This window comes from Acomys russatus, chromosome 3, assembly GCF_903995435.1.
Source record: "Acomys russatus chromosome 3, mAcoRus1.1, whole genome shotgun sequence".
NCBI classification, from domain to species: domain Eukaryota; kingdom Metazoa; phylum Chordata; class Mammalia; order Rodentia; family Muridae; genus Acomys; species Acomys russatus.
This window is the reverse complement of record NC_067139.1, coordinates 38464400-38751522: the sequence shown is the minus strand read 5'-3', so window position 1 is coordinate 38751522 and position 287123 is coordinate 38464400. Positions and strand designations below refer to the sequence as shown.

Here is a 287123-nt window from a genome sequence, read left to right as displayed (position 1 = left end):
CCCAGCTAACCTCTGCTGGATGTTTGTGAGCCCCTGATTTGATGACGTCACCTTTGGTTTGTTCTCTGATCGGGGTACCCCAGTCATCCCTGCTGGGTGCTGTGAGCCTTGCGTGTGATGAGGCCTTGCCGTGTCTCTCTGCACAGCTGTCGGAAGTCATTCTCCAGGCTCCTCATGCTCTGGGACGGGGGGGGGGGGGGGGGGGGGGGGGAGGGCATGGGGAGCTCCTATCTGGTGAAATGGCCCAAACCTTAATTTCTGAAGGGTCTAAATCCTTAGGTATCCTGCCTGCGTTTTGATGACCTTTTCCCTTTAACCTTTAGTACTGAATGAGGGTTGTCCAAGAGGTACCCAGAGCATCCCCCGGGCTCCTGAAATCATCTTTCTTGTCCCACTACACGGCTACAACCTCATTGTCCTAGGTGGTTAAGATCAACCATTCCAGCCAGTAGAGCGGCTCCTTCTTCCCCAAGATGGCCAAGTCTTAGGTTTCAGCTTAAGGGAACCATGGTGCTGGGTCCTACACTGGCACTATGGAGAGGTGAGCAAAGTCACTCCAGACAGAGCACCAAGGAGAGAACACAGAAATGATTCCATTCAGGTCTGGCTTGTTGAATCAGTGGTTTTACTGGGGTTTCTTACAGGACCACAAGTGAGACGTTATTACAGGAGCATATGCGGGTCCACCAAATAGCACATCCCTGAAGACCCACCCTGACATGGGTGACACTCCTGAACTCCACATACATGGAGTCTCTTCTTCAGTTACACATCACCTCCCATGATTCTAGCACCTTCTAAGACCACAGGCAACTGAGGCAGGACTATATGCAGCTGCAGTGGGTAGGGGGTAACTGGACTCTCATAGGAATGTCTCATGACCCTCCCACTGCCTCTTTCTAGGTGGAAGTAGCAACAGTCCCAGGCTTGTGAGGGGCCCTTTTGGGTAATTACAGCGCCTCTGTTTTCAAGATGATGAAGACTGTGTCATACCTAGGGGATAAAATGCCACAAGAGCTGTGTTTGAAGCCACAATTCTGTCTGTAGATCATGAAGTAAAATAGTAAGTGATGCAGCTTCCATGCTGGAGAGATGGCTCAATGGTTAAGGGGCACTGTCTGCTCCTCCAGAGGATCCAGGTTCAATTCCCAGCACCCTCTTGGCAGCTCATAACTGTCTGTAGCTCCAGTTCTAGAGGATCTGACACTCTCACATTGATATGCAGGCAGAACACCAGTGCACATAAAAATAAATAAATCTTTTAATAAAATGAGCCATCCGGCTCAGCAGTTAAGAGCGCTAGCTGCTCTTTCAGGGGACCTGAGTTCAATTTTCAGCAACCACATGGTGGCTCACAACCTTCTATAATGAGATATGATGCCTTCTTCTGCCATGCAGACATACATACAAATAGAGTGCTCATATACATAAATAAACAAATCCTTTTTTTTTTTTTTTCCAGAGAGAGAGAGGGGGAGATGTGGCTTCCAGCTGCATTCCTTCATTTCTAGGCTGGTGTATCCTGGCTCTGGGGAGGTAGCACGATCTGTCATCTCTGACTCTAAGAAGCTTTCATGTCCTTTAAATCAGAACCCTGACCTTCCAGGCCCTGCAGCTGAGTCCTCTGTAAGTCACTGAGACCTTCGCTTAGCGCAGCCACTTTCAGCTAACTGGAGAGGCAGTGAAGTACTCACCTTTGCCAGTGGCCCATTGCTTGCTTCCTAACCTTGGATCAGAAGGGTTCTAGAGAAGGTCCTAATCCTCATCCATCATTGCTGAGAATGATGTGTGCAAATCAACTGTCAGAAATGTATCTAGTCCAGGGACACAAATGTATGTCATGTCCATGGTAGCTGAGGCCAATGGAACCATTCTGCCACCGGGTGGCTGGCAGGAGTTTAGTGTTTGCCTGTCCTATAGGCAGATTAGGTGCCCAGGTAGAAAGCTAGACGTCCACCTGCCAAGCCCCTGCATGGCCCTACCAACTCACATCCATTTCCATGGGCTCCTGTATGAGCTGCTGACTGACAGCTACTGAGAGAGTCACTTTGTCCACCTAATCATTGGTGTCCCCTCTAGTGACTTAAGACGTTCACGCAGCACGCTCATTCCGAGTTTCTTGTCACTAATATAACTCTGACCACCCAAGTCTGAGCACCTAGACAGACCATCAGCCCTGACCGCAAAGCTATACCGCTCTACACTTTCAGCTAGCTAGCTTTTACTTCACATTAGTGGACAATCGATGTGCTGCTCAAAGCTTTGTTTATAAACTGTGATCTAGACACAGACACCGTGGAAGTAATGCAAACCGAATTGCTACTGTAGCATTGGTGTGATAACCAGTAATATTTAATGAGAATTCTAAAATTCCAGGTATAGCACACATAAGTGGTGGCTACTACACCATAGGTAAAAGCCCTTTCCTCCCTGCTGGCCAGAGAGGGCATAGCCCTGCTCCATGGACCATAGGAAGCTTATAGATGCTGATGAGGCATGCTGGGATTGCACCACCTGTGATAGCAGAAGAAAGGGCCCAGGAAGGCTCCATAACACAGAACATGCTTGCTATAGAGCCACTAGTGGGAAGGCTAGGGGAAGGTGGTTCCCAAGGCAGAGCATTATACTAGGAAACTTCCAGAAAAGGTGCCTGGGGGCAGGAAGAGATGACAGCCACTGGGTACTACAGGAACTCAAACTCTTCCTCTCTACTGATTCAGGCATTGGAGAGAAGTGTCCCCTACCCAGCATGACTGGAACCATGGGCCTGAACCTCCGAAGTGTGTCCTGACCAGGCTCACAGGAAACAGAAAGAGACGATTCCTCCTTCCTTTCCAGTCCCTCGATTGGCAAGATTTACATGTGTCAACAGGTGGGGGAAACATTTGCAAAACCCACCTCCTCCCCCATCACGAAGGTGGACTTAAATGTCATATTGCCATGAATTCATGACTGGCCCAGGGAAGGGGGTGTGCTGGGAGATGGCGTCAGAGGGTAAGCAGGGAGCACACCAACACATGACAGCACATCGATACCTAAGTAAAGCCAAGCAAATAAAACTGCTGAGCAAAAGACAGAGCCAGCACAGTCAGGAAAAGGTGGCTGTGGGAGAGAGAAAATAAAATCTTCTCACCACCAATAAGACAACAGGCTTAACCCAAGAACAGGGCCTAGATGTTCTCAGTTCTGCTGGATTCTAAGCAACGCACCCTTTGAGAACCTTCCTATGAGCTGAGTAGTTTCCATCATTTGCCCAGACCCTGGCCAAGGCCAGGCTGACCACAACCACTTGCTAACAACCAGGGCTATGTGGGAGCTTATACTTCACTGGGCCATCCCTTATCCTAAGGATGATCGACTCCAAGGCCATCCTCATCTGGTGAGCCTGGCTAGTAGCTGAGAATTCTATGCCAGGAGGTTCCCGTCTGCTCATACGCAGCAAGCACTGCCCCTGAGTGGTTCTCACCACAGCTCTGCCCTCTTGGATGCTGACAAGGTCTCCTAGCCTAGTGATTAAGCAAGTCCGTGTGCATGCACGGGTGACGGAAAAGAGAGAACTGGCTCGTCACCAAATGTGGTTCTGTCATAACCAGGGTTGCTCTGACCTTTGTTTTTGGTAGGCTAGGCTTTTTGAAAGAGAAACGGGGGAAGCAAACAGTCACTCTGGGATCTGCGGAATTTGAGGTTGGGGAAAAGATTGGTCACTTCCGGTCCCTTTGCTCTCAGACTTATGCTGTCTCCAAGTTGCAGCCTTGATTTCATAACATCGCAGTTCAGGGTCACAAAGCGAACACTGTCTTGGTTGAGGAATGTCCTGAGAGCTGCAGAGCCTTCTCCAGAAATCTTGAGACCCTACATAACCTGTTCATAAATGCTCTCTTCTTGCCCTCTTTCCCCCTCCCCCCTCCTAACAAGTCAAATCTTTGATGGCCATGACCCTTTCCAGACCATGGACCACACACTGGGTAGCAAGGGCCTGCAGTATGTGGAGAGTTGACACAGGAACTCACAAGTTGAGGATGCAAGTCTCGCCAACTCAACGAGGCTGGAAAGAGTTGCTGGCTCCAGAGCTGGGTCTCAAACAGGAAGGTTGGGAGGATGGGCAGGATTTATGCAGGTACCCCTGTAGGCCCTGTGAGAAAAGCAGCACACTGGCTTCCTTCCCCATCATCACAGCCCCTGCCTTGAGCCCGCTGCGCCCTCCTCCCACCCCACTTCTTCTCTTGGTTCCTCTCCTGCCCTCTGAGGACAGAGGTCATTTTGTCACTGGATTAGGACACATGTTGAGAAATCGCTGCCCACTCTCTTCTCAACTATGTGCTAGCTGAAACAATCAGCCTGCAGGACGCCTGAGCAGGCACATTTGAAAGATGCAAATAATTGCAAAGGCAAAAGTGGAGAGCGGCCCCTGCCAGGACGAGCCCGGAAGTGGGTGGAAGTGGGAAGGGCTCAATTAATTCCCTCCGACCCTGAATGAGTCATGAGTCTCAACTTCTTACTCAAGTGTCTGGATGCGATGCTTGGGCCATGACTAAGGCTATGTGATGGTCATGCATGCACTGCCTCCTGTATCCACACAGCCGCCCTAACTCCAAGGGATCCCAATGCCCAGGCCACAGGCAGAGCCGCCCAGCACACAGCCTCCAGTATCTCTGCTCTGTTACCAGCACTTTCTGGTCCAGCCCTTGAGCTGTAGAGGTCTGCTATGCATTTGTGTGGCCTGGGGTTGCTCTCCTATACTCAGCACACTAGATGCTAAAAGTTCCGGTCTCTCAGAACAAAGCCACCTCCTCAGGCTACCTATCCCAGCCCACGGGCCCATTCTCATCAGGCCAACGTCACCTCTTCATCCGTGATCCTCCCGCCCATGCCTCTTCCCACTCTTCGGCCACCATCAAGTCAGATGCCAGCGCTGTGTATGGAGGCACAGACATGGGAAGAAGACAGCTCTCTAGACTCATGTCCTGTTCCTGGGGTGGGGGTGGGGGTCCCAGCCCTCTGACTCCAGACTGATGGAGACACCAATCTTTCTGATTGTATTATTACCAGCCTAGCAGCAGGCCCCACACGGAGCATCTCCTGTGGGGCCCAGGCTGTCGGACACTCAGACAGAGGAGGAATTCAGGCTGAAGTTGGCCTCTGGGGCCTGTGCTCCATCTTCCCAGGGGCCATCTAGCTGAGGACATTAACACTCAAGGTTTGGGGGCTTCAAGAAGGACTCCAAGTTGTCAGGAAGGACTCTGCAGGGCCCTCTGCAGAGAATTTGGAAGTCAGGAACACAAACCTTTACGTCCGTGTTATGGGAGAGAGTTGAGGAACTACGGCCATGCCCAGCATCCAGCAGCTGTATCCTTCCCTGGGCAGTCACGGATGGAGCCTCCAGCTCCACCTCCTACCTCCTCCTTGCTACTCTTTCCCTCATCCAGACTCCAGCAAGCTCTAGCAGAAAGGTCTTTTCTGAACACTGTTTACATTCTTGCCGGGTTTGCCTGTGTTTAGACTTGTGGGGGAAAAAAAACACATTTCAAACATTTACAGGCAATCATAGGCCCTTGTGGATTTCATATAAACTTTCCTATAAACCAGCGAACTTCAGAGTCTCCAACCCCACAAAAATCATAAACCCTCAAAGCTGTAAGCCCGTGAAGATTCCCTGCTCCAACATTCTTGTTCCACGGCCAGAGAAACCCAGGCCCAGGAGGGCAGGGCCGTGCCTAGGCATGCTGGAGTTGGTGCACGGCTGATCTCTACCAAGCCACCCTTTTATGATTAAGATAAGATGACTCGGTAATAAGACAACAAATGTCAGATGTTAGATTATACAAGGTTTCTTAAATGAGCATGGGGGAGAAGGAAAGGGAGAGGGGTACCCCAGAGAGACAGACAGACAGACAGACAGACAGAGGAAGAGAGAAAGGGGATAAGAAGAGAGGGAGTGAGAAAGAGGGGGTAAGAGAAAAAGCCATGAAGAGGGTTTGTCCTTTTGTACAGCCCTGGGCAGGGCCATGCCCTCATGGCAGGTAGGCAATGACATCACAGGTAGGCAGACTGAAGCAGAATTCTAACAAACCCATGAACGCCAACCCAAGTGCAAAACATTGTAGCCCACGAACACACGGCCTCTGCCAGCATGTGGTTCTGGGGTTTTTGTTTTTGTTTTTGTTGTTTTTGTTTTTTTAAAGACCCGATCTGAAGTTTCAAAATATTAATGTGCCTAGGGTTTTGGCGAAGGGAGTATGTGAAGTGTATATGCTTGGCTGACAGCCATGCCCCAGCGCCAGGCAGGCTGCCTGCCCGATGAGACTGCCCTGAGACTTGATGTGTGGCGTGTATCTGCTGTGCAATGCTACTGGATTGTAGCACAGCTCCATGGGAAGTCACATTGTCACCCGGAGCTGCTCTACTGGGAGCTGTGTGACCACCTTGCCTCTGGGAGAGTCTCAGTGAACCCGTGAACGAAGATCCTGGCAGAGGCCTCCTGCCTCAGCCCCAGAAGGTGCTACAGGGAAAGTTCTAGTATGAGCCAGGAAGGCACCAAACAGACCCTAAGCCCCCTGGGCCAGCGCCTTTCCCTCTACCATAACAGGCCCAGGCAGGAAATTAAGCAAAGCTTTCTGAATTTCTACAGAGGAATTTCCTGGAGCATCCTGGAGGCCTATGCTCCAAGGAATCATGTTACAACAAAAGCTAAGGGCCCTGCGGGTTCTGCCACAGCACCTGTTCTGCAGAGCACCTTGTAATCCTACTCTGGCTGGGGTGGCAGGGAGGACCAAAGGCTGGCTCTATAGCCTGAGGAAGCCAGGGCATGCCTTTCTAGCTGTGGACACGGGGTTGAGGGTGTGGGGGGGTGGAGGGCTGGGGGGAGGGAATAAGGGACCCCATCTCTGTGTCTCAAAGCCCAAGAGGCCCCTCTGAACACAAACTGAACTGTGCTGTCTGTAAAGCTGGGAGACTGCTGATTGCTAAGCAAGATTACCGGCCACCCTGGCCCTACCCGTCTCCCTAAACCAAAGGCCCGAGGTATAATATCCTCAAACCCTGGCTACCCATTTGTGTCAGGACTTCAGGATCTTGCTGAGGAACAGGGGTATCAGAGAAATCAGTCCACAGTCGACCGGCGGCACAGCCTAATACTAGCAGAAGAGAGCAATGCAATCCACACAGAGCGTGGTTAATTCTACCTTACCAGCCTCGATTCCTGAATCTTTTTGTGTCTCCCTAGCCTCCCTCTGTCCCTACTACCCCTGCCTCTCTCTACATAGCCCAGGTTCCCCTGATAAATAATATGCCTTCCGAGTAGATCATCTTGCACGCTCAGAAATAAAGGAGAGGTTCTTTGCTGGGAAAAGAAAAAGAGAAGCACATGCTGATTACAGATAATGGCCAAGGAGAAGTCAGCCTTGAATAGATTTTACTAGCAGATGCACACCTCAGTCTTATGCATTTTACAGATGCCGCCATCCTTTCAGGTCCTGGCCCCACGTTACACTTCGAACAATTTAAGCAGAGACAGGAGACTGCAAGTCTGGCCACTTGGGCAGATGGGAGATTTACACAGCAAAGATACTGCCAGGATTATTTTAAGCACACCACTGTTCGTCTTTTTGAATAGTTTTTAACCCAGCTTCATCTTGCTCACCCAGCAGGATTGTGCTTTTCCTGATAAAAGCACTGGCGACTTAACAGTAGACCAGAACTTAGGGGTAGCTGTGACCCTGCACTGCCCGCCTTGAGCTGTCCAGGAAGGCATGTTTTGGGGAATGGGCCTAATGTCTCGTCTGTCCTGATGAACAAAAACATACACCCTAGCATTGCAAATTTTGCTTCTAACAGGCTGGCTAGCACACTGCTTACCTCTGGGTATTTGGAGGCTGTGTTCCCTTTGCTCTGTGTCCTGAGCAGCTCTCTTAGTGAGTCCTTTGTACTATATGCTCTATTACTCTTTCTTTCACGTCAGCCCTCCAGCCTCAGTCTCCCTGGCATTTGGGGTTACAGGTCTGTGCCATCTGTGCATGAGAGTGTGGGCACACGGGAAGCAAAGACGCATGTAGAGGTCTTGATCTGTGAAGCTTCACAAGTCATGGCTGCCTCTGCCCAAGATGCACTGACAAGGGGCAGACACAGCCGTGGCACCAAAAGAAGCAGTCCTCCGCGTGGCTCAGCGGTCTCTGCTACCACCTGTCATTACCAAGGAGGCCCAGTGGCCTTCCTTTCTGTGGACTCTTTTGCTGTGAGAATTATGGAAGAGTAGGCAAATGTCAGGCCACATGTCATGACAATGCAGGGTGAAGCCAAACTCACATGTCACACAAACTACACATGTCAGGCTTTGTTCTCAGTAGCTGATGCATCTAATGAGGGGGAAAACCAAACCTCTTTTTCCTGATTTCACACACACATACACCAGGTTTGAGCTACTTCCTAGCGTCCAGTGAACGTGGCCACAGCTGAGGTGCTCCAGGGTGTTCGCACTCTCAGTGAATAACTATGCAAACAAAATAACACAGCACAGTTGCCAACAGCTTTTAAATCTGTGAAAAATGACAATAGAAAACTCAGTTGACTGGCTGTCAGGGGCCCTCACACAAAGGAGGAAGCCAGCTGTGGCTTCACATCTGTAAACTCCAAACGTAAGCAAAAGAAGAAAAAACAAAAAAAACAAAAAAACAAAAAAAAAAAAGAAATTGTCCATGAGTCCTGACTCTTGGTATTGTCTCAATACTCTGTTGCCCATGAATTAGATAAGAGCTGGGTTTGTTCCTGGTGTGTACCTGAGCTGAGCAAAGGCACACTGACAGCTTTTGTCTGCTTTACCATGAAGACAGGTGGAAGATGATCAAGAACGCATGTCCTCACAGCCTCCATGCATGCCACGGTTGAAGTTTACTCCTGATTGGTGAAATCAGAGGCAGGTAATGGGCTCACTATCAACTCATACCAAAGTAAGTGGCCTTCAAGCAGAAGAGGAGCAGGAAGGCAGCCTTCATCTCACGCAGTCTCCCGTGACACACCCTTCACATCACACAAAGAGCGTGGCTTTGCAATCCACAGACCTGTCGCTGGCTCCCAGCTTCATCACACACTAGGTCTTCAAGAAGGTCATCACACATTAGGTCTTCAAGAGGAGCACACATTAGGCTTTCAAGAAGAGGTCATCACACATTGGTCTTCAAGAGGAGGTCATCGCACATTAGGTCTTCAAGAGGAGGTCATCGCACATTAGGTCTTCAAGAGGAAGTCTTGCCCAATGGAGTTTTGGGTTTTTAGGCTGCTTTGCAGGGATGTGGTAAACACCAGAGGCAATGTGGCTAAGCCTCTGTGATGGTGGCAGTTACAGAAACACAGAACACTGGCTACATCGTGAATGTTAGAAGGTGACAGAGGCACCAGAAAGGCTAGGAACCTGTACACCCAGGGCTGGTCAGATGGCTCCAGCAATCACATCTGCATTGGGATAACAGCCACCACTGCCGTAGATCCTGGGAGCTCTCACAGGCCCACACAGCAGACCTTGGTCAGAGGCTACCTCGGCTAAATTCCGACACAGCAACATGTGCTGAGACTGGTCCTGCTGCAGGAGACATCTTTTCCCATGTGCCACCTGGTGAGGTTCTATTCATTTCCAGAAGCCTGTCCAAACATCGTGTCCTTCCACACCACAGTAATGAGATATCAGTCCCCACACCTCTCCCAGCCTGTGTTATGCAGCTCCCAGACAGACCTTTGTTTCCACATCTGGAAAATGGGATAATAATCCCAGTGTCAAACAGATGAGATGGAGGAGTTGGAAGAATTAAATGAGACTATGCAGATGAAATTATCTTACCCATAATAGTCTAGTAAAGGCTGGTACCTGCTGAGAACTTGTGTAACTTAGTGGGCTTGCCAGTCCACTAACTAGAAAGTCCCAAAGGCCCAACCTTGCATGGTACCCCAGAAAGAACATGCATCTTGGCAGGACCAATTGCTCCACAAATGTCTACTGAATAGGGCTGGACCGTCTCTTGGGAAGTCAGCCTTCAAAGGTGAGCTGCTGTTTGTCCTGACCCCTCTCACAGTGCTGAGGGGTAGATAGCAGAGGGCAAGTCACCCCTCTGCAAGCATGCACACAGGCGAGACTCAGACAGACAAGTTCTAATGGGAAATGACCTTCTCTGCAGAAACAATGTCACGTGCCCCACCACCACTTGGAAAGGCATACCTGCCCAGGCTTCCACCTTCCACCGTCATCTGAGGCCCGAAGACTCATACTGACGTGGTCACCAGGAAAGAGCTTAGAGACTCAGCCCCCATCTCTCTCCAAGCCATGCAAACTTAGCTCCATGTGGTAGGCAAGGCCACAAATGCAGAAGGGCTCGGACCTCCTCCCCACTCAGGCCGCAGCTGTCCTCAGCTTTTCCCCACTGCCCATCAGGAAACAACTCAGAAACATAATTGAGCAGCTGTGGCTGTAAAAAGAGCCCAGTTCAGAATGAGGCATCGTGTCCAGCAAGTATGTGCTGCAATCTTGTGACAGGGGAGCTGACACACATGGCAAGCCTGAGCCCACCCGGCAAGCCCAGAGCTCTCAGACCACTCTCTGTGCACTTCCTCCAGTTTGTGTGCCACAGGGTCAACACTTGCAGGGCCATCCTCTCCCTTGATTTCCTTTCAGAAGCCACAGTTATGTGTTCCCCAGGGTCCCTGGGTCCCCTGATCCCTTGCTCTGTTCTGTGTGCTCATCAGAAGCCACAATTGAACGAGAACCTGCCACCCAAAGTTCACCGTTTGTCTAGACCTACTCGTTATAGGATTTTAGGGAACTGTAACCTTGGTTGACCAAATCACTCCTGCACATGTGTTGCTTTGAATTCTAGCACAGAATTCAGCGTGACATTTTCTCTTGGATTCCTCTTCCAAGCCAACAAAGCAAGGACCATTTCCCAAAAAACAACACATTATTAACAAATGAATAAGAGCCAAGAAAACAATGCAGCCAGCATATTTAGTCCACACAGCTTGCTTAGAATGTAAATTGCAAATATACTTAATTCACAAGGCTCTTTGGGGAAAACTTTCAGACCTCTTATATTCAACAGAGCCAAAAAAGCCACCAAAGTGAGGGCTGCTCCCTGGCCAAGGGCTGCCTCATCCAGGACAGTACAAGGTTTCCTGGAGCAGAAGGATTCAGTCCCGGAACCCCATGAAGACCCTTCACCCCACCCACTGGCCAGCCACACTCCCTTATCCCATGGTCTGCCTTTGCCTTAAGAGCAGCCATCTGGCACGGTCAACAGCACCCAAGAACTTCCCTGTGATCAAGGGCAGGTTAGCTGTGAAAAGAGAAAACAAAATGCCACTGGGACAGCCTCCATTAACACGGGGCAGAGCCGGCCCCTAAGCACGTGAAGGTCCAAACCAACTTGATTTATGAAAACCAAGCAAAGTTTCCAGCAGGTCTGGCACATCTACAGCATTGGAGAAAAGCCTTAATTATACTGCCTCTGCTCATTAAGTAGATACGATCTTAGCAGAGGCAAGCTATGGTTTGTCTTCAGGAAAAAAAATGTAAATCCATTTGGCTCCATATTTTACAGTAGTCATCAATATCCTGAGGCCAGCATCTGAGTTTTCATCTTCCTGAGGTTTGGGGGGTGGGACAGAAGTGGAACATCAACAAGAGAGCCCCCAGGCTGACAGCATGTTGCTGATGGTGATGGATTTGAGAATTCCTGTCTCTACAGAACTCCAGAGCACAGCAGGCCCCACTTGGGGACTGGACCAGGTAATAAAGCATACAAAGCCAGACGAAAAGACAGCCCTGCAGTTCACCATAGAAGTACTCCTGCTAAACACCCGATGGGAGTAGTCACCATGACGAGACCTTACTGACAGCGACAGAGTTCCTGCAGCCCCTGTACCCGATCAGTGTGTTCAAATGAGAGGCCTCTGAGGGACAAACGGCTCTCTACTGAGCACACACCACAGTGTAGGCCCCGGAAGTCGCTCCTCTATACTCAGGACTCATCAGCCATGTGAAACGTCACAGTTAATATAAGGAATCATCCTCAATCCTGCAACTTTTCTTCCTTCAGTCTTCCTTAGGAGATTTTATCCGCCATACCTTTTCTCTCCTAAAATCTGTTTCTCCATGCCATTTTATTCCCCAAATCTTCAATTTCAAGTTCAACTTGACACCTGAAAGTTAACACGCTCCAAACTAAGCCTCAGACCTGTCAGTTTTGTGTGTGGCCCCATAATGATGCTAAATTCATGTAATTCTAGTATTTTCTTTCATGAGTTCCATAGGGTTTTCTACGTACGTCATCATATTGCTTGCAAATAAAGGTTTCATATTATTCCAGTTTGTATGTCTTTCTTTCTCTTGTCTTACCTTACTAAATTCACCACTACAGTGTTGAACAGAAACTAAGAGTGGACATCCTTGGCTTGTTTCTGATCTTTAAATGAAGGAATCTAAATAGTTCTTTAATTCAGATGTTTATGCTTTACACATTATAAGAACAACCTAAGTGTAAATGTTAATCTTCATGTTAAATCTGCTTTTAAGTTCTTAAATACACTGGCTCTTCTATGAGCTTCATTTTTTCCCCCTTGAATAGCTGTCCTGTTTTACTCTTTCTTGCTATGTCCAACAATTTTAATTGTATTCCTGACAGGATCCTGATTTTCTAGGAGTCTGAGTAATATTGTCATCCTTTAAAGGGCATTGCCACTTGCTCTAGAAAGATAGCTAAAATCACTGATATGGCCCGGCAGTCCTGTTGTAACCCTGCTCAACTTTATCCTTGTTGGGGCTGATCTACTCTTGCTGTTTCCTCAGTCCCAGGTTATCATGGCCCTGACTCTAAAGACACAGTCTTTCCATTGTAGTTACCGTGTGTTTCAGACATGCTTGTTGAATTATTTTGATCCGGCCTTAACCATCTCCCATTTCCATCAGATCTTCATTCTCTCAGGCTTCCAAACCCAGGGCATCCTGAGGAGTCCTTCCCCCCACTCAAAAACACCCCAACCCTCAGCCAGGGGCCACAAGCACTCCCACGTAAATTCCTAGTTTCCTTCTCTCCAGTTTTCCACCTCACACCATCTTCATGCTCTGATTTCTGACTCACCTGTTTTGCTGGGATGTGTTTCCCCAGGAAAGCAAGCTTTCTGAGCTGCACATATAAGCAGCAAGACTCACAGTTTTCATGGACTGGCATTGCCCTGGCTGCGCTGAGCTCTTGATGTATACAGATAACATTATTTTCATGGTCTTGGGGTCATCATGCTAAGTTAGCAGTGGCCTTGCTGACTCTCTTGTGCCTGAAGGAGCACTCTGAAGGGGTTTGTTTTTTTATATCTGTTGGTGTATGCACATCATCTTGGGAGGAGTCCCCCCACTTTCTCAGTCCCAGCTGGTTGTTTAATCTGATAGCTTGGCCATGAGGCTGGTGCTATTTAAGATGTCTGAGTCTTTGCCAATCCAGTTAAAAACTGTCAATCCAGCAGAACTATCTAATCTTTGCTATTAAAGGAAGATGAAAGATCGGGATGAGGCTAACAAATTGGAAGGAGTGTGCCTCATGTTTCTGAGAACGTATGCCTTGGCTTCCTGAACAAGGTGCAGAGGAATAGCATCAGGTATGCATGGAGAGCTGAGACAAGGTTCTGGATCCTGTATAAAGTAAATCATGTGTGCAGGTTGTATTACTATAAATCCAAGCCAGTTGAGTGTAAGGCTTGTCCTTGTGGGCATCTCAATTAAATTTGTCCTGACCCAATTACCAATGGCTCTGTGTGATATATGTGTGTGCTCATGCATGCATGTGTGCCTGTGTGTGTGTGTGTGTGTGTGTGTAGGGGGCTATGGTAGCAATAGCCATCGAGACATTGGAAATCAACCACATTACTACTGTTCTAAAATTCAACAGCCTATTTACTGCTCTTAAAATTTGGTATTAGTAGAATGATCTATCAAGAGCAAAGCCCTGTAGCAAAATGACAGAGCTTCAGCCACACGTGGCTAACCTCCATGTTCAGGTATTGCAAAGTCACGACCTGCAGGCCTGGCCTCGCCTGAAAGCTACTCAAAAATGAAGGGCTTTGGCCGCCCCCCAGCCACCACCAGCTGCTTTCAAACAGTATTCTCATGACCCGATTTTTTTATTCACTAAAGCGTGAATAACATTTTCACTAAAATCCCTGGCCATTCTGTAAGAAAAGAATAGGATTCTGTTCATGTATCCAGTGACAAATACTTGCCTCACTGATACCTGCCTTGCATACCTCTGGGTCAGTGTTTCAATGTCCAAGTATAATGTATACTTTAAAACGCATTACAAGTATCAATTACACTTAGAAGGCATGCTCAAAAGTATAAACCTTGTAACTGAAATGGCAAAACAAACAGCTAGAAACGAGTTTTCACATGTCTGCACAGTGACAACATTGGCTCCGTGGTTGCCAGCGATTGTGCAATGCCAGTAGTTTCATGTGTCTTGCTCCATTACTCTCCTTCTTGCTTTGATACTAGGCCTCTCACTGAACCTGGAGGCCGGAGGGCCAGTGAGTTTCATAGACTTTCTTGTGTCTGCTCTTTACAGTGGATAGAGTTACAGGCATATGAGTGGGCACACTCAGCTTATGTGGGTGCTGGTCCTCAGGCTGATACACCGAGCCCACTGAGTCATCTCTTCAGCCCTGTTTTACCAGAAAGGGCAAGGTGGGACTGTGCCCACTCCAAACCTAAATGACTACTTAGCAAATGCCAATTGGCACATGAGTAATCACATTTGACAGAAATTGGATGGTTGGTTTTTTTGTTTTTTGGTTTTGTTTTGGGGTTTTTTGTTTGTTTGTTTGGTTGGTTGGTTTTTTGTTGTTTATTTTATCTTTATTCTCTTTGTATGCCTACACATTTCTGCCCACCCTGTGCACGCAATGCCCTCAATACCCAGGTACTGGAGTTACAAGCAGTTGCAAGCTGCTGTGTGGGTGCTGGGAATCAACTGGGAATCCTGGTCCTCAGCAAGAGGTGCAAGTGTTCCTAATTCCTGTGCCATCTCTCGAACCCTGAGGAACTAGATTTTAAAGGTCACCTTTCGCACTCCAACACTATCTTCCCTCAGTACCAAGGCAGAACAGAGCTTGGCCTCCTTTTGTAGGCCCATGGGAAATAGACCACACTCCAGCAGGAGCGTTCCCGCATGGCCTGGATTGGCAAGCCACAGCACACATGCTTCTCTGTGTGGACATGGTATTGCTCAGCCTTAGGGGTAACACATTGAAAACTGGAGCAGAGCCTGACATCCAAAGCCTTGGCTCTCGTGTGTGCAGCTCCTTTGGAGGACGGTTCTAGGGTGAGAGCTTTGGGCTCTGTCCACTCTATATGCTGGGCTATTGGTTATCACTGGCTTTTGTGACTCTTCTTCCACATACTAAGCTATTGGTCATATTAATGGTGGCTCCAGTGACTCTCCAGGCTATCACGGCAACGTGGGCTGATTCCTGCAAACTCATGTGACAGAACTCCATTCGGAACATAGTCTATATACTGAGAAGTCAGCCATGCTAACTTGTCCATTTCTATTCTATAGACCATGGGGACAGAAGACTATGATCATGGCAGCAAATTACAGATGATTTTACCACCACAGCTTACAATTCCATGTCATCTCTGACCACCTAGTCAGAAGTGACCTTTCCACAGAAATGTGAAAGCACAGTTTCTTCCTCAAAACAATGCATTTAGGTCACTGGACAGCTGTGTCTCTCCCATTGTAACTAAGCCCCTTATGTGCTGAGACTGCTTCATTCAGTTCATCCCAGTGTCTGGCCCAGGGGTCACTGGAAACACAATGGGCTGATGGAGTGATCTAGAATGGCTGGTCTGGAGGTAGGGAGAAGATCGCTATGCAAAACTGTCAAAAGTACTTGTTCTTGTGGGGCTGGAGAGATGGCTCGCAGTTAAGAGCACTGGCTGCCATTTAGCTCCCAGCACCCACATGGTGTCTCACAACCATCTGTAACTCTAGTTCCAGGGGACCCAATGCCTTCTTCTGGCTTCTGTGGACGCCAGGCATGTAAGTGACACACAGGCATGCATGCAGGCAAAACACTCTCACATGCAGAAATAAAAAAGCAAAAACAAAACAAGGAAACTATTGTTTTGTACTAGAACTGTTCACCCATGGCCTCTTGAGTCCCGTTAAACATCTGCAGATACAGAAACTAGAAATGGCAGTTGGAAATAACAGATCCAGGTTTAATATAATTTTCTAAAATATTTGCTTAGGGATGGATGCATTTCTGTGCTTGAGTGATAAAATCTGACAGGCCCACAATGAAAGGAAAGATGAAGCAAGTGAGTCACAAAACAGGGTAGGGAGTCTCCCAGCTCTGAGGTGTCCCATAAGAGGCAGCAAGGCACATTGGGCCCACAATTTTTCATGAGAGCTACCTGTGATTGTCTGTCTCTTCCCAAACCTGGGGGTAGGGATAGCTGCACATAAGATCCCACACTGAAACACTGCTTGGCAAGATGACCCTTGGGGCCCCTCCAATAGCAAGGGCTCTTAAAGAGAAAAGCCCTAAGGCTAGGCTTATTGCTTTTCAGAATCACCACCAACCTCACAGTGCTGACCACCTCACCCACAGAAACCCTCTGATGGACTTAGTTGGAGGTCAGACCCTCCGACACCAACACTGCCATTACCACCAGACCTCCGCTTGATAAATATACAAGCTGGCTGGCTATTCAGCTCAGAGCCCAAGTTAGCAGGCTTCTTGGAATTAGGTTCTGACCCATAATGTGAGAACTTCTCATAAGCTCCCCTGTGGGAAAGCAGCAGCCTGGATGCTCTGCTCTTGCAGCAGCTAGAAGGCAAAGCCCCAGAGACTGAAGGTGCCTTCCTATGCCAGCCCCTGGCATCCAGTCCCACAGAAAACAGATGTACCTGGGGCCACTGGGACAGAAGGGTGGGTACTAGGGTCAAGAGAGACACATGTGGAGGCAATTAGCAGCCATCATCAAAGAAGGCTGCCACAGCAGTGGCCTTCCCTGCTGAGGAGACACCTAGCTTCCTTCCATGAACAAGGAATTTGTATGACTAGTTTTCTTGACTCCATACCATACACTTCGGCTACTTACTTTTCAAGATGCAGGACCCAGGCCTGGCACACAAAGACACTCAAAAACCATTTGAGTGAGCGAACAATGAGAAAAGTCACGACGAGCTCAGATTTCAATTCCCTTAGAGACTATTAAAAAAAAAGTCTGTCTTTCCCCCAAAGGACCTCCCAAACAAATCTTCCACCCAGGCACCACCAACTCTCGGATCACCTTTTCCTTTTTCCGAAGCCTCCTGTGCCAGTCAGCCCAGCCTGGCCTTCTACTTGGGTTTGTCCTGTTGCTTCAGGGAACACAAGCTCTGTGACAGCAAGGGCTACGATCTCCCATTGGTCTTGGGTCCTTCCCATGGGGTCTAGTTCAGTATTCCTGAGCTACGCACATCACATGGGGCCCCGTGAAATCATGACGGTTGGCCACTGGCCAAGACCTCATTCACTAGATCCAGTTCAGCTCCAGAAGAGGCATAAAATGCCCTATAAGTGGTTTGAATGGAAATGGCCACCTCAGAATCCTAAGAGTGGCGTTATTGGACCTGTGGTCTTGTTGGAGGAAGTGCGTCACTAGGAGGTGGCCTTTGAGGTTTCAGAAACCCAAGCCAGTCTTCATGTCACTCTTTTCCTGTAGCCTGCCCATCTGGATGTAGAGCCCTAAGCAGCATGTCTGCCTGTGTGCCGCCATCCTGCCCACTGTGACGACAATGGACTAATCCTCTGACCTGTCAGCCAGACTCATTTAAATGCTATCCTTTACAGGAGTTGTATGGTCATGGTGTCTCTTCACAGCACTAGAAACTGCCCCCCCCACACACACACACACACACTTTTTTTCTCTTCTCTCTCCTTTTTATTCGAGACAGGGTTTCTCTGTGTAGCCTTGGGGGTCTTAGACTCCCTTTGTAGACCAGGCTGGCCTTGAATTCACAGAGATCCACCTGCCTCTGCCTCCCAGAACACTGGGATTACAGGTGTGCACCACCATGCCTGGATCACATCCCCTTTTAAAATATAACATTTTATTAATTCTTTGGGAATCACATATAATGTATTTTGATCATATTCACCCCTTCCACTAGCCCCCAACTCCTCCTAGATCCACACCTACCCCCTTAACACCACCCCACTTCATATCACCTTTTTAAAAACAGAGTAGTTATTAAATCCAGTTTATGGTACCTGTATACTTCTAGGTGTAGGGCCACCCACTGGGGCATGATCCCATCACCATACCAGGGGCCACATCCCTAAATAAAACTGACTCTCTCTCTCCAGAAGCAATCAACTATCAATAGCTCCTCAGTTTGGGGTGGAGGCTAATGAGACCCTTCCCCTCCATCCATCAATGTTGCCTGGCTTGGTCTTGCACAGGTCTTAGGCAGCTGCCACAGTGACTTTGTGAATATAATGATCAGTTATGTTCAGAAGACACTATTTCTCTATGGTTCTCCCAACCTCTAGTTCTCATAGCCTTTCTACCCCCTCTTCCATGATGGCCCTTTGGCCCTGGGGTTGTGTGATAGTCCCATTGGTGGCTGAGAACTTCACTGACACTTTTTGATGTAAGCTCCTGCATTAACCACTGTTCATCGCACAAAGAAACTTCTCTGATGAGCTCTGAGAGGTGCACTTATCTGCTAAAGCACATCAGCTAAGCGATTTCAGAAGACATTTCTATTTTTCACCGTTGGCAGTTTGCTGGATTGCACAAGGGGCTCCATGCCAGGATGCCCCCACCTCCCACAGGTTAAGAAAGTGACAGTCACAGCCCCAGTGAGGCAGAAGCATGGCTGATGGGCCAAGCACAAACAACACTGCCGTGAATCAGAGGATGCTTGAGTTGGTCCCTCCTTTATCCTGTTAGTGAAGGACAAACTGGGCTAAGAAAGGATAGAGCCATGAGCAAGGTACCCCACAGATTTATGGAAGCAGCAGAAGGTGCCTGGCTTTCTCCCGCTCTAACTTGGGCTCAAAAAAAAAAAAACAAAAAACAAAAATAAATAAAAATAAAAAACAAAAAAAGAAACCAAAACCAAAACAAACAAACAAACAACAAAAAAAAAAAAAACCCACAAAACAAAACAAAAAACCAGCTTAAACTCTGGGAGGAAAATATTTTTCCCTTGTTACTGAACCAGAAGGCATGCAGGGAATATGCCAAGCATTTTGCAACTTAATATATAAATTACATTTTTAGTTCCTTGTAGAACTTATAGTGTTTGCACAGAAACTAAAACTGAACAAGCAAAAGTATCCATTACTTTGCTGTTGCAGAACAGATAATATCTCTCCTCTCCTGTAATCCTATTAGATTAAAACCCTAAATCCAACAGCCTTGGTGTCCGCGATTGATTCTGGTCTTGGCTCCGCGGGAGGAGACATGTTTGTTCACATCAAACGCTCTCACTCAGTCACCCTCACGTGCACATATCTGTTTTTGCCAGAACCAGCTGCCTTAACCAGACACCACACACATGTATGTTCCCAAAGAGGCTGGAGGTCCACAGTTGAGAGTTAGCGTGAGCCTAGAAAAGGTTCTTGTCTTTATAAACAGCCATCTTCCTTGGGTGTGCTCCCATGGTCTTTCTTAGCGTGTGCACACGGAGTAGGAGTGGAGAGATGGCTCAGTGGTTAAGAGCACTGGCTGCTCTTCCAGAGGTCCTGAGTTCAGTTCCCAGCAACCACATGGTGAGTATCTCATAGGCATCTATACTGGGAACTGATGTACATGCAGATAGAGCACTCATATACACAAAATAAATAAATCTTAAAAAGAGAGAGAGAGAGAAATGGGGACAGAAAATTAAAGGCCACTGATCCTACCAATCAGGACGCCACTCATCTTGTATATTTAACTGTACTTATAGCCCAAAAGCCTATCTCTAGATACGGCCACACCGGGGGCTAAGTTTTCAACATAGGCACTTGGAGGCGGGGCATAATTTGGTCCAGGGGAGCACCTGTGAGAAGTTTCACTGGGCCTCATGTTTAAAGTCCTTCCAGGCTGGGCATCTTTCCTTCTCCTGGGGGATGTCTGTGATTAGACTGCATAATCCACTTACAAGAAACCTGTAAAAAATAATCTCCATCCATATCCTACCATCTTCCCACTGCGCCATCAACCCCCTCCACGAGCACCATTAAACCGCAGAGATAATTACCCATCTGAGGCCTGCAGTCCTCCCACATAACCTGGAGCCATTGCCATTTGTCACAACAGATCATCTCTTGAACTCCGACAGCCAGCCCTAGGAGCAGGAAGAATGCTCATTTTCCTTACCCTGCCAGAGTTTTCAGAAAGAACTCAGCTCAAAATAGATGCTATTGAAGCCGAGACCCACAGAGGCACACAGCCTATCAGTGCCTCCTTGCTGGTCCGTCCTCACCCTCCAACCCTATTGAGTGCATGAGAGCCACGGCTGGAAGCTTTGTAATCCAAGACCATTAAGAATTCATGGGGCTGGCAATCACAAATAGAAACTGAGCTGGCTCATTCCTTTTCAAATTAGTATAATGACATTATCTGGGAATTGATGATTTTTAAAAAGAGTTGAGAGTGTTGGTTTGAATTGTCTTCCCACTCTTCTGTTCGGGCTGTTCCCCTGTCTTTCACAGTGTTTCTCTCGTGGTCTGGAGACCCTTGTGTTTGGCGGCATGTTCCCAAGGAGAGACGCTAAAGTCCACTCTGACTTTGAGCTCACATTCTGCTTCCAAATCGGAAACTGCACTTTTCCTTCTTTGGCGCTTCAGTCAGTCAGTCTCTCTCTCTCTCTCTCTCTCTCTCTCTCTCTCTCTCTCTCTCTCTCTCTCACACACACACACACACACACACACTCACACACACACACACACGAAGCCCTCTGAAGTTTTATATCTTAGAATTTTTCTTTCTTTCTTTTCTTTTTTTTTTCTTTTCTTTCTTTCTTTTTTTTTTTTTTTTAAATAGGATTTCTCTGTTTCTCTGTGTAACCCTGGCTGTCCTACACTCACTTTGTAGGCCAAGCTAGCCTTGAATGAACAGAGATCCACCTGCTTCTGCCTCCCATGTGCTCGGACTAAAGATGTGCACCACCACACCCGGCCATCTTAGATATTCTTAAGCATGTGTCTCTTTGGCATTCTGTCTTGCCCTCCTGTAGGGCAACATGGGAAACATGCCTGCTTCCGTAATAGGTCTTCTGCCTGCAGTTCTCCATAGTAACAGTCCATCCTCCAAATAGATGCTCGAGTACCCTTCTTTAGACATCACGCATCCTTCCTCGGTCCTGCAGGAAACCTTGAATGCCCCCATAGCCCTCCTGATAGGAAAGAGCATGGCTGTGACTCCACATACTGCAGAATGGCAGACAAGGCTCTCTGGTCTTGCCAAGCACTGACTATGGTGTGGCCATGATCCCAGCCTCCAGTGGTCACTGAAAAAGAATCCAGCTGCATGAGATGTCACTGAGTCTGACACACGTCTTCAAGCCTAGCCTTGACATGGCTGGCAATCATACAGGTAGAGGCGGACCGGATGAAGCACATGCAGGCTCCAGTCTCTAGCAGAAACACAACTGCCGTGTCTCAAAGAGCACTCCTACCCTTGGCTTTGACTCTGAACCTGTCCCTTTGCATATCCATGCTCGGATAAAGAGCGTACAAACCACACACAACATTCTGCCCAGTGAACATCAAATGGAGGAACAGACTGAGAAACTCCTCACATGGCTGTCTTCCTACAGAGCTAAGCTGAAAGCTTCGTCATAGCACAGTGCTTTAAATGACTCATCCTAGGGACAGTCTCCTCTGCACTCCCCATTCCATTCATTTGTGATGACAGTTGTCATCTTACACAACACAAACCACTCTGACAGTTATGCTGATCTGAGGAGAAGGGACAGGGTGAGCAGGACAGATTAGTTCTGGAAAATTAGGCGTGTTGCTGGGTCACCGTGGATTGGCCTCCCAGAACACTAAGTCAGCCTGAAATCCTTCTAAAATAAGAACCATCACAGCACCCGTTGCAAAGAACCATTCTTGAGTTGCCAGACAGCTAGCTGTGGAGACAGAGGCTACAACACAAAGTCAAGGCGAGAGCGTGGCAGGACCACAGCTACGATTCCACATCTCAAGTGTGAAACTCACAGTGTGCCCTGGGGACTCCCAGCTCCCCTCCTAGGAAACCCATACCCCACTGAAGGAGAGCCCACCAGAGGCTGCCAGAGCTTTCAGCAGGGAAGCTCCGTTTGCATTCTACTTGCCCATTCATTTGTCATTCCTTCCTGAGTAAACCATGACCCCCAAGCCACGGAGAACCCTATGCCCAGTATAGCAGGCCATGTGGTCACCTCACAAACTGCAAAAGAAAAATGGCCAAGGCCCTGACTGGAGGCTTCATGCAGGAAGTTCAGGGTCAATACTAGTGAGCTAAAGGCACACAGCCCTCACCCCCATAAGCCTTCTATCCTGGTCTTTCATGGGTAGATTAGAACCAGTACAGAGGTGCTGCCACCTTCAGGCCAGGCCCAGCAAGGCCCGAGCTTGCTAGATGAAATTGTGGCTCAGTCCTCCCTTCCTGGCCACCTCTTACTCTTGCCCCTGCAGGCCTAGGGAGCAGAGAAATGCTTGTCCTCTGAGCCTCTATCAGCTGGCTCTGTAGTAGCTACTTTTCTGTTGCTGTGATAAAACACCACAGGCAAAAAGCAATTATGGTAGAGTTTATTTGGGCTTATGGTTCCAGAGAGAGAGGAGTCCCTGGTGGCGGGGAAGCATGGCAGCAAGCAGCAGGCATGAGGGCAGGAACACAGGAAGCAGTGAGGTCACATCCTCCACCACAAGCTTGAAGCACAGAGAGTGAACTGACCGCACGTGGGGCGAGGCTATCCACATCAAAGCCCACCCCAGGGATGCACTTCCTTTAGTACTGCCATACCTCCTAAATCTCCACCCAACTCCACCACCATCTGGGGACCATGAAACCGTGAACAAGCCTATGAGGGAGGGACATCTCTCATTTAAGCCACATAGGGTCCATCTTCTTGATGTCCTGAGCTCTGAATGTTCAATTCAAGACTCTGCCCTGGCTTCCTACACATGATTTTGCCACACTTGAGAATGAGCCTCGCTGTGGATTTTTCTCCAGGGTTTCCTCCTGAGCCAGGCAAGCCTGTGTACGTGCAGGGACTGGCTGGCCCCAGAGTACCTGCAGGATTCAATAGATAAACCGGGGCAGAGAGATCAACAGTTGCCTCCACTCACCCTGCAGCACTCTCCTCGAGTCGTCTGTTCCTTGGAGTAGGCCACTGGGCTCCCAGAAAATTCGCTCAAGAGGGCAAACCAATCAAATCACACATCCCTTGGAACCCATCACTGGTGGCACCTTGCCTGTTTCCCTGGACCATTCTTACATCACCTTCCCACTGCAAGTTCCTAAAAATCATCATGTTTTTTCTGGCCTAATGGAGCCTGCCCAGCCTGTGACAGAGAAGGCCAGGAGGCCAGGTAAAGCTCCAACTATTATGGTTGGAATTTGGGGCCTGATATTCCATCTCCCTTACACTGGTGTGACAACTGAGGACTCATTTCTCCCGTGGTCAGGAGTTCTCCAGCCTAATGCATCTATTACCCACAAACTGCTGGATGACATGGCCTGCAGTGCCTTCCTTCCCTTCCCTCTATTTCTTTCTTGCTCTACTCCACCCTCAGTGACTCTTGGGGAAGAAGGCAGGTCTATGTAACTTCAAAGGCCCAGACCTTCACCACAACACTGAGAATACCTTACCCACCCAGTCTGTCCCTGGTTATCCCTCAAGAGGCAGACAGGGAAGAAATAGGCCACGGCAGACCTCTAAGATGAGCAATAGCTTGAGCACAGGTGCTCAGCTCTCGGCATTCCGAGCCTGGCCTCTGCAATCAGATTCCAACCCAGGTGTTTGGCTGACTCTCCATGCGGTTTTTTTTTTTTTTTTTTTTTTTTTTTTTTTTTTTTTTTTTTCCCTCTTTTCTATCCAATCCAGTTTTGTTTTGTTTTTCTTTCTTGAAACTGGGCTGCCTCAAATCTACTCTAATGTCAGGGATTCTGGCACTGGGTAACCCTTAGGTCCACTGCAGCCTTCAAGTTCAACAAAAATTATCTCATAGCCAAACAAAATTGTTAATGTGGCATCTCCTCCTTAGAAGTCAGGGTTGAATGTTTGGTCTAATTTGGGGGGCTTTATGAAGAGACCACAGCCTGACTAACCTAGCCGCAGCTGCAGCTTCCTGGCCCCAGAGAGGTGGACATACATCGTTGTCTTCACACACGTGCTCATCTGGATTTGCGTGGCCTCGGGGGACTGAGGCATGCAAAATGAAATACCACAAATCTCGGTTATTAAGTCCACAATACATTTGAATCTCATCCCCCATCTTGGTCATGATGCCTCTGAAATCTCTCCAAGGTGAGGAGAGGAAGGGAGGGATGGAGGGAGAGAAGGAGAAAGGGAAGACATGGGGAGGGAAGAGGGATGGGGCTTCCCTGTTATTTGTCCTATACCCATCCTTTCTGTCATCTTCCTGGAACTGTCCTGTGCCCCAGTAAGGACTGTCACAGGGCCTGCCACCCGGTGACAGGCATAAATTCACACTCAACTCCACTTACCCCAGTCCTGTGCCCCCCAAGGTGCCCCCCGAGGTGTCCTTGAGCTTAGCCTCACCCCTCTTCCGTGGTCCAGGACTCTGCTTGGCTCACAGCTCTCTCCTCTCTCCCTGTGTTCCTCACACCTTGATGCCAAGCTAGATCAGGACCAGGATGGTCTGTGTGTCCATTGTAAAAGGATAACCAGCCAGGCCTGGATGATCAGTCTGTAGTCAGAGAGCCCTGGCAGGCCAGTGTGGAAGTGAAAGCAGAGCAGTAAGAGGGGTGTACCCACACCTAGCAGCATAGTAACCAGAGTGCCCAGTTCCTTCCTGCCACCACACACATAAAGCCAACTCCCAGGCTCATATGGTCATTCTGGTCTCTCGGGCCATCACACGATGCAGAGACTAAATGCATAGAACTGGGCACTGTTCTGTAACTCCTTCGAACAAAAGTGCCAAAATAGTGTGGTCCATAGTAAGGCAGAAAAATCAGGAAGCTTGTTCTACAAAAACACAAACACACTCCCTCTCTCCCTCTCTCTCCCTCTCTCCCTCCCTCTCCCCTTTTCCCCATAGTTCATAACACTGGTTCATTTACCCTTGGTTGATAGACGAAGGCTCACACTAACTTGGGAGCCCAATGTTCTAACTGTTCACCAGAGCCTGGAAGCCAGGGGACAATCATGCTAGAACACAATATGGACACTTAGGCAGAGCTCATGTGCCTGTGGACACCTGCAGGATGACATGGAGGAAGAGACAGCTAAGTGCTTAAGAACCTTGCTTGTATCTTGCTTGGGATCCAGACCTGTTACACTCACTGCCATCCACTTTGCTCAAGTTTCCACCAAAAAAATAGGGAGGAGGGAGGAAAGCAGGCCCAGCCGCTTGGCTTGACGCCTCAGGCACACCAGCCCAATGTAGCTTCCCACTTTCTTCTCAGAGCGTAGCGACCTTCTCCATCAAGGGTCATTGGTTTAATGACAACCCAAGGGGCAAAGCTGTAAGAGACATGGCAACTGGGAACTCCAAGGACATGGTGGCAGTGTAGCTCATGGAAGCAACCATCCTTGGCGTCTGGGCAGCCAGCCTCTTAATCACAAGGTGTTGTTACACATCTATGGTCAGACTGTTCCTGCCCCTCATCCTATGACCTCAGGGATCCTCTATCAAGTGTTACAACCAGCACAGGCAGGAGGATGGGAGTGGGTGATCCTCCCACATGCCTCCCTCCCTGTCAGTCACATTCTTCCCTCTCTTCTACCTGGGAACATAGAAATGAGACTTCTTCAAAATTTTTTTTATACACATTACATTCCAATTGCACTCCCTCCCTCCTCTCCTCCCAGTCCTACCCTCTTTTCCCCCTTTCCCCACTCCCCCCTCCCCAACCTACCCTGGCACATCCAGTCACATTAGGAATAAGCACACGAGTCAGCCCAGCTAGGGCCAAGTGATCTAAAAGTAGGCAACTGAGTCCATGGCAGAGACAGCCCCTGCTCCACTTGCTAGGGGACCCACATGAAGACCAAGCTGCCCATCAGTTACATGTGTATCAGGAGAATAGGTCCAGTCTATGCATGCTCTTTTGTTGGTTGTTCAAACTCGGTGAGCCCCCATAGGCCTAGGTTAGTTGGCTCTGTTGGTCTTCTTGTAGGTTCTTGTCCCCTCCGGTCCTTCTATCTGCCCCACTCTTCCACAAGACTCTCTTCGCTTCGCCTAATTTTCAGCTATGGGTCTCAGCTTGTGTTTCTATCTGCTTCTGAGTGGAGCCTATCAGAGGATAGTTATGCTAGGCTCCTGTCTGCAAATATAGCAGAATATCATTAATAGTGTTAGGGGTTTTCTCTCTCCAATGGGGTGGGTCTCAGGTTGGAGCAGTCATTGGTTGGCCATTCCCTCAATCTCTGTTACATCTTTATCCCTGCATTTCTTGTAGGTAGGGTAAATTTTGGGTTGAATGTTTTTGTGAGTCAGCTGGTGTCCCCTTCCCTCCACTGGAAATCCTGCCTGGCTATGAGGTGGCCACCTCCATCTCCATGTCCCCCACTACTACAAGTCTGAGCTAGAGTCACCCCCATACTTCCCAGGGGCCTATCCTGTCACAGGTCTCCAGCTTGTGCCCGAGATGTCCCCCTCAGTTTCTCTTTTCTCTCCCAGCCCTCTCACCTCTCACCCCTACTCTCCCTAGATCTGATCTCCAACCTTGTTCCCCTCTCACATCCTCACCTACCTAGTTCCCACACTTCATCCACTTCTGATGTCTATCCTATTTCCCCTTCTGAGTGGGATGCAAGCATCCTCTCTTGGCTCCTCCTTTTTACTTAGCTTCTTTGGGTCTGTGGTTTGTAGTATGATTATTCTGTACTAATAACCACTTGTGAGTGAGTACACTGGGTCTGGGTTACCTCACTCAGGATGATTTTTTCTAATTCCATCCATTTGCCTAAAAAAAAAAAAGTCATGATTTCATTGTTTTAATACCTGAGTAGTATTCCATTGTGTAAATGTACCACGGTTTCTTTATCCATTCTTTAGTTGAGGGACATCTAGGTTGTTTCCAGATTCTGGCTATTATGAATAAAATGGCTATGAACATAGTGAGCAAATGTCCTTGTATGGTGGAGCATCTTTTGGGTATATGCCCAAGAGTGGCATAGCTGAGTCATGAGGTAGAACTATTCCCAATTTTCTGAGAAAGCTCCAGATTGATTTTTAAAGTGGTTGTTCAAGTTTGCACTCTCACCAACAATGGAGGAGTGTTCCCCCTTGCTCCACATTCTCGCCAGCATGTTCTGTCACTTGCGTTTTTTATCTTAGTCATTCTGATGGGTGTAAGATGGACTCTCAGAGTCATTGTAAGTTGTACTTCTGAAGGAGAGATAAACCTGGTTTTTTTATGATCCCAAGTGTGGGATCGGAACAGTCTTGTGAGAAAACAGGTGAGGTTAATCCACTAGAAGACCAACCACCTCGTGCAGGAGCTTGATTGTTGCCAGCTGAAAAGATCCCGTGAACAGACTCTGGGAGGAGATCTATAAATGAGCCCAGAACTGGAGGAGGGGCCTTTGGAGACTTTGGATCATTTTGGCTGTTCATCACTACACTTTGAGATGCTCCTAGAAAGAACCGCTCGAGGGAAGGCTTTGGGGCTCCGGCTCCTGCTGAGGTTCTGGGTTCCGGTTACTCCAGGTTCCAGAAGAAATCCTGCTGATTACGCCATGAGAATCGTTCATTGGAACTGATATCCTTACGATTTTGTTATTCTTTAATCCTCTTTTCCTATTGTTTCGGTAAGTCAGGTTATAAGTGATGTATGCTTGGTTAATAAGTTGTAATAAAATGTATTAGTTAAAAAAATTGAGCCTACATAGTTCCCTGATGACTAAAGACACTGAGCATTTCTTTAAGTGTGTCTCAGCCATTAGAAATTTCTCTGTTGAGAATTCTTAGTTTAGCTCTGTAACCCATTTTTAAATTTTGGTTATTCGGTTTGTTGGTTTTTAATTTCTTAAGCTCTTTATATATTTTGGATATTGGCCCTCTGTCAGATGAAGGGTTGGTAAAGATATTTTCCCAGTCTGTAGGCTGCCATTTTGTTCGACTGACCGTGTTCTTTGCTTTACAGAAGCTTTTCAGTTTCACGGGGTCCCATTTATTAATTGTTCTTCTTAGTGCCTGAGCTGTTGGTGTTCTGTTCAGGAAGTTGTCTCCTGTGCCAATTAGTTCAAGGCTCTTCCCTGTTCTCTATCAGGTCCAGTGTATCTGGTTTTATGTTGAGGTCTTTGATCCACTTGCTCTTGAGTTTTGTGCAGGGCGATAAATACGGATCTATTAGCATTCTTCTACATGCAGACGTCCAGTTAGACCAACACCATCGGTTGAAGATGGTAGAAATGAGACTTTAAAATGAGTCTGTGTCCCACGGCTCCGTGACCGTGTCCTTGTACCCAGGAGCTCTGAGAACACTGTGACTGCAGCCATGAGGAGAAGGTGAATGAGGACTTTGACCATCAGAGCCTATGAACAAGTTCACCTCTCAATAGAGAACCTTGGCCTCTTGGGTCTGAACTCAAGAACATTGCTGGCTTTATATCCTGCTCTCTCCTCCCCTGACTCTTGGGGACACACACTAATCACACACTACGCCACCTCAGTGTGTTTGCCCTTCCTTTTTTGTTTTCCTGTGTGGCCCTTCCCACTGGAGAAATCCTGACTTCAAGAACTTTGTCTGCTCTCACTTCTGTGAATCCCCTGACTCAGACCCTAAAATTGCATTAACTGAGCTAAGCCACCTCCCTCCTTTCCATGTCTGCTGGACCCTGGGGGATTGACTATGGGATACTGAAGAACTCTGAGCAGGTGGCTTACTGCCCTGGCCCCAGGGACACCCAGATGTGTTGCGGGCCAGGCTGGGGGACACTTACAAGACCCACACAGAGCTTATCACCTCATCACAGTAGCAGATTTAGCTGCCTCATCTGTGTGGACCTGAACAGTTAGCCACAGGTACTAAAAGGAAGAAATCTCCTCTACCATCTGACACAGGCAAGAAAGTGCCAAAAATATATACTGTTGTGGAAGTTTTGGTTTGTGATATGTAAATACAGTTTTGTTTTAATCCCAGGTGTGGGATATGGGGGCTGCTCCAGTTTTACCACAGCTGATAACTTTTGAGGGCAACTGAGCTTTGTCAGTTGGGAACCACTCATGTAGGGGCATGGGTCTTTGCCAGTTGGAATAAATACGAAAGCCCAGAGAGAGGGGAAGGAGGGTTGTGAGAAGAACGCTTGGAAGAGATAGTCAGACGAGGAAGAGAAGGCTGTTGCTGCTGAATATCCTGACAATGGAGATTCCAAAGAACCCTAGGACCCTAAACAACAGGAAGTAGACCAAGGGAACCACGCCCCTTCTCCCTACTAACCTTTCTCTTCTACCTGGTGTTGAGGTGTTGGAAGGGATTGGAGTGGGGAAGGGAGAAAGAGATAAGGAGCCCCAAATAAAGTAAGTTTTTTTTCTTTTAATCAAAGCCTACTAATTTACCCACACACACTCAAACAAGCTTTAAAAAAAAAAAAAGCACAAAATTGGAAAATCATGATCCAGTCTTCTCCAAATTTGGACCAATATGTGTTTCCTCTACCTTTCAGGCAGGTGCTTTAGAAAACCTCATGGAGAAACTGAAGAAGCATTCACTTTAGAGAAAAAAGGTGGCTGCAGAATAGCATTTCCTGAGTGGCCATGCCACACCACGGCCCCACTAGCTCCTACCACATAGTCACCACCAAGCTATAACTTACTGTACGTTTTTCTTCATATTAATATTAAAGTGTCTTTTATTCTAGCTTGGTGTCATTCATTCAGTGTGTTTCTCAATCTCCACTAATCTAAGTCTGAAACCGTGGACACTTCAGACGACCTGGCTTCAGAAGCCACTGCAAGGTGGCCCCAGTTTGCTCCGCCAACCTCTTAATGCTGGGAATTGACATGTGAGCTTTCTACTACTTCTCTGGCTCAGGGTCCATGCATGGTGGCCACCACTCTCAGGTGACTCATGCATGGGGCCCTGCCCAGGGACTCCCCAAGGCCCAGCCAAGGAAATTTCTGTGAGCAAAATTTGCAACTGCTGGAAGGCAAGGCAGAAAGTCAAAGCCAGGCTTTGTGATCACTTCAGGGACTAACCACACCCATCCCGGCCTCATACCTACCGCCCTCCATCCTTAGAACATCCTGCAGTTGGGAGAAACAGCACAGGAGGCCCTTCCACACACGCCCAAGAGCTGCAGGCTGTGGTGAGGGTGCCCTGGGAAACCTACCACCTCTTCATGGGATGCTTCAGATAGAAGCCACAGCGACATCAGAAGCATCTCTAACGGCCATGATGGTGACAATGACTTCCCAGAAGCACTGCTGTACAGGTGCTGGGCACACTTTGTACAACACCTGACACTGAGCATGGCTAACCTTTGGCAAGGCTGAAGAGATAAAAAGGTCACAGTAACTCTAACTATGGGCACTCCCTCTGACTTAAGACTCATATAGTCCTCGGGGTACTTATTTACGAAGGGAACTAGTTTCTAGAAAGGGGGCCTGAAGCCCAGCCTGCTGAAGGGACGGGGCAAGCACACAATCGCTTCCAGATCCTTGAGCTGCCTAGTGCTTTTCCAGCCCTGAGATGAGCCTTCCACAGCCATGCTGGTGTCCTTTCAGAGTGGCTGACACCCCACCCCCAGGCAATAAGCGCCATGCCAACAGAGAAGCTTTAGGCTCCAGCTGACCTACCAGCTGTTCTCGGCCAAGGAACATCCAGGATCCGACATGAGGTTGAATGCTGGGAGGAAAAGTAAAAGGTAACAAATCTTAGCCAGGAAACTGGATTCAACAACTCCAGGACTTCCCAAGAACAGGCTCTTGATGCTAAAAAAAACTTTTGCCTTTCAAAGCAGTGGAGCCAAGAAGGGCTATCTATGCACGGGCACACCATCGTCATGGCAACATGTGGATAGGCTGCTAATACCATACTGCAGGCCCCTTGGAAACCGGTTTTTGTGCCAGGCCCAAGGAATCTTCAGTGAAGGGTGACTCAAAAGGGTTTTGGTGTCCCTGAGAGGCTCTGGTGCCCTCTGTACCCCCTGTGCTCCCTCATTCCTCTCCCCTCAGCCTTCCCATCTGTCCTCAAGGCTCGCTCCCATACAGCCGCACAATCTGTGTTTCTGCTTCGCTGAGCTACCTATTAAATAAATCCCAGGCTCCCGGCTTTCCTACTATCGCCTTTTAGTAAACTCATGTCAAAAACCTCCTGCCCGGTCTTATCTTTTCATTATCGTCTAACATTTTTCTCATCATAAAAATATGTGCACTGTACTATCAGAAAACCTAAAAAGTATGGTGTGAAAATCACCCAAACCAGCCACCCAGACAGGGATCCCCAGTCACGTGCTGGCATCCTTTCTTTGTTTCTTTCCACAACTTTTCTGTCTCTGATTATTTTTTATTTAAAAAAGAATCGTTCTATCTATAGCTTGTGTGGTGGTGTTTTCAGTTAGTATATAGCGAGCGTCCTCTCGTGTCATCTGGTGACAGGATTCCTCAGAAACATGACTGCTAATGACAAGGCTATCCATCATAAGAATGGGCCATGATGTAGCTAACTCTTACCACATTGCTGCAAAGTTCATCTGTTTCCAATTTTTTCCCTATGAAAACGATGTAACCATGCATCCCTGGGTATCAAAGCCTATGTGTGGACCCACAACTCTTCCTTATGGCATATTCATAGAAGTGCAAGTGTTTGGCCCTCACTATGGCTGCTTTTCAGATTCTTAATAAAAAACATTTTAGAAAACTGGCCCAGTATGCCCACTCAACGCCTGAATATCAACGTGCCCATTTCACTACAGCCTCCGTGTGCCTGGACTCTATGATGCGTAAAGCTATTCCCTTATGAGTTATGAAAAATGATGCATTGTTTTATTGTGAATTTTTAATGTTAGTGAGGTTTGGCATTTTCCTTTTTTACATTTTTTTCCTGTGGTTCTATTATTCATGTCCTTTGTGACCCTTTTTGTTATTTATTTATTTTTACTCTAAAAGTAGTAAAGAAGAGCATTTAAACACACCCTCCTATTGTCCCCAGGGTCCAGGATAGTGATTCTGACATTCACCCTCCCATCCATCTGGAATACATTTGGATGAGTCTTATTTAGTTGCCACACTTTAATGGCCACTGGGCACCTTCCCCTCCCACATGCTAAGTGGAGCTTGGGGATCTTATGCCCGCCCCGCCCCCCAGAGGCTGTAAAGCCTTTGGACACAGCTTGGTAAGCACTGGTATAGAAAGGAGCTATTCTTTTAGTAGTAAATGAAGTGTCTGGTGTGTTTCCCCGTCGCCAGTCGCTGTGAAATGGGAGTAGTGCCCTGCTCTCCTGTGCCCAGTTAGATCTAGTCTTCAGCTTCTGTTGACTCTTCAGTTCTCACACTGAGGCCACCATGCTATGGCCAACAAGACCCTGGGTTATACAGAAGCATCTGTACACAAATGCCCCCCCCCCCCGCCTCTCTCATTCTGGACTGTGTGCGTGCACATGTGGGTGTGTGTGTGAGTGGTAGTGCAAACAGAAGCCAGAGATGGTGCATCTCCCCAAAGCTGGAGTTATTGACAGTTGCGAGCTACCCAGCATGGGTTCTCAGAATCAAACTCGGGACCTCTACAAGAGTGACCTTAGCCACGAGCCGTCTCTCTAGCCCTGCATCATTTATTTTTCTAAACTTTGACTATTCTTATCAACTTGTTAAAGAATAGATAACCTCTGCAAAGCTTATCCCAAATCCTGTGAAGTTTTTCTGCATATTTCCAGAAGTTGAAAACATAATTTAAGGAAAATAAACAGCCATTTTCCAACAGAAGGTGCCGTTCTCAGTGCTCACAAGTGCAAACTTGCACTGCTTGCGTGGCGTGGATTCTTTATCATCTCCGTTTTATGGATGAGAAACTTAAGGCCACAGTTTAGTAACTTGGCCAAGACCACACAACCAGTAAGTAGTTAGCTAGAACTTAGGCCTGGTGACTTACCTACCATCCCTTCTCTAGGCTGCATGGACCACTGTCTCACACACTCTAACCATACTCTTCAGATTCACAAGCATAACATGCATTTCTGTCAACCCAAATAATCTTTAATGGCTTTCAGGAATGTTTTTTTAGTTTTTCTCAGTGTCCATCCTATGTCTTAGTTCCATCTCTTCCTGGGTATTTTGTACATTGAGACAATTAAAGTAAGATCTTTTGTATTAAGTGTTTTTTTCCCCAACTGGCTCATTGTTGGTACACAAGTAATGTAGAGCATACACAGCATTTACGTTGTTTTTCCAGCTTACTGACATCTTTTATCAGTACTGAGACTTCATTTGAGGCTTTCGAGTTTTTGGAAGGTAATTATACTACTTCAAAATACCAGGAGTTCTTTCTCTTTTGTTGTTTTTTGTTTGTTTTCTGCAGCATGTGCATTGCTTCTGGTTCTCTGCCTTTCTGCAGGAAAGGACATGAAGTAGGAAACCTATGGGGAACACTCTTACCACACTAGTGATTTAAAAATAAAATAAACAAATAAGAATGTTTCTATTTACTTTTCCTATCTTTTACAGTTTTCAGCTATTAGTTTAGACACTGTCCTTTATTTGTTAAGGAAACATTGTTGGGACCATGGAGTTTTTTTTTTTTAATTATTTATTTATTACTATGTATATGTGTACACCTGCATGCCAGAAGAGGCCATCATATCACATTATAGGTGGTTGAGAGCCACCATGTGGTTGCTGGGAATTGAACTCAGGACCTCTGGAAGAGCACACAGTGCTCTTAACCTCTGAGCCATCTCTCCAGCCCCAAGGACCATGGAGTTTTAAATGTTTAACTCTTTCTGGGCTGGGGAGATGGCTCAGTCACATACCTGCCTTCTCCACAAGCATGAGGCTCTGAGTTCAAAGCCCCAACACTTGGCATGGCAGCATATGTCTGTAACCTGAGCCTTGGAAAGGGGCACAGAGACAGGAAGATCCATCCCTAAAGCTCACTGGGCATACAGCCCAGTCAGATAAACAAGCCTCAAGTTCTGTGAAAGACCCTGCCTAAAAAAATAAAGGCGAAGGGCATTTTAGGAAAGATACACAATGTCAACCTTAGGTCTCCACATGCAAATGCATGCACACACACACACACACACACACACACACACACACACACACATTTCTAAACTATTTCTATTTTAGAATCGTTGTAAACATCCCGGCTCTTGAGAGGCAGAGGCAGGCAGATCTCTGTGAGTTTGAGGTCAGCTTGGTCTATGAAGCAAGTCCAGGGATATAAGAGAAACCCAGTCTTAAAAAGAGCAAAAAAAGAAGGAAGGAAGGAAGGAAGAAAAAAAATGAAACAAAGCAACAAAAAAAGAATCTTTCTAAAGCTGCTGCTTGCCTTCCTCCATCTTTAAACAGAAAACATGGAACATAGCTTACACTGGATATTCAGAAAAACCTATCAAATGATTTCAAAACAGATGAAACTTTTCTGCCCTCGTATCAACTCATTTCTTGTCTCTATGCTGATTGTCATGATACCACAGTGTCATTTCTTGCTGTCAGAGGACCCGCCCACTTACCCCACTTTGCCTTCTGAATTTTGTCAACACAGGAATTAGAGAACTCCACCAAAGAAAATTATGCATGAAGTGCGAATAAGCTCTCTGGAAGCAATCTCACACGAATAAGAGCCAAAGGTCTATTGCATAATGCACCTTCAACCACTCCGGGCCATTCCACAAACTCTCTTAGCATTGATTGCTTCTGCTCTGGAAAGGAAAGGATGCCTGGCAGCTAACGTACTGTACAGAAAAGCAAACACAACATGCCCTAAGAGTTTCAACAGGAGTGAGATGCACAACACATCAGAAAATTAGATTTATCCCAACACAGTCAGCAGCATCAATAGGTATTCCTACAAGCTTACTGGAGGTTTTTATCATAAGATATGATGAGAGATATTTTCATTAAAATCTTTACTGTCCTGGAGTGGGTATGGAGGGACAGGGATAAATAATCCAGAACAAATGAGCCTGTTTTTGTTACATGCATTCTACTCTTGCTGAAGAACTGACTTTGCATAAGGCATGAGACTCTGCAGCAGGCTCTAGGGGGTATATAACTCTGAGAATCAGGCTTTCACAATTAATTAGAATAAAATGAAACACATGTAAGGGTTGGGGCTGTAATTTTTTAGGCCCAATAAACCCAGTTGGAACATCAGCCGTGGGAGATAGGTACCTTTTTGTGTGCAATGAGAAGAAAGGTCACTAAACTGTGTCTCTGCATAAGTGAATGGATGGATGCTGGGGTCCCTCGCTCCCCTGCCTGGGTTCTTCCATCCACAGCTGGCCTCAGGCCCATCTTTGATTCAGACTGGGCTGTTTTACTGGCAGCTGGCAGATTCTCCACACCCCTCTCTCATTTCTGTTACCAAATGGCCTGCAGACATTTTAAAATAAGTGTGCAGTTATAACTAACTTATAAAACTGAGCTTTGTCGTAAGGTGATATAAGCACATGTTTTGTTTTTTTAAAAAATCAAACAGTAAAACTAGACACACATTTAAAAGTGAGCCTGTTTTATCACTGCCCTCCCCCCACACACACACACACACACACACACACACACACACACACACACACACACACACTTCACAATACACCAATGGATTTCTAATGTGCCCTTCCAGAGAGATCTACATATATGAATAGACAAACAGGTCTCTTTTTACAGATTATCATACATGTTTTGTTCTTTACCTGCCTTTAGTTGGTGCCGTGTGGCACTGTTCCCAGGGAAATGTGAACAAACATCTATTTGCCCCTGAAAGGAAAGCAACAACAGACCCAAGTACAGACACCACCAGAATCAAAATCGCCAAACCAATGAGTTCTATAGACGTTACTTGAAGGAGTGTGGGTGAGTGGTAGTTGCAGGAGCAGGAATGACTCAAAGACAGCAGCGTCACCAAAGCCCCCCCACCCCCTTACCTGGGTGACAGAAGCTGAGGACCTAGAGCTCACTGCACAGCCTGCAGGCAGCTCCACAGGTTGGGAAGTGTCCTTTCCAGGAAGTTCAGTTTGGCTAAGCCTCTTCTTCCAGGTACCTTGGCTGATCTGAGCATCCACTAGGTCACTCAGCTTATCTGAGCATATCTTTCAGCTTATATATGCTTAGGGAGGGAGAGGTCTAGTGAATCTAGTCAGCTTCAGGGATTTCCTGAATTTAATGAGTTGTTTTCTTTTCAGTGTAATGATCTTCCCTGCATGCTAAAATATTCCATCTCCCCTCAGAACAGCCTGTGTCCTCCAAGGTGGAAGGTTCATCTCAGAGGAAACTCCCACAACAGTTGGTCCTCTCAGAGATGAAGCTGATTCTACACTGAATGGGCTCAAACTATGTCCCGTGATCCTGGCAGGGAGGATTTCTAACCCACATGGCAGGGATGGTAACAGGTCTTTGTGTCCCTCCACCTGAACAGGCTCTGCGCCCTGCCTTTTTAGCTCACGATTCATCATCAAGTCCCCTCAGAGATGAGCTTTCCCTGATCAAAGAAGCACCCTCTTCCCAACCCCACAACTTCATCACCACATGCAATGTAGCATCCAACTATTTTGCATGTTGTTTACTTATAGCTTACCATGAGGCTCTTCTCCTGAGACAGTAGCTCCACAAGGGCCGAGGCTCTGATGATCTGACCCCTGCTATATCCCTGGCACCCAACACATGCTACCCCATGGCAGATGCTCCCTGTATCCTTGGGCATGACACTACGCCTACAGAGCTCACTGACTTCTCCAGTAAGGATAAGTGATGTGCTAGGAACACCAATTTATAGATGGATTAAGTAGGTTCTGGTCCCATACTGAATCACTGGCGAAGCCAAAGGTACAACTCAACATGACCCCATTTCCCTTCCTCCTGCAGGAAATGCCAAGTCACGGTGACTGACTCTCAGCATCCAAAATGCCTGCCCCTGCTCTCAAATAGAATTCCATTCAACAAAACTTCCCCAAAGGTCCATGGCCCCTTCATACTCCTTCCAGTTAAGACTAAGAATGTGTCCCAGGTCACTTCAGGAAGCAGCAGGTCTCTCAACAGACACAAAACATGCTCTATATATTTATATCTTCGTTGCCACCCAGCCCTGCCTACTACTCCCAGCCTGAAGAGTGCAGCGAAGCAAGCCAACCTGTGACAGAGTCCATGGGTGTTGTCACTCTGCACGCTGCAACATGCACACGACAACTGCATAGCCAAAAGTGGAGAGAAACAGCCGAGGGTGAATCCTGCCCCGCCACCCATGCACTCTGCCTACTGGGAGCTGCCTCATTAGCTGGCCCACTGGGAGCCATGCCAGGCCAGCTACACGAGAGTAAAGGTCTACTCCCTAGACAGCAGCGGCTCATCTCTGATATGCACCACGCAGGCTGCATTCATCCTCGTGGCTGAATCCAGTCCCACTGTGGCCATCACCTAATGAGCCGAAACCATAATAGCCATTTGACAGATCTTCCCGACTAAAACCGTTCCGAGACTAGAAAGGAAGGTGTCTTAATATTTACACGGGGATTTTTAGGGCTGTTCCAGGGATAGGTCCAAACATATGCTATTGACCTAAGGTAGCAAATCTGCCATCTGGACGCGTTTCCAAGCTTGATCTTTTTGCCAAAGGCTAAGCTGCACATCTCTTACTGCCTTCATTTGTTTAAAAAAAAATCCTTGTATAGTCATATAATATTCTTGAGAGCCATAAAAGCAAGTATAACCCCCACTTTAGAAATGAAGGCACTGAGGTGAAGTAAAGCAACCCTCACAAGCATCAGTGACAGAGATGGAAAGGTAACTCAAATCCGGTAAATAAACTAATTCTAGCTGGGCGTGGTGGTGCATGCCTTTAGTCCTAGCTCTTGGGAGGCAGGGCAAGTGGATCTTTGTGAGTTCGAGGCCAGCCTGGTCTACAAAAGCTACACAGAGAAACTCTGTCTTGGAAAAAAAAAAAAAAAAAAAAAAGCAAAAACCCCACCAACCTAATTTTTCCTCCTTTTTCACTACCACATTGATTTATAGACATGTCAAGATAAAAAGCAGCCTGTTTTGAAAATTTTCCTAGGAACTAGTTTACCATTATTCAGTAGGAAATCCCCAGCTAAAGACATTGTTTTCCCCACCTGCTACAGTTTGAACATGAACATGAATGCTTGCTTCTCAGCTGGTGGTGATACTTTAGGAGGCTGTGGGACCTTCAGGAGGTGAGACCTAATAGACAGAAGTAGGTCACCAGAGGCCAGCCTTTGATGACAGCCTCACCCTGCCAGTCTCTCTGCTTGTCTGCTGTGATATGATGGAGAGCCCCTGCCACAGACTACCACCAGCACAAGCTTCCCTGCCACCCTTTTCCACGGTGGACTGAAACCCTCTAAACTGTGAGCCAAAATTAACCTTCCCTTCCCTGAGGTGTTTCTGTGTGGTATCATGGCCACAGTGACATAAAAGCAGCAAACAGACCACTTCCCACAATTCCTAGAGCCTTAACTTATTTCACTTAAAAGAAAAATATATGCACTACCTTAGGATGCATGTGTAATCCTTATTAAAGACAATCAGCAGCTGCAGGTATAACCTACACATCTCTGACTGCATGTCTCATTCCCAAAGTGTGGTTTGGGTTTCATCTTCCTGGAGGCAAGAAGCCCTGTGCCACATAGGAAGTCCAGGCTTAACACAGTCCTGGTGTAAATGGGTCCTCAAGTGTGTGAATTCTGGGAGAAGAAATGCACACATGTCTAAGTATATACACACATGGAAAGGTATTTGTCTCTTCTGGTTGCTATGCTCTGCAGCTTCCCATGATTGACAAAATACTTGAGAAAAACAATCAACCTAACAGGAATAATGGCTTGTTTTGGCTCACGGTCCTAGAAATATTAGTCCATGGTGGCTGGGCTCCATAGCTTTGGGCCTGTGGTAAGATGGCAGGTGTGGGAACGGATGTGACAGAACAAAGCTGCTTACCTCATGGCAGCTAGGAAGCAGAGAGAGGGGAAAGGGGGGGGGGGGCGGTCCAAAATACTCTTCTAGGCCATACCCACACTGGCCTAACCTCTTCCACCAGGTCCCACCTCTTAAAATGTTCACCATCTCCCAACAGTTCCATGACCTGATGCCCAAGCCTTTACTAAACAGCTCTTCGGGGACGTTTAAGATCAAGCCATGGCAACTATGGATAAGCTATAATTCTCTACCAATGTAAAACATAAAAGCAGATCCCAGTCCAGCCTATTCTTTGATGACAACTGCTTTTCCCACTGATCAGTCCAGAGTAACAATGCAGGAAATGAAGGAAAAGGGGGCTGCAGGACCTTCGAGCTCCCTCAGTAAATACAATGGACACAGGAACCCAAGCTCCCGAGAAGCAGTCCTTGGAAGGTAGCCTAGGAGGTGACAGGCTAACTGGGTGACACTTTGAGGCTGTGGGGTCCAGACCATGTGCCTGGGGGAAGAGTTCCTGAGGCTGAGATGAGCCCAGAACGGGTCACAGCAGGACACACTGTGAAGAAGGAGGGAGTACAGAGAACAGAAGAAGAATTATGGGCTTCCCAGGCAAGGAATTCTAATTTACTCTTTCACAAGCCATCAGGGTCATTTCATCTGTTTCATTGTTCCTCTAAACTATAAATGCAAACCAAACACACTCAGGACTGCTTCTCCAGGCCTGGAAATCCTCACCTTTATGGTTAGCAAAGTTTGTTCAGAGGCCACAGAAACAAAGGCACCTAAGGTAGAGGTGCTCCTTTGCCAAAAACTCCTTTGCTAGTCTTTTGTAAAGCACAGGCCCCAGAAAAATCTTCCTGGAAGAGAACATGTCCTGTGCCCCAGGGAAACCCAGAGATCCTAGACACTGGGGCAGTGAAAGAGCCGGCTCTGATTCCGGACTTGCCACTCATTAGACAGGGACCCTGGCAAGCTGCTTAGCTTCTTTGAGCCTGGGTTTCTTACATGCTAAAAAAAATTGACAATGGTGCTGGCTTCTGAGGCAGTGGTGAAACTATCATGAAACACAGCGAGCCATGTCTTGACCTCAAAGCATTCTACACATGTACCTGGAAGTCATCTACTTAGAAGATTAAAAATCTGGTATTTTGTCTGAAGATAAGTGCTTCTCAAATATTTAAAATAAATTTTTTAAAAAGTCTGACTCTAGCAAATAATGAGCACTTCTAGGGTCCCAAATTAATGTTGAGGGGGATAATTAGCACATTGCCCTGCCTTGCCCAGATGACGTGTAACTCTTCCTTCCGCTCCATAAAAACAGGCATTTTATGGGGAAGAAAATAAGACTGGTAGAGTGCAAGTCCACACAACTATCTGGGTCTCTGTCCAGAGGCAGCATGTCAATGCAAATCCAGTCCACAGAGTTTTTGAGCCTGTCTGTCCTGACTAAATGGTCTGATGTGAATCTTTCCTCTAGGTCTGAGACTGTCCTCAGAGTCCTCTGCAGAGAAAACACGGGGTCACTCTCTACTGCCAGTCTACGCCGTGTGTCTTATCAAATGGAAAAAGAAATTGACATGTTCATCATTGACAATGGCTCTGGCATGCACAAAGCTGGATTTGCGGGCAACAAAGCCCCCAGTGCAAGTTCTCTTCCACTGCTGAATGCTCCCAACACCAGGGCATCATGGCAGGCATGGGCCAGAAGGACTCCTATGTATGCAGAAGACGAGACCCAGAGCAAGATAGACATCTTAATCCTGAAATAACCCAGCAAGCATGGCACTGTCGCCGACAGAGACAACATGGAGAAGATCTGGCACTATACCTTCTACAAGGAACTTTGTGTGGCCCCTGAAGACCACCTCATGCTTCTGACTGAGACCCCAACTCCTGAGCCCCAAGGCTAACAGAGAAGATGAAGCAGATAATGTTTGAAGCCTTCAACATCCCAGCAATGCATGTGGCCACTCAGGTGGTTCCTCTGGGTGCACCACTGGCATTGTCATGGACTCTGGTCATCAGGACACATATACCGTAGTACCTGTCTCTGAGGGCTACACCCTTTCCCATACCAAATTGCATTTGGACCTGGACAGGTCTTGACAGAGCATCTCATGATGCTCCTGATGAGTGTGGCTACAGCTTCATCATCATGGCTGAAGTGGGATATTGTGAGTGACAGAGAGGAGAAGCTGTGCTATGATACCCTGGACTTTGATTAAGAAATGGTCACTGCTGCATCCTCCTCCACCCCCTCTTCCTCCTCCTCCTCCTCTACCTTGGAGAAGAGCTATGAACTGCATGATGGGCAGGTGATCACCATTGGCAATAAGAGATTCCAATGTCCAGAGGTGCCCTTCCAGCCTTCCTTCCCAGGCAGGGAGTCCTGTAGCATCCATGAAGCTGCCTTCAACTCTATCATGAAGTGTTACATAGACATCTGCAAGGACCTGAATATGCCAACACAGCACAGTCTGTGGCAGCACAGACAGGAAGGCAGCAGCATTGCTAACAGGAAGAAGAGATCACATCCCAGCACACTGATGATCAAGACCATTGCCCCTCTGAGAACAAGCACCTACCTGGACTGGCAGCTCCATCCTGGCCTCCTTGTCCATCTTCCCATAGATATGGATCAGCAAGCAGGAGTTTAACTGGTCAGGCCACTGCATCATCCACAGCAAATGCTTCTAGATGGACTGAGCAGGTTCCAGGCATCTGTTACACAGGCTTGATCACTTGAGGCCTGGGGAGAGCATGCTGCGCCAGAGAAATCCCCAACCTGGCAAGCATTGTGGCATGATCCGTGTAGGGTATTAACTGGCAGCTGACTGTCCCAGGAATTCTGAGGCTGGCAAGGGTTCCCGATCTGGTTACCACTTCTGTCTTGCTGGCCTAACAAGGTGAGAAAGCCCAAGCCTTAGGACCCAGATTCCTTTGTGGTATCTTCATTCCTGACCACCATGAGTTAGTTGTTTGCCTTGAGTGAGGTACGTTTGCATTTACGCCTGTAAATGTACTCATCCTTTGAATTTATATAAAGTGTTTTGTACTAGATTCTTTCAGCGATGACAAACTTTGGTTTTCTACTCTTCAGTGAGAACATCAGGACCCAGAAACATAGTGTCATGTAATAAAAAATTAAAGACTGCAAGAAAAAACAAAGAGAAAATTCATGGCTCCACTCAGACCTTAAGTCTGAAAAACCAGCTACACGTGAAATGCTGGCTTTGACCAGCAAACATGTTCCTAAGCAAGGAGTTCATCTCTCCAAACTTGCATTTTCTGTGTCCACGAGGATCTCTGATCATAACCAAGACTGGTTAAAATGATGATGATGATGGTGATGATGATGATGATGACGATGACGATGACGATGATGATGATGATAAGCATTTTCCTAGGTACCCATTCTGGTACAGAAGTGACTCACCTAGCTACAGGCTTCATGATGTTTCTCAACATGGGACAATCTTCAAATTCACTGGCACTTTCAAAGACATCACACTCCCAGCAAGAAAGGCATGCACACAGACATTAAGACATTAGACACTCATAATTTTGGAAATCTGTATTCAAAGGAACTCAGTCTACAGTGGCCATTGTGGATAGGAGTCACTACAGCATTTCTACAGGAGATGGGGACCACCAAGGATAGGGGAGAGCCTAGAAGAGGCAGGCTGTGGCAGCTGCCATCTCTGGACATTCAAATAGGCCTTTGAGTGTCTCCAAACAGGAACTCTCACTTCTCAGGGGAGTACAGTACTTGCCACTTAGAACTGATCTTAAAACAGGGATGGGACTGGAGTCTGGCATAGAGAAACACTCTTTGTTTTTAAGTGTAATTCTTTTAATTAAAGTAATCCATACTTAATGTAGATAATAAAGAATATATATAATGCTATAAAGAAATCAAAGCCATCCAATTTTTACAACAGAGACAATCATTTGCATGCATATGAATGCATGTATACACAAAATTAGAAGCATAATGTATATAATTTTTGCGGCCCACAGTTCTCACCTAAAATTACTTTAAAAGCATCTTTCCGTGATGTTCAGTGTTTGCATTTCACAAACACCCACACAGTACTTACTCTGTGCCAGAGGCTGTTCTAAGTACCACACAAGCATCCATTCTGCCGGCCGAGCCCATGGGGTATTATTATGAGTCCATCTTCAGCTAGGGACAGTAAGAGACCATGGAGCCCGCAGAAATGTACTCCCAAGGCGTGCCCTTGGCCACCACACTGGGCGTCTATCTCTGTGGACTAGGGGAACCTTTCTGCTTATGACTCTGTGGTACTCCAGTGTGACCTTCCATGACTGGGAAAGCGCCACATTAAAAGCCTTGAGGTTCCATCTTACTGAGACCCCTCCAGCTCTGTGACTACAAGATATCAGTGGGGTACATCCAGACAAGAAATGTGTCATTAACTGTAGGGAGCCGCTGTCCAGGCACTGTGGCTGCAGGCTGTTCTGATCCTGGCCATCCTGGCCTCCCTGGCCTTGGGTCTAGGGCCTAGCTAACCCCACTTACTAGTTAAGCCCAAGTAACTATGTACTAACTTTCAAGCTTACACCTGCCTATCTGGCACCTGGCCCAAGCCAGGGAAAGGAAAGTCCCGTCTGCCTTTTTGTTTGCTCGGTTTTATGGCTTACTCGTTCATGCAGTTGGATACATACCTGTGCAGCACCTACTGGGGCTATAAGAACAGATTCCTGAGACTGACACCTGGGACAGACGACTAAGTGTGTCTGTGGGACTCAGGTGAGTTCCTTCTTGCCTCTAGTCTCCTTTCTTGTGTCAGGTGAAGCCACACACAAGGTTCCTGGGAGGGCTCTGTGAGCTAGTTCAAGTCAAAGAAGCTAGTCTGCTTCTAGCAAGAACTCAGTGGGCCACGGCTGCTGGCTTTGTCTCTTGCCCCTTGCCCACTTTGTTCTCCATGTGTGCACCTGCTTGCCTCACCGCTGCTATGACCCAGGTAGGGAGTAGAGCACCAACTCTGGCCCTGTGATTTGGGAGCCCTCGGCTTCCCCTCAAGTTCAGAGCTGAGGTGGTCAGCAAGCCATGAGGGACTGTGAGGAAGTCCCCAAAGCCTCGTATTCCCAAGTGTCCTAGCTTGCTCTGTGTTGCTGTAATAAAACATGATGGCCAAAAATAACTCAGAAAGGGTGTGTTTGGCTTACACTTCCTAATTGTAGTCCGTTATCCAGGGAAGCCAAGGCAGGAACCTGAAGTCAGGCATGGGGACAGACCATGGAGGACCGCTGCTTAGGGCTTCCTCCAGGCTCTGTTCAGCTACCTTTCTTACAGATCCCAAGCCCTCCTGTCTAGGGAAAGTACAATAGTCCAAGTCCTCTGCATTATTAGCAATCAAGAAAATGCCCCTCCACCACATGACCACAAGCTAATCTGATGGAAGCCATCCCTCAATTGTGCATCAAGTCGACAACCAAAATTACCACACTAAGGGAATTGCCTCCTTCCAGTGAGTAAGTTCAGAGAGCTATGTGTGTGCAGTCGCTAAGATAGGGGACTCTGCTTTCCACACTCTGTTGGTTCCATGGGTCCCGAGGCATGCAGGAAGCTGCCTGTCATCACCACTCAAATCAGCCAGCCCCAGGAGACTGACTCCCCAGGCTCTGGCAGGGAGGGGCCATCTGAGCCCATGACTAAAGGCAGTGCCAGCCAGCAGAGACTTACCCTTCATCAGGATTTCCACTCTGCCCTGGAGCTGGAGGGAAGACTAGGCTCCTCAAAGCCTATGTGGTAATTGCAGGAGGCACTAAGCCTAATGAGGCTGGCCTCTGCCTAAAGTCATCCACCTGCACCCTCTAACACCAGTGTCACAAAGCATCCCAGAGTGGCCAGTCGCTGGAGATGCTGTGGAGGGTGGGGAGCTAGTGTCTAGAGTTCCTAAAAGGAACATGGCCTCAGGAGACTTGAGGGGCAGGGGCCAAGACAGTAAAACAGTCCCATGCCACAGTGTGGGCCCCTGAGGGCGATGGTTTTTTCTTTTCCTCAAAGCCTATTTGACCTAATAGAGACCCCAGGAGACTGAGTCCATGCAGGATCCCACCGTCCCTTTGCTGTTTTATCTGGTTACCCATAGCCTCCTGCTGTCAGACCAGAACAGACACATCAGTTAAGGTTGTGTGACTGGCCAACCAAAGGACCAGTATTCATATGGGGCCTCTCCACCCAGAAAATTGCATGTAAGGATGTGACAGTCACAAAGCTCAGCTGAGAATGAACACTACTTTCCAACAACATGGAAGCCTACATTCTATGTAGTAACCAAATATACATCCCCAGGACTCAACATTAGAAAACGCTCTAGGGAAAAGAGATGACCAAACTCTATATGGGGACAAGGATGGAGACAACGCTCCTGGGTAGCTGGTCTCTTCTCCAGGACTTCAGAAGCACAGGCCCTCATGGTAATAGCCACTAAAGGATGAAGGATGTGGAACATCTGGTTTTCCTTCACCTGCTGGTGAGCATGTGGGTGGGAAATGGTCAATGTCGCTAAGTCTTCTCTGCTTCTGCATGTAGTAGCACATGAGGATACGAGCATAACTCACCCTACCCTGTGTGGCAACATGGACTCTCTCCACAGTAGAGGCTCATGTTACTGACTGTAGGCTCTGGCTTAGTACCAACTACTATAAGGAGACAGGAGGCTTAAAGACCAGCACCTGCCCTGAGCTGGAAGGAGGACCCGTGCCTACCACGTGCTAAGTGGCAGGCACTACACAAGGGAGTTGACATCAACAATATCCCTCACCAGACAAACCCTACGGGGTGGTCATTGTTAATTGTGCTTTGTAAAAAAACAGAGAAGCCAAAGCCAAGAAACATTACAAGCCAGGGCAGTGAGCAAGCGAGTATATTGGATTCAAACTCAGGTCTTCTGGCCTTACTTGGGGGTCCCAGGAAATTGAAGCCACAATGCCTTTTGGCCTGGCCAGGACCTGACACAAGTAGGACGATGTGGGTGAAGAGACCATAGAAGGCAGAAGCTACCTTAGTAAGGCTTATAGAGCAGCTCCCTGGCTCGAAAGCCCAAAAGAAGGGGGTCTGGGTAACAATGGGATGAGACCAAGTGAGTTGAGCTGGACACCTGGGGATGATGGAAAATATTCAGCTTGACCCTGGAGTTCCTGTCAACCCAACGTTCCCTCCAGAGGAGCCTAGTTCAGGACCAAGGTATGCCCCTTGCCTGCCCCCCCGCCCCCGCCCCCAGGTGTTACTGGAGTTGTGAGAGTCAGAGACTGAGCCGTGGCTGCCTTAACAAGCTGATTCAGCCCCTTGTCTTCAACATACCAGTGAAAGAGATAAAGTAGTAATGAAAAGGAGAGATGGGAAGTCTAGTCTATGTGGCCACCCTGGGGAGAACAAAAGATCTCAGTGTCCATCTCCCCATCCCAAGTCCATCACGTGGGCTCTGACCTGAGACTAGACTTAAATAAAGAGCAAGAAACACTGAGCTGGTGAGATGGCTCAGCAGGTAAAGGGACCTGCTACCAATGCCGATGATACAAGTTCGATCCCCAGGCCCCACATTGTGGAAGGAGAGAATTATTAAATAAGTAAATAAATAAATAAATGTGGAAGGTTGAGGGGAACAAAACAAGTGTCTGTAACTAAGCAGTTCTAATCATGGTGTGGGGATTCCCAACCTTGTCTCTGTCCCTGCTCTGATCTCTCCGGCTAAATGGGCTGACAAGTTGTCAGAACTCTGAAATCTTTTTCCAGGAGACAAGTTAGCTCCCCCTCTGGCTGGTACCAGGCTCTCAGCATAAGACTCCTGTCATGAGTGTCTCTTTAGGGTTCCTGCTGGAGCTCTAGGCAGCCCTGACCTCTGGGTCCTCAGATCCACAGCATTGGGAGCTGTGAGCAGCCCACAGAGAATGTGGCGCTAGGCCTTGCCCAACCTGGGGTGAGAAGACCATATTACTCATCTGCTTCCCAACAGGTTCCAGCTGGAATATTCCAGCTACCACTAGCATGGCCCCAGAGCTGGGAAGGCCTGAAGTATCTCTCTTACTTATTAGTTTAACCTACTTTCAATCAGTCAAATGCCAAAGACAAGTCCTCAGCATGAGGAGCTGTGACGAGGCCAGCAGACGTAGCCTTGACAACTCAAACACAGCACAGTGATACACTGAACCCAAGGAACACATAGAAAGACAAATAGATTATTTTTTTTTTCCTTTCGAATATGTCATGGCAGGGACAAACAGAACCAGGCTCTTCCTGAGGTCACTGCTGTGTTTTGACTCCCCACGGTTTCTGAAGTTTCACAGGTCTCCCTGAGAGGCCATCCTGATCCTGGGCAAGCCTTGGCATATTACAGCCAGGCCAAGGGCTGTATCCATCATGGCCCCCTGCACAAAACAGGCCAAGGTGACTCCAAGATCAGGGAAAGGGAGGGTGCAGCTCCACCCTTCCCCTGCCTCCTCCTTAAACACATCCAGGCTTTGCTCTCTCACTTACAAACAGCATCAAACTTCCTACCTAGCTCACCTCCCCTACCTCCCAACGATCAGGTGATGTGTCAAAGCCAAGTCACTTAAAATTTTAACTCCTCTACTCCTCAAGCAGGCTGATCCACAATAGCCTTGACAAGCCACCTGCTTTCTGATGCTTCAGGTTTCCTGCTGGCAAGCCAGGGTCACAGTCATCTGACCCAAGGTGCTGGGCACTGTGCTGGCAGGCTTTCTATGTGGTCTCCTCCTCCACAGACCTACTCTTTTCAAACAGGTGACTCATAGAAATACTAAGTAACTCAATAAGTGCCACAGCTATTAAGTAGCACTGGTTTCCACCCCACCCCTACCCCTCCCCAGGCCAAGTGTATCGACCCCAGCACTGCATCAAAGGAAACAGTCCTCCGAAAGCTGCATGTGGGCATCTGGAGGCTGAGATCCTGCAGTATATCCACTGTATAGAGAATGGAAGGCCAATTGTGGGATTGTCACTGCCTGATGACAGTTGATCTAGTTTGGGATCACATCATGGGATGTAAGGATCTGCTTGCTTGGCAGCTTATACAGGATATTAAAAACCCCAACACACACACACACACACACACACACACACACACACACACACAGACACACACCCCTACTTTAAAGAAAAGTGCGGGAAGGTGGCAAATGGAGATCATGGCCAAGACAAGGCAGCCAGCCACCCTCTCATCCAGTTTATGAACACCTGAGCAAATGTGGTCACTTTAGGGCCTGCATCCATGAACCCCAGGCCTGCGGATCAAGAAAGAGACTTTTCAGAGGGTGGACATGAGGAGAAGGGACCAGGGTGCACTTGACTGACAGCTGCAGAGGTGGAGCCATAGGCCAGACACCAGGCCCCCTCAGAGACCCTCCTCTTGAAAGGGACAGGGGACAAACTTTGCCGCTAAGCCTTGCTAACTCTTTCTTGCCCCCAGAGACTTTTCCCCTTGGCTCCTCAGCGCATGAGTGAAGTCATGTGTCTGAATACGTTCAACAGCTGTAATTTGCAGGGAGTTAATTACCTTTAGACTTTGATCTGGCGGAATTTCATCTCTATGGTTACCAGTCGAGTATAAACAGCTATCACTTGTCTCCTTCTTATAAAATATTCTCGGAAAAATACCCCCAGGGCTCCAGTCATGGAAATCAAGTACACAGAATGTTCATGGGCTCTTTTAAATGCTTTATATAAAATGTCTCTACATGCAAACTGAGAAAATTGGACAACTACTGGCTATAAATAACAAACCAAGGATTGTGAAAGTTTGCCTTTCAGCCCAACTTTCCAATGCATAGGCTCTTGTGTGAGGCAAGTGTGGAGGGGGTAAGGGACTGGATGGTGATGAATGGACAGCGTGCCCTGAAAGCATGTCCAGCCATGACTGTGTTCACTTTTAGTGACCAGAGTGCAGAGCATTTGGTACTCAAAAGCGTCCTTTGGTAGGGGATCACTAAACCATTTTGCTTGTTCATTGTACCTGAAAGGTGCCTCATCAGACAACTAGAATCCACTCACGTTGCATGAATAAATGAATAATGATGCCAGCTAACTGGTCCAGCATGTAGACTATGTGCCAGCTACTACGCTGTGCACTTCACAAGTTCTTCTCCATGTAACCCTCACAGTATTTTTATGAGCTAGAGGGGCTTAGTGCGGGATTTTCTAATGAGGGAATGGACAAACACCTTAAGGGACAGAGCCAGGACTCACACACCCAAGCCCTTCTCCATTCAGAGCTCCTGCTGTCTCCGCCCCCTCCCTCCTCTGCTGTCACCAAGCAACAGCCTCACAAGTGCTAGTGTCAGGTTGGCTTAGTCAAGCTGAGGCTTTAAGTGTGGGAGACGTAACTGTTCTGCTAACCTGCCATGGAGGCTCCTTTGGTGGATGGCCCGGTATCTGTGGTCATGGGTGTCCATCTGTTGGCAGTACTGCCCACCCCCCTGGCAAATAGCATCTACTCACTGGTCTCTCTACACCTGGCCAGCAACACCTGCCCATTGGTAGACACCTAATATAGTACCCATGTCATGTAATTCCAAAGGTATGCAACTGTATTCTAGTTGGCTGTCTGTTGCCGCAATGGACACCATGACCAAAAGCAACTTTCTGAAGGAGTTTATTTTCACTCGCAAGGTATAGTCCCTTGCTGAGAAAAGCCAAGGAAGGAACTTAAAGCAGAAACCAACTTAAGAATCCTGCTCACTACCTTGCTCCCAGTCTCCTGTTCAACTACCTTCCTCATATAGCCTAGAATGAAGTTGACTCTTGGGGTCACATGACAAAGATCCAGATATGGCTGAGTCTCTTAAGAAACAAAGTAAACAGGTCACTGTGGTTGACCAGTATCCCCTGAGGGTGTGCTGTGTGCTGGACCCTATAGCCAACAAGGTCAAGAAACTCTGGCTCTGCCCTCTGGAATATGGTTACTGAGAGTTCAACGTAGGAAGAGGAAGAGGAGGAGGAGGAGCAAGGAGAGGTCAGAAGAAGGAACCACCAAAGGGCAGTTGTTGGAGTCATTGATATAAGCAATGAGGGTCCATTTTTGCCAGTATCTTCCAAATTTGCCTCATCAGACGCAGACCGGGGTCTGCCTCTAGAAGGAAGGGCTGACTCTCTTAGCAGCAGCCATGTCTGGGAGGTGCATGCGCCAGACTCTGGAAGCCCTCCCCATCCCCAAGCTGAGCCTCATAAAGAGCAGTGGGGACCACTCTGGCTGGAAAATGCCTACTGTGGTCTGCCCAGCTGACTGAAGTCCTGCACCAGGCTATAGTCTTTCCTACAAAGCCTCCACCAGGGCAGGGAACAGTGCGGGCTGGACCAGGTGGTGGGGAGGGACAGGCCAGCAGCAGCCCTGGAAATGCTCAAGCTTTACAACCCCTCAGCAAGGCTCTGTTCTCCTCCACGGGCTCAGCCCTAGGCCCTCAGACATTTCAAAGTCATGAATTTAAGCGAACCAGGTGCCTCCATTTAAAAATTAAATCGACAAATACAAGTGATTTTTGCAGGAGGACTTTGGCGTGTTCTTGGTGTCTCTAAACAGTTTTATAAGCCCAGACACAAAGTAAAGGCACTCAGGGACCATGCAATACTCCCCAGCACCCACGGGCTGCCTGCCAGCGTCAGGTCCTGTGGGCAGAGACAGAATGGAAAAGGCTCTCCCTCCCACAGCCACCCTATCCACCTGTAGCCCCCCACCTTGCTAGGGGGCTGCTTTGACCAGTGATGCGGAGGAGGGCAGGACAGAGGCCCATTACAGGGGAAGCTCTTGTTAGGGGCCTGACTTTCCGCTGAAAGTGCATTCCCCTGCAAGGTCTAAGAGTGTAACGTGGGAGACCTCCCCACCCCCCGCCCCGCCCCACCCTCGAGGGAACATTCCAAATGCCAATTCTCCTGGCACTGATGGAACACCCAGGGGTCCTGCTCAAACTATGACACCAGCCAAGGACAATACGGGAATTAAACTTCGAACCCCTACCCAGATCTAGCCAATGGACAGAACATTCTCCACCATTGAATAGAGAGTGGGGTCTGACTTTCACATGAACTCTGGTGCCCCATTTTTGACCATGTCCCCTTGATGGGGAGGCCTGGTGGCACTCAGAGGAAGGATAGCAGGCTACCAAGAAGAGACTTGATACCCTTTGAGCATATACAAGGGGTGGAGGTCCCCCTCAGTCACAGTCATAGGGGAGGGGAGTAGGGGGAAAGCGGGAGGGAGGGAGGAATAAGAAGATCCAAGGGATGGGCTAACAATTGAGATGTAATATGAATAAATTAATAAAATATTAAAAAGAAAGGAAGGAAGGAAGGAAGGAAGAAAAGCAACCCTGCTCTGCATCTGATAAAGGCAGATCTGGGAATGCTCAGCATCAAGAAAGACAATACACTGGGCTGAAAAGACACCTGTAAAAATGTCTACATACAATCCTTGAGACATCCAAAATTCAAAGTACATGTGAGACTAGCTACCACCCAGTACGCTGAAAATGGGCAGCCGTGGCAAGACCCCGTCCTAGGAGAAGGATGGCAGCCTAGTCTAGCATGCTTCTTGTCCACCTCCAGTGATTTCTATGTGCCTTTGATGCTTTTTATTCCTCTTCAGAATAAGCACATTTAGTCTTTAAACATGTTTTAAAGAGTTATGCCAAGTGTTGAGCCTTTAAAGGCAAAAATTGCAGAACCTTGTGAGAAGTCTGTTAGTCCAATCCGTGTAACCTCAGCTTCTGCCTTTCCCCCTCCGACCCTGGGCTTCCAGCTGAGGCATGCAGACCACAGCCTGAGCCTACTTGAGGTGGAGGCTCCCACCCTTGCTCAGCATCTCTCCCTCCTGCCCCCGCTCCCAGCAGCCACATCTGGTTTCCCTTCAGCACACATGTCACCATGGACAGATTTTGCACTTCGAGGATTTATGATTCTGCCGCCCCTTCTTGCTTTTGATATGATTCCATTATGTGCTTAAAATCTGGGCTGTGTTCTTGGCTCCCGAGAGCTGTTTATGACAATTCTTTTATGGCCTTAAATCGCTCGCTGTTAAGACCCTGGTCATGTCAGAAGCAAGTGAGTCGTCGCTAAGACACAAAATTGCAACACCTCTCAGTAGTCTGAGTTTTCTTCATCTGAGATTAATCAAGGCTAACCAACACTCACCTGGCAGGTGAAGCCCTGAAGCAGCGGGTCTGTGACCCTATTCTCCCACCTGTAAAGTCTAGTGCTGATTTCAATGCAAATTAGTCACCGTCCTTCAGCTCAAAGCCAGTCACTTCCTCTCTCCCGGGGCTCCTGGCTCTAATGTAGACATTCCAGACAGAAAGTCCATAACCAAAAAGCACCAACATCACAAATGCCTCGTTCTTAATAATTTTCCTTGTCTGCATTATATTTTTCAAGAACAGGCCAAGAATTCCAATAAATGGAGACCAATTGTTAAGCTGTCGGCAAGATTTCTCCTGTCTCCAAACCCCCTCCTGCCAGCTTTCCTTCACACAGCAGCTGGAGTTCTTCCACAAGGCTTGTGAGGAGAACGCAGCCCGCAGCCCGATTGCCTGGATTGCCTGGATTGTTGGGTCTTTGAAGCAGGATCTTCTCAGCAGTCCACACCTTGACTAGCCAGTGGGTCACTCTCCATAGCGAGCCTCACACTGTCCCCACAATTCCCACTCTACACCCCAGTGTTCAGTGTTCTCCAAGAGCACACGTGGCCTTCCCCACCCCAGAGCATCACTACGCTGCTGCCCACCCTGGCATGTCTCTCCTGAATGTCAGCCTAGTCGGCCTGCTTCCCCTTCTTTGTTGCATCAGGAACGTCAACGATGCCTACAGGAGTTCATAGAATGCCTGTCCCTACACCCTCCCACCCCTGCCCAGCCAGACCACACAGATTTAACAAGCCTCTTAAAAGAGGGATAGCCCAAACCACCTCTCCTCCCTCTGGCATAGGCTTCAGGAGTGCCAGTTAAAATACAGGACACTCAGTTTGGTTTGAATTTCTCATAAGCAATGGGTGGTTTTTAACATAAGGAAGTCCCGGGTAGCACATGGGCCTTCTGCCTTTCTTTCTTTCTTTCTTTCTGGCAGCCCATGTGGATGGGAGCTCCAGAGTGCCCTGGAGGGAAGACACTAAACACATGACAGCATCAGGTCCTGGAGAAGAGGACAGGGTAGTAGGGAGCCAGCCCCCACCCCTTACTTCTGGGAGACAGCACATGGTAGGACTCCAGAGCCGAGCTGCTCAGATCTGACTCTCAGCCCTGGGATCTGTGCCTCAGTTTCTCCTCCAAATGAGGCTGCCACACCTGTACACACTGATGTTATGAGAAGTTTACATTTGTATATCCCTCAGAGCAATCCCTGACATATAAGTGCTACCTAAGCACTTATCATAAAGTAAAGGCACACAGCCAAGCCAACACTCCCCCCGCCCCCGCCCAGGCTGGAGCTGAGGGGCTTGACACTCTGACAGAACTGCTAGGCATCACTCACCACGCGGCAAGGCACTGCATTACATGCATGTCCTGTGTCAGCTCATTTGGTCCTCACCACAGCTTTATTATTTCGTATTGTTACTAACCCTTTTTTGACCACCCAGCAATAAAGGCACAGAGTTGCTGAACAGGATTCTAAACCAGGAAGTCTGGCTCCCTAGTTCACCAGAAGGTAATCAAGGGGACGCTGAGTCAATGCTCTCACTGTGCACCGGTTCACTCCTTCACTGGGCACCTGGCGGGACACAGTCAATGAGCAGAGCTGTGTGAGGAGACATTTCTGAGACCTTATTTGAGAAAACTACAAGCAAACAAGACAAGCGTCTTGGAACCTCTGTTCCTCCACAACATGAGCTGTTCTTGGCGTGTGCGTTTATGCCCCTCCCAGGTGTAGCGGTCAGGAGTGAGTTCACTTTACTCACTCCTGTTTGCTTGTTTATACGCTTCTGAGAAAAACATGGTTTTGCCCCATGAGGCTTGCCCTTGTGATAGTACAGGAGACTCTTCTAAACCCTCAGAGTAAGAATTATCTGATGCTCTGAATAAAGTTGGCTATTGTATGAGACTTTGGTCCACCTCATTTTTAGGCCCCAGTTCTCCCAGGTTCACACAACTAGAGCTGTAAACAAGCACCCACTATGTGCCAGGCCCTATGCTTTATTAGGGCACTGGAGTACACAGAGCAAGCTGTGCCATTAAATGCTCAGTCCAGGAAGGGGAAGATTCAGGAAGACAACAGGAACGAGCGATCAAGGGGTTAGAAGAGCCTGCCCTGCACACAGGCAGCCCGCAAGGCTTTAGGTTGGAAAGCAGATTTCCAAAAATCAAATAGATGCCATTGTTCAAGTCAGGGTGGCAGTGCAGACCAATAAGGGGCATCCCTAGACACCTGGAAATTAGGAGAGGGCTTGGCAGGGCCTTCATGCTGTGCCACCATAAAGCACAGCCACTAAGAGAAACCAGAAGTAGGGCAAGTCGACAGGATGAGGCAGGAGTCAGCCACATGGGGTGGGCTGTGCAAAAGGAGGTAATTCTGAAGACAAGGCCTGGGGGGGCTTTAGCCGGGCATGGTCCACCAAGAACTCTTCTCCAGCAGCATCTGCTTGCCACCTGTGCCCAGGAGCGCTGAGTGGTCTTACCAAGTATGACTCTCCTAGGTTTCTACAAGACCGGTCCATAAATTCCATGACATCCATCTTCCTGCCTCAGAGAAGAACGTCCACACCCCTTCTTTGCCACCCTCCATATAGACCTTACCACTTGATGTACTTATCATATTAACACAAACCTGCCCTTTTTCTGCAGGTGTGACCATGCAGCATTCTAGTCGCTGCAATCAGGATCTTCAGACCAGCATACTCTTCCCTTTAGCTCTTTCATTAGCTACCGAACCCCCAGTAGCTGTGCACACAGACACGACAAGGAGTATCACTGAAGGGCGTAGGTCTGTTACAGATTTTTAAATTTTTATTTATTTATTTTTTTTATTACTATCTTTTGAGACAGGGTCTATTATATAGCTCTAGCTGTCCTGGAACTTGTTGTGTAGACCAGGTTGGTCTCAGAGATCCACCTGCCTCTGCCTCCCAAGTGACGGGATGAAAGATGTGCGCCACCACGATCACTTTGTTACACATTTTTAAATAGTTTTCTCAAGTGAATGGGATGAAGTCACTGACCTCAGGGGCACACACACTATAAATATGATTTCCCAGTACCTCATGCCCAGTCAGAGGTGGGTCCCACCACTTATGTTCCCTTTGAACATCGTTCTTCAGGATAAATAGTTCCTTGCCGGATAGGGCATGGGTGTAAATGCCACGACACCACACCATTACTATGGTTTTCTTTGGCCTCTAATAAAGACACATGCAGTTGTGAATTGTTTGATAATTATTTCTCCTGGAACTGTACATTGCTTATTTATACGATAAGGACTTCACTGAAAGAATTTTTTTGTATTAAGACAGTAAAACACCTACGTGCTGATGAATGAGTAAATAGCCGAATAAATGCTACTCACCAACATGTCTTATTTGCTTCCAGGATCTTGTCCCGTGCTTAGGTGGATCCTTCAGAGTGCCCTGTTGCTTGCCTGAGTACAACAACCATGCTACAGGGTGTGATCCAAAGCCATGTGGCTGTCCGCAGCACCATATCCCCTTAATAAGTTGCTCAGGAGACCTAACTATCCTCAGTATAAAGAACAAGGTAGGATTTGTCCTTGGGGACCTCAGCTCTTCATCCCCTCCACCTCAGAGTAAGACCCTAGGAAGGGGACTAAATACCACAGGCCTGTGGCTCAAGGAGGCCAGCAAAGGAGGCACACCCTGTCTGGTGTTCCACAGGCTGGGGTCACACTCAGAAAGAAACAGGCAGACTCCCAGGCACGAGGAGGAGCTGCAAGGAGGGAGGTACTGTGTTAGTTTAATCTCTGTTGGTATGAGTAAACACTGACGAAAACCTACTTGTAGGAGGAGGCTTAGTTGGGCTGCACATCTGGATCACGGCTCATCCTGAGGGGCAGTCGGGGCAGAAGTGAAGCAGAGGCCATGAAGCAGTACTGCTTACTGGCTGCCTCAGCCCGTTTTCTCCTACATCTCGGACCATGTGCCCCACCTCAACCAATAAAACACCTCACCAGCTCACCTTCAGGACAATCTGATGGATGCAGTTTCTCAGTTGAGGTTCCCTCTTCCCAGAAGAATACAGCTGGTATCGATTTCACACACACACACACACACACACACACACACACCCCTTCCAAACAACACAGGTACCCACTGACATGGACTCGGTCACTGTAACCAGGTTGAAGCAAGCCCTCGTGAGACCCACAGTGTTGTGAGTGGCAACAGGGCTACACTTGTTGCTGAAGCATGAGAGCCTGCTCTTACCTAAGCATCTGGGGGGGAGGGGACACAGATACAGGATCCTGGCTAACACTGATGTCCTGTTTGATCTTGTGTGAAAAACCTACTCCCTTCGTTTGCCTCAGTTTCCCTCTATATACAATCAGGGTAGATGAGGCCTATACTGTGGTGCCCGCACCACCGAGGTACCGAGTCGAGGGCGAGGGACTGAGGATTTAACTCATGCACACACACACACACGCGCAAACGCAAACACACACAATAACACAGCGGGTCCTTCGTACTAAGAGAGCAGCAGCCGCAGCAGCAGCCGTGGCAGCAGTTTATTATTCCTCCTTCCCAGAGTTCCAAAGAGCCTTCTTATAGGCAGCCAAACAGGAATCCTCCTCCCAGGTGAACTCCCTCAAGAGGTGATTGCACACAGGAGGAAAAGTCTCGAGGAAGGGAGGGGCAGTAAACATGACTAGCTAACCAAGATAAACACAGACATGGAAGCTGCTAGAAACGGGACATGAAACAGCAAGACAGGCAGGCAGCCCAGTCGGGCCTGGTTCCTACACTATACCCCTCTTAGTGCTTGATTCTAACATTCCTGTCCCCTCAGAGCAGAGAGACTCTCCTGCTAAGAAGGCCAGTCATGGAGAGATCTTGGGCTAAAGAGGGAGAGAACATCCTTGTCTTCTAGTTTGCGAGGCTGGAAGGTAGATGTGACCAAACCCTACCTCCCAACAGACCAAGCAGCGATACCTGAGTGGAGAGCTATGACCTCCAGGAAAGCTACCTCATTCCTCCTCCCGGCCACGGCTGTTTTGAAACAAGTGCTGGAGTCAGATCCGGCTTTCCCCAGCTCTTGGGCTGCCCCAAACACCCCCAATTTCTCCTCCAATACATGCACACACACACACACACATTCTCACACATAGCCTCGTATGCTACACGGCCTAGGTTCAGCCTTAAGCTACTGTCTAAAACACTCGCCCAATGGGTACAGAATGAGGCTGTGTTAATTACTTGTCTATTGTGATAAAACTTCATGACCAAAACAACTTATATAAGAACGGATTTTACTTGGCTTACCTCCCCAGAGGGATAATTGTCTGACGAGGCCTAGATGCGCTGCAGCAAGCAACTGGTGGCAGAAACAGAGAACTCAGAGCCCACCCTACAAGCACAGCAGAAAGGGGCCACAGGAAATTGAGTGAGGCTTTTGAAACCTCAAAGCCCGCCCCCCAGTGACATACTTCCACCAACAAGGCCACACCCCCCTAAACCTACCCAAACAGCACCACCAACTGGGGACTGAGTACTCAAACATCTGAGTCTGTGGGAGATGTTTTCATTCAAACTACCTTAGAGGACAGGCTGCACACAGAGCTCACCTGAGGACACTGAAGGTGGAGGTGACTGAGAAGCTCCCCTACAGCTCACCCCCAATGAACGTGAAAGCAATATAGTCTGCCGTGGTAGTGTGTGATGTCCCTAAAGCCATCTTGGCACCGCGAGCAGCTGCTGCTGGGCTGCCAGAGAGCTTGCTGTGCTTGAGTTTGAGCCGTGGACATGGGCACAGAGGATGAGGAGAGGGTACTGGGAGGAGCAAGCACTGTGGGCAAGAGGGCTTGTGAACAAAGATTCCCCAGCTGGGAACATTGCATGCCAGAGAGATAAGTCAAGGCAGGGTCACCAAGCATGGCCAGTGGGAAGGATGCTGGCTGGCCACCAAGAGTGGGCACTGTTGGGCATTTACCCAGGGCTCTGGGTGAGATCAGGGCCCAGGGAAGAGCTTGGAGCTGGGGCACCCCACAGGACATTGTCATGTGAGTGGAGGGATCTGTGACATGTAGGAGTGGCCTCCCTCCCCTATCGGCCACCTTATCGTCCTCCATAGCCAGCCCACTGATCACACAGTACCAGCTTCCTCATGGTGTCTACCTCTGAAGAAGTTTCACGCTTTTCCCACAATTGCAGAGGTGCCATCAACCCTCCTCTGGGAACAGGGGTGTGTGCTTGCTCATTGTAAGTCCCCAGTAGCTACACAGAGAGAGCCTGGCCCACAGCAGGTGCTCAGTGAGTGTGAAGAAGAAAAAGATGGGCAAACTCCCAGGAGGCGTCTCCTCCCTGGGACTCTTCATTGTCAACTTGACTACATCTAGAATTAACTAAAATATCCAAGTCGCTGGGCACACCTTCAGGGGATTTTAGCTCACTGGATCATTTGAGGTAGGAAGACCCACCTTAAATCCAGACCATTGGAGTCTAGAGGCCCCGCCCTAAAACTGGGCCACACCCTCTCACAGCAGCCTACATAAAGGGAGTGGGAGAAAGCATCTTTCGCCTTCTGCCTGCTTGCTCTCATTCTCACTGGCAAGTTCATCCACCCTGCTGCTGAGGCATTCCTTCACTGGTATTAGAGCCTGCTTCTTTGCAATTCTGGTATATACTGAAGACCTCCAGCCTCTTAGACTTCTCTTTTTCTTTCTTTCTTTCTTTCTTTCTTTCTTTCTTTCTTTCTTCTTTCTTGTTCTTTTTTTGATTTCTTTTTGTTCGTTTTTTTTGTTTTTTTTTTTGTTTTTCTTTTTTTCTTTCTTTCTTTCTGTCTTGTTTTTGTTTTTAGGTTTTGGTTGGTTGGTTAGTTGGGTTTTTGGTTTGGTTTGGTTTGGGTTTTGGGGTTTTTTGTTTTGTTTTGTTTTGCTGTTGTTGTTTTTGGGTTTTGGTTTTTCGAGACAGGGTTTCTCCTGTAGTCCTGGCTGTCCAGGACTCTCTTTGCAGACCAGGCTGGCCTCGAGAACTCACAGAGATCCGCTTGCCTCTGCCTCCCGAGTGCTGGGATTAAAGTTCCTGGCCTTTCCTTTGGGAGACAACAATTGCTAGACTTTTCTTTCTCACTCCTGAAAGTACCATTATCACCCCCTTTCACAGATGAGGAAAACCGAGGGAGGGACAAAAGAACCATTGGCCCAGAGTCACTTGCAGTTCCACTAAAGTCAGAAACAGACCTCTTAGCCGCTATTCTGCATGGTTTCAGAGCACACCGTTCTTAAAGAGAGGCAGAGCAGGAATGGCCCACAGAGAGATGAAAGCAGATCGTCACGCCAGACATGCAGCTGCATCCCTCCGAATGAATAAAACTGCCCCTTTTCTTACTTTCCTGAAATAAAACCCATTCTGCTGTACATGAAGAAAAACAAAATGTAAAACTTTAAAGTGACATAAATGGCAAAGATCATCCTGATTCCCTCTGCTGAACCCACCGCCCAGCTGCCAGCCTGGCCTTAAGGACAGGCACAACGGTGGGCATGGGTTCTGTTGCTCTGCTCTGCAAGCACAGCCCCCCCCTAGAGGCGACATGCACAGGTGAGGAGGGAAAGCACAGGTTCTAAAGTCAGCCAACGACTGCCTCCTACCCCAGAAGCCCCTCTGTATGCTTGTGCCCCTAGGAGCTGCCAGGCTAACACTGTAGCAAGGATCAAGCTCTGGCCTGGGAGCCACATTAGCCCTTCATGAGCCTAAGATATACGGACTCTGTCTCTGGGTCTCTTAAAGCAGCTCTTCTTCAGAACGGAGGGGCCTCACTCTGCAGCCCCATAGCCACAGATGCTCCTGGCCTAGCCACCTTTTTCCTGCTTCTAGAACCTTCTTCCTAGCTATGCCTGTTTCTGCACTGGAAAGTGAACAACTTAAAAGTGCCAATTTAAAGGGAGCCTGTCCCAGTCAAAGTGATATATAAAATATATACACTTATGCTGCTCTTTTTTTTTTTTTTTTTACATATTATGTAAGAACTTTATTCTTTGGAATGCATAAAAATATATACAACAGTTCAACATTTGGGAATATCACAAATGCAAAACGTAGGTAGGTCCTGTGATCACCACTCTATGATGCTCTTAAATAACATTGTCTAAGCACTGTGTCCCGCATCCTGATCATCACTTTGTATGGTCGTATGTACTTCTTATAGGTGCCGTTGGTGGGCACTATGACAACCTACAGTTTTACAGATAGTAAAAAGAAGCCTTTTACTGTAGAGTCACGTGCTGGTGAATAGTGGGCCAGGGTGGAATTTCATCCACCGTCTGGTACTATGTTCACAAGGTGGGACAGCCGCTATCCGGTTACAATGGTCACAGCTGCCTACTGGGCTCTACCTGGCTTTAGAGATTCTTCTGAATATATGTGATGAATACCCCGGGTTCTCCACAGCCCCTGGACAGCCACACATGAACACCATGCTACAGACCCCTTCTAGGAGTTGTAGCCCCCCCCTACACTACCCATCATCCCTCACTCCCCGAACCCAGTGACTCAATGATCAAAGGCTTTTGCTACTTGTGACAAGCCCCTAACTATACCTAGCCTTGAGCTCTGACCACCGGGGCTGCTGGCACAGTAGAGACCAACACCACAGGGGGCAGGCCTACTGGCATTCTCTCTTGGCACCTGCTTGAAAACTCTAGGATCTGAGCCAGGCCCGGGTCTCTGGGTGGCTCGGGACAGTAAACCTGTGTGGCCTGAGAAGTGTCCACAGGAAACAGAAAAGCAGCACCCTTCAGCAGGCTGTGCTCCCGCCTGGCCTCTCTAAGGCAAGGAGGTCTTGGTGTGCAAGTGCGTGAAGGCGGGCATTCTGTGGAGGGAGAGGTTAGCGGATGTGAGTGTGTGCGTGTGCGCGCGTGGCTCCAAGTGTGCGCCGCTGTGATCGCCATGGGTCTGGGGCGGGCGGCAGGGAGGGCTGGGAGATCTCCTCCCCCCACCACATTGAGAAATCTCAGTGAGTCACCGAATGGTTCTGCATATTAATGAGCTCGCTTTCCGAGAGGGCAGGAGCGAATTTAAAAGAGGCCAGGGTGGGCGGAGGGAGGCTGTGGGGAGATCGCAGCACCCAGCGCCAAGCGCAGCGCAGCACCGCGACAGACCGCAGGAGCACCCATCGACGGGCGCAGCAAGAGTGAGCGGAGCAGAGAGGCGTGCTCTAAGCCGAGAACAGAGCCGGGCGGCATCCCCCGGCCGTTGAACGCTCAGGCCAGCGCCCTCCCTGGGTCCCTGCTCCCCACTGCGCCCCTCCGGTCAGCATGAGGCTCCTGGCGGCTGCGCTGCTCCTGCTGCTCCTGGCGCTGTGCGCCTCGCGCGTGGACGGTGAGTGCTGCGAGGGCCCTCGGCCGCTGTCCTGTCCCGTCCTAGGGAGCCCAAGCACCACCTAATCATCCTGGAACCCCGGGAATCCCGGGAGGGCACCTTGAGCGGTCGCGAGAGAGTCGGAGAGCTCTCTGGCGACTCAGCAGCCCGGCCGCGCTCTCCCGCAGGGTCCAAGTGTAAGTGTTCCCGGAAGGGGCCCAAGATTCGCTACAGCGACGTGAAGAAGCTGGAAATGAAGCCAAAGTACCCACATTGCGAGGAGAAGATGGTTATGTGAGTTCTGCGGGAGCATGTCCCCGTGACGGGGCACAACCTGGGGCTGGGTCGGGCTGATAAGCCGTTCTCTTAGCCTTTGCCAAGGCCCTGGGAAGCAATTTATAATCGCCTGGCAAGTCTTCGGGACATTGCCAGTCTGGAAAGGGGAGGTCTCTGGCCGGTGCCTCTGTTCCTGTCCTTGATAGGATTCAAAGTGGCAGGCAAGGGTTTAACTGCGGGCCAGTGGTTCTGGTGCACCCACTTAGAACTTCTGCCCCAGATCCACTTGGGACGCACACCCAGCCTGTTGGGCGAGCTGTGCTGCCTTTCTCTTACAGAAGAGAGAACCAACTTTCCTTTCAGCGCCCCTTTTCAGTCTGGGGTCTGGCCACAGGGGTGGACACTTTGGGGTTCCCAGGACTTTCATTGTGAGAATTCTCCTGTATCTTTTGCCTAATGAGTCCGCGAATCTGAACAATGTTGGGGAAAGCGCTCTGCTGGGGTTAATGTGCCATGCCACCACTGCAGCCTGCTTGGTGGGGATGCCGGCGAAGTCTTAAAAACTGGGGCAGAGCAAGAACACTGAGTTTTCTTGCGCCTCAGCCTTCCCAATTAACCACTTGAAGCCAGCGCGGGCCGTTTCCCCATCAATACACTCTTGGCCAGGAAGGCAGCCCTTGGCAAAACAGCTCCCAAATATTTGCCATGGACCATTGGCCCCTCTTCCCCTCCCCCAGAAACAGGACACACTTTATTCTCAGTCTGGGCAAGTGCCTTCTACCGGCTGCCCTTACTCTGGCCCAAAGGCCTCCACGCAGTGTCTGTGAAGGAAGGGCACACCCCCACCGGCACCTCACAACCTCCACTCGCGGAAGTTGGGGAATTCAGAAAGCCACAGGGCCTGAGCTGACCCGAGTCATGAGCTTCCCAATTAACATCCTTATCCCTGCCCTAAGCTTTGCGGTCAAATAAAGGAAAACTACCCTTTTAGGTGTGGGCTGGCTCCGGGTTAAAAGGGCTATGGCAGGAGGCACAAGAACCTCAGAATTTCTAGTTTGGGGGCTCAAAATGTCAGAGAATAATCAGGGGGCCTCGTGTAAGTTGTCTTTGAGACCTTGCAGGGGACAAAAATAGTCTGGGATGCACCGGAAACTCAAAAGGACAGGCTCTTTTCCCCACTAAACTTCTCTGGGTGGACAGGCAAACTACAGGCAAGCAAGTGCATGAAGGGGCTTCATTTAGCCTTGGGGAAACTTGCAGGGGCCCCCTGAGACCAGCACCTTTCCCAGGCCTCTCTCCCACCCCCGTCTTTTGACGGGCCAGAGGCTCCTCTCTCCTTCTATCAGACAGGGGACCTGCCCTTTTTTTTTTTTTTTTTTTTTTTTTTTTTTGCCAAAACAGGTTTTTAGTCACAAAGGCTGAAGGCAAGTTTTCCAGTTCACCCTGAGTCATCCAGAGATCTCTGGGGGAAGGGGGGACTGGGGGGCTGCAGGTGTTAAGGTAAGTCAGTGTGTCCTTCAAGTGTCAGTGTGGCCTTGCAATCAAGATATGGGAAAGCCTCTTTTAAAATATGTATTTATTATTGGGGAGGGAGTAGGCTTGTCATGGCGCATGTGTGGAGATCAGAGGGCAACTTGCAGGAAGTGGTTACTCCTGCGTGTCCCAGGAACCAAACAGCCCAGGCTTGGTGGTGAGGACCTCCTCAGCCATCTTGCCAGCCCAAGTCCAAGCTCTTGAAGAACAATTTGCGTCATGTGTCCATGGAGTTATCATCCAAGTCATCAGCACCCCAGAACTGCTGCAGAATGAGATGCAGAATTTCTGACAGTTATTAGGTCTTGGATCCCAGATTCTGCGCCCTGCTGTGATTTTGCATAAACCCAGTATTCTAAGGAAGCTTGGAGCGCCTCTGTGGGGTGAGGGTGGGGGGCGGGGGACAGAACCCTTTTGTGCTCTCCCTGACCTTCAGACGTGGGGTGCTCAGGCTGCTCTCTGGCCTATGGAGAAGGGGTTTTTAACTGGAGTTTGCCACTCAGGGCAATGGCAGCGTTGTAGGTGCAGGGGAAATACAGCTGCTAGTTCCTGCAGGATGGTAGAGGTGCAGAGGGAGGGCCCCATGCTCAGAGCCTGCAAGGATCCACCTGTCCCCGGTGGAGCAGGATCCAGTTACCTGGCATTATCAGATGTCCGTCCTGGTCTTGGATGAGAAAGAACAGGCTCCTGATGCAGCGTTCTGTCCCCATTCTGCTGGCAAGACTCTTTTGGTCATGCCTACAGACTGGAAGACTGCATTCCCAGCAACCCTGCCCTCTTCTAGAATTTGGCCCATAAACCCTGATGCTTCACCTTGGGGCCAGGTGGGGAACAAGTTGAGCTCCCTCACTTTCCACTCTTCTTATTCTCACCTCCAACTACCCTCCTGCGACCCTCAGGAAGTCATCTCTCCACTTTGTATGGTCCAAGTGACCATACACTATTGTCTATCTCCTCCCCCCTCCCCTCCCTACTACCCCGTCTCCCCTCCCCTCTCGCCACCCCCACCCAGAAGTTTCCTCTAACTCCTACCCTTGGTCACCCTGGCTGAGAGAGACACTACAGACCATCTAGGACTGAGGTCGCACATGAAGTTTGTCTTTCTCCTGGCTGCCTCATCTCTCATGACTACTTAGTAAATAACAGTAGTCCCTGGACACATAGCATGGGCTGGGCACTCTGTTCCTTCAATAACCCTGTGACATAGGTCCTCTCGTTGTACCTATTTTACAGAGAGCAGACAGAGTCAGACAGGTTGCAAGGACTCATACTCAGCTGACTGTACTCAGTACAGCCCCCTGCTTCTCCCTTGCACAGCTGTTTGGAGCTTTGGCTGAGAGAGGCCCAGAGAAGAAAGATTTTTTTTTTTCTGCCCCCAAACAAGATAACTGCAACCTCATGCTGAAGCTTCAAGATGGCCCTTGCTCCAGGATCAGCAAATCCTCATCCCAGGGACAAGCTGTGGAGGGGTCGTGTGCTGGGGTCAAGGGTCAGAGACTATGGTATCAGCCCCTCTGTGCAGTTCCTCTGATCCAAGGATGGGGCTCAGCATGAGTATCTTCTAGCAGTGGCTCCCTCTACCTCTGGACCACTGGAAGAGCCCCCTGGTCATTGCTCCCCAAGAAATGCTATCCTGGGGGACAGCAGACTGCTGGGTGCTGTGGTGGGTAGGACTCCCAAGGCAAAGTTAAAGCCACTCACTGAACACAGGCTAACCCTGCCATGTCGGCTGAGACACAGAACACTGGGAAAGGCTAGCCAGGGATGGATGGGGGAGGGGGGAGCCCCTCGGTGCTCTGATGCTATAGGCTGTTATTTGGAGGCCTCAACGCTGTACCTCATTCTGCTCTGTTTCAGCATCACCACCAAGAGCATGTCCAGGTACAGGGGCCAGGAGCACTGCCTGCACCCTAAGCTGCAGAGCACCAAACGCTTCATCAAATGGTACAACGCCTGGAACGAGAAGCGCAGGTAGATCTCTTCTCACTCCCTCCCCCCTCCTCCCCCCTTTACCCCCTCCTCCTCCCCCACCCCTCCCCACCCAGGCTTGGCTACTGGCTGTCAGCTTTCAGGGCAGGAAGAGACTCACACACCATGTCATCTATTGACCTCACCTAATGTGTGACACCCACATAATAGCCACAGAAGTAGATACTCTGTCCCTACTTCCATACCCCCACTGATGGGGAACTCACTGCTCTACAAAGGAGGCTGAGGCACTCTGGCCAGCTGTGAGCACTGCAGGTGAACGAAAATTCTGCCTCATTCTAACTTTCATATTATAGGCTTTTTTTTTTTCAGATATTTTTAAAGACTTGCTTTTATTGTATGTATGCGGACGTTAAGCCTGCATGTATGTGTATCCCCTACATGCCTGGTGCCCAAGGATTTCAAAAAGGGCTCATCAGGCCCCATGCCACTGCAGTTGCAGGCAGTTGTGAGCTGCTGCGTGGCTGCCAGGAATCAAACACAGGCCCAACATGCTCCTAACTGTTGGGCCATCCTTCTGCCCCCTAACTTTCATACTATGGTCTTAATTGCTGTTCTTTAAGTCGCATAAGCTGAAATTGGCTGTGTGAGTGAGCACCTGGCATAGTTGTCCCTGTGAACTTTATGGGAGCGGGTATAACTCCTTAAGTGAGAGTTTATTAGGTATGCACTGATGACCAGGATGGCCCCTACCAGCCCAGTGATCTCCTCTCCAAAGTGCCCCATGCCTTGTACTTCCCTAACCCTGACTAGTTCCTTCTCAGACAGGTTCTGGAGGACACTTGGGTTCAGCCCTTTCAATTAAAGCCTGTTTACCCAAAAGGGCATCAGTTGAGATGATCAGTGCCTTGGACCAGACACCTTTGCTGATGGGTAATTTCCCGATCATCAAAAGGGTCTCCCTGGTTCTAATCCTGTCCTTGGAAGGAGAAGCCCCTTCCAGCTCCTTTGTACCAGGTCCTGGATAAGGCACTCCTCAAACCCCCAAGGCCTGTTATATCTTTACCTGCCTGCAAAGCAGAGCTGGAGGAGGACATATACTCAGGGGACCCCCAGGATCCCAGCACTTTGCCCTAAGAGGGGGAAACCAAGACCAGGTGGGGACAGGGTGTGATGGGCTTCACAGCACTGGGAGGAGAGGTCAGGGCAGGAGCCAGGCCCAGGTGTGGGGGTGTGGGTCCCTGCTGCTGTCTTTCCCAGCATGCAGCCTCGTGCTCCCCCAGCCTGTGCCTCCTGAGCAGCTCTCTTAGAGCTGACACCCCTGTTCACCTTCTGCACCTGAATCCTTTCTTGCTCCCTCCAAAACTGCCTCATCTACAATTGCCTGAAATAGAAAGTGGTGAGGTGAGCAACTATTTCCTATATTATCTGACGGGAACGAAGCCCTCTTGCTGGTCAGGGCATGCAGCTCGCATGACAAAAGCAGGGCCAGAGCTTGACCCACCTGGCCCGCCCCCTGCCACCTTCCTGGCCTGCCTGTGTCATCAAAAGCAGAGTGACCCCAGGGCCTGCTGACAGGCGGCTTGGAAAGTCTTGCTCAGACTATTGCAGACATTCAAGTCTTGTTTTCCTCCACCTGGGCTACCTGGGCTTTGAAGAGGAGGCACCTGGGTGGGGATCCTGTGGCTCCCCCAACCCCAGCTGTTTCTACTTTTACAAAATTGCTCTCCTGTGGGCTGTGAGGGCCTCTCTGGCTACCAGGCTTCTGCCAATTTGTTACAGCAAGAGCTCAGCACTTCGGGGTGGGGGGGGGGCTGTTTGCTTGTATATTTGTTTGTTGAGACAGGATCTTACATAAGCCCTGACTAGGATCAACTCAAACTCAAAGCAAAGGATAGCCTTGAACCCTGAATCCTAATCTGTCCACCCCCAAAGTGTTGGGGTCGCAGAGGTTACAGGCCTTTGTCACATTCTACTGAATTCATCTCTTTCTTAGAACATGGAGGAATTCTGGAACAGGAAACCGCCGTGCCTGTTCTATCCCTTTCTGTTCCTCCCTTGCAAAGGATTCAAAACCAACATAATGAATGTGATGAAGATAAGAGGACTGTTTAAAGTCTGAGAGAGAACAAATGTGCATGCTTGGTAGCTCAGAATGGAGGAAACAGGATGTATGGCAGGGCCATGCCCCTCCCTGGTCCCTGACACCAACCTGGCACCTTAGAGACCAGAATCTCTGGCTGTCACGAGAGGCAGCTACACGGAGCACCTTATTACATTCCTATTGTATTTGTATATCTGTGTGCGTGGTGGTATGCCATGGGAGTGCAGGTGCCTGAGGTGGCCAGAAAAGGGCTTTGGATCCTCTGGAGCTGGAGATATCGTGGTTTGTGCGCCCCTGACATGGGGTGCTAGGAACTGAGTTTGGGTCCCCTGGCAGAACAGTGACAGATCTTGGCCACCGACTCCCCAGCCCGCAGGCAGTTTATTTCAGTGCATGATTAGGCAGGGTCTCACTCAGAAATCTGGAGCAGTGATTGCAGTGTGATGTGCAGCCCAGCGCCAGGATTGCAGGTGTGAGCGGCCACACCCATCTGTGTGTAAGCTGTTGTGTTGGTTTCAACCACATGCTGAGAGCCATCTCTCCTCTCCTGGCCCCAGGCCTGGGAGAGGGTCCATCGATAATGCCACTCCACAACAGCTGTGCGCGGCCTGCACCTCGGCCTGAGCCGCTTACACCCATGTGTGTTGTGTCCTCTCTTCCCAGGGTCTACGAAGAATAGGGTGAACAGTCTCGGGAAGAAAAACTCCAGGCCAGTGAGAGACTTCAGCAGAGGACTTTGCAGATTAAAATAAAAGCCCTTTCTTTCTCACAAGCATAAGACAAATTATATACTGCTATGAAGCTCTTCTTACCAGGGTCAGTTTTTACATTTTATAGCTGTGTGTGAAAGGTTTCCAGATGTGAGACCCAGCCCTCCTGCACCCCAGACTTCATTACAAGTGGCTTTTTGCTGAAGGGGACGGGTGGGGGAGGGACGGGGCGGGGGGGGACCTCAAGCCTTTCCTTTTTAAAATAAGGGGTTTTGTATTTGTCCATATGTCACCACACATCTGAGCTTTATAAGCGCCTGGAAGGAACAATGAGTGTGGTTGAGGCGTTTCATTGCACCATTGCTCCAGCACAGGCCTGCAAAGCTTCCGCTCAGAGGGCCTGGCGCCTCGGCACAGCTGCCACGGGCTCACCTGGGCTTATGACTGGTCAGAGTTTTCGGTGTGACTCCACAGTGGCCCCTGTTGCAGGGCAATTGGGAGCGGGTTCTTCGGCATACATCTGTGCCTGGAGGAACTCAGTCTAGTTACCAGAGCAAGCTTCACACCTCCCCCTCCCCATCCCACCCCCCTGCAGTACCCCCAACCCAGCTCATTCCTGGGCTCTGGCATGGCCAGGCAAGTGAGCCTTAAAGGAGCTGGGTCTTCCTTCCAACCTTAGGATTTCTGAAAGGCTCCCTGCTTTGGTAGATGACACTGCCGAAGCATAGAAAAGTTCCCAACAGTGTGAGGAAACCACCTGGGGAGAAAACAGAAAGACTCAGGAATGGGTGTATGCAACACACTGCCAGAGCTACACGTCCTAGTGTTGAGGGGGGTGCCAGCAAAGCTTTGTCTCTTCCCCTCACCCCAACAGAAAGCACACTGCCCCTCAGTGCGTATGCAAAGAGTATGGTCCTCGATCTCCTGTGTACATACCCAGCGTGCCCTGCTGCACGCTGTCCTACAGTAGAAGCCGCGCTGTACGGCTGTGTATCTGCTATGTAAATGCTGAGAAACCATGAGTGCTGCATGCAAGTTTCATGTTCTTTCTAAGATGAAAAAGGAAGTAATAAAATATATTTGAAGTTACCAAAATTCTGGACTCCTGGGCTTTTATACACACACACACACACACACACACACACACACACACACACACACACACATACACACACACAAACACTGTGTCGAATTAAGCCAGATGATATAAAATGTTTGCTGAGTCCTAAAGAAATAGGGACAAATGTGTTGGGAAAGAAAATCAGTGTTTCACAAATATCTGTCTATGTGCAATGTGTGGGGCTCTCTCTCTCTCTAGAAGCATGAATGAGGCCAGGCCTGGGGGCTAATGCTACCTGCTCCCCCCAGCAGCAGGTTGTTGGAAGCATGCGGGTGAGGGCTTGTGGGGCTGGAGAGGCAAGGAAGGCAAAGATGCCTTTGGGCTGGCCCACAGCTCTGAGACCCCCAGTGGAGGAGCAGTGGTTCAACTGAGAGGCCAAGGCACTGGACTGTGTGGCAGCGGCCAAGGAGGGCAACGCTGTGGTCCTGATTCTGCTTCTGGGAAAGCTAGTGAGTGCAGAGCACACCGGTGGTGTTTCTGGGGACTGGGTGATGGAGATAAAAAACTGAGAAGGTTTCAGATGGTGACCCAGTGTCTTACTGAGCGTAGCTCAGGTCAGCCCCATTTGTCCTCTACTCTCGATGCTCCCTAGACTAGGAACCTGGAGCCTCACCCCTTCATGTCTGCAGATGATTTCCTGGCACTGACTCTGCTCTCACAAAGACACACAGCAAGTCCCCTCTGCTAGGGTGAACCATAGGTGATGCTTGGACCCTTGCTATCCATGCTTCCTCTCCAAGGCTCCAAGGCTCATGGGTGACCAGGCACATTGAGGACTAGCAAGATTAAGAAAGTTGCCCAGGTGCCCAGGGCCCTCACTATCACTCTCCAGTGGCTAGATAGACACCTTCCTGCTTCGAGGTAGGAACCATGAATTCCCCCACCCCTCCTGTCCCTTTCCCTCATTACAGACAGCATACCAACCCTAGCCTGATGCCAGAGTCACCACCTAGAGCAGGGACAGCAAGGCCGGGCTCCACCTCTCAAGGGTCCCAAAGCCCATTTGGTCCTGGTGTGTTACCAATAGGACCTCGTAAGTGAGGACCCTGTTGTAAAAGCAGCCTATAGAAAGAGCCCTGCTGCTACCCCCATTGAAACTGAGAGCGTGGGGTTTCAGACACTCACAATGTTCTGAGTTCTAGACTCATGCCCTTTCACACACTCCTCTACATACCACACACCCTCTCCTCACCTTTGCTCCTGAAGGGCTTGTCCTGGTCAACTAGACTCTGGTTAGAACCGACTACACGGTTGGTTTGCTTGCTCCCTGTTCAAATGAACCTTTAGGTAAAAATAATTAATTTGCTACGTATTTTAAATAGGGTAGTTTGAATGTTCTCAGCACAAGCAAATGGTTAAGGTTTGAGGCACTGGGTATGCTAATTACCTGATCTGATTATTATGCACGGTGCCCATGTATGGGAATATCACACTGTACTACATGAATATGTACAATTCATTTCTGTCAATTTAAAAAGTCTTTGAGTGACAAAAAAAAAAAAAAAAAAAAAATGGCAAATTTCAAGATGGCAACAGCTGAGCATTAAATCCAGCATGGGTCCTTCCCAAACAGGCCCAGGGCAAGTCACTCATTGTAAGCTCAAGAGGCCTCCTGTCTCCAGCGTCAGCTTCAACACCCATCTGGATGATTCACCGGCCTCGAATTACTACAGAATTTGCTCTGTAATGCAGCAGTTTTGAATGTCTAATAGGATGTGTCTCAGAGGCCATTTAAAACCTCCCCAAACCTATGAAGGTGCAAGGTACAATGTTCGCTCCTTATCCGTGAGGACTCAATGCCGTCATGAAGGCCTGAAGCCGAGGGCACTGCTGAGCCCCATACACGCTATACACACTATGTTATTCCCGTGCAGACAAGCCTGAAGGAAAGATTAACTTATAAACTGGGTACAATAAAAGACAAAAACTCGCCCCCTATAGATTAACAACCTCGGTGTAACATCATTTCCTTACTTAGGGATCTAGAGTTAGACTGGAGGTGGAGCTCGGGAGCAGAGCTCCTGTTGCTACTTGCAAGGCCTTGTGTTTGATTATCAACAACACAAGCCAACAAAAAGCTCACCTGTCAGCTATAACCAGAGCCTCAGCGGTCAGCTCGGCACGGACCAGGGGCCTTCTGGGAAGAGGGAACCACAACAGGAGGAGAACTGCCCTCTGGCCATGCCGGGGAGGCTCCATCTTAATTGCCGATCGATGTAGTAGACCACTCTTCGAGTTGCCGTCCCGAGGCGGGTAGGTCTAAGCTGGCTAAGAAAGGTAACTAAGCAAGCGCTGGGCAGTGAGCTGGGAAGCTGTGCCTCTATGGTTCCCACTTCAACTTCCTGCTGCCAGGTTCCTCCTTTCCTTCTGGCAGTGACGGCTGTAACCAGTGAGCTAAAACAAATGCTTTGCTCCCTGAGTTGCCTTGGGTCATGGCATTTATGATCGCATCAGAGAATCAAACTAGGACATGACCTCGTTCGTTCAGCTTTTCCTTGGCTCATACCAATCATCGTGGCTTTGCACTGTAGGGTCATTACTGTCCAAAATAAGAATTTATCACACAAGCACCACAACACTGCAATGGCCGATCTGATGACCAAAACAGCTACCAATGAATGGAAGGGCAGAGCATGCCACGTGGAAACGCTGCACAAAAGGGCAGTTCGTGTCCCTCAACGACAGACATAGCAGGAAGCAGAAAGATTTCATCATGCTCTTAAAATGGCCTACAATCTAAGATATCATTCATTTCTGGAATTTTCTACCTAATATTTTTGGGCATGACCAACTACAGTTAACCAAATATTGGGTACTTAAGGGCACTGAAGGTGACACCACAGTGAAGGAGCCTGCTGTCCTGAGACAAGACTGGTTAGCTATTAGCATTCTGGCCTCAGGACCCTTAAGAAGCATTCCCTCTGGGAGCACTGAGCAGCCACTGTGTGTAGAACTCTGAGTGCAACCCTGAGTAGGGCCCTAACTGCTCCTCCACCCCACTCCCCAGCTTGAGCTGCAGGAGACAGGGAATTCCCACAGTGAGAGTAGTTTGAAAACCAAAGTGAGGGGCATGGCTCGGTAAAAGGAGAGCCAGCACCCTTCCCTTGTGACTGCCGTTGATGTGAATTCAAACTGGACTTCAGGAAGAAAAAGAAACAGGGAAAAGGCTCAGCGCTGGAGGGCAGATTAAACAAACAGGCTGAGCACACAGTAGGGCAGCAGTCTTAGGTGACCTCAAGGTGTGTTATTAATGCTTGCCGTGAGGTCCAGCATAGGTTCCAATCTCTTAGAATGTAAGAGATATTTTCCTAATCGCCACAGTGAGGGACAGGTTAGTCCTGGTCCCTTGGAGGCAGAATTCATTTCTTCATGGGTCCAGTCCCTGTTGTCCTCACCAGGCCATTGCTATGTCCCCACATGCTGAGCTGGATGCTGGCGATGTCCTGCTGCCTGTGAAATCAGGTGCTGAATTGCGTGTTGGTCTGATACCGCACCACAGGGTCACACAGCAGGCTCTGGGGGGCAGTGGTTCTCAACCTGTGGTTCAAGATTCCCTTTCACAGGAGCCACCTACGACCACTGAAAAACACAGATATTTACGTTATGATTGATAACAGTAGCAAAATTACAGCTGTGAAGTAGCAACAGAAATAATTTTATGGCTAGGGGGTCACCACAGCATGAGGACCTGTGTTAAAAGGTCACAGCATCAGGAAGGTTGAGAGCCCCTGCTCTAGGGACACCTCCAAAGCAATGCCTGGTCCCAGGTTCACAGGGGACCCCAACCCAGACTTCTGTCAGTCCTTGAAACTGCCCACTGAAAACAAGTTGTTACCAAGTAACAAAAAAGCAGTGTTCCCGTCCCTGCTCCGATGGTGCCAAGACAGATTAGCAAAGACAGGTTAACAAAGGCCAAGGGGCTGATGTCAGAATGCTGGGGACTCAGAAGAGGACCAGGACACCAAGAAAACAGTGACAATCCCAAACGGTTTTCTCACTTTCCAGGCACATCCCCCTGCTTCCTCCACAAGAGGTTATTCTAAGGGTATCAAAGAGCCTGTGGGCCCTCCACTGTCTCTAAGGCTGCCTAAAAGAGGTGACAATAGAGATTAGTGTGGTAAGTGCTTATCGTGAGCCAGACCCTGTGCTGATGGCCTTATAGCCCCCCTATCCCATCTCCCCTCACCCCACCCCCACCCACCACACCCATCAGGGCTCCTAGGGTAGCTCTATGTCACAGATAAGGAAAGGCAGACTCAGTGAGGCCTGGGTGTCAGCCATCTTTAGACACTCCATATGGTGTATTAGCTGATTTTCTGTTGCTGTGGTAAAACACTGTGACCAAAAGGAAGTTGGGGAGGAAAAGGTTTGTTTAGCCTATCCTTGCACATCATAGTCCATCACTGAAGGAAGTCATGGCAGGAACCTAAAGGCAGGAACCTGGAGGCAGGAACCTAAAGGCAAGACCCTAAAGGCAGGAGCACAGGCCATGTAAGAGTGCTACTTACTGGCTTGCTCAGCCTGCTTTTTATACAACTCAGAACCACTGTCCCAGGCATGGCACTACCCCACTGTGGGCTGTGCCAGCTCACCAATCATTAATCAAGAAAATGCTCTACAAACTTGCCTACAAACAATTTGGTGGAAGCATTTTCTCAGTTGTGAGGTTCCTCTTCCCCAATAACCCTAGCTTGTGTCAAGTTGACAAAAACAAATAAAACAAAACAAAAACCCTAATTAGCACAGGAAGAAAAAGTTTATTTTGGCTTGTGGTTTCAGAGAGATAAAAATTGGCCTGGGGGAGGGGGTTGCTGGAGAGTTGGCTCAGAGTTTAAGAGCACTGGCTATTCTTCCAAAGGTTCTGAGTTCAAGTCCCAGCAACCACATGGTGGCTCACAACCATCTATAATGAGATCTAGTGCCCTCTTCTGGCCTGCAGGTTCACATGCAGGCAAAATACTGTATAAATAATAAATTAATAAATCTTTTTTTTTTTTTTAATCAATCATGGTCAGGAGGCTGGGCAGCAGGAGCAGGAAGCTGGGATCACATCCTCAATCAGACAGGAGAGGAAAGTGGATGGTATGAGGCTATGAACAAATTCTCAAAGCCCACCCCAGTGACTGCTTCCCACAGCAAGGTTGCACCACCTCCCCCAAACAATGCTACCAACTGGGGACCCTCGTCCTCAGACCATGAGGACCCTAAGACTCACCCATCCAGATCCTGGAGAAGCTGACCCACATCCTTCCACCCCTGGACCTGTCCCTGGGTCCATGTGACTCCCCCATCTTGCCTTAACCCCCACTCCACAGCTCAAGGGCTCTGCAGGGCAGAAGTGCTGTTGAGGGAACACCCAACCGCCTAACTCACTCTCCTTTTGACCAGATTCTAAAGCAAACTCACAGAACTTCTGTCCTGGAAACTGGGCTAAGAAGAGATTCAGTACTGAGACCGAACACTACCGTTTCTCTCACACTGCACTCCAGTAGTTCCGCCCACACACTACTTGCTCATCTGCCCAATATCTGCTTGTGTGGCCTGACCCTTCTCCTACAAGCTGTAAAGCATTCAATCAGCTAAACAGCTAAACACAAGCACCTTCATAAACACATCTCCATCACCTGGTTGTAGTCTGGGAAGTCAGTCCCTCACCTCGCATTCTGGAGACGGTGTGAGAGCGCCACCTGGTGTTAACCTAATAGATTGCATGTTTCTGGGCAGCCTGGAGTTGGCACCATAGGAAGGGGAAGGGGAAAGGCAACATGGCTTCCGGTTCCTTACTTTGTTCATCATGAAACCCAAAGGAGGATATTCCCTCGATGCAAAACGCATCTCTGAGAACTAATGAGGGGCCTGTGTAACAACCCAGGCAAAAGCACAGCCCTGGAAGTTGGGCAGAGACACCTGGGCTCAAAACCTGGTGCAGCCATTTTCAATCTATGCAGCTTTGGTCAAACTATGTTCCTGGATGGTAACTCTGTTTCTCTAATAGTTAAAGAGGAAGTTTAACAGAGAACCTAACTGAGATCAAAGCTGGAACAAGGATGCAATCACAGCAGAAAAACAGCCTCACAGGACCAAGATCTGTGGTGAACTCCAGATCCATCAGCCAGTTATTCCTACCTTGCTAGAGCCAAGGTATTCTCTTTTTTCTAAGACAAATCATTCTCGTTTGCCTCTCTCTGAGAGGTGCAATCAGAAAGATTGGAGGAAGGAGAAACAGAAGGAAGAGGGAAAAGAGGAGAAAAGGGGCAGGGGAGGAGGAGGGGGAGAAGGGGAAGGAGGGGGACGGAGGGGAGAGGGAGGGCAACCACTGGGTCTGGTGGCACATACTTGTCCTGCCAGCTATTTGCAAGGCTGAAGCAGGAGGATCACTGTGGTCACCCTGGCCACCCATGAGTTGAAGATTAGCCTAGGAACATATGGAGACCACACCCCCCAGGCCCCAGGAGAGGAAAAGAGTAAGGTCAAGTAGTAGAAAACAAATGATTGTTACATTAACTTTGCAGTGGCCAATGAGGTTTTGCAAAACAAATAAATTCCATGTAACCAAACTTGAAAAGGTACACAGTGTGACAAGGTTGAAAGCAGTGGGCCTCAGTCTGATGGATTATAACCCAAAACAGGCACAGGAGAAAGAGTTCTGTGTTGGGAGGGGTTTTGTTTTGTTTTTGCTCAACACGACACAAGTTAGAGTCACCTGGTGTCTTTGCTGGTGTTCTGTTGCTGTGAAGAGACACCATGCCCTTATAAAGCCACTCTGATAAAGAAAAACATTTAATTTGGCCTTGATTATAGGTTCAGAGGGTTGGTCCATTACTATGGCATGAAGCACAGTGACATGCAGGCAGATGTGGTGCTGGAAAAGGAGCTGAGAGTTCTACATCTGTGGATTGTCAGGAAGGGAGGGGGGGTGGAGGCTGGGCCTGGCTTTGAGCATCTGAAACCTCAAAGCCTGCCTCCTGTGACACGCTTCCTCTAAAAAGACCAAACCTACTAATGGTGCCACTCCATAGGAGCCTGAGGGAGTAGCAAACCAATGACTGGCCCAACCTGAGACCCAGCACATGGGAGAGAGCCAACCCCTGACACTATTACGAGTACTCTGCTGTGCTCACAGACAGGAGCCTAGCATAACTGTCTTCTGAGAGGCTTCATCCTGCAGCTGATGGAAACAGCTGTGTGATGTTTGACCCACAGCCAAATAATGGGATGAGCTTGGGGCGTTTTGTGGAAAAGTTGGAGGAAGGATTGAGGGACAAGGAGTCAACGGCACTAGCCTCGGCCCATGGGGCTCACAGAGACTGAACCACCAACCAAAAAGCATGCATGGACTGAACCTAGACCCCTACACATAAGTAACAGATGCACAGCATGGTCATCATGTAGGTCCCCCTAACAATAGGAGGAGGGGCTATCTGACTCTGCTGCCTCCCTTTAGATCCCATCTCCCTAGCTGGGCTGCCTTGTCTGGCCTCAGTGCGAGAGGATGTGCTTAGTCCTGCTGTGACCCGAGGGGCTAGGGTGGGTTGGTACCCCACAGGGCCCCCCTTTATCAGAGAAGAAGTGGGGATGGAGGGAGGGGCATGTGGGCAGGAAAGAGAGGGGGAAGGGGGCTGGGATCAGGCTGTAAAGTGATTTTTAAAAACACATAACTGACACAAGAAGAAACCAATCATTCAAGGTATATAAGTTACAAAGACATGTGTTCTCAATTTCACTTTTTTATAGCCAAATAAAATTCAACAAAAAACAAGCCAAATGAACAACAACAACAACAAAACAAAAAACAAAAAAACAAACAAAAAAAAAAACCCACAACAACTGGGAAGAGGGAACCTCAATACTGAAAATGCCCCCATCAAATTGGCCCATGGGAAAGGCTAGCCTATTATGGGTGTACACCTGAACAAGGAATTCTCGGGTCTATAAGAATGCGAACTGAGCAAGCCATGAGGAGTAAGCCAGTAAGCAGCACTTCCCATGGCCTCTGCTTCAGCTCCTGCCCTGACTTCCCTCAACGGACTGTGCCTCAGAATATGTAAGCCAAACAAACCCTTTCCTCCCCCAAGTTGCTTTTGGTCATAGTGTTATGTTGACTGCAGTGTAGAAAGAAAACTTTTGCAGAACTCCATCAGAAAGGTCGAATATAAACAATGTCTGGGTGTTAGAAGACAGTTTTGGAGAACTTCGAATGTTCAATACCTCTTGGCAACCTATGTGGCTCCATGGACGCATCCTCAGTAACTTCTTCATGAGCCTTCCTGTCAGCCAGCCTATTTCCAAAAGTGTCGTCAGGGAAGAATCCTGGCCATGGAAACTAACGCCTGCGTGGAGGTGTTTCCAAAGCATTATTTACCACGAGTAAGAATGAGTCTTCAGAAATAATGCAAGGATGCCTGGAAAAGCCATAAGGCATATCATTATCCAGCTAAAATTACAAATAATGCATACACATCTTTTTATGCACACACAGATATAGTTAAAATAAAAGTATCTCATCTGGGCCGAAAACAACCCTCACAAGAGCCAGACTACTTAACAAAAACCCAGAGCTAGTATGAGATGCCCTCTTTTCGGCTGTCCATGAGAGTTGCTCAAGAGACTCCCAAAACATTGCCTGCTATTGCCGATGCCCTCAGTTGCATCCAGAGGTGGAAGTTGCATCCCTGTTTCTGAAGACACCATGAACTTTGGGCCCAGGACCCAGGGCCCAGGATCTGAGCTGCAACTGAGCTGAATGGTTCCTCCCTGATGACTTGCTCCTGTGGCCTCATGCATGCTCCCATGGGAGGGAAGCAAATCACAGTCCTACTAGCGTGACCCCTGTGAACCACAGCAACCAGCATGGCAAAATACTCCTAAGCGTGCAGTAGTGGCACACATGCCTTGGTGACCAACAGCTCTCTAATTGGCCTTAAAGCCTACCTAACAAGAGGAAAACTGTGCCTGGCTCTGGAGACCCAGTGAACCCACAGCTGCCACTTTATTAAACCAGCATAGTTCCTAACTACATTCTAAATATTTATTCTTATGCCCACCCATAAGTGTAGTTCTTACTCCTCATCAAAGAACCTTCTCTTTGCATCAGTTGGAGACCGTTACAGGAAACCGCGACACCAAAATGCCGAGAAAAAGAGATCATATGGAACCCAGCCCCAGCTGGGATCTACAACACAATCCCTGCACCTACGGGGATCACTGAGGACGACGGGGAAGAGAGGTTGTGAAAGCCAGAGACACAGGAAGTGTGCTGTGGGGTTGTCTCCTAGAAGCCTCCAAGAGGCCACGCCCACAAATTCTCATCAACATGGCTGCCTAAACAGGACCTGAACAAAGACAACACATTTAACATGGGAAACCTCGCGGGGTCTCAATCCTAGACAAAGAACTATGAAAGGTGGGAGCTGATCATTTATCTCCCCTAGGTATGGTTAAAATTCCTTCCCTGGTAGAGACATCAAATGTCTACCTCTCTCCCACAGTCCCAACAACAAATCGCGGCGCCTTCTAATGCAGTGCACTCTAGAACCATCGGGAAACCCATAATTCTGCTGGTGTTAGGAACCGAGACACTGCCCAGGAGAAAAACTACAGTTATGAAGCAGCAACAAAATTAAAGGTATGATAGGTGAAGTGGGGGGACGCAGATCCCAGGACCATCAGAAATATGTTTTCCGATGTTCCAGACCCACATGTTGAGAATCAGTGGCTCTACAGAATCTGTGAACTTATTGGGCTTGCTTACAGAACTACAGGGGTAGGCGTACTCCTCTCCCAACTGGCTGCACCTGGAAAGCCTTACCTAAAAAGAAGAGAGTTCCCCTACTGCATAGATGAAGCCTCTGCTCTTGTCTATCCTAGCTCTTACACTCTGCTATACCCCAGCCTCTGTACACTCTAGCCTGTCCCTCGACCCTGTGAAACATTGCCAGGGGTGGGTGGAGAATGGCTGAAGACCCAGGAGAGCATCTCATGCCCTTCTTGGGGCTTCTGTGGGGGTGCAAACCATCAGCTGTCCCCCTGGGATACTGTTTTGCAGGGGGAGCACAGCCAGACTCCCCGAGATGATAGTTGCTTTGCTCAGAGGGTACCAGGCACCCAGGACACCAGGGGACAGCCTCTCAGTTGGTTACTCAGCACGTACACACAGGCGACATGATCCGGACTTATGGCTGCGTTTATTAACTTAGGAGTTTGTGTCGTGTGTGTGTGTGAGTGCGTGTGTAAACAGCTTTTTGAAGGGAGGACATGCATTTTGAAAACAAAGCAAAGGGGTGCATGGAAGGGGCTGAAGGACGGAAAAGGGGGGGGGAGAAAATAATGTAATTATCCTATTATTTCAAAAACTGATATATACAAAAGTATTATCTACGAAAGTCCCAGGCTCAGAGAACATCGTGGAAGAAAGGGTGGAGAGAATGGAAGGGATGGAGTGGGGTGGAATGCTGTCTTCCGGGCGTGGCACGGCTGTTGCATGCACAGCGGCAGCAACTGTGCATGACCTGTACAAGGCTGGGCCCGTCAACATTCCATCGCCAGGCCCCACCCTTCCCCGAGGAGATCTACAGGCTATGAATGGCCACTGGGAGAGGGAGAGAGATTTTCTCCAGTGGTGTAGTCACTGACAAGTTGCCTGTGACATGTAAAGAATCTCTCACCCACGCACCTGTAAGCAACCCTGGTCGAACTCACTAGGTCATCAAAAGGAAAGACGGAATGAAGGTAGAGGGTGGCCTAGTTAAGAAGAGGCACGGTGACTATTAGGAGAAGAGGGACGGGAACGTGTGGCAAGGGGTGAATAGGCGTATGTGTATGACGCGATGTCACCGTGAAACATGCTACTGCTTGTAACTACCACGTGGAGCTGTGACCCCCACCTCAGGAAAGTACAATGCAAGGCGCCATCTTCTCTGAGTGCTAAGGGTTTTTACACCTGGAGTGGCGAGCAGCATGGTGAGAGGGCAACAACGGTTGATCCAAACCTGGATTTCTGTAAAGTCATTCAGATTTTCAATATCAGTCACACATCACCTAACCGTGGGTAGTCCCCACACACGTATCCTTAGGCAATCTCCTCACCGTGTGAACAGCAAAGAGTGTGTTTACACACAGCTGTGACATGACTAAGTGATGCAATCCTAAGAGAAAATGTGGATCCAGCACATGGGTAATTACAGCATTGCTGTACATATGTATGAGCGTATCTGGTACTGTATACACTTAATAAAGATAATTTGCTATAAGAACAAATGTGTATTCAAATGTTTGTTAAACGCGATATTTTGTTGCTTTTGTTTGTTTGTATTTTTGTTTGTTTGTTTGAGATAGGGTTTCTCTCTGTTGTAGCCCTGGCTGTCTTGGCTCTCAGCAAATTTGTTAATTTTTTTTAAAGAAACATTTCTTTATGTATGAGTGTTTGCTTGAATGTATGTATGTACACCGTGTCCATATCTGGTACCCAAGGAAGTCACAGGAAGGTGTCAGACCTCTGGAACAGGAACTATGGATGACTATGAAGCACCACATGGGTGCTGAGAACCAAACCCAGGTCCTCAGCAAGGGCAGCAAGTACCCTTAATGATGGAACCATCTCTCCAGCCTCAACAATTTATTGTTTTTGTTGTGGGCTGTGTTACATGTTTCATGTAATCCTTGGGCCATTTAAAATAGGCATTCTTTAACAAACCATTTTATAGGCGAGTAAGCTGTGGGCTAGAAGAATCTAGAACCTTTTGGTGAAAGTGGCAGAAAAGGTATTTGAACCTAGCCATGTCAAGTAGAAGTCCACAGATAAGCACACTCCCTCACTGTCTTGTGAACCAAGGGGGCTGCTGGGAGGGCCTGCTAAGTTCCAAGTACAGGCACTGTGTGTCCGTGCTATCTGATGGGTTCCCATAATCCACCTTTACCTTTGCAATCATCTGTCTTCCTAAGGAAGATTGAGATGTGGCTCAGCCATGGCGCCCTGTTCAGTCAGAGCAGAGAGTGAGAAGCTGGCAAGAGTACGGGAGGAAGAGGGAAATGTGCACTATAAAAAGGCAAAGTGGAATGGGGAGGACAGAAATAAATACCCCTCAACAACTGTTGGGTGTCATTAGGACACTCTAGGACAAACACTATTCTCTATGGTTTCCATGAGGTCTCTCCCCAGAGGACTCCTAAGCAAGAAGCTTGGATCTCAGGGTAGCAATGCTGGGAAGTGGCCAGACCTTTAGGAAGTGGGACCCAGGAGAAGGTTGTTAGATCTCTGGCATTATCAGCATCAGAACGGGTTAATGTGGTTCTCATGGGGCCTGGCTAATTCCTGCTAGTATAAGTGTTATAAAGACACCACCACCCTGGGCCGTGTTTTCTGGCGTCTGATTTGTCATGGAGCTCCTGCACCCTCCCACCACTGTGATGTCATCCACCATAAGGCCCGTACCAGACCCGAACAAATGCTAGTGGACCCCCAGAATTGTTAGTCAAATAAACTTGTGTGTGTGTGTGTGTGTGTGTGTGTGTGTGTGTGTCCTAGTGATAGGTCTTAAACCCAGGCACTGTCATTCCATTTTTATAGATTATGACATTCATTAAATAAGAAACTCAAAACAAGCTACATGTACGGCCCTGCCTACCCAGCAGAGAAAGTACCATTCTGAGGCACACACTCTCCACTCCTGGGGGCCTTAGCCTGGGCTGCCTTTCTGAATGTGGGAGACAGAGGAGACTGGGGTGGGGGACCCCCTACACTAGGTTTTGGGGACCTAAGGTTCAGAAGAGTAACACAGAGCTAGTGGGAGACAGCAGCCCAGCGCCCCACTAATTGTCCCCCTTTTCGGTGTTCAGTTAAGGACTCAGAAGAAACCAATCTTTATGCCTTTTCATGGCTACAATTCTACAAATTCTCAAAGCAGCCAGCAAGCCGGCCTTTGTTGGGTTCCTAGGCAATGCAGACGCTACATCTCAGCACTGAGCAGAGACAGAAAGCGCTCGGCCATTCAAAGGAGAGCTGAACAAGAGCCTTGTTCTCCCAAGTCCTGGAGTCCTGGCAGTTTCAGGCTCACTTTTAATCTCCAGAAGAAACATCGTGCATGCACGTGCACGCGCGCACGCGCACACGCACACACACCCTTCGTCCTCTACAGCACAGCACTGCTCCTGTGAGCTCTGGAGCTGCTGATGGAAGGACTTCATGAATGACTGAGCAGTCCCTGTTTTCATTCTAGTAGAAGCCTCTTGACTTTGGGGACCTCAAGCTCCTAGTTTTTCTTTAAGAGATGAACACATTCAGACATGTGCTTATGCGCACACACACACTAATATATATTAATATGTCATAGTATGGTGGAGAGTGCTTAGGAAGACACATGATGTCAACCTTTGACACCTAAGTGTACATGCACACATACACAAACATGCATACACACAGAGAAAAGAGAAGATTAAAAAAAAGAAATTAAATGTTCGTCTCTGGAGCGAGCCTCTGCGGACGATGGCATCGCCTCAGCAGTTTGCTCTGTTAGACATGGAATCCACTCACTGATGAACCACATCCATAAACATTTCTTCTCTCCTAACCCAGAATCCTTGCCTTGCTGCCTTGGAAATTCCTCTGAATTTATTTATCAGCTTGGTTCTCTATCTTGCAGATACAATGGAAAGTATTGTCCCCAAATTAGCAATCTTCCAGTTAGTTGCTGGACCAGACCTCTGACTCAGCGGGGTCTTTAACTGTCTTTGGTGTGGCTTTCTCCTTCACCCTGGAAGGGGCAATGTGTGGGTTTATCTTCCCTGCAGGACAAATTACCACGTCCCCAGTGTGGGGATGGCAAGCACCTTGGTCAGAGTTTACTTTATCTCGTTTTAAATAGTGAATATCTAAGAAGAGTTGGGAGAGTGCGGGAAAGGAGTTCCCAGTCACTCTTGGTGACAAGTTGGTAGAAACATTGCCGATGGCCACACTTAGTCAAAAGTTTTTACATATATAATCTGACCCAGAATCCCTGCCTCTACCGTGCTACACGTACATATCTAACATGATACATGAATAGCCATTGCAAAGTTGCAGTAACGAGACTGATGGCACCTAGCAGAGTGCCATCGAATCACCAAGGGGTGAATCCGTCCAATGGGAAATTATTCAGCCACTAAATGTGAGAAAGATTTGATACTGAGACCTGGACAGATGCTTCAGGTGTGTGGGCAAGGTACAGAATCCTGATAGAAAAAAAAAATGGATGGATTAATCAGACAGAGCAGTAAAGACAAAAGTCGGAGATATTTTTGAGTCACTTCTTCCAGTGTCCGAGTGCCAATTACAACATCTTGAGATCAGCCACAATGAGAGAATTTATTCACAGAAATGGAGAAAGGTGACAAATGGGAGAAGCTGCTTTGTCCCGGAAGCCAGGTGTGCCCATGTTCAAGCTCGGCTCAGGACAATGCATAAAGGCACATGTGTTGATGAAAATGGGAAAGAAAGCCAACCAGGATAAATGAGTGGCCACAGAGAGCAAGAGCAGGGTGTAGCCACTTAGAACCACATGGCCAAGACTGAGGAAGATGACCCAGTGGGAAGCAAACGGCCAGTCCCTGCTCTTCCTACCTTACATAGAGACTCATCGTGAATTGAGATAGAGCACAAATGCTTAGGAGTGGAACTGTACTGAGTCTCAGACTTGGAGGATTGAAGAAGGAAGATGCACCAATTCTATCAGCAAATGCTTCCGAAGTAAATCACCCTCAACATGCCAGGCTAACAAGGCATCCTGATCTCACTATAGAAGTTGCCTCTTCAAGGCTAGAACTCTGAGCCACACATGGCAACGCCCAGGAGGAAAAGCCATGGCCAAGCTGCAAAGGGTCGGCAATTCCACTTTCCTTTTGTATTTCTTTCTTTTAAAAGAAATAAAAAACAAAAACAAAACAAAACACTAGGTTGAGGGCTGGAGAGGTGGCTCAGTGGTTAAGAGCACTGCCTGCTCCAGGGGAATCCACATTCACACAGGAGGTGGGAGGGTTGCGGGGGTAGGGAGTGTCATGAACATCTGTAACTCCAATTTCAGAGGATCCAACACCCTCATCTGGCCTCCATGGGCACTGCACACATGTGGTACACACGTGCATGCCAGTAAAACATTCATAAATTTAAAAAAACACACACTAAGTTCAATATGGGATATACACACTTAATTTTAAAATTCAGAATTAAAAACATAAGAGACAATCCCAGAGTCAAAGGCCACTTTCATTTCAAAGCTATCCTGCACTTCACAGTGAAATAATTTTTTTTAAGGGAACAAAAATAACCATAAGACACTAAGATACACTGTGAGATAAATGGTCTCTCCCCGCCCCCACCTCTCCCTCGCCCTGGCATCTGTTTCTTATGCATTTGTCAGCTCCCCAGGGCACAGACAAGCAAACATGGTAGCCATGTTATAGCCTTTCTTCTTCTGATGTAATCTGGCACACTGTGTAGAATGTTCTACGGCTTGGTTTTCGCCTCTCTCTTCAGATCCCTCGGAGACTCTTCCATATCAGAACCTGACCGTCACGCTTACCGTTTTTGTTTGCGACCCCACGCTTCCCTTCCTGCGGACTAACATGTCCTGTTCTACCACACCTCTCCCCGTGGCCACTTTCACCTCCTACATTCTACTGTAGAGAACAGCTTGAACCGCCATCGTTTCGGTTAAGCAAAAATGTCGGAGCCGCTGGGCGTGGTGGCGCACGCCTTTAATCCCAGCACTCGGGAGGCAGAGGCAAGCGGATCGCGGTGAGTTCGAGGCCAGCCTGGTCTACAAAGCGATTCTAGGATAGCCAAGGCTACACAGAGAAACCGTGTCTTGAAAAACAAAAAAACAAAAAATCAAAAACAAAACAAAACAACAACAAAATGTCGGAGCCTATAAGAGCTTTTCAAGTCAACCCACACTCCTCACTTCTACACCCTGCTTCTAGAGAGGGCAATGGGCTGTAGCCTAGACTCCCAAATCACCATAACCATTGTGCCAGGCAGATCCATCATCTCTCAGACTCCTCCTGCAATACTCCACCCCTCAGCCCACTCCTTGGACCTCAACTTTGCACCTAAGTGGTGCTCCACCCAGTAGGAGGTTAGTAAACACTGCTTAGGAGCCATTCTTTCCCGTCAGGCAGCAGACATGTTCGATTTAACCAGCAGGTGGCGCTATTTTCCATCTCTGCGCAGCTAAGACCTCTCTAGTTCTCACAGGGGGCCCTTGTGCAGAGAAACACTGGAGGGTGGGGTGTGGCTCTAAAGACGACTTAATTTATAAGATGACCACAACGCTCTCTGAATGCTCCTCCCCATATCCTGAAGCCACAACTACGGTTTTCCCTCTGTCCTGTTTAGCGTGTAGCAGTGTCTCTCTTGTTTTCTTGTATATTTAGAGACAGAATACTTAGCCTCTGGTTTGCTGGTCCCTTAGACAGCTGACTTCACCTGTCTGAGCTTCCTCTACCTTCTCTGTACGATGTGGAATGTGATTTCCCACCTTGTAGAGTTAATGAGAGGGCTATATGGGATTTCTCGTGCACTAGGCGCCACCAAAGTGCTCGGAAGTAATCAGTTACTGCCTGTGGCGTGGAATGTGCGCTCAGTGTCTGTGCCTCACCCCTGAAGGCTTCCCTAAGTAGACGCGAGTCCTCTGCAGTGTTTTACCCATGGCAACCCATCCCTGTTCTCCCTGTACCTCTCACCATGCCTGGCCTCTTTCAAGTCCCAGCTTCAGCACTTCCCTTCAGCTTTCTTTCCTGCTTCCCCCCAGCTACAGGCAGCCGGGGGTCTCTCCCTGGCAGGTCCTACCCACACTGGCCCCTGTTTATTTAGCAATCACTCCCATCTGCCATCTGTCTGTGATGCACTTAGGAATCACTCTGTAACTGCCTGGGGGTCAACAGAAAGTAAGTGTGCTGCACGGGGGCCACACTGGTAGCCTTCCAAGTTGAGCTCTGCTTCCTAGGAAGACCGCCAGACATGTGGGGATACCAGTACCCCTCCCACCGGCCAGCCCTCAGCTTCCCCATTGCAGGGGCTCAGCAACACTTGTGGAAATGACCGTATGCTCTGGGCACAACCCACTCAGAAGCACACAGCCTTACACTTGGAGAACCGAGACACGCATGCAGCATCTGCTGCCCCCTTCCTCCAGGGTTTTCTTTAAGCCCAAAAGGTTGGGCTATACCATGGAAGGTTGCAATGTTAACATTTAAGATACATTCTAATCAGTGTCTACCTCTGAGCAGCTCTTAAGTGGAAACACTGTTGCAGACATGGGACCTCGCTTGACAGGTGTGCTGCTGAGTGGCTCTCTGTCTGCCCTCAGATTCAGACACAGAATCTCAGCAGCCAAGTCGGCCTGCCTCCGTGCTCCGTTGCTTCCCACCATGACTGTAATGGACTAAACCTCTGAAACTGTGAGCCAGCCCCAATTAAAAGCTTGCTTTTCTAAGAGTTGCCGTGGTCATGGTGTCTCTTCACAGCCACAGAACACTGACAAAGACGGATTGTCTCAGTGAAAACGGAAACGCCAGATCGCTCAATTCTCACTAGAAATACAAGAACAGAGACCAACTCCAAAACTCAGCAATGTTCTTGGTGGAACCAAGTCCTAGTCCTTCCCTGAAGAACCTACCTCCACAGATGGGAACAGTGCCCTCCCACACAGCCCAGCCCCAGCTAACCTTGCTCCTACCTCAGCTCTGCTAGTGGCTGGTTCCGAACCTATGAACATGGGATTTAACCTTCTGCTTCCTACCTCCTCATATTTAGGAGGCAGGAAAAGGGCTGAAGAGATGGCCTTGCTTTTAAAGAGGATCAGTGTCCAGTTCCCAGCAGCCATGTCGGGTGGTTCCCAAACACCTGTAACTCCAGGTCTAGGGCATCCAGCGCCCTCTCCTGGCCTACTCTGGTACCTATACTCATGAACACATACCCCACATAGACACACAGTCTTAGGGTTTCTATTGCTTCCATGAAACACATGCCCAAAAAGCTAGCTGGGGAGGAAAGGGGTTATTTGGCTTACACTTCCACATCACGGCCCATTATTGAAGAAAATCAGGACAGGAACTCACTCAGGGCAGTGAACCTGGAGGCAGGAGCTGATGCAGAGACCATGGAGGGGTGCTGCTGACTGGCTTACTCCCTATGGTTTGCCCAGTCTGCTTTCTTATAGAACCCAGGACCACCAGTCCATGGATGGCTGCACCCACACTGAGCTAGACCCCTCTCTATCAATCAATAATTAAGAAAATGCCTTACAGGCATCCAACAGCCAGATCTTATGGAGGCATTTTCTCAATTGATGTTCCTTCCTTTCAGATAACATTAGCTTGTATCTAGTTGACATAAAACTAGGCAGCGTGCATACACACACACACACACACACACACACACACACACACACACACACACACACAATTAAAAATGAATCTTAAATGGCAGACCAAAAGATGTAATTTCCAAGCTTGTGTATGAGGACATAGTTCCCTCAGAAATGGCACTCCTATCAATATGGGAGATGGTGATGGTGATGATGGTGATGATGATGATGGTGGTGGTGGTGATGGTGATGATGATATGACAGTGACAAGGCTACGGCATCAAGTCGAGGGTCTGACACTGAGCATCCTGGACCAGCACTTATGTCAGTGGACATGCAAAACATGCATGCTAAAGCAATAAGGAAGCCTGCGTCGACTTAGAAATATTTCCATTTTTCTTTTTTCTTATTATTTTAAGATTATTTGTTTATTATTATATATACACAGTGTTCTGCTGCATCTACACCTGCAGGCCAAAAGAGAGCATTAGATCACATTCTAGATGGTTGTGAGCCACCATGTGGCTGCTGGGAATTGAATCCAGAGCCTCTGGAAGAGCACTCAGTGCCCTTATCCTCTGAGCCATCTCTCCAGCCCCCAGGTTTCCATTTTTCTAAACATATTTTTGCCTAGTCTTCAAGTCAATAGAAAAGCTGATCCTACTGGGTTCCCATGACCCCACCCCCTCACTCCAGATGCAGGAGAGCCTCCTCCCAGGTCTCTCACACTAGACACTCGCTTGCTTAGTGGGAACAGGTGTTGTGGTAAGAAGCTTGTGGCTTTGAGCTGTGAGGAGCTGGGTGTTATCACCCAGGCAACTCCCCCTCCCCTCTCCCTCAGAGCCCGCAAAGGTGGCTGAGGGTGTCTAGGGCTGGGTATCATGTGCCAGGGCCTTGGAACAGCTTGATGATATCCTACCTATGACCTCTGGAGTAATCTGAGAAGGTGAGAGTGTCACCAGGACTTTCAATCTGTTCTTGCCCAGCTCCTCCAGCCAGCAGGGGTAATTAGGGACTCCTCCCTCTGTGATTGTGGCACCTCCTTTCCCATCCCACCCTCTCTATCCCCTAGAGATATACTACCACAGAGTGGGTGATTAGAACCCACCCAGCAAGCCCTCTCCCAGCAGGGACTGAGCACCCAGCCAAGTTGGGGTTGTGACACCAATCTGTGGACAAACTCTCAGGTTACAGAGGTGGGGCAATCCCCAAGAAGTGGTATAGCTTAGACACGCCCATGCCCTCCTCGCAGTGTGAGGAAGGGCGGCTGCATGTGCATATATGTATGCACACACGAACCTCACTCACACGTGAGCAACAGTGGCTGTGCATAATATTTATTCTTTTCTGGTGTACCCTTTGAGCAGGCACTGTGCCAGGGGCTGAGGGCACAAAAGGGGAGAGGAAAAGAAGGTCTCCTCCATGGGGAGACATGAACGTGCCTTCTTTGCTTAATCAATATTCCCTCTAGAGGGAATCTGGGTGCCACCCCACAGATACTGTCTCCCCACCACTGGCTGTCATTGCTACTTTTAATGCAGGTCATGTTTGGAACTCTGGGGCTTTTCTACTGCGTCTAGAAACACTCTCTCTCTCTCTCTCTCTCTCTCTCTCTCTCTCTCTCTCTCTGTGTGTGTGTGCGCGTGTGTGTGTGTGTGTGTGTGTGTGTGTGTGTGTGTGTGTGTGTGTATTGTGTCATGGTGGTAAGGAAAGGTGCAGTTAGAAAATAAATAATGTGTTTTTCTGTTTGTCTACAACATGGCTAAAATTCTTTCTGAGTAAGAGGCCTGAACAACATCTATCCCTCTTCCTCCTCCTCCTCTTCCTCCCTGTTTTTGTTGTTGTTTGTTTGTTTGTTTTTCCAAGACATGGTTTCTCTATGTAACAGCCTTGGCTGTCCTGGACTCTCTTTGCAGACCCATCTGGCTTCGGATTCACAGAAATCCACCTGCCTCTGCCTCCGGAGTGCTGGGATTAAAGGCGACAGTGTGTACCGCTGTACCTGGCTTCTATCCCCACTTCTAAGGTCTTAACAAACTGAGGAAGAATTCTACCAAAGTTCATTCTGAGGAACCAAAGAGTTTAGCTTGTTTAGTGAGCATCAGTGAGAGATGCTCACCGATGCTCAGCAAGGAAGCGTAAGGGTGTGGGAACTCTCCCCTTCCAAACAGAAGTCTCTGTCCAGCAGGAATGACGGTCTTCCCACAGCCACATAAGTGGAGCTCCCTCCCCTAGTCTTCCCAGGCCTAGCCAGTCCCCAAGGCCACATGCAATTACAGCAGAATTGCCTACAGCAGGTGGGTGGGAGTGACTGGATACTCAGGTGAGGGTCTTATGGCCCTCCCGCCTCTCTAATTGAGGGCGTATAAGCGGCCAACAAGCCCATCTGAGACAATCCTTTTGTAAAAGAAGTACAGCTGAAGTCCCTAGGATGCCCATTGCTTGGCTCAGAGGGCAGTCACACACCACACACCCCAGGGTGGCTCCCTTCCCTCACACTCCCCAGGGACTTGCCCCACTTGCCTGGATTTGTCTTGTGACTTCCCGCCTCTTTCCAGCTCCCACCTGCCTGAGACCCAGGCTGCTTGTCAAAAGGTCCCTGCTTCTCTTTACTCAGAAAACTCTGTCTATCATGGCCCCAATTAGCATCAGGGACATAGTGAAAAGAATTCTAAGCATTGTTGCTATGTGTGCATTTCACCCAGAATCGCACCTCCTCTGTCCTGAGGCAGGGGCAATGGCCACCCAACTCAGCCTGTTCCCCTCCCCACCCCCCAGTACGACAATGTGGAAATGCACCCACTCACGAGCCTCCAGGGTCAGGCAGTACTCAGCCCATCCAGGACTGCGTCCTCCTCCCCCCACACACCCCCAGCAAGGGGCAGTCCTCCCTCCAGCCCCTGCCCCTACCTCCTCTTCTGATGCAAAGCAGACATATGGCTCATCTCCATCTTTGGGGGAGGTTCTGTCTAAAGTCGTCCCAAAGATTCAGATTGTATGACAAATCACGTTCTAGACTATCGTGGCGAGAAAGCGGCCAGGCATTTGCATCATTACCCCCAGACAACAGCTTTATTAGGCTGAAAGGGAGGTTTGCCCCAGCGCAAGCGCCGCCACTGACCTGGGCCCCTCTCCTTTCCATTGTCTGTGGGCGCCACGGCTCGCGTCTTCATACCATATGGTCCATTTGAGCACCCCACACTGCCTTCCTGGGGAAACAGGCATATTGAGAAACACGAGGGTAAACAGAGGCCTGCCCCTTGAGTCCAAGGACGAACTTGCCACGGAGTGGGGTAGACCTAAGAAGACGGGAACCAGGGGTCTCAGGGAGGCTTGTGGACACTTCTGTTGTATTTGGAAGCTCCTAACAGGTCCCTGGACTCCAAGCATTTCTCCCCCGTCCCCCCTCCCAAAAAAAAAAAAAAAAAAAAAAAACGATTTAGTAGATCTGACAGGCTGAAGGCTGAGGCCCTGGTTCTCTTCTCTAAGACCCGAAAACCTGAAAACCAGGTTATCCCTTCGGGAAGATTCAGGACTGTAGTTTAAGGGGGATTGTGGAAGGAAAACCAGGAGACCTACTTCCTGTTCCTAGCTCTTTGAACAGGCAGCCTCCAAGCAGCCTCTGGGACCCGATTTCCCCAAGAGGAAGGAGTCTTACCGAGCCCAGTACAGAGAACTTAAAGCCATCAGAGGGCACTCTGCGGGGGCCCGGGGCGGGGGAACGACAAACTTTGGGATCCAGAAACCCGGACAAGGACCGAGCCTGACGTTCCTTCAAGGAAGAAAGTACAGCCACTACCGGTGCGGTGCTGGGTAAGGCCGGCCAGCCCGGCGGATTAGGGCCAGGATTAACATTTTCAACTCCGCCAGGCTCCCTGACTCAAAGATCTAGCTCGCTAATCGTATTACTATCCCTCGGATTATTGCCTTACTCGCGGCAGAACAGACTCTAAAATCAAATTGATTAAAGTCCCCTCCTGTTTTCTCTTATCTCCTTTGGTGTGTGGGGAGGGACCTCGGCTTCCGAAGGAGCGGACTTTGAAAGTCAGATCTGACTGATTACTCTCCTTCCCCCTCCTCTTTCCACGCCAGGCTACGGTGAGAAAAGGAGCGACACAGTTCCTTTAGTCCCGCCCATGCCAGCTCCTAATTCCCGGTCATTTATCCCATATTAAAACTTCTTTAAGTAAGAATGGACCAGCATCAGCACCTGCTATGCAAATGCGGCCAAATCCAGCAGGGCCGCGGGGAGTGCGGCCATTCAGCGCTCCCGGCGCCGCGCGGCCCTTCGAATGCAGAAGCGCGAGTCAGACAGATTGCTGGGGAGGGGGGACAGGGCGGGGTGGGGCGGGGCGGAGCTGCGGGAGGGGCGGGCTAGCGGGAGACCCTCAACGTACCTTTCCCTTGAGGCCTTCTTTCCTGGCACTGTTTTCCACCTACCTTCACTGTTTTCTCGGACTGACGCCCTATCTTAACGCCATGGTCCTTATGCCCGGGTGTCCCCGGAATTCATCCTTGAGCTCCATCCTAAGGCTAATCTGCCTCTCTGGTGCTGGCATGGGGTGGCCGCGCCCTCCATGGGACAGGAGTAAGGCAAGGTCGCCTCTGGCTCCCAGCCGGCGCCAGGGTCCCGGCAGCACGCTCCCCACCGCAGCCAGCGCGAAGGAGGCCGTGCGATAGGCTAACAAGGATTAGCATGTTGGGGCCCATTGAAGCCCGCCCGGTCCTCACGTGGCTAGAGCCACGTCTCAGTCGGGTCTCGTGCGGCCTTAATCCGCTCACGAGAGGAGCCGGGTCGCCCGCACTGTGTCCGGGTGCTTGGCCCGCACTGCGGCCGCGTGCTTGACCCCGTGCTGGGTCAGCTTGCGCGTTCCCGCCTGACTGCCCCCAGGGCCAGAGCGTGGGAAGAACTGTAGCGCGAGGGTCAACGACGCAAAGCTGGGGGTGGGGGTGGGGGAACCCCTTTCCTCCAGCCTCCAATCTTTATTTGTGTCTCCATAAAAGAGATGGAGAAACGCCGGCTCTCTGGGGGCGCCCAGCGACAGCGAGGACCCCAAGACATTCAAAGCGATAAATACACACTTGCGCTGCCCGCTCGCTCAGTCCCTTGGGGGCATAGAAAATGAGGCGCTTCCCTCCCTCCCTTTAACTGGAGGGGAGTACCAATAATTCATGTATGTTTTAATTCTTCATCGCCCCTAGGTAGTCTGGGAAAACTAGAAGAAAAGAAAATGACGGAAAGTTATGGTAAAACTTGAGTTGCTGCTGAAGGCGCTTTCTTTGCCCCTGCTGCGAGAGTTTGAATACCCAGAATGGCCCTGGACTGTAACAAACAAAAAGAATGAAGAAGACAAAAGGTTTCCAGAAAAAGGTTTAGCTAGAAGACAAGGCTAGCGAAACTGAAAGGAGGGGGGAAAAAGCATTTACAACGGGACAATAAGTGTACTAATCGCTTTGATATATTATACAAGCCCAAAGACCCAAAACATTGTGTAATTATTTATAAATGACTTCTCCACTCCTGTGCATAATGCAGAGGAAAGAATAAAACCGCGGGCTACTCTCTAAACTATTTCTAAATAGACCTGGTTCAAAAGGAGGCAGAAGTGTTTGAAATAAAATAATTAATGGTGGATTTTATGGTTGTCTCATTAAAACATTTTAATTACTGCAAACAAAATGCAATTGTGTTTGGAACCTAACATGAGGTTAGGTAGCCCAGTGTTAAGCTAGTGACGGAGGGGAGCGCCTCAGTTTCAGACCTTAGTTTTGAATTCTTTGCATAAGCCATTGGAGTACATTTCGTGATGACCTCCTCGGCACACATCTTTGCGCATGTTCCCACACTGGACCCACAGGCATCCAGTGTTGTTGATATTTCTTTCCTTTCCACAATGAAGATGCTATTAAGAATTACAAACACACAAAGCAGATTAAAAATAAAATGCAGCAAAATGAATTCTGGCCTTAGTGACTTGACTTCCAGTGGCAGGTATAGCCTGAATTGGAGAACTAACCCTGCTGACAACAGCATATGGGGCTGTAGGTTTTTCTTACTTTTCTCTAAATCTAGAAGACGTAGTTTCAAGAAATCTTCCAGGACAAAAACTTCAAGGCTCTGCTAGCAGTTCCGGCTTGAGGATTCCTGACCTCTGGCAGCCAGTATCTGATGATTCCAAGCCTCCCAGCAGAGGGGGTAGTCACCTCAGCCCCTCCCTCTCCGCTTCTGGACCTGAAGCCTTGTGGCCCTCACAAACCAGCACATCCCTTACATTCTCAACCCCATGCCACCCACCCCCACTCTTCTTTCTTCCCCCACTCTCCTTTGGGCACAAAAAAGACATTGTTTTCCCCTAGATTGGCCCAAATCACAAACATCAAACTTTGGACCATCCCAAGCACTTATTGTCCGCCTGCACAGCAGCAGAGACTTGGCAGTCCCACTGCAGCTTGAAAACCTCTTGCAGAAAGTGTTTCTCTAGCTAGCAAGTTCTCCCGCACTATTTGGGAGGCATTTTTTGCACTAGAATGAAGTAGATTTGCATCAGGGCTGCCATTGACCCACAGTCATCTCACACTTGTGCATATTGTATACAACGAAACACGCCAATCCACAATGCCAGGGAATCTTCACGCAGACGACTCCGAGGTGGCGAATGCATACAGACGGCACTGTATTGAGCAGGGCAGGGGCCGAGGAGGCCTCCATGGATTTCAGGAAACCATGGATAATTTGCCATTTTCCTTGCTCTGTCACTGAAAGACCCCTCTGTTTCCCCCCTCCTGCCTCGTTTTCCCCCTCCATTTTACACCCCCTTCCACAACTGTCATGGGTCATCAATAAAGAAAATAGGGAATTGTTTCCCCGTTTGCAGCCCCACCCTGCTGCTCTTCTGTGGAAACACAACTGCTTGTCTGCAGTGTACTTAATCAGAGGGAAGGACCCACTGTGTCTGACGCTGTCCTCCCAGGCCTTCCTCTTGAGGCAAGGCACCTTTTTGGCCTTTTATTCCTAAAAAGATTTTTAACTCCTCCCCCCCCCCCCAAGTGTCACTCACAAAACCAATGCCACCCTCCCCCGCCCCCAGGTAGCTGCAGAAACAGAACAAAGATTGGAGTGAGGCAGCCTTCTTTAGAAATGGTGGCTATCTCCACCACTCCACTTCCTATAGAATTCACAGGCAAGGCTGCACCCGAGATCACCATTGCTGACAATCCCATACCTCAGTATAGCACACCGCTATGTCCCAAGCCCCAGACAGCCTTAGGCAGCAGGGCCATTTTCCTGGCACGATTGGGAGTCCATGTATATATATATATATATATATATATATATATATATATATATATCTTGGGATTAATGTTTTATCAGATTAATTAGAGGTGATGAGGAATAATGAAATGCAGTGGTGTTACTCCCCATGTACAATCAGATGATCACCCCCAAACTTGTAATTTCAGAGCAACAACCTACCACCCTGGTTGCTAGCAAGGGAGCTTTGAAAGATTGTTTGTTCAGTGTCAGACTTAAGTGTTTCTAAAGGAGGTGGGCAAGTGTCCCAGAGACCACTTGGCTCGGCATTGCCTCTTCCAACAAGGGCTGCAAGGCTGTGGATACTGACTCCAAGTGAAGTCATACTTCATTGACGTCATCGAGGCACTGACCGAGTTGAGGGACATGCCCCCCCTACAGACAGCAGTCTGGTTCCAGTCCTGGAACTGATCCTATAAGCACTATAGTTTGTTGTCATTTTAAAATCCTGAAGCTTGCCTTGTGAGCAGATGGTTTTTGTTTAGGTGTTGAACCCATTCATTTTTATGCATAACTGTTTATAATTTACCACCACTTTCCTCCTAATCTGTTCTTTCTCCATGAAAAATAAAATCAAAGATGTCTAGAGACCCCAGATGCCTTCCCCACCCTGACAGCTCCCCTCTCTGTCTCTTATTGTAGAAATCCTGTTTCATCATTACTTAAGTTGATCTCAGGAAGGTCTTCTCCACAAGGAAGGAAAACTGCCTCCTTGCCTCCCCTTTGAAGGCCTGAGTCTGGTGTCTAGAACTGCCTAGACTTAGGTATGTGTACCTGTGATCTTTCCCTCACACCACCCACCAGAAACCCTGGCACAGCTCTGAGTCTTTTAAGAATCTGTTGTACCTACTCTTAACCTCCCAGAAGATTGGCAGCTGGATATGTCACACATCAGGTGGCCAGAGCACCTGGTGCACCCTTGCCACCTGGACACCTGCTGTGGTTGGACCTTTTGTGTGCCCATATCTCATCCTATTGTTCTCTGGGAATGGGAGTATTCACAGATGTGCTCCTGGGCTGAGTGAGATTTAGATGGCAGGAGAAACCTACGCCTCCCTAGCAGGAATATATCCCCTTATAGAAGAAGCAAGCCATTTTTCTCTGGGTTGTCATGTCCCATTCTCAGGGCCAGCTCTATTACCCTCAGAGGATCTTATAGGAGGGCCTTTGAGTTGCACCCCCATCCTAACAAAAAGCACCCAGTGGGCACCACTCCTCTACAGAGGAAGCAGCTGCTACAGGAGCAGGAAGTGCAAGCTGGAGGTGTCCATGTTGTCAAGCCAATCGTAGTCATGCTGTAAAGGTGGGCAAGAGTATGAGAAAGCCTAGATCCACTACTAGCTCATAATGGGCCACATGCACATGAAAACATTTCCTCACTGGTCTATACCATGCAGGGCACATGGCTTTCTGGGTGGCAAACAGGCTATTGCACTTATAGCCAAAAGCATATGGTTGCTTCCCATCTCTTCAGCCAGTGTCCTTGATCAGTGAACATGGAACAAATGAAAACAATAGTCCTGCTCAGAAAGAAGACAGGAAAAAGAAGGCCTACCACAGCTGTCTGTCTTCTTCCCACAGAAGGCCCATCCAGATGTGTCTCTATAGTCATTCTATCCCTGCCCCACCCCCACTTAGGTTGTCTGTTTACATCTGACCCTTCTCTCCCCGTACTCTCAAGCCTGACTCTGCAGCCATCTCTGACAGCCCCTTTCCCTTTAGGAAGTGTTCTTCAGCTCTGCTCCTTAAGGATGCTCTCACCACCATGAGGCAGATGCTCATGGCTGCCCTCGCAGGCAGCAGCTGTCTCCCCTCCCCAGGACCACAGGCCTGCCTGACACTCTTCAGAGACCTGGCCCAGGCTAGCCAGCAACGGGTGCACAGAATGTATCTGCCAGTTGGCTGCGACAGAAAAGCATAAGACGGGATTGAAAAGCACTAGCTGTGGGTCACACGGGGTAACCTGGGGAAAAGACCTCCTCATCTCATACCTCAGTTGTGTGTGTATGAGGTACAGGGGTTGAATGAACAACCCACATAGGTCCTATTAGCAGTGAACCTCCACCAAACAATAATTAGGAGTCAGTGCCTCCCTTAGCCAGTCACCCCCAACCCCAGGCTTAACATAACATCCAGCCCAGATCAAGCCATCCATTTGTCTAGGTTGCCTCCAATGAACCGAGTGCAGGGTTCTAGCTTTGGCAATGGTCCTGCTTTGCTGGCTAAGCCACAGACACTAACCTGGCAAATGGAAGCCCAGAAGCCTCACTTGGAAGACTGTTTGAACAGTCCTGAGAAAGCTGAAGAGTAAGCCTAGAAGACAAATAGGGAGGGGAAAAAAATGGCCACAGGGCATGGCAGGCCTGGTGGGCTCAAGTTTAAATTGCATGGCCTAATCGTCAAATGGAGCAGCAGAGTGAGTTCTCCTGCTCTAGAACCCTCCAGCAGGAAGGTACTTCAAGAGGCAGGCAACTCGAGTCTTGCTAGAGGTCTAGTCCAATGATGCTGACAGGCTCCCAAAGCCTCAGAAGGTGACCTTAGCTGAAGTAGGAGTTCTGGAAGATGCAAAGGAAGTAAGGACCTGGAGTCAACCTCGACACACAAGGCAGAGGCAGAGATGCATAGTTGCAGGTATGAATTAGTGGCAAGGACATCCGGGAGCCACAAGAAACTGGAAAAGGCTAAGGCCACTGGCACCTTGGTTTTGGACTTCTGGGATTCCACGCCTCAGAAGGCCAATCTTCTGTGGATTTAATGCACCCACTTTGTGGCAATTTCTATGGAAGCCCAGAGAAACAGCCACACAGGGCCCAGAACCGTCAAAAGATCCAGATGATGTTGGTGTACTTGGGGCCACCAGAGGCAGTCCCAGGGACAGAAAGAGGCAGTGATGCTTGCACAGCTCCCAGCAGCCCTCAGGCTCCCGAGATGCCCCAGGATCTGTCAACAATTACTCTTTCTTGCATAATCTGACTAGAGCCGCTTCCTGTCCTTTCTCACAAAACTCTTCCTCAAGCCCTTATCTATAACTGTGTCCTAGCTTTCTGCATAGATCTACACTAGCTGCTGCAGAGGAAAGGAGACGCTGGGCAGGGACTAGCCATCGGCAAAGAGGCCTTGCCTTTCACCACCAAGGCGCTGTGCTGGTGTCTCAGACAGAGCCTCCTCTGAGGACAGCAGGCCAGGCACGGGGCCTGAGGCCACCACTAGGGATATCATGGAGGAGAGGGACCTCCCGTGCTCCTTTTGTTTTTAATACCCAGCCCCACAATCCAAGCTTGCTCCTTAATGAACATTCCCTCTCACGTGCAGAGGAGAGCCTGCCTGGGGCTCTGTTGCTTCCTAGCAAACAGAGAAGTAAGTAAGTCTTGACCTGCAGAATGAAGACGTTCTGTTGGAATAGGCAAGTTTATAACCAAGTGGGCAGAAGAGGTGCGGACGGAATTCCAGTGTGTGCTTGCTGCCCTCTGTGGGATATCTCGCTCTTGGCCAGAAGCTAAGTCCCTTGGGGTGGGCCCCTGAGGCTGGCACCATTTCAAAATATGCAGCGCAGGACAACTCTTGGAAATGGAGAGAGCAAGGTTGTCACTTAGTGAGTCTTTGAGAAGGGGTACCCGCAGGGGCAGGGGGAGCAGAGTGGGACAACCAAGACCCAGCCCGGTCTGGGAACTCATTGGACCTTTACTTTAGATTCCTCTTGCTCTTTTCTTCACTAACCTTGGCGAAGCAGGGACATCTACCACTCTCTGAGAGTTGTGGCTATTTGCTGATCCTTTCTGGTGTCTGTTTGGACAGGGTTAGTCCCTTGGAGGGCGCTGCTCAACACAACCCTCACGGTTTCAAAAGTGCCCTGCCCGGGGATCTGTGAATACGTCCAGCGCTACACTTGTGTCCCTTCGTCTAAATAAAGGAACAGAAGGTGGCTCGGAGAGAGGAAACCACTCACACGCCCTCACCAGCAGAAGAGATGCGAACCCAGACTCCAGCCCCTGCCCTAGCTCTCTAACACCCGCCGCACAGCTCACACTTTCTGCCAGGGCTCCGCTTACCCTTCCCAACTCAGCTAGAGGCGTCCGCGCGGCCCTGGAAGGAGTGTGCCTTGGGCGGCCGCTAATCGCCCCGGGCCCCCGCCTTCGCCTGTGTTTCCCTGCTTAGGACGCCCCGGCCTCCCTCGCTTGATCCGGCTCTCAGAGCAGGCAGGACAACTGATTGGCCGGCGGTAATTACGGGCACGCTCCAGGAGGGGGGCTGGGCGGGGGCGGCCTCCCGCGAGCATAAATTATGCAAATAGCCGGCGCCGCACGGGGCTGACCTGCCGCCTCACTCCATTCACCCGCGCCGCCTCGGGGGCGGAGGTGGCCAGGGAGGGGGGCGCCCATTGTTGCTCGCTGTACTTAAGGGGTCCTGAGGCCGGTCGTGTGCCACACTCGGTGCTCACACGAGCTGATCTGATCGCCGGCGACATCACTCGGGAGACCAGCCGGGCGCGTGGCCCCTGCAGGCGAAGCGAGGCGAGGCCAGGCAAGGCGAGGCAAGGCAAGGCGAGGAGGCCAAGCCTATTCCCCCCAGAGTCCCAGCGGTCTTCCCTGGCCTTGACGCCTGCAACAGGCACAAGCTAGGCCCGGGTCGTACGGAACGTAAGTGTGCTTCCACGGCGGTACCCTCGGCCACACCTGAGCCCTTTAAACCTTCTGTCCATCCGTCGGTCCTGTGCATTGCAAAGATGCCTGCCCCTTTGGAGACCTGCCTCTCCGACCTCGACGGCGCCAGCAGTAACAGCAGCAGCGACCTGTCCAGCTTCCTCACCGACGAAGAGGACTGTGCCAGGCCCCAGCCCCTAGCCCCTACCTCCGGGCTGCCTGTGCCAGTTCGCAGGAGCGCGCCCACCATTTCCGGGGCATCGAATGTTCCGGGTGCCCAGGATGAAGAGCAGGAGCGACGGCGGAGGCGAGGTCGCGCGCGGGTGCGGTCTGAGGCGCTGCTGCACTCCCTGCGTAGGAGCCGTCGGGTCAAAGCCAATGATCGCGAGCGCAACCGAATGCACAACCTCAACGCTGCGCTGGACGCACTGCGCAGCGTGCTGCCCTCATTCCCCGACGACACCAAGCTCACCAAGATTGAGACGCTGCGCTTCGCCTACAACTACATCTGGGCCCTGGCTGAGACCCTGCGCCTGGCAGATCAAGGGCTCCCCGGGGGCGGTGCCCGAGAGCGCCTCCTGCCTCCGCAGTGTGTTCCCTGCCTGCCTGGGCCCCCGAGCCCGGCCAGTGACACGGAGTCCTGGGGCTCCGGAGCCGCTGCCTCCCCCTGCGCCACAGTAGCGTCACCACTGTCTGACCCCAGTAGTCCCTCAGCCCCAGAAGACTTCGCCTATGGTCCGGGCGACCCGCTTTTCTCCTTCCCTGGCCTGCCCAAAGACCTGCTCCACACGACGCCCTGTTTTATCCCATACCAATAGGCCTTTGTAAGGAAAGCAACGTTAAAACCTTCTTCCTCCCCCAGTCAATGAGCAATAGATGGAGAACCTGCTGAAGCCTAGGAGACCACCCTCACCCCCAGGTGGATGCTAGGAGCTTTAAAGGACGGGGTTGTTGGGTGGGGGGGGATACCTGGCCATTTGTTAAGTCGCAGCACCCTTGCGGAGGTTGCCCCTTGGTCTGTTTCTCCACCCCCAGCACCGGCTCCGCCTGCCCTCCCCCCAGACGGCCTTTCGTTTTGCACTTTCTGAACGCCACAAAACCTCCTTTGTGACTGGCTCAGAACTGACCCCAGCCACCACTTCAGTGTGATTTGGAAAAGGGACAGATGAGCCCCTGAAGACGAGGTGAAAAGTCAATTTTACAATTTGTAGAACTCTAATGAAGAAAAACGAGCATGAAAATTCGGTTTGAGCCGGCTGACAATACAATGAAAAGGCTTAAAAAGGAGACACAAGGAGTGGGCTTCATGCATTATGGATCCCGACCCCCACCACTGTGGGCTTGCTCCAGGAAGAACCTGAGTGCTTGCATAGTTATTCAGGCACCGGGCTGGAGGGTACTTTAATTTATTCAGGATGCTTCATTCATATGAAAATGTATTTTTGTACATAAAGAGTTTATTCTATTATTATGAGCTATCAAAGTTTACATTTTTGTACTGCAGATGCTTCGTGTAAATAAAAAAAATAAGAAAAAATAAATCACCAGATTCCTTGCCTAATATTAGTGTCTCTGGGGCTTCCCTACCACACACACCCCCACACACACCCCGTTCCCCCTGGCAGCTCCACCTGTAAAGTGAAACATTATCCCACCATCTCCAAAACCTCCAATCCTATTTCAAAAACAACTTAAAAATAAAAACGCACCTGACTCCTACCAAGAATGAGAGACAGATTAAGGCACTTGCGAGCCATCGTTTCTTTTCACCTTATAAAACACAAGGGAGAACTTTCAGACACCCCCTAAGCCAATTAAAGCTTTTTAGTGGAGAATTAGCTCCTATCCGCAGCTACCTGTAGAGGTAGGGGCTGAGGGAGTCTTTTGAGGAACCCCACGTCAGCTGGCTCTGTGTTTCAAAGGGAGGGGATTAAAAAGATCAATACAGCGTGGCTGGGAAGCCCCAGTGACAGGTGGGCCTTGGCTGGGCAAGCAGGAGGGTCTACTCTTGGAACAGCCTATTTAGAAGGGGAAATTGATTTGTAAACAATGCCTTTAAAGTATTGTCTGTTGAGGCTGAGGTCACTCTGGCTGTGAGGAGTGAGATGCATTGTGCTGCTGTGAAGTCCCCAGTGGAGTCTACAGCTGCCTTAAAACTGTGGGCTAGGATGCCCATAGCCCACCACAAACAAGCGTTTATACTCCAAGTGTGGGGGAGGGGCGCCCACAGAGGAGGGCTTTTGCTCAGCCAGTCCTCAGGGGCCATAGCCAGGGCTTTCATTTGTTGCCAGCGAAATCCCAGTGGGGACTTTTCTGGCTATAGTGTTTGTCTGTAGTCTGACAATCAGCTAATAGTGCTGACCAGCCAGAAGCAATTTTTGCTTGAAATTTCAGGATGGGGGATAATTACAAGAAGCTCCTTACTGTCTTGTTGCGCTGTCACTTCCTGTGGCCTCATCCCACAAGCTGCACCACAGTAGGACAGCATGCCCCTACCCCACACATGGGGCTGCCCTTTGTGATGGATGCAGTTATTTAGTGGGAAGGGGGCTTGTAGGACTGTCCCAGAAGCCACCTCTGATGGAAGCCCCCTCCCTTCTGATGGCTGGGATCCACAGATTCATATGCCCCAGCCAGCATTGCTAAGCCCTGCCACGCGCAAGATGCTTTATGTCAGATCAGAAGGCTACCTTCCAGAATGCTTTGGACAATCTGATACCTTCTCTAATTGCTCCAGAGCAGGGAAAAGGTACTCAAAGAAGTGTGAGAAGTTGTAGGACCTGTGAGCAGAGTCAATCATTCCTGCTGGAAGCCGTCTTTAGGATGGCCCAGGCTGGGGCCTGCTGGATGATTCCCCTCAGATCTAAACCACCTGCTTTGAGCTTCTCAGAGCATCCGGGTGTTGGGCTCTCCCTAGGTCAGGGTGCTGGGAAATGACTGAGACCTCAGGAACAAGGGCTGTCTCTTGTGGAGACTCTTCAGCATGTGTTTATGATAGGGAAAGAAAACAGCAGGTTGGATTTATCACCTTCTCAAATCACTCTGTGGCCTCCAGCAGCAGCAGCTGGCATTGAAAACGGGGTCATCCTTCCCAAGACCCAAGAAAAGCACCCCATCTTCTCAGTTTGTTGCCACAACACACTCACAACCCCAAGGTGTAGGGCCCAGAGCCCTTTTCCATAAAGAAACATCTTTAAAGACATCCTTGTCCTTCAAGAAGAACATCCTGATGGGTGGATCAGGGCCCAGGTGGGGTCTGCTCAAACTATTGCACTAACCAAGGACAATACAAGTAGTAAACACTGAACCTCTACTCTGATCTAGCCAATGGACAGGACATTCTTCACAGTTATGTGGAGAACAGGGACTAACTCTGACATGAACTCTGGTGCCCCATATTTGACCACCTCCTCTGGGTGGGGAGGCCTGATGGCACTCAAAGAAAGAATAAGCAGGCTACCAAGATGAGACTTGATAGCCTATGACCATATAGTGGGGGAGGAGGCCCTCCTTGGTCTTAGACCTAGGGGAGGGGAATAGGGTGAAAGCGGGAGGGAGGGAGGAATGGGAGGATACAAGTGATGGGGTAACAACTGAGTTGTAATCTGAATAAATTAATAACAAAATGAGAAAAAAAAAAGACATCCTTGCCACCTCTACCCATGTCAGCTTCTACGATTCTTGCCAGAAAGCACACACCTATTTAAGTACAGCTATGGTAGCTCTCAAACAAGACAAAACAAGGAAAGCATCTCCTGTTGAGGGGCCTATTTATTCCTACAGCAGAGTCGCATCCATCCCCCTCACATCAGGAGGGGGCACTAAAATAGTCTAGCCAGTTAAGATTGTAGAGAGTCCTGCTGACAGCCAAACTTGGCTACCCCTAGTCATTATCCACTGAGAAGTCAGCATACCCTGAAGAAGACTCATTTATTCTCCTCCTGACTCCCACTCCCTCTATCTCTGCCTCTGTCCTGGTATAACATTTTTACACACTGCTCCCCCACCATTGGGTGGGGGTGGGAGGGGGGGAAAGACTAGGATGAAGGAGTGAAATGGAGATTTTACTTCTTTTCCTGTTTCCTTAATGACTGTCCTTCAAACCCCTGCTATATACTAAACATTGGAATAAGCAAGACAAAGTACTGGCTCAAAAGAAGCCTAAACATTCTAGTAGACAGAGATAAAACTGAATTTATGAACAACTGTGAACTGCCTAAGAAAAACAAAGATTGAAATAAGGGCAATTAGGAACGCCAGTGAGAGAATGATGCAGTTTTGAAAACTATGGTCTGAAGAAGCCTTTTAATGATGAGTCACTTGAGGAAAAGCCTGAATGAAGTTAGTTGGTGTCATGGCTTCACTGCGACTAGCATGATCAGGGTGTGGGGTCCCCTTAGGGGGTGAAGCTTTAAGGACATTCTCAGTTCTTAGGTATCACCCTCATCAGAGGCCCAAATCTGTGGGGCCAAGCAGTGTTGGACCTGAACCTCCAGAACGAAAATAAGCCTCTCTTTGCTTCAGTGCTGTACCATGAAGCCACCAGCATGGGGAGAAAGCCAGCTGTGCAGACATAGGAGGAACAACATCCCCTGGGGAAGATGGAGGAAGTCCTGGTCACCAACAGCGTGTTTCAGGGAACAGCAAGAAGGCTGGCATGGCTGAAGCAGGGGGCACAAGGTGGGCAAGGAAAAAGAGGGAGCCAGGAAGGTCATCCAGATCCTGCTGAGCCTCAGAAACTGCTGCAGGGACTTGAGGGTTCCCATCTAGGGCTTTGAGGATTTGGAAGGTCGAGGTCAGGGATCAGATGTAAAGGACTTAAAAGGCACCACAGTTGTGGTAAAGGGAACAGAGCTTGGGGTGGGGGTAGGGAGCAGAATCTGGCACTAAACTGAGCACTTGAGAGATGTTCCTGAGAGTCAGGAAGATGGAAGGTGGAAATGGTGAAGACGGTCAGAACCAGATGCACTTTGAAGGCAGAACTCCAGGATCTGTTGCAGCACTTGAAGAGGGAGAGCGAGAGGTCAAAGATGACCTCACAGATTTGAGTCAGGAACCAGGGGGGACATTTAACTCACACCCCAAAACTACTCCAAGTGCTGAAGAAGAATGCTTAACATGGCTGGAAATAGCCCATTTTAGCTCTCAAAATAAAGACACAAACTTGGGACGCAGTGCCTATAAAATAGAAACAGGATTGTGCCAGGAAGAATCATAATGCTGTCTGGGCAAGAGCCTTAGACAAAGGCCTAAGAGCAATCACAATGTGGGTGAGAAAGGGCCTTGGCTTGTGAAGTCATAGGCAAGGCCTACATTAACACCAGCCCCAGCCACAACGCCAGCGTCACTGCCATGCTAGGTAATGGTTAGGCACACTCACTCTGGGCTCTGGGCTCTGCTCCAAGTATATTACATGTGTTAGCTTATTCAATTAATGCTTATAACTGATGAGGTTGAAATATCATTACGAGCAAGGTAGGGTGGCACATGCCTTTAGCCCCAGCATTTGGGAGGCTGAGGCAGGCGGTGAGTTCCAAACCAGTCTTGACTGCATATAGAGTTCCAGGACAGCCAGGACTCTATAGAGAGACCCTGTCCCAGAAAGAAAAAAGAAAGAAAAGAAAAAGAACTGTCCTTATCAAACATCGTTATCTCTACCTCACAGAGGGAGGAAGCGAAGCCTAACAACTTGCAAAGACCACATAGCTAGTAGTTGTGTAGCTGTGATTTGAATCCCAGCATTCCTGTGTTCATATTTTCTCAAGGAATAAAGACCAAGCATAGCCAACCATTAGCCATCACGGGCAGTGTAACCAACCACAAGCCATTATGAGCCACACACACTAAGCCTTCGAGACCCAGCCTGACCCATGTGGAGAATAATCTACCCTACTTTTGGTTTCTAGGGAATGAGGGTTTCCCCCTCATTTTTAAATTATAATTCATGCAGATTATATCCAGATTGTTATCCCCTCACTTGTATTTTCCAGTTCCCACCCTCCCTCCCTCTTTCTGCCCTATTCCCCTCCTCTAGACCTCTGACAGAAGGGGACCTCCTTCCCTACCATATGATCACAGCTTACCAGGTCTCATCCTGATAGCCTGCTACCCCTTCCTCTGTGTGCTGCTGAGCCTCCCACCAAGGGGAAGTGATCAAACTGGGGCACCAGAGTTCATGCCAGAGGTAGTCACTGCTCTCCCCACAACCATGGAGAATGAGCTGTCCATTGGCTAGATCTGGACAGGGGTCCGGGTTTACTACATGCATTGTCTTTGGTTGGTACAACAGTTTTTGCAGGCCCCCCTGGGTTCAGATCTACCAGCCTTGATGGACTCTTTGTGGGGCTCCTTCCATTCCCCCATTCTTCCATACCACTCTCACCTGGAGTCCAGCAGCGAGTCCCAGCATCTGTCCTGATCTCCAAGACTCCCAGAGGACATCTATGTTGGGCTAATATCCACTTATAAGTGATTGTATACCATGTGTGTCTTTCTGAGTCTGGGTTACCTCTCTCAGGATGATCATTCCTAGTTCCATCCATTTGCCTGCAAATTTCAAGATTGCTTTGTTTTTAGTAGCTGAGTAGTATTCCATTGTATAAATGCATCACAATTTCTGTATCAATTCTTCAGTTGAGAGACACCTAGGTTGTTTCCAGATCCTGGCTATTACGATTAAGGATGCAGTTTATAAAGTTCATAGCAAGTAAAGATAGAAGAATAAATGACAAGAATCAACTAGAGAGAACGGGCAGGCAGACAGCAAACAGCATCAAGTGGGGTGTTTGCAGCCACTCTGCAAGCTGCTGGGAGCCCACTGAAGCTACCATGCTAAGATCCCAACTGAGAGAGCTCTGGACAGAAGCTGCGTCTCCATGTCTGGGCCTGCAGCTTTCCATTCCCACACCAGGCATTTTCACACCACGGGTAAGCAACAGTAACCTGTGTTGGAAACACTGTAGCTTCCAGCTGTTCTCAAGGATGCAATGCTTTTACTACCCTTAGCTGTTTCTGTTCTCCTTTCTCCTCCTCATAGAGTTGGTGGGAGCAGCCTGAATGCAGGAGAGGGAACTTTGGAGGGTGCTTAAAATAACCACACTTGAGTCTGAGGAGAGGGAGGTGTCTTCCACAATCCACTCTCAATAGCACAAGCAACTCATAATGATTTGTCAATACAATTTATACTATACCCATGGGTAAGCTTGGTTATAGCTAGCGATAGGGCCACAGCTGCTGTATGGAACTTTGGCCTGAATGAGCAAAAGAGCTCCTTCATTCCCCCAGCTGAGAGAGAAGAGAAATAGCCCACAGAGGGCTTCAGAGCTAGTTCTCTAGCAAAGACCTGGGGCATCAGTTTGCAGGAGCAGCAGAGGAAAAGCAGCCTCTTTGCCTGTACACAGCTGGAGGGAAAGCGATCTGCATCTCACTGAGCCTCAGATGTCCCTTATAAATTATTTCTAGGGTATTGTGACCTCTGTCAAGCAGGAATAAGGGCTCCAACATTAATGCCAAGATTCTGTCTGGTAATGAGAGTATTAGCCTGAAAGACCACTCACCTCCAATGACCACAAACCAGTATTATGGTCAGGACACACCTTGGCTTAAAAGCTGTCACTTCTGGGAGATTGTTTGGCATAAGACTCTACTCAGACACTGAAGTTATTTGCCACTTGCTGGGTTGATATGATCTGGGTAGGTATAGGTCACACTAAAGGCAGGATGTAGGGATTTCAGATGGCCCAGCTTCTGTTATCTTTTCCAACAAGAATTAGATGCCACTACTGTTTACCTTCTGAGGTCTCTCAGATGATGCCCCTGTGTTACTGAAAACTGTGTCTTCACCAACATGGTGCATGGTGTTGACTGCATACAAGGCTATAACAGTCCCAGAATCTGGAAAGTAGAGGCAAGAGGATCAGGAGTTTGAGGGGAGGCTGTGTTATATGAGATCTTCCCTGACTTGGGAAAAAAAAAAAAATAGAGGAAGAGAAGGAAGAATAAATGTTTGGGGTTTTTTGTTTGTTTGTTTGTTTTGTTTTGTTTTGGGTTTGTTGTTGTTGTTGTTGTTGTTGTTGTTGTTGAAGCCTTGAAAATGAGGGACAACATGCATCAAAATTTTACCAAAGTGGTCTCAATTCATTGGGATATAATAATTAAAAAAAAAAACCAAGGAGTGATGTACATTGTTCATTTATCAACTCAGATTTGATACTCACCATCTAATGATTGTACTGTGGCCCTTAATATCATGCTACTTGGATCCACAAGACGAACCTCCCCATATAGCCAGAATACCTAAAGACACTCAGTGCATGTGCTGGGTAGATGCTGTTATTGCTTAGAAAATATAGTTCCCTCTATATTACCATATTTTCCTCTGTTGGTTGATGGACCTTTTTTTGTGTTTGGGGTCTGGTTTCAGTGTGTCTACAAAGGTCAGTGTGACAGATGGTGTGAACTTGACAGGATATAGAATCACCTAGAAGAAGAGCCTCCAGGCCTACCTGTGAGGAATTTTATAGATTAGGATAGCTTTTGAGCAGCCCCATGGGGCATTACCCTGATTGGGTTAAGTGAGGTTGGGAAGACCTGCCCATTATGGGTGGCACCATTCCTTGGGCTGGGATCATGCACCATACAAAAAGAGAAAATAGGCTGAGCACTCTCTGCTCCCTGAGTGTGTGAGAAAGATGTGGTGGTAGGTGCAGAAGGTCTTATTGCATCCTCACAGGTAGGCCTGGAGGCTTTTCCAGTACTATACACCAAAATAAGTCCTCAATTTATGGTGTGTGCTAAGGTATCAAGAAGGAGAAACTTGATTCAAGGATAGTGGTAGAGGGAGGGGCTTCGGGCAGTGATTAAGTTGACAAGGACATCAGCATGAAACCCCTTCAATCCAGTCCTGATGGCTTTACAAAAAGAGGGCAAAAACCCAGGACACACACTTGCATGCTCTCTGTCCCTTGGCATATAACTTCCTGTGCTGCCCAGGGAGTCTGCCTGCAAGAGGCCACTGTTGGATAATAGGCCATGGATGTTGGGTGAGAACTGTGGAACTTTTTCCATGAACTTGCCAACATTTAGTATTTCTTTTTAAAGAGCCATCACACCCTATAATTGCAAATAAGGAGAATCACACGGCAAGGTCAGCCGCACCAAAGTCTAAACATTGCAGTGAACGTCTACACACTTAGAAGCATCATTTGGAAGCCATGAAGCTTCACTTATGGATCTTAGGCTTTTCACTATCAATTCTATTTTTTCACTTATGAAGTATTTTTGTTTTATATGTATTCACTTATTCACTTTACATTGTAGCTCCATCCCTCCTCACCTCCCAGTTCCACTCTCCCCTCCTTCTCCCTCATCACTTCTCCCCTATTCCTCAGAAAAAGGGAGCCCCCCTTCCCATCTACCCCAGCTCATCAAGTCTTGTCAGGACTAGTATGTCTTCTCCTGTGGCCTGGCAAGGCAGTCCCATCAGGGGGCAGTGATCAAGCAGCTGGCAAGACAGTCCATAACAGAAAGAACACCCTCCCCCGCTCCCCTTACTAAAGTGCCCACATGAAGCCTGGGCTGTCCATCAGCTAAATCTTTGTAGGGGTGTCTAGGTCCATCCATGCAAAGTCCTTGGTTGGTGCTTCAGTCTCAGCAGGCCCTTCTGGGACCTGGTTAGTTGGCTCTGTTGGTCCTCTTGTGAAGCTCCTGTCACCTCCACATCCTTTTCTTTCTCCCTACCCTGTTTTCCACAAGACTCCCTATTTATCACCCAATGTTTGGCTGTGAGTCTAGCATCTGTTTTGAGGTGCTGCTGGGTGGAGCCTCTCAGAGGACAACTCTGCTAGGCTCCTGCCTGCAAGCACAGCAGAGTATCATTAATAATGTCAGAGGTTGGTTCTCTCTCATGGGGTGGGTCCTGGCTTGGGCCAGGCATTGGTTGGACATTCCCTCAGTCTCTGCCCTATCTTTATCGTTGTGCATCTTGTAGGCAGGGTGACTTTTGAGATCTGTCTAGTTAGAGGTTGCCCTCTTCAGTCTTTATGGCCTCTGCTACTAGAAGTCTCTGCTAGAGTCCCTCTCATACCCCAACCCCTAGCCTACCCCTACTTAGGTCTCTAGGTTGTCAAAGCGATGTCCCACCCCATAGTTTCTCTTTTCTCCAGAGGTCTTTTATCCTCCTCCTCCCACTCTTTCTCCTCAGGTCTGTTCTCCACCCTCACATCTCTCTGTGTCTCCTCTCCTACCTTGTTCCTTCTCTTCAACCCCTACCTTTGTCTATTCTATTTCCCCTTCTGAGTGAGGTTTAAGCATCCTCCTTTGGATCCTCTTTGCTACTTATCTTCTTTGGGTCTGTGCTTATCTTGTACTATATAGCTAAAATCCACTTATAAGTGAATACATACCATATGTGTCTTTCTGGGTCTGGGTTAATGCACTCAGAATGATCTTTTCTAGTTCCATCCATTTGCCTGCAACTTTCATGATTTCATTGTTTTTAATACCTGAGTAGTATCCTGTTGTATAAGTGTACCACATTTTCTTTAGTTTTATTTTTCTTTATTTTATTTTATTTTATTTATTTATTTATTTTGCTGAGGGACATCTAGGTTGTTTCCAGATTCTGGCTATTATGAGTAAAGCTGCTATGAGCATAATTGAACAAGTGTCCTTGTTGTATGGTGGAGCATCTTTCAAGTATATGCCCAGGAGTGGCATAGCTGGGTCTTGAGGTAGAGCTATTACCAATTTTCTGAGAAAGCACCAGATTGATTTCCAAAGTGGTTGTACAAGTTTGCACTCCCACCAGTAATGGAGGAGTGTTCTCCTTCCCCACATCCTCACCAGTACATGCTGTCACTTGAGTTGTTTTATCTTAGCTATACTGATGGGTATAAGACGGAATCTCAGAGTCATTTTGATTTGCATCTCCCTGATGACTAAAGACATTGAGATTTTCTTTAAGTGCTTCTTGGCCTCTGTTGAGAATTCTCTGTTTAGCTCTGTGCCCCATTTTTAAATTTAGTTATTTTATTTTTTGGTGTTTAATGCTTTGAGCTCTTTATTTTGGATATTAGCACTATAAAACATTTTTTATACTAGTGAAAAGTGGACTTCCAGCTTGGTCACAGAATGCCCTCAAGTGTGAGAATGTGTGAATGGTGTGTCCACTCAGGAGCACTCCTTGCACTTGGAGAATGTCTGTCTCTTTCTCCTGAGTCTGTCTCTCTAGTAAGGAAGGTGTCACTGAGAATGTGGCCACCTCTTCAGCTGTGTCCCCAGATGAGAACTGTTTGCTCAAACCCTCATCTCTGCATCTGGTACAACCCAATAAGCAAGATCGGCCACTTTTTTATTTGTTTGTTTTTTGGTTTTTTTGTTGTTGTTGTTGTTGTTTGTTTGTTTGTTTTTTCTGAGACTGGTTTCCCTGTGTAGCCTTGGCTGCCCTGGACTCACTTTGTAGAGCAGGCTAGCCTCAAACTTACATTGGTCTGCCTGCCTTTGCTTCCTGAGTGCTGGGATTAAAGGCGTGCGCCACCACACCTGGCTGATCGGCCACATCTTAAATCTCTGAAGTTTCCTGTCCTATAAATCTAATACAGTATACTCTGCACACACACACACACACACACACACACACACACACACACACACACACAACCACCACCACAGGAAAATCAAACAGCTAGTTTCTCCTAGAATTACATCAGCTATCTTAAACAATTAGATGCCTGTCTACCATACCCATACCCTGTATCACATAGGCTTGAACAGCAAAAATGATCAGTCTCACAATTGTACAATGCCCACAGGGCCTTTTAATAAGTCTGTACCTTTTGCCCAGTATTGAGGATGTGGCCGCTCAGCTTCACTGTTTAATAATGATCTTCAAGGGTTCTATGTGCAGAATTATTTTAGATTTCATCTAAGCTATTTGTAACAATTTTCCTCTCTTTTTCATGGGCACATGATAGGGCTACATTCCCAGAATCCTTTGCAAGTGAGAATTGCCTCATGACTGAATTGCTTTCACTGGGCCACCAATAGAAATTTTAGCTGTTCTTTTACTTTTGTGAGACTTTCACAAAGGCTTAAAAAAAAAAAAAAAAAGTCCTACCCTGCAAATGAGAAAAATGTACATAATTTGCAAATTCATGAGTTTTCTTAAGTCAGGGAAACAAGATTACTAAGTAGTTACTAGGTTCTTGACTGTTTAGCCTTGGGTGAAGCACTGGAAAAGGGAGGGAAAGAGAGAAGGAGGGAGAGAGGGAGGGAAGGAGGGGGGAGAGAGGGAAGGAAAATGTAGAGTACACAAGAAGAAATCAGGAAATGAAAACTATTTGTTTATTTTATGAGTCTGTGCGCCCACACCGATGTGTGCACCATATACATACAGAGCTCACAGGGGCCAGGAGTCAATTTCCCTGGAACTGGAGTCATAAACAGTTGTGAGCTGACATGTGGGTGCTGCGAGCTGAGCTCAGGTCCTCTGCAAGAACAGACAGTGCTCTTAACCACTGAAACATCTCTCCAGTCTCTGTGTTAGTTTTATTTATGATCTTAAGTGAGTGCAGATGTCCATCAACAGAACAGATATCTGCGTTGCTTAGTAGGCATTTCCATAAGGTATAAGTTGAAACCTGTCTTACAACACTAAGGCATGACCAGGGGCCACCTCAACCTTCTTCTCTTCCCATTACTATTACTCAGACATGATGGCAGAGCAGCTTCAGCTATGCAGAGGACAAGCCCAGGCCAATGCCCAGAAGGTGTTCAGTCTTAAACAATACAGAGGCAGAAGTCGAAGGTGTGTATTCAGTAATGGTTATTGCAACTTAGCAATATTATGTCTGTTGCATCAGGTAGTAAAACATCTGAGGCTTGCCCTTGGATGTATGGGGCAAAGTCATTTGGCCCTGAACTCCCCTTGACTGTTGTGTGAATGAGATATTAACTTTGTCCCTTAGCGGCTGCTGTATCACTGCCTCCCCTTTACAGAAGCCAAGCCTTCCCTTACTGTCTATAAATCTCCTATGCACGTGCTTTAGCCCCAGGAAAAGGTGGAAGCCAGAGCTTCTTAAGGAAAGTGCAGACTCAAAACATACTGGGGAAAGCAAGCAGGTAGAGTACTGTTTTCCCACCACAGATGGGACCTTTGCTTTGGAAGAAGGAAAGTGAGTAAGACCATTATGTTTGGGCAGGTACCCTAATAGATATTGAAAGGCAGAGCCATTTAAACAGCCTGCAAATCCTTGATTTGTATGGAGGGGACTTTGTCAGTTTGTCCCCCAGAAGCAGTCAAAGAGGAGGCTTTGGGGACTCATAACTGTTTTTTTTTTTTCCTTTCTTCCTTCCTTTCTTTATTCCTTCCTTCCTTCCTTTTTTTCTTTCTGAATGCAGGGTCTCACTAGGTAGCCCTGGTTATCCTGGAACTTATTATGTAGACCAGCTGGCCTCGATCGAACTCATAGAGGTCCACCTGCCTCTGCCTGCTGGATGCTGGGATTAAAGGTGAGTTGTCGCCATGCCTGGTGGGTACCTGGCCCAGGCGCTGGAATCATCCAATCTAATTCTTTCCATTCCTGCTCATTAACTTTATTCCACCTCTGTGTCCTCCTCCCAAATCGAAGGAAAGGATGGTGCCCACCTGTGTTATGGGGTCTGTCAAGGTCTGACTCAATAACGAGTTATTGAGCTAGGCGTGGCTCATTGAAAGAGCTTGACAAATGTCAGCTATTGGCTGACTCAGCTGTGAACGCTTTGTCAGGACGAGATGATCTTCCGTTGGCCTCCAGATGGTCCCTTCAGTGCCTGAAGGTTGGAGGTCTCAGACGGAAACCTGACTGCTGTAACTTGATTCTCATGCAGCAGTTTAAGTGTAGAGTCCAATGCTTTACTTCAAATGTAGAACTGACTGGAGGACATAAGAAGGATATTAAATTATACCCAGCGATAGGCTGGCCCAGGCCCAGACACATGCCTCGCTGCCTCCAAGAGTTCTTCAGGCTGAGTGTAAGTGCTTGTGTATACAGTGCCTTCCTGTTTGAAAAGTAGTTTCACATCCATCATGTGACATTAGCCTCACAGTGCCCACTGAGGTAGAAGGGATTATTGTATCCGTGGCACAGATGAGGCAAGGGGCTTAGAGGTTAAGTGGCTCACCCAGGGTCATGGGGTTAATGAGAGGAGAGGTGAGACTCAGAGCCGCATCTGGCTCCAAGTCCATTTCTTTTTCTCGGATACTTTCTCACCGCTTCGGGCTGGCTTCCTCTGACCCAGAGCATACACCTCTACAGCACAGCCGCTCTGCACATCACATGTAACCGAGCAAGAGATAAGCTTCGTGAACATAGCATCATGGGGAGCCGTATTAAATTGCCCATAGTTCAGCTACACAAATGGCAATCCATCTACTGAAACCTACTAGCTAGCTAGCACCTCCTTGGATACTTAGCAGGGATTAGGCGCTGAGCCAAGCATTTTAAATTGTATTGGCTTATGCAATCACAAGAGCCTCCCACCCCCCATTCTATGTTTGGAATGAGGAAGCCAAAGCCAGGGTTGCAACGCTAGGTGACTGGAGCAGGATTTAAATCCAGGCATAAGTGCAGAAGCACTTATTAACTGCCTTGCCTTGCCAAGTCATTCCCCAGCAAGAAGACGTGAACGTCCAACGACAGAAAACCATGGCTTATTCAGCCGTAAAGTACTGCTCGAAGCACCTGGTATTCATTCATTTGATAAATTGAGGGCTTACTTATCTATTGCTTTTTTCTAAAACAATCTTGTATGAGTCTCAAGCATTTGTACATGTCTTGGGCAAACACTGACTCTCTTTGGTCTGAATTTAAAAATACTTGTATGTCCAACATCTTTAGAAGGTAGAGATGGCGTTCTTTACCAGAGAGAGGGAGAGGTAGCCTATGGGCATAGAATCAGCATCCCTAAGCTCAGACAGAGCCTATCTCCTGCACCTCACTAAGTGTGCAGGTATCATCTTTGTGTCCCACTATGGAAACCAGGACTTGAGGAATCATTATAAAGATGCTAATTCAGTGGCTGCTACTACTACTGGGTGCAAATCCACCTTCTCTGACCCAAGGGTCCCCTGTCTTCCTTTAGACTAAAACTGCATCAGACTAATTTGTTAGCTTGCAAATAGGTTGATGTCTCACACCCAAAGTTCTCAATAGTACAGAATACTGGCCCAGACTAAAGCAAACATATGTCCACTGTGGGCATCCCTGTTTGCAGTGTGTGTGTATCCCAACCATCCTCACAGCGCATCTCATAGCATCCCATGTGCAGCTAGGACTGCCACTTGCAGAGAGGTAATACACGGAAATAGCCAAGAGAGTGAGTCTGGTCCCCCTGGGCTAGCCATTCCTCTAGGGCAGCCATATTGACACCAGAGGTTCATTAAAACCTACTGTGTGCCTGACATCAATTTTCTAAGTCTCCCAGGTGGAAGAGACAACCAATAGTCACCTGTTTAAAAAAAAAAATACTTACTGATTGCCTACCACCTAGCTCTGAGGACTCAGGAAAGAAAGATAAACAGGACTGAGACAGCTCATCAACTGCAGGAAAGACAGTCAGTAAGTAAGCAACAATCCAGGTGACTAAGAGAATACCGAATAGAAAAACAAAAGAGCAACAACAACAACAAAAAAATCCTTTGGCTAGATCAAAGAACTAGGTGCGCTAATGGACTGTCCTGGTGGTCAGAAGTTAGACACCAGTCTGATAAGAAGAGATACTGCTGTAGTCAGGACAACACACAAAGGGAATAAGGCTGGTGTGCTCAGGAGCAGCAAGGGGGTAGTGTGGATAGGGTGAGTGGAGCCTATGGTCCAGGGGAGGGGGAGGGGGAGGGGACACAGTCCAAGTCACATGGCACATATGAAGCTCCAAGGCTGACACCATCAGAATGACAGTGGGGATGATTTAGTGAGCTTTGCAGAGCAAGCCCCCTCCCCGAAATGGTGTCAGGACTGCCAAACTGCAGAAAGTGGTCAGTTCTGCAGCACGAGGAGGAAGCGCTTCTGCTTAGCCGCTTAATCATCTACAAGGCGACCGTTTGCCAACAGTAATACGTTAGGGGTGAGTATTTAACAAAATTCTACATGTTGGAGAGTGTTTTGTGTTTTGGCAGCCTTCTGGGGACGCGCAGCTGAGTTCACTCAGTGTGGGCTCCCATGCAAATAAATCCTTTGAACTAAAGTAGGGTGACACACGTGATTATGGGTGACTCAAGGCCAACAACATGAGCTGGGTTGGCACCATTAGACCTCAGAGGAGGGGCTGAGGAAACCCTCAAAGGTGTGAGCCTAGCCTGGAGCTGCTCAAGGAAGGGCAAGGAGCAGAGTACCAGATGCTTGCAAATAGCATGGCTATTTGCTTTATTTTTATCAGTTCTTGCTTCAAGTTTATTTGTAAAAACAACATAGGGCACTGATCACCTACAAAGAGTGTGTAGGTGTGTAATACTGATCCATCTGTCCTCATGTTGACAGAAGCCTTTTCTATGGGGCCTTCACAGGAGTCTGGGCTGGGATCCTGAGCTGGAGCTGCGGCCTTAGCTTTAGTGTGAACCTCGGGCTTTGGTTGACAGAGCCTACAACCCTTGGCCATGCAGTTTCAAATCGACTTTCCAAGCTTGGGGTGAGCGAAGAAAGCAAGACAGCTAAGTTTGTGTTTGGGGCTCTTTGGCATCTTGGGCTTCACTGCCTTAAGCTGCGCATGCGCTCATCACTTTTGCTGCGCATGCGTTCATCACTTTTGCATCGATTGCGTGCATCTTCGTCAGGCCTTTCCTGCCGTGCTTCATGGCAAAGTGTATATTCCTCAGGAACTTGAGGTCAGCATCCTGAAGAAATTCATCTTTGTTACTGTGGTTTCTTGAAGCCATTTCTGTGCTGTTTTCAGGATTATTTTTCCTACGACAGGGGGCCGGGTAGCCTTACCTGCCCTGGAACTCACTCTGTAGGCCAGGCTGGCCTCAAATTCACAGAAATCTTCCTGCCTCTGCCTCCCAAGTGTAGGGACTAAAAGATGTGCACCACGACTGTCTGAATCATTTTCAGGATTGTTAACAACATTTTTTTTTCCTTTTTGCACACTGGGGCCTGAACCCACGGCCTCATGCATGCCAGGCGGATGCTCTTCCAATTGAGCCACACTGATCTCCTCACAACCTCTTTTAAATGTAGCTAAATGAAATGTTGGGGCATAGAAGGAGGAGGAAGAAGAAAAGGAGAAACAGAAGGAGGAAGGGGAGGAGGGGAGAAGGCAAGAATCAAAAAGGAAAGCAAAGGAGACCCCAAACAAAGGTACAGATGGCCCATTTATACTGACAGTTCTAAGTCACAAGCCCAGGGGAGTGACTCAGCAGAGAAGAAAATATTCATGCCACAGAGAAGTGGGACCCACTAAGAGCAGCCATTAAAATGATGTAAGTGCCTAGGGCTGGAATCAAACACAGAGAAGAAACAGATCTCCAGCGTCACATTGATCAGAATGGCCTAAAAACCAGCTCTGTGCAAAACGTCAAGGCAGGAAGAGTCAGAAACGTCGACAGTACTTCATAAACAGTGACAGGGCAAAGCGGTAGGTCTTGGATCACACACTTGAAGGGCTTCTCCTGATTTTGAAGTGGAATGCAAGTTATAAGGGTGTTGGGGGTGGTGGTGACATTTTCCACAATCAGCAACACCCGGGGTATCTGTAGTCTGCAGTAAGCGGGGCTTCTCCTATTAGCCCTTGGCTGTCTTTTAGAACCATAGTCTCCCTGCTCTAGGCAGCACTTTTAATAAGTTCCCCTGGACAGATTCCGCTAATGATATGCTTTTTACTACATAAAAAGGGGCTTGTGAAACCTAATTCCTCTGACATAGGCGAGCCCGGGTCTCTGAAGCAGTGGCGATTTCAGATTTCCACCAGGTTTGCTTGCACCTGCCCTTGTGAGGCATGAGGTTTTGTGTGCAGAAGCCTCCAGGGGTTGAAACTTAGCCCTGTCCACGTAGCAGGAAGGTCAGCTGAAGTCACTGGGTCCCAAGACACTGGACTTCAATATCCAATCAAAAACAAAACATCAAAACACTTCTATTCACTGGGACGTGCTCAGTGGGGCGCTGGCATTTACAAATGTAAGGCCCCCGTGAGGTTCAGAGGAGGGGCTCGGCTTAGACAGTCGATTGTTCTTGGAGATCTGACCACGTCCAGATCTGTGTCAGCCTGGGCTCCCAAACACTGAGAGAAAGCCAGCCTCCTCCAGGCTGAGCCCTGGCTGCCTGCCACCTGATACCTAAATGAAGAGCAGAGCCAGCAAACTCCACACTTGTTTTGGGATGTCTGCCTCTGTGAGAAATGGTTCTGACTTTCCTAAAAATCATTAATGTGTAAGAAAATTAGTTTGGCTTGGTTTTCAAAGGTGAGTGTTACATACCTACTAATGAGACTGGCAGTGGGTTTAGTCTGTATCCCTCTCATGACCAAGTGAACATTTCTGAGGGAGGGCTCACTGGCCCGTTTGCTGGTATCTTGCTTACTTCTCCATCTGGCCTAGTGCCTCAATGTTATTATCATCTGGTATAAAGATGATAATGACAGTAGGAGCCAGTGCCACACAAAAACAAGGGCCAAGAACTGAGCTACTGAAGTCATATGACAAACAGGAAAACACTGCCACCCACTTTCTACAGAGGGGACACAGACTCAGACATCCGAAGGGCTTGCTACAGTACATGTATAGAACTTAGAATTGAAAGTAAGTTTTAGCTGTCATGTTCCAGGCTCCACATGCTGCCCAGGCCTTCCACTGCTAGGAAACTATGGAGGCAAAGACAGGGTGCAAGCGAACGAAGCTGTCCATCAACAGATGGGCATCCAGACTACAGAGATCTGTCAACGCACGTGAAGGCACCTCTAGATCACCTGAAGGAAAGAGGGTCTGAGAGGCTTCAAGATGAAGTGAATAGTTTTACTATGAAAGTAGCATAAATGAAGGGAGGAGAGAGAGAGAGAGAGAGAGAGAGAGGGAGGGAGGGAGGGAGGGAGAGAGCGCGCAAGAGCGATTCTTGTAGTAAATTTAGACTTCTACTTTACATTACTACAGAAAAGAAAAAAGACAATAGAAATTCTCTTTATTCACCCCAAATCACCCCAGATCACCCCAAATCAGTCATACTTCCCACTTATCAAAGCAGCCGTTGAAGCACAATTTGTAGCCAACAAAATGCACACAGTCTAGGTTTAGGTTTGTAGACTATTGGCAAATGAATCTTTAGCCGCCATGCCTACAAAGGCACAGAGCATTTTTGCTAGCCCAGAAAATTCCTGGTGTCTCCCTCCATTCAGTTCCCACCTCCCACCGCAGACAGACACCCACTGGTTTGTTTTCTGCTTCGTTAGTTTTGCCTGTTCTAGAGTTTCATCTCAGTGGAATTACACTGCATATATTCTTTTATATGAAAGGTTTAGTTACTCTTAGTTGCTCAGCTTTATTATTTTCCTAGGATCCAGTCGTGACAGGGGAGATAGATAGGTGATAGATAGATAGATAGATAGATAGATAGATAGATAGATAGATAACCTAAAGTCATATTCACTGAGTAATATTACATACATACATACATACATACATACATACATACATACATACAATCACCACTTGTCATCGCCTGTTGATATGTATCTGGGTCATTTCTGGGTTGGTGCGGTTATGAAAAGAGCTCATCTACACGGATATGTACTTTCCTTTTTCTTGAGCATGGAATCAGTGAATACATGCTAGGAATATATTTGAATTTAGCTTCATATGAAACTGCCAAAGTGGATATACAGTTCTTCAGCTCTGACAACGATACGTGAGTGTTGCAATTGTTTTGAACACTTGCTCAAACTAGGTTCTCTTACTTTTTTTTAGTGCTAGTCTTGTGTGTATGTTTTCATCTATACATTCACTTATCATGGTATGCATGAGTTCTTTTACTTGCATATGCCCATGGAGGCCAGAGAGCATCAAGTTCCTGGAACTGGGGTTACAGGAGGTCATGAGCCATCCGACGTGGGTGCTAGGAACTAGGTCGGCTGAGAACAGTAAGCACTCTTAACCGCTGAGCCATCTCCTCAGGCCCCTGTGTTTTTACTTTGTATTCTGATGACACAGTGAACCTCTTCTGATGTAATTAGTGAATATTCATGTAGCTCCTCTTTGGTGAAGTGTCTAAGTTTGCTTTCACAAGCTGTTATTTTACACTTAACGCACAATCAGGTTAACACATCATCCGTGGGTCTCAGTCATTCTCTGTGTCATTAGGGGAGGATGACAGAGGAGAACAAACCAACTAATAGCAAAAGGCATTCCTGAAACAAAGTCCTTGTTATCCACGTTTGCATATGGATTAGAATTGACTCCTGCAATTACTTGCCCATTCTTAGCTGAGCTATTCGTCTTAGTAAGCTAGATTGCAGGAAGGCTCTTTGTGCACTCTGAGGAGAGCAACTTCCAGGCCTCTGCATTCCAGCCATTAGCATCCATCCTGCGGCTCCCCTTGTAGTAAGAATTTTGGTGTCTTAAAAAAATCCTAGTTATGTTATGTAAACATGTTTTTGTTTTAATGCCAGGTGTGGGATGTGGTGGGGCTGCTTTAAACTGTCCACAACAGTGAACTATTTGCTTTGTGCATGCTCTGGCAGGGGCGTGTAGTAATTTTGGGGACTCTAAGGAGGGGATAAAAAGACCAGAGGCCAAGAGAGGGGGCAAGGCTGTTCATTCTGCTGGTTCCTGCTTCTGCTGTTGATGGTTTGTCAAGTGGTCCAGAGAAAAGAGACAAGAAGTTGGAGATGTTCTGATGAGATGAAGATTGGAGTTGCCCCAAGGAAGGAACACAACGCCCCTAATCAGCAGGAAGTAGTCTAAGAACTCAATGCCCTTTCCCCCTCTAACCTTTCTCTCCTACCTGATGATGGGGTGTTGGAAAGGATTGGGGTGGAGAAGGGTGGTCGATATAAGAACCCAAATAAAATAGATAAAAAAAAGATGCCAACATTCTCTTTTCATTTTCCTCATAGTTTGTTTTAGAGAATAGGCGTCAGTTTTTATTAGGCCTACGCCATCTTTTCTTCCCTTACTAAGTTACACCTTCTTAAACCACAGGTTGTAGGTAACTAAATGGGTTCCAAAACCCATGGCAACAGTCAAAGGCTTCTGAATGCATGGAATCCAACATTAATTCCAGGTCAAATATGTAAGGAATCTGAGGCAGCTCTAGATGGGTTCACCTGTGCCACAGTGCCGGTTCTGAATGCAAAATTCTCTTTATTCCTATCACCCCACACTGTGTGTGCTGTCAAGCCACACGGTGTCAACCAACGGTGACCAAAATACCTCTTCTTGGACTAGAGACTGTTTTCTGTCATGAGTTGCAGGGGTTTTCTTCATATACAAATCTTACTGCTCTCATATAATGATAAAGCAGGCATGATGGCACGTGCCTGTAGTCCCAGTACTTGGGAGGCCGAACTAGGATGACCAAGAGGTCAAGGCCAACCTTGGCTATACAGTGAACTTGAGGCCAGATTGGGTTACTTAAGACCTTATTTTAAATCATATGAGCAATAATAATAATAATAATACATTTCTTAAATAGTAGCTTAATTGTGGGCAAAAAGACTTAACATTTTCCTAACACTGTTCCTCAGCAATTAGATATCTTATTAGTATATTTAGGGATCATATTGTGTTAAAATGTTTGGTTTAGAAATTGATGTCTGAGTTACCACTTGAGTTTCCTAGAACTTACTAGATGAACTATGACTTGGTACAAAGTTTCTAAAACTGCTATTTGTACTACGTAATTTACGTGAAGTAGTGTCCTTCAGTGTTGACAATGATAAAGGACAACAGATAAACTCTGATAGTGCTACATCCTGCACTATCAAGCATTCAGCTGATTTAATTTTTCTATAAACACACATCTATCTCATTAATATACAAAATTTCCCCTTGCTTTTAATAAGTGTTAAAATGATATCTATACCAAAAAAAAAAACCCCACCTCTTTTGAAATAAATTTCTTATTTACTGTCAGTAAATATTTGATTTGTATAGGTTTTTTTCTTTTTCTTTTTTCTACTTTTTTTTTTTTAAGCTATGTACCTGGATTGGCATAAAAATTTCTCAAATCAGAAGTGGAGAAATTTTAAAAATCTTTAACCTAAAAGACTTGCTCAGGAATCCAGGCTCTGCTTTTAGGAGAGGCAACTTGGGCGGCTGGCAGGGCTCTACAGGAGGGCAGCAGCCCATCCATCCTGTCTCCTGTCTGGCCTCAAACTCCCACTCAATCAAGGGGGGTTATTAGGATTCGTGCCTGTGCTCGTGTTTCCTCACCTGCAGTGATGACTTTGTGATCTCATGGTGACAGATAATGCTATGCCCCTCTCCTCTGCAGATAAAGGTCCCAGAACACACCTTATACACTGGCTCTCATGGGCCCACTGGCATGCCTTTTATTCTGTTAGCTTGGTATATATTATTTCAACCAATAGCTGGGAATGCCCGCACCACTCCTCTTAGGGTTAGTGGTTCTCTGTGCTCAGGGTAAGCAACTTTCTGTACTTAGTGTTGATATACAGAGGGAAACCTGCTAGATGCATCACACCACAATGGGCTTCATTTGGGCATCTAGAAAACACAGCCTTCGATTGTAAGGCCATGAAATGCTATACCATAATTACAGTTTCTAGGCACCTCTAATGACCCATTAGGATGGATTTGTAGAGCAGGTAGACTATACAGCCAGTAGCAGGTGAGACTGAAGGCTCCAGGGCTTCCTCCCCACTAGAAATAATCTACCACAGAGAAAAATCATAGAGGAAGATCTTTTCAGAGTGCCATCACCACAGAGAAGATCAATCTTGAAATGTTTACATTTCTTGAACTAAAAATCACTGTGAGAATAGAGGACATCATGAACTTGACTTATGGGACTACAAAATGGTAAAAATCACTGGAAAATAATTTGTCATTATCTTGTAAAAATGATGTTCCCTCGTTACCTTGGTCCCAGCAACTGAACATCTAGTGACTAGATTCTAGTCATTTATTCTAGAGAATACAACTTACACACCAGGAAATAGGTATAAGAAGCACTGTTTATAATGCCCTCAAAGTGGGGCTAGAGCGATGGCTCAGTGGTTAACTGAGCACTTGTTGCTCTTGTAGATGATCCAAGTTAGAGTCCCAGTGCCCATGTAACCAAAGTTTCAGGGAGCCTTCTTCTGACGTTCAAGGTACTGCGCATGCACATGATGCACATACACACACATGCAGAGGAGAACATGCATACAAATGAAATAGAGATGTTGTGGTACCAGCACACCACGGGGGCATTATGCATAAATTATCTATAGTGAGTAATACCAACATGAATGGACTTAGAAATGTAATTTTGAGCTGGGTGTAGGGCATGTTTGTAATTCCAAAACTAGAGAGGCAAAGCAGGAAGGCTGCACATTCAAGAGAGCCTAGGCTGCAGAGGGAGACCCTGACTGTTGAGTAGGCCGGGGAGAAAGAAAGGGAAGCAAGAAGCACAGCAAGAGAAGGTATAAGAAAAAAGGGAAAGGGAGAGAGGGTGAGAAGGAAAGAGGGACATTGCAGCTTTGAATTAAGGGGACAGTGGCAAGAAAGAGGATGAAGGAAGAAGAGGGTCGAGGGGAGACCCGCCAGTAAATGGTGGTTGCCATGGTTTTGTTTTATAGTGACCTCATTAGGTGACACCTACATCGTTTACCCCAGCACTGCACAAGTGACCTTGCTTGGCAATGGGATCTTTGAAGACTTACTGAAGCATCCTGGGTCTATCTAGGGAGAGCATCCCGGATCTCTCTAGGGAGAGCATCCTGGGTCTAAGGAGAGCATCCCGGATCTATCTAGGAAGAGCATACTGGGTCTAGGGAGAGTCATGGCTCTAATGACTAGTGAAAAGCAGTGAAAGTGGTGGTTTGAGATACAGACCCAGGGCTGAGACTGTGTGGAAACTGAGGCACACAGTGGATTGATGCTACCACTTGCCAAAGAATTCTAGGAGTGAAGTGACTAGCAGCAGGGAGAGGCAAGGAGAGAATCTCCCATAAAACTTTTGGAGGAAGCTCAATATTGATGACAGCTTGATTGTGCTTGAGAGAGAGCGAGAGAGAGAGAGAGAGAGAGAGAGAGAGAGAGAGAGAGAGAGGAGTTTAGGCTGTCTAGTGTGTCCTGACCTCTCATAGCAGCCGTAAGAAGCAAACGAAATAGGTCTTAGGCTAAATGGACCATTTGCTGTTTATTTGTTTGCTTGAGACAGAGTCTCACTGTGTAGCTCTGGTTCCTGGGACTCACTGTATAGACCAGGCTGGTTTCTAACTCCACCTACCTCTGCCTTCCAAGTGTAGGGATTAAAGGTGTACATACTATGCCTGGTTAAGTGATCCAGTTCTGAGGCTTCATTTGATATCAAAACATACATATACCTTATTTACATGTGTTCTATTACATTGTTATGGTTTGCATATGACATGTCCTCACATGTGTTTATTAAATACTTGGTCCCCAGCTGGTGGGGGACTATAGACCTTTTGGACAAAGGTCCTCTACAGCAGACATAAAGCCATAGAGGTGAGGCTTATGGGTTATAGGCTAGCCCAAGGTCCATCCTGGGTCTCTCTGCTCTGCAGAGATTTGAGAAAGGAAGCCTGGCTGCAAGTGCTGTCAGCCCAGATGAGCCCAATTCCAACTGTCACACCTTCCCTACCATGATGTGTCCTCTGAAACCACAAAACAAGCTCTCCCTGCCTTCCCTCCCTCTCTCCTTCCATCCTTCCTTTCTTTGCTCCCATGAGATATTTCACAACAACATAAAGAAAATGTCACAAGACATGGTAAGAAACGATTAAAGATTACAGCTTTAAAAACATGTTTAGAAGCAGGATTTCCTAAACCCATTTCAGGTCTTGAACATGGAAGAATTTCATGGTGCTGAGCGAGTCTCTTCTGTCCCTAGAGTTATGCCAAGCACGTTTTAGAGAAGGTAAAGAGCCTCATTCTATGGCCAAGAAAACTGAGGCGAAGAATATCAAAATGTTTGCCTAAGATACCATAGCAAATACGTAGGAAAGCAAAGGGTCAAGTGAGTTTCAAAGTGCAAAACCCAAACTTTTCCCACCACAACAGAGACCCCAGGTCATAGTCGGTTACCTCAAGTTTGTTAACCTCAAATACTATATGTCACCAGTGGCCACTCCAGCAACATAGTAAGTTCATGCCTGTTTACCTGGTAGGTTTGATTCCTTTTCTCAGCTTCATAAACATTTTTTAAAATTTATTTATTTTTATTTTATGTGCATTGTATGTCTACGGGTGTCAGATTTTAGAGTTTCAGGCAGTTGTGAGCTGCCATGTAGGTGCTGGGAATTGAACCCGGGTCCTCTGGAAGAACAGTCAGTGCTCCCAACTGCTGAGCCATCTCTCCAGCCCTCAGCTTCATAGACATTTAAGTTTGCCATTTTCATATGAAGTATGCACACACTAGGCCTCAAGTCTTCTGGTGCATTCCTCCATGTCCAATGTAAATCACCTTCAGTTAACTGCAGTACATAATTCATCCCTCTCATACTCCCTGGTACAGCCACAGTGCTGACAGCATATAACTTAATAATAAGACGTTTCTTTGTCTGGGAATATGGTGAGATGAGAGGTGGGGTCGCAGCAGCGAATGAAGGAGGTAACAAGAAAGCCAAGTCAAAAGGAACCAACCCTGTGGGTACCCTAGGTTCTAAGGAAGTCGGAATGGCTGGTTACCCTTTGGGGTGTGCTCCTTTTCCTCCTTGTTCAGAAGTGTTTACAGAGTGCTGGGAAAGAGCAGGCTGGACCATCTGACTCAGCTTCGGTGGACGAGGACGCTTGTCTTCCTTCTGGGGCTCAGCTTGAAGCCATGTTCCCTCCCCACCCCTTTTTTCCTATGAGAAAAGACATTTGTCAGATCCTGAGGCCAAGCCAGGATGCTGAGCTTGGGGGCGGGGCCACACTCATCTCACTGCAGCAGGTGCTGGCTTCCTTCCTTTCCTCCCCCACCGCCTTCAGCAGTCAGTGGGATGAAATTAATTGAGAACCAGAGGTCAGCTTCCAAAGCTGCGTCTCAGCTTCCCTGTAACCAATTCTTGTGACATAAGGCTAAGAGGAAGAAACTGGCCTTGTATAGGAGTAGGTAGGAGTTTGAGACATTTTATACAAGTCCACAGCAAGAGGATGCCTCGTCTTAGACCAACACTGGTTCTTTTCAAGTCCTGCTTCACGATCGTCAACGAACGGTAGGTACACGTCACTCTGCAGCTTACGAAACCTCCTGTTCATAGATAACGTTTGCAAAGTCCTCAGGTAAACAGCACATACATTATTTTTAGATAGACATAGGCCAAAGGGCAGAGTAGAGAGAGTGGCAGAGCCCTAATCAAATCTGGGCCTAGCTCCAGGCCATGTACCACCTCAGGATGCCAAGTCCCATTCATGCTAACCCCGGTCCCCCGCCCCCTACGAGCATCCCAAGGTAGCTTTATTTTCCCCACTCTCCCACTTCCTCTTGGAAACAATGTGTCGTGAACCTGGAAGACACACTCAGCAGATGGTTGGTTCAGGAATAAATCTAGGACTGCCAGATTTTCTCCACCACAACAACCTAATATTCCCCTCTACTGCTGTTACACGCTCAGGGTGAGAAGCCCAGAGATGAGAGCCCTGTACCAGGAAAGGCTCCAGCACCCGGAGGGCCTGCCCCTCCCTGCATGGCCAGCTGGAGGATTCCCTATCTCGCCTCAAAGGGAGTCAGCTGGAGAAAAACACTTGTAGGCTAGTCCAAGTCCTGCCCACACAGCCCTCAGGATAAGCGTGCCAGGCTTGCCTGCCTTAAAGGAAGAGCTGAGCCTTTTGGTTCAAAAGAAAAGCTTAGGGGTCATCTGTTAGTTTCTCTGGCTATAAAATGCAGGGAATGGAAACTCTATGTTCTATTCTCAATCTCTCTCTCTCTCTCTCTCTCTCTCTCTCTCTCTCTCTCTCTCTCTCTCTCTCTCTCTGTGTGTGTGTGTGTGTGTGTGTGTGTGTGTGTGATGTCTATATGTGTATCTTCTTTGATAAAGACTTTGAGTGTAGTGCTTGAATCTACTTGCCAATAATATCTAGTTACTGGGATCAGCCTAAAGAACTAGCTGTAGAATATGCAGAGCTGGCTAGTCCAAAGATCTGGTCTCCATAGGAGCCAAATCATACAGCCGCTGTTTTTTTGTTTTGTTTTGTTTTTTAATCACAGATGAGCCAAAAATAAAGACAATCCTGGAAGAAGCTTGCAGGCACGTCCAGCCTGCAGCCCATGGGCTGTACCCACACAGGGATGGCTATGAATGCTGCCCAGCACAAAAGCAGAAACTGACTTGAAACAGCACGTTTTTGCTATTTTGCTTCTGTGATTTAGTTGCGTCATTCTCCAATAGTAACTTTGGAGAGGACAAGGTCGTGTTGCATAGTCCAAAGGTTAGACACACCTGAAGGGCATGCTAGAATTCTCTTCCGCAGCCTGTCTTCTTCCTTTCAGCAGAAGATGGCGGCCATGGTGTCATCAGACCAGATCTCTGCTCCTGTGGCTTGTTACTACTGCGCAGAATTATTGTCCCCAGACCATCCTCCTGTGGAGCAGCAGGCTGGCCTGGGAAGGGACTTTATCCCCCTATTGGTTGAGGCTGGGAGGGCCTCTGGGTCATTCTGAATGCCATCCTGAAGCCCATCATTTCCACCCTATGGATCAGGGGTCTCCACAATAGTTCTGTCATTCCATTCTTCTGCCTCAGGTCTTACCTGCTTTTTGTCCTTCAAACACCGCACATAGGTATTAAAACGCACATCTTTCCTGTTTAAATCTTTCCCTTGACTCCAGAGTAAAATTTCTCCCAGATAACATTTCAGAGTCTGTCTTCCCTCTCTGGTCTCACTTTCATTATGGTTACTGTAGTCGGTTCTACACCTGAATTATGTTTTTGGTAACTTCAGGCTTTTGCATGAAGCCTTCCAGAGACTTCTTGTGTGTTTCCAGCCAGGGTCCTGTAGGGAGAGCTCCCTAGCAGCTCCGGTCAAGCAAGAAAAATCCAAGCAGCAGATCTGAAGCAGGGCTCCTCAGGCCCCAGCCCTTCCTCCTTTAGGGCGGAGGACAAGAGGCCTGAACTCCTGTCCAGGTCAAGAACGGCGAGCCGGAGGTCAGTGACTCCTACTTCTGCTGCCCCACACAAAGGGAGCTTCTCTGCTTAATCCCCAGGGCTGCAGGGTAAACATTTAGAAAGAGAAGTTCGTCCACAGAGGGCCAGCCTTTGTCTTCTTATCCCGCTAAAAGATGCTCCAATGGAGGAGGACTGTCACAATGCCTTGAAGAACAGGAAACAGCCACAGCCTGACCAATGCGATGGTCTGAGTGATGGAGGTGACCCAGCATTGTAAAGGGCTGAGCCAACAGCCAGGATGAAGTTCCCCACACAGAGAGCCCCCTGCACATGGCATGCGAAGCCCTTAGTTAGGCTCTGGGCTGGGAACAATTTCCATGCCTTTATTTCTAAAAGCAAATATCCCCAGGCTCCTGAGGACAGAGAGGGCTCTGTGCCCACCCAGCCCAGTCCTTTCCCAGCCCCCCTTCCTCAAGCCTGCTTGTCTCCTTCCAGTAAGCCTGGTTCCCATACACGTGCAAAGCCTTTCCCTCACCGTGGACCACCAGCTCTTCACAGTCACCAGAGCACCTCAAGAGCATCCACATCTGGTTCTAAATGTTAAGTTCTCTCTGTAGGAGATCATTACGATCACTTCAGAGACAAAAAGGTTTGCTGCACAGGAGGCTGAGGTACCACTATCTCAGCTCTTAAAAATAAAGGGGGCGGGGGCGGGGGGTGGAGGGGATAGCTCAGTGGTTAGGAGCACCTGTTGTTCTTACAGAGGACCTGGTTTCAGGTCCCGGAATCCATGTGGCTTTTCACAACTATCTGTAACTCTAGGGGATTTTACATCCTTTCCCACCCTCCTCAGGCATCTGGCACACGCATGGTACACATACATACATGCAGGCAAAACATTCATACACATAAAAATAAATAAGTCTTTAAAAAATTAAAATCGGCACTTAAAAAAAAAAAAGACTTGAGAGACAACGGATTTTGCTCCAACCTGTCTATGGTCAGTGGAAAGAAGAGTCCCTCCCTGTGCTGCTCTGGCCTCCTTTGATGATGGCCCATACTGAAAGGTGAATGTCAGAAGGGGACAACTGAATAGAATGGTGAACAGGTTGCATATCCTGAAAACCCCATCAGCCAAAGCAAGTCACCTCCCTAAGCAAGCGCTGGCCTTGGCAAGAAAGAGGAGTACTAGGGGGGGGCACCCCGGCCCCTTGCACCTCCCTTTGAACCTCCAGGTAGCAAAAGTCCTATCTAGAAAGAGGCAAGCCTGAGTCCAAAGCAGCTACAACCAGTCAGCGGAACCCTCACTGAGCCCTTGGGCTACCTTGTCTTCTGTTGCCAGAAGCCTGATTTTATTTTTGGTAGCCCAAGTTTTGTTTGCTGCTTGGTTTTGGCTTTGCCTTAAATTTGTTTGAGGTGGGGGGGGGGGGGGAGGGACGGGGCAGGCATGGTAGCACATGCCTGCAATCCCAACACTTGGGTGACAGAGGCAGGCGGATCTCCGTGAGTTCGAGGCCAGCCTGGTCTATAAGCAAGTCAAAGACAGCCAAGGCTACACAGAGAAACCCTCTCTCAAAAAAAAAAAAACCAAAATCAAAAACATTTTTTAAGGCAAGATCTTATGTAGCCCAGGCCAGCCTAGTACTTCTTAAGGAGCCAGGACTGACCTTGGGTGCATAAGCCTCCTGTTGCCCCAGACTCCAGAGCCCCACTGCAAGGCCTAGCACTAACTGTGGCAGGTGTTCTCAGCGGTCCTCAGCATCAGGAGCACAGAGGACCCTTGACTCTATCTCCTAAGTGCTGGGATCTCAGACCCAGGTCACCAGGCCCAGCTACTTTTGAGAAAGCAACTCACTAAGTAGCCTAGCATAGCCTCCAGCTCATGACCGCCCTCCCTCCTCTGTGCTATGTTTCCTGGACTTGGAAATGGTAGCTTCTAATTTGATAAAACAACACCACTAACAGGACGGTATTGATGGACCATCCGACAGCTGGGAGATCTGTATCCCAGAGCAGAGACACGGGGGCCTCCAGAGCTGCTGTGTCAGTCCTATCTCCACTCCAGAACCCACTCTTCTTAGCTCTCTGGAATCATTGACTAGCCCCCCCAGCCCAGCTAGTGTTTGTTTATGCCATATGGACCATACGACCCTCAAAACATCCCTTCAAGGTAATTACCACTAACCAGTCACCTTGTAGATTGTGTAACATAAGTCTTAGTGTTAATATCTCCTCAGTGAAGATTTGGTGCCATCCATAAGCAACCAGGTCAACTTGTAAATAAGACTAGCCAGCATTTTGTAGCTTTTGAGACCTTAGCAAGGGATATAAGCAAGGTACACATTGTCTGTTGTCCCATCTCCTGTCACTCCAGACTCCAGACCACCACTGCAAGAGACAGTAGGCCTTGACTGTGGCAGGGTTCCTCAGCAGTCCTCAACACCGGAAGCTTAGAGGAACACCCAATAGTCCCTCTCAGAAATGGACTGGGAAGTGAGAATGGAGAGCTGGGTGGTAGGTGAAGTGAGGCATCGGATGAAAGCGCTTGAGGGGCATGTCACACCTGCAAGGCAAAGTTACCATCTTGTGCTTGCACTTAGCATAATACATAAGGCAAAACAAGCACATAAGTGTATAGAGAGGGGTGGCCTAAAAAGACCAGCAAAATGTCTGTTCTCGGGGTTGTTAGTTGCCTTTCAAGTTTACCTCACACTGGTGGCTCCTTGCCTCCTTTAGAAGGGTAATGAATCCCACTCACATGTTTCTCTACTCTGTGTTGTGCACTGTCTTAGCACCAGGGTAGGGGTGGGATGTTCCTGCCACATTTGGTGATTACATACAAGTGCTTACTCCAAGGCCAGAAAGGAGCAGGGAGAGGCCACCTCCTGCCTTGCTTTTGCTTAACTCCATAGCCTCCGGAAGTGGCCCTACTTGCCCCTGCATACACCTTCCTTCCCAACTGTTTGGCAGTGCTAGGCGAGCAGAGGGCAGGCACTGGCGCACATTTCCCCGGGTTCCCCAAGGCTGCCTCCCTGACAAGGTCGGAAATGACTTGTTAGGGTTTCATCCCTCCTTTCACTGGTCTGTGCCCGCCCCTTCTCCCTACCGGTGACCCTAACTATGCTGTCTCTGCCTCCGTTAAGTGGTCCCTAATTGCCAAGACCAGAGGCCCGGGAGGCACCTGGCCCAGGCATGCTCACCTGCAGCGTCCTAGTATCTGGGTGGGTGGTGGACAGCGGAGCAGCCCCCACCCAAATGAAGGAGAGGCGGGAGGCCCAGCTTCCCACCTGTCAATCACTACCCAGCAGCTGCGCTCTGCTGAAGCTGCTGCGAACTGCTCCTCCGAGGGAGATAAACATCATCGGGAAATCCAATCCAGCGCGGCTTCAGAGATAAACAGATGTGCTGGGCGCCAAGGCCCAGGAGACAACGCCCCCGCCCCGCCCCAGGAGCCCGCCCAGCCCTGCACCTGCCCCCAGGCGACTAGGATGAGCCTCTTGGGAGGCAGGCTGCATCCCTCAAACTCGGAGAAAGGGTCTCTAGCGCTGTGGGTGGAGCTGAGGTTGGAGCTGAAAGAAGCTCCATTTATAACTCTGTGCAGTACTGCACAGAGGCTTTGGCATGGACTACCAAGGTTCGAATCCTGCCTCTGCACTGTTGGCTAGGCAACAGCAACTAAAGCTGAAGTGCTCATCAGTGAGTGTGTCACTTCCACTCACAGCTCCTCTCTGAGCGATTGAATCTGGACTGGTGTTAAGATCTACACTTGCCCCTAGTCTTGGTTTGGGCTAGATAAAACAACTTCAGGCTGACAAAACTATTGATGACACCAGAAAGCGAAAACATTTGGGGAGAGGGAGGCAGATAAAAGATGTGACCATTAGGAGTAATGTCTAGGATTACTCCCTGCTCAGAACACAAACTCATTCATTTATACCCCTATCACTGAGAAACACTTCCTGGCGGAGTGAAAAGGGCCCTCAGTAAAGTTTGAGGAAGCCAAACTCTCCCAGATGCCTAAAGACCATAGAGTTTTCCCTAGCCCCACTGAACTGAGCCGACTTTTGCTTAAGTGTGAAGAGATGATGGATTTCTGGGACTGAGCCTACTGTGTAGCTTGATTTCCAGTTCCCAAGGCCGAGGCAGGAAGTTTTCTTGCATGAAGCCAACTAAAGAAGGGCGGGGCTGCCAGGCATGATGGTGCACACCTTTAATCCCAGCACTAGGGAGGCAGAGGCAGGCGGATCGCTGTGAGTTAGAGGCCAGCTTGGTCTACAGAGCGAGTTTTAAGACAGCCAAGGCTACACAAAGAAACTCTGTCTCGAAAAACAAAAGAAGAAGGAGGAGGAAAGAGGAGGAGGAGGAGGAGGAGGAGGAGGAGGAGGAGGAGGAGAGAGAGAGGAGGAGGAGAAGAGAGAAGAAGAAAGAAGAAAGAAGAAGAAGAGAAGAAGAAGAAGAAGAAGAAGAAGAAGAAGAAGAAGAAGAAGAAGAAGAAGAAGAAGAAGAAAAGGGGCAAGGCTCTGAGCTAGAAATGGTGACCACTGGGCCACCCTTGTGGTACACTAGCTGAATCTCCATATCTTCTGTTCTCTCTCTCTCTCTCTCTCTCTCTCTCTCTCTCTCTCTCTCTCTCTCTCTCTCTCTCTGTCATGTCTTTCTTTTCTGTTCTGGAGTCCAGATATTCCCACATGGCCATAGCTTTCCACAGGATCAAGACCTGGAACTCCTCTTGAATCAGGAGATCCACATGGGTTTGGGGTGCCTTGGAGACTATAGAGAGGCAGGCCCCAGAATTCTCTGCTGATGAGATTAGGAGATGCCTGACCTTAAACAGCAGCTACCCCCTGGATCTACCAAGGATCCCCCCCCCCAGGGGCCCAGCAGGATGCCCACTGGCTTGCTCTCCTCTCCCGGAGGAGTGCACAAGGAATGCAGCGTTCCCCGTTGCTCTCCCCAGTTGAAAGTTTACTACCCTCCTTTTTTTGGAGAAGATGTCTGATCCCACTTTGTCCCCGTGTGGCCGGAGCTCGCCCTGTCCGTGTTATTGTGCTCTTTATACTAGCTCAGCCTTTGGGGGTCTGAAAGGATCCTCGGCCTCTCGGGACGCACTTTCCCACTGCACCAGCTTGAGCCCCGCGCAGCCTTCGCCAGGCCCGAGGTGTGGTGTTCCCAGAGACATTGTACCCTCCGGCCGGCCGACCCTCAACTTGCAGCAGCTGGGATCTATGGCACAAGCCATTGAGCCACCGTAGTCCCCAAGTCCCTGCAGTCTCAGGCCCTGTCTGCCGCCCCCCTCCACCGCCCTCTTCTAGCCAACGTGAAAAAATGCGTGCAGACCCTTTCCCTCAACTCGGAGGACATTGGACTGGAAATAAAATGCTTTTGAGGCCGGAAGAGGCCGCCTCTGCCTGCAGAGCTTTGTGCGGTGTTTTCAGAGACATTTGCATCTGTTTGCGCTTGGGTAAACGGCGCTAAAAGCTCGGCCTGCCGCGGAAAGCCAGAAGATTGTTCGGTGTCTTGCCTCCCCCCACCCCCACCCCACCCCGCACTCCCTCCCCTGCGAGCCTCAGCCCTCTGGGCTTTAGCCCGGCGCTGGATGATCTGTGCCTTGCGCGCCACCGGCGCGGAGCCGAGGCCTGCCAAACCCGTCAGGTTCAAAGATTGGGCACCCTCGCTCTCGGCTCACTTTTAAACAATTACCTTTAACAATACAATTTTAAGCAGAAAATCGCCTAACTAGATTAAACCCACACGGTATTAAAACAAAAACAAAAACAAAAACAAAACCGGGGTTGGAGGAGTCCGCCTCGACAGAGGAGTGCGGTGCCTAACAGGATAGAAAGTGTGAAATGCATGCAGAGGTGGAACGACCGGCAGGTGCCAGGCCTCCCTCCGGCGAGCCCCGGCTAGAAAGCTCTCCTCGCCCCCTTCAGAGGCCGCACGGGACTGGACGCGGCTCCCTAGGGAGTAGGCGTGTGGGGCTGGGAGCCTATCCCAACGACCCCCGGAGATGACAGGCTCCGCTGGCTCGGCATACCAGCCCAGCTCTGCTGGAGCTGCTGCATCCTGCCCACCCCTAGTAGGGAGGGCACAGGGCAAGGCTAGTGACGATGGAACGCCTTCTCCACTCGCGAGACTGAGCAGACAGGCTCTTTTAATAGGATCGAAATCAAAGTCAGGCCTTAGAAAGCTCCATTGCTATGGTAGCAAAGTTCCCCTGAAAGCGACAAAGCCCGGAGTTGCCCCCACCCCTACGCAGGCCCTGCCCTCACTCCCCTCCCCACCCCACCCCCACCCAGCAAGGCCTGGAGCCACGCTCTGGGCGCGCTCGGACTGGTTAATCACTGCAAAAACAAAGACATGAAAGGCTCTACAATTGGAGAGCCCTCCACTGCCTCCTCTCCGGCTAGGGGGAGGGGAGGGCCGAGCTGGTGGAGTTTCCCCTGCTAGCCTGAGAAGGCGCAGCGGCCCTGGGTAGGGTGGCAGCCCCAGCCCACCATCCCGAGGCGACGCCGCCCACACAATCTGGCACCTCCCGAAGGAGTGCTGGAGGTCCGTAGAGAGGACCAGACAGTCTCCCACCCAACCCCACCCACAGCCACAACCCCACAAAGCAGAAACACAAAGCCCAAGGATTTTTCTTGGGGCGGGGGGGGGGCTTATGGTAATGTTTGAAACTTGAAAGAAAAATTTCTACAAACTTGAAAACAAAGTACCCACAAAATTCAAAGTTTAAGGAAATAATTGTAATAGTTGCAAACCCACCCACTCCTAGAGTGCGATATAAATTCAATTTAATGTGAGATCTAGACTACATTTGTATACATATATTTAATATGATGCGAGGCTTAAATACTTAAATTACCTTAAAGATTTCCTTTAAACCTCTCCCTGGAATTCAGGGGTCCAACTTCAGCGAGTTTATTCTGCGACTAGTCTTTTGGACTCCTGGGCTACCTTGCATTTGTCCCTTTCCAAGCCCTCTGAGGAAGATCAGCAGGGCATTCGGGCCCCTGTTCTTCTCTGCCTAGCCGGGGACTTTGATGGGAGCAGGGCAGGGCTTGTCTGCTCGCAGACCATGAAGGGCCTATCTGGCTGGGGGCGGGAGGCTTCCTTTAGTTTCTCCCTTCAGAGAAAATGGAGCTGTAAGAGGAGAGGGTGGTGGAGAGGCACATCTGAGGAGCGCCCTGAGAGTTTACAAGGGAGTACTCCCGATGTCTGAGGAGACTTTAAGCAAGCATGGAGGAGACTGCTGGCTTCTGGTCCTTGAGTCTGAGGACAGTTTTATCAATTGACAGTGTAATTGGAAATTGTCTTTTTTTTTTAAGCCTGTAGGGTTAGAACTATTCCAGTACCCAAAATTACCTAAATCCAAGCCAGGCATATCCAAGATCATGATGATGATGATGGTGATGATGATGAACTTTACAACCTGATCGCAGTCCCTCTCCCTCCTCTCTCTCCTCCCAGTCCCATCCTCACATCCCTCCTCCATTCCCCCATCCCTGTATCCTAGGAGATGGTAGGTTCCCCCATGGGTACCAGTCCATCCTGGTATATCAAGTTGCAGCAGCACTAGGTGCATCCTCTCCCACTGAGGCCAGACAAACGGCAGCCAGCCTATGTGAAAGGGATACAAAGTCAGGCAACAGAGTCAGAGACAGCCCCTGTTCTAATTGCTAGGGGACGCACATGAAGAACAAGCTGCACTCCTGCCATTCATTTTCTTACTGTTACTCTCCACAGCAAGCAGGTGCATCAACAAGATAAGCCTCCTCAGTAGAGCAGGCCAAAACATGGCGTGGTAGTTGGAAGGAAATCGGCCCCCATAGGGCCATAGGGAGTGGCACTACTAGGAGGTGTGGCCTTGTTGGAGTAGGTGTGGCCTTGTTGGAGAAAGTGTGTCACTGTGGAGGTGGGCTTTGAGGTCTCCTATGCTCAAGCTGTGCCCAGTGTGGCACACAGTCTCCGGCTGCTGCCTTCAGAGTAAGATGTAGAGCTCTCGGCTCCTTCTCCAGCACCCTGTCTCCTTGCCTGCAGCCATGTTCCCTGCCATGACGATAATGGACGAAAGCTCTGAAGCTGTAAGCCATCAAACACCATAGCCAACGTTTTTCTTTTATTAAATAGTTTCCTTTATAAGAGTTTCTGTGGCCACGGTGTCTCTTCAACAGTAATAAAACCCCAAGACACATGGCAAATGCTTGACAAGTAGGGCATGGGTACCGTACCGTGTTTCACACTCTACTGATAGGCTTCTCTCGCTGATGCATCATTATTATAGGATTTGTCTCATCGATGTGTGGGTGCATGTTCAATGTACAGATGGAGGGCCAGCAGACAGGCACAGGGAAGCTAAGCAACCTGCACAAGTCAGACAATTTAGCCTGTGATTGTTCCTTATTGCTCCTTATTACAACACTGTGCTTTCAAGGCCCAGGGAGTCCATGGTCCTGGCGTGGGGCTATCTGGTGTTCTTCCCTCAGGGCCAATGCCTCCCTCTAAATTTATATAGACAGCAAAAGGCAATCATAAGGAGCCTTAACCCAAGAACCTGGGAGCAGTGGTTTGAGTGTCCCTCCACCTGGGAACAGAGGCTCCTGAAGATGGAGGGAGGGTGGTCAATGTAATTTGTCATCCAATTTCCTTCTCTGCCGCCAGCCCTAGTTTCTATGATGCTCATCAAAGTGAAGTCACCCAAAGGTTCCATGTATCCCTTCTATGTAAACTACACAGCTGGCAAATACTGAAAAGACCACATCCTGAGTAGCACAGGCTAGCCCTTCCATTGGCGGAAGGCAGAAGAATGCCCTCTGCATTAGTTTGCTTTCTATTGCTGTGATAAAAGCATGGCAAAGGCAAGCTGGGCATGGGGAAGGGGTTTGTTGCCCCTTACAGGTCACAGTCCTTCACTGAGGGAAGTCAGGGCAGGAACTCAAGACAGGAACCTGGAGGCAGGAAAGGAAGCAGAAGCCATGGGGGGAGTGCTGCTCACTGGCTTGCTTCCATGCCTCACTAGCTTACTTTTTTATACAAGCCAGAGGGCTGGGCCCTTCCTCATCAACCTTTAATCAAGAAAGTGCTCCTACAGGCTTATCTACAGGCCCTTCCGATGGCATTTTCTCAGTTGAGATTTCTTCATCCAGGATGAATCTAGCCTTTGTCAAGCTGACCAAAAAACAAAACAACAACAACAACAACAACAACAACAAAGAAACTAGCCAACATATACTCCTGCTCCCATTTGGGGAAACTCTGTTAGCCTTGATCAGGCTTAATGAATCAGGCACTTCAGAGCCAGCCATGCAACACTGCAGCCTCTCTGGCAGTAGAGAGGAAAATGAGAGTAAGGGTAAGCTTGGGGAGCAATGCCCCCCCCCATAGTCCATACAGACCCAGACCGTCACCTCCCCCCATAGTCCATACAGACCGGCAGGATCTGTCTTAATCACCAGCATCTCCCAGGAAAAAGATGTGACAGACCCCTTCAGGCATCCTAGCAGTGAGGGAAGAAGGGACCTGGCATCCTGTCAGTGTGGCAGGGAAGGACCTTCTCTGTCATGTCTATCTATCCCTCACTGCCCAAGAGCAGAAATGCATGTACGGGCTCTAGCTGACCCAAACAAGAATGAGCTATCTGCCACTAGTTGTCAGAACAAAGCTTGTTGTTGGAAATAAGGATCTTGCAGCCCTGAGAGTCAATGAATGTCTCCAAAGCACAGGGAGGCAGTAAAGAGAGAAGCTGGGCTCTGGACCCTCCATACCAGGAGGGCAGTGTGTCCTTGGTGAATGGCTGAGCATGGCATGCAGGTGTACCACTGCTCTAGCTTTCAGGACAGAGCTTATGAGATATTTGTCTTGGGGCTGACAGGTGACCTTCAGAGGTGAAGGCTTAACCCCTCTTAGCCTTTGACCTCTCATCACTGCTCCTCTCTTGCCTTCTTCTCTAGGCAAAGTAAGTGTACAAATCCTGTCTCCTTCTGCCCAGAAGCCACCTGGGCCAAGAGGCCCAGCAGAGCGCCTCCCCCGCCCCCAATCACTCTTGCTCAAGTGAAAGGAACCCCAGACGCTGTCACCTCAGGTAGGACAACTGCTGCAGGAGGGAAAAGCTGGACCAGGCTCTGCCTTCCAAAAGGGACTCTTCTCTGCATAGTCACTGGACCCACGCCATGGACTGCTAAGGTGCAAACCATTCCCAACACCAAGAGAAAGCACCAGCAGCCTTACAGGAGATTCCTATAGCACCCCCCCACACACACACACCCTGCGCTGTGGGAAGGGGCAGCCTCCTGCAGCAGCAGCTCAAAGGCAGCAGGCAGGCTCTCAGAGCAGGGGACTTCCCTACTTGAAAGAACAGTAGCTCTCAAGTGCAGACGGGGAGCTGCTATTTCAATGGGCCCCTTGTTATGCTAATGAAAGAGTCTTCTCTGTCGCCTCTCTAAAAGACCTCCTTGTCATTACAGTGTCCTCCTCATGCCTAGGCATGCGAGTGTGTAAGGTCCTCGTGTCTGTGTGTGTGTGTGTAAGGGTCAACAGGGCTCTTGGAAAACAGAAGGCTTGGGCTTCCGGGCTTCCGACAGGACATGCTGGGAGAGAGAGTGTTGCTGACCTCTGGCTGATTTAGATTCTCTCTCAAGGAGCACCTCCTCTTTCAGAAGGACCCTAGGGATAGGCATCCAGGCAAAGTTGGTTGTCCCCACTTTACAGACCTTGGTGAATAAAGCAAGTCCCTAAAGTCAGACTCTAGAAACCAACCTCATTCTTTTGTCCCACGAAGAGAACTGGGGAGATTATTGTGGAAGATGCACTTGGTCCACAGCCTCTGCAGAAGCTCTAGGGCCGTCTCTGCAGAAGCTGCTCAGCACTCAGCACACACAGGGTGGTTGGGCTTAAACAGGGGCCCCTGGGGAAGCCACTGACTGAAAAACCTGCCTCCTTTCCTGAGTCAATCCTGGGGTGCTCCACCTGAGCCAAGGCCCCACAAAGGCAGCCTGTTGGAGGCCTTGGCCTGCATGGCAGACCCCCACCCCCACCCCACATCTCTCTCTTCCGTGACTTGGCTTCTCCTCCGTGCCTCAGTCATATCTCTCAAATGGACACAGCAACCTTCTCCACAGTGCCTACACATACAGCACAAAGCTGCACCCAGTGCCAGGTTCCACAGTAAATGCTTGCCCGATGTGATGTCAGCTATCACGCACACACATGGCCATCCTTCTGTGTTGCTGTTTGTCCAGTCTGCTGAGAATCCTGGCAGGAGGTGACCCTCCAAGGGCAGGCCCCAGACAAGGAGTCCAGAGAATTGGGATCTCTATGGCATCCTCCTAGAAGAGAAAAACATCGAGAAAGGCCTCCCACCCCACCCCGAGTGTTTTTCCCACCTCACCTCTGTTCTCCCAACCCCTAGCCCCAAAACTGTCTTCTCAGGAATATGGGGTGACAGTGGCTCTGCTTTTAGGGCTACCTGGAATGAGAAAGTTGGGGGGAAACATTGTCAGCTGGGTTTCACCTGCAGCCCTACTCCCACCCCTTACCTTTGGAGCCACACAGGGGTGGGTGGGCAGGGTGTTCACACAGAGCCAAGAGGTGGCTGTTGTCTTGGGGAAGAGAAAGCTCTCAAGAGCGGGCCACTGATCTCAAAGGGAAATAATGGGATTTTCTGGGATTCACATTGATCCCCAAAGGAGAAAGGCCTCTGTTTGCCTTTTTTAAGCCGCAAACAAGGAACTAAAACCTTTTTTCAGCCAGGAGTCCTTTCTAAAATCCTCATTATCCCTGGGGCACCGAGAGAGCAGCCCCTCGTGCCTGGCTCTCCTTCAGGCAGCCGATGGCCTCCCTGGTTTCCTAGTGACCTATAGCCACTGGACCACAGGCACTGGCAGCTGATGCTGAGTGCTTAACTATGGCCTGGAGGCCTGTGTTCTCCATTCACCTGGGGATTCGCTTCCCCACAAACAGGCTAAACCAAAGATGAGGACTGTGAGGGTGACAGCAGCCACGGTGGTCACCACAGACAGTCACGAACATTGTTTGTTCTGGAGGAGCACAGCAATGCAGGCTCTGCTTTCCTCTCCACCTGGTCTCAGCCCTGGAGATCTGGGGATCCCGGCAGCAAAACCAGGCCTGGTCCTGAAGAGCTGGCTACACCTCCAGGCTCCAAGTGACTGCAGTGACCTTTACCTATCACCACTTGAGCCTTCTTGCTCAGAGCCACACTCTACAGCCAGTGGTCATCCATTACTGCCCCACCTCACAGACACTTACACATGCTCATGCTTGCCTGGCCCCACATCCATCTAAGCTTAGGCCCTAACCTTCTGGCTCATTCCTTTCCATCACCTCTCTGTTCTGATTGCTCTCTCCATCCCTGACCAGCTTCCCCAAATCAAGAGACCTGGCCCATCCTCCCTCCACTCCCACCTCTTTACCAGACCCAGTCCTCAGCCCAGCAACTAGAGAGAGGCTTCCTTCTCTTTCCCTTCCCTTCCCCACTCACTTGTGACTTCAGAGGATCCTCAGCTCCCATGAGGATAGAGCAAAGAACTGTGCCTTAGCCATCCTCCATGAGCCAGGCCTCAGCAGCACCCCACGCACATGACACCCAGCACTCACATGAGTGCACATACTTGCAGGTTATGTTTTTATATTGCAGCTGTTTTTCTGCACACATTCCCCCCAGGAAGTCTTTTTCCCCCCTCTATGAACTACCAGCTCTGATCCATATAATTTTTTTTAATATTTATTAAATATATTTTATGTGTATGAATGTTTTGTCTACATGTATGTATGTGTACTATGTATGTGCCTGGTATCCAAGAAGGCCAAAAGAGGGGGTCAAATGCCCTGGAACTGGAGTTATAGATAGTTCTGAGCCACCATGTGGATGCTAGCAACTGAACCTGGGTTTTCGGCAAGAGCAACAAATGATATTAAGCTCTCAAGGCCCCTAAGCTCCTGCTCTCTCTCTCTCTCTCTCTCTCTCTCTCTCTCTCTCTCTCTCTCTCTCTCTCTCTCAAGATTCATTCATTTTATTTTGTGTATATTTTGCCTCCTGCTTATATGTGTGTGCACAACATGCATGTTAAGTGTCTTGGCTTCCGTGGAACTGGAGTTAAGAATATTTGTGAACCACTGTGTGGGTTCTGGGAATCAGGTTCTCTGCAAGAGCATCACGTGCTCTGGAACCATTGAACCATCTCTCCAGCCTCACTCATTTGTCTTTTAAAATATCCAGGGTAGGCAGGCACAGTGGTACATGCCTGTAGTCCCAGCACTTGGGGAGGCAGGTGAATCTCTATGAGTTTGAGGCCAGCCTGGTCTACAAAGTGAGTCCAGGACAGCCAATGCTACACAGAGAAACCCTGTCTCAAAAACAAAAACCTCCAAACCAAAAAACAAAACAAAAACCCAGCCAAACAAACAAGATATCTAGGGTAGCTGGGTGCCGAGGTGTATGCCTTTAATCTCAGCACTCAGGAAGCAGAGGTCGGCAGATATTTGTGAGCTTGAGGCCAGCCTGTTTGCATAGTGAGCTCCAGGGCCAGCCAGGCCTACAAAGTGAGACTCTGTCTCAAAACAAACAAACAAACAAACAAACAAAAACAAATCCCTCATGAAACAACCGCTACCACTTCTAGGGTGCCATATCCTCCGGGAAACTCCCCTAATTACCACCGCCCCTTCGTGTTAGGGTGACAAGTGTCTGTGGCAGAGGCTGCCAGCTGACTCTTGTCTTTACAGTAACAGGTTTTCTAGCTGGGTGAACCGTCAAGAGAAGAACTGGATTGGCCGGTCTCTCCTGCGGCTCCATTCTGACCAATGCAATATAAACAAAGAGGCTACTTGTAGCAACTTCCAGGAACCCCCTTCAGAGCACCATAGCGTGCAAGCCGCCTCTTCCTCATCTCTCCTTTCACCCTGCCATGGGGAGCCATGCCACCCACTTAGATGATGAGGAAAAGCCACAGACTAGGAATGGGGGAACTTGGTTCCTGTGGGTCTCATGAAACAGAGAGGCCATGATTTATTTTTTTTATTTATTTATTTATTTATTTATTTATTTATTTATTTATTTATGTACTCTGACTTCATAAACACCAGAAGAGGGCATCAGATCCCATTACAGATGGTTGTGAGCCACCATATAGTTGCCGGGAATTGAACTTAGGACCTCTGGAAGAGCAGCCAGTGCTCTTAACCACTGAGCTATCTCTCCAGCCCTGAGGACATGTTTCTTATATTAAGCAATCCTGCAGAGCAATCGAACTTTACCTTTTGCAAACAACACTTGTTTGGGGGATTTTGTGGTTGTTGCTCCAAATAGTGTCATTCCCTCTGTACCCCAGGGAGCATTTCATAACTGAACCTATCACACTGTGTCATGCTACTTTTAGTGGGTCTGCTTGTCTAGGAGACTGAGAACTGCTTGACGGATTGTCTAAGTCAACACTGCGTTCAAAGAGCCTGGAGCGGAGTAAGCATTTAATAATGGGTGAGGGACTGATGAAGGTAAGGTGATGTAAACACAAATGAAGGACTGCTATGGAGGTGAGTTCTAAGTGCAGTTCTTAGACACCAATGTACCAGCCGCGATCTGCACGCTGGTCTTGCTTTCTGACATGCACAGATACTATTTCTGTTACCTTCTGTTACAAATAGCATCCCTTACCCCAAACCGTCCTACACACACACACACACACACACACACACACACACACACACTGCCGAGCTCATTCCACCTGGGCTATGGGGCTTGGGCCACTCGCAGGACTTGGTTCTCCAAATATAACGTGCCTTTGTTTCAGATGCCAACAGCGATGGCTCAGGAAATGCTTCCTGGTGACGTCTGAAGGTGGTCCTGTGGAATTTACTAAGAAGGACAGGGAAATGGACAAGGTTTGGGGATGACCTTCAACCAAGGAAAGACAGAGCCAGGTGAAACATTCTTCTCTCCCCGAGACTAGGAAGCTCTCCTTGCCTCTGCCAAAGCCTTGCAGAGCAAGCAGCCAGCTGAGTTGGAGACCATGCAGGACACCTGTAACACTCACCTGATGTCCATTCTGGCCCCCCACCCCACCCCAAGTCTCCCCCCTTTCTCCCGCCTTCCTGACTTCCTGGGATGGATAGTGCAATATTAGCACTACCATTTCTGTATCTCTCTTTTCTAAGGATCCTCGTAGTTGTTATGCTTGGTAGGTGAGAAATCTCCTGTGGTCAGGGCACGGTGTGTGTGTGTGTGTGTGTGTGTGTGTGTGTGTGTGTGTGTGTGATGTGATGTGATGCAAATCAGTGCAGGGACCCGGAGGGAGACCCTGCCTGGTGGTTTAAAAAGCCCCCCCCACAACCCCAAACCCCACCCCCATAAGCTCATGTGTTTGAACACTTTGTTTGGCACTGTTTAGAAAGGTTATTGAAGCATTGGGAGGTGAAGCTCTGTTGGAGGACGTGTAGGCTTGGGTAGGCTTTGAGGTTTTATATCCTGCCTTCACCTCCTCTTCTCTTTGCTTCCCATGTTTAGGTGAAATGGGATCTCTCTGCTTTTTAATTCCCAGGTCAGCTTCACTCTCCTCCTGTCAGGCTTTCTGTACCATGATGGACTAGATCCCCTGAGGACCTTTAAGCTAAAATAAACTCCTTTCTCCTCTAAGTTGCCTTTGGTCATGGTGTTTTATCACAGCAGCAAAAAAGAAACTAATACACGGTACTTCCTTTTAAAGCCACCAAGAGGAACATAAAATCCATGCAACTAAATCCCAAGTAGAAACTGTTCTAATTTTCACATCAAATCAGCCACCAGAAACAGCCAGGGTTACCCAACTACTGTAATGTTTCTATTTGATGTCATATGGTCAGCTCATACTGAGACCTGAGAATTGATTCGCCCTGGCTCTTTAGATGGGTGAACTCAGGGAAGTGGCTATGTCTCCCCGTGCCTGTTTCCTCACATGTGGCTTGCATGTAGGCTAATAACAAGAGTAACATACAGTGCAAGTTTGATCAGTGTTAGTCATTGTCATCACTGTGAGAAGGCCTGAACACTTTCAAAGCATGCTCTGCTGGCTCTGAATTCCAGCGGTTAGCAAGTAAGCTGCTACTCTGGTTGCCTCTCAATAAACCAAGAAGCAACATTCAAATAAACTGTAACAAAGACACAATGCCAACCACATGTCCTTGGCAATGCCTCTGTGCTGTTGTTCCAGGGGATGGTCTAGCCACCCAAACAAATGTGCCTGTCAGGAGGTAGAAGGACCTCGCTGGCTTCTGTGGTACACAGGTATTGGTAGATAGCTGAATATACTAAAAATGAGAGCTCCCTTTAATCCACCATTTTGTTTCTGAGAAGATATCCTAAGGTATGCCTTCACGCGTGCAAATTCCCACTCCTTGTGCCTTTGATTCCATTCCAAGATCTTTGGGAGTCATCATTGAGAATCTGTATTTTACCTTTGCTAGGGCTGTTTTAGTTGATAGAATATGAATCTGGAATAGGTGAGGACTATCTCGTTTACACACATTCTGCTTTCAAAGATAAGAACAGAGAGAACAAAAGCTAAGAAACAATGATAGAGGGAAGGAGGGAGGAAAGAGGCTGAAGCCAGAGTTGAGGGATGAAAAACTTAACTGGGGAGGAGCTTTTAAAGCCAAGGCCTAGCAGAGTAGTCCCTAGACTCACCTGATGGGCCAGTCCATGACACAAGTACAGAGACCATCACCCACAGAAAGGGAAAGGGAGAAGAGAGAAAAGAGGAGAGTCTTGAAGGAGCAGACTCCCTGAACTCTGGATCTCTGGCCACGGCTGGCTCTGAGAACCTATGGAGCAGCTCACAGGTACCTCAATTCATGGGCAAATAGAACAAGGGCTAGTCCCATTTAACAAACAAGGAAAATGAGGCCAGAAAAAGGAAGTCATTTACAGGAAGTCACTTAGCTAGTGAGTGACAAAAGCAAGCTGTAGGCCCTGCTGCTCATTTCCAGAGCTCCACCAAGCCAGCTTTGCCTCAGGATGGACCTGCAAGAGGTAGATTGGACAAGGGGTTTGGGACTGAAGACAGGATTGCTGCACCCGGGATGCCCAGTCCATCCTCCTAGAGTTCTGGCTGTCCAGCTCTGCCCTAGTAGCTGACCAGAGGCAGGGGAGGGGGCAGCAGGCAGAGCTCTGAGGGGCTGATTAGTCATCCCAATGGTGTGGTGTGTGAGCAGAGGTGTCACAGGAAAGAGATGGCTCTTGATCATCAAGATGGAGCTGAGGGGTGCAGAGACCAGAGCAGTGTCTAGCAGGTCCATCTGAGCAGGTGTCACCTGGTGACTGGTGGGCAGGATGAGGTAAGTGGAGAAGCTTTGGCCCTGGCCCACCTTCCTGTCACAAAGCTACACTCTGCCTATGACCACCCCCTCTCCCACCACCACCTCAGTGCTAATCAGCTTAGGAAAGCTCCAGGGGGGCAAGGCTCTCACACTCTTGCAGCAGCAAATTAACACTTCAATTAAAAGAGAGACAAAGCCAGACCTGACATCTACCCTCTTCCACCTGGCAAAGAGTTAATTAAGACATGGGGACATTGACTGGGTGGAGGTGACCTTGGCCTGGCTCACCTTGAATTGATAACCTTGGTTAGCCTAGTGTTTCCAGCTCAGTGTGGAACTCAAGAGCACAGAACCTTTTGTAGCCTACTTGACCTCCAACTCTCTATGTAGCTAAGGCTAGCCCTAAACTCCTGATTCTCCTGCCTCCACCATCCAAGCACTGAGATTATAGGTATGTATCACCACATGTGGCTCAGACTCTGCTTTTACACATTCTGGGGTTGGGTCTGGTACCCAAAAGTGTTGAGAGCAGCTTCTTAGTAGGCTGTGAATGCAGACCAACATTTTAAACAATGTGATGTCAAAACAGGAACTAAGAGGGGAACAATCGGGCGGCACACAAAGGGGAACAGGAAGATTTTGTGGATCTTTTGCTTTATGTGTGTTTTTGCTGTTTTCAGTTGTTTGTGTGTGCACGTGTGCTTTTATACATGCATATGTTGGTTTGTTTACTGAGCATTCGAATTAAAACAAAAAGCTTGAGAAAAGCCCCCTCCCCACACAACTCTTTAACAACAAAGAGGAACCAATGTCTGCCACAGAGCTGCAAGCTCCCAATGGGCAGAGGTGTCCAGCAGTGAGCTCTTCGTCCGGACATTGCTCCTAAAACACCAAAGCGATGCGTGCTCCATCCTCATCTACAGAAAAGTTAAAGAATGGCCTTGCCAGCTCCTGTGGGGTTCAGGGCTGTAGACTGACACGCTACTCCTGGTCTAGGTGGGGGTGGGGTTGGGAAAGAGGGACCACAAAAGAAAGGAGTTGTGGCCTGTGTAAAGGTAGAACCTTTAAGCTAGCCGTGCCACCCCACCGTCAGAGCCTGGGCAGTCAACAGCCGCATACCTTCCTAGGTCTGGGGCCTACTGGAAAAAAAGGGGAGTGTGTCCAGGAAGGGGCTTAGCCAGCAGGCAACAGAGGGACGTCCAGGGCAGGGCAAAGTGGGGCAGGCAGAAGGCTGCCCCATCCAGTGCCAAATTCCCTAAGCCTTGCAAGCCAAGCCATGCCTGCCCTCTGTGCTTGGAAATCCCTTTGAGCTGGAGAGGGCACATGGGGGTCAGAGAGTGATGAGCCCTGGCCCCAGCACTGTTTGAAATCCTGGGCCAGGGGCGAAGCCTTCGAGGTGGGGTCGCCACCTCCAGGGCAGCGGCGTCCTCCGGCCGGTTGCTAGGGCCCCTCTTCCGAGGCATCAGGTTATAGGGCCGCGTGGAGCAGCCCATCTGCCGGCTCACTTCTCACTTTCCCCCCTAAGGGTGCCTGTGACCCGGCTCCCCAGGCTCTGGCCCGGGTGTAAAAGTGGCGGGGGGCCTTTATTCCCACCGAGCCCCTTCTCAGCAGCTCGGCCGGCCAAACTGCTCTTGGATTACATTTTGATGAGTTTTCAATTTAGCCTCCACAGACAAGGGAGGGGAGAGGCGGGGGCGAGGGCGGGGGCGGGGCGGGCGGAATAAATGCAACAGATGGGCCCAATTGTACTGCCTAGGCAAATGAAGGGAGACATCTGTAGCTCCCGAATACTGGTGGTCTGAAACGCAATTAGCCCTCTGTGAAAGGGGCCCCTCGCAGCCCCCTCGGCCAATCCCCTCCGAGGCACTGCTCACGTTACAATGGCCTTGACCACAATCCATTGAGCAGAAAAAGGAAAAAAGAAAAGAAAAGAAAAGAAAGAAAGAAAGATTAATCCAGGAGTTGCTGGGCGGTGGGGCTGCAAGTGGGTTGCTATGTGCTAAGAAGAGAGACTTGGGTTTCTGCGTTTTCACGGCTTCCTTCTGCGAGTGCCTGCTCTAAGTTCTTTGGGAAGGCAATGAGAAAGAGAGTGGCCAGATTCTTTTTTCCTCTCGGTGAGGCTGCCGCGGTTCCATGTCTCCAGTGGTTCTTAATCTGCGAGTGGCTCAGGAATCTCATTTTCTACTGGCTTGTTTGGAAAATAATAAATGAAGACACCAGTCTTACACAGTTGGAAGTACGAGCCCTGCCAGACATCTTTAAGGACCTGGGTCCAACTGTCCTGTCTGGCTGTCAGGCAGCCCTAAACCCAGGAGAGAAGAAGGTTTTGGGGCTTCCTGTATTCAGGCGTACTAGCGCTTCCTGGCACATCCAGGAGGCAACCCTGCAGAATGGCACAGGCTGTTCACCGGAGGCCAGGGCACCTTTAAATTGCCACCTGGCTTTCTTCCCCTCCAGGCTGAGCCCCCTGACCCTCTGATCTGGGAGATAAAGGGAGCCTATGCTCTGTCCATCCTTCTAGAGTTTCAACTGATCACGTCCTGTCAGAGCCATCAGATGGTCCCAAAGCTCTCAGTCTGTGTCACAGAGGTCACTCCAGGGATGTGCATTCTCTGGCCTAGCGCCTTCTTTGGGGAGAATCTCTGCCAATTAGGAATCAAGAGGGCATCTGCCCATTGTTTATTTCAGCATGGAATAAATAAATACAACATAACGCTTACCCTGTTAACCTTTTAACATAATTTAAAAATACTTATTCAGTTTTACTTTATGAGTGTTTTTCCTGTGCACATATAAGTGTAAGCTGTTCGTGAGATCAGAAGAGAGAATTGGACCCCCTGGAACTGGAGTTTTGGACAGTTGTGAGTGGCTTAAGTTTTCTTTCAATTGTTAAATTCTGTGGCTGCCTTGTTTTGCTTACCATAATGTCTTCAAGGTCTATCTATGTGGTAGCATATGCCAGTATGCCCCTCCCCATTAAGGCCAGATAGTATTTATTTGTACATGTGGACCATATTTCGTATCCATCCACCTGCTCATGAACAGTTGGAGTATGTTTCCCTTTCTGGCTGGTGTGACCGTGCACACGGGTTTACACACCCCTCCTCTAGTTTCTGCCTTCAGGTTGTTGGTATTGTTGTATAGTATACTCAAAAGTGATGTGCTTAGATAGTGTCATAAATCTACGCCTAATATGTATTATGTGTGGGTTGAGTATTTTGCATGCATCTAAATATGCTACATAAGTATAGTTCCTGCAGAGGCCAGAAGAGGCCCCTGTATATCTGGGACTAGGTTTATGCTGGTTGTGAGCCACCATGTGGGATCTGGGAATCAAACTCGGGTCCTCTGGAAGAACAGCCTAACTGCTGAACCGTCATCTCTCCTGCCCTGGTTTTTGGACCCCCTGGAACTGGAGTTTTGTTTTGTTTCCCTAAATGAAGCATCAATTAATTCGGCTCCAGGTTTTTGTTTGTTTGTTTTTGTTGTTTGGTTTTTTGAGACAGGGTTTCTCTGTGTAGCCTTGACTATCCTGGACTGGCTTTTTAGACCAGGCTGGCCTCGAACTCACACCTGCCTCTGCCTCCCGAGTGCTGGGATTAAAGGTGTGCACCACCACGCCCGGTTAATGCTTATGTATGTATGTATGTATGTATGTATGTATGTATGTATGTGTATGTATGTTTGTATGTATGTATGTACGTATGTATGTATACTGATGCTTTGTCTGCATCTACATCTGCACACCAGAAGACAGCATCAGACAGCTATGAGCCACCATATGGATACAGGGAATCGAACTCAGGACCTTCAGAAGATCAGTAAGTGCTGGTTGAGCATGTTCTGAGCCCTGAGCCTTCCAGGAACCTGGATAGTTACCAAGGCTGGTCTGTGGCTCGCATTCCATTTGGCTGGGCTGTGTCTGCCTTGAGCTTGCTCATTCCTGACTTTCTCTGCCACTGTCAGTCTAAGGGTACTCTGATGACCAAGCTGCTTTTCTTATTGTTAGTGTTTTAATAATTATCATTGTTTGTCTTTAGATAAAGCAGCTGACACTTGGACTTAAGTTTTTCAAGTCTCATTAATCAAATGTTCCAAGGTTTGGTGGGGGAGTCTTAATTAGTCAGCACCTGGTGCCACGTCATCAATCAAAGCTGAAATACATTGCCCGTGCTTAGAACCTGTGACGACAGAGTCCCTTTAAAAAGTGGCAACTACCCACCCTGACATTGTTACTCAGTCCCCAGCCCTGTGTCAGGTACAGTCATTTCTCTGAGCCTCCATTGCCTTATCTAAATGATCTTTCTTGTCCTGGGAATGGAACAAAACTTGTGAATCAGGAATAGGCTTTGGGGTACAGAAGAGAAACTTTGGGGTTCCGAAGAGAAAGCTTTCTACAACCCAAGGATAAAGGAATGATCAGTGCCTAAGAGGGTTGAGATCACTGCTTCCTCATGGGCGTCATCCTCAGGTCGAAGCCAGTGCCTCTAAGGAAGACCATGAAAGGCCCCAAATGAATGCTACCTCTGGGTGTCTTTGACCAAGCCACTCCTTGGCCTCTGTTGTCAGCTGACTGCCATGCAGTTTCCTGGTTGTCAACTTCATCTTGCTCCCCAACCAGGCTAAGTTCTCTCTGAGCGATGATGATCCTGACCTGACCATTATCACATGACCTGACCAATATCCAATGTATTGGCCGATGAGACTAAAATGTTAGAGAGGCCAATAGACCTTGCATACGACCATGCATGTGAGGCCATTGCTACAAAACCCTCTGGGGCTGACTCTGATTAAACCAAACGGAAGCAGAACCCAGTCTTTGCCAACAGCTGGGACTAGCTAAGAAAAAGGGGTGTGGCCTGCCCATCACATCCCACCCTCCACAAATGGGCTGCAGTGCATGTCCTCATTGTGGGAGTTTTTTTCTGCCTAGATAGACCCAGGGTTGACCCCCCTAGGCACAGATTGTATGGTTCTGGAGAGAGCAACACCATGGACCAACTTAGCCCATGTATACAGTCTGTACCTTAGGGCTTGGGGACCACTTTGAAGTATATCCTTTATTTGAAATTTTAGTGACCCACACAGACCAGAAGGACAGTGAATATCTCCTGCCTCTGCCTCCTGAGTTCTGAGCTTAAAGGAGTACACCACCATGCCATGCCATGCAGCCGCGCTTATATTATTGAGTTTGTGCTGTGAGCCATACTTGGTTCTAGCCAAGAATGGAGGACAAGACAAGGCAAGCCAGGCCAGGCCAGGCCACCTGCTTTCATAGCGCACACAGTCAGCAAACAAATACTTCATGTGGCTCAGGCAATGATGCCAAGAAATGAGGAAATACAAAGCAGTGAGTGCAGAGACTCCCAGTCTCTAAACATAGACTCCTGTCAGCTGTTTCCACTGTCTGTGTGGGCCTCAAGCACCTGAGAGGCACATTTCTTGGCTCCCTGAGGAAAGCACAGCCTAGGGAACCAGAAGCGGCCAGTGCACTATGAGGTGAAGCGGTCTATTCGATCAGCCCTCTCATTGCTGATGCGAGACCCTCTAAGCCCCCCTTTTCCTCTGTCACAGTGACCCACAATGCTCAGAAGATTGGCTTTTCATTCAGCCAAGCTCCCTGGGTTGGGGGTGCCACAGGGGCAGCAAGTACAGGTCGCCACCAACCACAGTGGACATGCATCAGGAACAAGAAAATAATGTGTAAATGCCAGGCGCCAGCAGCTGGGGCTCCTACAGCCACTCAGCTAGCCCATCTTTATTATTAATTTTTAAGTCAGCCAGCATACAAAGTATTTGGTTTTATTATGGCATTTTCACACACACACACACACACACACATACACACACACACACACACACCTCCTTGCTTCCCCCAAGAAGCCCTCTCGTTTGCTCTCCTGTATTTCATCATTACCTCCCTACCCTTAAGATCTTTTTCTTCACTCTCATCATGTTCAGGAAACTCCTTTCTGCTTCTGGGGCCTCATATATAGATAGAGATAAACAGACTGGATGGATAGATGGATAGATGTAAGATTCTTTCTGAGTCTGGCTTATTTCACATAGCACATCCTGCCGATGCCAAGATTTCATTTTTCTTTATGGCTGAAAAAAAAATCCTGTTATTCTAGATATAGTGACACGTATCTTTAATCCCAGAACTCTGGAGGCAGAGGCAGATCTCTGTGAGTTTGAGGCCAGCCTGGGCTACATAGTGAATTGCAGGACAGCCAGGACTGCATAATAAGGCTAACATGGTTAAGAACCTGTCTTTAAAACATTCTTTTCAATCATGCAGATAGCTCATTTGTATCAGAGCCCTCAGAGGGGTTTGTTCTCTCACAGGTTGTTATTATGGACCTGGAAAATTCATTATGTGGATCACCTTTATCAATATTTGACTTTTTTTTTTTTTTTAAGATTTATTTATTTATTTGTTTATTTACACCTGCACACCAGAAGAGGGCATTAGATCACATTGCAGGTGGTTGTGAGCCACCATGTGGTTGCTGGGAATTGAACTCAGGACCTCTGGAAGAGCAGACAGTGTTCTTCACCTCTGAGCCATCTCTGTAGCCCCAATATTTGACTTTTTAAAAGTTAAAAAAATTTTTTTCTTATCTTTACAAACTAGCAATGATGGTGCTGGTGAGCTGGCTCAGTGGCTAAGAGCACTGACTACTCTTCCAGAGGACCAGGGTTCAATTCCCAGCACTTATACTGCAGCTCACAATTGTCTGTAAGTCCAGTCCCAGGGGATCTGGCCTCCTTGAACACTACATACCTACGTACACACATACATACATACATACATACATACATACATACATACATACACACATACACACATACATACACACACATACATACATACATACATACATACATACACACATACACACATACATACATACATACATACACACACACTACATACATACATACATACATACATACATACATACATACACACATACACACATACATACATACACACATACATACATACATACACACCCATACACACATACACACATACATACATACATACACACACATACATACACACACATACATACATACATACACACACACAACCAAAACACATTAAATAATTAATTTTAAAACATTAAATAATTTTTAAAACTGGGCTGGAAAGACATTCAGTGACTAAGGACACAGGCTGCTTTTCGAAAGGACCTGATTTTGACTCCTGGTACCTACAGGACAGCTTACAACTATCCGTAACTCTGGTTACAGGAGATCTGATGTTCTTTTCTGGCCTCTGTGGGCACCAGGTATGCACTTGGTACATGCAAAACACTCATATACATAAATAAAATAAAATAGTTAAAAAGGTAAACTCCCCCAAGTAAAACAAAAACAAACCAACAAAAAATGATGGCTTTTTCATGGCACCTCCTAGGCAGTTGGCTGTGCCAAGGTGAAGCTGACCCTCTCTTTCCCAGGCACCAGCTGCCAGGGCTCATTGAAGTACATGGTGACCACAAGCTTTGTACTTTCTATGAACAGCACGTGGCCACAGAAGTGGTTGCTGCTGTTCTGGGTGGAGGATGGAAGAGTCACATGTCCAGGGCACATAACAAGGTTCCCCATGATGCAAGGTGTCTGATGCATGGCAGAGTGAGCCACGTTTGAATAAGAAGAGTTCTGGTTATAGTCCAGTAGTTTACTGAAGAGGGAAGTACAGATCTGTTGGGTGGGGGGGAATGCCAATCTGAATGTTTGCAACTTGGTTATTGTAACAAACAAACAAACAAACAGGAGAGAAAGATATTCCTGGACTGACAGATACTTCTGTGCTTTGGTGGTTGGGATCCAAAAAAGCTGAAAGCTTGTCAGTCTCTTTAAAGAAGATGGCAACTGCCAATATGCTGTCAGAAAGCCCTTGAAGAAAGTGAGAGGCCCAGGACCAAAGTGCTCAAGATTTGGGATCTTGTCACTTCACACATTCTGCAACACAGATGTTCCAGTATTGCTCTCAAGAAATCACACATACACACTCACATGCACACGTGTGCACACACACACAGAGTGTGCACACACATACACACATGCACACACCCCAAAAGGAGACAGCAGAATGTGCTAAACTTTTGGCCAAGAGAATGAAGAAAGCCAAGGAAAAACTTCAGGAGCAGATTGCCAAGAGACACAGGCTGTTCCCGCTGAGAGTTTCCACTCCCAAGTCCAGTCAAAAATGAGTTTTTAAGAGTGACAGGTAAATGATCAGACTTTGCGCATGGGCAGTAATAACCCCATTATATGTGAACATCTAGCACTTTAATTAAACGTAACTATGATTTTCAAAGCAGCAAATGAGTAAAGAGTGATACTGTATTGTATTTTTGCAAGACTCTTTAACTTAATGGGGTTTAGCTGTTTGATAAGATGAAACATACAGTGCGTATCTCCTAAATTCAGGCTGTTCTGGTGTGAGATGAAGTATATGAAAATCCAATGCTGTACAGATGTGTAGACAGAAAACTTAGAGTCTACCAATATTATGCGAGGTCAACCAGTTGTCCCCGGAACACAGTTTGAGAACCATAGGGTTAGGGAGCATTGAGAATCCTAAGATTGCTCTTCCCAGAAGCAGAAGGAACTACAAACTGGGTATGTCAGAAGTAGACAGGCTGGCAGGTTGACGCTACTGTCCTCGCTGGGTTCGGGTCTGGTTCACTGGAGTTCTCCCCATGGCTAGCATGAGATGAAACAGAACTCAAGGCTAGTTAGGCTTTTGACACCAGCTATCTGCCCTGCTCACTTAGGCATTTAGGGCAATTGTCACTTTTAAATGCACTTACGCCATCTACCTATCCGTTCCCGAGGTCTGACTCAAAAGGTGGTCACCCTGAGTAGCGCCGAGCATACTCAGAAGATGGAGCATGGAGCCTGCAGGGTGCGCAAAGTCATCCAAGATTCAGGGCTGGTGCCTTTGGAAGGAGCTGAGATGTGTGTGGGTCCATCAGCATCCCTTGTAGACCCTGGTGCCAGAAGCAGGGCAAAGGGAAAAGCACCCAACAAATGCCAGGCATTATCTTACATGTTTTTATTTGTTTGGGTTTTTATTTTCAACTTTTAATTTTAATACACTTTCAGACTTAGAGAAAAAATTTCAAAAGTATCCATGAACAATCAAAGACACTCAACAACATTTCCCCACATTTGCTTTGCCATCTTGGCATTTTGTTGGATAGACAGATACCCACATCTTAAGAAGTAAAGCCCATTTGAGAGCAGGTTGCAGACTGGCTGATCATGAACCCTAAATGCTCCAGTGTGTGTCCCTAAGACAATGACAATCTCTAGCATAACCCAAGTACAATGATCAAAACAAGGAAATGTAACACTAATTAGTACTCAGTCGGCATTTGGGTTTCTCTACCTGGTCCATTCTTGGTAATTTCTCCCCCAGACCAGCATTTTATTTAAAACCAGTCATACAGCTCTGGGCTTCTGTGACCTGTGACCCTGGGTGTTTGCCTCTGTTTAGGGAGACCTAGACATGGGTGGTTGTCATAGATCCTGCATGGAGCTGACTGTTCTAGGCAAATGGCTGCCAAGGGACCAGATTCCAGAGAATCCTAGAGTCACAGCATAAAGCTGCTAATCTCAGTTTGCCATGAGGAAGCTTCCCTGGAGGGTGAAAGGCAGTGGGCACTGGAACCTGAGGATCAGGTAATCCCCCTAAGCCCAGAAACATCTGCTGCCTGAAGTCCCAACACTCTCATGCAAGACACATCCTGATTCCCCTCTGCTAGGCTCCACATGAGGAATTGAGGAATACTACCCAAAATGTTGATTTTTTTTTTTTTTTTTTTTTTGGTTTGTTTGTTTGTTTGGTTGGTTTGGGTTTGTTTGTTTTTTAAGACAGCGTTGAGTGTAGCCCAGGCTCCTGTCAAACTCACTGTGCAGCTGAAAATAACCATGGCTGGTTCTCCTTCTGCTCTGTGATGGGCGTTGGATGCCAAATAGCATCACCTTAGCGTTCCCAAGACAGCCCCATCACAGGGACCCATGGAGTACCTTGAGTTTATTGACTGACTGACTGATTGCTCTGCCCTGGCTCCCAGGACTTTGGGCGAGCTCTGGAGAACACTGACTCTCTAAACCTGAGCTGTGAGGTAAGCAGTCTCCAGGTTGCTAACTGCCATGGAGAACTCAAGGCCAGCAAGTGCGGAATGCCCTGTTGTCAGTCCATCCAGGATCCACAGGCAGGTCTTGGACTTCCCTGCCAGGCCTCCCTCCCTACCATGACCCTGCCCTAACTTGCCTCCTGCCACCCCCCCCCCACTCCCCCACCTCCCCACTCCCTGCCTCCCCCACCATATTTCCAGGGACAAGCAGATGCTGCTGCTGCGGAGTCTTGACGGACAGTCTGGCGTTCGGGGGGCAGGCTGTTTTCAGATTGGGGTCGGTGTGTGCAAGTGTGGTTCTTGTTTCCAGCACACACTTCACTTTTCATGCCCTTCTAATGAAGCAGCACAGACACCACGCACACAAGCTGCTAAACTGCGGGCTGCTGCAGCTTTCCAACAAGCACGGATTTAAAGGGTGTATTTTTTTTTTTTATAAGGAAGAAATGACATAAGCGTCCTTCTTTGTTATTTAAATTTCATGAAAATCAGCCATAGAAGGTGTGTAATTGAGCACAGAATAGGGCCCAGAATTTATTCTGAAATAATGGAAGCCCTTTACGGACTGTATATGAAAAAGTCAAGGAGAAGCAAGAGCTCTGTGCAAGATAGTGAAGTATTGGAAAGGAGAGGGAGGGAGGGAGGGAGGAGGGAGGGAGGGGGACAGGAAGAGGAGTATGATGACCAAGCATGGCTAGAAGGGTTTGTGAAGGGATGGCTGTTATTTGTTTGTTCCAAACATTTAAGACAGTGTCCCACTATGTAACCCAGGCTGGCCCGGAACTCAATTTGTAGCCCAAGCTGGCCCTGAACTTCTGGAGAGCCTCCTATTTCAAGTTCCCAAACGCAGAAATTACAGGCACAAGGCACCACGACCAACTAGGAGCTGGTTTTCTGAGTGGGACTTAGTGCTACAGTGGGTGGCAGGCCCTACGAGGTGATTTAGATTCAAACTCCAGCTGCACACAGTTCGTCAGCCATAAAGCAAGGCCAGGCAAACTAACCTCAGACTTTGCCAGGAGCCTTCCACAATGGCTCCTTGTGAGTGAGGACAGGAAGAGCTACAGGCGCGAGACCCACCTTTTCATCCGACTCTAGCATCTGCAAGCCAAGCCCTGTGATCCAAAGGCCAAGAGCCTCAGAAGTCAGGCCTTGGAGAGAAGGGGCCGGAGCTGGTCTGGAGGCCCAACCCAGGTCACCTTGCGGGTGGAGGGTCTGCAGCCAGGAGCTGGCCTGACTCACTGTGGAAGGCTTCTCAGAGTCAAATGCTCCCGAAGGGCCCACAAGCGTATCCCTTCTACAACACTGGGTCTGGCCCTGGCCTTGCATAAGCCCCACAGCCCCTGTGCCATTAGCACAGCTTCTCTTAGCCTGTCCATCACTCCTTCACTCTCGAATCTCCATCTCCTATCTGTCCAGTGGGGACAATACTATCTCCCGAAAGAGCTGACTTGAGGGTGAGCCAGATACACACAATGCCCAGTAGAGTGGCAGCCAGCCTATAGGTACTACACTAAGGATGCCTTGTCCCTCTCCTCTGTCAGTATCACCATATCTGCCCCAGGCCCTAGACATGACCAATGGTGTCTGCTTTCCAGCAAGCCCTCATTAATTTCTTTGGTGTATTTTTGTTTTGTTTTGCTTTTTGTTTTTTGTTGTTGTTTTTGTTTTGTTTTGTTTGCTTTTTGTTTGTTTTTGTTTTTGAGACAGAGTCTCACTATGTAGTTTTAGCTGTCCTGGAGCCCACTGTATAGACCGGGCTTTCCCCGGAACTTGTGAGCTTGTTTCTGCCTCTTGAGTGGAGAATCACAGCTGTGGACACCACCTTGGGCTCTCATTAGCTTCTTGAGCACTAACTGAGCACTTGGTAGTGATTGCTCCTATGAAGCCCAACATTTGGTCCCGGGCTCCTCTAGCCCCAGTCCGTTGTCACGGGGCTCCTTCTGACCTTCCAACTCTTACATTGAGCCCCAGCGCTCGTGCCTGTCTTCTACAGTGGCCTGGGAATGCTGACTAGACACTCACAGCTAGCCCTGGCTCACAGCGCATGAGCCAATCTGTTCAGAGAGGGGCTTCAGGTGAGTCAGAGCTCAGTGGAGCCCCAAAGAGCATTAGGCAAGGGACGAGGTCAGCGCGCCATCTACTGGCAATTTTGCGTACCAGCAGAAAAGAACCTGTCTAGCTGCCAGATTGGTGCAGATGAGGTCAATCATCATTGCCCCACGGAAATCCACGCCCCAGCCACCCCACACACTGCCTGAAAATCACCAACAAATGTGGCTTATTCCTTAGGAAAAGAGATACAGTGTGTCGAGAATTTGCAGGAAAAGGTTTTTTTTCAACCCGCCAATGCATGTTGTGGGTTTAGGGTGATCTTGGGAGAGTTGAGTCAGGATTCTAGGGCCCTGGCAGTTAGGGCGGCACTGTAGCAAGTAGGTATTGGGAGCAGAACAGAACCAAGTGCCAATTACAGCCCTGTCACTTACTAGCTGTGTGACCCAGGGCAAATGTTTTCCCATTTCTTAGCTTTGGTTTTCCCAATCTGTAAAGCAAACCCACAATAGTACCTAACCTATGAGAATGAAAACATAGCCACTGTCTTTTTGGTGCCCAAACAGCATGAGAGCTAGCTTCCTGCTGCCTGCTCAGCTCTTTTTCTCCAGCCCCCTCCAGATGTCCCTGGTCTGTGAGTTGTCGCCCCAGCTCCCAATCCTGGCTGCTGTCACCCTTTCATGCTGTCTCCTGACTCACCCTCCTCTCCCCTTTTCTTAGCTGACCCTCTTGCCACCTCTAGTAAGATTCTTCAGACCCCCTCCCTCCAGACCTGCCCACTTCAGATTTCGGCAACACCTACACCGCAAAGCACACATAGGACCAGACCTGATTGAAATAAGAGACGGAGAACAGAGTCTGACGGGTCCTAGACCAGCATAAGGACAGGACCAGAGCTCACAGTCCTAGGATGCCCATAATGAGTCTCTGCGTTACCTTCTGGACAATTCAGAGAGAAGATTCTCTGACCAAGCTTCAAGGCAACAGTAGTTTATGTGTGTAAGCTTAAATACTTAGAAGAAAGTTTGACAAGTCCATTTGGGAAGTCATCAATAATAGCTTCCCACCTAGAGCCCATGACCTCCTGAACCATTAACTTTTGACCAAGCTTACAGTATTATCATATTTTTCGGACTATAAGATGCACCTGACCATAAGACGCACCCAGTTTTTAAAGTAATAAAACAAGAAAAACAGTAGAAACAGCAATCGGACCATAAGGCACACCCTAATCCCACCACCACCACTTTTGTGGGGGAAGTGTGTCTTATGGTCTGAAAAATACAGTAGGCATGAAATACCTGTGGTGCAGGCCTTAAATTAAGTTAAGAGCCTGGTTACCTCCATAACTGTGTTTCCACTCTCACACCAGCTTGCACATCTCATCAGAGGTCAGTATTGTAGCATGCAGGCTCCTGCAGCAGCCTACACAGCACCTTCCAGCACTATGCTAGAGAACCACCACTTTATTGAGCAGTCAAGGTTTATTTTCCTATGGCCTGGATCTAGAGTGAGTGGTGTTTCAGCATCAGTGTCCTACCATCTAGGTGTAGTGGGGCAAATCAGACACCTTGGCTTTTTCCATGTAAAGTAAAACTGGCCCATAAGTTACTTTTACCCCCTTTCAAAAAACAGAGATCAGCCAAGCTCTCAAAGACATCTCCAACAGAAACTACAATCGCCTTCTCACATTTTAAACCTTTGAATATTCACAATAACAACACTGCCTATAAAAGGGGAAATTTAGGAAGGTCATAGGAATCTACATAATAAACATCTGAGTACAAATTTGAACCCAGGTACCTGGCTTCTTAAAATTCTGAGCAGGCAACACTGCCCCAGAGTCTCCTTGCTATCTAAAATCCAAAAGTCACAGTCACAAACCTGAACATCAGGAGCTCAGTAGCACAGCTGCAGAATGGGAGGTATTCCATTTAAGGGACAAACAGAGTCAGCAAGGCCAGTGTCCAGGCTATGGGGCAAGAAGAGGCTCCCTCCCCATGTCGCACTGACTTCTCCACACTCAGAGTAAGGGACTTCTATTACCTCCTAATCTCAACCACAACAGTCCAGAGCTCCCCCCCTTACTGTGCAGAGAGCTCCAGCAGTCCCTACTGTGTGTGGTAGAATCCAAATGATTGCATCCATGTAGCCTACATGGCCAAACAAGGCTTTTTAGTCTCTATGTGGCTTTCTAGCCTTTGGTCACCGCTGTCCCTTGCCTGGTAGGCAATCCTCTGATGCACCAGGACTGTTCCTGGCGCGTTTGTACCTACAGGCAGCTACACTTACTGCTGCACATCATTTGGCTAATTATGAACAGAATCTTCCTGGGGGCATTTGACACACTGCTTTTCTTGCTCCAGCTACTGGCTCATATTCTGTCTCCCCACCCCCCCCCCCACTCCCCTAACCCCATCCCCCACCCCCACTCCGCCCACCCCCAGGCTCTAGAATGAAGAAATTCTGGTTAGGTTTTTGTTGTTGTTATTATTGTTCTCTTGTTTGTTGTTTGTTTGTCAACTTGACACAAGCTTTAGTCAACTGAGACAAGGAAATCCCAACTGAGAAAATGCCTCCACAAGATCAGCCTGTAGGCAAACCTGCTGTGCATTTTCTTAATTGGTGATTGACGTAAAAGGGCCCAGCCCATTGTGGGTGACCTCACTCCAGGCCAGCTGGTCCTGGGCGGTATAAGAAAGCAGGCTGAGAAGCCAGCACGCAGCACTCCTTCATGGTTTCTACTTCAGTTCCTGCCTCCAGGTTCCTGCCTTGAGTTCCGGCCCTGACTTCCCTCAGTGATGGAGTGTGGCCTGAGAGTTGTAAGCTAAAATAAACTCTTTTCTCCCTAGTTGCTTTTGGTCATGGTGTTGGTGTTTTATCAGATCAATAGGAACTCTGAGATTGCAGGCTTCTGGAAGAGTGACTTCCTGACTGTGCCAGGATGACTGAAGGCTCCAAAGACACTTCCTCATCCGGGAACTAAGAACTTGCAACTGATGCCCCATGTCTGCTTCCCCACTCAGGATGTCTGAGGCTGGACATGAGGGAGGGAAGCTTAGCTGGGACAGGTGGGTGCAAGGCAGAATCTAGGTCGGCAGTGGGTCACAAGAAACAGCTTTCTCAGGAGACAGCTTCGGTGAGCAGCTCATTTAATGGGGTGGAGCAAAGGCTATTTAGCCCTTTTGGGGGTAAGTGTACATCGTTGGCTGGGGCTGAGGTGCTGGGAACGCCTATTTTCATGAAGAGGAATTCCAGCTACTGCTGGACAAGACCTGTAAGAGTGAGAAAGTTTAAGCTGCAACCTGGCCTCCAGGCTAGGTGACCGCCTAAAGGGCGCCACAGGTGGGGGCTGTAAAGCTATGTGCATCGGGACATGCAGGCCCAGGGCAGGGAGAGAGCAATCTTACTTCTGCTGGTCTAAGTATAAGATTTTCAGGGTTTGGACACACCTTGACCTCACTCCTGCTCCAGGCCGGCTCCCCGCATCAATCATCTTCCTGGCCCCACCCACACCACCTATGGCAAAAGATATGTTCAAACCAAGGGTTGTGAGATAGGGAGGTTATTCTGGATTAGCTGCTTAGAAACTAAGAGCATTCACAAATTCCTACACTAAGATAGGAATTTGTAAAGACATTTCACATATGAAATGGCCATGTGGAGATGCAGCAGAGTGATGATCTGGAAAGACTTGAAGGTTGGAATGGTATGTCTACAAGCAAAGAAATGCCAGAAGCTTCTAGAAACTAAAAGATTCAAGAATTTACTACCACCACCACCACCCCGCCAGCTTCTAGAGGGCATATAACTCCATTGACACCTCAATTTCACCCCAACATGCTGACTTCGGTGCCTAGGACTGTGGGTTAGTTTGTAGTTGTTTGTAACAGCTGGCATAGGAAACTGAGCAGAAACTAATTCATTGGCCCACTAGTCTCCTACTGGTTCCACAGGGCCATACACTGTGTTCAGCACATAGAAGGTCCTCTAGGAGTATATGTTACGTTATTGAGCGAGGGAATTGCATCTAAAGCAAGACATCAGAAGATAAACAGGATGGAAAAAAAGTCAAATATTAAGTAAAAGAAATATGTCCCACTCCATATGGAGCTAAATATATCCTAAGGCAAGAGGTGTCTTATGTCCAGGGACACACAGGCATCTAAAGGCTTGATCAGAAATAGAGACTCTGATGGAATTAGACAAGAAAGTAGATTAAAAAGTGGCTAGCTTAGTCTGGCAAATGACTGTGGTGTTTAAAGATTTGGACCTCATGGTTAACTGGTGAACCTGAGAAATGAACGGATGAGGTCAGGGGCTGAAGGCTGGCCAGGGTCTGAGGCTGGAGAGAGTCTGCAGGGGCTATTTGGGGGGCCAGAAATCACAGGTGTCTCCAGAACAAGGTCTCCAGCACTTATTCGCACTTTGGGTCAATGGCCACCACTGGGTGACAACTTGACCAGGCTCAGCTGGTAATTTGTGCACAGAAAGGAAGAGAAACGGAGTGCGGAGGCCCAGCACCAAGCTGTGGCAGACAGAACGAAAGCAAGAGGACATCTGTCTGTGCTGGTTCATAGCTTGCCCATCCCTGATGACTTCAGGCGAATGAGGTAACGTCCTCTACCTGTTTCCTCTTCTCCATAAAACAGAAGAGTTCACAGAAGTCAGTGCTGAGGGGAAAAAAACAAAAACAAAAAACAAAAACGTGTGTGTCTGAAGACTCACCATGTCCTAACAAGAGTCAAGCTGGAGGGTAAGAGCAAGAGGCTTTGCCAGTACTGATCTACCTCAGGTGTCACCCACCGGAAGCTCAGGTGGATGAGATAATGGATCTAGGAGGCAGTGTGGACTCTAAAAGGTTTAAGGGGGAGGTTCTGGGTTCAGCAGGAGGAAGGACTCAGCTGGGGTCCCAGGGCTTAACTTGGCGTAAAGAAGCCTTCCACATTCAGCCTCTTGCCCTTCAAAACGACAGTCAAGCACCCTTTGAACACACAAAAGTTGTCCCTAGCACCCAAAAATTCATGCCTTCCTATGTTAAAGTGGGCACCTTTTGCTGTTGTTGTAAACACAGCCATGTGTCATAGGCCAATATTTCATTGACAGGTGGACCACATATATGATGGTCCCATGACGTTTCATTATTCAGTGAAGCTGGGTCGCCCTACCAAAGGCCGCTCAGCTTATGGCCCTCCCATTAAGTGATGCCTAACTATATGTAAGAATGAAAGATTAGAAGAAAATCCGAACCTCCAAACCACACTTGTCCACAACATGTATGGTTGTGTTAGGGTCAGAGGCACACAGGTGACAGGAAGGAAAGCCAAATTAAGGGTAGCATTTGCCAAGTCTTACGGTCAGCATTTCAGCTAGGGTCTCTACATTTCCCGGCAGGCCAATGGGCCTGCACTAAATGCATGTATAGGTCTGCCAAGAACCAACAGCCCAGGAGCTGTACTTAAAGGTGTTGGAAGCATTCCATAGTCTTGGAAAAAAAAATCCACCAATAGGAAAAACCCACCAATAAATAGGAAAGTTGCCTCCAGGAAGTTGAGCCAACCCATGGCCTGGACTGAGAACCACTGAAGCTCTGTGAGATGGGTCTGTGCTGCAGAGAGACCCACAGTGGAGTTTATGCTCAGGCTCTGGCCCCAGTGGCCAACAGCAGCTGAGAGGCCATCAGTAGTCGCTAGTTCTGAAGTAAGCCTTTAACACTGGCACAGCAGGGGCGCTTGGGGTCAAGAGCAACTGAAAAGAAACCAGCCCTGTCACCGGGTGAGCCACGGGGTGACAACTTCATTGGGCTGGGTTGGTGATTTATAGCTCAGGAGGTCTGTGGTCCCACAGAGCTTCTGGAAAACCGCTTGGAGAGCTAGCTCAGCAGGCAGGATTTCTCGTTTTCTCATCATGTCCTCCTTTCGGTGATCTAGCTCTCCCCTGGGGCCGGAGGAGGAGGAGGAAAACACTTTTTATATTAGTGGCCATGTGGAAAAGACATATTTGCCATGACACTGGGTTCAGAGCAAAGATGCACATTCATTAAGCACACATGAGGCGCATCATGGGGTTTTTTTGTTTGTTTGTTTGGTTTGGTTTGGTTTGGTTTGGTTTTTCCAAGACAGGGTTTCTCTGTGAAGCCTTGGCTGTCCTGGACTCGCTTTGTAGACCAGGCTGGCCTCGAACTCACAGCGATCTGCCGCCTCTGCCTCCTGAGTGCTGGGATTAAAGGCGTGCATCACCACGGCCGGCTCTGCACTTTATTTTTTTGACCCAGGGTCTCTCATTGAACTGGTGGACATAAGAGCTTCACCTTCATCATTCAATTACTTTTCCTTTCCCTGTTGTCCTGGTAAAGATCCTCGTCTTAGGGTATAGACATCAGAAACATGCTGGCTCACAGGCCTGCTGTGTGGGGAAACACCATATTCAGTCCTTCTTATTAACAGCATAAAAGACGCACTTATGGTATGTACGGGTGTTTTGTCAGCATGCAGTGTCCTTGGAGGCCAGAAGAGGGTGTCTGATCCTCTAAATTTAAGAGTTAAATGTGGCTGTGAGCTGCTGTGTGCTTGCTGGGAATTGAACTGTCTGGAAGGGCAGACAGTGCTCCTAAGAGCTGAGCCACCTCTCCAGCACCACATAGTTCGAAATAGCTGAAAACAAAACGAGAGAAAAGCTCCCCTCGTTCCTGTCCTAGCTGAAGGAATGCTGTTATTGCGCCATCCAGGAACACAGGCACAGCTAGGCAGTCACAGCGCCATGCTTCGGCCACCCCTCCTCAGTGAGTCTAGGGCAGCCAAGGCTACACAGAGAAACCCTGTCTTGAAAAACCAAAATAATAATAATAAAGTAGAGAGTGCCGGGCATGGTGGTGTATGCCTTTAATCCCAGCATTCAGGAGGCAGAGGCAGGCAGATCGCTGTGAGTTTGAGACTAGCCTGGTCTACAAAGTGAGTCTAGGATAGCCAAGGCTACACAGAGAAAGCCTGTCTCGAAAACCAAATGATAATAATAATAATAACAATAACAATAATAATGTAGAGAGTGCCAGGCATGATGTTGCACACCTTTAATCCCAGCACTCGGGAGGCAGAGGCAGGCGGATCACTGTGAATTCGAGGCTAGCCTGGTCTACAAAGCAAGTCCAGGACAGCAAAGGCTACACAGATGAGCCCTGTCTCAAAAATCCAAAAAACAAAACAAACAAAACACACAAACAAACAAAAATGAAGTAGAGAGTGATCAAGGAAGACATCCAACACCGACGTCTGGCCTCCAACCACATGAGCATGCAAATACATGCACACATGACAGGCACATATGTACACAGCCACAGAACACATAGACACACCACTCACACAAAAATGGATTGAGAAGGCAACCTGCAGAATACAAGAACATATTTGTAAAACGCAGATCTGATCAAGGGCAGGGACCCAAAAGATATGTGAAGAATTCCTGAAACCAACCAGAGTAATAAGAGCAAAACCTGAAAAAATAACAAAGGACTTTGAGTTGTTGTTTCTTCACAGATGTTTACAAAAGTGGCCAACATGCATACGCAGATGTTGCGCTCTACCCATCACCAGAGGAACACAAATCAAAACCACAATGACTATCATCCCTTAGCCACCAAAAATAGAAAATGCCAGTTATCAGTGGGCACACAGAGAAACCACAGTCCTCGTAGTCCAATGACGAGAATGTGAGTTAGTGCAGTGACCATGGAGAACAGGATGGCAATTCCTCAAAAAATTTAGACATAAAATGTGAGCCACAGGGGCTAGAGAGATGGTTCAAAGGTTAAGAGCGCTGGCTGCTCATCCAGAGCTCCTGAGTTCAATTCCCAGCAATCACAAGGTGGCTCACAACCATCTATAATGAGATCTGGTGCCCTCTTCTGGAGTGTAAGCACACATGCCGACAGAATATTGTATACGTAATAAATAAATATTTTTTTAAAAAAGGAAAAAATGTGAGCCACAAAATTCTACTTCTTGATACGCATCTGTCACCAATGTAGAGGCTTAGGGTGTGTGTTGAGTATGGTCTGTGAAAGCTTAGCCCGTGGTTGCTTGACCCATGAGCTGTTCTTCACTTGATGCCATGGAGAAAGCAGAGAACACAACAGGAGTCAAGCAAAGATGCCTCCACTGACCTACTTCCTTCCAGTCAGCTGGAGGCTGTGTGTTAAAAACAAACAAACAAACAACAACAAAAAAAAAAAAAACATGAGCCAGTGGGGGACACTTCATTGTCAAGCCATAACAGATGCTAAACTGTTATAACTAAAGGCAAAGACTCAAACATGTATGTATTCCCCTGACCCACCATGTTCATATCAGCATGGAATCATGTCAAGGGCCAGCTTCAACAGTCAGGGTAAACTGAAGCGGAGCATAAAGTCAGCTACTGATCACTCAGCAGACTTTTCTCTAGGGGTACAAAGCTTGATTCTCTGGGCCAATACTCCCTGTAGCTGGTGGCTTGGGGCCTGTACTCCTTGTGGCCATTGAAGAAAAGAATGAAAGAGGGGAAAGAATCTTACACGCACACACACACACACACACACGCGCACACACACATTCACACACTGGGTGAATGGAGCAAAGCTCCAACAACTTTATTTTTTCTCCCACAGCTTATTTATCCCAGCAAAATCTTTTAAGCAGTACAAAAATAGCAGAGTGGTTACACTCTATTTTTCTTTAAGTGAACAATTACAACGAGTATATGTAGAAAAACATGTTCCCCAATACCCTCACATGATCAAACGTTTTACCTTTCATGGGTGAAAAAATTATTCCCAAGAACCCACATACATTTGCAACTAAGCGACTTGTTATAGATTAACAAAGTTAATTGAGGAAGCAAGGTAAAGTTTCTTTTTACTGGCAGGCTACAATTTTCAGTTACAAAAAATAATCAATTGTTTTATTATTTATCTTAAAAAGTAATCTTATAAAAATCTAAAAGACTCACACATCTAAACTTTCATATTAAAAACAGTCATTTTTTTTTAAACTTTAAAACCTCAAGGTGCACATCTACTCATTAACATTTTTTAAATTAAATCGTATCAGGAAGCTGAGGGCAAAAAGGGGTTCAAGAAATTAATCATTGCCAGGCCAGCTTCAGCAAGAGAGAAGTGTGTTACCTAGTACCAGGTGGGCTGCCATAGTAATTGTTCCCTGATTTCAAAAGGTCCCTAGCTCAGCTATTAAAAGTGTGCCTTGCTGGGCAAGGTAGTACACACCTTTAATCCCAGCTCTTGGGAGGCAGAGGCAAGGCGGATTGCTGTGAGTTTGAGGCCAGCCTGGTCTACAAAGAGAGTTCTGGAATAGCCAGGGCTATTACTCAGAGTAACCCTGTCTAGAAAAACAAAAACAAAAAACAAAATATATATATTTTTTTAATTTAAAAAAGTATGCCTTTTTGAACTATAAATTGTTCCCTAAGACTTTCTACAGCAAAAACATCTTAACCTAACTTTCTTAAACTATTTAAATCAAATCAGGAATTCTGTAAAATCGTTAGTTCATCTAAACAATGTTATTTTATAAATGAAAGTTCATCTTATTGATCTCTAGCAATGAACAACATGAGGAGGCACAGCGGCAACAGGAAGTAATCTGGAGATGAAGGCCCCAGGCTGTTCCTCTTCAGGGTACATCCATCACAGCTATGCAAAACACAGGACCATCTCCAGGAAGCTCGTTTGCCCACTGCAGTCCCTCCTGCATGGCATCAGCTAGAACCGCAATAGCCAAGATGGAAGCAACCCAAGCATCTACTGGCGGGTGAGTAGATGAACAAAACTGGTGACTGCATACAAGGGAATATTATTCAACCATAAAAAAGAGTGAAATTTTGATACAGGCTACCATTATGGATAAACATTAAGGACACTATGGCAAGTGAAATAAGCCAGTCCCAAAAACACGAATCTGTATGATCCCAGTTCTTTGAAGCTAATCTAGAGTAGTCAAACTCAAAGAAGTAGAAAGTAGAAAGGTGGTGACCAAAGGCTGGGGGAGAAAGAAGTGAGAAGTCTTGTTTAATGAGTATGCAAAAATTCTGGAGCTGGTCCATACAGTAGTTTAAATGTACTTGGTAGCTGTGCTGGTTGGTTTTAATTGTCATCTTGACAAGTAAAGAGGAGACTTTCTCAGGGGAGAGAGTCTCAGTGAGGGACTGTCTGTCTTATGTTAATCGATGTGAGAAGTGCCAGCCTGCTGTGGGTGGCATCATCCCCTGAGTTTGGGTCCTGGACTACAGAGGCCAGAAGAAAGTGTAAGCTTCCAGGAGACGGCCCACCACTCTGCTGGGTTACGATGGATGGATGCACCTCAGAGAGGCACAGCCTGGGGCCTTCATCTCCGGATTACTTTCCGCTGCTGCTGTGCCTTCTCATGTTGGTCGCTGCTGTGTTCCCCCATATATCTGACATGGTGTGACTGGGCGTGGGGAGACCCGCACTGGCTATAGTCTGGTGTGATTGCCTCTTGGGGGGCAGTCCATGCAGGCACTCATTTCTCTCTGCTGGTCCCTGGATGTGGTGTGACTTGGCTTCCTTACTGTGATGGAGAGTAACTTGGCATTTTGAGTTAAAGCAAACCCCTCCGCACTATGTTGCTTTTGTCAAGATATTTTATCACAGCAACAGAAACAAAAATGGGGCAGTATGACTATATGTGTGGATAATTTACCTTTACCAAGATGCCGTTTCTTTTCTTCTTCCTCTGCTTTCAGATCACCCAGTGCTTTAAGCAATGGAAGCAAGCTACACTTCCATAGAAAGGGGATTTTGCTTGTTTTTCATGGCACATTAGAAATTTGAAGACACACGATTTTCAGATGCTCTTTATTCTCACAATGTGGTAAGCCATATTTACACTGGGTTTTCATTTTACAATGAAAACAGAGAGTTCATGTGTGACCATGTATCACATTGTGAGGTCATCTTCCCCAGACAGATTCAGCTCTTAAGGAAATCTATGCTTTTAAGAGGGGTGTGTGTGTGCATGTATGTATATGTGTGTGCATGTGTGCATATGTGTGTGTGTCTGTGTGCATATGTGTGTGTATGTCCAGGTAAATGTACATACATTTGCATGTGTGTATATATATGTGTGTGCAAGTGCATGTGTATATATGTGTATATGTGTATTTGTGTGCATATGTGTGTGTGTGTGTATGTGTGTGGAGCATGTGGGCCATGCCACCAGAGGAACTAGCATTGAGCTGTCCAGGTAGACTGTGCTCAAACTGGAGAAATCTCAGACTTGAGATGGGCAGGCTCTTTGTTCTGAGCCTGCATGCCCTGGCCCACCCACGCAGCTACGACCCTCTACCTCCACTGTTTTCTAGGTAGTCATGTAACCCAGCACCTGGAATTCCTCCCCATGCAAAGAGACCATTGCCAGCATCTTAGCCCCAGCCAATGAAATGCATTCACCCCCAGAACCCCTTCCCACTCCCCAAGGTTCATATAGTAAAGACACACATACACTCTTTCATTAACTATCACCTAAGAGCTGCTGTTTCTTTGCATAGCTCTGAGCTAAGAGAGCTGTAATGCTAAAACTCTCAGAGAAGGGCTTCTCTTGCACCCTCAAGCTCCCTCCATACCCCAAGCTGGACTGGAATCCTGCAGACCCCATGCATTCCAGACTCTGCTTCATCTTTGCAAAGTTGGTGTCCGGCGGCACCTGGACGCCCTGAAAGAGAAAGCAGAACTCAGAACCACATATGTATGTGCATGCGTGTGTATGTGTGTGTGCATGTATGTGTGCAAGTGTAGGTATGTGTGTGATCCTGTGTATGTATGCATGTATGTGCGTGTGTGTGTGTGTGTGTGTGTGTGTGTGTGTGTGTGTGTGTGTGTGTGTGTGTGTGTGTGTGTGTGTGTGTATGATTCCCCAGGTGCTGGTCTCCTTTTTTTTTTTTTTTTTTTTTTTAAACAGGTTCTTTCATTGCCCTGGAGCACACCAAGTAGGTTGTGGTAGCTGGCCAGTGAGCCCCAGAAACCCAACTGCCTCTGCCTTCCCAGTACTAGGATTACACTCATGTGCCACTAGATTAAGCTTTTTTTTTTTTTTTTTTTTTTAATGTGTGTACTGGTGTTGAACTCAGGTCTTTGGGCTTTTGTGGCAAGTGCTTTACCTAACTCTTTGATATGGACTCTATTTTTTGACAATGTTTCTCTGTGTAACTCTAGCTGTCCTGGAACTCACTGTATAGACCAGGTGGCCTGGAACTCAGAGATCTGCTTGCCTCTGCCTCCCGAGTACTGGGATTAAAGGTATGCACCACCACTAACCCAGCTTGATACAGAACTTTTAAGGCCTATAGAACTAATGAAGATGTTGGAGATGGAGGCGAGGAAGGCTGTGCAGGAGTAATTTGTTCTTATTCTAAATCCAGAGGCCAAGTCCACGGCCACTGTGACACTCTGTCCTCTGGGCATGGTATGCCCATCACTATCCTGAAAGCAGAGCAGCTGGGCTCACCCACAACTGACCCCACAAGATGGAGCCTGACGTTCCCTGTGGCTGAGAGTGCAGTGGATCACTCCTCTTGGCTCTACCCCCAGCCTTGTAGACTCTTGGCCAGCTGACCCAGCAGAGGCAGCCAGTGCAGCTGACAGCTGAGGAGGTGTGGAGGCACTAAGAGCACAGAGGAAACGGAAGGTTAACTGGAGAGGAACTCATCTCTGCAGATTTTGGGAAGTCATCGCCCGTACTGGGTGTGAAATTTGGGGATTCTCCACTCCTGCAAGTGGAACCAATAAATTAATTGGCCCACCAAGCCATTATTTGGTATATTGTGGGTGCCCTATCTGGGGAGAAGGGCTGCTTGTTCATACTGTGAGAGGAAAGGCTGTACAGCAATGGCAGAGCCGGGCCTGGCTTCCTAGGCGGTGGCCTGTGAGATGCAGCTGCCACTGTGACAGTCTTTGGTCATCTGAGAGGTGATGCAGGCCATGACATGGCTCTGTGGGCGAGGCACTTGTGGAACAATTGTAAGGAACTGAGGACCTGAGTTTGAATTCTTCACACCTGTGTAAATATAGGGGTGGTGTGGTGGACCACCTGCATGCAGTTCTGCCACTCAGAAAGAGAGCAGCCTATTTGGCAAGTTCCGGGTTCAAGTGAGAGGCCTGACTCAATACTACGAGAGAGAGAACAATTAAGGAACCCAAAATCAACCTTTGGCTTCTAAAGAATGTGCATCGACACACACACATGCATATCTACACACACATGAGTTGCAAATGCATATGTCTTCACACCATGCAATTATACATTAAAAAAAAAAAAAAAAAGAGCCAGGTGGTGGTGGCGGCGGCGCATGCCTTTAGTCCCGGCACTTGGGAGACAGAGGCAGGTGGATCTCTCTTTTTTTTTCTGTTTTGTTTTGTTTTGCTTTTTTGTTTTGTTTTGTTTTTGTTTTTCGAGACAGGCTTTCTCTATGTTATCTTAGCCGTCCTGGACTCTCTTTGTAGACCAGGCTGGCCTCGAACTCACAGCAATCCACCTGCCTCTGCCTCCCGAGTGCTGGGATTACAGACATGCACCACCATGCCTGGCTTGGCAGGTGGATCTCTATGAATTCGAGGCCAGCCTGGTCTACAGAGTGAGTTCCAGTACAGCCAGAGCTGTTACACAGAGAAACCCTGCCTCAAAAAACAAAACAACAACAACAAGAAAAAGAGTAATAAGGTTATGAGGGCCTTGAGTGTATTAATGGCTACCAGAGCATGGGACAGCTATCTCAGGAGTGGTTTTTGATAAAAAAAAAAAAAAAAAAAAAATGAAGGGTGGCCCTCATTCTGGGCCTGGCGTGTTCATATGCCCACCTACATAAGGATAAAGCATATAAGTGCCTACCAGGTGCCAGCATCAGGCTTCTGGTGAGCAAAATACATTTTCATTCATTACACATCACTTAGCCTGTGATAGCCCTATGCAGGTTCCCTGCTTGCCCTGTGGCTCCTTTTTCATTTGGAGGCTGTGAGTAAAGGCAGAGCAGAGGGTATATAAGTCAGAGCATCGGGAGGCCTCCTCCAAGTCCCTGCTCTTGAGCCGCCTGAGAGACAACCAGCGCATCCCGTGGACAAAGGGAGGCAAACATGTGAGTTAATGGTGGGCTTAAGGGTCCCAGTTCTGTGTGTCCTGTTCCCTCCCCTAGGGATTGATCAGAGGTCCAGGCACTGTTAAATTTCGCACAAAGTTTAACTCCGTGTAAATTACGAATGGGGAACAGCAGTGAATTTGTATTTAATAAGGAATCCTGGAATTTGGGGAACAACTGTAGACCAGAACAGCAGCAGTTCCCCCTTCTCACCAGCTCTGGCTCCTTAGCGGGTGGAGGCTAGCCTCCAGTGCTCTGGGAAGGCATGCAGCAGGAAGCAAGAAGGGCCATGTTGGTAGCAGGATTTAGGCCAGGGGACAGCAGAGCTATTCCAACTTGACTGAGCCCCACACAGCCAGTGAGGGCTTGCCCCTTGAGTTGACACAGAGTACAGGAGTCAGGGGGAAAGATTTGGAGGTCACATCTGGGTTTGAGAGACAGCTTCCCTACGTAATATGTAGAGGATCCAAAATGAGATCATCAGTTTCTCATTTGTAACAAAAGATGAATGAATAGTGGGACCCATCTCTGCTGTAGGGGACTGAGTATTTAGTAAGAGGTAGTATTTAGTATGTAACATAGTATTTAGTAAGAAACACAGTAGTATTCAGTAAGGCATCACTACATTTTAGTGTTTTGAAATTCAAATATGCCATGATTATTGTTAGACAAGGGCAGAGGACAGAGCAAGGCAGAGCCAGTTAAGGAACAGAAACTCACCTCCCACCCTCACTCCACCAGGCCCCACCACACATCCAGAAGTGCACCAACTCCCCATCACCACAGGCGCAGGAGACCTTCCTGGTGGCTGCTTGTTTGAATATCAACAGTCTCCTGTAGGCTCATGGAGTCCTAGTCCCTAGAGGATGGCAGTAGTGACAGGTGATGGGATCATGAGGGTGCTAGCTTCGTCAATGGGGTTAATCAGAAAGCGGGGGGGGGGGGGGGCGGCATTTGGAGGAAGTAGCAGGAAGCAGGCTTTGTAGGGCCTATCTCGCCCTTAGCGCTTCCTTTCCCCAGCCCTTCCCTTTTTCTACCACCCCCTTCAGTCCTGCTCTGATGATTCTGCCTTGCTCGGAGCCCTAAAAGCCATGAAGCCACATGGCCAGGGGCTGAAATGTAATGAAACTGCAGCTCAAACAGACTTCTCCTCCTGCACGTTTTTTATTTTCATAAATTTGCTCACAGAAGTAGAAAGGCTCCCCTGCCTTGGAAGTCACAGTCACAGCGGCTCAGAGAGTGTTGTCTTTAATCATAGAGCAGCCATGCTCAGCCCCACGGGGGTTCCAGGGCCAAGACTACAGCTACAGGAGCAAGGATGGTTCCTCATTCTCGTCCTGCTGACCGGAAGCTCCCTGACTGTTCCTCCTGTACCTGTGACTACCTCTCCACGTGGCCTGCTGCCCTATACCCTCCTACTTCACCTCTACTCACTGCAGTCTGAGTGGCATCTCCCTCGAGCCATTTTGGGACACCTGGAATCAAAGGAACCAGGCTCTCTCCTTGTGTTGATTTTTTTTTTTTTTAACTTGACACAAACTAGAGCCACCTGGAAGACTTGCCTCCAATCCAATTAGATTGCATGTGTGGGGGCATTTTCTTGACTAATGACTGATGTGGCAGGGCCCAGCCCACCTTGAGTGGCACCACCCCTGGGCAGGTGGTCCTAGGTTGCATTAAAAAATGTATGCGAGCAAGCCATGGTGAGCAAGCAGTAAGCAGAGTTCCTTCGTTGTCCGTGTTTCAGTCCCACCTGATTGCCCTGACTTCCCTCAGTACGGACCGGCACCTGGAAAGTTAAGCTAAAATAAACCTGCCTTCCCCAGTGTGGTTTTGCCAGGGTCTCATCACAGCTGCAGAAAGCCCGGTGAGGGCACCCGCCTTCGGAGAAGCAGCTCTCCTAAGCTTTTTGCCTCTTCTCCTTCTTCAGCTTTGAAAAGCAGGTTGTAAGGGTGCTGCTGCAGGTCCTGGAGACACATCAAGGGCATCCAAGTTGGCCGGGGAGCCAGAAACAGGCCTCCTTGGCTGAGGGGCTGGTTGGCAGCTGGACTTCAGAGAACACCTGACTGCAAGTGCAGCCTGGCCAGGATCAGGCTCTGGTGTGGTCGGATTGCCCCACCCCCACCCCCCTGCCCACCCCACTTCGCCAGGGGTGTGACCTTGAACAAGTCACCTGACTGCTCCAGCCTTGGTTTTCTCATAAGATGGGTCATAGGGATGCTTGCTGACTTTCCTCCTTGGGGTTAAAATGGAATTTATATGAATCTCTCCCATTGTGGGGATCGAATTCCCAAACCATCCTGTTTTAAGCCCAAATTGGGGCTTGGTTTACAAGTGTCAGTCTCTTCTAATGGCCCCTCTCCTCAGGTATGTTCTGGGTCTTCAGCCAAAGGTTCTGCTAAGGCTCAGGGAGCAGTAGATTTTGCTGTGACACTTTCCACACATCTCACTTAGCCCTCCCAACTGCACCCACTTGCCTCAGTCTGACAGAGAAGACTGAGGGCAAGCCTCAGACATAAGTGTGCCTGGGGATGGGAGGCTGAGGGCAAGGTTTTGGGAAGTGGTTGTTTTGTCTCTGGATTCCCCAACGGTCTCCTCTCACTGAAACAACACTCTTTCGAATTCAGTGCCAGATGCCCAATAGCCAGTCAGAGGAAAGCTGAGCGAGGTCAGGAGGCTATGCCTCCATTTCACCTGGCTTCCCCACCCCACCCCCACTCACTTTGGCTCCCACCTTCCACCTAAGTAGCTGACAGTAAGTGTTGTCTCTCCACACCAGCCTCAGAGTTTCCATTATGCCCAGAAGATGGACCCTGGGTGGAACTTCCTCCTGCCAGACGACTCCCCTGGGTGTTTCACTTCCCTTCCTTGATGGGAAATGTTCTTAAGCCCGGTTTCTGCACCCCAGGGACTGGAAACTTGAGTCTTGTGCCTACCCACACCCTTGTTCATGACGCTAGCAGAGTGGTGGGCAGGGAGTGTCCCATCTCCAAGGAAGAAGCTAAGGAGGGGTAAAGGCCACGCCAGGCCCACTCCTTCTGAAGAAAGAGGGGGCAATGAGCATCACTGAGGTATCATGTGGCCTATAAGCTTGCAGACACGAGGAACACTGAGGAGGAGGCTCTTGTGGAAAGACAGACTTGCGAGATCTGTATACACAAACACTGAGACATGTGAGCCCCGTGGCCCAGAAGACTTGCCCTGCTGTGCACAGACCCGTCCCTGAGGCACCTGAAGGTGACTCTTGAGCTTCTTCTCATCCACTTATCCATCAGAGATTGTGTCTGCTTCCGCGGAACAGGATACAGTGCTGGCAAGGAGCCTGAGGTCCAGTCTAGCTGTCCAACCTACACCTGGTTTCTCACCCTCCCCAGGCAAGTAGCATGCCTGCCACATCCTCAGAGCCACTCCCTGGGTTACTATTGCCACTTGCAAGTCACCAAGAATTGTCAGGAGAGAATTTTCAAAGTGACATGGCTGTTTGGCTCCCTTTTCAATGCCAGCAGGACCCAGGGCACAGGAGGTTGGGGGAAGGATGCAGTAAGGACAGGTAAAGGTGGTAAAGCGTCATTCACTGAACTTAACATCCATTCAAAGCACCCAGTTCCCAACCATCCAGAGGTTCTGAGAGGCAGCCCGGCTCCTTCCCACCTCTCCTGAATCACTGATGACAGAGCAGGAGCCCCACCCACTCTTTCCAGACCCAGAAGACTGTCCCCAAAGTGTGGCCTGGAGCAAACAACGAATTGTACTATGGGCAGGCCTTGGAGACTGAGGATTGATTCACTTAGGGTCCTCACCTGGCTGTGCTGCAGATTCACCGTGTGACCCTGGCAAGTCACCTCTGTGCTTCAGAGTCAGTATTTCAGCACTGACTCTCTGGCAGACAGGAAAGACCCAGGAGTAGCCACGGAGCCCCCAACCCCCACCCACGAGCTCCCCAGAGCAAGCGCAGCCTTGGAGGCACTGTGCTGGGTCCAGAGCATGTCTTCTTAAGAGAAGGCAGCAGGAGAGCCTCTGGAATGAGTGAGTCTCAGGAAAGCAGCGCATGACGGCCCCTATCCCATTCTACCCAACCCAACCGTAGGCCAGGGGTGAGCTGTCCTTGTCCTACCTGCTTATATGTCCTTATTCTGCCGGCTTTTCCTAAGCACGTACAAGCCTTTGCTGTAATTACTTTTTTCTATTCCACTCTCCACCTATTAATTTGTCATAGAGACATATTATTCTTTTACTGATTACATAGGAAATTGGACCACGCGTCCTTAGATTATGATGTGCACCGGCAGTTTGTGTTCCTGCATCCTGGGCAACTGAGAGGACTTTGAAACACTGTAATGATCTGCAACCTTTCCACCTAGATGGACTTTAACAATGCACACATAAATATGTACATATTTTGAATGTATAGAATGTACATGATGAAGTCCACTTTGCTTCATTGAGCTGGACCAGCAGGTCACTCTTCAGTGACAGGGTCTTGAGGAAAAAAGGACAAAGGGATCAGAAAAACAAAGACGATGGGCAAGTTTATGATCTGAAGGTCTTGCGCAGGCTCTGTATTATGCTAAGCAAATTTATTAAGAAGCACAGCATCTTACATACCATTTTAAGGGAGAGGGGAAATGAGACAAAGTCCGCAGTTGGCCCTCTGCAGGCAGAAAGAGCTCTATTCCCATGAGTGGCCATGTTCTCCCTTTCCTTCCTGTGCGTGGCCGTTCTCCCCCTTCCCCTACGTCTCACTCTCTGATGCAATACCCTGCAGATTCTCGGCTTCCTTGACCAACCTCGGACAGTGGAAAGGAACCTCATCGTCTAGGAGCTCCGTGAGAGCAGCTCTCTGCCCTCAGAGGGGAGAGGAAGGCTGCCAGTACTCTGTGGTCCCTGGGGCTGCAATAGTAGAGGCTGGGAACATGGAGACCCAGGAAACCCTAATGCTAAGAGGCCCCTCCTAGAGGGGTACCAGTTTCAGAACTCTGGCAGTGGGTTCCACTTCTGCAATGGCGAAAGGCATTTTTTTTTTTTTCCTTACAGGGAAAAAGGAAGAGTGGCAGAACTGACTGACGTGTTCTCTGACACAGTGCATTCCTGAACTATGAAAGAGCCTGCCCAGGCCTTGGCCCAGCCCAGGCCCTTCCCTGCAGAGAGCTGCACAGTTAGTGCCAGATGTATCCCTGCAGTAAGGTAGGTGAAGATCAGAGGGACTGGGTCCTACAGGGAGCCTGGTGGAACGAAGGGGAGGACCCCTGGCTGGAGCTGGTATCGTCCTGTTTGCCAACCATGTTGGCCATGCAGGAGTGCTGCCTAGCAGAGTGCTGCCTTCCATGACCTTTGACTGCTCGGTAGCACAGAGAGATCCCACAGAGCCACGTTTACTCTCAACATCCTTGGGCCATGGCATTGATTTCTAAAGGATGAACTCTGTACTCTCACCAGGCTTACAGGCACTGGTGCCCAGCCCTCAATCCCGTGTTCAACCTGCACCCTGCCTCAGGGAGAGGCATTCTTCGGGGTCAGAAGGCAGTAGCCTGAGGTGTGTCTGTCTGCCTGCTGGGGAAAGGGTATCCTGGGAGGGGGGCCTAGGCCCCACTGCCAACTAGATTCCCCACTGACATACTCCATTAAAAAAGCAACAGGACAAAAGCTTGGCAACCTAGCACAGGCTCCCCATCTCACAGCCTTTAAGAACTAGGCTCCCATTTATAGCTGATTGAGATATCACCCTCTGTATGTGGATGTCTTCTTACCTGGCAGATGTGCCCTAGACACTTGCTGTGGCCAAGTGCTATAAGGACTGCCTGGTGGGTCATACTGGGCAACCTTAGGGAGCCAAGAGAGGAGCCTATAGAACTCGATGGTGGAGGGGGGCGCAATGAAACTATGGACAGGTAGGTAAGGATTGACCGGGTGCCCTTGTGATTTACATAAGAGGACAGAGACAAGGTCACCTTCCCCAGAGAAGAGAACATTTGAACTGGGCCCTGAACGATGAGCAATGTTTTCATATGGAGTTTAGGATAGAACACGCCTTCTTAGCAGAAAAAAAAAAAAAAAAATACTGCAGGCCAAAGCTAGGCACTAGAGAAAAAGTATGATTACTACAGAGCTCTGCTGAGCCCTTGGATCCTGCTGAAAGTGGTGGCAACCCCTGGGTTGTGTGGGGTATGTAGATGTGGCAGGGTCTGTGTTCTTCAAAGCCAGGCAAGAACCAAGCCAACGTTAGGATGGGGCCCTTCCCATGTGCCCCTCAGACACTGGAGGACCAGTTCCTGGAGGTAGAGCTGTGAAACCTTGTGTGCGTTTCTGGAAGCCCCTGAGGGGTCTTCAGAGAGCCAGCTTTTCCCTCTGCCCACTCTCTCCATTAGGATCTTCTGTCAGATGTTTAAGAGAGGCGAGCGCTGAACATGGTGCGGGGCCCACTGGGAGCACCTAGAAGGTGCAGTTTTCACTTTCCGTGGGGGCGTTCGGGACCTTTTATGTTGTTCTGTATCTCCACAGCTCGAAGCCTCGTATCTTCCCCCTCAAGAGGGGTGCTCCCAAGAGTGAAGGCCTGTCTCCACAGCACCTGGATTGACACCTGGCTCAAAGGAGGGCTCTGCAAGGGTTGGTTTGTTGCACGTCTGCCGGATACAAGAAAGCCTGTCACGTCTGCTCGTCTGTTCCTAAAAAGCGGGGACAAACTGTCTCCAAATGGCCTGTAGACACTCAGGCTCCACCCTGTAAGCTGGTAAGATTTACCCCCTTGCCTAGAAGGATGGGCACACCCATATTGTAAAACAGCACAGTTCAGAGAGGATGGGCAGCGTGTCCCATTGGAATGTGGGTAGACTGAGTAAAAATCACTCATGTCAACGTCTACTCTATCTGGACAGAAAGACTGTATCCATTTAGGTATGGTCCCCTTTGCAAGATGTGGCCCCCCAGGGTCCCCAAATTGGGCAGCTAGTGTGGCTCAGAAAGCGACAGAGATATGTGTTTGTCACGTTCTTCCCAGGATCTCATCTATGGAGAGGTCCCTTACAGTCCTGCAAGTGAGCCTGTACCACCCTACACAGGGCCCGGTCGCCTTTGCCCAAGTCCCACCGCAGCTGCAGCATGATGCCAGCCGGCTGCTGGTTGGGCGAGGGCAGGACGCCCACCTCCAGCTGCAGCTGCCACAGCTGTCCCGCCACCACCTGTCTTTGGAGCCGTACCTGGAGAAAGGCAGCCCTCTGTTAGCCTTCTGCCTCAAAGTTCTGACTCGCAGGAGCCGCGTGTGGATCAATGGGCTGCCACTGAGGTACCTGGAGCAGGTCCCCCTGAGCACTGTCAACAGAATCTCCTTCTCTGGCATCCAGATGGTAGTCCACAAAGAGGGGGGCACCTCCCTCGAGGCCTTTGTCTGCTACTTCCATGTCAGCCCTTCACCCTTGATTTACAGACCGGAGGCCCAGGAGACAGATGAATGGGGAAGCCTTGTTAAGAAAGAGACACCCCCTGTTTGGGGGGAAGCAACTCATGGTATCCTGGGGTCTCTCCATGGTCCCTCCCAGACTCAGACGGCTGTTTCCCACCAACCCCTAGAGGAGCAACAAAAGCAAAGCTCCAGAGGCCGCTCCGAGACACCCCACCCCACCAGCCCTGATGCTGAGAGCTAGCCCTAACTAAAACATGGCTGAAATATTTGAGCTACATCGTTGTGCGAAGTTGATGCACAAAGTTCGCATGCACGGCCAGCCACCCTGCCCACAGGGAAATGTTTCTGTGAACTTTGAGCAGCCCAGGGGTAGAGAAGCGCCCTCCCCAGCTCTGGGTAATGAGAACGTCATACACTTTTAGAGGCCCTGAGGGGTTCTGGGGAGCCTCTGCCAGCATTCTCCCCGCCCCCCGCCCCGTTTCCTCCCTTGTCTGGCTAGGAGTTACTTTATGTTGCTCATTTCACATGCTGCTTAAGAGCAGAGGCATAGGGTTGCACCAGGAATGCAAGGACGCGTGGAGAAATTACCTTTGTGGTAGCTCCGGGTAACCTTCAACTTTCAAATACCCACAGGCGCTCAGGGCTTAGGGAAGCCTGTGTTTAATAAATGGAAAGTATTTCATTAAGCTGGCATGCCCGGTAGGATTCCCTGAGCCCAGATGGGCCACATGTACGCCATGTTGTCACGTGGATCTGGGAGCGGGGAAACCTAAAAGAGGTGTGAGAGGAAATTGAGAAGGGAAGGTAGGAACTTACTTTTCTGAGGAGGCTGCAAGCGGAGCTCTAAGGCTCCCAGGAGGGGAGCTAGAAGCTAGGACTGCTTGGAAATTTCTTGCTCTCCTCTCCTCCTTTCTTCTTCCTCTTCCTCATTTTCTTGTTCCTTTTCCCCATCTCCCATTCTAAGTCACTTCTAGACCAGAGCCTTGGTTAACCAAAGGGCAAAGGTCTTCAGGCAAAGACAGTTTTCTAGAGAAGTAGGCTCTTTCAGAATTGATTCTGTGGTTGGAGTGCGAGGTTGTGTAAGAAGTCAATCCTGAGTTACCTCACTCAGAGTCAGTCAGTCAGCCGCCAGCAGGGGGAGAGGGGCAACGGTGGGCTGTTAAGGAGCCAAGCAGGCAAGGATGAGAGAATTTTCCCAGTGAGAGGGCTAGCAAGTGCTTGTCATTTAGAAATCATGTTTATTCATGTGATGTCAGGAGAGCCTCACAAACTCTGTTAACCACTATAACCCCAGATCCTGTGCTAGGGCACCCAAAATGCCAACGGAGCAATGCTGCTGCGAGACTGATTCATATTCCCTGTGTCTGTGACATCCCCTACCCCTCTGTGCCCAAAGCAGACTAGAGGAGGCTCAGCCCTGCTCCCCAGGCCTGGGCATCTTCCCCACAGAGAAAACAACACTGGACAAGACCTACCCCATCCATGCTTGTGACGTTCCTCCTCCAGCAGGAAATGAATTGAGTACACACGCAGATCGCAGACACAAGACTGAGGAGAGCATGGTCTACCCGTGAGGATCTTGGCCACACTGGGAACAGACCCAAGACTCACAAAGCAGTTCTTTCCTTATTTGCTGATGAACTTACACCAAACACCTGCCTTATGCCAAATGTGTACCAAGTCTCAGCAGCACCCAGGAATAAACAAAGCCAGGAAAAATAATCTGTTTTCCAGCAGCTTGCTGGCCTCAGAAGGGAACAGATGACTTGACTATGTTATCACAGCTGTTGTGATTGTATCTTCTCTTCCCTCTGGTTTGACTCGAGATTAACCCTATCAATTAGGTGGGTTTGAAGTTGGTACTGATTATACATTTCTCCCTTTACTAAGCGAGTCACGCTATAATAAGCCACTGCGCACTGGAGCCAGTCGCCCTACCACAGCCAGTCCTCACAGTCCCCCAGATAGACACTGGTCTCAAACACAGTCCACAGGTAAGGAAAGTAAGAGTGAGAGGGTTAACTATCTAGTCAGGGCCGTGTCCTGTGTGAGCGGGGTGACTTTGGGCAAATGATTCATCCGGCCATGCCCACCCTCTATTTCTCCCTCTGGGAAGCCCAGAATAAGCATACCTACCTGCCAGAACAGTTGAGGGGATCTTAGGAGGTAGGACATGGAAAATGCTTAGTGCCATGCCTGGCACACAGAAGCCACTCAAAAGTGGCCGCCATCCTGAGCCCTAAGACAGGAAAGCTAAAATATACACATCTCAAAGCTTATCACAAACATGGCCCTTGGGGGGGACTTGAACCCCAGTGATTTGGCTCCAGAGCTCATAGAGCTTTCGGCATGCTGTGACTCTCTAAGGGTTTTGTGTCCCTTTGGGGTCTGGAGGGAGGAGAAGGCTTAGCTGCTTTTGTATCAGATCTAGGTTTGAAGAACAAGAGGCCCTGTTGGCACTGGAGAGAGAAACTGTAGTTCGTGCTGGTGCTTCGAAGCCCTGCTAATTCTAAAGGAGGCACAGGTCCCTGCAAGATTCAAGGTCCATCCAGCTGTACATCACAGAGCAGCTGCCCACAGACAAGGCTGGAGAAACATGCTTAGAGATTGCGCATGACCACCAAAGGCTGAAGGCACCAGCGTCTCTGAGCGCAGCTCCTGGCACCTCTGAAGAACTTGTAGAACAGGCTACAGCTGCTGTCTGCCGCTCTCCATCCTCTCCCTCTCAGGAGACCTCACCCCGGCTAGTGGTCCATGAACTAGAATAGCATCCTTCCTCCGCGGGGACTGTGTGGTTGGAGTGTTTTGGGTAAAGTGTCTGTGAGGTCCTCACACTGAAAAGGAGACTAGAGGATGACAGGCCAGACACAGGAAGGGGAAGAGCCAGGAAACATCTGGCTTGTTTCACAAAGTCTCACTGTGAGGCTCAGAGTTGCTGTGCACCCACCATCCTGTGTCTGCCTCCCAAGTGCTTCAGTTACAGACGTGCACTAACAGGGCCCCCCCCCCCGAAGAGAATAGACTCTGCTCGACTCCACTGCTCTTGAAAAACATAAGCAAGCCTCACACCAGCAGATTCACGGGCCCCCGTCTCACTCCCCATATCACTTGAAATTTGCAGGTTGACTTCAAGGCCCTGGCTTGTGGATTTGACATCACCATCACTTCTCTTGCTTATGCAAGGCCCTGTCTGACCATCTCTTCTGACCGTCCTCAGCTCCCGCCTCCCAGCAGGGTAGCCTGTGTGGCCACACAGATGAGCACATGGAAGCATACAGAACATACAAACACACAAACACCCTATATATACAAAACACGGGTACATTCCAGGCTGGGCTCAGGTCAGCCTGCTTTCTGGGTTGCATTCCTTGCTGCTAATGTAGCCATCCTGTAGTCTTTGGACCCGTGCTTCCTGCATTACATCTCCTGCAGAAGCAAACTGAGGCACTGTGTTTAAACTTGTCGGTGGCACACAGTAGGCTTTCAGGAGGGTCAGTTAGCATTGGCCACTTTGGTGGAACAAGTAGAGCATATGTGATCCTGTGGACACAACTGCATGTACGCATATGCTGCAAACACACCTGCCGTGAGTAGATAACCACTTATGGCCAGATGGACGTCAGAGTGCTACGGTTCTGGGGACAATGTCTGAAGATTCATAAGTTAGTCCCTGCCCTGCCTGTTAAGGCTATTTGATCCTCACAGACCTGTGCTTCACCGACAATGTGAGTCCTCTCAGCCTGACTGAACCTCTATATCCACTCAAGGCTGCTAGACGTTGCACTCCCACTGGCTATGATGGGACTGGCCAGAGGTCAGTGGTGGTACCACCACCTGGTACCACCAGGTCAATGGTGGTAACACAGATCCAAGGCAAACTTAGGGCAGACACCAGCAGCCAGAAGCCCACAGAGGAAGAAGCTAAGCAGCCAGTGAGTCAAAAAGACCAGAAGAGTCTGAGAGAACAAGAGAGGATTGTTGCTCCCTCTCCTGCCTTAGTGGGCAACCCAGGGCTTCTGAGAACACAGTGGTGTTTCCTTTCTCTTCCTCCTTGAGCTTTTGCACCACAACTCAAGCAGAACCGGGTGTGGGCGTTTGCGTGATGACTGGTTGACTGTCATGCAGGAGAGACAGCTGCCTCTCATCAGCACTTTCAGCCTCTAACAGAGGCACAGGGGCCAGGCTCTCCCAGGAGACCCTGAGAAGGGCTCTTAGTGGCAGTCAGGAGTCCGCTGGCTAGACAGGGTCCAGGCCAGTCACCTGCCAAATCTCCTCTCCCTAGCCTCCTCTCCCAAGCACGCACCAGCAATACCCATCTTGATATGCCAGCCTGCCAACTACACACACCAGTACTACTTGAGGCCACAGGGCACCAGGAGGCCACCCTGCTAGAGGCCTGGACAGGACAGTTCTTAACCTGAGAAATACTTGTTGGCATACAAAGGAGTAGCAATCAGTTCTGTCAACAGGGCATCGAAGGAGCAGTCGCCCCATAAATGGGTAAATGAAGCTTTAGTCGAGGGGTCCAGTTTCAGGCCTCCTGGTACCTGGTGGAACTGAGAATCATTTAGGTAACTATCCACTGCACCACTAGGCTGCCGTCACCCAGAAGCAAGCAAGCCTCATTGAGTGTAGATGGTTCATCACTACCTCTGCTGCCCAGAAACCAACTCAAGCTGCGACACCCGCCTCCCATCATCCATGGCTTCCACAGTCACTCTCCACTGCCCCAGGCCATTCATCCATCTAGCCAAGGCTTGGGGGAGGAGATGCGGATGTTAATGAACTTGGTTCACATTGCAAGGCTCTGATTCCTCCTACCTTTACCGTGAACTCACAGGCGGATTAAAGTGACATAAAACCTGCTATTTGAGTTACATTTTCACCTGATTGGAAACATGCATTACCTCCTTGTGACTGGGCCGTGAGAAGGGAAGTCATTATCTTTCTTTAGAGTTTGTAAATGCTTTTATGGCTGAGGCATTAAACCTGCTTGGGGTGGTGTGTGTGTGTGTGTGTGTGTGTGTGTGTGTGTGTGTGTGTGTGTGTGTGTACGATGGAGGAAAAAATTGCTCCCACTTACCTTTGTTTTCTAATCACATGCTCCAGTGGGAAGGAAGCATCCTAAGTGAGCAACGGAGAGCCAGGGGAACCCCAGCAGAGGGGTGTAATTGCTTTCTCCTTTAGGCCTGTAGACTGAAAGGGCATTAAAGCGCTATTTGGCAAGGGAGCTCCTTCAGTCCTCCAGAGAGGCTGGGACTCACCCACCCCCATCCCAACCACTGCCTGTTCCTTCTGGTGTTCATTTCCAGGAAGAAAAAAAACAAAACAAAACAAAACAAAAAAACCCAAAAACAAAAAACGGCCTCCATCCCTAGGGCGACAACTGCACCTTAGAAGGGCACAGCTCTAGACATTTGGGAACAAGAAGGAGACAGAGAAAGAACAAATCTGAGTCAGGATCACAGCCATGAAGGAATGAAGAACACACCATGTGGGCCTGGCTCTAGAGCAACAGGAGATCCCTCTCTTCCCCTGTCAGGTCCCTAATCCCTTGGCATACTATCAACACAGAGAAGCCCCCACGTTCCAGGCGTGGAGTCCAGTGTCCTGACTGCTAGAAGGAAGCCCTTAAAGCTGTGGAGACAGGGACTTTGGCCGGGGGGGGGGGGGGGGGGGGGGGAGTCTTCAGAGCAAAGCAGAAGCTGTGCACGAGGCCAGTGTTCAGCCTGGCAGACAGACCTGATGATTTCTGGGGTTGCCTCTTTGCATGCCTCATGATGCTGTTCTTCCAGAGAGCCTGTCGTGATGGGCTGGGAACAAGGACACTATTAAGTATCTTTGTTTGGAGGGTTTTAGTCATGCTGGATCAAATCAGGCAAACAAAACCGGTCTCAAGTAATACACACACACACACACACACACACACACACACACACACACACACACACACTTGGAGACACAAGTGGGAGAAATGCTGAGCATCTAAACAGGAAAGTGGAATTCAGAGGTTGGCATGTGCAAACATTACAGCCACTGTTGGCTGCACCCCTGTAACTGGAGGGACAGCTAAGGGAAGGGATATAAGTGAAACTAGAGTAGGCTCTGTCCTGAACTGTCATGAGGGTCTCTTGTGGAACAGGAGGGCTCTGAGGGAGAGGCTGCTCATGGCCAGGGGGGACTCACCCCTGAGTTGGTGAGAAGAAGCAGAAGTAGTGGAGTTTCTCCCCTCTTCATGACCCACCATCTCGTCTCCCAATAGACCTCCCTTTTGGCAGAGACAGCTAGTAAAGGATGCTGAGACTGAGTGTTGGCCTGAAGGGTCTGAGTCCCTGCCGCACAGAGCACGGTGGACATGTGGGCAGCCAAGCCCCAATACAAGCCCGTGTGTCTGTGCCAGTGTCCTTTCCCCTTGCCTGGGCCCTAGGGTGGCCACCAAGTAGAGTGGGGACAGTCCTAGTACAGAGGATACCATAGCCTCTCTCCTCTCTGCCACCAACTGACTCCAGGGGCTCTGCTGCCAACCCCTCGACCCTAAACATCCATGGACAAGAGAATAGTTACAGCAGACTGACACACAAGGAAGAGCAAGATGTGGTCTGGCTTGGCTCTCACACATCCTTACGAGGATGTCAAAATGCCCTGCTTTGAGGTCCCCCTTCCCGGGAGTCAGGCACAGAGCAGAGAGAGGTGCTTAAAGAGGACCAATACTCAAAACCTCACTGTTGCCGGGTGGTGGTGGCACACGCCTTTAATCCCAGCACTTGGGAAGTAGAGGCAAGTGGATCGCTGTGAGTTCGAGGCCGGCCTGGTCTACAAAGTTAGTCCAGGACAGCCAAGGCTACACATAGAGACCTTGTCTCAAAAAATCAAAACCCAAAAAAACAAACAAACAAAAACACCTCACTGTTTTTTGCCTATTCTAGAAACTTCCACTATCACACATGCCACCTTTTCCTCATCTATAAAATGAGAATATAGTTAGTACCTACATCACCTCTGTGAATATGGGAGGGGAAACCCAACATGTAAAACAAATTAGTACATGGACTGTGGGGGACCAAGTGCCAGCCATCACATTAGCCACCAGATATTTCCAAAAAGATCTCTGGCTGCTTCCACTGAGAATTACTGTCTACTGCCCAGCTCCACACCCTAACCCTAACCCTGGGATACTCAGATGGGGCTGAACACAGTTACCTGTAGCATGAAAGTCCTCATCTCCATAGAGGTCAGTACCCCATTGTAGATGTCTGCCCCTTAGAACTTCCCACTAGAAGAACCCTATATCTGACAGAAACCCTCTTAGACATGATTGGCAGCTGCCTGCCTCTCAGTAGGTCTTCAGTAAGGCCCTGAAGGGAGGAGGGTAAGCCATGAGGAAGAATTTGGGTGGGGTAAAAGCAGGCTTCTAGGGATGAGCCGAGAAGACCCTCGTGGAAGCCTTGATAAAGCTGTTGGTTGGAGCCGTCAAAATGGTCCTTGAACGGCCAAGTGCGCAGGCTGAGATGAATGAATGGCTTCACTGCAGAAACATTCACTGAATCCCGGAGCCAGCAGCAGCCCCCAGCAGAGCCTCATACCACAACCCTCCTGTCTGCCAGCAGGGCTGTTTCCAGACAGACCTTGTCTTCCACTCTTCACCACTCAGAAACAGGCACACAGCTCCTGGAGATGGACTGGCAGCAGGCCGGAGGCTGGAGGCTCAGCACCAGCGCCGAGCCTCATTACTGAGGGTCACACGGCCCCCGTGGACACTCATCGGAGGCAAGAAGCCAGTGAGGAAGGGCTGCCTTTCCGTTTTATATTCAGCTGGGCCTGTAGGCTCTGTAGTTAGCGTGTAGATTTTGGGTCGAAATACCTCAAAGCCTCGTGTGCTCAGACTTCTTCCCCGCTCGGGCGGGTGCTCTGGGGGACCCCTGCCTAAGTCTGGGTAACAGAAAACCACAGGGTAATTATGAGCTGTGAATTTCTCTCCTCAGCTAAAGAAAGAGAAAGTATTTCCACTGAAGACTTTCAGCCAGCGGTGCCTTCCAAACCCGAGTGAATGTTTGACGACTCTCAAGGGAAAATAGAGGGTAAGGGGAGAGAGACCCTGAGAGACAGTGTGTGTGTGTGGGGGGGTGAGCTTTCTGAGGGGTCAGCTTTGTGACAAGGGAAAGTCCGGGCATTGCCTAGGCTACAAGTTCCTCCTGGTGATAAGCACCCTCACTTTAGAGGAAGGGACCCCAGACTCCCCACACTTCACTTCATTCGCCTCTACAGTCAGGGGCCGAGACAGGGACTCTTCAACAAGGGGCTCTCAGCGCCAGGAGCTCCCATGGCTGGATTCAACAGTTGCTACGGTGTAACTCTTCCCACTGTGGTCTGTTTTGAGAGACCTATGACAAAGTGGCATTGTTGAATGGAAGAGGAAAGATTCAGCAAAGCACATACGGTTCTTTTTTTCTTTTTTCAGAGAGTGTTAGGCCCAGATGGTCCCAGGACAGAACACTGAGTGTAGACACAGCCTCTCTCTTCTCTGCCACCTACTGACACACTTTTGACACAGCAGCCACACCTGTGGTGCCTCTAGGGGCAGGAGCACATACTGGTTTCTGCCACACAGATGCAGTAGTTGGCCTTTTGGACACCAAGAGCAGGGCAGCACCTGGTTGCCCATCCCGGCTGTCTATGTAAAGCTACCCAGCTGTCCCTGAAGGGCACCATGGCACCACCATCCTGTGGCTGCCAGCATTGGGCTCTAGGACTCTGTTAAGGCTGGAAAGCACCTCCACCCCCAGCCTCCAATGTGCTCGGTTTCCCTCTCCTGCCCCCGCTCCCCCCTCAGTGTTACAGCTGTTTCAGCTGTGTCATCCTTTCCATACTCTGACAGACACTCAGGGCAGAGAGATTTCTCAGCAGTTAATATGACTTGTTCTTGTGGAGGACCCAGGTTTAATTCCCAGAATCCATGTCAGCTGGCTCACAAGTGCCCGCACTTACAGTTCCTGGGGGTCTGACACCCTCTTCTAGCCTCCGTGGGTACCGAATACACATGGCACACATACGAACAAGCAGGCACACAATACACATAAGTAAAAATAAAGAATATAGATACAACAAAATGCTTAACAATGAGATTGCTTTGAATTAAATATGGCTAATTTAAGTTCGTATAACTTAACTTTAATAAGTCAGCTAAAAATTTAAGTGATTCATAAATGATTAAATGTAGTTTATTATTAAATTAAATGATTTAATTCTATTTATATGTCTGTGATTTTTTTACGTATGTTATCTTACTTGTGTGTGTGTGGCTTGCATGTGTGTCTGTGCATGAAGTGCATGCCTACTGATCCCCTGGAAGTGAAGTTATGGATGGTTGTGATCCACCATGTGGGTGCTGGGACTTGAACTTAGGTCCTCCATGAGAACAGCAAGTGCTGATCCGGCTTTCTGTCCTAACATCTCATAATCTTTGACAAGCAACTCTTATGAGAGCCTCGGCACCCTACTACTACATGGGAGCAAGTGTGCTGGTCCCTTGCACTCAGGTGCTGGCTGGAGCAAGAAAACAAACAGAGTGAAAACGCCTTAAAAGTGAAATTAGGTTCCCACTCAAGAGCAAATCCATTTTTACTTTTCACCACAGTCATCTGTAGTAACCTCAGGAGAAGGTTAAGCTGTCGCATGTCCTAGATGAGGAAACGAAGCCTCAGAGAGCAGAAGTGAGCCCTGCCGGCTCAGCGGTAGTGCGAGGCTCTGGCTTGCCCTCAGACCTTGCTCACCTCCCACTCCTCCATCCATGCTTTCGATAAAGGGCGGCCCATGGCCAGCTCTGAGCGTGCCTGGTGGAGGCTCGTTGCCCAGATCTTCCTGGCGAGGGTGACCTGTCATATTTCATAGCTTATGCAAGGTCTGGGATCAGTCCCTTACCTAAAATGCAGCCTGGTGGGGGAATAACAGCTCAATGGCCATAATCGTGTCTTTCCTGGGGCCTTTCTGCCTCAGAGTGTAGAGTTGGGGACAGGTTGTGTTGCACCGAGAGACCACCTTCTTTCTCACAAGGTTGGAGGGAACCAGGTTCTCTGAGCCTCATCTTCTGCCTCTGGAACACAGGATGTTGATGTTCCTGGAAAATGGATCAACAGGGAGGAGCAACAAAGGGTTTTAGCCTGGATTCTCTGAGTTGGTCTCCTGGGCACTAAGAGCAGGCCACCATCTGTTGGTCACCCAGGCTGTTTGTGTTGAGCTACCCAGCAGTCCCTGAAAGGCGTCACACCACTACCCTGCAGCTCCCACTCTTTCAGTGCCACTGCTGCCTTTAGCTTCTGGGCAGGAGACACCCCACTGTCCAGGCTGTAGCCCTTTCATCATTGTCTCTCTCTGTTTTCTAGAATGTAGATTTAGCATGCTTGGCTCTCTTAAACACCACGCTTTATGGCCATTTGCAGTGCAATTTTGTTCCTGTCCTGCCATTCACTTTGAATTAAATATCAAACAGATGTGAGTCATTTTTTGTGCTCTTTTTAAAGAAAAAAGTTTAATATTAGGGAGCATGCCCTTCTAAGATCAGGAAGGCCATTCGGAGAAATAACCCTGCTCAAATTAAAAAAGAATCGTACTGGTTAGCTTGAGATGCTTTCAAGCGGTGCCTTTCGAAGTGCTAAGGAACAGTGTTTCCAGCAAGCTATAAAGCATCAGGAGAAAGCAGGGCAAGATATATGGCCTGGGGCTGATGGGGAAATTGAGCTCTGAGAAGGGGCAGCCCCACCTGTGAGGAGCCTGGAGATGAGGTTTGCAGATGAGGTTGGGGGAGGCCATCTTCCCCCAAGGCCCTAGGGAGGGCCTGCAATTTGCAGCCTGTGTGGTCAGGCCGAGAAGGGAGATAGAAGAGATCATCCATGAGCTGAGAGAGACAGCAGGGCCTGTGCACTATGTCCCACCTTCACAGGTTTGTGCCACCATGGCGTATCTCCCACAGCCAGCCGTTACAGTCTGACATGTCTTTCTGGACATGTCAAATGCCTTTATCACTTGTCTTGGTTACCATCTCTTAGATGGTGGGGCATCTGGCCCTTGGCAGATCATTGGAGAATGAGGAGAAAGTTACAGAAATGATTACAAATAAACTTGCTCATAACTTCAATGACCATGGTCACGGCCCAACATAGCCTATCAGCAGAGAGCAGCTCTTCACGGGAGTGTTCTGCTGCAGGGGCCCAGCTCACAGTGATGGCTTTTCCCATGAGCAGCAATGGCTGATCAGTCTCCAAACAACTCCCCTCAGGACTTGGCAGCAACCATACCTGCCTCTCCAAATTACTGGACCTGCCGCCATTAGTGGCTTCCAGCCAGGACCTCTCAGGGCCAGCTAAAGTGTTTCCATGTGGTGCCTTGACTCACTGAACCAAAAGACACCACTCTGACTGCAGCACCAACTGTAAACAGTATTTCCACGTCCAGGGCATGGGGCCAGCTTGTTCTAGACATCTTGGATGCTAATACAACATTCTGCACACCCAAGGTTTGCCTTAGGGACGGCATGGAAATATCTGGGGGCCTTGCATCAGGCCCTCCTGATGAAACAGAGCCAATACTTCCTAGGATTCCACAGACAACAAAGTAGGCAAGTGAGGGGATTTAAAGGAAGACAAGCCAAGACTCTGGCATCAGGCAGCTGGAGTCTAGACCCGGGCTCTACCCCTTCCTAGCTCTGTGACTTTAGCAAGGATCAACCTGATCCAGTCCTTCTTTGTTTATTATTTCCCTTTCCCTCCCCTGGCCCCTTTGTGTGTGGGTGCGGGTGTTGGACCTGCATGTATATCTGTGCACCATTTGCGTGACGTGCCCACAGAGACCAGAAGCTACAGAAGGTTGTGAGACACCACGTGGGTGCTGGGAATAAAATCCCAGGCCCTCTCAAAGAGCAGCCAGTGCTCTTGACTGCTGAGACATCTCTATAGCCCCACCCTCATGCCTAGTTTTGTGTGTGCAACCCAAGTGTCACTCATCTCATGCCCAGGATGCTGAGGATGGGATGGCATGTGGAGTACTCAGCACAGTGGGGACCAGCACTTTAGCTGGTGTTAGGTAGCTATTTTTTTTCACCCTCCCTTGAAGGTGACAGGCAACCCTTATCGGATAGTACTTGCTAAGGACTGGGAGGCTGGAAGTTGGGCCAGAGCCAAGTTTCTCCCTGAAGGAACTACACTGATGACCTCAGAAGGAATGTGAGAAGCCAAGGGAGTGGGGGATGAATTATGCCTTGTATTTCTGTCCCAGGAAGGAAGAGGGTGGGAGGGGAGCTGAAGAAATACAGAGCAGCTGCAGATGAGGAACTAGGAGTTGAGAACCACAGTTGCTCCAATGGTCTGTGTCCCTGGCATGTTCAGAAAGAATGTCCCAAGATCAACCTCTGAGAGCTTGCGGTGGCAGAGTGTAAGGCCAGGTGTCTGCCCTACAGGGAGGAACAATCATATTTGGTTTCTGGCTGGGCTCTCAGCTCAGACTAAGGCTGGTCAGAAAAGATTTCTAGAGAAAGAACTGTGCTTAGATGATGGACAGCGGGTGTGTGAGAGACAGAGACAGAGACAGAGAGAGAGACAGAGAGAGACAGACAGAGAGAGAGAGAGAGAGAGAGAGAGAGAGAGAAATACAGACAGTGCTCCACCTTGCTGCTTACCAAGACAGGAAACCAGATGGCCCTCAGTCACCACCACCATCACCACCCCACCCCGCCCGCCCCTGCACAGCCCTCATGGCAGCCATTCTTTCCTTCTTCACTGAGAGCAAGAGGCTCTTGGAAAGGCTCCTTAGAGCCCAGCCATGGAATCACTCACAGCGTATCATGCGGGCCTCTTCTCACAGAGTGCGGGCAATGTCAAGGGATCTGAAATCCCTTTGATTCTTGGCAGCAAATATGCCTATAGCTCAGTACAAACCCTCCGCCCCTAGAGCTAAGGAGGTCAGACATCCTGAGGCATAGCTTCACTCCACACTCCTCTCTTAGCCCGAGTGTTAGGGCTTTCTTCCCCCGCCCCCCTCCACCCCTGCAGAGTGGTAGGGATTCCAGGTTATCTAAGAAGGCCGGCTGGCCCATAAGCTTGGAAGATGCTCAGTGGGTAAAGTGCTTGCCGTTCAAGCGTGAGGACCTGACTTTGGATCCCCAGCATTCATATAAAACGCTGGTATGGCAGCTCTAGCTATGAGCCCGATGCTGGAGGTGCGGAGATAAGCAGGTCCCAGGAGCTCAGTGGCTGGCCAGTCTAGCTGAAATGGCAAGATCTGGGTTCAGTGAGAAACCAGGTCTCACACAGAGACGAGAATAGAGTGGAGTAGGGTAGGGTAGGGTAGGGTAGGAGATGAAGAGTGATAGAGGAAGACAAACATAGGCGAGCACACCTACACACACACACACACACACACACACACACACACACAGCCAACTGGTACTGGGTCAGTCGTTCTCACACACACCCAGGAAGTCCCTCATGCCGAGAACCTCCATCAGCCGCTACTCATACTCACACTGACAGCTGGCTTCCGTGTCCCCAGCAGGCAAGGGCCTGCTCAAGCTCTGCCCCCTCACCCTCCCCCACCCCCCATCTGAGGCCATACTAGTCTCGTCCTCTGCTGATGCCACAGGTCTTAGGCCGGTGAGAACATCAGCATCTTACACACATCCCTCTCTACCCCTGCTGCCGTGATGCACTAACTGATTAGGTGACTTAAAGTTGGTGAGTAAGCAGTTATTTACATTGTCACTTCCTCAGCGGGGATCAGGGTAGGCTGGCTTGCGTACTGGGCCCCCCTCCCTTTTTTTTTTAATCGGGGCCCATGCTTGTCACATCCATCTAACTGTTTGCTTTGTCTAACCATTCAACAGGCCTTTGAAATGTTTGTAACATCCTGGCTGTGTTTGAAGTTATAATCCAGTGCATCCATAAAATGTGCCTTTGGAGCAGTTCCCTTGGAGCTGTTCCCAGGGGGCTATACAGCCAGGTGAGAGCTACGTATGGATTCTCTGTATTCCCGGGCATGCCCCTGACAGTTGACAGAAAATATTCATTAGCCCGCACACTGATTCAGAGTGTCCTTATGATGTCCCCTTACAGATGGGAAAACAGGTAGGTGGGATTGAGTGGTGGTCACTTACTCAGTGGTACCAAGTGTGTCTCTGTGTCCCTTCTTAGGTTCCTCTGCTCTCAAGGTAGTCTGGACTGAATGTGAACCCTGAGGGCCTCTGTTCATGCTAGTGAAGGGTGAATGGTGGGGAGATTCCCACAGCAGCAGCACAGGAGCATGATGGGATGAGAAAGCTGCTACCTCAGCCTCTCACATCACCTCCGCAGATGGCCATCCCAATCCAAGCCCAAGACTGCCCTTCCTGACCCTGCTGAAGATGTCCTTTTAAGTGAAGGGGGCACTTTAGGATCTCTAAGCCTCTTGGAAGATGTGAAAATGGGGGGCAGGTCAGCCACATGAAGAGCGGACTGCAATGTGTAAACACACCTCCGGGATGTTAATCTCCCAGGTCAGGCTCTGGGGCTCCGGCTGCCCACTGTAGGAGCAGAGGTTTTGCGATCCTGTATCAATGACAGGTGGTCTCAGGGCTCACAGGGTCAGGCGGGACACTATTTGTTGGCACCTCTGCCCCAAATCAGCCTAAGTGTCCAGCTCAGTCTTCCCCAAACACAAAGCAGCCATAGCTGCCAGGCTAGAGAGGCGCTCCAAGGTTCACACAGAAATCCCTGGCCCCTGGTTGTGCCCCTGGCCGAGGTGCACAGGGCTAATCAGAAACACCTGTGTACATGGAATTTCCTGCCCGGGTTCAGCCTTCATTTCCTCTGCCAGTAAAAACCTGAGGCATGCAAAGGTGAAAGAAACCAGTCAGTCAATCACCCAGACGACGGCCACCAGGGCTGCAGAGACAAGGCTTTCTAAATTAAAATTTAATTCTCACCCGATGGCCCAGCCAGGACAACCATGATTCAAACCCTGTAACCGTGGCCGCAGCCAGGCAGCCCTCCACCCTGGTCCTTGCAGGAATCAACCTCTGCCTTGCTCGTCGGGCTGTAGGAGAAATGAAAGTGATGGACACCCTTCCTTGTCAGCTTCATCTGCAGCTGCAAGGAATGTTGCCTGATTAGCGGCTCTTGACTTGAGGCCCTTTGAATTATTAAGTGCTGGAGAGATCAGAGCTCCCTGGTGACCCGGGGACATTTAGTAGACAACATCAAAGCCAGGGCAGCCAGAGTTCGAACTGGAGGGTAATGGTCAGAGCCGGAGGGTCTGTGCTGTGTCCTAACCCAGCAGGTTTAGGTGAGGAGAGAGTCATAAAAACGCCTCTGGTTTTTCCCCCCCCCCAGAACATTTTCCCAGAGATTCCTGCAGGCCAGTGGAAGTGAGGCTTGGAATGCAGAGGAAGAAGTGTCGCGCTGCCCATTTTATGATCAAACAAACTTTGTCTGAAGAATGACTTGTCTGACTGCCCAGATGGAGAGCAAGTTATGAGAAGCTGAGGCTGAGGCCGTCGCAGGAGTCTGAGGCATGGGAGAGACAGGGAGTCCAGGCTGACTTAACATCGAACAGAAACAACTCTCTCTCTCTCCCTTCCTCTCTCTCTCTCTCTCCCTTCCTCTCTGTCTCTCTCTCTCTCTGTCTCTCTCTCTCTCTCTCTCTCTCTCTCTCTCTCTCTCTCTCTCTCTCTCTCTCTCTCTCTCTCTCTCTCTCTCTCTCTCTCTCAGGACTAAATGAAGTAATCTCTGAGAGGAAATGTCTGCTTCCAGACAGTGGCATGGCGTTGACAGTGAGCATAGCACAGGAAGGGAAGACCCAGCTTTCTGGAGAACCTGACCCTGTCTGTCCACTGCAGACTCATTTCCTTTTAGTTTCATGCTTGTGCCCTTCTTGGCACCCTGCTTGATTGCCCCCTAAGAGACTCAAGCACAAACGTGCACTGGTGATTTGGAAGCTGGAGCGACAGGACGAGCCCAACTCTTTCCTTGTCCTGGAGATGCTGTCACGTGGGAGAGTCTTTAAGGAGGACAGCTTAGCAGGACACAGAGTTTCTCAGAAGTGGAGCATGGCCAGGTTCTTAAAATATGCTCGCTCGCACTCTCTCTCCTCCCCTCCCCTCCCTCTCCCTCTCCCTGCCTCTCTCTCTCTCTCTCTCCCTCTCTCTCTCTCCTCTTCCCTCTTTCTTCTTTCCCTCTCTGTTCCCTTCTTTTTCCCTATTTCCTTCCTTCTGTCTCCATCTCCTTCCTTCTATCTCTGTCTCCCTCCCTTCCTTGTCTGTCTCTGTCTTCCCCCTCTTTCTCCCTCCTTCCCTCTCTCTGTGTCTCTCTCTCCCTCCTTCCAACCCCATGTTGTACGTATACGCACATGTGTGCACAGGTGCACACTCCTGAGTGGTGCCCATAGAAAGAACAGAAGCTGACTTCTGGTGTTGACCTCTATTGCTCTCCATCTTATTTTTGAGACTGGGCCGCTTACTGAACCTGATCTTGCTGATATTTAGCTAGACTGGCTGGCCAATGGTGCCCCAGAGTCCTATTATCCGCTCCTCTCAGTGCTGGGATCACAGGTAGGAAGCACCTTTCCTGTGCTTGGCTGTGAGCTGGGGACTAGGAACTAAACTAAAGCACAGCAGGCTCTGTGCCCCAGGGCCATCTCTTCACCTCATACTCTCACTGCAGACAGTAGCCATACAGGTGGTTTTCACCAGAAATACCAAGCACAACCCAGATAGGAAATAGTTCCTATGAAGATGAAAATGGGACAAATTGAATTTGTTACATTGAATCAGGAAAAGGGAACAGGAGAAATGGCCCAGTGGTGTGGAGCCCTTACTGCTCTTGCAGAGGAGCTGGGTTTGGCTCCCAGCACCCACACAGTAGCTCACTACTACCTGTAACACCAGCTCCAGGAAACCCAGCATCTGGCCTCTGTGGGTTCCTGCATGCATGTGGTGCACACATACTCATGAAGGCTCACACTTACATAAAAATAAATAAATCCTTTAAAAGGGTCCTCCTTGCCAATGGTATTGGGTAGAAGTTGCCGTGAGAGGTTGGGTGTGCAGTAATGACAGACTTATCTTGAGCCTAGTGCTGGCTGTGTTCACTTAGTGAAAACCCTCAGAGCCATTCATGCTCCATTTGTTCATTCACCCATACACACGTCATATTTGTCAGGTGCAAAACATTGTATATGCAAATAAATACATGTGAAATATTCATCCTAGTTAGGAATATGTGGGTCTTACTTTGTTTTAAAGTAGAAACCTAAATATATGTCACTTCTCCCACCATTTTGAGTTAATTCCTTACATGCTTTAGTGAATTTCCTTCCCACTTTTAAAAAAAGTTTTAAAAACATATTTATGCATGTGCCAGTGTATGCAGGTGCCTGCAGAAGCCAGAAGAGGGTGTTGAGTCTTCTGGATCTGGAATTAAAGATAGCTGCAAACTGCCTATTGTGGGTGCTAAGAACTGAATTCAGGTCCTCTGGAAGGGCAGTTAGGGCTTTAAACCCCTGAGCCATCTCTAGCCAACCCTCACTTTTTTCTAGTGCATGGTGTGTGTGTGTGTGTGTGTGCCTTATTAATAGTCTCATATGTAAAAAAATTTTTTAAGTCACTTTAAAAAATATCCCATGGCTAGTACATTTCTACCCTTGCTGTTGCTAATTACATATATGTGAATGATACATATCTATCTTAGCAACCATTTGTATTTCTTCTTTAGAGAAGGATCTGTTTTCAAGTTGAATTATTTGACTTTCATGGTTAAGATTGAGTTCTTGGAGCCGGGCATGGCGGCACACACCTTTAATCCCAGCACTGGAGGCAGAAGCAGGTGGATCTCTGTAAAATTGAGGCCAGCCTGGTCTACATAATGAATTCCAGGGCAGCTAGGACTACATAGAGAGACTCTATCTCAAGGGGAAAAAAAAAAAGAGTTCTTCGTGCATTGTGGATGTCTGTCTCTGCCCAACAAAAGCTGGCAAGCATCTCGTCCTGTCTGTGCTCCTCTTGCTATTCTGCTCATGGCTCTTTGCCAGTTTGATGGGTCCCAGTTGCCAGTGTCAGCTTTCGTTCGCTCTCCTCTCCAGAGAGTCCCTGCATGTGCCAGTGTCTTGACGTCTTTCCCTTCTTCTCCAGATGTCCGTTTCAGATCTTTAGGGCTTTGTTCTATCTTGGATTGATTTTTGTACAGAGTGAAAAGGATTGAATTTCAGTTTAGCGTTTTTTTTTTTTGTTGTTGTTGTTGTTGTTTTGTTTTGTTTTGTTTTGATACTCTTCAAATAAGGAGTTTTTCTGCTCTCACATGAAACAAAACACTTGTTTCCAGTGCTGAGCTCAGTGGTGCCTCAAGAGGACATGACACTTAGAAGACTTACCACATGAGCCATCTTGTGCAGGCGAGCTTGCGTCTTACTTGAGCCGGCAGTGCAGGGTGACTGAGCCGCAGCAGCCTGCAGCCAGCGATCCTCTCCTTATTCTCTGTCTGTGGAAAGGAATGACTCTGAAACTCTCCAGGATCTAAGAGTTTACGAGTTGGCTCTGGAGCATAACTTCTCTTGGGGAGAGAGGTGTGGTGAGAAAGCAGCGGGCATGTGCCAGGCAGGGTTTTAATAAAACAACCCATGAGCCAGTATAGGAAGATGGTTTCTCCGCTTTCCAACCACTAGTGTCTACAGACCAGGACTCAATGACCAAAGTAGCAGGCTCTGGGTCCATCTTGTAGTGAAGGACATCTGCAACCATGGAGACGTCCCTCAGGAGCTTCCATCACCCTGGCCGAGAAGTTGCTGCCCAGTTGCTGTCTGAGGAAGGTTTAATGGCATCCAGATCTGATCCTGGATTGTCCAACGGAGGCTTCTCTCTGTCAACTGCCAAATGCAGCCAGAGCACCCCTCCTTGCTCTGGTGTAATTGCTGGCGTTTGACTGCACTGGGGTAAGTAGCCCAGCAGAGCTCCAGGGTAAGAACCCTCTCCACGGGACTTGTAAGAGCCACAGTTGAGAGATCAAATAACCCTCTCATTCTCGGTCCTATAAGCAGGCCTGGTCTCCATCAGACAGGACATGGCAAGCCAGTCAGGACATAACTTCCCTGCAGACAGCAGGGCAATGAGGCAAGCTATAAAAAGACCTAATCTCTTAAGGCAACACAAACTGTTGGCAAGAACGTAGGGAGAAAACAGCATCAGCCAAAAGCTAATTTTCTTCTGTTTTAGATACCTGCTGGCTGCCTGCAGAAAGCAGAGTGGGGGAAGTCCTGCTAACACTAGTGGGCGAGCAGCAAGATGCATAAATAGCCTTATTGTAACTACCAGTGACAGCCACTGACTGAGTGCTTTTCTGCAAAAGATAGTTTTATATTTGATAGCCTGACAAATCTCTGTGCTCCTAAAATACTAGTAGTATTACCACCCTGTGTCATTCATATCCAGTAAAAAACCCCAGAACCCATTTGAGCATCTCCTACAAATGATTTTCATATAGGGAATTAAAGGCTAGTAACTGTGGTCCTTACCTGAAGAAGAATATGCATAGGGGTGACAATTATCTTTGACATGTGAAGAAACCTCACAATCCTTATATTCAAGGACATGTGGATTATATATCTTAAGTGAGGACAGCAAGTCCTCGGGTCAAAGGACTTGCCCAAGGTCACCCTGCCTGTCTATGGTAAAACCAGAGCTGGTATCCAAGTCTATCTCAGATTGCATTCTGAAATTCTTAACTCCTGGCCATGTGTATACCTCCCTGACCCTTTAAGTGCTACAAGCTTCTCACAGCACCTGAAGAGTTACATCCATTCAACCATCTGGCCCTCCGAGGGGTGGAAGTGACTGCAGCAAGGCAATGGTGAGGGAGCTGGTTTCTGCAGGGTTGGGTACCATTTGAGACCAGGGCATCACTCTAGGCCCACCATGAAGCCCTACCCATCACATCTTAGCTTGCCAGGGCTGCCTGGGGCAACTCCTGGAACCACACTGTTCCAGATTAAGAATCCTTGCTAGCTTAGCCCTCTGTACCTGTGCAGGAGGGCAGAGCCCAGGCCTTGCCATCCTCTTCAGGTTTGGTGCTAACATGTATAAGAGGAAGCATAGCTCACTCCTCAGAGCAACAGAGGAGGCAGAAAGATTGTAAGAACCGGAGGGGATGAGTGGCTCCAAGGAAACAGTGTTTTCCAGACACATCAGCAGGACTGATGCACATATGAACTCACAGGACTGTGGCAGCACACACAAGACCTGAACAAGTTCAAGCCAGCTGGGGCTCCAGCGCTGAGAGGGGGCAGGGAACAAGGAGTCCCATCCCTCACCAAGAAGCTTTCTGCAACTGATACCTGCTAGCAAAGAGAAAGTCATTTTCCCCCCCAGTGGAGTGTCACTGGGTGTATCAGCCACACACCAGGGCAGGCCCTTTGCCCAGGAGTACTTGCCGTGTGTGTGTGTGTGTGTGTGTGTGTGTGTGTGTGTGTGTGTGTGTGTGTACTGTTTGTTTAATTTTAGTGTGTGTGTACTGTTTGTTTAATTTTTATCTTACTGATTTTTCTGTTTGTTTGTTTTGATTTTTATGGTTTTTTTTTTTTTTTTTTTTTTTTTTTTTTTTTGAGAGGGGGAAATCATAATGTTGAGTGTATAGGGCGGTGGGCCTGGAAGAATTGGGAGGAGGGAAACATGATAAAACATATAATGTATGAAAAAATTTAATGAGAGAGGAGGTGCTACAGCACAAATGATGTGCCAACAGTTCTGTGCCTGTCATAACACACACACACCACCACTACCACTGCCAGCAGCAGCAGCAACAGCAACAGGAACTTCTCCACAACACCTGTGGGCAGCTTGTAAACCTGAATAACGGTGTACTTCGTCAGCCGGGCAGTGCTTACCTGACCACATTGACACTGGAAAACCCTCTGAGCTCATTCCTTACATTTTTATATTATCTCAAGTCTCCATTTTAAACGTTTACTTAGAAGCCATGTTGCCTTCTGGACTGATCCCAGGACCAGGAAATTAGTCTACATTGTGTTTGAAAACTCTTTTCTTTCTAGACAAAGAAGCTGAAAACCAGTACCCAACACAACTACCAACTCCATTTAGGTAAACATAGTGAGAGGCAAGAGGCAAGAACTTTGGAGCAAAATCCCTGTTATCATCCCCCTGCCCCTGCCTCTGCCTGTGTGTGTATGAGTATGGGGCGAGGGTGGGGGGGTGGGGGGGAAGGGAGGAGCGGGCAGGGAGGAGATCAAGCTACACACAAACGGTTTACCTTGTCTTCCAGAGCAAACAACTAAACTACATTTCCCAGCCTCCCTTGCAGGCAAGTGCCTCCACACAATGAATCCTGGCCAATAGAATGCTCAACATGGGCATAAGTGATGAGTATGAATTCTAAGTCGGCCTCAGACCTCTGTCTTGTACAGCCTCAATTACTTTTTCTAATGTACTGGAAAAGGCTTTTGAGGTGCTAGAGAAGCATGGGCACATAAGAAAAAGAGCCTGGGTTCCACAGGACCACGTGGAGGAGAGCCACGCAGGAGAATCACATGACCAGAGAAACCTACGATGAGGCACTTGTAAAAGCAAGAAATAAAGAAGTATGAGGTGCACAGCAGTAAAGTCTCCTGAGTCATACAAGAGCTTTTTCGTTACTAGGCACATTCTGTTCTCTAAGCATTTGTACTGTCTCTATTTAAAGCAGTCCCGAAATATTTTTAAGTCTCTGGGAAAGCATGGAGACCTCTTAGCCTGTCTCCTACTGACTTTGAAAAGAGATATATTTATCTTTTGTTGCTATTATTGTTTGTTTGTTTGTTTGTTTTCGAGACAGGGTCTCTCTGTGTTAGCTTTGGCCATCCCAGACTTGCTTTGTAGACCAGGATGGCCTCGAACTCACAGGGATCCACCTGTCTCTGCCTCCTGAGTGCTGGGATTAAAGGTGTGCGCCACCATGCCCGGCTTGATATATTCATCTTTATTTCTTATGTGTAGGAAGGCTTTGCCTGCGTGTGTGTATATGCACATGTGTGCCAGAGGACGACTATATATCCATGCAACTGGGGTTATAGAAGGTTGTGAGCTACCATGTGGGTAATGGGAACCAAACCCAGGACTTCTGCATGGGCAGCAAGTGCTCTTAACCACTGAGCCATCTCTCTGCCCTAGACTTTTAATGCAAAACCAAAATCAACCAACCAAAACAGTTCTAACAAAAGCTAGTCATTATCTATCTAGCTTTCGGGTCAGCACAGCTGTGAGTCCAGAGGGAGAAATTCATTGCTACATCACTAAAAGCTGGATGTCTCCACTTCTGAGAAACTCTGTGTCCTGGCCTGACAGTCCTGTACCACCAGGGGGCAATACTGTGTAACAACAGAAGTAGACAGTGATGGGATTGCTGTAAAAGGGAGAAACAGAGGGAATCCTCTGGCCGGCTCTCTAGTGGCTGGCAAGATGGCCGTTGAGTAGCGGAAAGGGAACAGCTAACATGGAATCTTCCACACTTGGCTCGCACTTCCACCTCCCTTGTCATTGTTCCAAGAGCTACCCCTGCCTGGTTTTGTTTTGCTTTGTTGGTTTTCTCTGCACGTATGAAAACTCAGCAGCTGGAAGCTTTAGCTGTAGGAGGTTTTAACTAACACACACACACAAAACAAAAAAACCCAAAAAACCTGTGCTAAAGCTACCTGCCATCAAATCATCTAAATACGTAGCTGCTGGAAAATGAAAACACGAGGTGGGATGAAGGGAGAACATACACACAGGGCAGAGCCTGGGACCTTCACGCGTCTGCATGAAAACGGTTGCTTCCACACTACCCTGTGGTTTCCTAGTAAAACCGAGGGCCGTGAGTTCTGCTTCCTGGAATGGGAGCTTGCTTCCCCTTGCCCCCATAACGAGCCCTTGCTAAAAATACCTACAAAAGTTCAGCCTGTTTGACAGCACCAAAGAGCAACTGAAGATTTGTAGCGCATGATGGAGGAGAGATGGGGAATCCAGAGTCCAGCATATATCCCAGCTGCTAAGCAGAACCTTCAACGAGCACCCCAGCCAGTAGAGTATTCAAGAAGCAGCTCGGGTTTTCAGTTGGGGAAGCGGGGTCTCATATTCACAGCGCTGGGGGAAGATGACTTTACCGCAGGTTTTCTAAAGGTAGCCCAAGACAGAAGCTCACAAGCCTGTGCCAGTCAGGAGCTAGAATCTCGAGGGAGCTACGAGAAGAACGGAGACAGGCAAGGGAAGAGGGGCCATGCATGAGCAGGGCTGTGTGTCTGAACAGTCTTTCTCAGGCTGCAGGCTGGGGAGAACCATTAGCAATTCCCTTTGGAGCACACTGACTCCGCAGAGCAGCTAGTCCTCACATTTCCATGTCCCGGAATCTCTTTAGCAGCTCAGAAGACTGACAGGGGAAACGCAATACAAAGTTTAAACAAAGGAGATGTAAAAAGTCTAATATTAGACTAAATAGAATTTAAGATGCATTATTACGAAGAAAAGTGAAAGTTTCATAATGATGTGGAACAATTCATTAGAACATCACCGTCCTAGCCTGTCCATACTGAATAATAAATAATATAGCTTTAATATATTAATATGCAAAACATGTTACATATAAAAACATGTATATATATAATACTAATGTATCTAAAGCTGCAATCACAACTGACATAACTAAAAGAGACAAACAAATCAACAAATCAACAGTAAGAATGGAAGGCTTTCACATATTTCACTCAATATTTGGTTAGAAAAAAAGGAAAAGAGACAAGAAATCAGCCAGGACACTGAAAATCTGAAAAATATAATTAATAAACCTGACTTAATTAATGTATAAAATATATCCACAGTAATAATAAAATTCAAATTATTGCAAAGTGGATATAAAAATTTTAATAGAGGAGAACCATATGCTGAACCAAAAGAATCTCAACAATTTTCAATGCTTATAATGATCTGCTGAACAGTCTCTGAATATGTTAGAAGTAAGCATCAAAATCCCGAAGTGCCTAACTGTCAAATATGTACTTTACAAATAACCTAGAGTTGGGGGCTAGAGCAGGTAGAAGCACTGGCTGCTCTTGTAGAAGGCTCAGGTGCTCACAACCGCCTGTGACTCCAGTTCAAGGCCAGCCTAGGCTACTGAAACTCTATCTCCAGAAAGGAAAAAGGGAAAAAAAAAAAATCAAAACTTAAAAAGGAACTAGATTAAAATAGGAAACCATGTAGTCTTAGTAATTCAATTTGGGTAACTGAAAGTTCAATTTAAATGAATTAATTCTGGGAAAAGCAAGTACCCAAACTGACATTAGAATAGATAATTTAAATAACAGGTAAATTAAATAAACTAATCATAGATAATTTAAATACTACTTAAGAGTTAGTCTTGTAGCCTGACGTGGTGGTTTATGCCTTTAATCCCAGCACTTGGGAGGCAGAGGTAGGCGGATCACTGTGAGTTCCAGGCCAGCCTGGTCTACAAAGCGAGTCCAGGACAGCCAAGGCTCTACAGAGAAATCCTGTCTAGAAAAAACCAACCCCCCCCCAAAAAATAGGTTTTGTAATTCAAAACCTTCTCACCAAGGGCAACTCCAGCCAGCTCTATTAATTCCTCTCAAGTGTATATACAGGGACTGAATCCAGTACCACTGATCCAATACTAAATCTTCTTGGATATTTAAAAGGGAAAGAGAACGGTCGTCCAGATTATATCTTCAGCAAGTTTTTTTGAGGGTGTCAGCGGCTGATTCTAAAGTTTATGTGGAGAAACAAAAGACCCAGAACGGGCAGCACGGGGCGAGGGTGGGGTGAGAGGCAGAGTGGACAAATGGCTGAGTGGGAGGGACAGACGGCCCAGGAACAGACGCACAGGAATGTAATTACTGGTCTGGCACAGGCCTAAGGCATTCAGTGCAGAGAAGGCTCGCTACATACAGTGTTGGAGCATCTGGACACAAATGCAAGATAACCACCTTGGACCCTTTACAACGCTAGATGAAATGGGTCACAGACTCTGAATGTAAAACACAGGACTATAAAGCCCCTGCGTAGTATCGTAGAAGAAAGCCTGGGTGACCTGGGCGTGGTGACGGTCCTACAAACAATACCAGAGACAAAGCTTAAGGAAGAGATAACTTACAATATAGAGTTCATTAAAATTAACTTATCTGGGGGCTAGAGAGATGGCTCTGAGGTTAAGAGCAGTGGCTGCTCTTCCAGAAGTCCTGCGTTTGGTTCCCAGCACCCATATGGTGGTTCACAACCCCAGTTCCAGGGGATCTGATGCCCTTTTCTGTCACTTCTCACACATGGTGCAAATCACTCGTACACATGTGGTAGATATAAACATGTTTTTGTTTTGATTCCAAGTGTGGGATGGGGAACAGACTTGTGAGAGAACAGGTGATGTTTATCCACTTAGAAGTAGAACTACCTCGTGGCGGGGGGTGAGTGGGTGGGGGCTTGGGTTTTGCCAGCTGAAACACATCCTAGTACATATTCTGAGAGGAGATATATATATGAACCCAAACCAGGAAGTGGGGCCTTTTGAGTCTTGGTATTGTTTGGCTGTTCATCACTCCACTTCAAGACTCTTCTAGAGAGAACTGCTCCAGTGAAGGCTTTGAGGCTCTGGGTTTCAGCTGCTAGTCCAGGTTCCAGCAGCAACTTTGGTGGAATTGTTGGTCTGCTGAAATCCTGCCGACTACATCAGGGAAATTGCTCCCAGGAACTGAATTCAACAAGGTCTACTTCTCCTGTTCCCATTAACCTGCTTTCTCTCCCATCTAGGGTAGGTGGGTTGGAAGGGAGGAATATGCATTAAAGAACCCCAAATAAAGTAGGTTTGGAAAAGGTGAAGCCTACATACACATAACATTTCAAAATCTTTTTTTTTTTTTAAAGATTTTATTTATTTATTACATATAGCCGCCAAAAGAGGGGACCAGATCTCATTATAGATGGTTATGAGCCACCATGTGGTTGCTGGGAATTGAACTCAGGACCTCTAGAAGAACAGACAGTGCTCTTAACCTCTGAGCCATTTCTCCAGCCCAACATTTCAAAATCTTAAAAAAAGTAAAAAGATTACCTTCTGTCTGAATTCAGTGAACAACATTCTGGAAAAGCGAACCCCCTCAGAGACAGTTTTTGAGAAAATCAGCAGTTGCCAGTTATTGGGGAGTAGGAGTGAGGAGGGTATATGGGCACAGGCTGAGACTTTTATGTAGTAAAATCACTTGAAGCTACAGTGGAGGCCACACACCATGCACTAGACCTCTATACACACCCATGCCATAGGGAACACCAAGAGTGAACACCAAGAGTGAACTCTGGTCTCCGTGTGTCAGAATGGCTTGTCACTTGTAACTCCGATGGTTTTGGGGGGCGGGTAGTGACAATAGGAGAGGCTGTAACAGCAACAACTGCAAACCATATGGGATACAGGAACACAAAGTGTCAATTTTAGCACTAATAACCATTTATTAGTTATTTAAGAAAGTGTGCTGGGCGTGGTGGCCCACGCTTTTCATCCTAGCACTCCGAAGGCAGAGGCAGGTGGATTGTTGTGAATTCGAGGCCAGCCTGGTCTACAAAGCGAGTCCAGGACAGTCAAGGCTACACAGAGAAACCCTGTTTCGAAAACCAAACAGACAGACAAACAAAAAGAAAGTCACTGATAGTATTATCGCATAGCTATGTATATGTCCACTAGAAATCCCTACACCTGGAAAGGCTTTCTTGTTTCATGTTGTCACTGGAAAATTTTTTTCATGATCAAATGTTTTTCAGTCCTAATAGGACTTGATGAGCTGTGGTGGCTAGGAAGGGGGGAATCCCCACTTCTGAGGAATAGGAGAGTGGGGAGGGGGAGGAGGAGGGAGGGTAGAAATGAGAGGTGAGGAGGGACAGGGCTATGACCAGGATTTAAAGTGAATGGATGAATGAATGAATGAATGAATGAATAAATAACAGGCATTTAAAAAGTGTGGAAACTAGTACTGGTGTAGCAGGGAAAGGAAAGACTGAGGAGGAAAAGAGTAAGGAAAGAAGTTATGGATGGGGGTCAGAGAAACGAAAGAGTCTAGAAAACACAAATATAAAAAGAAAGAAGCTGGACAATGGTGGCGCACGCCTTTAATCACAGAACTCAGGAGGCAGAAGAAGGCAGATCGCTGTGAGTTCGACGCCAACCTGGTCTACAGAGCTAGTTTCAGGACAGCCAAGGCTACACAGAGAAACCCTGTCTCGAAAATAACAACAACAGTAACAATAATGATAATAATAACCAAACAAACCTAGGAGTTAAAGAGCTAAAGGCTAGGTCAGCAAAGTGCCTGCAGCAGAGGCATGAAGACCTTAAGTCTAATCCCCGGAAGGGGCGTGGCCTGAAGGTAAGCCGGTTCTCAGGATAAGTGAGTACAGGCAGGTCTCTGGAGCTCACTGGTGAGCCAGTCTAGCTGTATGTGAGCTCCTGTTGCAGTGGAGAAACCGGTTGCTGCCAGCAAGTCCCAGGCTGACCAACTCGGCTCCCATCCTGGACCACATCCAATGCTTTGCGTCAGTCCACGCCAACGTCTACTCCATCTACCATCAGCCGGAGCATGTGAGGAGCCAGTCCTGCAAAAGCAGATGCCAATACGTAATGGGGCTGGTCCTAGCCCTGCCGCCGCGGTAGGGAGCTGCTGTGGCTGCAGCCTTCACTGGTCAAGCTTAGGAAACCTCCAGGCAGCCAACATCAAGGGCAGGGAGGTCTGTGGCAACCTGAAGCTCTCTCTGAACCTGCCTCTGGATTCTCTGCCTAGCTGCAGGATCGCCCTGACTCTGGAAGATTCCAGATGAATCTCGGCGATGGTCCAGTATTTATGATATGTCAGAAACCAGAAACCTTGAACGAGACCAATAGTACGTTACAATTAATATTTGCATGTAAAGTTATTGAGATATAAATATATACGTGTGTGTGTGTGTGTGTGTGTGTGTGTGTGTAATCTCAAAAGCTGCAGTGACACACTGCAGTTTCCAGTGCCACTATGATGAACAAATATGGGATGGAGAGTGGGGAAGGCCGAGAAACGGAGCAGTGCACACACGGTGGACAGAGGTTGAACTGGAGCCACATTGGCGGTGACAGGTGCGAGGGAAGGCCACGGTTGCCTAGGGAACAGGTCCTTGTACAGCAGGGTCAGCAGGGTGGCATGCAGCATCCTAGAGCTTGTGCAGACTCAGGCACCTGAACATGCTCCTCACCAGCAGGAATACCCTGGCTCTGCGTAATGACAGGATGTCCAAGATGAAGAACACTTCATTTTCGGGATTGGACCTCCTCAAAAGACCTCCATGGCTTATGCTGCTCAGGCCTTGTTGGCATCAATGTTCCATGTTGCTACCCCAGGCCGTGTTGAAGCCCTGAGGGACATGTGAATGGCTTGCCACTGGAGGCCATGTTGAAGTCAAAGGCCCATACTACTGTCAGAGGCCTTGTTAGTGTCCATCACCAGGGCCAAGTTGATGTGAGAGGCCTTGATGATGTCTGAAAGTCATAGAAGGCTTCTGTGACAACCCCAACTCCCCCCCCCCCCAGCCATCCCCCCTTGCTCCTGCCCCCAAGTAACTGGCTGGTCCTGAAGCCATCAAAGAGAACTCTTAAAATGTGTGATAAGAATGCTGAAGCTCTACAAAGCAAGCCCAGGACAGCCAAGGCTACACAGAGAAACCCTGTCTCGAAAAAACCAAAACAAACAAACTCTCCGCAATTGGTGGGCTGTGGGTAGACGAAGACTCAGTTTTCTTTAAGAAGGGCTGGCCACTGGGAGTTTGACCATGCTCCAGTGGGTATATGGGCGACACAAATTGGTCTTATGGGTTTTTGTTTTGTTTTCTTTTTCTTTCTCCTTCTTTGGCGAGAGTGGGGGGGGGGGGGGTGGAGTGTGGGAACAAGGGTGGGAGGGCCAGACCTGGGAGAGGTGGGAAGTGACTGTGGATGCATTATATGAAATTCCCAAATTATCAATAAAAATATTATATTGGAAAAAATCACTGCAGAGACTGGGGGAAACAGCTTGAATTTTCCTCTGGCCTACACACACACACACACACACACACACACACACACACACACACACCCCTCCACATGCATGTGCATGCACACACAAATTAGGTAAGTGCAAGATGGGCTAAAATTCAAAATGTAAGAATGAAAAAAATAAGGTAAATTAAACTACGACTAAAAGTATAATAGAATGAAAATAGGGATGGGACATGGGAAGGGTAAAAATAAACAGGCTCAGCAGCATGGCTCAGTGGGCAGAGCTCTTGCTGTACACGCAGACACATGTGAAAGTAGTTGAAAACTGACTCCACAAAGTTGCCCTTTGACCCCAACATGTGTGCCACTGCACATGCACTCACCTGTCCACAGTAATAAAACAAAAATTTGTAAGAAAAAAGAAAGGAGAAGAAATATCTTTCCAGTAATGAAAAATATATGTAAGCAATAATTACCTGAGTATATAGAGGATTTTAAAAAACACATAATTTTAAAAGTACGATAAAGAAAAAAAAACCCAGCAAAAGTGTATGGGGGGGTTAGGGGAGAGCAAGGCTTAGAAAAGAGGGGTAAAGATGATGTGTCTTTTTTTCTAGAAAGAGAAGAAGAGCTGAACTGGGGGATTCCTGCAGTCATGTTAGCGGCGTCCCTTCTTTGTGTACCAGGGGCCTCTGCTGGCCACACTTAGCTTTGCAGTCTGTGGACTTTGGTTCCCCGCCTTCCTGAGACTCCTCTCTCCTTGCCTCCTCACGTAAAGTCGCAAGGTGAAAGAAAATGGCACTGAGATCTCGGAGGAGGAGGAGCGGCCTGAAACTCAAATCCTCCTAAGTATTACCCGCTGCGATGGAGGGACTCACTGAGGGTGGGTGAGCCCTTCGGCTTGTGAGCATCTGCCTCGCCCACTTTCCACAGCTGCCCCGATCTGCTGTCTCTCATCTTGGGGCCCTGGCAGGATAAGTTCAGGCTTCCTGACTTGTACTGGTTCCCTGATCTCGAGCCTTCAGGCTATCTCAGTTTGAAACAGCAGATTTCTTCCCACCACACTCTCCCTATATGCTGCTCGCTTGCTAGAGGAACCACTGTCTCCCTGACACCCAAGCTTGCATCTGAAGCTGTGGATGGACGTGTCCTCAGGCCAGGAGTGCTAGTCTGTTTTCACGAGGGACGCCCCACCCGGCTCACCTTCAGGAGGAGGCTCTGCTCCCCTTCCCAGACCAGGGAGCCAGGGGCTGCAGCTGAGCTCTGCTAGGGTTGCTTTTCTCCATGTTGGCTTTTTTTGTTCCATCTTCCCAGTGGCCTGCTGTGGCCTGCCGCTGTTCCCCTTCTGAATTCCCGAAGCTCCCTTTTGCTCTCTTTGGAAGAGTCTGTAATTTGTAATTTTTACTTTTCTGTACCAGGTCACTTGAAGGCAGCCTCACATTCACTGTCACCCAGAAGTCCACTCATTTGATTCTTGAGTTTTGTTTTGTTTGTCTGTTTGTTTTTCATCTAAAACTTTTTGGTTTGTTTTTAATATGGTCAAGGCAGGAGTATTAGGAAACCTTTTCAGATAATTGTGCACATTGTCTGACCCTATACCTAAAACTGGCAAGCGGCCAGTTCTTAACAGTTACTAGTTCTGCAGAATCTACAACAGGCTACTAACTTCACATACTTTATGACATTAAACCCTCTGGTGTAAGTTGCACTTTGAATGGACCTTCTCACCTACATACAGTTTTGTGATATCAGACACACATAATTCCGTAGGTATTTTAAATGTTAGTTGACCTTATTGTACACGATACAATGTATATTATCAAGAAGTCATACTGTTGCATGACACCATCCTTACACAAACAAACACCTCAAATAGGGCACCAGTGACAGTCCAAAGTCCTACTTGGTGAACCAATGAGTTTTATTTGGGTTACTTACAGGAATCTGGGTAAGGGGTTACTTAGAAGTGCAGAAATGACTCCAAGGCAGCTGTATCACCAAAGCCAACCTCCCCGCCATGAAAGCTGGACACTTGAAACTCACTGCACAACTTTCATGCAGCTCAAAAGGTTGGAGAGTGTCTCTTTCAGGCAGTTCAGCCTGCCTGGCAGTGTCTCTCAGCACGCCTTACTGCTTACAGACGCTTGGGGAGAAAGGGGCCCAGTACATCTGGTTTGTTTCAGGGACTTCCTGAGACCTTTGAGTTGTTAATTTGTTGAACAGTTTTCCTGAAGGATGGAAATGTTTCAACTTCACTTAGAAGAACATCCTGTGTCTTAATGAACTTACCTCCAAGGTGGAAAGTTTTATCTAGGAGGAAACTGATAGACACAGCAATATCAGCTGTTACCTGTCATGCCAAACTATTTTACACTTTGAGAAAACACACCAAGTTCAAGTTCATGTTAGTAGAAGATTCATCCTTTTCTAAATTTGTATAATAAACATTTTTACTCTTATGTGAAAGTGTGTGTGTGTGTGTGTGTGTGTGTGTGTGTGTGTGTGTGTAAGATGGGAGGTAAAGACAGAAAAGGAGGAGGAGAGGGAAAGAGAGGAAGTGAAGAAGCCCAGGCACTCGTTCGTTTTGCTTTGTGCTAAAGTGGGAAGCTTTTGCTTCATTGCAAACAGATTTTTTTTAAGTGTTGTTTTTGTTTTTAAAGGCAAACGAGGCCTTCTTATCAATATAAACGTAATTTTGACTTGAAAGGACCCCACAAAGCTCTGGAAACCTAACCTAAGTGGAGTCTCAGTACAGCTGCTGTGATGCAGGATCTAAACTGTTTTCAGGCTAGCTCTAGCCTCAGGGGCAAAAACCCCATTTCAATTCAGAAGGGTCTTTAAGCAACCAAAGAGATGGTAATACAACCATCCTCCTTCCTACAGACACCCTGGGCAGCCTCTCTGGTGTCTTTGTTATTCTTCTTTAAGGGTAAGCTTTCATTCTTTCTTCCTCTAAAACTGGGCATTCATTACTTAACAAACCTAAAGAGTGGAGTTTTAGAAAGCCAGGGAAGCTGTCAGATGTAGAGGGAAATCAAAGGATCAACATAAGAGGCCAGGTAAGGCTCCCCTGGGTGGAATGGAGCAGGTTGGCTTGCTGGGACAAGGAGAAAGAGCAGACAAAACAAGATGGACCAAAAGATCTGTCATCCATTCCTGGTTGCTCCACCCACTTTCCCTGAGCACACCTTTCTGGTATCCTAGAGACCACTCCTTGCCTTCTACACCTGAGCCCAAGAGAAAAGGGTTGTTTACTACAAAGACATGGGGAGTAGTCTCAATGATTTATTTTGTGCACATCTGAGTAATTGGGGATACATCTTAGAAACAGAATCACAAGGCCAGAGATCCCACTTTTAGACAACTTCTAGCCCAAGTGATCAGACTGTTCATGAGAAGCCATGTGTTTGGCTAGAAGGTTGGCTTAGGCATTTGCAGTGTGCTCAGCACTTCTTGCCCCATCAAAGTGGTCAAACCTTTGTGGATCTGAGGCTCATACTGAGGCAGCTCAGGAGGAGAAAGGGAAGGGGAAGAGTCAACAAAGACAGTTAAGTAAGCAATGGTCCCCACATCAGGATGAGCTCAAATTTTTCCTGGGGTCAAAACTATTCTCACAGTGGCACCAAGACACCACTTTTCACTGTTGATCTTTGCACAGCATGGCAAAAGTGTGGTGTACGCAGGAGTCAGCAGGGCCATCTGCTGATCAGACACAACTCACTGTTTCCCAGTCTCGACGTGCTCTTGATGTCTCAGCAAAAAATATTACATTTATTTACTAAATCTTGACCCTTTAGGACCACATGAAAAACATGCATGGGGTGATTTTGTGTTTGACAAACTTGCACGGTCACCCCAAAGACCATCCTTGCATCACTACCCCTTTCTTTTCTGAGGAACACATTTCACATTGGCACAGTGGTGGACAGCAGAGCTCTGCAGTGTTTCGAGGGCCATAGACACTTCTGCCTTGGTGAACCCCATCCTTTGAGAAAAAAGAAAAAAAAAGAAGATTTGTATTTTATGACCGCGCTGTCACGAAAACAAATGAATTATTATCATATATTAAGTTGTTTTCTTCAATTAAAAATCGGCCTAACCTTCATTTTCTTTTGACTTTAAAAGAAATCATGACATTCTCAAAGGCCTACAAAGATGGGCAGCCTCAGGGTTATTCTTTAGCAGACTGTAATTATCCAGATGTGGCCCTGTCTAGGGATGGATTCCTCAAGAGGAAGTGATAATGGGCCATAACAGTGTATCTGTCTTTTTACCAATGCAGTCTGTTTTTGTTTTTGAGACAGAATCTCACTATGAACCTCTAACTAGTATGGAATTTACAATGTAGACTAGGTTGCCCTCAAGCTATGTAGACCAGGCTGCCGTTGAGCTAACAGAGATCTTCCTGCTTCTGACTCCTGAATGGATAATGATGATGATGATGATGATTAGATAAATTGGTCCATGAAGCAAAACTGCTTGAAGCCCAAAAAAATGTCATTGCCTGTGTATATGGTGAATAGTTTTTGAAACAGAAAAGAATGCACCATTTATTTCAAGGAAATAAATGATGTTACTCTTTGTGATAATATAGTTGGGCTTTCAAGCAAAAAATATAAATTTGAAAAATTTGTTTGCCACCATGAGCCTGACAGTTTCCTAGTACTGGGGGGGGGGGGGGTTAAACCCCTTGGATGAGATGCATGCTGGGTAACTTTCGTCAACTGGATCTACCTGGGAAGAAGGCACTTCAGCTGAGGGATTGCCTCTGTCAATTGGACTGCATGTCCATGGTACTTTTGTAAACTGCTAAATGATGGAGAGTTTAGTGGTACCTTGGGCAAGGTGCTCCTTGGTTGTATAAAAAAGGTTACTAAATGTGAGTCTGTGAGTCTGCTTCAGTTCCTGCCCTGACTGCCATTAATGAAGGACTGCAACACAGACGTAGAAGCTAAATAAACCCTTGCCTTCCCAAGTGCTGTGGCTATCGAATCTATCAAGGCGGCAGACAGAAAACTAGAAATGGAGGGAATGGTGTACACGGGTAGGGTGCCAGTGTTGTGCAACAAACTGTTTACACTGGAAGTCCTGCATAATTCAGGGAACCTGCATCTTCCAAATGACCATGAATAAAGGTTACTCGATCCTGCATCGCTAAATGGTCCCTTCAAGACATAGGACCAATGGACTGTAATGGACCTAACGTCGAAAGTTGACTCATTGGTTTCAGATACCACACTGTTATAACCTTTAAGAATCTATTACTTTGTGAGCTCAGTGCTTAAGAACACTTGCTGTTCTTCCAAAGGACCCAGGTTTGATTCCTGCACCCACATTAGACAGCTCCCAACTGCCTGCACCTCCGGTTCTAGGAGCTCTAATGCTCTCTTTGGGCTTCCATGAGTACATACATTCATGCCTGAGGTGCATACACATGCACTCAGGACATACATACATACATACATACATACATACATACATACATTTAGAATAATAAATAAATCTTCAAAAATAGTATTGAATTTGAGTACAGTATTCCAAAGTATGTGCAATAAAAATTTTTTAAAAGACTATTTAAATCCTCTATTCTAAATATACATTTATCTGCACAAAGCTGATTTCTCACCATCAAAACTGCATATAGCAAATGATTGAATAAGACACAAGAATCTAGTTCCATTAAACCAAGCATTCAACATCAGTCTCCTTGCTAACTTTTTGGTTAGTAGAATTGTTTTTTTTAACAGTACATTATTATGTTATGCATATGCTAACATTTTTAAATGAACACTTTATTGGACATTTTTTCTCAGTTTTAGTTTCTAATGGTACTTTTTTTTTTTCAGTGCAAAGACTTGAACGTGGGGCTATGCACTTGCTAAGTAAGTTCTCCATCCCTGAGCTATATCTGTAGACCTTAAACAAGAACTCTTCAGGGTCTTCAGTAATTTTTAAGAGTGTCAAGGGGTTCTGAATCCAAATAGTTTGAGAGCTGTGGTTATAGGAAAATTCCCTGGTAAAATGCTCACGAAGGACCATTAAGTTTAAAAGCAGGTGCTGAGCACTGGAGTGGAAACCATACACGTTTAATCCGAAGCAGATTCAGGAAACTCATATAACTGAGCAAACTGCTCAAAGGGGAACATTCTTTCCTCGTGAGTGTGCACAGTGATTTTTTTTTAACCTTTTGAGCATTTTTATTTTTCTAGATTCCACAATAAGCACACATTTATCTTGCAATTGGAAAAAAGCCTCAAAGTCTTTAAAAATGAAGAGGAGCAGCTGGCCTGTCTCCCCGAGGCAGCCCTGGGGCAGGTCTGAGAAAGAGGATCAGGACCACAGGTAAAGGAAGATGGAGGGAAACGCTTGCTGCACTAAATAGCACAAGAGTGCTTTGTGCTCTTATTGCAGTCTGTGCCTAGCACACTGGGGGCTCCAGGGATGGAGCTGACCTCTTGAGGAGTGTGGGCTCCAACTTTACTTGGTGGTTCCTGCAGAGCTGAAGGTACCTGCCCTCAGAGGTGGGTCAAGCAACAACAAGAGAGGTCAGCCCTACGGCTTCCCTTGTACCCCTCCCTCTGCATTTTGAGTACATTTTTTGGAATTCAAAGCATTTTCATTTCTTCTGCTTCTCTCCCGTCTCTTTTCTACGATGGCATATCTTGATTGTCAATTTGAATAGATTAAGAAGCATCTAGATTAGTAAATGTGTCATTGGGAGGGATAATGAATCTGGGTAGGATGACGTCATAGGCTGGGAATAAAGGGATGGAATAAATGGGGGAGGGGAAAGCCAGTGAGAGCAGATACACTCTCTGCATCAGGCACTGTGACATGAGCTGCTCCACCATGTACTCCCTGCCTTGATGTGCTGAAACTGTCAGTCAGGATCAGTCTTTCCCTCTCAATTTGCTTCTTTCAGATGTTTGGTCACAATAATAAAAACATATGGCCAACATGGAAAAGTGGTATATGAGAAGTAACCTGACTGAGTGGGGCCAGATGTCTTCAGACATGGATTGTGGCAGAAATTAGGAAGAGTTTGAAGATGTGGGCTAGACACGCCCCACAATTCTGTAAGCAGAGTTTAATAGATGGTTCTGGTAGGAGTGAAGGAGACCAGAACGGAAATGAGTGTGGACAGCACAAAGTGTACCTGTGAGTTTCCAGTTGAGAACAAGGACGTCACTGGAAACTGGGCCCATGTTTATCACATGTTCATAGTTGGTCTGTGTTTTGTCTGTATCCGGATGCATAGAAGACTGGATTTAAACACTTGATTGATCCGATAGAGGAGGTCTCAAGAAGTATTGAAGTGTGGCGTGGCTGTTACTCGATGCTTTTAGCCAGGTTTACAATGAGCAATTAGAGAAAATAACAGGACAGATTTGAGAAACTTACAGCTTAGTCAGAAAAGTCAGTATCAAACGAAGACCGATGAGGAGATGATTCCTAAGGAAACCAGGACTGACTAAAGGAATCTCTTTAGTAAGAGAAACAAAGAGCTTTGCATTAGGATAACAGGAAAAGATACCTTGAAGGCATCTTGGGCATTGGCCAGACCCCAGGCTTTGCAGGCACAAAGGTATGGCATGTATAAACTCATCTGGAAGATGTCCCCTTGGTGGGAGTGGGAGCAGAGGTTCTCTGTTCACACGAGGGCACCCAGAGGAGTGTTTGGCTGGTTTCAGCTGCCTAGGAACTCAGAAGGTGCTGGAGCCACAGTCCGAGGCAGCCAATTACCCCAGGGCCTTCCAGTGGTCCCTTGGCATTGATGCTGGTTTTATAGTACTGCAGCAGGGAAGAGTCATAGGGCTGTGGATGCTTCTTCTACCCAATGTTTGGAAGAAAAACGACACGGAAGGTCACCCATGTGCCAGGGTCAGAGTTCCTGCAGTCCCGGTGGGTATCCCCAGAGGCGTCAATGACAAACTGAAAATGAAGCTCACGTAGGAATGAAGATTCCAGCACACTAGAGCTCCTGGGAGCATGGGAGACACACTAAGGTGACAAAGAGGGCCAGCCTAAGAGAGACGCCATCCAGGCTTACACTGTAAGGTCACAGAAACAAATTCTTTGGAACGCGTTTGACACCAGCATGCCCCCGGATCCCAGACATGGAGCTTGGTGGGTTTCAGTCTTTGTTTCATCCCATCTTTTCTGTGTTTCCATTCTTCCCATTTGGAAGCGGAGTGTTAGCTCTGGGCCACTGTATGTTAGACGGTATGTAAGTTGCTTAATTCTATAGGGCAGCAGTTCTGAACCTGTGGCTCATGAGCAATTAGGGGGTCAAATGACCCTTTCACAGGGTTTTCGTGTCTAATATCCAGCATACCAGGTATTTACATTATAAGTCACAACAGTAGAAAAAGTACAGATCTGAAGGAGTGATAAAAATGATTTTATGGTTGATAGTCACCACAACATGAGGAACTGTATTAAAGGGCCCAGCATTAGGAAAGCTGAGAACCGCGGCTGTAGGCGCTCACAGTTAAAAAAAAGTTTGCCTCAAGCCTCAAGGTTTTAGACTTGAACTTTTGAACAACATTGGAAATATTAAGATCGCCGAGACTCTTGCCTTTTGCACTGAGATGACCCTGAATCTTTAGGACCCAGGGGCAGATATTCTGGCTTGAAAACAAAATGCCCACCTTTACCCCTGGGTTCACTGTTGGAGGCGTGGTCTCTACTTGAGGAAGTCTTGGGAACTTTAGGATGTGAATCCTAGCGGGAGCAATTGGGTGACAGAGGGTTCATCACTGGAGTATATCTTGTCCTGACTCCCTCTCTTTGCTCCCTGTTTGCTATGAGGTAAGTAGCCTCTGTCACATGCTCTGCCATTTTGATGTTCTGTCGTACAATATGCCTAATCGTTAGAGCCAAGGACTATGGGTTGGAACCTCTGACATTTAGTAAAAATAAATAATTTCTTCTTTAAATTGTTCCTCTCGTTTCCCCTTCGTTTTCTGGACTCCATTTTCATCCTCTGGCTCACAATAGTTTTGGACGTGCTCATGGCTCGGAGCCTCACACTGGGAACAGTCCTTCCCTCCAGCAACCACATGGTTTGCTTGCTCCCTCTACTCTTTCAGGCTTTTCCTTAAATGTTTCTTTCTTACTGAAACTACCTCTTTTTTAAACATTGGATTTAGTTTATTCTGTGTGTTTGAGTATTTTGCCGGTGTGTGTGTGTGCGCGCGCGCGCGCGCACGCATCCCTGCTAACCTTTCCTATTATATTTCCCCTCACCCAGTTTCCTCCCAGAATTTATACCCTGTAATGCATGACTTCTTTATCTCTTGCTTTTCTTTCCCCACCAGACTGCAAGCTCCTGGAAGGCAGGTTTTTGTTTTTTTTTTTTTTTGGGTTTTGTTTTGTTTTTGCCTGTTTTGTTTAGCATTTCATAACTGCACCCAAGTGCAAAGAATGTCTTAGGTGTTTACTTGGATAAATCAATGTGTGGATGACAGGTATTAGACAGTGCTTTGCTTGTCTTTAAAATGTTGCATAAGGGCTGGAGAGATGGCTCAGCTGTTAAAGGGTCACAACCCAAATACCCGCTGGTACTATAGCGCAGTCTGGGTCTGGAGGAGAGTCTTCAGTTCTGTGGACAGACTTCACTGCCCTTCTGGCTGCTCCCTCCGCCTTAACAAAAGTGTCACTGCGTCTATCAGGAAAGCCAGGAGCTTACTGGAGGTAGCTCACGGATTCCTTGAGCAAAGCAAGGCCAGACTTCGAGGCCAGGTGTGAAGAACCCCACTGATGCAGGGATTGCGATGCAGCAGCTGATCTTGGGGCAGACAGCTGCTTGAATAGTACTGTATTTAAAGACAGGAGGGCGGGCTAGAGGCGCGGAGAGTTTGCACTGGCTGGGGGAAAGAAAGAGCTCTGGCTAACGGCAATTGCACTACCCTCCCTCTTTGTAGTCGACGCTACTAGGGATGGATGGGGCGACACAGTAGGTGCTCACTGAAGAGTCACGCTGAGACGCGCTCTGGACAAGCATCTTCCTAAGGCCTGGCGCCAGCAGCTCCAGTGCCACAGATGCCTGGGGGGCAGAGACAGGCTGCCAGGCCTGGGTGCAGCAGAGGCTGGAATCCTTGGTGTCCGGAGGGAGGGGGGCCCGGCGCAGGTCGGGGTCAAGGCCGGGGCGCCGAGTGGAGTGGGGAGGGGTGGCCGGACGCGCGAGGCCGGGAAGGGATGTGACGAGCAGCGCGCTGTGCATTGTGGGAATCCCGGGGCCGCCGCGAGTGGTTCCAGTTCACTGGTTCCAGCGGAGCCGGGCGGAGGGCGCGAGCGCGGGACGCGCGGGCGGGAAGCGAGGAGGCGTGGGTGGGCAGGGAGGAGTGCGGAGCGGACCGGCGCGAGCGGCGGACAGGGCTCGAGCCCCACACCTTGCAGCCGCCCGGTAAGTGCCGCGCGGGCCTCGGAGCCGCAGGCTGTCGGTCCGCGCCGTCCGGGCCCCGCGCGCCCTCCGTCCGCCGTGCGCTGCGGCCCTGCTTGGCGCCCAGGAGAACTCGGGCGGGCGGTTGCCCTCGGGCCTTGGGCTGCCCAGAGCCCGCCAAGGCCCTCCTCCGGCGGCGCGCGGGTCGCGGTGGTTTTGTTCCGAAAGCAAACCCGGAAACCAACTTCTCTTGGAGACGCACCCCTACCCCCGCTGGGGCGCTTTGTAGGAACAGGGCTGATCGGGTGCCTCCCTCGGTGGGAGAGCTAGGGCTGGCGCGGGCCGGAGGACACCGAGGCCCGGCGGCCCTGACCCGCCGGTCCGCCCGGCCCGGAGCTGCTGTGCGTGGAGTTGTACTTGCTCGTGCGCTGCCGGCCCGCGCGTGTCCTCTCGGGCACAATAAGTGGGGCGCGAGCCGCGGGCCGTTGTGAGGCCAGCTGGCGAGGACCCGCCGCGAGGCCTGAGCAGGGGAGGCCTGGGGACCACTCGCGGACGGAATCCAGGGCCGGGGCGGGCTGGAGCGGAGCCATGGAAGCCCCGCTGCTCTCGCTTGCCTTTTGTTTGCTTTGTGGTGGGGAGGTGTTATTTTAAGGTGACTCCGGAAGGCCGTAGGCTCCCTGCGCGCAGAGGGACAGCTGAGAAGAGAGCCTGGGGTGGGGGCGAGTGGAGATGGAAAGCGCGGGATGCTGCTGGCAGTGTCACCTCACAACAGGTGTTTCAGACGATGAGTCCCGTTTGTTCCCACTCCTGCAGAGACTGGCGATAACTCTTAATTGTTGGGCAAAAGATTGCTTGAAAGACTCTTTTAGGAGAAATGTAGGGCGAATGTTTCCTGGGTTTGAAAGTGAATTACTTTTGAACAAGGAGTTGAGACAGACCTCGGTTTCAACAATTACAATCATTAATGAAATCTTTGTAAGATTTTAATGATCCAATAAACAGCTTGGAAGAATAGAAAATTAGAGGGGTTCTCCTGCTGGCTTCCCTCCTTGCTGACACCTCTGTGGTTTGAGGTTTTATTGTTAAGAAGGAGGAAGTGTTTTGTTTCTAGACTCTGCAGGGAGTCCCAGTTTTGGAGAGTTTTATGCTGGAGTGGAAGACTCCAGTGCACACTAGGGCTAACCCAGCTAACCCTCCCGTCACCTTTAGGTTCCCGGTGTGCCTGCACACGTGCCCTTACCTCTGCCCGCCACTGGAGTTAATACACCTTGCCCACAATTGACCAATTGAGCAGCAGCAGCAACTCTGCTTACAAACACTCTGAACAGATCAACGTCTTCAATTTGTGGTTTGTTACACACACACACACACACCCCTTAAGGTTGATGAAACTCCTAAGACTTTTTAAAGCCTTTCCCCCTTTTGCATTGCCTGTGAGTGAGGGCCACAGTCTGCATTTGTTGCTGCTGATGTTAATCCCTTGGTAAGGCGTGGGAGAGGGGTGGGTGGGCATTGTTTATAACTGCTGTTAATGTAGCATGAGGCAGAGAGAGCTCACTGTGTTACCCTGAGAATGGTCTGGAAAGTCACACTGGTAACCTCGCTGGCTTTTTTTTTTTTTAAATAACCAAATGGGCCAGCTTCAGGGAGTGGCTTGGTTCGGTCTGCCGATCCCTGGGGTCCTAGAAAGATCCATTCTTTCCTCCCCCAGTGACAAGTGTGGAGGTGATGATGCCCCAAGTCGATTAAAGATTTATTTAAAGAAATAAACTGCCAGTCTGTATGTGATGTTCAGAGATTTGCAGTAGCCTTTGGTTCTTGGAATGAATGTGAAATGGGAAGGGGCTGGAGTGGTCGGGAACCCTTATGTGTCCTGAAGCTAGGCATAGGAGCAGTGGCTCCACCTGAATGGGTAACTCTCCATGAAAGATGGAGAAGTTTGCTGGGCAAAGGAGGACAGATGTGGGTAAGTGTTTGAGCCCCGAGAAACCAACTGTAGAAGAGGACAGTAGCGGACCTGTGAGGTGCAGCCAGAGGCTCAGGGTGGCAGGATCTAGGGTCAGGTAAGGATAGGAGACACAGGCAAAACCACAAGGAATTCTATCAGAGCCAGAACAGAGAGTGCTCTGAGCAAGAGAGGAGAGCAAAGGTCAGGCAAAGGTCTCCCCTTCTTTGTTGAGACCCAATGCCTGGGAGCTTCCTGATACTTTGCCTGACAGGGTTCCTGCTCTCTTAAGGAGGTCACACAGCATTTAGCACAGTCTTTATTTGGGAGAGGAGGTAAGTGGCAGCATTGCCTTTACAATTCAGGACTGGCCCCTCAGTTCTGCTCAGAAATGACAGCGACAGCATAGTATGCATATTCAAGGGTGAAGTTTCAGGCCTCAGGTACAGGCTGTTTCCTGCTTGTGAAACTGGCTTTGGGGTTTGCTTTCCCCACATCTAGAAACTGGACACAGGAGCAGCGTACATGTACTGGGATCTCTTCTGCTTGCACTCCCTCCTTGGGTGGCACATGGCTCATTCTGTGATTTAGTGTTGGATGAGTGGAGAGACATTTTTCCTGATTGAGCCTGTTCTGAGCCAATCGCAGTGCAGCTTGTGTCATGTGGTATAGCCACATGCCTCTGGGGACATAACAGTGCCGCTGCTAATATTCTGGCAGGACAGGAATAAACAGAGGAGAGCGCTGCAGATAGGATTGCCACTCTCCCCTTCAGGATGGCGTGCCTCTGCTTTGCTTTCGTGATCAAAGTTGACAGGAAGGTGACAGGCATGTGGATGCAAGCTGCAGAGAGTGGAGCAGGTGGCCCTTATTGCCAGAGTTTTGCACACTTACACATGAAATTCCTCCATGCCTTGAGCTGGGACACAGGTTCTCTGACACAGCTCCCTAGTACTCCTAACTAACACCTTCTTTCAGAATCAGTATGTGTATGTTTGTAGCTTAGGTAATAAAGGCTTCAGAATTGATCATTCCCAAGGTTTGAGTGCCCCAAGTGGTTACATGTACAACCTACAACCTGCAGGCTGTATGCATCCTAGTATAGCTATGAATGTAGCCCAGCACCTTTGTAGATGTTGTACTGGTGAAAATGTTAGTCAGCCCGATAAAGGCTGTCTCTGCTAAGGCATCAGTGGATCTTCAGGTGTGAAGAAGATAAGCAGTTTCCTCTGGCTAGTATTAGTCGGAACAGTGCTGAGAAGAAAGATAAAGAGGGTCAAAGATTGTCACAGTCATGACCCTTTGTGTGACTTGTGTCTTAGCTATCAAGGACATGTTTATTCCTGGGAATGCCTAAGGTGGCACAAACTTCCCTGGCTTTTGAGGTCTCAACTTTCACAGTGACTTGACAGATGAGTCTTGACAAATGGGTGTATGGGATAATCCCCAAGGCAGCTCCTGACTGATGTTGAACTAGCCATGGCTGTGAATCCCAGGCCTTTGGACATGCTGGGCTATTCTCTATTAGGGGGCCCATTTACTGAAATGGCAACTAAGTAGCCACAAAACAGCAAGTAGGGCTACAGTGATGAACAGAATAAATTGGTCTGGGACACCAAGACAGCCAAGAAACAGGTGCTGATGATACAATGTAGTGAGGGTTGAGGGCATATATATAGAATCCAGAGTGCTGAACAGCTTGGAAGGGTGGATTTGAAAAGAATTTGAAGACAATGTAGCGTTGGAAAGAATCAATGAATATATATTATTAGAGAGATGCTGACAGAAGGAAATAATTATTTAAGGATTTACTTATTTGTCCAGCTATTGATCGATTGATTGTTGGGTCCTAGAACTGTAGCAGGAATAACTGAGTAAGTCAGCCTGGGGGAGCCCTAGTTGCTGGGAGTAAGAAAAGATTGGGGTCATCAGAACTGGCCTAGCCAGGATATCTTTAGGGGCAGAAAGCACAGCACAGCAGATTGCAGCATGGGAGCTTCTTGATGGACTTGCATCCACCATAGAAGTCATAGGCCCGAGAAGGGTCCTAGGGAGCCGTGGGGCTCGGGGTGGAGTGTCAGGGTGAAATGCCATAGGAAGGAGTGGGTGGCACCTGGCAGGCCTCTGCAGTACTTCCCTTCCTTGCTCTTGCTTAGAAGAGAGCTTCTTGTTTGTCCATCCCTTTCATAGAGTCCTCGCGACCGGCTTTCTGGTTCCATCTGTGCTATGAGGACAAATTGTACTTTCTAGTCACACCTTACTTGTAGAGCAGCTTGCAGTTGGAGATTGCCTTTTCATTTGTGTCCTGACTGTCCAGCACTTTTCTTTGGGTAAGCTTTGTGGTTCTGCAAACAAGGCTCATGCTTGCTGTGCTTAGTGTATGGGCAGAGGAGTTGCAAAATGAGATGTCTGAGGCAGGCCATTTTTAAAAGAAAGGGGTTTTGGAGGTGAAAGATTAAAGGGCCTCATTTGGTGGTGGCCTCCTTCCTGTTAAGAGTCCTGATGTATAGAGAATTACATGGTTTGTGACATGGAGTGCATGCATGCATCTTAAAACTATCTCCTTTAAAGGCACCAAGGTTCAATCATGGGGACTCTTGTCTTTGACCTTGCCTGGTCGTACTCATTTCCCCAGAGGCATCTGTAAACGTTACCAGGTTAAGCTTGTATCCTTGAAGTACCAGGAATGCTATAGGAAGCCTCAGAGAGCCAGAAACCACAAGTAAGGTGGAGTACAGCAGTGCGGCTCAGAGATCCCCGAGGAGAGGTGGCAGGATCTTCATGTCCTAGGCTGGTGACTGGCATGCAGTGGTGACTAGGTACAGTCTTTGCGCCTTTAGAGTGTCTGGGACCCTCAGTGCCTGGATCCTTTTGGGTGACTGAATAGGGTACCCTCCCGGATAGTGAGCCCAGCCAGGAGACACTTATCAAGCAAGCAGCATAGCTGTTCTTTAGTGCTGCCCTGACAGGAAGCTGAAGGCTTGGAAAGTCTTTTTGTCTGGGTTGTAGAACTGTCCTTCCCTCAGATCAGGCCGTGTGGAGGACATGAGTTCTACTGTGCTTGCCACTCAGACCATAGTGTCAAGGTCAGCTTTTAAACTGGTTTGTCAGATGCCCCATCACAACCCCTAGAGCAGATGGCTAGAGTACTTTTTCCCAACCCCTCTTGTAATTACATACAGATATGGAGCCAGATTCTGACCGGTGGATCAGGATCAGTCATGGCGTGCCCATTTTCAGGCCTAGCCCCTAAAAAATCTGTGTTAGCCTCCCTAATGTTTGCCCTCTCATGGCAACAGTGGGAGTCAGACATTGAAGATGCCAGAATCAGATGGGAGGGGTCTGGATCCATGATTCATGGAGACGTGACTGCCAGGCATGGAAACCTTTTCTACCTGTATTTGCTCTTCTGCTGCTATCATGGCATATCTGAGGCTAGGTAACTTTACAAAATTTACTTAACTCACAGTTTTGAAGGTTCATAGGTGTGCCAACCTCGGCTTAGCTCTTGACATACACTACAATGGTGTTGGGGGTGGAGGGGTACGCTAGCATGATCATATGGTAAAAGAGGAAGTCAGGGAAGGAATAGGAGGAACCAGTAATTGAATCCCATTAGCCCTGCTTTTTAAAGTCCACACACCCTGTATCACTACACTGGAGACTAGTCTTCAACACTTGAGTCTTTGGCAGTCGTCACGTCTAAAACATGGCAGGACTTTTCATGAGTGAGGAGTAAGTTGTAGGGCGTTATCTAGCGGCAGTGTAGCAGCAGTGCCCTGATCAGTAGAAGTATCTAAGACCTGGCCTGCAAGGAGTGGCTGTGTTTTGTCTTGTGTATATTGTGTTTTGGTTAATGTTAAGTAGTGTCTCATAGTGGCATCCCCTTACACACTCAACCAGTTTCCCCAACCAACACATCTCTGATAGATGAAAACAAAAGGCTCAGAGGGGTCAAGTCACCTGACCAAGGCCACATGTTCACCAGCGGTAGAGCCATGATTAACTTCTCGTTTTATAGCATGATGCCCAATGCCTCTTTTTCCCATGGGCACTCTTTCCCTCTATTGGGGCTAAGCTGAAACTGCCCATACCCCTAGAGCAGGCTGGATCTGACACATGGGTGCAGGCATGCTCACACACGCGTGCTCACACACACATATGCACGCATACACACACACACACAGCTTCTATGGAGACTGCAGGTAGGAATTAATTGGGCAAAAGGGTGTTTAAAATCCACCACATGCTATGAGGAGGCTGCAGGGCAGAAATACAGAAAGAGCAGAACACGTGCATTTCAGTTGAATTGGGCAGGCACATACAAGTGCTGACACAAGCTATGGAAACATAGAACAGGTCACACACAGTCATTCATACTGTGGCCAGGGCCAAGAAGGGTGTGTGTGAGCCTCCATTTAGCGGGTTGACAGGAGGACAAAGGGCATTCTAGGTTGGATAAATAGCATGTTATAAGACATCCTTGATAGGTTTAGGAAGTCAGAGGTGGCCCAGGGTTCCTGAGCCCAGCAAGGATACCAGGAAACAGTGGTGTGGAAATTGGTTTCTCTGCTGTCTCTGAGCTCAGGGTGATGAGGAGGCAGAAGTGGCTCTGGTGTCTAGAGAAAGTCTGAAGCAGGCCAGGGAGGGGCACAGGTGAAGGGAAACTTGCAGGTGGGTTGGGCAGAACTTGCTAATAGTTGGGGTTGGTAGGAAGTAGGGGCCCATGCTTACTCCTGGTGTACAATACTGCCACTGATGGGGCCTAGGGACCCAGAGAAATTTAAGGTGCCTGGAGGACTGATAAGTGGACCTTTGTCATAGGGGCCTGATAGCTAGGTGTGCACTGACATAGGGACAGGGTGTCACTAGCGCTTGGCTGCTGTCAGAGAAGGAAACAGAAGGAATGTTATCTTAAAGAGTGAACATGTGTGGGACTTGCCAGGTCCTGGTACTTATGGCTTCTGACAAACACTGCTGTCCACAAAGGCAGCCCAGACACACCTGCAGGTCTTCTGGGGAATGGCTGGTCTGTGCATCTGTCACAAAGGGATTGAGCTATTAGTGGTCATCCCTGACCACAAGCTATTCCTGCCGAAAGGGGAGAGACACGGGCAATAAAAGCTCTGAAGGTCTTAGGCTGATGGTCTGTGAAACACATTTGCTAAGCCTGAGATTGTAGGAACCAATGGCAGCTCTTCCCGCAAATATGTGTGCCACCCATCCTCCATGTTTGGTGAGCCCAGGTACCTGTGTGCATGCTGTGCCCTAAGACAGTGTGGCACTGCAGAGAGTCAGCTTGTCACTTCAGAAAAGTTCTGATTCCTTTTCCTCATCCCCAGACCATGAGACTTGGTGCCTTGGAACTGGCACCGTGCAGGGTTCTTGGCACACAGGCTGGAGCCATCTTACCTCTGCTGTGTCTGGCAGTGTGGCAGCCCCAGCATGCCTAGTAATTTTGTTGTCTGTGGCCCTCATCTGTGTCTCTGACTGGTAGATGTTAGTGTGGACCACAGTCCCTGAGATAAAGCTGACAGTCTGAATGACAAGAACGCCTAGCCCTAGGCCTTCATGCTCACAGAGGCCCACACATCATGGAGCCTGAGCGGCTTAGCGTGTGGGAGGCCTGTCCGTTTGGTTCAGAGAGCAGTAGGGATTGCATCAAGGAGACTCCATGATCACCCAGTATCCCTTACAACCCATCTTCAGCACCTCACACTGGCTTCACATCCCATTTTACATTTGTTACAAGTATAATTTAAGTGACTGTAGGGCTGGGACCATGTTTGCCCAGCCAAGTTCCTGTAGTGTGCACTCGAGTGTAAGCATTTGCTGTATACTCAGGTTCAACCCTCCACCCTCTTAAGGTCTGTGTGCATCGTTGCTGTGGCCTGAGCTCATGGAGCCCAGATACAGGGCAGCCAGGTCAGGGATGATTGGCCGAGCACAGGGAGAAAGGAGGTAAAGGAAGCTCCGACGAAAGAGACCGGTCAGTGCAAAGGCATGAAGAAGAGAAGCACAGAGAGACCTCAGTGGGGACCCCTATGACTGTCTGTGTCGGAGTCTAGCTCACGTAGCATGAGGCCAAATTAGACTTATGTGGCAGGCCCAGATTTCTATGGCACTGCAGAGTGGTGGCCAAGGATCATGATTTTTTAGCTTGGGATTTTTTGGTGATCCTCGTAAGCTTTCAGTCAGGGCTAGGACACATTCTGATTTGTGTGCTGCAGATTGACTTGCCTACAGTATAGAGAGGAAGAAGGAGCAGGTAAGTGGAGGAAAACTCTGCAGATGCCTGTGAGTATGTGGTTAAGTTGGATGAGCTGAGTGCAATCCCGGCAGGTGCTAAGAACATCCTCTGGGCTGAGGGCTGTGTTAGGTGGGAGTAGACAGGAGCAGAGCCCGTCTTCCCCGGGGACCACATGTGCTCAGAGGTCCTCTTTCAGTGGCCACTGGTGATATCTGAATCTTGTCTGTCACAGCTCAGGGTCCTAGAGTAGAGTAGAGTACATTAAAGAACCTAGCCTCTTGGCTGTATGTCTTTGTTCTAGGCGAGGGCCGTAGTTTTCTTCCCATTTTACTACAGATTTATTATTCCACTCTCAAGTGTATAAAGGTGCAATTATTAAAGAGCTGTAGAACATAACAAGAAATCACATTATTTATTTTTTTTTTTTACACCATGAGGCATAAAATCAAGGCACTTAAAAGCAGTCATTGTCAGTATAACATTTATATGGAAGTAACTAATAAAATCAGTGTCACAGGACAAAGTGTGCAAAACTGTGTATTCTTTTTGCAAGGGGCAGACAGCTCTAGCCAAGCACATAAGTGGCTCGGCAGGCTCAGTGGGCACAGTAGCAGCCTGCATCTGTCATCTGTTTCTATCACGAGACCATAGTGAACCTGGAAAATGGGTAGTGAGCTGTCTCCAGTGGCCCTGACTGTGTGTCTTGCTCTCACAGTGAGCTTGCTGATCTGCTTCTGGGGCCATCACCATGTCGAGCCGTGGTGGGAAGAAGAAATCTACCAAGACCTCCCGGTCAGCCAAGGCAGGGGTCATCTTCCCCGTGGGACGGATGCTGCGGTACATCAAGAAAGGCCACCCTAAGTATAGGATCGGAGTGGGGGCACCTGTGTACATGGCTGCCGTCCTGGAATACCTGACTGGTGAGTGTTCCCAAGCCAGCAGCAGGCACTGTGGGTCAGATGTGGCAGGTCTGTGAGCTTTCCAAGGACTTACAGACTTACTTCTTTCCTACATACACAAGCTCTTTAAACCCCTGGAAAAGTCACAGAAGAGAGCACTAATTGTTTCTACCTAGATCTGTCAGTTGTTAACATTTTTCCTCATTACTTGTGGAAATCTGTGTTTGTGCACAGATTCTTCTGTATTTATTTTTGTCTCTTAGGTGATGTCATTCATCTATGACTTTGGATTTCTTTCTTGATTCAGGATCCATTTCAGTGTCTTAGGCTACACAAGCCCACCAGTGTGCCTAGTCTTGTGTCATCTTGAGTGACTCTCCAGGTTTTAGTTGTTTTCAAGTCTTCCATGCGTTGATATTTTAAAGTGTCCATTCCAGTTATTTTGCTGAATGTTCTCAGGTCTGGGCTGTTCTCACGATAACGCTTTGCAGGTGAAGCAGGGTGGTGTCAACGCTTCCTCTGGTGTGGACTTGTTCCTCTTGTTTCTTGTTCCGCTGAAATGGCATCTGCCAGCTCTGCACCTCTCCTCCCACAGCACTCCCTCACCCTGTCTTTAGTCTTCCAGGACGAATCTAATGAGAGCCCTAACCATGGCTGTTATGTTGAACAAGGATTTGGGGTAAACTGATTTTTATTTTATTTAATTTATTATTTTTTGTTGTTGTCTGTCTCTGTCTCTGTCTCTGTCTCTGTCTCTGTCTCTGTCTCTCTCTCTCTCTCTCTCTCTCTCTGCATTTTCCTTCTTACTTTTTGTGCTATTAGTATTGGCTCATGATAGCTTGACTGGGTGTGTAATTCATGTCATTGCTCACTTTAAGGCTTAGACTGTCTCAGGGGAGGAAAAGCAGGTCCTTAGGTCCCTGCTCCGTGTCCCCATTGCTTTCTCTATGTCCCCTTGCTTTTCCACTCAGAGGGGTGCTTTAGTCTCACCCTGCACTTCCCTTGTCCTGGTCTTAGAATCAGCCACTTCTCAGAGGTCTGTGGTCCTTCCCTCAGATCCGGTCTTACATTGTCCCCACTGTAGGAGGCAAGCTGGCCAGGGACAGATCTCTCTATTTTTAGTGGGAAGAAAATCAGGCCTCAAAGCACGGAAGGACTTGCCAAGTCTGCACATACCCTTTAAGGGGCCCAGAAGTGCCTGTCTTTTGTCATGGCGTTTACTAATTGGGTGAGCTTCCGAGTACTGAGATGCAGCTCTCCTGACTCTTGTGGCTGCTTCTCCTCTAGGAGAAAGAAGAGATAGAGCAAGACAGGGCACCTCTTCTAAACGGGCACAGCCAGTAGCAGCCTTGCCGGATGCACCTGGACTGCCCACGCCTCTCGCTACAGCAAGCCTCAGATCTCCCTGGAAGCAGACACCATCACGAGGGAGGTGACATTCTCAGGACCAAGCCCTGAAAAGTCATTTTGTCCCAGTCAGGAGGGGTTTGCACATATTTTGGGATTTTGACTTTCTGCTTGGGAACTATGCACCTGGGCTTGAGCTGGGCCTGATGCTCACTACAGATGAGGAAACAGGCTAGACTTTAGGTGGAGGGCCCAGTGTTGCTGCGTTTGCCCCTCTGTTCCTATAGTAAGACATTGAAGCAGCTTGCGAGAAGGAGAGAGTTCATTAGCTTTCAGGTTGTGGTCCTTCAAGGAAAAACAAGGCAGAAACTTGGGGTAAAGACTGAAATAGGGCCCATGGAAGAACCCTGCTCACTGCTCGCTTCCAGGTTTGCCCTCAGCTGCCTTTCTTCCACAGCCCAGGCCCACCATGTATGGTACCACCCACAGTGCGCTGGGCCCTCCTGCCTTGCATCAATTATCAATCAAGAAAGTGCTCTAGATTACAACTCAATTGTTATCCCATCACTTGTATCCTCCCATTCCTCCCTCCCTCCCCTTTCACCCTATTCCCCTCCCCTAGGTCTATGACCAAGGGGGACCTCCTCCCCCACTATATGGTCATAGGCTATCATGGTAGGTCATAGGCTCATCTTGGTAGCCTGCTTATTCTTTCTTTGAGTGCCATTAGGCCTCCCCACCAAGGGCAGGTGGTCAAATACAGAGCACCAGAGTTCATGTCAAAGTCAGTCCCCGCTCTCCACATAACTGTGGAGAATGTCCTGTCCATTGGGTAGATCAGAGTAGGGGTTTGACGTTTACTATTGTATTGTCCTTGGTTAGTGTGATAGTTTGAGCAGACCCCCTGGGCCCTGATCCACCCATCACCATGTTCTTCTTGTAAGTTTCTAGGACTCTCTGGGTCCTTCTATTTCCCCATCTTCTATATTTCTCTTACCTACAGTCTCAGTAGGATGTCCTCACATCTATCCCAGTCTTCTGGTAAGTGAAGACTTTCGTGGGACGTGCGTTTTGGGCCAGTGCCCAATTATAAGTGAGTATATACCATGTGAGTCTTTCTGCTTCTGGGTTAACTCACTCATTATGATCATTTCTAGTCCCATCCATTTGTCCACAAATTTCGGGATTTACTTGTTTTTAATAGCTGAGTAGTATTCCATAGTGTAAATGTACCACAGTTTCTTTATCCACTCTTCAACTGAGAGACATTTAGGTTGTTTCCAGGTTTTGGCTTTTATGAATAAGGCTGCTATGAACATGGTTGGACATATGTCCTTGTTGTGTCGGGGAGCATTTTCTGGGTATATTCCAAGGAGTGGAATAGCTGAGTCTTGAGGAAGCCCTATTCCCATTTTTCTGAGAAAGTGCCAGATAGATTTCCAAAGTGGTTGTACAAGTTTGCATTCCCACCAGCAATGAAGGAGTGTTCCTCTTTCTCCACATCCTCACCTGGTCCCTCTTGTCTATGATAATGCGTAGTGGTGCCCACAATGACTGTGACCATGTTGTACCTTCCCTGGTCTCTCTTGGCTATGGTCATGTGTGGCAGTGCCCACAGTGGAGGGTGGCTCAGTGAGGGTAGCCGGGACTGTGGCTGGGGAAGCAGCTCAGAGGCTTTCTTTGCTTGGCTTCAGCTGCAGTAGCTCTTGCGCAGTGAAGTGTGAGATACTTGTGTTTTATAAAGCTCTTCCAGCAGGGCTACTCCACGCTGTATCTGCCAGCGTACAGCTTTAGTCCATGGCATGAATATCCCATGACACTGCTCATTGCATGCCTGGCCCATGTAACTCAGAAGGACATCAGAGTTGTGAGCACTGAAGGAGAAGAGTAAGCTCAGGGGCCGTGTCCAGCTAGCACCCCTCAGTACAGTGCTGCGTGCACCATGACTGCCCTCAGAAGGTGACAGTGCTCAGTCTATGACATGCATGGAATCTAGAAGTTGTAGGCGTCTTGTTTTAGGCCTTAGTGGGAAGGAGAGGTGGACCAAACCCTCTTTCTGTTCTGTTCTTTGCTTTTGTTTTACTGAAGACCTTTTCTCGCTTATCTTGCATATTTATTGACTATCTCCTGTTTGCCAGTCGCTGTGCTATGCTCTGTGTGAGAACAGAGAGTGATGGGGGCAGAATAGGCTCCACGTTGTGGAGCGCTATCCAGTTTAAGTGCTGTGTGCAGAGTGGGTGTGAACAAAGCAAAGAGGACGTGAAGCAAAGGTCAGGGTGCATGTGAACTTCTGTGTCAGAGAAAGCGTTAGAAGGCAGGAAGGAGAAGTCAGCACAGGCCCAGGGAGGGCCCTGGTGTCAGGCCATACTGCAGGAGCTGGGGGAGGTCTCTACCCTCAGCCTCCCTGTGCAAAGCTCCCTGTGCATGACACACCTGCTGGATGCTAACACCATACACAAGCATGAGGACGCCCTAGAAGAGGAGGAAGGACCAGCCTCCTGTCATCTGGGAGGCTAGTCAAGGTGTGCCTCAGATACTGTGCTGTGACACAAGGTGGGTGTCAGAGGGAAGTCTCATTCATCTAGCAGGGCCTCACTGTGGGCTGTGATATGTCAGGTACAGACACCATCCCCATCTCCAGCCCAGAGAGCTTCAGTCCAGCACAGGTACAGGTAGGTGACGGTGGTGATGAGATAGACCACCTGTACTTGGAGGTAGACGTGGGACTGTAAACATGTCCCAGAAGATGTCTCCTGGAGGATATTTTAAACTTCTCAGCATGTCAGGTTCCCTGCACTCCATATAAAGAGGTGACCTTCTTTTCTGAGTGGCCCAGACTCAGAGGGGCTTAAACAATAGCAGCATTGTCTGAACGTGGGTCAGGGGATGTCCATCTGGAAGATGAACAGGCCTCCTCCCTACAAGAGAGGCCCAGAGAACTGCAGAGCCTTCTGGAGCAGGAAGGCTGTCCCCTGGTGACCAGCTGCATTAGTTAGTCTTCTTGTTTCTGTGACAAGCTCACGGATGACTTGAAGAAGGAAGTGCTTATTTTGGTTCAGTTTGGAGGTAGAGTCCACCATAGCAGGGGCAGGGCATGAGACAGCTGCATGCTCTGCACCCACAGTCAGGAAACAGTCCAGGAGACCAGCCCAATTTAGAAACGCCCTTATCTGTGCACAGAGGTGTGTCTCCTAGGTGATTGTAGACTGTGCTGAGCTGACAGCATCTGCTCTGGTTCTTGGGCTATGGTACTACTGTTTGTAAGATGAGCATCACAGTCCCCGTCCCAATGAGTTATAAGGCTGAGGTGGAAACAGCCTGCGGAGTCCATGTCCCACACGGGAACATAAGGGAGGTAGGAAGGCTCCAGAGGTTCTGTTCTGAGGTTGCCATTTCCCTTAAGGGTGGTAAGGGAGCTCTCCTTGCCCACTGTGCACTGCTGTTCTTCCAACTGATCCATCCATTTGGATCTCCCCAAGCACCTACAGAGTGTCTTACTTAGAACTGTTCTAGACTCTCCCCCAAATGTCTCTTGTCATTGGACACCTCAAGTTGCCCACTTGCCACGCTCTCTTGTCTGGTGCTGAAGGCCCCCTATATCTAGAGTTCAGATACACTCTTGGAAAACGTGAAGTATTTCTTGGCTGTATAGGAGCTGACAGGGCTCAGCTCTTAGCCTGTTACATCAGAGCTGAGGCCAGAGCAGCCTGGAAAGGTGCTGAGTTGGTGGTCCCCTGTGAACCAGAGGCTAGGAACATGGTCACATCTTGTGGAGATTGCATTTTCAGGGACAACCACGCAACTTGTCCTTCATACTCCTCTTAAGAATGGGGGTGTGTGAGGAGGTGGTGTGCGTCCTGCTCTGAACCGTGAAGCTGGCACCAGCTCTTCTCTTAGTAGAGAGCCCAGTCATCTGCTGAGGTTAAAAGGAGTACACACCATCTGCAAGAAGCCTGGGTCAAAGCCTGCCTCAGTTCTTCAGGCCCTGTTGGAAGTCTGTAGTACTGTCTGCTCGTCCATGTGGTGCTTCAGCTTTGCTGTCTAGTCTCCTGGCCTCCTAGCCAAGAGATCAGAGCAGCCCTACCTCTTGAGAGTGCTGTGTACCCTGATCTTGCCCCTAAGCATGTAGCTTGTATTTCATGTTAACACAACCAGCAACAGACGAAACAAATAAACAGTGTTAACATGGGGGACAGTGAGGCAATCAAGGACCGACTCTACCTAGCCATCAGCTTTGACTCATAGTATTAGGGAACCTTAATAAAATGATTTATTTGGAATCATGTATATGTGCATGTGTGTAGGGTGTGAGGGGACTGTGAATGTGAGTGTGGTCCCTGCAGAGGCCAGAAGAGGGCACCTGACCCCTGTTGTGGGGTTATAGGTAGCTGGGAGTTCCTGACGTGGTGCTGGGAACCAAACTGGTCCTCTGCAAGAGCTGCAACCACTCTTTAACTGCTGCATAGTCTTTCTAGCTCACGGAGGAACTTTGTGATGAATGAAGTTTTAAGGAAATTTGACTCTTGCTGAAGTTCCAGAAAAACCATAGAGCCTCTACCTGCTTAGCAGAGTGTTAATAGAGCCAATATGATGTAAGAAATGGGACTTGGGGGCTGGAGAGATGGCTCAGAGGTTAAGAGCATGAGTTGTTTTCCCAGCACCCACATGGCAGCTCACAACTGTTTGTAAGTATCGGGGATCTGATGCCTTCAAGGGCACCAGGTGTGCATGTGGTGCACATACATGCAGGCAAACATGTACACACATAAATAAATATCAAAAAGTTAGAAAAGACATGGGGCATTATTGCTGTTCCCTTGGGATTTCCGTGCTGTTGAGGTGACAATGAAGTGGCAGTATGATGCTCGAGGCTGAAGTCAGGGAATGACCAGATTCATACTCCTTTAAAAAACAAACAAACTGCTGTCACCCAATTCCCAAGGCAAAGAGATTGGAGGCTATTGGATCTTAAATTACTTACATAGGTCGGTCGTGGTGGCGCACACCTTTAATCTCAGCACTCAGGAAGCAGAGGTAAGCAGATTTCTGTGAGTTTGAGGCCAACCTGGTCTACAAAGCGAGTCCAAGACAATCAAGGCTCCACAGAGAATCCCTGTCTCAAAAGACCAATAATTAAAATAAAGACATACCTTTTTGAGTCAGGTGTGATGATACAGGCCTTTAATTCAGTGCTGGAGGCAGAGGTAAAGAGTATTACTGTGAGTTCGAGGCCAATATGGCCTACATAGTAAGTTCCAGAACAGCCAGGACTACGCAGAGAGACCCTGTGTCAAAACAAACAGACAAAAAAACCCAACATATATGTAAGCTTTGCTGTGACACAATCAGAGACACCAAGCCTAGAAGAGGTGGCATCTGAGGGGAGCTAAGTTAGGAGACAGAAGTGTCACCTTAACGAATGAACTGTGCTCTGGCTTGGCATTGATTCTCTAAGCTCGACCTAGGAAGACTCAGGTCTCCTCCACAGAGAACCTGTAATGTACACAGTGCTACAGTATCTAAGTGAGACAGTCACCTGGGACGCTCGTGCTGTGGAAGTCACTGCCACACTACCTTAGTGAGGGACCTGGTGCTAGTCACTGGGACTGGAGACATGAGCTCCACCTTCAAGATGCTTGCCTTGAAAGGAAGAGCCTTTGTGGCCCTTCAGCCCAGGCTCTGAGAGAACAGGCTTTGTTCTGTCATGATTAGACCACTCTACTGTTTTTCTCAGAAACCCTAGTATGTAATTGAATCACACACCTATTCTATACTTAACTTTCTAGTGACTTAAACCTCTGTGGCAAAGGAATCCACCAGCAAAGGTTGTCATGCAGTTAAGCAGGATGGGGAGTGTTGGCAGCCAGCTCTCCACAGGACCACCGAGTCAAAGCTGGGCTCTTTAGAAGAGCCCTGCAGACTTTGAAGACTGGCATAGGCAGGGCCTGCAGTTAATCTGTCACTTTCCCTGAAAATGTGTCCCAAGTCTCTTCTGCTTTCCTTTTTGGGACACCCCAGTGTGTCCTGAACTAACATAGCTAAAAATAGAGCAGAAAGAGAACTGTATTCAGGCTGTGCTCTGCGATGCTCCGCAGGCCTCGGAATGGCATCCCTTGTGTGTGTGACTGCTCATGACACGGTTCCTCAAAGCCCAGCTCCCTTAAAACAGAGCCAAACAAAGCAATGAGAAATCAAACATTTTAAGGAATCAGAGGGTTGCAAGTAGAAGAAAGGTGGCTACTGAAATTCAAAGTTTACTGGGCATTTGGATCTGTGGCTTTGGATCCGTGGCTCTTTTCCTGGCCTTGTGACTCCTGAGTTGGAGAGTTTAGGAAGCTGAAACTCGCTTTGCAGCTTCACCAGCCAGAGGGAGCAGCTGGGTCTGCAGCCTGCTATGGGCCTCAGGGAACAGTCCTGGTCAGCTGGTCACTGATATAAGCTATCAGTGGTCTCTGTTGGTAACACATTACAGAATTGGTGCATAGTCTTACACAGTGAACTATCAAGTAAAGATTAAGGAGAGTAAGAAACTGTGACCTGTGACCACCTATGACCTGGCAGTCCTTTAGTCTCCTGAGGGGGATAGATGACTCCCGGGAGCCCTTGAACAAGAATAATTTCAGCACTACTTCCCTAAAGAACAGTGTCAACATGCTGGGGCTTGTTTTGTGGTTGGAAGGAAGAGCCTAGAAGCCAAGGGTGGGCCTCATCCAAGATGTGGAGGTGGAGCAGGGCTGGTGGGATGGCTTCCTCCACTGCACATGGCACTACAGATGCCAGACTGAGTTATATAGTCATATGGTCCTTAATCTGGCTTTTGCCCTTCCTTTCCTCCCTCCCTTTCTTCCTTAATGTTTGCTTTTGAGATAATTACATTTCTCTCTTTCCTCTCTCCAAGCCTTCCCCACTTTCCTTCAAACTTGCAGCCTCTTCTTTCATTTTTACTGCGTGCAAATATGTATATGCATATACATACATATTCCTAAATATAACCTGTACAGTCTATATGTTACTTGGGTGTATATTTTCAGAGCTGACCATTTGGCACTGGACAACCAGCTAGTTTGCTTTTCCCTGGGGAAGACCACCTCCTAGTCCCAGGAGTTGTGGGCTTTCTCTATCCACTTGGGCAAGTCTATTGCTGGCATCCTTGTTCAGCTCACATTTGGACAGTTGTGTTGTTGGGACTTTATGGGTGTAGCTTCTGACATTCCTAGGAGACAGAACCTCACAGCAAACTCCCTGATCCTCTGCTTCTTACTATTTTTCACCTCCTTTACTGCAGTGTTTCCTGAGCCTTAGGTGCAAGAGTGTTTTATAGATGTTTCCATTCCGACTGGGCTGCATGACTGCATTTGGTTGGTTGTGGATTCTCTCTTGCAAAGGGAAGCTTCTTTGATGAGGGGTGAAGATTACACCTATCCGTGGGCATAGATGTGTATAGATTGTTGTTAGGGATTATGCAGTTAACTTGGCTTTCCTAGAAAGTCCACGGAATTGTCTAGGAACAAGCACTTGGGACCTGGGCACTCCTGGAAATAATTGTTCCAGGTCCCCATTCCCTCCCAGGACCCTGGGCTAGATGACAGCATTTCAGTCAGAAGGGAGAAAGCTCATTGCTTAGGCTTCCTTGTATGTTTGTTTTGAGACCACACCTAGCACCACCATTCCCCCATTTGGAAGTCTGTAGCCCAGGCTGGCCTAGAAGTCACTATGTATCTGCCAAAAATCCTCCTGCCTCAGAGTCTCTAGTGCTAAGACTGTAGGCAGTTAGCAACTCACTCAACATATTGGTCTCATGACAGAGTCTGTTTGTTTGTTTTGGAGATTGACCCAGGAAATCACATCTGCTGTGTAAGTGCTTTGCCCTTTACATCTCCAGCCCTTGACAGCATCTTCACAGGACAGAAAAAAAAATTTTAAAACAATATCTAACCTATCAGTTAATTCTTCCTTTCAGAGAATTGAAAGGAATTTAATGTGTTCACTGCCAAAGACGGGTAGGTTTCCTCCTGTGTTACCTTCTAGCAGCTTGATGGGTTCTGTCCTTTGCAGTTAGATCTGTGGTCTATTCTGAGTTGATTTTGTTGCCAAGAGTGTAACATCTATGTTGAGACTAAATTTTTTTTACACATAGATGCTCATACATGATAGTATACTGTTGAAAAATCTTTGCCTTATTGAAGAAAAACCACAGTACCTAAACTCTTTAGTGACATGGAGGCTCACTGTGTCCTCATGGTATCTCTTGAAGGGTGATCTGAAGGGTGACACTTGTGCCACCAGTGTCCGCGGAACAGACAAGTTCCTATTGGGCCAATGGGAGTATATAACATCATAACGTGTGTTTTGGTTTCACAAAGCATGGCAAAGCCTTAGTGTACTTTCTTCCATACGGGATCCATATGTGTTGATGGCAAACACTCTCAGGTTGTTTGGGAACTGTACAGCATCTTAGTCCCTCCCTGTAGATTACAGATTTAACCTTCTATCTGTTACTCTTAATGTTTTCTCTGTCCTTTTCTGAACTTTCTAGATAAGTATTTCTGATCTGGACAAGTGCCCTCTGAGTCTTTCCAGTTTATTAGTTCTCTTTTCAATGATATATAATCTGTAATTCAGTCAGTAAATTATATATTGTAAGAAAAGGTGTTTGTGTGCTGGTGTGCATGTGCCACAGGGCATGTGGGGGTCAGAGGACAGACATCTGGGAGTCAGGTCTTCACCGTCTGTGTTTTTGATGTAAGGTCTCTCATTTCTGCGGTTGCACTGTGTACTCTAGGCTGCCTGGCCTGAAAGCTTCTGAGTGATTCTCCGGTCTCTGCCTCCCATCTTGCCTTAGGAACTCACATCACCTTGTGGGCTGTTTTGTGGGTTCTGGGGACTGAATGTAGGTGTTGGACTGTATGGAAAGTGCTTTTTACTGAGTGGTCCACACTGTTTACATTCACCTGCGATAATCGGTTTTCTCCCAAGTTCTGCTGGGGCTTTTGAAATATGGGGCTTGTTTATTTTTATTTATTTAATATAACTTCTTGCTTTTCATTTTCAGTTACCATTATATTTAAATAAAATTTACAGTTATTGTATAGTCCTCAAATAATAATATGAAATCTTTAAAAAGATTTATTTTAATTTTGTGTGTATGAGTGTTTTGTCTGTATGTAAGCATATCATTTGTGTTCAATACTTGGGAAGGTCAGAAGAGGGTGTCTGGTTCCTTAGAACTGAAGTCACAGATAATTGTGAGCCTCCCTGTGGGTGCTGGGAACTGAACCCTAGGCCTCTACTAGAATAGGCAGTGTAACTGTTGAGCCATCTCTCTAGCCCTGTTAGTGCATACATGTACATGTGTGCGCGCATACACACACTTTATAATTATTTTGTATGTGTATGTGTGTACATGAGCATGCTTTTGTGGCATGTATGGAGATCAGAAGACAACTTTGGGGAGTTAGGTTCCCGAGATGGAACTTAGGTTATCCGGCTTAGTGGCAAGAACCTTCACCTGCTGAATCATCTATCTGTCTGTCTGTATATTTGTTATTGTGTATGTGTGGTTATAGCCGTGTGTGTGTCTGTGTGTGTGTGTGTGTGTGTGTGTGTGTGTGTGTACTGTGCAACAATTTGTACACATATATAATGCATTTGGGGCATTTTCACTTCTATCACTCTTTTTTATTTCTCACCTTCTTCTGCTGTACTCTGGTCCAATGGGATCCCTCCTACTTTCAAGCTTTTTGATTTTTGTGCACCACTGACTTTAATTAGGGTTGCCTGTATGAGAATAGGTGGAAAGTTACTTACATTGCTGAGGAAGGTACCTCTCCCTTCCTATAAGGCTCTGTTTTTAATTGTTTTATTTTTTATATTATTATTTTGAAGCATTTGGAACTTACTTGATGTATGGTATAAGGTAAAGCTCATTCTGCATTTTGTTTCGTAGGGTAAGCTGGTTATCCCAGCATAATTAATTAAATAGTTCATCTATCCCTTCTGAGTCCCTTTTCTGCTTCATTGGCCTGTATTGTTATATACTTTTTCCTTGTAGCAGTTTCTCATACCCAGTGCTATGCACTGCCTTGTGTTTTGTCAAATTTACTTCCTTTAGTAAGTAAAAATTCCCATAATAAAGGATATTCACTGAGGCACAGCATCTCTCTCCGGCTCTTGGGCAACCTGATTCTCCCTTGTTTTTTAATGTATGTATGTACTTACTAAAGTTACTCTTTTCCTTTGGCATTCCAGAATAAATCTAGAAAATGAAATGGGAAAAAAAATCATTGTGCCAAGAAGTTAATGGACACATGGTGAGCACAGGCTGCTTTGGTTGGGAGAACCCGAGAATATTTAATCTGTTCTAACCCCCTCAGCTCCATACCTGAGCTCACTCTTCACTGCGAGGCAGGGCTTGTCAGCAGCCTGGCCTGTGTTCCTCTGGGATGGCAGTTTTGTTCACACTGCTGCACTATTATCAAGAGCCTGTGTTCTAATATGAAACCAGGCCAGGGCCGTGGAGAGCAGCTCGTATGTGCACCTTTCACACTTCCAGACCACACCAATGAGGCCTCTCATTCAGGAACTCATCTGGAATGACCCACGTGTGAAAGAGTTACCACACCCTGACCAAGTGCACAAGCTGGGTGCTGGAGTCACAAGATTTGCATGAGTGTCCCATGTGTTAGCCGTGTCAGAGGCCACCTCTGTGACTCCAGAGCAGGGAGCTCACCTTCTTCTCCTCTTCAATAATACACTTACGTTCCTAGTACTGGGTCTGGCATCGCACATGCTTTACAGAACAGTTCTTTACTCAGCAGGAGGAGGCTAGTCAGGGTGGCGAGCTTCAAGAGGGGCCGGGCTGATGATTTCTTGTGCTGCCAGCAAGTGTTAAGTTAAGCAGAATTAGGATGATCTTGAGAGCAGTGAGCCACACCTGTTTGGGGAGTGGCACCAGGCAGGGCAGCTGTTGCTGGTTAGCAGTGGGGGTTAGAAGGCTCACACAGACAGCTTTCTCCTGTTGCCCCTAAAAGCCACCAAGGGCCATCAGCTGAAGCTGCTAGGAGCCACCCTGCTGGTTAAAAATTGCAGTGTCCTCAAAGGGCCCAGGATCTCTCTGTGCATCACTACCAGAAGTTGCTTCTGAAAACTTTGGGAGAGGAGAAGGAAATAGGTCAGACAGAACTCCTTCCGAATGACCTCTCCCAAGATCTCTCCCTGAAAACGCAGGGACCAGAGAGAGACAGTTACAGTGCTCTTGGCTCTTTTGTCTAGTCAACCCAGAATCCAGTAGCACAAGACAAAAGGTAATTCCTCAGGGCTGTGATGAGTTGCCGCAAGGCCAGCCCAACAGCACTACTCATAAGCAGCCTCTTCCAGGGTTGCTTGCCACGGAGGTGAAGTGCGCACTCCTGGGATCTGCCAGGCTGCTTCTCTCAGCCTGCGGCTCCAGCCCTGGTCCCTACCTTCCACCCTTCCCTCCCTCCCTCCCTCTTCTGATTCCAGCCCTTCCTTATTAATTAAGCAACCACATCTACCATTTAGTGGGTTCCCAGGATGGCACAGATGTCCCCTTCAGCAGCTCACTGGGCTGTCTGGTGTCGCTCAGTGCCTGCCTGTCTGTAGGCTCTGGATCTCTAGAGAAGCCTGGCTCCTTACAGGGCTCCCATTTCAGCTGGCAGAGCCATTTGGAAACTCAGTCTTTCTGCGTGTAGCTCATTATTGCCTTCGTTATACCCTGATCGGTGTCCTTGTAATTGCTGGTAGCTGAGGCCGACTTGGTAAACATGTATCTGTTGCCTTTATGAATCTGGGTGCTACTGCTGAAAGTCAGTATCTGCACTCGTTGAGAAAATGAGGAAAATTTACCTGAGGCAGCAACATTTCCCCTGCCCTCCCATCCCTGTCTCAGACCCCAGTGGTTTCTAGTCCAGATTCAGAGACTGGTTTGTGCTGATATTAGAGAGTATCAGGCAAGTGCTTTTGAGGGTAGGGCAGTTTATGTTTGTTGTGCACTTAACTGTGCACCAGGCCCCAGTGAAATGATTTACATGGAGCAGCTCACTGAGTCCACAAGCTGCCCACAACTCTTCCAGAACTACCCAGCTTAGTAACCTATCCCCCCACAGAGCAGCTCCTGCCCAGACTCTGCTGGGCTGAACCCCCAGCAGCTAAAGAGCACCTGGACCCAGGATCTGCCCCAAGACCCCTAGTCCACTTTGCACTACCTTGTTTCAAGCAGCCCCTGGGCACCTCAGGAAGACTAGTGTATGTTCAGGCTTTGTGCTTAGTGAAGCCTCAGCCTGAGGGGATAGGCTCCAGAGCAGTGTGTGCGTAAGGCCTTGCACAGGCTGGAGACTGCAGGATGACAGGTACACAGCCAAGGGTGAGGGAAATCCAGAGCATGGGTGGGAAATGGTATTGCCAAGAAGGGGATGGTCTTTGGGTGACCTGGACTGGGTTTCAGGGAGGAGCTGGCCCATGCTGGCAGCTGCAGAACAAGCGCGTTGCTAGGGAGTGTCTGTACAGCCAAGAGCCTCAGCAGGAGCCCCATAGGCCTCGAGATGGAAGGCCTGCCCAGGCAGGTGTGCAAGCTTGTGTTGCTTGGTGGTGCTAGAGAGAGGGTGGCGAGCAAGAGAGAAGGTGGCGGGCAAGAGACTTCTGGACCAATGTCCCTTCACTGGCCCCTCAAAGAAGGGGTTGTAGAATGGAGTGCTGGGTGTATATAGAGCTTATGTCAGTGCTCAGACAGTGACCTCATCCTTAGGAATCCACTGACAGGACAAAGGTGCTGCTCATGAGGGTGGCCCCCAGAAGCTGCGGCCCCACTTGAGCTTCCTCCTTTTGCAGCGCTCTGCTACTTTTGTTACTCCCCCAGAAACACTCAGCTGAAGTTCCTGTGCTTGCAGTGTTGATGGGGGAGGGCTACACAGGCTGGGAGGGGTGTCTAAGGGTACTTGTGACCTGCAGTAGCAGAAGCCCGTGGGACAGCTGGAGCCGTGCCACTTTGCACTCGATCTTGTTTTGATTTCTTCCATGTTTCCCTGACTTGTCTCTGATTTTGGTTCCCCATGGCCAGCTGCATGTGTGAGCAGGGCCTTTTTAAATGAGCGCTGTCTTTACATTATACTTCTTAAATCATTTCCTTTCAGCAGACATCTGATTGTTCACCCTTCCTCGGCTGAATTAAGAACAAATGGCTGTGGTTTTCCATATTAAAACAAACATACACATTAACCATTTCCTTGTAAATTAATTTTGAGACCTTGAAAGTGAGTGGCTAGTGGCACAGAGGGCTGCCCAGCACCAGTGTCGGGGTAGGGGGTTGTGGAACAGGTTTCCTTAGGCCACTTCCCTTTTCTCCTCAGGAGAGTTGTGTAGCCTCAGCCTCTGGCTCTGGTTCCCTGCTGTGGTGCCCCCTGCTGGGGTCAGATGAAAGTCTCAGGCCCCATCCCAAGGCAAGGCCCGCCTGTGTGGCTGTCTCGGGTCCTGTGTTCTATCAAGGCAGGTCTGGCAGGACGAGGTTAATGGAGTTCAAGTGCATTTTTCAAACATATGTAAACTGTTAAGTGTAGCAGCAGAGGATAAAGTGCTGGGGAGGAAACACCAGGTTTTCTGTTGATTTTTTTTTTTTTTCCCTTGCTTTTGCTTCCCATATGCATCTATGCACCCAGTTGTTTAGATGGAAGAAACCAAAGTTTAGATGTTTAGTTTCTTACCTAATAATCAAGGCTCTATTGCTGCTGCCTCCTCCCCTTCCTGCCCCCTCCCCTTATCATAAGAGCATTATAGTAAATAGTAGCTTGTGTTTACCAAGCGTTTTTCTTAGTACTCAACCCTACAAACGTCAATCCCCATTTGCTAGATTGGGAAACTGAGGCTGAGTGTTGTCTTGGCCACAACAGTTACAGGAGCTAAGATTCAAACTGCCCGACAGCAGACCTAGTGCTACCCATGGTGCATCGTAGCTGCTGCCTATACTGCAGGCCATGTGGAGGTACTGTACGTGGAAGCTTAGATCTGCAGAGGTGAGAGAGGGTTCCTGGCAGTGGAGCTACTCAAGCCCTGGGGTTGGCAGGGGTTTACAGGGAGGTGACACTTCCCAGCCATCCAAGTGTCTCTCTTCTGTTAACATGCATGCCAAATGACTTTACTCTGGCATGTGCAAAAGGAGTGTCCAGTGGAATGTATTGTAAAGACTCCGAGGCCAGGCTGCAGTTCTGTCTTGTGGGCAGTCTTCGTGGAGCTGGACCAGATGCCATCCAGGCCATGGAACTGACAGCAGTTCAGTGAGATAGCAGATAGAGTGGGCCTTGCAGGAAGCAGTGAGCGCCTCACTCTGAAAGGCTGCCCTCAGTGCCTGCACAGCCTGTGCTTCGAGGAACACCTAGTTCCTCTGAGAGCCCAGAGCAGCCTGGGAACGGGCCCTGGGACAAACCAACAACAGGGAACTTTGCTGTGGCACAGAGCTCCACCAGGGGGACAGCTCTGCTGGTTTTCCACTACCTCTTTGCCTGAAAGGTGAGGTAGGAGCATTGGATTCTGTGGTGGACATGGCTGCAGGCAACTCCAGGTCACTGAGAGATTGGAGAGGGCTAAAATGTGGTCAGGACACAGGAACTCCTTAGCAGTCATCCTCCAGTTGGGGTTGATTGGGTTAAGGCCTTGTGGAATGGTGTCCCAGTTGTGAACTTTAGTCAGTGGAGGGGCGAGGAATCAAAAGAATACAATAAGCAGATTCCTTGTCATGTTGTTGGCTCTGTAGCTGATATCTGTATTCTCCTTGGGATTACATGAGCATTTGCTTTCTTTGATTTCTGATTGTTCGTTTCAGTCTTTCTTTCGTTAGACGGGATGCTTCAAACAGCTCTGTAAAGGCCCCAGATTCTTTCCTATAGCAAGGTTTGTGTTTGGAGTTTGGCTCGGCCTCACCACATCACCTGTTAGCTGTTAGAGACTAATTCTGCAAGCCATGACTTCATCTCGCTACAAGAAGGTAGACAGAACACTTCCACGCAGCAGAGATGGTTCCGTTCGAGATGCCGTGTTGTGGGGAGGGGGGAAAGGTTAGGTTCCAAACCTTTGGTCTTGGGGCTGTCAGAAGTATTCTTGTTCAGCGAGCTGTCCCAGAGAATCTTGTTATGGTGCCCTAAAACCATCCTGTTCAATAAGGCTGGGAGCTCATTGGAGGCTCTGAGGAGACAAGGCCACATCACCAGTCCTGGCCACCACAAGCCAAGAGCTCCTGAGCTGCTCCCGAGTTGTCTCACTCTAGACCTGGCCGAGAGTGGGATGCTTGGTTGTCTTACAAGTTAGGTCTTAAACCAGCACTAAAAGAGTAGTTACCAAGCCCTCAGCAGCAGGCCCCACATAGCATTTCTGCCCAGGGATCTTTAACCATATTTAGAATCCTCTCCAGAGCTGACCTTGTGCACTCAGGTCCCAAATGCAGCCAGTGTTGGTCATTAGCCATAAAAATTAGCCTATCTCTGCCAGGAAGAAGGTTCCAGGGGGTGGCGGGTCTGGTGAGGGCCCCTGCTTTTTCCTTTCTAATGCTCCTATCCCAGCGTTCCGTGCTTCCTCGCAGGTTCCACTTTGATTCTTTTCTTTTCTTTCTTCTTCTTTTTTTTTAGTTGTCTCCTCCAGGGTGTAGCTCTCTGAGGAGGGATTCAGAAACTGAACCATGGACATCATGGGAAAGGCTTTACATTTGTAAATTGGATATTTTTCTGTGTCTCTTTCTCAGAATTGTTTCCCTTAACTAGCCAAAAGCAAAACTTCCAGAGGTGCACAAGACCTTCCAAATGTCAAATGAATGGAGAGCAGGCACCCGCCCCATCCCCACCCCCAGGCATTGCTGCCCGTGGGCAAGGGCCAAGGCAGAAGCTGGCCCCTTGGTGGTAGTTCTGTGGGCCTACCCCGGGAGTGTGGGATGCCTGCATGGAGTATGGGGTACAGCCCAGGGCTTCCATGGTTTTCCCTTCTGTGAAATTTACCAAGGAGAGTGTCGCATTCTGAGGAGCAGACCTCAAGGCTTGCTCCCTTTGTCACAAGGCAGCCATCCTCTCCCATTCCTCTTATGAAGGCCAGTGTGCCCTGAAGAGCAAACAGGAAGTGCCCATCCTGTTGAGTCCTGGCAGCTTATATTCCTCTTTCTCCAGGATGCAGGCAGCCCTCTCCTGGCTGGGAAAGACTTTTACTTTATTGCTATTTCTAATGTTGGGCCTAGGATGAAAGGGCAGAGAATGTTTGTGCTGCTCAGCAGGAGGTGAGCCTATGCTGCCGTCAGGACCTCGCCTTCATCTTTCTCAACTGTTGTACAATGCCCAGGCCCTCTGCCCACTGCAGTGTAGAGGCAGATTGGGGATGAAACATGCTGCTTGTAGAAGGTATAAGTCCCCTGATGATAGTGTTGCTATGGTTACTATCCATCTGGAAAAACATGGGAGTAAACAAGATACAGTACTCGCTTGGTTGGCTGGAGTTTCTCCCTGTCTCTCCTTACTTTTAGAATGGATGCAGCTCCTGCTTGCTGCAGAGTCCACTCTTTGGTGGTAGGAACCTAGGCCTGGACATCCATCTTGACATGCATGTTGCTGGGCTCTGCAAAAAGGAAGCCTTGGACTTCAGCTCCTTGGTACAGAAGGCAAGGGCGTGACACCCTCACCCTGTTTTTTCCTAGGATCTCCCATTCCTAGACCCACACACCTACCTCACTGCTCATTGCCAGCACCACATGGCCAGGCTGGCATTTCTGAATTGGAGCTGAATTGGCAACATGCCATGGCCACGAGTCCTTGAAATGTCCCAGGGGAAACTAAGGCCATTGAAACTGGAGCCGAAAATCAAGAACCCGGGGGAAGGCTAGTGAAAGCTCAAAGATGTCCTCTGGGTCTTTGGGAGGCATCACGTTGCCTTGACCTCTGGTGCTTGCTTCTGAGGCACTTAGTTGCTTTCTTTCCATTTCTCACATACTGCCTTCCCACCCAAGTCAGGGGCCTGCACCACTAAGGTTTCACTTTCATGTCTGTCATTTCGCTGCATGGAGAATCAAGGACAGTGTGACCTCTGTGTCCTGAGGTACTACAAATACACTCTTCATTTGGCATTCAAGAAAGCTGTTCTCTGTGTACTGAGAAGCTATGCGGTACGCTGTACTGAGACTGGAGGGGAGCAGCTCCGTGAGGCTAAGGTGGCAAAGGGAGCCCTTCCTCCAGCTGGTGCCGACAGCGCTGGCCAGCCTCCCTGCCTCACACTCACGGCTCTTCACTCTTGTGCAAGAGACCCAGGTACGGCACCCTCCAGAGCTCTTTCCTCTGCAGCCTTGTGTTGGTCTCCCTTCCTGCTCATAAGACAGGAAACTCAATGCCTTTGTGTCCTTCTCAAACACAGGGCTATTTATCTCTGTGATGACTGAGCAGAATGATTTCCTGGTTTAGGGGAGGAGACCTGTTGTTCCAAGTGTGACTGATTCCCCCTTTCCCTGCCCCACTGCCATTATGAAAGTGTTCTGAGTAGGCAAGCATGCCCATCTTTACACATCTGTAACACACGTCTGCACGGGGCTTAGTTGTTACTCTTGAGAATACACACACCATCTCAGGTATGGTGCTGCATGCACTGGTCTAGCTTCTCAGGAGACTGAGGCAGGAGAATTGCAGGTTTAAGGCTAGCCTGGCTACCTAGTAAGTCAGGCCAAATTGAGACCCCCGTCTCAAAGCAAGCACAATAGACAAGCATTAGTGTTGTAAGTTTCAGGCTTGTTTTCCACACAGCTAGTGACCAGTTTATTTCTGTTTATTCCAGGATGCGTCCAAGCACTGACTTTGTCAGCGTAATCTAGAAAACACAGAGTAACAAGAATATTAGAATTTGTTCAGTGCTAGCATGTTAGACCAGAGTTGGCCCAGAGGACGGTACAGAAGAGCCCTGTAGTTAGGATGGTGACATGAGCAGATGCACAGTGTGCACAGCAGACACTCAGGAATAATGTACACATCCCATGAAGACAGTGAGGAGGCAGCGATGAGATGGGCAGGCTACTGTGTAGGGAGTTGGGAGGGATGGATCTCTTGCCAGAGGGCACTCCCTAGTGCCACTGGTAATGGTGGAAGATCTGTCTTTTTGTCCTATGAGACGGCCTCAAAGGGCAGGAAAATAGACTGCATAAGCACCAGTTACAGGTCAGACTCAGTCTCCCAGTCTTGTTTTTTTTTTTCCCCCTCATGATTTTGTTTTGAAGAAACTTTGGACATAAAGAATGCTGGAAAATTTTATTATATTATTATTAATAGACAATCTATATACTACAGTGTGCAGTGTGCTGCTTTAGTACACACGTACTTAGGAGAAGGAGTAGATTAACCTGGTTAACACGTCTGTCCCTCATAGTCCTGTGTTTACATTTGGGGTACATTAAAAATATATGTTAGTAATTATGAAATGCATAGTACTATCAATGTAGTCACCATTCTGGGCACATCACTGAAATGCTCCTTAAAATGTCACTGAATCTTTGTACCCATGGGCCATCATTTCCACTTTTACCCCCACCCCCATCTCAACTCTCATGATCACTTTCTATTCTTGACTTATAAGCTAAACTTCCTTAGATCTGGCATCTTAGTAAGCTCATACAGTATTTATTCATCTTTCTGTACCTGGCTTCTTTCATTTAGACAAGGCCCCCCGAGGTCTCTAAAGCTCAGGTCTGTACATATTAAAAAGGACAGGACTGCTTTGGAAGAGGAACTCTGGCCCTATGAAGGCTTGACATTGTCCTTGTTCACTGTGCTCTCAAGACACCATCAGGATGGTCCATTCCTAAACTTTCTTTTGTTGTTGTTGTTTTTACTTATTTTCATTGTATGTGCTTAAGTGTTTGCCTGCACGCATGTATGTGCATGCAGTACAAGCAGAGGCCAGAAGATGATGTGCGGTCCCCGGAACTGGACTTACACAGTTGTGAGCTGCCATGTGGGTGCTGGAAACTGACCATGGGTGCTCTAGAAGAGCAGCCAGTGCTCTTAGCTACTGAGCAGTTTCCAGCTACAACACGGATTCTTAAGAACAAGAAATTCAGAGTGGTCATGCTACTATCCAACTTAGGAAAGGTAATTCCTAGTGTGTGCCTCCCATATGAGACCTTGTCACTTGTCTCCAGATCACTTTGGAGGATCCCATCAGAGTCACACACTGTGATTGGTTTTCCGGCTTTTTAGAGCCTGCAGTATCCCTACCCTGTTGTTTGATATTACTGTGACATTGACTTCATGAGTCTAGTCACAGCTTCCTGATTTCACATCCAATTGTGTTCTTTCAAAGATTTTTCAAACACTATGTCGAGCCCCCTCCCCTTGAATTCTACAAATGGGTGATGCATTGTGTCCGTTTGGCCACACTACTACCTGCATGCAGTTGGCCACATCCACATCATGGTACTTCTCACATGCAGTTTTGTCTGGGAAATGCGAGCCAGAGCCAGATTCAGATCTTAGTCCCACCACTTATTTACCCAGTGGCCTTTCACTGGTCCCCATTTCTCCCAACCTCTCCATTTTCAAAACAGAAGGTGGAACTTTTAAATCCACCCATCTTTTCTTTAAAGGCTCTGCCTGCTTTCTCCAGAAGCTCTGCCTGAAGAATACACCTGCGGTTCTAACTGCTGCGAGCTGCTTCCTGGAGCAGCCACTTCTTGTGCCCGTTCCTACACTGCGAACAGGGATTTAGGGGCATATGAATTCTCTAATGCCCTGAAATGACCACAGGCTCTTCTCTGCCCTACAGCTGAGATCCTGGAGCTTGCCGGCAATGCAGCAAGAGACAATAAGAAGGGACGGGTCACACCTCGCCACATCCTGTTAGCTGTGGCCAATGATGAAGAGCTAAACCAGGTATGGGGTTCTCCAGCCTAGCCGCAGACATGCTAGTGTACACTCAGACCACCTCAGGGTAGCGTGGTGCTTGGCAAGACCCTGAGAAGCTTCCTACCTGTTGGGGCTTCACTGGACGCGGGGTAGGGAGGTGACATGGGTGCTTGGGCCTCCCGGGAGGAATGACAGCGTAAGTTCAAACCAAATGAGAACCCAGGGCCTTGGTTGCTGTATAGTAGGTCTGAGTGCTGTCGGCATCATTGTAGCTACCACAGAGGTAGGAGCTGTACCAGCTCAGAGCACCTATGTGCGAGCAGGGCTGACTTCTTTAATCGGGCAGGGCACTCTTGGAGGAGGGAGTTGTGGTTCACCACCTGTGACTTTGGTTTCCCTGCAAGCTGCTAAAAGGAGTCACCATAGCCAGTGGGGGTGTGTTGCCGAATATCCATCCTGAGTTGCTAGCGAAGAAGCGAGGATCCAAGGGAAAGCTGGAAGCCATCATCACACCTCCACCAGCCAAAAAGGCAAAGTCTCCATCCCAGAAGAAGCCAGCAGCTAAGAAAACAGGAGGCAAGAAAGGGGCCCGGAAGTCTAAGGTATGGGATCCAGCAGGGGTGTGTGGGGTCCGGTAAAGAAGGTTCACATAGGATCCCCAGCCCTTCTCAGAGCTGATCTCTGATGGGAGAGCTGACTGAGATAGGAACACGTGGGAGTCCAGCTCACTGGCTAGTCCATGGTGTCTCAGTTGCAGGACTGAACCCCTGTGGACTTGGGGGTGGGTAGTGGGCTTCTGGGGAGAAGCTGGAGGTGGCTGACAGCCGAGCCCCACACCTCCTGTTCCTCGTCTCCCATGCAGATGCGTGAGCCTATGGAAAGGTTTTCTTGTACCAGGCATCAGCCATTATATAGTCCTCAGAGGGGCCATCTGCCCGCATGCCTTGATGCTGAGTTGTACAAGCTCATTTTGTTGCCATGGCTACATGTCCTCTTTGGGTATGCTCCAGCAGGCGTTGTCTTTTGGAACACTTGCTTCAGTCAAGAAAGAAAAGCAATGCAGTCCTCAGGCAGTTCCTCACAGACATAGTTTCACCTGAAAGCAGTGTCCTAGATGCTGGCCTCTATAGAGGAAGCCTCTCAGGCATGACCCAGAGATAGTTTGATGGAGAAGGGCAAAAAAAAAAAAAAAAATCCCCATCTGTTCACACTGTTTTGGGGCCTGTGTGAGCCTGGGGAGAGGTACTGTGTCTCCTCACACACACTTTGTGGATGCAAACAACACAGCCCTGAAATCACAATCTAAACAAATACTTCTTTCTAATGCCCAGGATTGTCCCCACTCCTGACCCTGAAGAGCAGCCAGCATTTCCAGATACATGCCATCCACCTTGCTCAGGAGTTCTGGACGAGGTGGGGCAGGCAGGGCAGGGATGTCACAGAATGTTCCTTACTCACTTCTGCTAACTATAAAGTGAACAAACTGGCAGGTCCCCTCCCCCTCTCTATATTTGCAGTTAGAAGGAAGGGCAGAGGAAGCAGGACAAGTGCCAGGGAACACCTTTGGAATGGGAAAAGAAACACGGAGAAGCCAAGTCTCTTCTCCCTTGAAAATGGACCCTGGGGGCCTGGCTACCCACAGCGAGGCCCTGTATTAGGTGCTGGCACCAACAGGGTAGAGTCCTGTTTTGGGCTTGGCCTTTACCTTGCCTGAGCCTTGCTCCCCTTGACCCTAGTCTTCTCCTGTAGATTCTGCCCAGTGACCTTCCTGCTTGTTTTTTATGGACTGTATGAGTTTGTGTATGTGGTGTGTTATGTGTGTGCAGGGTGTGTGTATGATTGTATTGTGTGTAGTATGTGTATATGTGTTGTGTGTGTGTGTGTGTGTGTGTGTGTGTGTGTGGTGAGTACATGTGTGAGTGTATTTGTGTGCATTTGGTATGTGTATGTGTCTGTGTGTGTGTCTGTGTCCTGGTGTCCCTCCAGCTCCTAGTAGCTATGTTTCTAATAACCATATGTCAATAATCATTCAAACACTCAGCTTTTCCTTTGATTACAAAAGCAGGGAGCCTGTGATGGTGGTCTGTTTTTCTTCTACACAATAAAACACATTGTCTGCTTACTGTACCAGTATTTGGCTAACATTAAACCCTGGGGGAAGCTGAAATTGGAACCGTGAGCAGCTAATTTTCAAAACATTTGTTTAATGTAAATTGTGGTGTCAGCTCCCAGAAACAGTGGAGGACCTGGCATCTCCATGTTGGCATGGAACATTCTGAAAATCACCTTTCCAGGGGCATGTGCAGAGCACTCCACCTCAGGGGCATGCTAAAACACTTGCACTGAAGGGGAGTTGGTATTTTTCAAGTGTCAACACTGGAAGTCCAAATCATAATTTCCTCCCTCAATTGTATATGATTTGAAGGTTTTGAAAGTCTCCAGTGTGACAGCTAAGTCAGCTACAGTGGGAGCAGTGAGAGGAGACAGAGAACCTTTCTGGACTCACGTCCAGGGCTCTGGATGTGCCCTAGGCTCTCCTACCTGGGTGGCCTCAGGCAAGTCTTCCCCCCTCTCTGCCTTGCTCTGCTGTAGCCCATAAAATGACAGGGTAGTTCCAGCCCTAGGAGCCAGTGACTGGGCATGTTGCACAGTGAATGGTTGTGTAGGCAATGTGTGCAAGTTTGGCAGGCAGGAAAAAAGATCTTGCTCCCGCCACAGTCCATAATGAATCCCATAAGGCCTTATATCTTTTCAGAAAGCCTATGTATATAAAACCACGTATGTGTGGGAAGCCCTATCCTAGATGATAAGTTGCCTAGCCACTGTTTTGGCCATGTAGCACAGTGTCAAAAGTGGAAGGTCTGTGGCCTGGCTGTATTCGAGTTTACGCCATTTGTGTGCCCTTGTGGCGCTCAGTGTCCCCATCTGTGAAGTGAAGCTTCAACCCAGGGACCTTGGGAAGCTTAAAAGAGAACTCATGCAAAGCACTTGGGACAGTGCGTGTTGCCTGTGAAATCGTCTGCCCTGACCTTACAGTTCTTTCTGCCTACTGTGTTCCATGCCCTCCCTTTTCCTGGATGAAGATCCCCTGGGTGATGAGGAGGTGCCTATCACTCACTGCCTGGCAGAAGACCAGGCTGTTTTTGGTGAACGACTCTTTTCTGAGGAATAAACACTTCAAGTGCAAACTAAGCGACTACTATGCTGTCAAGGCAGTGGTTCTCAACTGCGGGTCAAGGCCCTTTTGTGGCTCCTGATCTGATATCTTGCCTATCACATGTTTACATTATGGTAAGAATAGCAGCACAGTTAGTTACGAAGTAGCAACAAAATAATTTTATGGTTGGAGGTCACCACAGCATGAGGAGCTGTGCTGAAGGGCTGCAGGGTTAGCTGGGTTGAGAGCCACTGTATTAGGGATGTAAAGAAAGGGGTTAGTTCTTAGGAGGAATCGCCACCCTGACAGTCTGCCTGCCTGCCAGCCTTTTGGTGATGGGTAGGAGATGAGGCATGGTGAGCTTGGTTGATGGGTTTTCTTATGTTTTGACACTCCATCGTTTTCGACCCTGAGCTCGACAGAGTCTTCAGTGTGACTCCAGATGGACTCTGACCTGCTAGTGTTTTTAAAGCATCTCCATGCATGTCCAGTACATGACACTTTTGCATTTACATAAAAAAGGTCAAATTCTAAAAATCTTAGTCATTTGAGTTAAATGGAATTGCTTAGATCTTTCTCTTAAGCTTAAATGAGCAAAGAATTTACTACTACCTGTGTCACCACTTCATGAAAGAGAAGGCATTTTTCTTTCGAGGCAGGAGGGAGGGATGTGATGCAGACAGGAGGCTTCCCTTGAACACTTGTGATTAGGAGGCAGTTGCTTCTTGAATGCAGGGTAATGGGGCTGACTGTAAGTTCCCTGGGGCTTCTGCTACTTCGACAGCCTCACGTTCTCTGCAGAGCAGATGGTTCTCTGTGCAGCACTTGGCTGATTTCTCTCATTCAGTTACCTAACTTTAGCCTCAGTTCCATTTTACAAGTAAGGAACCTAAGAGAAGGCAATCAGTTTTTAGTTTGCCCAGGTCACACAGCTAATAGAGAGAGGATGCAAATGTAGAACTTAAAAATTCAAATAGTATTACTTGTGCATTCTGTGGTTGTGGCCTGCTTCTTGGCTGGAGTCCTACTTTTGTGATGATACAGGACTGCAGAGCCATCCACTGCAGGGTAAGTGAGGCTGCAGTCTTAACAAGTCACTCTGAAAGCCACCAGCATCCTCACTGCTTAAGGCTCAGGTTACACCCGTGGCTACTGGCTTGCATAAGACCGTAGATCCCAAATGCCTCTCCCCAGAAACAAGCTCTGACAGCTGGGTGGCTGACATTCATCCACAAGGCCTTTCACCACTTAGAAGGCGGTGTGCTCAGCACAACACTAATTCCCTGTCTGTATACTCTGGGACACACCTGTATCTGTGTAGCCCTCAGGAGACAGGCGTATCCCATTCCTGGCCATGGGGCGAGCATTTTCCCTTATGAGTAATGGTACTGTACTGACTAGAATAGTGGTGTTCAAATCTTCATGCTTTTATAGCTCCTAGAAGAATTTTCAGAAAGCATTATAGCATCTGCATGTAAAGTCTAATAGACTTTTCAATAGAAGTTTGAGGATATTTTGGTATGCTCCATATATCATTTATAATGTTTTGTCATTTTTTATATGCATCTAGTAGAGTCAACTGATTAAAATACTCACAAAGTAGTGTAGTAACACTGGAAAATGTACATGTTTTTACTTACCTTCTTTTTACTTAACCCTACAGAGTTTAATTCTAACATTTTATTAAAAGTGTGTGTGTGTGTGTGCGCGCGCGTGTGTACGTGTGCCTGTGCCTGTGCGCCTGTGCTATTTGTATGTGCATGTGCCACCATTTGACCATTTGAGTATAGAAATCAGAAGACAGCCTCTCGGATTCATTTCTCTGCATACACCTTTACGTGGGCCCTGGGGATCAAGCTCATTTCACCAAGTTTATATGGCTTGTGCCTTTACCTGCTGAGCTATCACATTAGCCTCATGTAAGGCGCCTTTATGCCTAATGACTGCTTTAGAAAAGTTAAATTGTATTAGGAAGGCATCTTGTAGTAGAATGAAAGATTTCCTCCCAGTTGATTCAAGGGTCCTAAGATGTATGAACTTCTGAGTTGAGAGGTCAGCATCCTGTTCATATATGAGCCGTAAGTACTTTGACAGTCGTGCTCTCTAGAATGATGAAATGAGAACAGAGAGGTTTGTTACAGCAACTGCACTCTGTCTTCTTTAATCCTGGTACAAATGTTCCGAGAAACCCTTTAGAATGGGTTTAGACTTCCAGATGAGTCACGGAGACACCATGGAGGCCCCAGTACTCCCTCAGCAGGCTTCCCTGTTGTTAGCATGCCACACTCACCCCTGGGCAGCAGGACACTGGCACATTTCCATCGGCCAAGTGTGCATCTCAGTGGTCTCCAGCTGTAACACAGGCGTTTCTTCAGTTTTGTGGAAGCAGAGGATTGAAAACATCAGACTTGTGAATGGCTTCATCAGTCTTCGAATTCTTCATTCCCAGAAATTGTGTCACAAAGGCTGTGACTTTCCATGCAGTTCTTGATTATACCTGGCTCTCTCCTATGAATCAGGTCAGATAAATTCCAAGTATTAGGAAAATTAATCAGTGAGAATCTGGATATTCCTCTGCTGGCATTCTTTCCTTGATGAAGTGCTCTTGTTTTATCTCAAGACCTTGGTGCTTTGGGTTTAGCTTATTTAGTTTACAGAAGGCATTAGCTATGTCATTGCCAAAGCAGCCCTCACCACTAAAGCAATCAGCAAATTACATGTGTTTTCCATTCAAGGAAGACTGCTAATACATCAGTGCTTGCTAAGTGGGCACATGGTAGGACGCAGGCCTTGCCCTGAGCTTCCTGTCTAAGACTGTCCTTCTGGGAAGCAGAGAATCTGTAATACCCTCATCTAGGTAGTTGTTTTCATTAATCTGTACTCAGCCACACCTTAGTTTTCTCCCACTGTGCCTTTCTCAGATCAATGTATTCTGATAATCTAGGGGAAGGGAAAGAAAAAGATGTGATTTGGAGTCCCCACCATTCCCACTGTCCTCATCCTATAAAGTATCTGAGTCAAATATTCGTTTCTATTACTTTTCATCCTTAAAAAAAAGTAAACAAAGAGTATGTGTCCCCCAGAGCCATATGTTCTTTCACCACTTACTCAGGCAGTGGAAGGAGAGGTCATGAAGGGGATCAAGGGTAGAAGGACAAACATTAGAAACTGGGAACTGAGGGCCCTGGACCTCTTGGAAGCCCCTCAGGAACTCCAGGGTGCACATATTTTAGTCGGAATGATGCTGGAGAGTGTGCGAAAGTGGATGGTGCTGTGCTTGTGGGGATGCGGCAGCCTGCATGGCCTGCACAGCTAGCTCAAGGGAAGATTGTGAGAAAGGGCGTTGACTAATGTCACCCAAAATGGTTTGCTTTCTTCTTCTGTTTGGAGGCAGCATCTCATACTGTCGCTCAAGCTTGTTAAGAACTCACTGTGTAGCCCAGGCTAGCCTAAACTAATGGCAGTTGTCCTGCCTCAGCCTGCTGAGCACTGGATTACAAGGGTGAGCCTTGAACAATAAGATTGAGTCACATGCAAATATCTAAAAAGGGAAGTACCTAAAACCATTAGTGAAGAGATTCTAGTCTAAATTTATGAAGTGACTCTATTTTAAATTATTATAAATGTTGGTTTTGCTTTTAAGATTTTTTTTTTCAAGATTATAAGTAGTAAAAATAGAATTTTTTTTTTTTCCTTAAAACTCTGGACTCTCAAAATAACAGCACCCACTATGGGACATGCCACTGGCTTTGTTTCTTGTGGCCTCTGCTGTGGGACATGACAGTGGCTTTCTTTGTCTCTTGTGGCCTCCACTGTGGGTCATGACAGTGGTTTGTCTTCTGTGTCCTCTGAATTGGTAATAGGGGTGGCCTGGGGCTGTCTTCCTGTTAGGAAGGACAGTTATGTGACCCCTGACAGATTGTCCACGTTGTAATTCTTTGGTTTGTACAAGAAGAAGCAGGGAGAAGTCAGCAAGGCAGCCAGCGCAGACAGTACAACGGAAGGCACACCTGCAGATGGCTTTACTGTCCTTTCCACCAAGAGCCTCTTCCTCGGCCAGAAGGTAGGCAGACACAGCTCAGTTTGCTCCAGGGCCCCGGGAGAGAGAGGGCACAGGCTGAGATTCCTGGGTGTTGTTCAGCTCAGTGGGTGGACAGAGAAACTTCCGGGTGGCTTTGAAAGTAGCTCCATGGAGGGGTGAATGCTGATGGGATCACCAAGCTGGGTCAGGTTCCAGAAAGAGGAGATGGGAGTACAAGAAGGCCAGAAGCTCCCACTGGGGCAGGACCCTTGAGCTCAGCCTAGGGAAGGAGATGCTCCTCTGGGACAGGCTGGTCATCAGGTGTCATGGGTTATGCAGGGGAAAGATGGACAAGGTCCTGATGGGCACTGATCTGACATAGGGAGCTGGTTGTTCTTAGACAAACTAACAGGTATACCAGGGGCTTCTTCACTGAACCACCAGGCGACTCCTTGAGCTAATTGTTTTAACCACGGGCAATATATTTTCAGCCGCCCCAGTGATGCAGCTTTGCCAGGACGCCATGGTTTTGTAAAAGTTGATTCACTTTTATTGAAAATAAAAATGATGCAAAGGCTTTTAAGACCTGAAAATGAGAGTTGATTAAAAGAGGAGTGGGAATTGTCTCAATTTATTTTAATCCTATGTAATATAAACCTCAAGGGCTGAATTTGACCTTGCAGGTCAGTTTGCCCAAAGGTGGTATAAATTGGTTTGGAAGCTGCATCATTTTTAGGTCCTCACTGTCAGTTTTCTTTTGCATCACAATGACACCGTTTTCCTGCTCACTCGTTGCAGTTGCCCCAGCCCTTCCCTCTTCTGTCACTAATTGCACTCAGGCTCTCATGATGCAATTCCTGCGGTGACTGCTCCGGAATCTAACCATCGCTGTTTACGTTCTATGACCGTTAACTGTGTTTTGTGTGCATTTGTGTAAAGCAGCAGTTCTAGTTGTCATCTTAAGGTCTGGGGCTTTGAAAGTTTAACTTCAGCTCAGCACTGAAGGGAAACACTTGAGCCTACTTCCGCACCTTTACCAGGACCCATCAGATTGCCTCAGTTGTCGCTGATGTGTGAGGTCCCTCTGCTGCTTAGGACTAGCACTAAGGAAATGAGAAGCCAGGACCGGGAGGCCTGGTGAGCAGTGACATGCTCAGCCCCTAAGCACACTTCTTCCTCACCCATCCTGCTCTTAGTCTTCTCCACCCTGGCCTCTCCATATTCTCTCCCCTTCTGCTGCCACCCCAGAGCCAGCCTCAGCTAGAACCCACATTCGCTTCACTGGAAAAGACACACTTGCAAACAGTATGAGAGTCCTGAGCCCTGTAAGTGGCTGTGTGCCAGCACAGATGCCTTTCTGTTGAGACAGAGATGGGATCAGGTCCGCATCTGCGCTGTTGCCTGAAGGCCCGCTGAAGACACCTCGCTTGTGCCTGCAGCTCTCCTCCCTTTGGGATCATCCTGGTCTCAGATTGCCCAGTGGGTACCTCAGGAATAGAAATTGTTAGTCTCTTTAATGCCACCTGTCCCTCTCAGAGCTTGCAGTGTTCAAGAAGCCATAGGAAAGTATCAAGACTCTGACAATGTGTAGATGATGTGATGGGTAGAATGAAGGCATCAGTCAGGCTTCGTCACAGAGCTGGTTTGAGATCTGGGCTCTGGTGAAGACTTGCTGGGCTGGAACCTAGAGTGGAACAGTCGGCCCTGAGAACAACACCTACTGGGATAAAACTGCCTTTCCTGTCGCCTGTGTGCACAACAGGATGTGCCGACACCCATGCTCTCCAGAAGAGGTCCCCAGAGTCACTGAAAACACTAGCCAAGTGACCTGCATCACCTCAGTCAGCCTGCCATCCTTCACTCCTGTAGCACAAGGCGGAGGACCTTACTCTGAAGCAGCATTTCCAGGCCCTTTATTGGCTTTAACTATCAGGTGAGGGCCAGGAGTCTTAAAGCACACGGGAAGCCTGGCTCTGGCGTTAGTTTGAGTTTTAGAAAGTGCCTCTGAAGGTGTCCTTTAAGAAAGTTGGCTGGTCCCCTGCTCTGGGCACCTCATTTCCCATCTGTGACACTGGAAGCAATGCTTAAATACAGCATGCAAGATGGTGGAGAAATGTGACACTGCCTGGCTCCAGTCCTGTGAGCTGTGGTTGCTAAGCTACTTGCAGAAGGAGTCAGCCTGGGGCTTAGGAGCCTGAGCTCTAACTGCGGCTGTTAATGATGCATTTCAGACTGAAGTCTCAGGAGCAGCCCCCTCATTACTCTGTGATTTTCATGGTCACACACACTGTTCAGGTTTTTTTTTTTAAGCAAACAGTGCTGTCAGCGTGAATCCACGAATGTTTTGCCTTGTGGTTCCACTGAGACATAGCTTCTCCTAGGGCCCTTTAAAACTTAATGGTTTATCTTTAAAAAGCAAACAACAAACCCCACGACAACAAAACCACTTGCCCTGCATGCAACCATGTCTCTGTCAGCACTGCTGGCTTGTTTCCTGGTAGAAGCTGTATTTGAAGCAGTTGGGAAAGCAGGTTGGGGGCGGGGAGGGTATAATTGAGTCCTTAACTTCCCAAATGATAGGGTCATGGTAGCAGCTCCAGAAGCCCAGGTGTCAGGAGGATTCAGGAGTTCCCTTTGAGGCATACCACTTCTTCTGAGAGTGGGAAGTTGGCAAGAGAGGGGCATCGCTCAACCCCATTTCTCCACCCACATCGCTGCCCAGCTTTTGAGGTGGAATAGGAGTGATTGATGGGTGGAGGTGCCCGGCCTCGGCCTGGCCTCTGGGCCTTCTGATGGCCTTTCTGTGGCATTGCTTGGTCAGAAGCCTACCATATGTTCCCCTAGGCCCAAGGCTCTGAGAAAATTGGGCTAGAGACACATGTGGCAGAGGAGCAGCACAGCACAGGTGTGAAGAGAGGAATGAGCAGCTGTGCTTGCTGGGAGAGATGGTTCTCATAAGGTGTCTAGCAAGGGGTCTGTTGAAGACAACTCCTTCCCTTCCCTTCAGCAGGGAAGTGGATTCCGAGGCAGGAAAAGAATTGCAGTTCATGGGAGTTACATGGGAAAGTGAGGCCAGCCCAGACATCCCTCTTGCTTGTCATGAATGACACCAGAGTTTGACAGTTACAGGTAGGCCTGACATACCTTGCATGCCTTAAATTTGAAGTTCTAATCATATTTTAAAAGGGACTTTACTGTTTCCTGTAGTCAACTAGGTCAGGTCAGGTAGTAGAACCAAGCCACTTGCTTCTTGTCATCAGTGGCAGACACTCTCCCAACCTCCCCATCCAGATAAGGCCAGGCTGGCTTCAAGCTGCTGGAATGCAGGCCTGGCTAAGGACCCAGTTATTGAGCCTGGCCTTTCCTTTAGTCCTGCTTTAAGAGAGGGAAGATGTTCATTTCCCCTCAAGAGTAACATCTAATGGTGTTTGACGCTCATTGCTAAATAGCCCTGGGTATAGCAGATGTCAGGGTCAGGCCACCACAGGCTTGAGGTCAGGATGACCAGTCACGGGTGGAGACAGAGACCTTGCAGTTTTCTGGACTAAGTCCCTTCCTTTCATCTCTAGACAAAGGGACACACTCCTGCTCTCTTATTGGCAACACCCCAGTGGTTCCCTGTAGCAGCCAGCAGGATTCACAGCTTCACTGCAGTTTCCATGCCATGGTATAAAACTGAAGTTTTAATGACAGAGATATAATCACTTCACTCAAACACTGAAACCACTAATGATCTTTCTCCTTCCCAGAAAATCAGACTCGTGGGGATTTTCACAATTTTTGGCAATCTCATTTGTGCTGGAAGTCCCTCTCCTCTGCCACGCTCTCTGTGTGGTGGCATGCTCTGTGCCTGAGAGGAGCCCTGCTCTGACAGACTTGGGTTTTGGCACAGGACATGGAGGTTCAGGTGTGGATTACAAGCCTGGGGTCCTTTCAAGGCTGTGCACACAGAGCCCTAGTGCACTGTGCTCAAGGGTCTTCTCGTCTAGGGTGTTGATGGTCACCTTTGCCGCTGGCTCAGCCTGCCCAAGCCAAATTGACTTTTTTACTAAGAAGAATAAACCAGTTCTCTCCCTACCAGTCTGTCACTCACACTGTAGACCAGGGCACCAGCACCTTGCCGCTCAGCACCATGTTCTGAACATTAGTTCACAAGCACAGACAGACATTCCAGAATTAGCTTCATGCTTAGATGTGCTCAGAGAGACCGACAGCCCTCCATTGGCTGGAAATTAACAGCACTAAGCAGCAGGCCTCCTGAGGTGCAGCGGTCCTTACTTCCAAAAAACACTCTCCACCTGTGGCCAGGAGAAATAGTGATGAAGCCAGAAAGGACTAGGAATTCCTAAGGAGCCAAGTTTTGTTTGCAACTGCTTCCTGCCTCCAGCAAAGGCAGGAAGGATACTCCACAGTTTTCCCTGAAGAGCCCATCCCCCTGGACAGAGGTGTTGCTCCCAGAGCAGTCAAAGGCTGGCCACTGAGGGTCGGGATGCATCCTGGCTGGTGGAATCAGAGCCGGTGAAAACAGATGCTTCTCCAATGAATACAATCTCAGCTATGCCCACACAGTTAGAAGTTTTAAGGGTTGAACCTGTGTGACTTTTTGACATCATCCTGTATGTACTTAAGTGTGCAGTCACCCTTGCCATGCCTAGCAAAGGCTTTGTCTCCATTTTTCCCTTTGCCTCCCTCTCTCACTTTTCCACACGAGTGTGTGGTTTTTTTGTTTTTCTTGTGGGGGCATGGCATTTTTTTATGAACACCATTTCCTTGGAGTCTGTGCCCACTCTACCCTCTTCCCAGCAGGCGGGCACAGCTGGAACCAATGCTGTCCAGCGCATCTGTCACCAGGACCTCTGATGGTTTTCTTCCAAGTTAGGCATGTGAATGGTCCCCAGTCACCATAAGGTGCTAAGAATAGGAAGCCCACATACAGAAATCTGCCCTTCTGTCTTTGAATCTTTCCTTGGCCTAACAATCACATTCATTTCTATCATTGCCTTTTCCCAAACAGGGACTCTTAGTCTAAGGACTTTCAGACTTTGGGAATCTAACAGTGTTTAAGGATAAGAAATTTGAGGGTGTATTTCTCTTGCATATAGTTTACCAAAAATTTTTTTCTTTGTAACAAAATGTTTGGTCCCTTCTGTTCAGCACCTTGGAGTTTAGATGCCAGGAGCTAACCTGTCATCCTCCCCCATAGTGAATGCTGTGACAAGGGCTCAGTCCTGCTATCCCCTGCAGGCTCAGGCACTCCCCAGGCCTTGTCTTGGTGGGCCTGGGGGCTGCTTAAGGCACAGTTGAAGTCACCGAAGAAGCAGCAACTTGATGACAAGACAGAGACTGTGAACATGCAAGCTTAGCCACATGTATCCTGAAGAACAGGAGGGAGTGAGTAGGGCAGTGCCAGGACAGCAGAATCTAGCACCCACTGCTCTTAGTGCCTAAGGGCTGCCATGGCAACAGAGCCAACAGTAGAAGAAAGGTCAATAGCTCTTCAGAAAGACACAGTTGATTAGGCAGACACAACTCCAGGAGTGTGTAAGGAAGCCAATGGCTTCAGTGCAGGCTGACCAGGGAGGTGAAGATTATTCTTTGAAAAAAACACATTGTCTTTCTGGAGAACCACTTGGGTTTATTCCTGGGTGTCACCAGATATAAAATTAAATGTTCCCAAGCAACAGACCATTCTTGTTCTCTGCTGCTCCTGAGTGAGATGGGAGCAGGGAGGGACAACCAGAAGCGACAGTGCTGAGGGTACCCATAAAGACCCACAAACACTTGCAGGACAGTGGTACAGTGTAGGCGTGCACACAGCCAGGTAGGATTTCTCTACTGCCCTAGTTCCCAAGGACAGGGCCCCTTCCCCCACCCACACTGAACACCTTGCTTCTGGGTCACATGGCTACAAGTTCCTTTGAAGAAAACTGCCAGCTTTCTTCCCAGGCCAGTGTGGCGTGTGCTTCCCTTCCACCCTAAGCGACACCTGCAGGTTCTGAGCCCCACCTAGCTTGCTTCCTCTCAGCACCTTGTGGCACCGGAGTCTTGTGTCTGAAGTAGATCCACATCAGCCAGCAGCTCCCTGTTTCTCTCTGTGCCCAGCGCACTGCAAGCCTCCACTCCACTACCTCCCTGTGTCTAGGTTCACTCCTCTGCAACCTGCCGGCTCTCCTGTTATTTCCCACCTCGTGCTTTTCTTTTCAGCTGAACCTTATTCACAGTGAAATCAGTAATTTAGCCGGCTTTGAGGTGGAGGCCATAATCAATCCTACCAATGCTGACATTGACCTTAAAGATGACCTAGGTAATTGGGGATGGGGTTTGGCACCACCAGCCGTCAGATGAGAACTTATGGAACCCAGAATTTAGGCTTTTCATTTGCCTAGACTTCAGCATGGTCAAGGCAAATCCCCAATCCTTGATTGGCACTTAGCTGTAGACCTTGAGTATTGACTCACTCTAGACCACTCCAAATGGAGACGCTCTCTTAAGTCTCATTGACTGTGATTGGCTACTTCCCCTGCTTTGCAGATGTGTCACCATCTAAATTCTCTTCCATAATGATCAAACTGACTGCTGGTTTCTTGGGAGGGATTTTAAAATGTGTGGGTTTTTTCCTTTCTTTTTTTTTTCCTATTTATTTATTCGTTTGTTTGTTTTTTAAGCTGAAAAATCTCAGGTAACAACAAAACAGTAGTTTCTCCATTTAAGTTTTGGTCAGTATGACACTCAGTGTGTATGAAGGAAGGCAAGCTGGATTTTATATTGCGGAGCTTCCTTTATTCATAAGCAATTTACCAGCTCTGTCCTTCAGCCCTTTCTTCCACGTGGTACGTGACCAACTGCCACCTGCACACAGTGTGGCTGGAGAGTGTTAGTCAGAAGGGCGGGCTCCCTTCCTGAGTTTGCCCTATGCAGGCGAGGGCAGACATTGAGCACAAGGTGTGAGGTCCCACAGGTGGCCCACCCCTGCAATCTCATCACTTCATGAGAAACTGTCAGTTCCAGTCATAAGTGCCCCTGAGGGATACAGGCTTGCCAGATGCCCTGGGGCTGTACCATCCCTAACACTGCCAGATGCCCTGGGGCTGTACCATCCCTAACCCTGACCACAGTGTATTCTCTGTGACATCTGCTCCCAACTGCAACTGCTTTTGTCCTGACAGGGACAGGTTTCTCATCAGGAGCCCACTCCCACCCACAGGCCACAGCAGTGTGCTCAAAAGTGTCCTGGCTGGGGTTCGGTTTCCACCTGTTTTGTCCAGATGCCGTCTGTAGAGCAGAAGGGCAGTGGCTATAAATGGCAATGATTCTGTCTTAAGTGTGTTGAAAGGGTTCTCTGGGAAAGAGAAAAGCCTGGAAAAACCACTTCCAGCCATTCAAGGAAAAGGAGAAAATATGCCCTGTACATGTGTCTGTGCCGCTTTCTTGGGCTGTCATTCGAAGGAGGCAAAAATGACAAAAATCAGTGCCTACAAGTTGACTGTTGTAGATGAATGGAGAAGCTCATGTTGTGGTTGGCCTGACAATTCACATTTTTTCAAAGCAGATGCCATGTTTCTGTAATTCCTCAGTGGGTGCCAGCGTTGTGCAGGCTTCTGCAGGGTGAAGTGGGGCATTCGTTGTTTTATTTCTTTTAATCTTTGGAAATGATCTCATATGTGTGTTTCTCTTATTTTGGACTTGTCATTCAAATGTTTAATTTAAACATGTCCCATTTGATATTCCTCCTCCTGTCCTCACTCCCATCCACATGTGCGCACACTGCGTGGACTGATTGCCCCTTGGGCTCATATGTTGGAATCGACCAGGTAGGACAGCCCTGCCATTGGGGCGTTAGTAAATGTACCTGTGCGTGGGTCTCGGTCCAACACAGTTGATCTACATTTGTTTACCTGTTATAGTTGCAAGTTGTTCAGGCTGACATTGCCTCGATCGACAGTGATGCTGTCGTTCACCCGACAAACACTGACTTCTACATCGGTGGTGAAGTAGGTAATGCCGAGCTGGGTGCTGCCGAGTGTGTGTGTGCATGGTCAGTCGGCCGCGCAGACAGCTTGATCCTTTGACAGCTATGCAGGCTGCATTCATTTCACACTTCCAGCCGTCCTGACCTTCCTGGGCCTTCGTGCCTGGGTTGTGAACTGGAGAAGTACAGCTGGTCATCCAGGTGCGTCACGCAGCTGCCCGTGGGCACTTCTGGTTTGGAAACTGGCTCAGCAGCAACATTTCTTCCTCTGCCTCACGAGGTGCAGCTTGGTTGGAGACTGGGTTCCCCGAGGTTCCAGTTACAGGCAGGTGGGGCCATCTGTGCCCCCCTCAGAACAGACAGGATGACTCCTGTGCACAAGACTCTGTGGCCACCCAGCTCTCACATGTCAGAGGCATGCCCACTCTTATGAATGGCCTCACAGCTCAGGCACACATAGGAACGTCCTTTCTAAATGTGTTCCCATATTCCAGGTTTCAGTCAGATTGGAGGTGTATTTTATAAACTGTCCTTGGACAGCACTTGAGAAACATTGTCCTAGACCCAGGAAGCGCCTAGGTCTCCCCTGGCAGCTGGTGCCCTGCTGTGGGTCCAGTATGCTCAGTTGCTCAGTGAGGCCGAGAGGAGAACATGAGGGATGCTGAGACCTGGGATAGCAGGGTCACAGTGTAGGGACTCTGTCATGAGGAGGCATTCCCTAGCTAGAGGCAACTGGAGTCCTAGCTTCACTAGATAACGGCTAGGGATCTGACCAGGCCATGTCACTCTTCCCTGCCTCAGTTTCTCTACTTGGGAATGAGGATGATGTGAAGAACAGGCAGAGCACTGTGTGTGGTGTCTAGCTCCTGGATTGTGCTTGCTGTCCACCTCACTGTTGTATGCATCTATGATTTGACACAGATGTGCTCTGCCTGAGAGGTGTTCTGAGTGACCACCCAAAGGTTGCTTCCAAAGAGAGTGGTGATAGTCCTAGTCAGCACCAAGTCCTGTCATCTTAAAGGATGAGGTGAGGGATCCTGCAGGAAGACTTCCCTGAGTCCTGGGCACTGGGTAGACAGCTCAGGACAGCACTGACCAGCTTGGCTCAGTGTCACTAGCAGAGGCTGCTGTCACCGTTGCCTCAGACATTGCATTTTGGGCTCATGACTCTCCTAAGTATTTTGGATTTCAGTCATGATGGAAAGTGGCCAGTTGCTAAGTGTGCCATGCCAAAGTGAAACCAGTTGCAGGTAGTAAACCTCCTCCTAAGAAGGTAGCTTAGGATAGATGGTTCTTTTCTCAACTCAATAAAAACTTGATGTGAAGGAAGTACCTATTTGGAGAAAAGTAAATAAACAGTACAGGACCTGTCTGGTTAGCTGGGAATGACTCAAGCCTGCTCATCCTGTCATCTCGGGTATTGGATGGAGTGGGTATTAGGAAGCTCCCTGGGCAAAGTGTCTCCCTCATGCCCAGGGAGTTGCCGGCTCTGTGAAAGGCTCTTGTTTACCAGAACTGGCCATAGGGGATGAGGTAGAAGTTTTGAGACAGGGTTGCAACCAGCTAGGGAGTGACATGTGGAGCAAGCTGTGGCCCCCACAGAGAGCCCAGTCCTCCCCTTGTTGGATAATGACAGTGCTGACACTTGACCTTGACTTAGGCAGAGATCGCTATCTTCTGTGGTCATAGCAACATGAGTCAGAGAGTGTGAGCAAGGACATGCCACACGTCACTGTCACAGCTAGAGCCCTCAGTAGGAGGAAGGACTGTACCAGGCGGGAACCCAGTCTTCCAAAGCCCGCCTCTGCCTTCTCTGCCTAGAGATCCAGTCCAAACTAGTACTGACCTCAGATACCTACCTGTACAACGCCAAAACAGTAATGATCCAGATCCATTGTGGCCTCAATTGGCTCCAGCTCCCACTCTGATGTGAGAAGGAAAAAGAGGAAGCTAGGAAGACACGGCTACCCTTTGCATTTTCGGTGTGAATTCCTGAGTCCTGAGACTGCTGGAAGAAGGGATTGGAGTGCAGGAATGCTTAGCCCAGTGATTAACTTACCATCCAAAGTTCTTTCTAACAGTGAAATAGACCACAGGCTGAGCCTGACATTGTCCAAGCCTAAATTTTTGCTTAGGCTGTTTTGAACACTGATACTTATGCCTGCTTTCTAAGCATGAGATAATGTTCTTGTTCTCATGGGAGTAACACATGTTTATGCTTGGGGGCAAATCAGCCGATTGCTTTATGATTAACCCTGAAGTTGAGCCTAAAAAGCAAGAGCCTTACATTAAGAGTGTTGACAATATGGTTGAAAATGGGCCTGTTTCTTGTTAAAAAGTACACGTGTGTCTACATGAACATGTGCATACATATGTGTGTGTAGGAGTCAAGTCCTGACTGGGTTGATTGCCTGCGACCTAGGGTTCAGTTTTCAAGTTTGAGAAATGCATTAAGTATATTTTTAGCTTGCAGTTTTACTTCTAATTAAAGCAATATTTAATTATAAGTAAAAAATTTAAAGACTCTCCCTAAGCTAAAACTCCTTTAATTATAAAGCAGCCTGTTTTCTTAGGAAATATTTTATATCTTAAAAGGGACTTGAGGGATCTTCATAAGTGAAGTGCTGGCTTTGTTTTCAAAGTGCCCAGTCCTCACCTAGGAGTAGATGTGACAGAGAGTATGAGCCTTAGGCAGCAGCAACAAAATATGTGTCCCATCTTCAGTTGGCTTAAAGGGAAGACTAGACTAATGAACTAGTTGCTTTGGACCCCACATTCCCGTCCCTCAGCTGCATGGACATTTCAGGTGAACCTCTATGGGGTCTCACATGTGGGTGGTATCTGCACCTGTGGTAGAGTGGGGCCATGAGCCCCAGAGCGTCCCCGAGATGCGGGACACATCCAGCTGCCACTCAGGTGCTGAAGTTTGCTCTAAACGTGGAGCAGCAGCGGCAGCAGGTGAGAGTCTCTGGAGATGACCTCACCGCACCTGGCATAAAGCTCGTGCTGCTCTCGTGGAGGTAAAGGCACACAAGCGTGCTGAACTGCTGAGGACATGGTTTCCCACTGCAGGAACCCAAGGCCAAGGCCTCTCTTAGCTGAGGACCCCCTCCTGGGCAGTGGACTGCTCACTCCACTCATCCATGCACCATGGACTTCCTGCAGTGACAGTGAAGGCTCAGTCCCTGCCAGTAGCCCTGGCTCTGTCTTAACCATGACAATGCCCAGGGATTGCCTTTTGCTTCTAGACACTTCCTGGGGCTAGTTCACCTCTGAGGGGCATGCATGCACATAAGACAGGTTTGGCTAAGACAGTTCTAACCTGGGCTGGTACATTCCAGTAGACCTTGACCAACCCAGGTACACTTGGACTTTCTAAGATAAATGATGAATCTTAAGGGAAGCATTTCATCCTCTTTGAGGAAAAGGACTTTAAAAAAAAATGCACAGAACTGAGGAACCAGAGCTTAAGGAAGAGTAGAACTCTGTTTTGGTCAAACACAACAAACTGCTGTTGCCACAGCTGAGACTGCTACCCGTGGCCCACATGACCTGTGGAGCCAACGTTCTCACAGGTGCTGGTCATCTTGGCTCTCATAGCAGGTCCTGGTTTCAGAAAGACATTTTAAAATCAGGTCCTAAGCAGCCAGCCAACCCTTTCCAAGCCTTGTGTAATGCCAGTTCATCTTTAAGCTCTGCTTCCAATGTTGCCCTCCTTTCCCTAAATCAATTCTGAATCATTAATGTAATTAAGAAAATATTGTCTGAGGCCATTTTTTTCTTTTTTTCTTTTCTTTGTTTATTTAATTCACATATGACACCAAAGCTGCAAAATAGGAACTAAGCATGCAGTGCTGGCCCAGAGGTGGCCAGGTGGGAACACTTTCTCCTTGACCTCCTTCCAGGAGTGCAGACTGCGTGGTAGGTGGAGCATGCGCTACTCCTGCGCATGCCTCCTTACTTGGGGCCTCTCTCCCTAAGACAAGAAAACCTTGGCAGGCTCATTGGAAGCCAGTGCCACCTAGTTTCTCATGCCCACTGAGAGCATGCAGTCCAGGCATGCCTGCCAAGGACAAATGCCTCCTTCACATCTCTGGCATCCCCCCTTGAGTCATCCCCAAAGAGGGGACAGCAGAAGGAGCCAGAAGGAACAGTAGTCCCTAGAAGCCACTGGCAGAGGGTAAATCCTTTCTAGGTTTTCCCTCCCTCACCGGCCAAGGCATAGATCCTGTTTTGCAGCCTTACAAAAATGTACCTGCTCAGACCACTTAAAGGATGTAATCACATGACATGTTGAGTTGTCTGTATGCCACAGACGGGGTGGCACTCTGACCCTGCCCTGCCCTTGCCTAGGAAACACACTGGAGAAGAAGGGTGGCAAGGAGTTTGTAGACGCTGTTCTGGAACTTCGAAAAAAGAATGGGCCCTTGGAAGTAGCTGGAGGTAAGGTGGGAAAAGTACTATGCTCCTCTGGTGTGGCTTGCACAATGCAGGGAGGAGCTGAGAGTTGAGGGTGCATAACAGTGGCACTGTCTGAGAGGCGGATGACCTGTGAGCTTGACCCCTTAGAACACAGCCTGTGCGCAGGCAGCACAACTAAAGGCTCCTGAAAACCACCTTCACAATTTAAAAATTATTTAGTAGCTCTGTCTATCTGGTGTCTTCATCTCAAATTGAGAGCTATTTACAGAAGCCGGCACCACCTGACAGATCTGAGAGCTGGGAACAATTGAGGGTGACACTGAGCCACCTGCAAGCCTGCTGGTGAGCCATCCTCAGCCAGCCTGGGCAACACAGACACGCATATCTTATGTGCCATAACCACCATTTTTAGTTGGAGAGGGAAGAACAAGATTGGGGATGTTGATTGGTGATGTGCTGAAATCTAGAAGTAGAGCTCAAGTGTTGGGATCTTAGGTGGTTAGCAGGTTTGAACAGGGCTTCCTGGGTTCACAAGCAGGGAGGGGCACCTGCTCTGCATGAAGACACATTCTCGCCTTCCTCATTTCAGGCTGTTTTTCCTTTCTTACTCTATAATCCTGGATGACCATTTTGTCAAGGCCTTTTGCCTTAAAAGTAAATCTTGACTAAATGCCTAATCATGAAATGTTAGCTGCAGCATGGCTAGTACAGGGTCCTGTAGCAATTAAACATGAACTTTGACCCATGCCGTACCTCTTCTCTTTTCCTGTAGGGGTGCAATGGGCAGAGCACCAGAGAGAAAGCTCTCTGGGCAGGCCCACCCAAAGCCAGCCTTGTGCAAGGGTGGATGGAGAAAGATGACTCACCCTCCAGCAGGGCTACTGGCAGCACCCACCCATCTCCTGTTGTAGGCCTACCAGTGACTCCTGGCACATGTTATGGTCTATGAGAGCTGTGACCATGGGAAGGCTGTTAGATTTAGAATGGTTCAAGTTATTCGTGCTTGTTTTAATAACATTTTTTGGTCTTGATTCTAAGCTATTTTAAAATTTTGTTGTTACCCAAGCTGCTCTCAAACTTCTGGCTCAGTTGATCTTTTCTCAGCCTCTCAAGTGCTGAGGTTACACCTGGCTAACAATGCTTTGAAAAGTAACCAGAGAGCAGAACATTGCCTGCCGAGAGCTATTCTGTTAGTGTTTTACTCCAGCCCTTTCCCACTCAGTTTAGTCCCAACTTCAAATGCTCCTCACGACAAAACTCATATCAGCCCTTTAGCCCAGAGCACGTGAACCTGGTGTGTACAGTCCTACAGCTGCCAATGCCACCACTGACTGTCCCTGTACCACAGCCTTAATGATGCCCCTGGGGCAGTGCTGGTTATTCAACACTCCAGCAAACAAAGAATTTGAGTGTCTCCCTTCAGTACACTGGGCCAAGAACTGCTCCAGGAGATGGCCGGGCTGCCTGTGATGGGGGCGAAGCAGTCTTGGAGGTGTGTGGCTGGAAACCAGTACATCCTGCAGCCAAGGAAGAGCCAGCCTTGTTCTGTCATCATGTACAGGATCCAGTCACACAGCCAGGCTGCCTCTTTCAAAGCCTCGCGGTCCAAGGCTGTCTTGTCTTTTGTGCAGGGAGTTAGAGGTCCATCGTAGTTACACACTAACTGACATTCAGAGGAACTGGTATGTAAGGCCCCACCCTTCTGAGGCAGAGGGGCTTGCCAACATTCCGCTACAGCTCTTGGTAGCAGTGAATTGAGTGTCCCTGTCTCCATGGGGAGATGCCTGAGGAGTAGTTTTCCAGCTCAAGTTGATGCTGGAGTCATAGCAGGGAGGCAGCTGCAGTCTTCCTTGGACATAGGCCACAGAGGCAGCTAGGGGATCTCTCTAGAGCAGAAGAGCAGGTGTGGGGTTGGCCTCTTGTGACATGTGTTTCTTCTTGTCCCTTCCAGCTGCTGTTAGTGCAGGCCACGGCCTGCCTGCCAAGTTTGTGATCCACTGTAATAGTCCAGTCTGGGGTGCAGACAAGTGTGAAGAACTTCTAGAAAAGACGGTGAAAAACTGCTTGGCTCTAGCTGATGACAGGAAGCTGAAATCCATCGCCTTCCCATCCATTGGCAGTGGCAGGTATGGGCACAAGAGTGCAGCCATGTTAGTCATTGGTGTATTTTCTGCAATCATGGTCCCCAAATAGAGAGCTGTCACCTGATGCAAGGCCTGCTGAGGCTGCCTACAAGCCTTGCTTCTGCCAGAAGGCCAAGGTAAACAGTGGTGTGCTGGGGCTGGAGAGTCTGCTCAGCTATCGCGAGCACACCCTGCTCTTCAGAGTTCCCAGCATCCACCTCAGGTGGCTTACAGCTGCCTGTGACTCAAGCTCCAGAGTAACATGCTTCTTGGCCTCTGCAGGCACCTGTACAGTAGGATACACGGACATACTTTCTCCAACAAGACCACACCTCCTAATAATGCCACTCCCTATGAGTCTATGGGGCCATTTTTATTCAAACTACCATATTCTTCTCCCTGGTCCCCATAGGCTTGTAGTCCTATCATAGTGCAGAAATACATTCAGTCCAACATCACAAGTCTCCATAGTCTGTCAGTATCAACCCTGTTTAAAAGTCCCAAGTCTCTTCTGAGACACATGCAGTCTCTTAACAGTAAGACTCTGTAAAAGCAAATTCAAAAGGCAGATTGCATACTTCCAACATATCATGGCACAAAAAATGCATTACTCTTTGGAAAGGGAGCACAGTGAGGGCATACTGAACCAAACCAAGGCCAAAAAATCAGCAGGGCAAACTCCAGACTCTGCATCTCCATGGCTGATGTCAAAGCGCTTTTCAGCTCTTTCAGCTTTGTTGATGGCGACACACACTCCGTCTCTCGGGCTGGTTCCACTCTCTGTTAGCAGCTCTCCTTAGCAGGTACTCCAAGCTTCTGGCATCTCTAGCGACCTAAGGGATCTCCAGGGCAGTCCAGGCTTCCCCCTCACACCTTCACGCAATGGCCTCCGTAGGAAGGCATCGCTGCCACATGCGTGGCCTCAGTGGCTTTCCTTAGCTATGGAAAGAGATCCCATAACCCTTTCCTGGTATCCTTGACTCTAAAGCCAGAACCATGTGACCAAAGCTGCCAAGCTCTGCTGCTTGCTTTGGTTGGAACATGGTCCCCTCGGTCAGTTACATCTTCACCAGCTTTCTAGTTTTGATGGTTTCCTCCACTGCTTAAGTCTGGCTGTCCTGTGGACCAGGGCCCTGAACTCAGAGATTCTCCTGCCTCTGCTTTTGGAGTGCTTGAATTAGAGCTGCACATTGTCACACCTGGCTCTAAGCTTTTCTTTAATCTGTTTCACAAGTTGGAAGCTTAACTGGGTGTGGTCTTGCCCTGCCAGCACCACCCCCTTTATTCCACTTAGCATCAGGCTCCTCATTAATGTTTAATTTCGTGGCACCCCTTTTTTCCTTGAGCCATACATTTTGTATTTTTCCTTGCTCAGCTTGCTCCTTTTCATTGTGATGTGCATAAGTGTGGCCAGTAATAACCAAGCAACACAGTGACTACTAGGCTGTCTGGAAATCTCCCCTGCCAAAGCTGTCAATCCATAACTCTTCAATTTAGTTCCAGGCAGATTTTTGGACAAGGGAAGAAAGCAGCCATATTGTTCACCAAAATACCACAAGAATGACCTCTAGGCCACATAGTAAAATTCCTCTCTGAAACTAGTATGGACCATTAAGCCCCACTTAAAGCCTTCAGCTGCTTTTCTAATCCCAAGTCCCCATTCTGCCAAGAAGCTGCTACACAGTCAGGTTTATCACAGCAATACCTCAGTCCCTATACCAGCTTCCGTCTTAGCTAGGGTTTCTATTGCTGTGAAGAGACACTGTAACCACGGCAACTTTTATAAAGAAAAACATTTAGCAGGGTCTGGCTCACAGTTTGAGAGGGTTAGTCCAGTGTCATTATGACGGCACACAGGCAGGCATGGTGCTGGAGAAGTAGCTGAGAGTTCTGCATCTGGATCGGCAGGCAGCAGGAAGAATGACACTGGGCCTGGATTGAGCTTCAGAAACCTCAAAAGCCCCCAGTGACCTAATAGTGACACTCCCTATGAGGGCCATTTTTACTCAAACTACCACAGCCCTCAACCCCTTGTGCTTTTATTCCCCAGAATGCTGTGCCTCCCATCCCAGGGCCTGTTGCTGAGCTCTGATACAAGATGGAGCTGAATGAAAACACCAAAACAAGCATTTCTAGCCAGGCCCTGCCCCAGCACCATGTGCTCTAGGTGGGCTTATGAGACCTACTCTCTCAGTCAGACAGAGGACCAGTACTGGGACAGTACAGTCCTGCAGCCAAGTGGAGAGGTCAGGCCATTCACTCCTCAGGTCTCTCAGGCAGCTCTGAGCTCAGCTGAAGCTGAGTCTTGGCTCCAGCATGCACCCGCTGACTGATGGCATAGAAATGAGCCCTCACTGTGAAAAGGAGGCCCAGCCATTCTGGGCGCAGCTGTTTTCGAAGGTGAGGTTGTCTCAGTGACAGTGCTCTGTAAGCTCCCTTGTGGATAGGACAGTGCTGTCTCAGAGGACACTGGAGAGTGCATCCTCTCTGCCAGCAGCCTGCAAAGCTCAGGGCCAGGCCGAAGCATCGTGAGGGCACTTCAGAGGTTCTAGCCGTCAGCGGCTGAGATCTCATGAAGTCATACCTGGGCATCTGTCCTGACAGGTGGTGTGTCCAGATGAGCCACCTGCCTTCCCTAGGAAGCCTGTCCTAGTTTTTAGACTTCTGTCCCTCCTTTTTCCAAGGCAGGACGGGTAAGGACAGTGACTGACTGAGCCCTGTATTGGGCTGTCCTTCAAGGCCATCTCTGCGCTGTGGGTTAAAAGCAGCTCCTGCCAAGCACTCCCTTCAACCCTCACAAGAAAGAGACCAGAGGCCCCTGCTCTCCCTTTTGAGCCACACCAAGATCGCACATCTTCAGTGACCTCGGTCTCTGGCTTGTCACTGGCTGTTGCTGACCCTGTTTCTCTGGAGCCTTTTGCTGCTCCCCACTGTGATGGCAGAGGGAGTCCATCCCATCCATCCTGCCCTGGCCAGGAGGTGCAAGATTCTGTTTCTCGCCGATGTGCAGTGTTGAACAACAGGGGCTCCTTTGCCAGTGGTCCCACAGTCCTCAGTGCTGCCCACACAGGTAGTCTTCCTGGACCTCTGGATGAGGGGCCAAAACTAGGCCCTACAGTGTATAGACGAGCGTGAAGGATTCCTGAGCAGAAGATAATGAAAGCTCACACCTGTGCCTGCAGCCTGCTCACGCCTGCCAGCACACTCTGCAGGTACTACACCACAGCAGGAGCTCAGCCGAGCAGCATAGGAGAGCTGGGAGTCTCAGGACAGCGTGGTGGGTGGCTGTCTCCACAGAGTGCACACCTCTACTCTAACCTTGTCAGCACCATGCGTAGACCAGAAGGCTGAGTGTGATGGCTGACCTGCAACACCAGCTCTTGGAAGACTGAAACAGGAGGATGGCTGCAAGTTTGAGACCAGCCTGGCTACAGCGTGAGACCCAGAGTTGCCCTTACCATCTGCTGTGCAAGTATCTGCAAAGACAAGTGTGCGGTCATGCTACAGAACTTGTCATAGAACTGGATGTGTTATAGGTGCCAGGGCCCCTCTCAAAGTAGAGACAAGACAGGTTTTTAACAATGCTTTCAGATCAGAGCTTAACCAGCCATGCTTACTGTTCCTACCTCCCATAGAAGGTCTGTTCTTTAGCATTCTGTTGCTGTGCTGTGTGACCTGTGGTAAATGAGTCAGTCTTGCTGTTCCAGGCCTTCCTTAATAAGCGAGGCCATGGGGGTCTACCCGTCTTCACAGATGGTCTGAGGCTCAGTTAATTAATGCCTCAGATACGCTTTGATCTGCCCTGATGAAAGGTGCTTCTGAAGAGCAAGGCAATAGCAGCCTTTATTGGAGGTAATAATTTCACGCTCTTTCATATGGCTATTGGGAAATTCTTAATTGAAGCATAAAAGTAATTCTCATAAAAGAACATCTGTTATTACAAACTTATTTACATTTTTCATGGAGTAAAAGTTTTTAAAAATAATCAATGGGAAGCCTTTAAAGGGCGGAATGCCAAAGGCAGCACATGTGCCTGCGTCCCTGGCCACATCTGTCAGGCAGACCTTCCCACAGCCATGTACACAGCTGCCCTTGCTCTCGTGGGGGAAAGAATGGGATTCTATCAGGCCAGCCAGTAAATCACAAGGGCTAAGGGGGAATAAAACAGCTAGTTTATGGCATCCAGTGTCTCTGGCATAGAGTTCAAGGTGGGGTACAAACACAGTGGCAAGCTGGGAGCACTTTCCCCAGGGACGATGGCCTGCCCCTGCCACCCTCTGGCCTTGCAACCCTGGCCTTTGTCACAGTGTCAGTACACACCGTGTGCTGTTGCACATGAGGAAGGGATTCCTCTTAGGGCCGCATGCAGGGACTCACTAGTGTGGGGCTTGGACTAACCTTCCCTCGGCGTTATGAGTGTAGAAAGAAAGCGCTCGTGCTTTTCAGACACCACATGGGTATTCATGGAGCCCAGGGGCGCTAGTCACTTCACCTCTACCACCCAGCAGTACTAAGGAGGACACTGTGCAATCCCTTCAGAGGTGAAAGCCAGCTTTAAAGGGGCAAGGCATGCACTGAGGTCAGAAAGCTCATCCTTGGCAGAGCTGAAGTTTGTTTCCAGGGCCCTAAGGCTCTTGAGCTTGTGCTGTGTATGGGTTTTCCTGGGAAGTGTGACACACCTTAGCATTGCCGGAGCTGCCAAGGCAGTATAGCAGCTGCCTGTACCCAAGTATGGCCTTAGAAAGAAAGGAGAGACCAGAACTCACCATGAAGGCCTCTGGGCATGCAGGAATGGCACACAAGCTGTTGGGAAGGCTGAAGCTGCTCCCTGCTGCTGACCTCTAGCTGTGGTAAACAGCCACCGTCATCCTCTGAACATCTCCTTGGACTCCACTGCTCCTGGCGGCTTTGCAGGAAATAGCTTTAGACTGGGGAGCTGCTTACTGTCAGGCAGCCACTCAAATTCACAGAGAATGTGGGAAAATGGTAAAGGCCTGGGGGCAGCCAGCATGGCACCAGAAACCTAATCCTAGCAGAAGTAATCATAGGAGGGGACAGCCGTGTCCCCACATTACCCAAGGCTCCCCACTTCTCCCTCCAATGCACCTATCTGGTCTTCTCTATCTCTGGGATGTGGCACTTAACTTCTGGGGGGTCTCTAGCTCTTCTGCTCCCCACAATGGCCCGTCCACCCTTAGAGATGGTGAGGCTTAGCAAGGCCCACATAGCAGAGGACTCTGCAGACTAGAGGAGCTGTAGCCTATGCCCAGATACAGCCTTTATGAACCCAACTTTCCATATGCCCACCGGACAGAGCCCCTGGGATGCCTTTGCACTAGCCTAGGAGTGTGGGGCCCAACGTGGAGAAAGGGTGTTCCAGACACAGGAGTGACCAAGGGAGCCTCACCTGGCTTTAGGGTATGCCAGACAAGGCCCAAGACTGGTAAAACAGGGGCCATCACTGGATGAGGAACTTGAGGTGCTATGAACACAGCCACACTTAGAGCTGGGGAGTCTGAGAGGGGACCACAGATGGCTGCAGCAGCATATTCTCCCCTCATCACAGCATACACTCAGAAAATTCTGGTTTTTACTTGAGATCAACCCTGACACCCTGCCCAAGGGCAGCTGGAACCTGACTCCACCTCTAGAGCAGAAACCCTTAGTCTGCAAGCTGCCCAGGTTAGAGAAAGCAGAGGCCTGGCCATTCAGGTAGGAGCCAAGGCAGTGCCTTTACCAAGGAGCCCATGCTGTTCATGCCAGCTGTCAGGCCCACAGCCCTCCAGCATAGCTGGGCACTGTACACCAGATAGCAGCTCTCTGGCAACCTGAGGCCAGCATTGATTACAATGCTTGCAATGACCGTGATGCCAACAGCTATCCAGTCATAGCTGTCTGAGGGTCTGGGGTGGCAATCCACCATAGGAACCTTTAGAATGATCCTGGGAGACAACTTATCTCTAATGGAGTCTGGGCCACACCTTCCTGCTTAGTACACATTCTCTTGTCCCATCCCCTGCCTTGCCAGGCCTAGGGCAGAACAGACACAAGGATCATTGTGTGGCCATGAAGTCTGGAGCTCTCAGCTGCCTCTGCCCCGAGGGGAAGGGCATATAGTCAGGTCACCTGTGTGCTAGCCAAGAAACTGTGTTGCTACAGCTGCCCTCACCTTTGTGGCACAGATATGACCTGTGAAGTGTCAGCATCCCACACATGCACTTTGTGCATGTAGCATTTGTGACCCTGCCTAGCAGAATGAGGAAAATGCCCACCTTGTTGCTGCTTCCTGCTGTCTCCCCAGGGCCTCAGCATGGCTGCCACCTTAGGGCATGGTTTTCTAGGCCAAATCCAGGTTCACAGTCGCCCAGCAGCAGGTCAAGGCAGCAGAAAGGTATGCTGGGGTGGACACTGCTGGTATAAACCTCTGTCCCTCCCTTTCCTCAGCCTCTGCACTCTGAGTCCAGATTATGGAGTCCTGCCCTGCTGCCTACATGTAGAACATACAGAATTCCTTAGGTTCCCAAGAGTGGCTGAAGGCCTGAGGGCCAGAAGCTCCAGGTGTGGAGCCCAGCCAGATGTGCATGACAAGATATCCATGATGCCGGCCCCAACTGCAGGATCAGGGTTAGAAAGCAGGAACAGGAAGGAACTTCCCTTAGCGACAGTTACATACCTCTTTCAAGAGCCACTATAGAGGACTGGAGAGCACTCGAGCGTGTTGGTGAACACTGAGCCAGCAAGGAGTGGGCAGCTCATTTGGTGCTTCTAGGAGGCTGATCTTGTAGTCAGGGAGAGGCTGGGGCCACAGCCTGTATCTACATCACAGAACCAGGCAGAGGCCAAGCACACCAGCTTGCTGAGCACACAGCGACGACCATTAGGCTACAGGGAATTGCTGCAGCAGTTCCTCAGGCTCTCCTCCAGCCCTGCTCATTGAGCAGGTGAGAAGCAAGATAGGCAGGCCTCCATCAGCAGCTGAGCATGGAACTAGTGGAGTATGGCCTGGGCCTTCACTTGCAGGAAACAGCTCCTCACAGTTCAGTTCCCATCTATCCAGGTTACGGCTATGGACTGAGGTCTGCCTGCTCCAGCGACCCTCTCTGTTCCCTTGGGCATGAGTGCGGGCTACAGCAGGACACAGGAATCCACACCGCCAGCTGTGCCCTGCACTGCTGGACTGTGTTCTCCACAACAGAATGTCGATCTTAACTCGTCCAGCAGTTCCCACCCAATCTGCCATACTTAAAAGAACACATGGCCACTGCCCAGCTGGCCCTCAGATGTGGGGCAACTATTGTCCTTATTTTTGTCCTGTGTCTGCTGTCCTCCACCTTAGCTAGAACACCAGGCTCACTCTGGGAAGATTGTCTGGAGCTCCAAACTGCTGTGTATAGAGGGCCCCTGAGCCCGTATCATGCCCTGTTACTGCCCTATAAGAATGTTCAGTATGCCTGAAGCATGTGGGAATGCCCAGACCTCCGAGATGAAAGCCAGTTGAGAAAGCTTATTCCCGTGCCTATGTGATGCCTTGAGCACTAGCAGCTGTGGAGAGTGGCTTTCCAGGTGGTTCAGTGTCACAGGCACAGTGAAGAAGGCTAGGAGTGCTGTGAACACATTCTCACCCTCAATGTACGGACCACCCTGCCTGGCAGTAGGTACCAACCCAGGGAGGGCCAGTCGGCCCAGCAGGCAGGGGAAGGCCTGCAGACTGCAGCGAAAGCATAGCTATTTCCACTAGTGCAGGCAGCTGCCATGCACGACCCCTCCTATAGGTGCACGTGCAGTATTGGCAAGCCACAGCCTCGGGCACACATGAGCCCATCAGTGCTGAGCTTTCAGGTCGTGAGTTAACATTCTGTTTCTATCTGAGCCTCTCATGACATTGACTTCCAGTGGAACCACACATCAGTGGCAGGATACTGACTTGGAGACTTCAGTGAAAATCTCAAGTCAAGAGGCTCCTTGGCTCAGTTTGCTCTGCACCATAGTGGCTGCCCTGCCCCTGGCTGTAACACTAGCTGATACAGTTTGGACACAATCTCTGAATCAACAGCCCTTGCCGCCATGACACCAAGTAAAAGTGCCATATAGACCTACTCCAAGATCCCCTGGCCATGATGGGTTGACACTGACGAGGAGCCTCAGCAGAGGGGCTCTTGTGTAAACCTGGTTCCAGGGACAAAGAGAAAAAGAAGCTTTATGCACCGTGATCACTTTATGCTCATCATTCATCATTCCTACTAACTGCTGGCTGCTGGCCAGAATGTTCCCTAGGTTCTGGCTTGCTGTGAAGACTATCACTTTTCCTGTGCTCACAGATGCCTGGTCCTGAGTGCTGGATGGTATATAGTAGCAGTACTTTTGGTTTTGAATGAGTTGAGCTTGCTAAGCGTGCAGCAGGTAGACAGGAAACATCAAACCAGGTTTTGTGATGCTTACAATATCCAGAGGAAATCACGAAGCCTAAGGGAGAGAGTGAGCAAATGTAAATGAACTCATTGAAACCAAATCAGTCACCAAGATCTGCCGGGGGAGCCTACCTAAGCTCTCTAGCTGCTGCTCCCCATTGCAAGTTGCCAGCAGCGTCCATGGATGAGCTTGGCATTCTATACCACGGAATAACAGTAACCGTGGTGGGTTGTTTGCTCTTCCCCTTGGGTCAGAGCCACTCTTTCTCAGGACAAGGAGTTGCAGAGAACATCAGAGGTGAATGTGCTCTGAGACAGAGGAGGTCACACTGTAGAGTTCACGCTCAAGTACCAACAGTACATGACAATGTCCTAATATAACTTAGCCCACCAGAGCTTTCATCACGCCTGCATGAGTACCTCCAGGGCTCAGTGGACAGCAGCTCAGAGTGAGGACCCTGCCAGGGAAGCCTGAGGTGGGCTCGCTGTAGGTGCCCAGGATGCTGACCACTGTGTTCTCTCCTACAGGAATGGGTTCCCGAAGCAGACAGCAGCCCAGCTCATTCTGAAGGCCATCTCCAGTTACTTTGTGTCCACCATGTCCTCCTCCATCAAAACTGTGTACTTTGTGCTTTTTGACAGTGAGAGTATAGGCATTTATGTGCAGGAAATGGCCAAGCTGGATGCCAACTAGGCCAGTGACCCCTAGAGCCAGCATACACCGTTTCCCCGCCTCCGCTGGAAAGAAAGAAAATAGAAAACAAAACCCTTTGCTCTTACTGGGAGGTGGGATCCTTTCACTTTCAGTTTTGCTCATCTAGGGAAAATAAGGTTTTGGTTTCCAGTTTGATTGTTTTTGGCCTTCTAAACTGTTTTCTGTTAGCACTGATAGTCGACGTGTCCTTGTTAAGCACTGCGTTCCAGACCATGTCTGACTTAGTTAACCTAGGAGATTTTATAGTTTTACTTTAATGAAGTCCTGATTAACACAGAGCAGTGGGGAGGACGGTCCCTCTCCTGTGTCACAGCAGCAGGAAGCCCATTTGTAATGTGTGTTGTGGTGCTTTACTGTACACCCAGTGGCGTTCTTTTTACTATAATGTTTTCCCCCCTCAGAAGAAAAAAAAAATCAAAATTTGCAACAGACCTAACTTTTGTTTACTTTTTGTCTTAATGATAGATTTGAAAATGAAAAATGTTAAAAGACAGATCTGAATCCGTTGTCCTTAATTATATTTGCAATTTGAAGTTTGTGTGAGTTGATTTAGTAAAATGTTAAACTGTTGTGACTTGCATGCTTTGCATTACTGTACCCATGAGCCCCAGGCCAGTCTCCCTAGGACTTAGGTGCAAGGAGGCTCCTGGATAGCCCCTGTTCCATGGAGGGTAAGTCAGACACTAAGAGTGTATAGAGAATTCATGTGGAAAGGTTCGAGCCTCCTGAGTGTGGTTGGTATGTTAGCCTCATTCCATAGAAAAGGAAGGAAATGTGCCCAAAGCCACACAGGTGGTAAGTGGCTGGTGCAGAGACCAAGGCCTCAGACTCTGGGCCAGTTCCCTCCTATCCTCCAAGTGGGCCCCATCTATCTCTGACTTGTGGCTGGGTTCCGTGGGTAGAACTGAAGCCTCAAGCCCTCTGTTGGTCTCTGTTTGCCACATCCCTACAGGAGGGTCTCTGGCAAGAGGGTCCCCAAAAAATACTCTGCTACTACCAAGGATCTACCACTCAATATACCTGAGCAAACAGACACTTTCTGCTTCATGGGCACTGTGGCATCACCTAAATTGCCTAAAAGCATAGAAGCCTTCTCCAGTTTCCTTGGGAAGAGCAGGTAGAACCAGGAAGAAATAAAAAGCACCTATGGAGTGTGGACCTACACAAAGGATCTAGCTGTGGTGGCACAAGCCTTGAATTGCAGGACAGAGGCAGGGCTGGTGGAGCCCTGTGCTACAGAAGCCAGCCATGACTATACAGACTGCCAAAAAACAAACTGATTTCCTTTCCACGGATGAAGTGAAGTCCAGACTCAGTTTTAGCAGTAGGACTCAAGCGCTTCCACTCAGGCCTGAGCAGTGCTTTCCCAGCTCCTTCCTCAGAGCCTTTTAAAAGCCAGACTGTTGCGAGGTTTAGATGGGCTCATCTCCTGATTAGAATGGTGCTTCATTTGTTTGCCATTGATTTCCCAAGAGGGTGCATCTTAAACCGGTCTCAGACTTTGCAGAGGACCTGCCCCATCCCGGAGAGCATCACTTCCACATGTAGCCCCATAAGGAGGGGCTAGACACTGCAGTCAGCTGATGGTTTCGGCATTTGCTGTGCCAGGCACTGTAGTGAGTCCTTCAGAGCAAGGTGCATGTGCACTGTTGGCATCACGTCAAAGGCAGCCCTGCTGATAGCCTGTGAGCCTGCCATTCAGTGAGAGGACACTGCCACCTGTAGACAGACCCTGACATTGATTGCTCTGACTGACAGTCGTCCTGGCCCCAGTGGTAGCTCTGACTCAGAGGATGAAACATCTCAGGTACCTGTTGAAATGTCTTGGCGGAGCCAAGGTTCAAATGGCTGCTTGAAGACTTGCATTCCTTCACCTTTAGAACAATAACAGTGAGGCAAGCGGCAAAGCTTTTTGAAGACCCTCCACTAGATGTCGCCCAAAGGATTGGGAAGGCACTGAAGAAAAGGGCTGACAACCGCACAAAAGAATTTGTTGCATTTATCAGGGTTTGCAGAAATCACCTAAATGATTCTAAACACTGAGTGTGTCCTAGGATTGTGTGCACTGAAGACAGTTCTGGGAAGTGGAGAGAAAGGCCTAGCTGGACACCTGACATTACTGTCATCTGTAAACCAGCCAGTTGGTTTCTAAAAACTGGGATTAAAAACAAAAGTGTTCTCTGCTGCTGGCCTCATGTTTGAAGGTTGGAGTGGAGGGATACTCACTGCCTTTAAGTTATGTACTGATGGGGCTGGAGAGATGGCTCAGCTGCTAAAGGCTAGACTCACAACCAAAAATACAAGAAATACATCTGCAAGGAACCTCTCAAAACACACATCTCCCTCCACTCAGGAGCCCATGCTTGAGTTAATAAAATGTACATATAGATTACTGTGAGGGAACACCTGCAGGCCCTAGAGGTAAGTGTCCTCTGCAGCCAAGGGCAGCTCTGCCACAAGCTGCTGGATTAGTGACAGCAAATGCCAACAAAACAGACTTTAGGACCATATACCCTTAGATTCCACAGTGGCCCCAGATAGATAAGCCCACCCCTCACTTAGGATATGCATTTTCATTTTTTCTATGTGTGAGGTATACATTCACATGTGTGCCCTGCTCTTTGAATATTTCCTTAAGATAGTTTCTTATTAAACCTGGTGTTAAGACTGGCAGCCAGCAAACCAGCCTGTTCTGTCTCTGTCTCGCCACAGCACTGGTGTCACAGACTCGTGAAGCCATACCTACAATAATTTTTTTGGTTGTATGCTAAGGATTTGAACTCGGGTCCTAATGTTCTAAAGCAAGCACTGAGCCATCTCTGCCCACTAAGCTATCTCCCCTCTGAGCCATCTCTGCCCACTGAGCCATCTCCCCTCTGAGCTGTCTGCCCACTCCCCTCACCTATTTCTAAAGAGCAACCCTTGGGGAGCAGCAGAGCTCCACCCCAAATAAGTCCAAGGTTTTCTCAGCAGCTGCTTCAAATGACTTTGGGGTCTAACAGGTACCTCAGTTTCAATTGGGACTGAGCTGACAGTAGCAGCTGTGAGTACCCACTCCATACACACTCTTTCCCTGATTCTCATGGCAAGCCTACAAAGGCAAGGATGGTAATAGTCTCTACAGGTAGGGAAATAGAAGTGTAGCATGCTCTAAGACCACACGGCTATAAAGGGAGCTAGGATTTGAATCCAGCGCTACATGACTACAACCAAAGCCTTCCCAAGATGGCCTCCCCTTTGTTATCAGTCCATTATTTTGTGCGGTACTTGTCTGTTGACTGGTGTGACTTGGGTGGTCAGCCTGGGGGCCATAAACAATCTAATGTATGAAAGGTGAGTCAGATGTGTACTGAAGGAGCTGGAGAGAGAGGTTCAGTGGTTAAGAGCACTGATGCTTCTCCAGAGGACCCAAGTTTCATTATATATGAAATGGCTCACATCTGTCCATAACTCCAGTTTCAGGGGATGCAACACTCCACTGGCCACTTTGGGCACCAGACGCACACATGGTATACAAACAAATGCAGGCAAAGCACCCACATAGATGAAAAGAAATCTTGCTTTTTTTTTTTTTTTTTTTTTTGAAATCTTGCTTTTTAAATGTGTGTTGAAGCAAGCTTGGCATGGATTTACCGAATGCTTCCTGTGACACAGGCCTGAAGAGTGGTCTGTCACATGGACAAGTTAGATAGTGCCTCTGTCCAGTAATGGCTTGGATACTTGAGCTCTGCTTCCTGGTGTGGGAGGATCCAATGGTTTCTTGGAACATGGAACCTAGCACTAGATATGGTGGGAAGGGTTGGGATCTTCTCAGCCAAGGGAGCAAAGTGGTGGGTGATAAACGGAACATGGACAGCTCCCTCAGCTCCAGCCAAGAGGCACCCTGGGCCCTTTGGCTGAGGACCGAGGCCTGCACCCTACTCCCACTTGTGACAGCCCCTCCTTCCCTCCCTCTGTGCTCCAGTCCTAGCATTTGGCAAATTACTTCCCATTCAGGGTTAGGTGGCATATTACTGGGTCATAGCTACAGCCAGCCCTGACAGACAGACAGACTAGCTTACCTAACACCAAAGGGGCAAACAGTGCCATGCTATTCACCTCCCTCCTTCACCCGAGCCTACACCACTGGGTCCCAGGACTCCTAGACTGTCTGCCCAGCCTTCCTCAAGAGGTGGGGTCCAGCAGGCGTCTCCATTCCTTGTTTTATGATTCAGGCTGCTTGGCAGTCCCCCTGTGGTCCTGGGGGCAAAGCCTGGCCCGTATCCTCCTTAGCAACCATCATGTTTAATTTTCCCTGAGGCACCAATGGTGAACTTTATCTTAGAAGCTGGCCTTGGGGCTGCCTTGTGGGGGTTGGGGGGGGTGGTCCACCTGAAGGAGCTGGGGCAAGAGGGAGCCTGGCGCCCACTCCTCAATAAGAAGAAAGGGACATACTCAATGGCACGGGGCGAGGCCACCTTTGCTTGGGCTTTTCTTCTATTTATAACTTGACCTGTCATGTTTGCTTCTGGGGCCCCTCATATCAAAATCATATCACATGACCCTCCCAGCAGGTGAGGCAATACACTGCTCATTAATCCCAGGCCCCGACACCTCCTGCACTCCTGGCAAAGGCATGTAAACAGACTGGCCTCTCCCTGACCCCTGGAAACCAACCCGGCAGGCCTTGCACTGTCAGACTCAGGAACTGTAACAGAAGCACTGCTTCCCTCCACAGAAGCCACTCGTCTCCTCTGCTGTTAGCCCAGCGAACACCCCGTCCTATGCCCATGTGTGTACATGCATGCGCACATGCACACACACAGAGCACACATGCCTACACATACTTGTGCACATAGATACATAGGAGGCTCCAGGTCCTTCTGTTCGGTCAGACAGACTTGAGGGACATACTAAGAACCATCGTTAGCACTTGAGTAGAAAGCAATGGGAGCTGCCTCCCACAAACAGCTACAGTTCCTGAGCTGTCCTCCTGGACTGGTTTGGCTGTGAGAAGTGGCCATGGCTGTCTACATATTTGCCATCAGCGTCCCTTGAAGAGCATTAATCAGGTCTGAGACTCTGAACAGGGTTTGCTGGCTTCCCTAGCTCATAGCAGCCATGCATTATGATGACCTCCATGCTTTTAATATCAACCTGGGCATGTTCTGGTGTGCACACAGTGGGTGCCTTTTATCCTGACCAAGAGGTCCCTTGATTGTCTTCCTGAGCAAAATAGGGAAGCTGCCCCAGTATCAGAGGGGACACATTACTACTGGGACTTTAGGTTAACTGAAGCATGTACTGTCGTGAGGGGAAAGCGTGCAGTACCAGAATGACGTTCTCTAGACCCCCTGTCTAGCACCTGAAACCACAGTACTGAGTGCAGTGCACAGTAGCACAGCTGAGAGCACACAGAAAACAGGAAGCTGGTGTGCCTTGCTGACAAGAGTCCTTTCTGGCCCTGAGTCCTTGGGCAAGGTGACTTAGTCTCAGCACCATCAGATGATGCATTGCCCCCCCCCCCCAATACACAGCCCCAACACACCGTAAAGGCTTAGTGAGCAAGAGCTCCATATCTTTTAGACCCTCGCTGGTGGCACATCCCTAGCTGACCATCACAGCTTGCTCAGGCCAGACCCCAGAAGAGATAGACACTCTGGGACGTCTGCCTGTCACCCCTGCCCAGGCTGCCTGGGAACTTAATATGTCTGTACTTTGAAACAACAGGGCTTCCTGAGCTTAAGAGAATAAATTAGAGTTGAGTTCAAGTAGGCTCAGCTGTGGAGTATGGGCAAATTGATTTGCTTCCCACCTGGGAGATTAAGTTCCACTGCCCCCCCCCCCAAAAAAAAACCAGCAGCAGGGTAATGAGCTGTCAGTCAAATGGTGCAAGGCAAGGCCCCTTGCATAATTGAAAGCCAGCAGCTCCTCATTAGGTCCTACAGAGGTTCTGGCTGAGGTCTCACCTTGAGGTCCTCTGGCTGCACGCACTAAAAGGAAATGCCACAGGGACAAGTACCGTGAGAACTTCAGGGAACTTCTGCTCACTCCAAGTCTTCCTACAGTGTTTGCCTACTGTCCCTAAGAGTGCTCAAAGAAGAAATGATGGACAAATCTGAACAGAAGAGAAGATGCTGACAGTGCCATGAGCATCACACTGGAGGACCCTCATGTCCCAGGGACCTTCTCCAGAACTCTCTTCTGCCTCCTGGTGTGTCTCCAGCCCCTCCCAAGAACATCACCACACTCTCTTGGCCCTTTCCAGCACACAGAACATGTGTACACATGCTGCCACTGGAGTCCCCATAGTGTCCCAATAGACTCAGTGCCTGTCTTATAGATTAAATAAACTGAGACCCATAGAAGCAGGAAGCTACCTTCAAAGCCACCTAAGGCCTACAAAGGAAGAAGACTGGCCACTCTCCCCACCTGCATCTCTGCACCCAACCTGATTCTAGAGGGGCTACACACCTTGCTCATCTAGCCTTTCGCACGCGCCAGCACTTTCAAGAATCCCACCGCCTTTGCTGTAAATATGCAGTCCTGCTCAATCCTGCATGTCTCCACTCTGGGACATACCTTGCATCCCCCAGGATGCTTCCCTTTTGCAAGGGTGCCTTTTCTCCATCCACCCTAACCATCCACTGCCAGCACAGCATGTTTGCCAGGCAGCCGTCCTGTTGTTAAGCAACTGCCTGCTCTACTGGACTCTTGACTGTCTTTGCTCGCTGTCCCTCACTTCTCCGGCCTATGCATGGTCCTAGGCTCTGGGGATACAGCACTGAGTAAAAAAGGGAAGTCTGCCTTCACAAACACATGGCACTGTACATGCCACACACGCTCCATGCCTTGCCAAAGGGCCTGAGCATGATGGGGGCCTGTGTAATCACTGCCAGTGTACAGAGACCAAGCAGTGGGCATAGAGCCTGCCTTGGAGAAAGCCAGGGCAGCCTGGGCAAATGTGGACTCCCTCAGGTTTACGCTTAAGATCATTCCTGACACCGCAGTCCAGTGTTGACACTCCTGTGTGCACGTGGTGGCTTTAGCATAGACTGGGATTGGAGGCTAACCCCTGTGGCCACCCTGCATGCTACAGCCTGGGGCTTACAGCCTCTAGTGCCTCTGCTTGACCTGGCCTCAGATTTGGAAAGGATGTGAGCACAGCCCTACTGGGAGGATGATGGGGAATGTTTGCAGAGAAACTTGGTGCATGTGCCAATGAGCTGTGTAGATACAATTTACAGGACAAGGCACTGGCCTCAGAGAACTGGTCTCGCTAGGCCATGTTGTAGGCAATCCTGCTGGTTGTATACATGTTTGTGTCCGGAAGCTCCTCATTGGTCACCCTATATGACCAGAGAGACCAGTTCTGCAGCTTGCTCCACAGCACCATCACCTGGCTCCTGTACTGTTTTATAGATCTATTTTTCCCAATCCAGAAGAAGAGCCTTCGGCCCTCAGCATAGCAAGGCTGCCCAGGTAGGTCTCCATGTGCCCCTGGCAGGAAGAATGTCCCACTTCTGCATCCCTGAACATCACAACACTGGACACAATCACCATGGCAGCAGGGCCTTTGAGAGCCCACCCTAGGACT

General features: G+C 48.5%; 4 protein-coding genes, 1 long non-coding RNA gene, 1 other non-coding gene and 1 pseudogene across 10 annotated transcripts; 5 read left to right on the top strand and 2 right to left on the bottom strand.

Moving 5' to 3' along the window:
* Nucleotides 1–40838: 40838 nt before the first annotated feature.
* Nucleotides 40839–42164, top strand: LOC127212066 (actin, cytoplasmic 2-like; annotated as a pseudogene).
* A 19332-nt stretch (nucleotides 42165–61496) lies between these two features.
* On the top strand, nucleotides 61497–68380 carry Cxcl14 (C-X-C motif chemokine ligand 14). Its single transcript, XM_051172395.1, has 4 exons — nucleotides 61497–61787; nucleotides 61955–62060; nucleotides 65433–65546; nucleotides 68272–68380. The coding sequence occupies exons 1-4, from the start codon at nucleotides 61724–61726 to the stop codon at nucleotides 68285–68287; spliced, it is 300 nt and encodes a 99-aa protein (XP_051028352.1). The 5' UTR covers nucleotides 61497–61723; the 3' UTR covers nucleotides 68288–68380.
* Nucleotides 68381–77447: 9067 nt separating this feature from the next.
* Nucleotides 77448–184211, bottom strand: LOC127212403 (uncharacterized). 2 transcript variants are annotated; one of them, XR_007833544.1, is made up of 3 exons: nucleotides 184099–184211; nucleotides 90898–90985; nucleotides 77448–77840 (listed from the first exon to the last, which is right to left on the bottom strand). It is a non-coding gene; the product is annotated as an uncharacterized LOC127212403 (long non-coding RNA). The 2 variants fall into 2 exon arrangements; XR_007833543.1 differs by lacking the exon at nucleotides 184099–184211 and adding an exon at nucleotides 92217–92532.
* On the top strand, nucleotides 99799–100601 carry Neurog1 (neurogenin 1). The gene has a single exon (XM_051172301.1). It carries the CDS (start codon nucleotides 99812–99814, stop codon nucleotides 100544–100546), a length of 735 nt encoding a protein of 244 aa, XP_051028258.1. The 5' UTR covers nucleotides 99799–99811; the 3' UTR covers nucleotides 100547–100601.
* Nucleotides 178513–179462, top strand: Tifab (TIFA inhibitor). The gene has a single exon (XM_051172290.1). It carries the CDS (start codon nucleotides 178513–178515, stop codon nucleotides 179254–179256), a length of 744 nt encoding a protein of 247 aa, XP_051028247.1. The 3' UTR covers nucleotides 179257–179462.
* A 3256-nt stretch (nucleotides 184212–187467) lies between the features above and the next one.
* Nucleotides 187468–187597, bottom strand: LOC127187282 (small nucleolar RNA SNORA17). The gene has a single exon (XR_007830442.1). It is a non-coding gene; the product is annotated as a small nucleolar RNA SNORA17 (small nucleolar RNA).
* Nucleotides 187598–218299: 30702 nt separating this feature from the next.
* LOC127212071 (core histone macro-H2A.1) lies at nucleotides 218300–280116 on the top strand. Of its 4 annotated transcripts, none has more exons than XM_051172233.1 (9): nucleotides 218300–218453; nucleotides 227340–227544; nucleotides 248653–248759; nucleotides 249137–249334; nucleotides 255845–255952; nucleotides 263815–263905; nucleotides 268233–268322; nucleotides 270253–270427; nucleotides 279361–280116. In XM_051172233.1, the coding sequence occupies exons 2-9, from the start codon at nucleotides 227373–227375 to the stop codon at nucleotides 279524–279526; spliced, it is 1107 nt and encodes a 368-aa protein (XP_051028190.1). In that variant the 5' UTR covers nucleotides 218300–218453; nucleotides 227340–227372; the 3' UTR covers nucleotides 279527–280116. The 4 variants fall into 4 exon arrangements, with proteins under 4 accessions (XP_051028190.1, XP_051028187.1, XP_051028189.1 ...); XM_051172230.1 differs by lacking the exon at nucleotides 263815–263905 and adding an exon at nucleotides 262115–262214; XM_051172232.1 differs by having other exon boundaries at nucleotides 255842–255952.
* The last annotated feature ends 7007 nt before the right edge of the window (nucleotides 280117–287123 follow it).

What these genes read in the sequence shown, in the direction of transcription:
- LOC127212071 (XM_051172222.1), top strand. Translation starts at nt 227,373, where the DNA reads ATGTCGAGCCGTGGTGGGAAGAAGAAATCTACCAAGACCTCCCGGTCA. An exon ending in TGACCTTAAAGATGACCTAG is followed by an intron (nt 262,215 to 268,232) that starts GTAATTGGGGAT and finishes GCCCTTGCCTAG; the next exon opens with GAAACACACTGGAGAAGAAG. An exon ending in CCATCCATTGGCAGTGGCAG is followed by an intron (nt 270,428 to 279,360) that starts GTATGGGCACAA and finishes TCTCTCCTACAG; the next exon opens with GAATGGGTTCCCGAAGCAGA.
- Neurog1 (XM_051172301.1), top strand. Translation starts at nt 99,812, where the DNA reads ATGCCTGCCCCTTTGGAGACCTGCCTCTCCGACCTCGACGGCGCCAGC.
- Tifab (XM_051172290.1), top strand. Translation starts at nt 178,513, where the DNA reads ATGGTCCCCTTTGCAAGATGTGGCCCCCCAGGGTCCCCAAATTGGGCA.
- Cxcl14 (XM_051172395.1), top strand. Translation starts at nt 61,724, where the DNA reads ATGAGGCTCCTGGCGGCTGCGCTGCTCCTGCTGCTCCTGGCGCTGTGC. An exon ending in GTGCGCCTCGCGCGTGGACG is followed by an intron (nt 61,788 to 61,954) that starts GTGAGTGCTGCG and finishes GCTCTCCCGCAG; the next exon opens with GGTCCAAGTGTAAGTGTTCC. An exon ending in TGCGAGGAGAAGATGGTTAT is followed by an intron (nt 62,061 to 65,432) that starts GTGAGTTCTGCG and finishes GCTCTGTTTCAG; the next exon opens with CATCACCACCAAGAGCATGT.